The sequence below is a fragment of the Leucopleurus acutus genome (genome assembly GCF_964270905.1).
Source record: "Leucopleurus acutus genome assembly, chromosome: 7".
Classification (NCBI taxonomy): domain Eukaryota; kingdom Metazoa; phylum Chordata; class Mammalia; order Artiodactyla; family Delphinidae; genus Leucopleurus; species Leucopleurus acutus.
The window spans coordinates 38,816,910-39,105,267 of NC_139150.1; the positions used below are offsets into that span (position 1 = coordinate 38,816,910).

The window sequence follows — 288,358 nt, forward strand, 5'->3', positions numbered from 1 at the left end:
AATATTTTAAATGTGTAAATTATGTTACAGCAGGATTATTAAATGTGTTTTAAAATTCTGTCTCTTGGATTTATTCATTTTTGAGAAAGTTGTATTAAATTCTCCCCCTATGATTGTGGGTTATACATTTCTCCTTGCATTTTCATTATTTTTTTTCTTTGCTTTGCTTTATATTTTATAACTTGTCCTGCATACAATTTCATGGATTATTGCCTATTCTTGTCAAACTTTTTGTATTGTTTTTCTTTGTGGATGTCACATGTCTTAACAGCACAATGTTGACTTTTTTCTTTATCCAGTGTTAAAGTCTGTGTTGTAAAGGAGAATTTAAGCCATTAAATAACATTAAATACATTTAATGTGACTACTTATACATGTTTGACTTATTTATGACCACCTATTTTTGTTTTCTATTTATCATTGTTTTGCATTATTTCTTTTTTGTTCTATGCCTTTTTGAATTAATTTTTTTTGAAATTTTCTGAAGAGGAATTTAATATCGTACAGCAAATAATCATAACAAGAATGATAAAGATATAATTTAACACTTTTTAAAAAAAAATAAATTTATTTATTTTTGGTTGCAATGGGTCTTCATTGCTGCGTGTGGGCTTTCTTTTTAGTTGCAGCGAACGGGGGCTACTCTTCATTGCGGTGCACAGGCCTCTCATTAAGGTGGCTTCTCTTGTTGTGGAGCACGGGCTCTAGGTGCGTGGGCTACAGTAGTTGTGGCACACGGGCTTAGTTGCTCTGTGGCATGTGGGATCTTCCCGGACCAGGGCTCGAACCCATGTCCCCTGCATTGGCAGGAGGATTCTTAACCACTGTGCCCCCGGGAAAGCCCTAGATATCATTTCTTATACCAGCTTATTTTATTTTTAAGTAACTTAGAGTTAAGTGTTATAATTTTATGAGAGGAATGAGGGTCAGAAAAGTTAAGTAAAAGTTTTCAAGGTCACACTGCTAGAAGTGGTAGAGTCAATTTGTGCACCCAACCTCATTTCACACTCAAATTTCTACCTGTACCACCTTACACATAACAGTGTTTACCCCCTGACAGAGAATCACTCCCCAAATCACTGGTGCATTGACAAACTTGGGTGCCATTTTCAAACACTGTTGTTCCATTTTTCCCTTCCTTTTAGAATGTTTAAAAAATACATATTATTCTTCTATTATTCTTAGGGATTGTCTTGACATTTGATTATTCACATTTTAATGTATATATCTTACCAATATCTAGAAATAATCAGTATCTCTATGATCCTCCTGGTCAAGGCGAGGCTCTTAAGACACCTTTAATTCTGGTCCCAACTTTGTTTCCTATTCTCTAATCCCTGTATTCCCACATCTACTACTTATGGGCTGGGACTTCAGTGCCATGTTATTAACAACTGTTTCTATACTATGTGCCAATAGTTCTTTTCTTCTTTCTTTTTTTATAAATTTATTTATTTATTTATTTTTGGCTGTGTTGGGTCTTCGTTGCTGTGCACGGACTTTCTCTAGTTGCAGAGAGCGGGGGCTACTCTTCCTTGTGGTGCACGGGTTTCTCATTGTGGTGGCTTCTCTTGTTGCGGAGCACGGGCTCTAGGCACACAGGCTTCAGTAGTTGTGGCATGCAGGCTCAGTAGTTGTGGCGCACGGGCTTAGTTGCTCTGTGGCATGTGGGATCTTCCCAGACCAGGGCTCGAACCCGTGTCCCCTGCACTGGCAGGTGGATTCTTAACCACTGTGCCACCAGAGAAATACCTGCCAATTGCTCTTTAGACTCAGCTATAACTTTAATGTTTTTTGGCCCACATCTTTTTCATTGCTATATTCATTCTGGTTTTCTTGTTATTTTATAACAATATATTTTGAGGATTACTTTCAAAGATGGTCTGTTGTCATATACAAAAATCTTTATTTTGTCCTCTTACTGGAACACAAATTTGGTTGAGTATAGAATTTGAGGTGCAAAATTGTTTGCTTTCAGCAATAGATTATCTTTAGTATTTTAGCATTATGTAGTAGTCACTGATTTTTTTAAAAAAAAGAAAGAAAAATGTGTTAAATTGTCCTGCTTGGGAAAAAAAATACTGAAGTTAATGTTTAATACATATAGGAGTTGTCTTTTTCCCCTCTAATTTTGCATGGGGCAAAGAAACTGAAACTGAAAATGGGATTCGTTCTTATAAACTCTTGTGTAGAATGAATTCTAAGTACCAACTTAGAAGAGATTAACAATATAAAGGAAACTGCAAGAGCTTTCTATGCCACTCTGATCACTTTCTAAAAAGTCTTGGAACTACATTCACTCTAGAAGGGGTCTGATTCAGGGAGGTAAAAATTGTTTTCTACAATAGTACTGTTGTTCAAATTATTAGCTATTGACAATAGGTAATTCTACTAACAAGGGAACCTGAGCATACCAATGTATTTCTATTTCTTTAAATTTTGCTGCAAAGTACTCTGTTGTTAATGCAATAATTTGCCACTAGAAATTGTCATATTTTATCATTTAATAGTATTTTTTTAAAAGAAACATCTATTTACATAGAATTTTCACCCAGTCTCTGTTCTCGATTATTCTAGTCAATGGAAAACTTAGTCATTGGGATCACAAAACTTAATCCAAAAAATACCATTCACCACATAAGTTTCATGGGCTATTGTGAAGAAGGAAATAAAGTCTCTGAATGACTAGTTTTACCCACTGAAATCTGTAAGGTGACAGAGAACATTTTTTCCCCCTGTCTCTACTTTTCTCACCACCATCTCCTTCCTCTCAAATTTCCTTGTCATTGGAAAGGGAGAGAACTAACTTCACATAATAATATACAAACTGATACACTCAGGTCACAGAGGAATTCAGTTTCCAACTCCTAACCTCCATTTAAAGGAGGGAAAGGAGGGGCCTTCCCTGGTGGTCGAGTGGTTAATACTCCGCTCTCCCAGTGCAGGGGTCCTGGGTTCAATCCCTGTTACCCTGTTCATAGAACTAGATCCTGCATGCCGCAATTAAGACCCAAAATAGCCAAATAAATAAATATCTTTTAAAATTTTAAAAAAATAAAGGAGGGAGGTGGGGAACAGTGCAGAGCTGCTCTGACAACAGGCAGCCTCCCTTGAGAAAACAAGAGATGACTGGGCTTGAGATATGAGTTAATCCAGAAACCAAATAGGAAAGCTTTTGCTCATTTACTGGAAAAAGTAAAGAAATATGCCCAAAACAGGGGATATGGGTTGGCGAAAGGTAAGGATTCAAGATTTGCTATCTAGACTATGGGAACTCATCAAGACATCAGCATCAAACTGGACCCACTGGTTGCCTAAAACAACTCTAGAGATTAGGACTTTCCTTGTGAGTTTCTTTAGTGGATCAGTTTGTTTCAAACAGCCAGAAGAGTGGGGTAGCATTTGATAGCAGAGAGCTGGCTAGAATATAAAAACTACATGTTGTTGAATTCTAGTTTAAGGATCTTTGCACTACTCCATCATAAGTCAAACACCAGTAGTAAGACTTTCTTACGGCTAGCTCTGAGTAATGCAAAAGCAGATATAAAAAGTAACAGGGGCTTCCCTGGTGGCGCAGTGGTTGAGAGTCCGCCTGCCGATGCAGGGGACACGAGTTCGTGCCCCAGTCCGGGAAGATCCCACATGCCGCGGAGCGGCTGGGCCCGTGAGCCATGGCTGCTGAGCCTGCGCGTCCGGAGCCTGTGCTCCGCAACGGGAGAGGCCACAACAGTGAGAGGCCCGCGTACCATAACAGACATTGGGTAAAAAGAGCTAAGATTATTTAACAGGAGCTAAAAGCAATCACTAAAGGCTACATTTTCTTATATTCCTATAACATAGAAATATTATTTTCATGCGATTGGGACTGAGTCACAAGCAATCTTTCAGTCTGCTATTTGGCAGAGTCCAAAAAGAATGAGTTTCAGGGGGAACCGAAGGTGATGAAAAAAATGTAAGGACCTGAGCACTAATGGTTCTGGTAACTGTAATGACTTCTCTTTATGTACCCATACTCTCCTTAGATAAAAAAAACAAAATGGTGTCTTACAGGACAATAACATAATACCATCAAATTATAAATACCAAAGTGAATTGAAGTTTGTTTCACATTTACTGAAAGTCTAAACAAACTTCTTGATAATTAATCTCCAAAATGTGCTTAAGATTTGTGCACATAAATTATAATAAAGAACGTTGGTACGCAATTGGATTCGAAGTGCTTTTTAGTAAAGTACATAATGATGCGTGCTGAGGAAATGCAGGTATATTTAATTGGATATAATTAAAATAATGATATGTGTTTAAAATAATGATATATTAAAAAAAATTTAAATGTAAGTGGATGAAAAACCTGTAATAAAAAGTCAAAGCAGTAACTACTTTTTGATTACCTGATTATTCACAGAGCTAAAACCTTTCATTTAACAAGTAACGCAGTAATGCTGTAATAATGTCACACTGGAGGGATCAAGGGAGCCCTGCCGAAAATCTGGGCCTTTGCTTCCCCCTCTTCAGGGAGTGTTTCCAGGACTCTTCTCATGCCAACTTCCTTCATCAAAATGAATTTCCTCCAAGAAAGGTATAATTGCTAATTGGTGGAGCTGGGCAATGGGTACATGAGGGTCAGTGTATTCTTCCTCTCTACTTCTGTGTATATTTGAAATGTTCTTTTATTAATGGAAAAAAAGAGAAGTCTCTACATTTGAATATAGATTCTATAATGGTTGATAACTTTACTTCTTCCCTATGCAAAGGACGTAACATATTAATGTGTTTGTGCATGTGCTGGTTCTACTGCATGAAATTCCCTTCAAATAAGTGGACAAATGGCAGATAAATGTACATTTCTAACTCTTAGCCCTGGGTAAATAAGGCCGTCTGTAAAGACAGCTTTTTATCTTGGCTGTCTCCCACCATCTTGAGTTATTCTTTGGTCCCCTTCCTTGTTCACAATTCTTCCTGCTTCAGGTTGAATCAACGAGTCACATCCACCTCACCCACGCACCAGGATTTATCAGATGAGCAGCTGATGAGCTACCCTACTGCCCAGACATCTCATTACCTTCTGTCCTCTGCTGCCCTGCTGTGACCTCACACTGAGCTCAGTTCAACTCCCTGCAGGGTTGTATGGGCAATCAGTGTCCTTGAACCCCCAGCTCTATAATTCATGATCTTGGAATGGCCAAATGGCTTGGTTAAACTTTTTTTTATTCCTGCTTATATGACAAAGCTTCTGCACTCAATAGGGAAAACTAGGCTTATGGTGCATGTACAATATTCCCTAAGAATAAAAACCGTATTATACATGCTCTCTATATTTCTTCCTTCACTTGTTATGTTTAATAACTGACAAATTATAACCATGTTTTCACTAATTTGAAATAGATATTCTGGAACTTTGAAAGATCATTCTCAAAAATAGGTCAATTCCTCTAGCAGTTAATAGATTTATGGCTTCACAACTTGATCTTAAAAGTGACCATGAAAAAAAACAAAACAAAAAAAACAAAAAGTGACCACGGGGCTTCCCTGGTGGCGCAGTCGTTGAGAGTCCGCCTGCCAATGCAGGGGACACGGGTTCGTGCCCCGGTCCGGGAGGATCCCACATGCCGTGGAGCAGCTGGGCCCGTGAGCCATGGCCACTGAGCCTGTGTGTCTGGAGCCTGTGCTCCGCAACGGGAGAGGCCACATTAGTGAGAGGCCTGCGTACTGCAAAAAAAAAAAAGTGACCATGAAGCAGGAGTATCTTCTTTGTAGAAAAACATGTAGGACATCCAGAGAACAACACACATTGGAAATAAAGGTCAATAAACTTTTTGGCATTATTTTGTCTTATAGCAGTTCAGTTTCAACTTATATGGACTACAATTCCAAGCTTTTGATTATTTAATGGTGATGACCCAGTTTATAAATTACATCCATCTTCTCCTATTCCTGTTTTTATTCTGTTCATCATCTCATTACTTTGTTACTCAATATCATTATAAACTTCAGTAAACAGAAGGCAAAAAAAATAAAGGCAGAAAAAACACAAGCTAATCTACTGTACCATTTAAGCATCTCTCCAATAAGATTATTTGGAGGGAAACCTGAAAGGATTGACCAAAATAAAATCTCTATAGTTCGAAGACCCATGCAATTACCCTTCTCCCAGTGCTAAAAGCAATGAGGGAGTTGATTTTATATCCCAACTTTAACAAGATAACCATGAAATCCAGTTTTCAAATACTGTGACTGAATTTTTATAAGAGTTTCCAGCTAACGTGGTTTATATAAACAAGTACACGGAGAGTATTCAGGATCTGACTGGATGTCTGAAAACTCATAGTCTACATCCCGTCCCCATGTGAATTCTTACATGTTATAATATGTCTCAAAGGACAGTTGAAAATTTAATTAACTAAAAAATAATTTTTTAACTTTAAAAATTAAAGTAAATTTTAAAAAGACAGTTAAGTCTCCTCTCAGCAAGTTTTAACATTGCCAGCTTAGTTTTCTTAATGTTTCTCCCTGTTCCTTCATTTCCTTCTTGCTCACCCGCTATCACTGACCCAGATCTCCTCCACCAGATTTGTACATGGCAGAGAATGGGGAAACACACGGAGAACAACAAAGGGTGAGGACGGATGAAAAGAGCCAACAGTAACTTTTACTGGGGCCAGGGTTTAGAGATTAAGCCGCAGGCTAAACACAAAGCAGCCAGCTTATTTATTTTGCAGTTAGTGGAATTTTTTTTCTTCAATGTCAAGTGGCAGGAGCCAAACTTTAGAAAGTCACAGCTTTCCCAAGACTTAAAAGAAAGAAAGCCTTGATCACGCACATTTTCTTGGAATGCTTGTAGGTTAGAACTGATGATCTTCCCCTGGCTGGATTTACAGGCCAAAATGCAATCAAGCTTAGGAGCTCCTGGCTCCAGTCACAGCTGCAAACGAGGTAAATACAGATCTCCAAATTACATCTTCAACCTGCCAATATGTTCTCTGCTACCCACCTCCTCCACTGCCTGAACTTTGAGATTCAAATGACTACTCCACATCCTTTGAGGTACTGTAATCTAAGATTTTCTAAATCTCTAAAGCACAAGGAAAGGTACACAGGGGTCAAAATATGTAACGTGTTACATGCCATTCCAAAAAATATGACTTTCCCATTAGAGGGAGCTATGACAGGTTTTTAAGCAGGATAACGATAACACCAGATTTAGTTTAGAAAGATAGTTCTGCAGATGGCAAATTCTTCCAAAATAGCATATAAATTTAATACAATCAACATAAAAATTTCAACAAATGTTTTTTGAAGAGTGATGCAATGGTGCTAAATTTTATTTGAAAAATAAAATGTGGGGAAAAAACTCTGTCACACAAAAAAGTAAATACATAAATATGGAGCAAAGCAGAGGACTTGGCTTATCAAATATTAAAATCCATTAGAAAGCTACTAGATTCAAAACAACAGCGCATTTTTGCTAGAATTTGTAGTCAGACTGATGGACGAGAATAAAAGGCCAGAAATAGACTCAAAGTTAAATAAAAATTTAGTGTATAACAGTGTTGTCACCTCAAATCATTGGAGAAAGGTTGGGTTAAACTATAAATAATATTGAGAAAGCTGGCCAACCATTTTAGGAAAAATAAAGTTCAAAACATTGTCTCACATCTCATGCCAAAAAATTTCCAATTAGGAACAACCATACAGGGCTTCCCTGGTGGCACAGTGGTTAAGAATCCACCTACCAATGCAGGGGACACGGGTTCGAGCCCTGGTCCGGGAAGATCCCACATGCCGTAGAGCAACTAAGCCTGTGCGCCACAACTACTGAGCCTGCACTCTAGAGCCCACGAGCCACAACTACTGAGCCTGCGCTCTAGAGCCCACGTGCCACAACTACTGAAGCCCGTGCACCTAGAGCCCATGCTTTGCAACAAGAGAAGCCACCGCAATGAGAAGCCTGCGCACCACAACGAAGAGTAGCCCCCGCTTGCCGCAACTAGTGAAAGCCTGCACACAGCAACAAAGACCCAACGCAGCCAAAACTAAAATTAATTAATTAATTATTTAAAAAAATTTTTTAAAACCCCAACTATATAGGGAGTTCCCTGGTAGTCTACTGGTTAGGATTCCAGGCTTTCACTGCCATGGCCCTGGTTCAGTCCCTGGCCAGGGAACTGAGATCCCCTAAGCTGTGCAGCATGGCCAAAAAAAAAAAAACCAAAAAAACAAACAAACAGAAAAACTATATATCATCTATATATCATGAAACCACAACAATATTAAAAGAAATTTTATGTGATCAAGAGTTCTATATTGGGGCTTCCCTGCTGGCACAGTGGTTGAGAGTCTGCCTGCCGATGCAGGGGACACGGGTTCGTGCCCTGGTCCAGGAAGATCCCACATGCCGTGGAGCGGCTGGGCCTGTGAGCCATGGCCGCTGAGCCTGCGCGTCCGGAGCCTGTGCTCTGCAACGGGAGAGGCCACAACAGTGAGAGGCCCGCATACGGCAAAGAAAAAAAAAAAAAGAGTTCTATATCAAGTAAATCTTCTGAAGAAAGTAAGACAGAAAGAGGTACAAGTAGAAAAAATATAGAAAGATGTTCCAGATCATTCGTGAAAGCAAAATTATTTGAATGGCTTTCAAAAGGAAATTATTTAAGTACTTTATAGTACATCCATATCACAGAATAATACAAAGCCACCAAAAATGATGTAGCTGTGTATTTATTCATTTAGAAAAATGCTCACAATCTATTAAATAAAAAGGCAAATCACCAAACAGAATTATATTATAATCTAATTTGTATATATGTGTGTATAATCATAGAAGAAAGTCTAGAAGGATGCACACTGGGTTTTCATTTGGTAATAGGATTTGGCAATTTAACAAGAAACTATTACTTTTGTATTGGAGATAAAATATAAAAGTCTTTGCATTTGAAAAAAAAATAAGATTAGGTTGGCAGGAGTTTGAAATGGGACTGGAGTAAAGAAAGCTAATGATAATTTAGGAGGTTGCTGCAAAAGTCCTGGTGATAGCAGATGAGAACCTGAAGAGACAAGGATAATAAAGCTGAATCTGAAAAATATCTGGGTGGTACAAGATGTCAGGACTTGGTGGTCAGCTGGGCTTTTGTTACTGGGCTGTCCTTTAGGATGCCTATAACTTAATAAATGGATTATTAATAAAGAAGGAGGATACCACTGCATGGTAGGGTAGGTGGGCAAACCAACAGTTCTACCTTTAGATATACATTGCAGGACAGTATGGAAGCGCTGTCCAGCAGGCAACTGGAAATAAGAAGCTGGAGACTGAGACATGGAGTTTATTAGTATGAGGGTACTGGTAGAAACCATGATCTGGTTTGTAAAAGCACCTGTAATTCTCCAGGGAAAATGACCATTGGGTCCACACTGCTTCAAGAGCTCTTATCCTAGACTACATTTTCCAAATTATGTGGGATTTTATTTCCTGAAGTCCTAATCATCCAGGTCATTAGGATTCCAACACTATCACAGTCTGGGTTAAGTAACCGCCCATCTCTGCTCTTTAAATCTTTCATCGGCTTCCTATTTCATTTAGAACAAAATCCAAACTCTTGACCAGGATCTACCAGCCCTATGTGATCCAGACTGCTGCTATTCCCATTACTCACTATAATCTTGCCATTCTGGTCTTCTTTGTGATCCTTGAACACACCGAGGTCTTTCCCATTTCAGAGCTTTGCACATGCTCTTCCCTTTGCCAGGAAGGTTCTTCTTTGCCTTGTCTCGTGACTGGCTCCTTATCTTTCAGACCTCAGCTCAAATGTCACTCCCTCCAAGGGTTATTCCCCGACCTCCATTTCTAAAGAACCACTCTCCCTTATATGCACTGGCATGCCACTCCACCACGTCACTGCATCATATTTCCTTTATAGAACTTACCTCTACTCAACATTATTTTGTTACTTGTTTATTGTCAATCTTTCCTTCTAGAATGTAAGCTCCATAAGACAGGTCTTGTCAATCCAGCACCTATAGTAGAGCCCAACACACAACCACATAGCAGGCTTTCAAACCTGTGGAATAGTTGTAGAATGAATGAAGGATTGAGGCATTTCCAGTAAGTAGCTCTACATTTGCAGTCAGAAGGCAACACAACCTTGGCTAAGTCAACCTCCATTTCCATATCTCTAAAATGTGGCCAAAAATGTTTACTCTGCTTATGCATTAGGATTATCATGAGACTTTGATTCTTCATTCATTCATCATTAAATATTTCCCAAGTACTTTCTATGTGCTATGTACTGTGCTCATTGCTGTGTTCACAGCTATGAATAAGAAGTTGAGTCTAGTGGCTGAGACAGTTACGTTTAGAGGCAATTATGAATGGTAAGGCTATTATAAAAAAGACCAAGCACAGGGTGCCATAAGAGCACATAGGAGAGGCACCAAATTCATCCTCAGGGAATCAAGGAAGGGTGAGTATCAGTGGAAATCAACTTGGCAAGGAGAAGGCGGGGAGATGGGTAGTCAGAGAAAGAGAAAATAGTCGAGACAGAGGAAACAACATGTGCAAAGGCCCAGAGGCAAACAAGGACAGGGCATATTGATGAACTGCATGTCACTCAGGATGGCTGAGACTAGAAAGAAGGAGTGGTGGCAAAATTCAAGGCTAGAGCTCTAAAGAGAGTCCAGGTCACGATGGGCCTATGCACCAGCGTGGACAGTTTGGAGAACTTCGGCAGGACCAAAACCAAGGAGGCAGTGGTAAAGGGGGGAGGGTGATTAGAGCATGCCCGAGATGAGTCTGGAAACAGGGAGAAGCCCAATCAGAGAGAATTTTGGATGCCCATGTTTAGGAGTTAGACTCTATGCTACAGGTGATGGGGAACTGCTAAAGAGCTTTAAGTGGGGCAATGGCCACTCGAGCATGGAGAAAAATTGGAGCAAGACAAAATAAGGGACTCAGAGTTGTTCATTAAACCAAGTGAGAAGTAATGGGTGGCTTGAATTAAGAGTGATGAGGGTGATGAATCAAAGAGATACTTAGGAAAGAGATCTGATGTGACTGTCAAACCATGTTTGGAGGGGGGCGGGGATCAGCACGTTGAGGGATTCCACTGGTAAGTCTTTATTAACAGCAGTCTTCCTAACTCAGTGAAAAGAGAATTAACGGATATAATTTCCTTAATATTAAGATCTTGTATACATTTTTCCTAAATTTTGGATTCTGTTCCTGATTATTTATAACTACCTGGCTCAAAAGAATTCTATGCTTAGTGATTGTTTGAGATGGGGGTCAAACCAACAGAAAGCAGACTCTAAGACAGTTTAGTATGCAGGTTGTTTATTAAGGAGTGTCCTTGGGATCAACACCCATGGAAGGGAAGGGGACACAGGACTGGATGAGGCAGAAATCAAGCACAGTATGGGCCCCATGACAACCCTGGACAATCTCACAAGGAACTCTGGAGCTAAACTGGCCTCCAGAGTTGTCCCATGCTGGACCGAAATGGCCAGTCCTTAATGCTCATCTCAATCAGTCACTGGATATAGGCCACCCCGAGAAGGGCATAACTTTAAGGAAGGCAGTTTTCTGCAGGTGAGGTAATCCCTGAAGGGGCTAGTAACTAAGGCTGTCCACAGACCACAACCCTGGCAGCTGAGTCAATAGGTTCTTTATTGAAGGGAGATCTGGGCAGGGGCACCTGCATATCACAAGGTGGTAAGTCTGTTATTTCAATATATCAAGGCCTTCGGGGGACACCCTAACAGCTCAGAAATATGCCACCCTGAGCAAGTGTGAGAACTTCTTCCCTTCCTGCATTCTTTTAACACGCATAAATTGAGTATATTTTTTGTGTCAGGCACAGTGTTAGGCATTGGGTCAACGATGAACAACACAGGAACAGCCTTCATGGAAATGATAATGTAATGAGGGAAACAGTTTTTTAGTAAGAAAAATATTGTACAATTAAACACGGTACTTTCCCAAAGAGGATGAAAATGAAAGGAAATGGAAAACGTGGGTAAATGGAAGGAGTCTCATTACACAGAGGGCCCAGGGAAAGCCCCTCTACAGGCCACTTACATTCCTTGGCTTGTGGCCCTTTCATCTTCAAAGCCTCCAATGTGGCATTTTCTCTTTTCTCTGACCTCTGCTTCTGTCCCTTATCTTCTCACTCAGACTCTATTTCTGTCCCATTCATGTTAAGGGCCCTGTAATTACCTCAGGCCCACACAGATAATCCAAGATAATCTCCCCATTGCAAAATCCTTAACCTAATTACACCTGCAAAGTCCTTTTGCTATGCAGTGTAACATATTCACAGGTTTTGGGGATTAGAGTGTGGACAGCCTTGGGGGACCATCACTCAGGCTACCATACTCAACTTCCTCATCTTTAAAATGGGTATAATAATAGGACCACCTCATACATTTGTTGAGAAAATGAAATCAAATGCTAAGAGCGCTGCCTGGCGCAAAGAAAACCCTCAATAAATGTGAGCAGCTATTTGGGTCACGTGGATCTCTTTATCTATGCTATCCTCTCCATTGCTAGTGTTTCTGCCTTAGTTCAGTCCCTCCTCATTTTAACTTTCCACAATCATCTGCTGTCTTCAGTTTTGCCTCCTTATACACACATCCCTAGACCCCCACCTCCCCACCCTCCATACCACCACCAGAGGGGAACCACAGTGATCACATTTCATTGATTCATTCACTCAGTGAAGACGTATGGGTGTCCATTTTGAACCATTCACCTGCCATGACTGTCTCCACGGCCAATCCCTGTGTCAGCTGGACATCTTGAGCCAGGTATTGAGTCTTGTTCATCTATTTACCCCAGCATTTTACAGTGCTGAGCTACAGTAGGTGCTCCATAAGGCCTTTTGAATGAGTTAATGAATAGATGGGTCTAGTTAAAGCACTCTGTAGGTATATGATTCTATAAGGGTAGGAGCCCTATTAAATTCTCATCACAGGAACACATTTGAATTATTTTTAAGGCAGCTGAGGTGCTGTAAAAATTTACGGTGGAGCTCAGTGCATCCTGGAGAAGCATATCTGTGCCTGCACACCTCCAGAGGCCTCCTTAGCCAGAACTGCACAGGGACAGTGGGGCGGAGAGGGCATCTGGGTAAACTGTCAAACAGGTAGGCTTTAGAGCAGATGCTTCTTTGGAGATTTTAGAAAGGAGAATCAAGTGACCCTGTGATGTGGCTACTATTTTGGTTAAGATATATTTTCTCTCTTTCAGTGTAATCTCATTTCCTCTCTACCACCACCAAAAAAAAAAAACCCACATAAGATACTGAGAAGGGCCTTTCTCTATGCTTCCCATTCAAGAGTGCCTGCCAAACCAATTAATACCTTCTGAATGTTATCTCCCTGCTATGTTAATGTTATGTTAATAAATGCAATTAAGATAACATTCAGGAGGTGTTAATTGGTTTGGCAGATGTACATGAATAAGAAGCACATATTTTGCTTTCCCTATTTATGGAGGCAGGAAGTGACACAAAGTTGGACAAAAGGAAACTTAATTTGCCTCGTCTCTTTTGATACCCCTTAGGCCTTTTCTGTTAAGTAATACATGGGATTCTTAAAAATGCAAATTTAGATGGTATTACAAAGATGAAGCGATCGTCAAATGTTGCAAAAACACTGAAATTGTCTTTGGCCACAGGAATTAACTACATGGTGTTTACTCTCTTTAAAACACTATATATGCCATATATGCTATACATACACACACACACACACACACACACACACATACATACACACACTCTCTCAAAAGTGTCTATAGCATATATGCAAATAAGCTCTCATGTTAATCTATAAAGCAGACTGTTTCACAGGTCTAATACCTAGACTATTCTTGATGTAATTAGTTATTTAATATATTCCAGTGACTTAATGTTCTTTTATTCTAACTTACAACAAGATGGCAGCTTTTACTTTTTATGCTTAGAAATCACATATATATACACATATATATGTGTTAATGTACCTTACTTAGCAAAACAGAGGTTTTCTCTGAAATTTATTTGTATAAATGTGTGTAGTCTTGAAGCAAAGAGATGTTACATTGTATTACCATCAAGGTCACTGTGTTCATTTCTGGAACCTGGCATTTGCCAGCACATCACATGGCCTTTGGCAGACTTAGTCTTCCCAGGACCTTATTAGGACACACCTATGATAAGAGCCCCTCTAAGAGCTGAGATCTGAGAGCATGTCAGAGCACAGACCCATTAGGGTCCCTTCCAGTCCTGGAGGGCAAATTATTAGAGTCTACTTTGTGAACAAAATGGTCAGAACTAAACTAAAACATTAGTCTTCAGCCTGGACTTCAAAACAAATTGGAAGTACATTACCTCAATTCTAAGACACCATCTTCTGCAAAATGCACCAGCTCTTTAATAAGGGTTTTCCAGAGGGGGAAACAGGAGAAGAGGAAAGAGAATGAAGAAAAGGAGAAAGACCCCATTAAATTTTATATTTACTGCAAGATCGAAGTCCAGTTCCAGAAATGCTAAAATATGCCTCTCAAATTAAAGAATAGCAGGCATCCCCTAGAAATACAGGTGACAGTAGGTAGCTAGAACATAGCCACTGCTTTGTTTCCAGTGGATTGTTTGGAGCCAATATCTGTTGCATAGTTCCAGAAAGCTTACCAATCCTTTAGAAATACATCCATGTTTCTTTGCTAAATGCCCATCTGCAGCCCTTAATTGTCCCTTCATCACTTTTCGCAATGTAATTTCCTTGGACCTTACATATAAAATAATGGGACTGTTCCTAGCTTTCAATCTGTGAGTATGGTAATTTCTTAAGTGATAAAGGGTCACTACTGCTCTCCAGTGACAACAGCTGAAGATTGTTATGAAATATTCTTCTAACCTGTGTGCGTGTGTGCATAAATATGTGATAGAATCACTGTGGTTCAAATTCTTTAGGCTTTAGAATCTTGGCTCCCCTCCAGCCTAAGGAGGTGGAGGAACACTCCTGACCTCAGTGACACTAACTCAGTGTTTTGGGACAGTCCCCACCGTGGCTGTAGGCTTCGGTTGACTCTGGCATGGCAGTGAAGTCTTGACACAGATTTGACTGACAAGCCATTTCTAGATGATTCCGTGTACCTTTGAGGGGAGGGTTGCTCACAGTGGGCACCTCTAAGCACACTGCCCCAAGAGCTCAGAAGGCTGCTCAAAGATGGGATCAGGCAATAAAATCTCATTCTCAAAGCAGTGTCCTCTGACCCAGGGTTGGCAAGCATTTTCAGTTAAAAAAAAATAAAAGCAAGTTATACTCACTTTAAATTATTCCTGGGTAAAATTATTGCATTTATATTATGTGGCAGAGATTGCAAATAGATTATATCTGAGTATAATAGGCTGAACTGTGTCCTTCCAAAATTCATATGTTGAAGCTTAACCCCCAGTACCTCAGAATGTGACTTTATTTGGAGATAGGGTCTTTAAAGAGATAATTAAGCTAAAGTGAGGCCATTAGGGTAGACCCTAATCCAATCTGACTGGTGTCCTTATACGAAGAGGAAATTTGAACACACAAAAGAAGCACCAGGGATGTACATGCACAGAAGAAAGGCCACATGAGGACACAGCAAGAAGGTGGCCATATGCGAGCCAAAGCAAGAGGTCTCAGAAGAAACCAAACCTGCCCACGCCTTCATCTTGGACTTGCACTCTCCAGAACTGTGAGAAATAAACTTCTGTTGCTTAAGTCATGAAGTCAGTGGTATTTTGTTATGGCAGCTCTAGGAAACTATCACACTGAGTGATTGCTCTTGGCTGCCTTAAGCACAATGTTAGCAAGGATTCTGGAGTGGCAAACACGGGCATGGGAAGAGGAGTAGTCGAACACGTGCCGATTTAGCCATCCTTACTCCATGGGGTGGAATTGAGAAGCTTGACTACCTGTAAAATGTTTATTGTCATTCATGACACACGGTAACCAATGAATAATTTTAGCTGTAAATATTATTATTTTAAGTTTAAACATTTCTTCAATGAATAGGTCATTCAATGAATAGCGTGTAAATCTTCAACGCACAGGATATTTGGCCAGTGAGAATAATATCACACACGCACACACCCAGTTTCCTCAGGGTGCTGTAGTCAACCATTCTACCCCTAAGCATGGAAAACCACTGCTTTTTTTCCTCCCTCCCTGTAGCTTCAGCTTATCCAGAATGACATATAAATGGAGTTGCATCATATGTAACTTTGTGAATTTGGCTTCTTTCATTTAGCAGAATGACTTTGAGATTCATCCAAGTTGTTGCACGTAACAAATAGTTCATTCTTTTTATGCTGAGTAGTATTCCATTGCATGGACATACCACAGTTCGATTATCCATTCACTCATTAAAGGACATTTGGGTTGTTTCAGATTTGAGCAATTTTGAATAAAGCTCCTACAGGTTTTTGTGTGAATTTACGTCTTCAGTTCTCTAGGGTAGATACCCAGAAGTGGGATAGATGGATCATATGGTAAGTGTATGTTTAATTTTATAAAAAACTGCCAAGCTGTTTTTCAGAGTGGCTGTACCATTTTGCATTCTCATAGCAACGTATGAGAGTCTCAGTTGCTCCACAACTTCATCAAGACCTTGTATTGTCAGTTGTTTGTTTTTAATTTTAGTAATTCTAATAGGTATGTAGTTTATCTCATGATTTTAATTTGTCTTTCCCTAATGACTACTGCCTAACGATGCTGAGAATCTTTCCATGTACTTACTTGCCTTCAATATGTCTTCTTAGACGAAGTAACTGTTGAAATTTTTTGCTTTTTTTGAAAACTGGTTTGTTGTTTTCTTATTGTTGACTTCGGAAAGTTCTTTATCTATTCTAAGTACAACGCCTTTGTCAAACATATGATTTGCAAATATTTTCCCCCAACCTGTGACTTGTCTTTTCACTCTCTTAACAGTAACTTTGACAATGCATAAGTCTTTAACTGATAAGTTTAATTTATCAATTTTTCTCATATAAATCTTGCTTTTATTATATCTAAGAATTCTCTACCTAACTCAGGTCCACAAAGATTTTTTCCCAGGTTTTCTTTAAAAGTCTTATAGCTTTATGTTTTGCATTTAGTTCTGTTACCCATTTTGAGTTAATTGTGTACAAAATGTGAAGTACAGGTCAAGGTTCATTTTTTTTTGCACATGGATGTTCAGTTGTTCAGCACCATTTTTTTTTCAGTCTCTAAGTATTTTTTTTATTGGAATATAGTTGCTTTACAATGTTGTGTTAGTTTCTGCCGTACAAAAAGTGAATCAGCTATACGTATATATATATCCCCTACATTTTGGATTTCCTTCCCATTTAGGTCACCACAGAGCACTTAGTAGAGTGCCCTGTGCTATACAGTAGGTTCTCATTAGTTATCTATTTTATACATAGTATCAATAGTGTATATATGTCAATCCCAATCTCCCAATTCATCCCACCCCACCTTTCCCCCCTTGGTGTCCACACATTTGTTCTCTATGTCTGTGTCTCTATTTCTGCTTTGCAAATAGGTCCATCTATAACATTTTTCTAGATTCCACATATATGCATTAATATACGATATTTGTTTTTCTCTTTCTGACTTACTTCACTCTGTATGACAGTCTCTAGGTCCATCCATGTCTCTGCAAATGGCACGATTTCGTTCCTTCTTAAGGCTGAGTAATATTCCATTGTATATATGTACCACATCTTCTTTATCCATTCCTCTGTTGAGGGACATTTCATTGCTTCTGTGTCCTGGCTATTGTAAATAGTGCTGCAATGAACACTGGGGTGTTCAGCACCATTTTTTTTGAGGTACGTGGGCTTCTCACTGTTGCGGCCTCTCCTGTTGCGGAGCACAGGCTCCAGACGCGCAGGCTCAGTGGCCATGGCTCACGGGCCCAGCTGCTCTGCAGCACGTGGGATCTTCTCGGACCGGGGCACGAACCCGCGTCCCCTGCAACGGCAGGCGGACTTTCAACCACTGCGCCACCAGGGAAGCCCTTCAGCACCATTTTTTGAAGAGACTATCCTTTCTCCATGGAATTGCCTTTGTATCTTTTTCAAAACTCAACTGACCACAATTCTGTGAGTTCATTTCTCAAGTCTCTATTCCATTCCATTGATCTGTATGTCTATATTTTTATCAATATCTCATTGTCATAATAACTGTAGCTTTACAGTAAGTATTGATATCAAGTAGTATGAGTCTCCCAACTTTGTTCATTTGCAGAATTTTATTGGATATGCACCTTTGCCTTTCCATATAAATTTAAAAAATCAGTTTGCAGACATGGCTCGCCAGCTGTGGACGTTGCTGCTGTGGGGCTGCCGGCTGCGGGCCGCGGCACTGGCAGCGGCCCTGGCGGTGGCCCGGGGAGCACAACCAGTTTGTCCTTGGAGGCCCCCAGCACAGTCCTGGAGTCCCAGGCAAAGCCTGGCTTCAAGCTCCCACGATGGACGGCCGTTCAGCTTCCAGGCTACTGAGGAGCGTCAGCAGGAGCCTCTGCACTCCCTCAGCAGCAGCTCAGAGACCGTGCAGGGCTCTGTTTCCAAACATGAGCTCCAGGCTGAGACAAAGAAGCTTCTGGACATCGTTGCCCGTTCCTTGTACTCAGAAAAAGAGGTGTTTATACAGGAGCTGATCTCCAACGCGAGTGACGCCTTGGAAAAGTTGCGTCATAAGCTGGTGTCTGAAGGCCAGACGCTGCCAGAAATGGATATTCACTTGCAGACTGACACCGAGAAAGGCACCATCACGATCCAGGACGCTGGCATCGGGATGACACAGGAGGAGCTGGTGTCCAACCTGGGAACGACTGCCAGGTCGGGGTGGAAGGCCTTTTTGGACGCGCCTCAGAGGCAGGCGGAGGCCAGCAGCAAGATCATCGGCCAGTTCGGAATGGGTTTCTACTCGGCCTTCATAGTGGCTGACAGAGTCGAGGTCTGTTCTCGCTCGGTGGACACGGGCAGCCCTGGGTACCAGTGGCTTTCAGAGGGCTCTGGGGTGTTTGAAATCGCCGAAGCCTCAGGAGTAAGAACCGGGACCAAAATCATCGTCCACCTCACGGCAGACAGCAGAGTTCACCAGCGAGGCTCGGGTTGGAGATGTGGTGACAAAGTACAGCAACTTTGTCAGTTTCCCCTTGTACCTGAACGGAAGGCGCATTAATACCCTGCAGGCCATCTGGCTGATGGACCCCAAGGATGTGGGCGAGACGCGGCACGAGGAATTCTACCGCTACATCGCTTAGACCCATGACAAGCCCCGCTACACCCTGCACTACAAGACGGACGCACCGCTCAACATCCGCAGCATCTTCTACGCGCTGGAAACGAAACCAACCATGTCTGACGTGAGCCGGGAGCTGGGCTCCAGTATCTCACTGTACAGCCGCCAGGTCCTCATCCAGACCAAGATGGGGGCCGCCCGGCACTTCCTGCGCATGCGACAGCTGGCCAAGCCCCAGGAGGAGCGCGCTCAGCTGCTGCAGCCCACACTGGAGATCAACCCCAGGCACAGGCTCATCAAGAAGCTCAATCAGCTGAGAGACAGCGAGCCTGACCTGGCCCAGCTGCTGGTGGATCAGATCTACGAGAATGCCGTGATCACAGCGGGGCTTGACGATGACCCGCGACCCATGGTGAGCCGCCTGAACCACCTGCTTGTCAAGGCCCTGGACTGACACTGACAGCTGTGAAAGCCCCAGGTCCTCCTGCACTGTTAGGGCTGCAGGAGAGGGGACAGATGGAACCGTGGGACAAGGTAGCCTGAGACAGTCACGGCGGGGGGGGGGGGCAGGTTGGGACAATGACACAGGAAGGACTGGATGCTGCCAATGAGAACACCTGCTTTTGAGCTTTATTTACTTAAAAAAAAATCAATTTGCCAATAAATGCAAACATACTTGCTAGGATTTTTATTGGAATTGGACCAAACACATAGATCAAAAAGAGGAGAATTGACATCTTAAGTATACTGAGTCTTCTAATCCATGAATAGTCTTCTTTTTATTCATTTTATCAGTGTTTTATAGTTTTAAGCATACAGATCCTGATAAATTTATACCCAAATATTTATTTATTGAGTTGGGGCACTATTATAAATGGTACTTATTTTCAATTTTGATTTCCAATTGTTTATTGTCTTTACAGGCATACCTCAGCAATATATTGTGGGTTTTGTTCCAGACCAACCAAGCCAAATGTCGCAATAAAGCGACATAATTTGTTTGATTCCCAGTGCATATAAAGTCACATAATTTGTTTGATTCCCAGTGCATATAAAAGTTATGTTTACACTATCCTGAAGTCTATTAGGTTGGCAATAGCATTATGTCTAAAAAAACAAGTACATACCTTAATTTTAAAATACATTAGTGCTGGGCTTCCCTGGTGGCGCAGTGGTTAAGAATCTGCCTGCCAATGCAGGGGACATCGGTTCTAGCCCTGGTCCATGAAGATCCCACATGCTGCGGAGCAACTAAGCCTGCATGCCACAACTACTGACCCTCTGCTCTAGAGCCCGCAAGCCACAACTACTGAGCCCTTGCACCACAACTACTGAAGCCCATGCACCTAGAGCCCATGCTCCGCAACAAGAGAAGCCACTGCAGTGAGAAGCCCGCACACCGCAATAAAGAGTAGCCCCTGCTCGCCAAAACTAGAGAAAGCCCATGAGCAGCAACGAAGACCCAACACAGCCAAAAATAAATAAATAAAAAATTAAAAATAAGTAAATAAAAATACATTAGTGCTAAAGAATGCTAACCATCATTTAAGCCTTCAGCAAGTCTTAATAGTAACATCAAACATCACTAATCACAGATCACCATAACAAATATAATGAAAAAGTTTGACATGTTGTGAGAATTACCAAAATGTGACACAGAGACATGAAGCGATCAAAAAATGGCATTGATAGACTTACTCAACACAGGTATGCCACAAACCTTCAATTTGTAGAAAATGCAGTATGTGTGATGGACAATAAGTGAAGTTCAATAAAATAAGACATCCCTTTATATAAGAATACAATTGCTTTTTGCATTTTAATCTCATAGCTTGAGACCTTACCAAACTCACTTTTAAGTTCTAGGAGCATTTTTGTAGATTCTTTGAGACCTTCTTCTTAGGCAGTAAAGTCATCCAGAAAGTTTTATTTTCCATTCTGAATGCCTTTTCTTTTTCTTGCCTTGTTGCACTGGCTAAGAGTTCCATTTTGAATGTTGAGTAGAAATGGTACAGCAGACATACTTACCTCATTAAATATAATGTTGGCTACAAGATTCTATAGATATCCTTAATCATGTAAAACAAGTTCCCTTTTATTCCTAGAGTACTGATAATTTTATCATGAATCAATGTTGAATTATATCAGAAGTTTTTTCTGCAAGTATTAAAATAATCAAGTGATTTTTCTTCTTTTCCCTACTAATGTAGTAAATTACAATAATACATTGACTGTTAAAACAACCTAGCATTCCCAGGATAAACCCTATTTTGTTGTAATGTACATTTTTACATATGACTGGATTCCATTTGCAAATATTTTGTTGAGAATTGGAGCATCTATGTTCATGAAGATCTATAGTTTTCTTGTATTCTTTGTTTTGGTATCAGGTAATTCTGGCTTCATAAAATGAGCTGGGAAGTGTCCTGCCCTCTTTTATTTTCTGGAAGGGGTTGTATATAATTGTTATAATTTCTTCCATAAATGTTTGGTATGATTCACCAGTTAAATGACTTGGGCCTGGAGTTTTCTTTCTAAGAAAGTTTGTAACTACAAATTAAATTTCTCTCATAGAAATCAAACTATTCATGTAATTTATTTCTTCATGAATTTTGTAATTTCTGTTTTTCAAGGAATTGGTACATTTCATCTATGTTGTCATATTTATAGACATAGAATTGTTCATAGTATTCCCTTATTATACTTTCAGTATCTCTAGGGTTTGTAGTGATACCCTCTCTTTCATTCTTGAGATTGGAAATTTATGGCATCTCTTTCCTTTTCTTGGTCATCTGGCCAGATGTTTATCTTTTTTTATTATTATTTCAAAGAACTAGATTTTAGTTATATTAATTTTCTCTAATGTTTGTTTTCAATTTCATTGATTTCTGTTCTTTGTAATTTTCTTTTTTCTGCTAGCTTTGAGTTTAGTTTGTCCTTTTTTTAGTTTCTTAAAGTGAAAACATAGATTATTGATTTGAAGCCTTTCTTCTTTTCTAATGTATGCATTTTTAGCACTATAAGTTTTCCTCTAAGCAGTGTTTTAGCTGCACAGATTTTAGTATGTTAACTTTCATTCAGTTCAAAATATCTTAAAATTTCCTAGGAGGTTTCTTTGACCCATGAATTATTTAGAAGTATATTTTTAGTTTCTAAATATTTGGAGTTTTCCATATATCTTTCTATAATTGTAGTTTAATTTTGCTATGACCAGAAAACATACTTTGTATGATCTCAATTCTTTTAAAATTGTTCAGGTTTGTTTTATGGCCCAGGATATGGTATACCTTGGTGAATGTTCCTTGTGCACTTGAAAAGAATGTGTATTCGGTTGTTGTTGTGTTTAGAGTTCTACAAAAGTCAAATAGTTGATAATGTTGTTCAGATCTTCTATATACTTGCTGGTTTTCTGTCTACTTGTATTGATTACTGAGAGGATTTTGAGGTCTCTAAGTATAATAGATTTGTACATTTCTCCACTCAATTTTATCAGGTTTTATTGTGTATCTTGAAGCTCTGCTTTTAGGTGTACACTATTAGGATTGTTATATCTTCTTGCCAAGCTGACATTTCTTATCAGTATATAATGTCCTTGGTATTTTTCCTTGATCTGATATTAATAAAGCCACTCCAGCTTTCTTTTTATTAGTATTTATATTGTATACGTGCTTGCATTACTTTGTTTTAAATTTGTCTATATTCTATAGTCAGGTCCTGTATTATTTTTTTAACCCTGTCTTTTAATTAATGTGGTTGGAAGATATACATTTAATGAAATCATTAATTTATTTGGATTTAGGTCTACCATTTATTTTGTTTGTCCTCTCTGTGTTGTTACTCTGTCTTCCCTTTTCTGCATTTTACTGGATCTTAAAATATTTTTAGTATTTTACCTATTGGCTTTTTATTATATCGTTCTGTAAAATTATTTTAGAGTTTGCTCTGGGAATTACAATATACGTACCTAACTTTTCAGTTTACTTAGAATTCACATTTTACCACCTCAAGTGAAATGTAAAAGTCTTACAACCATATTGTCCCTCTAGCCTTCCCCTTTATGTTGCAATTGTCATATATATTACATCTACTTACGTTGAAAACCCCATCAGACATATTATAATTTTTGCCTTTGAGAGTCATAATTATCTTAAAGAATTTAAGGAGAAAAAAATATTATATTCTATTTATCCAGATATTTATCATGTGTATTACTTTTCCTGTCATAGTTTTCTGCATCTCAATTACCATTCACTTAAAGTCAAGCCCAAAACTTGGGTGTCATCTTTTATTCTTCTCTTGTCCTCACACTCCATGTCCAATTCATTAGCAAGCTAGCTCCACTTGCAAAAGTATATCTTGAATATGTCTACTTCTCTCCTTCAAATTCATGGCACCCCAGCCTGGGCCATCATTATTTCTTACCTGTGTAATGGTAACAGTATCCTGACTGATCTCTCCTTCCACTCAGTCCCTGTTCATGCCATTTCTCACACAGCAGCCAGTGTTCAAAGTGGGTCTTTTGTTTGTTTTATTTTATTTATTTATTTGTTTATTTATATTTTTAATAGAAATTTATTGGAGTATAATTGCTTCACAATACCGTGTTAGTTTCTGCTGCACAACAAAGTGAATCAGCCATATGCATACACATGTCCCCATATCCCCTCCCTCTTGAGCCTCCCTCCCATCCTCCCTATCCCACCTCATTGCAAAGCACCAAGCCCATCTCCCTGTGCTATGCTGCTGCTTCCCACCAGCCAAATATTTTACATTCGGTAGTGTATATATGTCAATGCTACTCTCACTTTGCCCCAGATTTGGCCTCCCATCCCATGTCATCAAGTCCATTCTCTACGTCTACCTCTTTATTCCTGCCCTGCAACTAGGTTCATCAGTACCTTTTTATTTTAGATTCCATATATATGCAATAGCATACAGTATTTGTTTTTCTCTTTCTGACTTACTTCACTCTGTATGACAGACACTAGGTTCATCCACCTCACTACAAGTGACTCAATTTCATTTCTTTTTATGTCTGAGTAATATTCCATTGTATATATGTGCCACATCTTTATCCATTCATCTGTCGATGGACATTGATGTTGGTTCCATGTCCTACCCATCGTAAATAGTGCTGCAATAGAACACTGTGGTGCATGTTTCTTTTTGAATTATGGTTTTTTCAGGGTATATGCCCAGTAGTGGGATTGCATATGGTAGTTCTAATTTTAGTTTTTTAAAAAACCTCCATACTCTTTTCCATAGTGGTTGTATCAATTTACATTCCCACCAACAGTGCAGGAGGGTTCCCTTTTCACCACACCCTTTCCAGAATTTGTTTCTAGATTTTTTTTGATAATAGCCATTCTGACCGGTGTGAGGTGATACCTCATCGTAGTTTTGATTTGCATTTCTCTAATAATTAGTGATGTTGAGCATCTTTTCATGTGCCTCTTGTCCATCTGTATGTCTTCCTTGGTGAAATGTCTATTTAGGTCTTCCACCCATTTTTTAATTGGATTGTTTGTTTTTTTGATATTGAGCTCCATGACCTGTTTGTATATTTTGGACATTAATCCTTTGTCTGTTGTTTCATTTGCAAATATTTTCTCCCATTCTGAGGGTTCTTTTTGTCTTGTTTATGGTTTCCTTTGCTGTGCAAGAGCTTTTAAGTTTAATTAAGCCACATTTGTTTATTTTTGTTTTTATTTCTGTTACTCTAGGAGGTGGGTCAAAAAAGATCTTGCTGTGGTTTATATCAAAGAGTGTTTTTCCTATTTTTCCTCTAAAAGTTTTATAGTGTCTGGTCATACATTTAAGTCTTTAATCCATTTGGAGTTTATTTTTGTGTGTGGTGTTAGGTAGTGTTCTAATTTCATTCTCTTACATGTAGTGTCCAGGTTTCTCAGCAACACTTATTGAAGAGGCTGTCTTTTCTCCATTGCATGTTCTTGCCTCCTTTGTCGTAAATTAGGTGCCCACAGGTGCGTGGGTATATCTCTAGGCTTTCTACCCTGTTCCATTGATCTGTATTTCTGTTTTTGTGCCAGTACCATACTGTCTTGATTACTGTAGCTTTGTGGTATAGTTTGAAGTCAGGGAGCCTGATTCCTCCAACTCCGTTTTTCTTTCTCAAGATTGCTTTGGCTATTTGGGGTCTTTTGTGTTTCCATACGAATTGTAAGATTTTTTTGTTCTAATTCTGTGGAAAATGCCATTGGTAATTTGATAAGGATTTCATTGACTCTGTAGATTGCTTTGGGTAGTATAGTCATTTTCACAATATTGATTCTTCCAATCCAAGAACATGGTATATTTCTCCATCTGTTTATGTCACCTTTGATTTCTTTCATCAGTGTTTTATAGTTTTCTGAGTACAAGTCTTTCACCTCCTTAGGCAGGTTTATTCCTAGGTATTTTATTCTTTTCATTGCAATGGTAAATGGGAGTGTTTCCTTAATTTCTCCTTCTGAGTTTTCATTGTTGGTATATAGGACTACCAGAGATTTCTGTGAATTAATTTTGTATCCTGCAACCTTACCAAATTCACTAATTAGTTCTAGTAGTTTTCTGGTAGCATCTTTAGGATTTTCTATGTAGAGTTTCATGTCATTGACAAATAGTGACAGTTTTACTTTTTCCTTTCCAATTTATATTCCTTTTATTTCTTTTTCTTCTCTGACTGCTATGGCTAGGACTTCCAAAACTATGTTGAATAAGAGTGGTGAGAGTGGACATCCTTGTCTTGTTCCTGATCCTAGTAGAAATGCTTTCAGTTTCTCACCATTGAGTATGATGCTTGCTGTGGGTTTGTCATATATGGCCTTATTTTGCTGAAGTCGGTTCCCTCTATGCCCATTTTCTGGAGAGTTTTTTTCATAAATGTGTGTTGAATTTTGTCAAAAGCTTTTTCTGCATCTATTGAGATGATCATATGGTTTTTATTCCTTAATTTGTTTATGTGGTGTATCACACTGATGGATTTGCATATATTGAAGAATCCTTGCATCCCTGGGATAAATCTCACTTGATCATGATGTATGATCCTTTTAATGTGCTGTTGGATTCTGTTTGCTAGTATTTTGTTCAGGATTTTTGCATCTATGTTCATCAGTGATATTGGTCTATAATTTTTTTGTGATATCTTTTTCTGGTTTTGGAATGAGGGTGATGGTGGCTTCATAGAATGAATTTGGGAGGGTTTCTCCCTCTGCAATTTTTTGGAAGAGTTTGAGAAGGATCAGTGTTAGTTCTTCTCTAAATGTTTGATAGAATTCGCCTGTGAAGCCATCTGGTCCTGGACTTTTTTTTGTTGGATGATTTTTAATTACGGTTTCAATTTCATTACTTGTGATAGGTCTGTTTTTATTTTCTTATTCTTCCTGGTTCAGTCTTGGAAAATTGTACCTTTCTGAGAATTTGTCCATTTCTTCATGGTTGTCCGTTTTATTGGCATATAGTTGTTTGTAGTAGTCTCTTATAATCCTTTGTATTTCTGCAGTGTTAGTTGTGATTTCTCCCTTTTCATTTCTAATTTTATTATTTTTATTATTTATTTATTTATTAAATTTATTTATTTATTTATATTTATTTTTGGCTATGTTGGGTCTTCGTTTCTGTGCAAGGGCATTCTCCAGTTGTGGTGAGCGGGGGCCAGTCTTCATCGCGGTGCGTGGGCCTCTCTCTGTTGCAGCCTCTCCCATTGCTGAGCACAGGCTCCAGACGTGCAGGCTCAGTAGCTGTGGCTCACAGGCTTAGCCGCTCCATGGCATGTGGGATCTTCCCAGACCAGGGCTCGAACCCATGTCCCCTGCATTGGCAGGCAGACTCCCAACCACTGCACCACCAGGGAAGCCCCTCTAATTTTATTGATTTGCGTCCTCTCCCTATTTTTCTTGATGAGTCTGGCTAAGAGTTTATCAATTTTGTTTATCTTCTCAAAGAACCAGCTTTTAGTTTTATTGATCTTTGTTATTATTTTCTTCATTTCTATTTCATTTATTTCTTCTCTGATCTTTATGATTTCTTTCCTTCTCCTGACTTCGGGTTTTCTTTGTTCTTCTTTCTCTAGTTGTTTTAAGTGTAGGGTTAGATTGTTTATTTGAGATTTTTCTTGTTTTTTGAGCTAAGATTGAATTGCTATAAACTTCCCTCTTAGAACTGCTTTTGCTGCATCCCAGAGGTTTTGGGTCGTCGTGTTTTCATTGTCATTTGTTTCTATGTATCTTTTTATTTCTTCTTTGATTTCTTCAGTGATCTCTTGGTTGTTTAGTAGCACACTGTTTAGCCTCCATGTATTTGTGTTTTTTACAGTTTTTTTCCTGTAGTAGATTTCCAATCTCATAGCATTGTGGTCAGAAAAGATACTTGATATGATTTCAATTTTCTTAAATTTTCCGAGCCTTGATTTGTGACCCAAGATGTGATCTATCCTGGAGAATGCTTCATGTGCACTTGAAAAGCAAGTGTATTCTGCCACTTTTGGGTGGAATATTCTATAAATATCAAGTAGATATATCTGGTCTATTATGTCATTTAAAGGTTGTGTTTCCTTATTTATTTTGTTTGGATGATCTGTCCATCGGTGTAAGTGGGGTGTTAAAGTCCCCTACTATTATTGTGTTACTGTCGATTTCTCCTTTCATGGTTGTTAGCATTTGCCTTATGTATTGAGGTGCTCCTATGTTGGGTGCATAGCATTTAGAATTGTTATATCTTCTTCTTGGATTGATCCTTTGATTATTAGGTAGTGTCCTTCCTTGTCTCTTGTAACATTCTTTACATTCTTGTTTTTGTATCCATTCAGCCAGTCTGTGTCTTTTGGTTGGGGCATTTAATCCATTTACATTTAAGGTTATTATCGATATGTATGTTCCTATTACCATTTTCTTAATTGTTTGGGGGTTGTTTTTGTGGGTCTTTTTCTTCTCTTGTGTTTCCACTTAAAGAAGTTTCTTTAGCACTTGTGGTAAAGCTAGTTTGGTGGTGCTGAATTCTCTTAGCTTTTGTTTGTCTGAAAAGTTTTTGACTTCTCCATCAAATCTGAATGAGATCCTTGCTGGGTAGAGTAATCTTGGTTATAGGTTTTCTCTTTCATCACTTTAAGTATTTCCTGCCACTCCCTTCTGGCCTGCAGAGTTTCCACTGAAAAATCAGCTGATAACCTTATGGGGATTCCTTTGTATGTTATTTTTTGTTTTTCCCTTGTTGCTTTTAATATTTTTTCTTTGAATTTAATTTTTGTTAGTTTGATTAATATGTGCCTTGGTGTGTTTTTCGTAGGGTTTATCCTGTATTGGACTCTCTGTGCTTCCTGGACTTGGGTGACTACTTCCTTTCCCATGTTAGGGAAGTTTTCCACTATAATCTCTTCAAATATTCTCCCAGACCCTTTCTTTTTCTCGTCCTCTTCTGAGACTCATATAATTTGAATGTTGGTGCATTTAGTGTTGTCCCAGAGGTCTCTGAGATTGTCTTCAATTCTTTTCATTCTTTTTTCTTTATTCTGTTCCTTGGCAGTTATTTCCACCATAACTGGATCCATGTTTACTTTTAAAACTTTGAAATGTTTTGGATCCCATGTGCACCCATCTCCCATTTTATTCCTCTCCCTTGACCCCAGAATTAAGCCCTAAATTAAATTTGGTGTTTATCACTCCCATACATGTCTTCCTACTTTTACTATATATGTATGTCTGCTCAGGCTGATATAACAAAATACCACAGACTGGGTAGTTTAAACAACAGAAATTTATTTTCTCAAACTTCTGGATGCTGGACACCCAAGATCAAGGCACCAGCAGAGTTGGGGTTTGTTGATTCCTCTTGTCCTGGTTTATAGACACCCACTTTCTTGCTGTGTCCTACATGGCCTTTCTTCTGTGCTTGTGCATGCACATACTAGATGGGGAGGAGGAGGAGAGGGAGAGAGAGATCTCTAGTGTCTCTGCCTCTTTTTATAAGGATTACCAGTCCTTTCAAATTAGAACTCTACCTTGAAGATCTCATTTAACCTTAATAAATTCCTTAAGGGTCTTATCTCCAAATATAGTCACATTGAGGTGTTAGGGCTTCAACATATGAATTGTAGGGGACATAATTCAACCCATAACAGTATGGATCCTTAAAAATTGATAGATAGATAGACAGATAGACAGACAGACACTGTGGTAAAAGATGATATAAGCATATATATTTACCTCAACTAATGAAACCTAAGGAAATTGCTATTGGTAATTTTCCATTTAATAGTTGTGCTTTCCTCAACCAAAACCCCTAATTTTATCAATCCTCTTTTCACTAATTTTTCCAAACTCTGAGAAAAATCTGGGTGAGTCTAAGTTGCAAAGTAGAAAAGTCATCTCTGAGACTTGATAATATACAATATGATAAAAATTATGTATTTTATATTCTTGATCTTTATATCTATATACCTTAAGTCTCTCTTGTGTGAAACAAGTATTATGTAATTATAATAATTAAAATTAAAATGTTGTTTTGAGATGGAGACAAGAATTTTATCTCCTAGCTTTTTAATAAAAAGCATTTCTTGGGAGTTCCCTGGTGGTCCAGTGGTTAGGACACAGTGCTTTCCCTGCTGTGGCCTGGGTTCAATCCCTGGTTGGGGAACTAAGATCCTGCAAGCCACATGGTGTGGCCCAAAAAAAAAAAAATTTTTAAAAAGCGTTTCTTTTTGAAAAAACAATCCTTTATTAAAAATTATGTAGAGAAGAAAAATGTAATTTACAAAGCCTTTTTATTAGTCAAGTTTAGTGTAATGGAAAAAAAGTTCTAATCCATATCCAGCACTGGAGCCATCATATTTCCATAAATAAATTTTCTTTCATTCCACCTCTCAGGATTTGTCCTTTTGAGGCAAACAAACAGCTCAGCCTTGGCAATACTATCTTTCATTTAACAATCTATTTCAGACTTATTCTTGGCAGTTAACAATGACCTCGCATTGCTGACACATTTTCAGTGTGTGTGGCTGTGTATGAAATGTTGCTATCTTCCTACATTGCTTTCCACTTTGTTCATCAACCTTGTCTTGTCTCCTACTCTGTCTGCAGCTCTAATTGTTTTTACTCCTTTGAAACCATCTGAGAAAAGAAGGTCCTAAACGAATAGTCTCCCTTTCCAGTCCTTGATGCCTGCTTAGAAAATTTCCAGTTTCTTCCTCCCTGAATATCTTTGGTTCTGTTAAGATATTTTTTCTTCCCATCGAGGCTAATCAAGACCTAGGCCCACCCAATCGTCTTCCAGCAGGAATACCCCCAAGGCCTTCGGATGCCATAATGGAAAAGCATGAGGTTCTAAATAAGAACACTTGATATAAGTCATAATCCTGCCACTTCCTAGCTAGAGACCCTTGAGTAAATCACTGAGCCGCTCTGGGATTCAGTTTCCTCATCTGTAAATATGGGGGTGATCATTATATCTAACTTTTAGGGTTGTTTTAAAGGATTAAATAAATATATATGAATGTTCTTGAGAAGTGTAATTCAGTGATATTGACTTCTGTTCAGTTCAATAAACATTTGTTAGTAACTAACAGGGGTGGCAAACTCAAAAGACTATAGGTAATGTCAATACATGCAGCAGGCAGGGTTCCATGCATTAGGGAGCAGGGAGAATATGTATCTGGAGAACTAGAGGTCACAAGCCTGTCTGAGGAGGATAACCACTGCTCAGTCCCAGCCCACAGTTTGCATCTGCCACATAGTATGGCAGGCCCCAGAAATGCAAAGAAAAATATCTGGTGTGTGGTAGATTTTGCAATGCACTGCCCCATCTCCCTTCAGGAAATGAAGTGCTGTCCCAGCTGCAGAAAGTGCTGTCAGCAGATGGCCTCCAGCTGTCAACCACTGCAAGGACTGCTTCAGCTGCAGAGCTGCCTCTTCCAATGTCATGCCCCTTCCTGGGATGGCCCATGCCAAATGATTGATCAGGTAAGTGATGCCCAGCCATCCCATGCCAATTTAGAACAACTCTGAAAGGGCACTCAGCTCCAGACCTCTTTATGGTGTTGGATGAAGCAGCTGGGTTTGCAACAGGGCTTGATTTCTCCCTTGGCCCACTCCTGCTTCCTTCTCCTTTCCACAGGTGTTCATCCCAAGGGCGCTCCTGAATAAACATCTTGTACACTAAAGTCTGTCTCAGAATCTGCTTCCTGGGAAATCCAACCTGCAATACAATTCTTGAACTAATGAAACAATTTTTGTGGTAAGCTAGGTAGACAGATGATATCAATATCATATAAGTGCTAGGATAAATATACACACAAAAGCTACGGGAAGGAAGGAGGGAGGGAGCATCTAGTTCAACCAAGGGGACTCAAGTTAAGTCTTTCCAGAGCAGACAAGCTTGAGATTACTTTTGAAGGCTAATTAGGCTGTAACCAGATAAAGAAGAGGGAACAGATAAAGAAGAGGGAACAGAAAGAAAAGGCTAAAAGCAAACAGCAAACAGATATCCAAGGAATAGAGACTCGGGTATCCATGAAGGACCACCAGCAACTTGTTCTAATAAAACTTAATAGAATAGAACCTAAAAGAACTAATAGAACATAAATTCTAAACTGGGGGTTGGCATGAGATAAAGTGAGGGAGAAAAGTTATAATTTAAGAGCTTGGCCTTGATCCAGTAGATAATGGCGATTGAAGATTTTCTTCCTAGCTCTTTGGAACTTGTTCTTTCTTTCCCCCAAAAAGCTTTACATGTTGGTTCTTCATGGAACCTTATTTTCATTCAATAGGACTGTCTTGAGAAACCTCATCTCTTGACATAATTTAAAATCTAGATATGAACATCCAACTCAAAGTCTCCACTTGAATGGCCTACAAGAACCACAAACTGGATGTGTCCAAAATTGAGTTCATTACCTGATGTTCGTACACCTCATCTTTTTGAATTCCCTACCCCGGTGAACATTAGCACTGTCTATCTACCCAGTTGCCCAAACCAGAGTCCTAGGCATCAGTCTTGATCTCTTCCTCTCCTTCACCCTCCAAGTTCAATCCTTCAATGTCTCCTATGAATAATACCACTTTAATATATTTTGGATCATTCTGTATCTACCACTACTTCCTGAGTTCAGTAAAAGCTCTTAACAACTGGCTAATCTGCCTCCAATTTTACCCTTTTCAAATCTCTTTTCCAAACAACTATAAGAGTAATCCTTCCAAAACACAAATCTGATCACGCCAATCCTCAGCTTAAAGTTCTCTGGGGTCCTCATAATCTTTGAGATGAAGTCTAAAGTCCTTAAAACTCTTCATCATCTGACCAGTGATTTCATACTTTCTGCTTCGCCCACACTATATTACTTTAAATTCTCCCAGCTCTTTATGCTCTCTCTTGCTTTTAGGATGTGCACCAGTTTGCACTCATAGCCTGAAATATCTTTCCCTACCTGTCTCTCCTCTTCTCCTTCCTTTTACCTGATTAACTCCTATCAGTCCTTCAGGGCTAAGCTTAGGTGTTAATTTCTCCAGGGAGTTTTCTCTGCCACTCTTACCCTTATTATGAGATAAGTGCCTGGTTTATAATTCTATCTATACTTACTTCTCTCTACCATGAGATTATAATTGAAGGCAGAGAACATGTCTTATTCATTTCTGAATTTCTAACATTTAGCATAATATATGGCACATAATAGTTTACAATAAATATTTTCTAAATAAATGAATGAATGAAACAGAATTTGATATTTAAATGCCCCCTCTGATGGCAATGTGGGTCACAGTTTCAAGAGGGAACTTACTAGAGGCCGGAAGACAGGTTACAAGAAGTAGTAATGACCTAAACCAGAAAACTGGGAGTAGAAATAAAGAAAAAAAGGAGTTAGAGAGAGAAATATCTTGGAGGCAAAACGAGCAGAATTGGTGATAGGACATCGGGGTGAGAGAAAGATTGTGGTATAAAATGATTCCTAGATTTCTGACTTGGGCACTAAAATAGTGATACCTTAACTATGACAATACAAGGGAATAAAGGGCATAAAGATGATGAGAGTGATGAATTCATTCCGGGCATGTTGAGAGTGAGATGCCAAGGGGAGATTCAGGTGGAGTTACTTGGACATCCACCTACAGGATGAAGGGAGGAGAAGAAACTATAAATGGGATGGCCCACAGGAACAGTGAAGGTACGGAGGTGGAGCACAGTGGAAACTCCAACTTTGCTACCGATTGTGCTGGATCTCTTCCTTTTGCCCCTCCAGATCCACTCTCTGCCCTGCCCCGGGAGACTGACTTATATGGATGACACCAGTGGGCTTCTATGTCCTCTGCTTTTGTTTGGGTTTAGTCAATGTGGGAGACCAAGAGTATACAGAAGGAGTGAAGGCTGGATATTTATTCTCCGGCTTGCTCCCTGCTTCATCCCTCCACCAAATGTCACAGCAACTCTCAGGTAGCCTCTTCAGGCAACCACCTCTCCAGGTTCCAGGAACTGCCCCTTGCCCCATCAGGCCTAGGTGGGCTAATGAAGCCACGTGTTATTAGTATGGGCTGTTCCTAAGCCACACGTGCTTCATAAACAGCCCCTTCATTAAATTCTCTTCAATTACCCAGCTTGAATATGCCATCCATTTCCTAAAGAGACCCTGAGTGATACATAGGGAATCCTAGGAAAGAAAAGATAGGCAAACTGATCTGATAAATTAACTCTATTCCAGTGATTTAGCGGACTACCTTTCTGAAAGAGTCTTCTCTGAAAACTAAGGGAATAACTCTAACAGCGGGAATTTCAGGTACCTAAGACAAACGAGTAAGTGGTTGGTAGCCAGGATGACTGTAATGGGAAATAACTTGGGAATCCCACAAATTAAATTTCAAGGAGGCACCTTCCAAAGGGCTAAATAACTGTACAAATTCATCACTTGTAGGTATCCATGGTGACATGGTATCATATTATAATGAACTTTGTAAGACAATAATAACAGGAGTTACAAATAACTGGGTATATGGGCTTCCCTGGTGGCGCAGTGGTTGGGAGTCCGCCTGCCGATGCAGGGGACGTGGGTTTGTGACCCGGTCCGGGAGGATCCCACATGCCGTGGAGTGGCTGGGCCTGTGAGCCACGGCCGCTGGGCCTGCGCGTCCGGAGCCTGTGCTCCGCAACGGGAGAGGCCACAGCAGTGAGAGGTCCGCGTACAGCAAAAAATAAATAAATAACTGGGTAAAAATGCTGGTGGGTTGGGGGAATGGATATAACAGTACTACACTCTTGCCACTCAGTGACACCCACCCCACTTGAGTCTAATAGCTGGGCATCAAAATAGAGCAAAAGAAATATAAGAATGTTAGGAGAAACTCAGCTGTCTACTCCACTGAAACCACAGATTAATATTTATATATCTTGTTGCATTGAAGATGGGGTTTTGATAAACACATATGGCTTCAACATTATTTTTTTTTAAAGCTGGACAATGGCCTTTCTTGAAGCTCCTCAAAATTTAATACAGGCCACTGTCGACTCTGCCCCAGTTCTATGATATCTCCTTCCATGTCTTTATCCTCTTGGTCGTCTTTACTGCTCCACAGTTTATGACTCACTTTCTACATGAACCCTCTAAAGTAATTCCACTTGACTCAAGGCGGCTATTGTCATAGTTATAACCCCTCAGCAGCCCTTATCTTGCTAGCTTGTTTACAGAAAGTGGCCAGATTGCAAATTTAATTTGTTTTTCTATGATTTATCCAATCAATCCTGCCAAAATGCAGGCGCAAAAAATAACGGAGGCTACTGCAGAACAATTAAAACATCAACATGTTTAGAGACTTAACAGTAATGCAAATATGAAATCATTTTGATGTTGATATTCAAGTCATTAGAACTTAGTGTTAATCAGGCCATTAGAACTTTGCATTAACTTACCAGTTAGCCAAGAAGGGCAGTGGACCCAGGGCTGTGGGTTGCTTATCTCAAGTCAACAATCTAAATCAAATAAAAGAAAAATCCCAAACTCAGCAGTAACCCTAGAGTCCATCTCTTCTAATTTGCTTCATTTTTTAATAGATCTTTATTGGAGTATAACTGCTTCACAATACCGTGTTAGTTTCTGTTGTACGCCAAAGTGAATCAGCCATATGCATACATATGTCTCCATATCCCCTCCCTCTTGAACCTCCCTCCATCCTCCCTATCCCACCCACCTAGATCATCGCAAAGCACCGAGCTCATCTCCCTGTGCTATGCTGCTGCTTCCCACTAGCTATCTATTTTACATTCGGTAGTATATATATGTCGATGCTACTCTCTCATTTCACCCCAGCTTCCCCCTCCCCCCCTCCTCAAGTCCATTCTCTATGTCTACATCTTTATTCCTGCCCTGCATCTAGGTTCATCAGTACCATTTTTTTTTTAGATTCCATATATATGTGTTAGCATACGGTATTTGTTTTTCTCTTTCTGACTTACTTCACTCTGTATGAGACTCTAGGTCCATACACCTCACTACAAATAACTCAATTTTGTTTCTTTTTATGGCTGAGTAATATTCCATTGTATATATGTGCCACATCTTCTTTATCCATTCATCTGTTGGTGGACATTTAGGTTGGTTCCATGTCCTACCTATTGTAAATAGTGCTGCAGTGAACATTGGGGTGCATGTCTCTTTTTGAATTATGGTTTTCTCAGGGTATATGCCCAGTAGTGGGATTGCTGGCTCATATGGTAGCTCTATTTTTAGTTTTTTAAGGAACCTCCATACTGTTTTCCATAGTGGTTGTATCAATTTACATTCCCACCAACAGTGCAGGAGGGTTCCCTTTTCACCACACCCTTTCCAGCATTTATTGTTTCTAAATTTTTTTGATAATGGTCATTCTGACCGGTGTGAGGTGATACCTCATTGTAGTTTTGATTTGCATTTCTCTAATAATTAGTGATGTTGGGCATCTTTGCATGTGCCTCTTGGCCATCTGTATGTCTTCCTTGGTGAAATGTCTATTTAGGTCTTCTGCCCATTTTTTAATTGGATTGTTTGTTTTTTTGATATTGAGCTCCATGAGCTGTTTGTATATTTTGGAGCTTAATCTTTTGTCTGTTGTTTCATTTGCAAATATTTTCTCCCCAACTTGCTTCTTACTTCACTAATTTCTTATATGATGTCCCTGACAAAGTCACTTGTTAACATATTCTGCCCAAACTGAGCACCTGCCAAGCATCGTTTAACCCCAAAGATGAAAGTACTTTGGTTGCTGCTTCCAAGGAACTCACACCAAGCCTGTCCTTGAATGCTGACTTCATAACATAAATCATTAACAACAAGTTCTCTTGAACAAAATCTGCCTCCACACAAGCTCCGGAAGACAAAACTGTTCTGCCTTCAAATATTTTTCGCAAGTAATTATACTTTTGTGCCATCCATCTCCACCCAACTCTCTTTTAGGCAAAATATACCAAGTTTTTTCCATTGCTCCTCCTATGCCTTGGTGTCCAAGCCACTCATGATCCTGGTCATACTCCTCTACGCACATTCAAGTGTATCAAATCCCCTCTTAATATGAAAAGCACAAACTGGAAGATACACCTGAGATTTCTTCTGTTACGATGTGGGCACTGTATTTTTACTAACGTAGCCACAATTCCTTGGCTTTTGAAAAATCCTCCTGCGATTCTATTATGAGTATGGGCTTTGGGGTCAGACCCCAATTTGTAGTGATAGATAATTTTGCAATCTTGGACAAGTTACTTCACATCTCAAAACACTAAAAAAAAAAAAAAATCATCTGTGAGACAGACATAAGGTATTTTTTTGAGGGTCAAAGTGTATGACATATGTAAAGCTCCTAGCACAGTACCTGATAGATAGGAAATGCTCAAAAATCATTAATTGATGCCTTTAACATCACTTCTCCTTTACAGATGCATCGTTTTCCTTTTTTTCCCCCCACATAAACTGACACCAAATCTAGTACCATCCATCCTGTATTTAACGGATTTTCTCCCTGAAATTTAAGACTTCACATTTCCTATTATAACAGTTCATATGCTTTCATCTTCTCTTCCCAGTTTATTAAGATTTTCTCTAACTTTTGAATCTCATTGTGTTGCCTGCAGATTCGATAAGCCTGACCTTTACGTCCTCAGCCAAGTCACTGATAAAGCGGTGACTGAAGAAGGACCAAGGACAAAAAGCCCTGTGACACCTAAGGAGGACTTCATCTAGGTTTACATCCATTTCCACTTTTCATCAGTTGTTTAATGAGTTGTGAATAGAGCTTATTGCACTGACATCTGACACACATTCCTTCATCTTTCCACAAGAACATCCTGAGAGAAAAACCAAGCTAATAAATTCGTCCCTGGCATCCCCATGTCTATTTACCCAGTAACTCGTTAAATAAGAAAATGACACTTGCTATGATTTAGTGAATTTATACTGGCTCTTGATGCTCATTTTCTTTTCCAGTTACCTGTAAGTCATCTCTTTGATAATCCATAATTTTTCTTCTCCTCTTTCTTCTTCTTTGTGGTAGGCCAAATAATGCCCCTCCCCACAAATATGTCCATGTCCTAATCCCAGAACCTGTGAATTTGTTACTTTACAGGGCAAGGGAACTTTACAGATGTGATTAAGGTTAAGGGTTTTGAGATGAGGAGATAATCCTGGATTAACCGGGTGGACCCAGGCTAATCACGTAAGTCCTTAAAAGCCCTGGAACCGGGCTTCCCTGGTGGCGCAGTGGTTGAGAGTCCGCCTGCTGATGCAGGGGACGCGGGTTCGTGCCCCGGTCCGGGAGGATCCCACATGCCGCGGAGCGGCTGGGCCCGTAAGCCATGGCCGCTGAGACTGCGCGTCCAGACCCTGTGCTCCGCAGCGGGAAAGGACACAACAGTGAGAGGCCCGCGTACCGCAAAAAAAAAAAAAAAAGCACTGGAGCCTCTTTTCCTGGGTGTGGTCAGAGGGAGATCAAATTTTCTAGTTACTAGAGAAAAAGAGTTAGAGGGGTGCAATGTTGCTGGGTTTTGATATGGAGGAAGGGGGCCTCAAGGCAAAAGAACATGGACAGCCTCTAGAAGCTGGAAAAGCAGGGAACATATACTCCTCTGGAGTCTCCAAAAAGGAATGCAGCTCAGCCAACACCTTGACTTTATCCCAGTGAGACCTGCATTGGACTTCTGACCTTGAGAACTGTAAGATGGTATACCTGTGTTAAGCCACTAAGTGTGTGGTAATTTTTTACAGCTACCACAGGAAACTAATACCTCCTTCCCCTCCTCTATTGTAAATATCTACTTTGAGTCGGCATAAAATTTTCTTCAAATTCACTTTTGGCCAATTGGGGCTTAATTGGTCCAAGGCATAGGAGACCAGTATGTTTGGTGAATTGCAGGAAATCATCAATCTCCTAATAACGAGTTATCCTTATCTCTTTACTAATGCAGGTAAAAATGAAATAGCTCCAGAGCAAAACTTAGAATTCTTATAATCACTATGACTAATAACTATATCTCTTTTTGAAAAATGTAAAGTTCTTCTGGTCTTCACTCCCTTGCACCTCTGATGTAATTTAATAAAATCAGGTGCAGTTTTACTGAATGTATTCTATCCTTACAACACGTGCAATAACGTTATCATGGAAACTACCTTTGTGAGCCAGAGCCCAACTCTCACCTAAGAGTTCTGTGACTTTCAGGGAATTCCCTGGCGGTCCAGTGGTTAGGACTCTGCACTTTCACTGCCGAGGGCCCGGGTTCCATCCCTAGTCGGGGAACTAAGATCCCGCGAGCTGCGTGGCGCAGCCAGAAAAGAGTTTTGTGGCTTTCAGCAGTCACTTCCATCCCTCTGCACCCCAGTTTTCATACCTAGAAAAATAAGGACATTAGACGGGATAATCTCTAAGGTCTCTTTCTTCCTCTCAATTGCTGTGTTCTATCAGAGTACAGATAAAAAAAAAAAAAAGTCCCTGTTTCTTTGCTGAAGGATAAACCAATTGAAGTACAGTACTTCAATCCTTTGTTCATGCCAGTCCCTCCACATGAAATGCACTCTCCTTCTCCTTTATTTTCTCTTACCACTTATATCTCCAGGTAGTAAAATCCTACCCTGCTTTCAAGTTCCAAATCAAATGCCACTTATCGTGAAGACTTCCTTGATCATAGCATCAGGAGCTCATCTTGCTCTCCTCCAAAATGCTCCGGCACTCATTGCCTGTAGGCTTATCACAGACTGAGTTATTATTCTTTTCTGTTGCAACATCTTGCCACTCCAACTGGACTATTGCTTCTCGAGGATGGGGACCATGTTCCTTGTTGTCTCCTAATAGCGGGTATCAAGTACATATCCTTCCTTCTCTCCTATCATAATGGAATTGGTGGCCTACTCATTCTGAAGCCTACCTCTTTCTGTCTTCCAATTCTATCCCTCTTGCCTCTCACAAACTTGGTGACATCCATTATCCCCCATTGCTCCTTTCCCTTCAACTTCAACTTCTCTTTCAGTCTCAGTCCATCAGCTCAATTATCTTCCATTAAAAAAAAAAAAAAATTCCTCCCTTGGCTCATGCCCAACTCTAGCTACATCCTTGGATCTCCCACTGCCAAATTTCATGAAGGAGTTGAGTCATTCACAACTAGTGCCTCAACTTCTCCATCTCTCATGCCTCTCTCTCTCCACTCCAGGCTGGTTTTCATCCCATCATTTCAACAAAACATACTTCCCCCAGGGTGACCAATGTCCTCCAAGTCACCACAGCCATTAGACACCGTATTTATCTTCTAGGCAGCATTTATACTATCGACTCTGACCTGCTTTTTGAAACACTGTACTCCAATGTCTTCCATGATTTTACACTCCTCTTTCGCCTAGATGTTCCTTTGTCTACATTGCCAGCTTACCTTCTATTATTCACCTCTCAAATACTTAACTTCCTTAGAGTTATATCCTAGATCCTCTTCTGCACTTGGTCTATAAGGTCTCTCTAGATTCTTTCCTTCCCCAAGGCTCCAACTTTCATGAAAAAGAGAAAACTAGAGAGGCAAGGCCTTTGCTCTCCAGAAGTTTATATCCCAATGTAAAAAAAACAGACAATAGGGACTTCTCTGGTGGTCCAATGGTTAAGACTCCGCGTTTCCAATGCAAGGGGCCCGGGTTTGATCACTGGTCAGGGAAATAAGATCCCACATACCACCACTGAGCCCACGTGCTCTAGAGCCCGCGTGCCCCAACTACAGAAACCCACACATCGCAACTAGAGAAGTCTGCGCGCCACAAGAAAGAGCTCATGCAGACAAAATAAATAAATAAAAATTTAAAAAATAAAAGGCAACAGATAAGCAGACAAATAAATTATGAAATAATTTCATACGGTACAAAACTAGACATAAAGAATGTCTGCATACAGAGATCATACAAAAATAATTTTTTTTTTTTTTTTTTTTTTTTGTGGCCGTACCACCCGGCTTGCAGGAGCCTAGCTCCCCACCCAGGGATCGAACCTGGGCCCTCGGCAGTGGAAGCTCGGAGTCCTAACCACTGGACCGCCAGGGAATTCCCCATACAACAATAGACTTAAAATTAAGTTGCTGGTCGACAAATGTAGGACTCAAAATTCAAATTAACAATTTTAATTTAATCGGACACGTGCAGCCGGCCACTCTACCCCACGATCTGAATGCAGCACCCTCTTCAATGCACAGGCTCCTCTGAGTCCAGTGTGTTGACCACATGCTGTGTAATGACTCAATGCTTCCACCTCTTGTCTCCATTTAAACTACGCAGAGCCTTCCTTTGTACATCCTGTGATGAAGTCATTTGGCCTTCACTTGGTGAGAACAACCTTCACATATTAACTGCCTGTGTGTGTGTGTTTTCCAAATCATTTGTCTCCAACAATTAAAGTGGCACTCCCTGGAACCAACAAAAATCTCAAACACAGACAAAAATTCAGGCCCTGAAAGCACATGGCAGCTCTCTGTTAAGTTGATCGTCCAAAGGAACCAAAATATGTTGACAGTCATTTATTACGATCATCAAAATGAAAACACAAAATTAAATTCTTGCAGAGAACTCAAGGCCCCTTGAAAATACAACTGCAGGCTTTCAAGGATCTTCAGACCCTAATTTGAGAAACACGAATAACGTGAAAGGTCCTTGGCTCAAAATCAAAAATTGTGGATACACATTCCAGCCCTGACATTTGTAACGAGTGGGCCTAGGCTATTTACTTTATAGATTTGTTAGAGAGATTAAATAAAATCATAGTACTAAGATTATTTGTGAACTCATGTTTACAACATGTTAGAAGATGTCTTAGCCTAGTCTCCTAGAAAACAGGTTAAGAGTAAGCAGTGGGGGCTTCCCTGGTGGCGCAGTGGTTGAGAGTCCGCCTGCCGATGCAGGGGACACGGGTTCGTGCCCCGGTCCGGGAAGATCCCACGTGCCGCGGAGCGGCTGGGCCCGTGAGCCATGGCTGCTGAGCCTGCGCGTCCGGAGCCTGTGCTCCGCAACGGGAGAGGCCACAGCAGTGAGAGGCCCGCGTACCGCAAAAAAAAAAAAAAAAAAAGAGTAAGCAGTGGGCTAACACTTCATAGGGAGTGCTGTCCCAGGAAAGCAGAGGAGGAAGGAAAAGCAAAAAGGTCAAAGCCATTATTTTATAATAACTTTAAATGGAGTATCATCTATAAGAACACTGAATCACTATTTGTACACCTGAAACTAATATAATATTGTAAATCAACTATACTTCAATTAAAAAGAAAGAAAGAAAAGAAAAGCAGAAAGGTCTGTTGTTCAGTAATCAAGAATAGGAATACTGCAACCCTCTTTGCCCCATCAGGTGTTCAGGTTACAATCAGAAAATACTAGCCTACGGTTTTGCATTTAAATTATATACTCAATTATACTATTTTAAAAATAAAGCTATGCTCTCCTCCTTCCCCTCAAATTCTTCCTATAAATAGAAAATATAAAACCTTTTACTCCTAAAGACCATTTGGGGGGTTTGTTATAGTATAGTCTTATGCCCCGATGATGGTCATGTGGACATGAAAGTATATTTGCTGAAATTAGTTGCCTGATTTGACAGGCAAAACTTGACAAATGCAAACATGCAAACATGATTGCAAACGCATAATGCAAAACATCTTATACAAATGGCCCCAATCAAGGCAAAGTCCTGTTAAATTAAATAAATAAAACAGATTTTGGAAAAGGCTAAGAAGTAAAACATCTGAAGAGGCTAACTGCCCTGGGTTCACCATGAATATTAGTCTTATTTAACCTGTAAAAGATTACCACAAGGAAATATATCAAAAGGCCTGCTCTGTGTTCCATCATTTTTTCCACCCAGCCATTTTGCAATTTTCACTTCTCACTTCCAGGCTCTGTGCCTATTTTTAGACATTCAATAACACCTAGTATAAGCCACTGCATGTTAGGCATGAATTAATGAACAGTAATATCTAGGTTGCTGGCAACATATTGTGGCAGGGAGTCAGGCGAGATGGGTGGTAGAGAGAAGGAGTGTTTCATGCAGAAGACTACACCAGGGGGCTGAGTAAAGGAACAATCTCTTTACATGCTCTTCAGATACCAGTCAGGAGAAAAAGCTCCTCCTGCCTAGGGGACTTCGAACATTCCACCCACAATCAGCACCTGGAGAGGCAGCCACCTCGGCAGAATGACAGCGGACGCCCTTGAGAGCGCACAGAGGGAACTCAATCAGGCCAGGAGGCCACGGTGAGCACGGCTGTTCCCGTGGGTTGGCAGAGGCAACAGTCAGAAATAAGAGGTAAAAAGTGGACATCTCAGACAAAACCAAATAAGACAAAAGCAATGGAGAGCATGCAGAAGAGAATCCAGTCTGGACAAGCACAGAGAATTCCCTTAGACACATGAATTTACAGTAGTCATAGCTTCTTTCAGGAGGAACCTGAGGTGAACATAAAAATTCACTAAGATCCCTTACACAATAGTGTATATAAATATGACTGTAAACTACTAAGTATTTGGTTTTTTTTAGAATGTGAGTCCAGTCATTCTCCATATTGTGCCTTCTTTGGAGTCCCAAGTTAAAATGAATGAATGAATGAATCCTATAGTTCTTACCATATATACGTATCTGGATTAGGTGGGTTTTTTTGGCGGTACGCGGGCCTCTCGCTGTTGTGGCCTCTCCCGTTGCGGAGCACAGGCTCCGGACACGCAGGCTCAGCGGTCATGGCTCACGGGCCCAGCCACTCCGCGGCATGTGGGATCCTCCCGGACCGGGGCACGAACCCGTATCCCCTGCATTGCCAGGCGGACTCTCAACCGCTGCGCCACCAGGGAAGCCCCATAGATTGACTTTTAATCCTGCCTTTGGTTACTTAAAATATCCCAATATCCTCCCAATAAACCCTCCCTTTTTCCTAGACAAGTTCAGTTTGGATTTCAGTTGCCAGCAACCAAGGGGATCCTGAGTAGTAAAACAATGTGGTATTGTTTGACTATAGTAAACAATACTAAACTAAACTATAGTATACTATTATTGTCTTACTCCTCAAAGGATGAACAGGAAAATGTATAATAGCTAAAGGACTAGGTGGTGATTCCCAGTCACACACCTTTCTTCTCACTAACCTTGATAAGCGGTTTGCCAAGCTTAATCTCAAGAATTAGGCTGATATCAAAGCGATAAAAAACCTTCACTTTGTTATACCACACTAATGAAAGGGCAATCGCTGTAGGAGATAGCAGGAAACAGTAAGGATTTTCAGAGGTCTTCTTTCTTTCGTTCTTTCTATATTATTATATTTTTAAAAATCCTTTGCTTCTGAACCCTTTGCTCCACAGGCAGTGCAGCTGGGAAGCCATGGGTGGTCCCCTCCTCACTCCCCAGGACGGCCAGAGATGACTCACCTCTTGGTCAGTGCCCCTAACTAAGCAGGGTCCGAGGCTGGGAGAAATCAAAGGAGTTACTTTTACAAAACAAAGGTTTTTCTGCGTGCTGTGCAGAGACAGTCTAGGACTGGCTGGCTGGAGCTGGAGCATCTGAAACAACTGTAGCAGGAGGGCAACAGCGTGGAAAACCCCTCTGCTGGGCCCCTTCCTGCCTCCTACCACCAAGCCCACCTTCAGAGGAGAACAGAGACACTAGTGCCCATCTGGTCCAGAACAGCATTTGCACCCTTTGAATCTTCCCTCGGGGACAGATTTGGGAAGCAGAAAGGTTTTGTTTGTTTGCTTGGTGGTTGCCATTGTTGTTTTTCCGGAACTCTTAAGACAACACAGCACCACAGTGACAATACTCACCGTGTCAGTGACTGAGCGGTGACATGGACAGAGCACCACCCAAGGTGAGCAATGACAAACGAAGACTCGATCTGCTCAGCAACCCCCAGACCGGCTCCTAACACAGAGACAACCCCACGGTGAATGGGTCTGTGGGATGAGCGCCACCAAGCAGGGCAGGCACCGCCCTATCCCCTGCTGATGCCCAAGCAGCAAACTATTATTTTTAAAAAGAAAATCTGACATCTTCACCACCTCCCCAGTCCAATCACACTTTCCCCACCGCCCCCTCACAATCTACACAATGGTCCCTCCCTCACTGTGGGGGGGAGGAAGTGTAAAGGCACCGCAGTTCAGTGATTGTTCCCGGTTCTTTCTCCTTTCTGGTGGGCATTAGCGGCAGTCTGAAGACTGGCCTGAGGTTAGCCAAATGAAATCTAGAGGGTTAGACTTTTACCTAGTGTGTGCGTGTGTGTGTGTGTGTGTGGTCCTTAACAAACACACATTAAGAATCATGGAAAGGGACTTCCCTGGTGGCTCAGTGGTTAAGAATCCGCCTGCCAATGCAGGGGACACGGGTTCGAGCCCTGGTCTGGGAAGATCCTACATGCCGCGGAGCAACTAGACCCGTGCGCCACAACTACTGAAGCCCGCATGCCTAGAGCCCTGTGCTCTGCAACAAGAGAAGCCACTGCAATGAGAAGCGCGCGCACCACAATGAAGAGTAGCCCCCGCTCGCTGCAGCTAGTGAAAGCCCGCGTGCAGCAACGAAGATCCAACGTAGCCAAAAAAAAAAAGAAAGAAAAAAAGAATCATGGAAAGAAATGCCCAGAAAGAACCCCTTCACAAGGCCCGCTCTTCCGCCCCTTGGCAGAAAGCATCATGCCCAAACACAGAGCGCGGCCGCGTTTAAGGTTACACAAGCTAGGCTAATATTTCAGCATGTCATTGAGTTAGTAGAGTGAGTACTATGACTTTTTTTTAATCATTAAAAATATTTTTGCTGAGTATGAAAATTAGTGAAGGTGTTTTACTACTTGAGTTGTAGTCAGACCTACTGTTTATTACTTTTCACCATTTTTAAGCCCTTAATCAAAGATTTCACAGCTTTTCGGCAGAATGCTGTGAGATATTTCACAAATGGGCTTCTGGATAAGTTAACTGTGACTTTTAAAAGCTGGAATTTATAGTCAGCTGTATATTGTTCTCTTTAAAGCAGTCTCCTGAGGAGACAACAGTAATGCTGAAAAGAGCATGTGCTTTAGAATGAACCAGACCTGGGTTTGAATTCTCGCTTTAAGACGTGCTGTCTTATCTGATAATTAACCTCTCAGCCTGTGCTTTCATCCATAAAACAAGGTTACTAACACCTACCTTTCAGGGTTGTTGAGAGATTAAAATAAGACAGTTGATGTGAAGTACTGATGTAACTTTGGAAATACATAAAGGCTGAATAAATAGTTACTCTAAAGCTTGCCTGTAGAGCTGGCAATGCTTTTAAAAATATCTCAGTGGTTACGACCTTGGTTTTCCGGATTTTTGAAATTGCCAAAATTTATTTAAATTTCTACTCAAGTCCAAGTCAATCCCCATGGGAACGGTGAACAAGCTGGGGCAATACCGGTTTTGGTCAGACACAAAGTTGGCCTCCTAAGGAATGAGACTGCTTTGGTTGTACTACTTGCAAATTGGTTCTGAAGAAATTGCCAAAGAGAATTTCTAGAAGTGGGGGCATGGCCTTCCGTGGTGATTGTTAGCTTCTACTTCAAGCCTACACAGCTTCATCTGCCACTGTCCCTCTATCCCACCTAGAGTCTCAGATGCACAGTCACAGTCTCAACCAAGGCCACTTGGCTTACCACCCATCTGGAGGTCTAACATTTCTGGTGTCACATTTACAAGGGCTGGACTCCTGAACTGGCCCTGCAATCACTCTGCTGACAGCCAGGTCAGGTACCCAAGAATGATAAATGTTACCTTCTTAAGAAGCTGCTCTTACCTTCCTTCCAATATTGACCCCGTTTCAACTAGACTCTTCCCAACTCCAAGTCCTGAGAAGTTAACTTGCTGAGCCCTCTCTGCTCTCCCTGATCTCCCTCATGCATGCCAATTTTCCTCCCATTTGAAATAGGTCCTGCTATATAGAAGGGAGAATCCCTGCATGGAAAGTTAGTCAAGTTCTTTTTTTGTAAGCAATAGAATCAAACTCTGGCTGGTTTCAATAGAGAAGTGTTTCTTAAAGGATATTGAGACTTGACAGGGGGTCAAGAAGGCTGGACAACCAGGCTCAAGAAATGGGAAAGAATAAGACATTGGCCAAGACCAGAGCCAAAATCATGCCAGAGTCCTTCTGGTGAGAACACTGCTGCCACCACCACTGAATTCTGGACCGCATGACTTGAATCACTACCTCAGCACTGAATATCAGATGCTGATTTGCTCAAAGCGGCTGCCCCTATATCCCCCAGAAGGAGTCTCCACTGTGCCTGCTTCTTCGTGTACATGGCTTCAGCCTGAAAGTCTGAAGGGGGCTGATCTGACTGGTTAATCCCAGGTTACATGCTGATGGCTTAGCTTCGAGGGAGCCTGAGAAGGTATCTGGCATTTTCCGTTTTTACCACAGGATATCTCCACTACAGGTGTGTGGTAACAAATTCTCCACGGTAATTAAATATCCATGATAAGTAATGACCCATGCGGTGTCTGCTTTGAGGAGGACATCCCTTCTAAGGCAGGAAGCTTTGGCACACTGGGATTGTTAAACTTTGAAACACCGTCCTGGAAAGCCTTGAAAGAGGTTATACCTTTAGTCTCAGAAATTTCACTTCTAAGCCTCTATAATGAGCATATAATGTGAAACAGACGAAGATTTCTTCAAAAATCAGAAATAGATAAATATAATACCAGGAAGGTAGTCATGCTCACAATTGGTGGAAGATATAAAAGTGTTTGCTATTTTTTCATTTCTACTTTCTGTGTTTTTCAAATTATTATTTTACAAATGGGATGTACTGACTATATTTCTTACATATATTTAAGAGTAATCTTTAAAATATGTTTCATTTCCTTATGGTCATTTGGTACAACAGTGTATCGATTAAGTTAGCTTATTCTAGATTTTGAAAGACTAAGAGCCACACAGTCAAATGCAGTTATAACTGCAGCCACACAGTTATAAAAGTCACCTTATGAACAATTGTGGGTATTTCAGTATGGGCTGGGTATTAGATGATATTAGGGGATTATTTGGGAAGATGTATGCTAAAGTCACAATGTCTACAACTTAATTTTAAAAGATGAGCAAAAATTATGTAAAGGAAATATGGCAAAACATAAGGAGAGACGCATGTGAAATATTAAAAAGATTGAGAATAATCAGAGAGAAAAAGGAAAAGGATGACAAGAAGGATATAAATATTAACCAGAAGAAACACAGTATAGCTGTATTAGTATCAAAGTAGTGTCTGAAGCAGAAAGCATCCCTAGAGACAAAGAGGGACACTTCATTCTGAGAAAAAGGTTACGTTCACAAGACAGAACAATTCTAAATTTTGTATGCACCCAATAACTTTGCCTCCAAATATATATATATATCAAAAACTGAAGAAAGAAATGCATTTATACATTTAGTGAGAGATTTTAACACTTTTTTTTTTAAATTTATTTTTGGCTGTGTTGGGTCTTTGTTGCTGAGCACGAGTGGGGGCCACTCTTCATTGCAACGTGCAGGCTTCTCATTGTGGTGGCTTCTCTTGTTGTGGAGCATGGGCTCTAGGTGTGCAGGCTTCAGTAGTTGTGGCACGTGGGCTCAGTAGTTGTGGCACGCGGGCTCTAGAGCACAGGCTCTGTAGTTGTGGCGCACGGGGTTAGTTGCTCTGTGGCATGTGGGCTCTTCCTGGACCAGGGTTTGAACCCGTGTCCCCTGCATTGGCAGGCGGATTCTTAACCACTGTGCCACCAGGGAAGTCCCTTTAACACACATTTTAACCCTTGGGATATAACAGGGTAAGCAAACAGTCAAGCAAAAAAAAAGCAAATCAGCAAATACACATGATTCGAACAAGATTAACACACGGTGTAACTGATATACAAGGAACATTCCTACCAATAACTACAGAAAACATTTCCTTCTTCAAGTGCACTTGGAGCACTTACAAAACTGACAAATGCTGGACAGCAAGGCAAGTCTCAGCTGCTCTTACAAGACTGAAATCTCACAGAATCTGTTCCCTGGACATGGCAGAATTATGCTAAAACATTAATATGAATAGAAATGTAGATACCACTAGCAACAAGTTAACTAAAAAGTTCACAAGGGGCTTCCCTGGTGGCGCAGTGGTTGAGAGTCCGCGTGCCGATGCAGGGGACACGGGTTCGTACCCCAGTCCAGGAGGATCCCACGTGCCGCGGAGCGGCTGGACCCGTGAGCCATGGCCACTGAGCCTGCATGTCCAGAGCCTGTGCTCCGCAACGGGAGAGGCAGCAGCAGTGAGAGGCCTGCGTACCGCAAAAAAAAAGAGAAGAAATATAACTCTAAATATCTTGTGATACAAAAAAGAAACTAGAAAATACCTTAAACTGAATAATAAAGAATAAGTCATCTCCTCTAAGATGTTTTATGCTACACTAGCTTGCTAAACCAAAGATAGTCAGTTTTTGTTTAAAATAGTAATATTTTTCTTATCCAAAAAAGAGCTATACATGACCCGGTAAAAAATATCAAGGTCAACACTAAGAAACACCAGTTCTAACTGCTTCAGAAAACAAGGGCCAATCTTTGGATGAGGCTTTAATTTGCCCAGTGCTACACAATGTTAGGAAGGAAATTAGTCCAGCTGAAAGGTTCGAATGCATTTTTAATATGCACCTGATGGCGTTAATTCAGATTCATTAAACAGTATTTCTTTCTGTTACAGCAAAGAGCAAGAAATAACTAAAGCCTTCTGGCTGAGTGACAACGCATGACAGTACAGGAAATGTCACCCAACGCAGAGAAAATACGACAGATGAGGAGCTATAAGTGTGAAATAGACTCAAAGAGTTTTAAACTAAGCATTTCAGTAACCGACACCATAAGGAAAGAGTCCCTTGGTCAGGAATTTAGAAAAGAGACATTTGGTGTCTGTTCCAGGCTGCACATTTTCAGCAAAAGAAGTCTGTTCTACAATCAGAACTCCTAATTTGAGCTCCCCCACTGATTACGCTGTGTCCTTGGGCGAAGCATTAAGCACAGCTGATCTTCGCGAAAGAGGGCATATATCAAACATAACAATGAATGTGGATGTGCTTTGTAAACTGTAAAGGGCTGCATAAATGTTAATGATTACTGTGTCATAGCACTGTCTCAGCTGAACTTTTATTGATGTCACTGCATAAGCACAAACATTCTTGGAAGGTTTTTGAAGTAACCACTTAGAAACTGAATATTCTGTACTATACCACTTCCTGTCCCTTTTCAAATTCTCTCTCCCTTCTTTGCAAATTACTGATGTAATAACAATAACAGTGGTGGTGAACTGAGCATATAATAATGCGGCAGACTCTGTGCTATGTACTTTACACATGTTATTATTAATCTCCAACACTTACAATAACCCTTCAAGGTAGAGATTTTCCAAATTTCTCAGATAAGGACACCTGGCACACAGAATTGGTGGCATTTAAGCCTGGGGCGGGGGTGAGAAGGGTGGCCTGGGGATGAGGGGTGGTATAAAAAAGTCTCCCTTTTTAAAAAAATACCAGGGAGTGGAGTGGAGGGACAAGCATGCATATGTCAAGAAGGTTCCTGGGGGCTTCCCTGGTGGCGCAGTGGTTGAGAATCTGCCTGCTAATGCAGGGGACACGGGTTTGAGCCCTGGTCTGGGAGGATCCCACATGCCGCAGAGCAGCTAGGCCCGTGAGCCACAACTACTGAGCCTGCGCGTCTGGAGCCTGTGCTCCGCAACAAGAGAGGCCGCGACAGTGAGAGGCCCGCGCACCGCGATGAAGAGTGGCCCCCGCTTGCCACAACTAGAGAAAGCCCTCGCACAGAAACGAAGACCCAACACAGCCCAAAATAAATAAATAAATAATTTATTAAATTATTTATTAAAAAGAAGGTTCCTGGAGTGATTCTGTCTTCTCTGGTCTTTTGTGGAGAGCTAAACTACTAGGCTAATTAATCTGGTCAAGGTGCTAGAGAGAATAGAATCTGTACTCAAATCCAGGCCTCTGCTAGCAAACTCATGCTTTTTCCACTATATTCAATGTATTATATAAATTTAAATGTATTTCTATTTCTTCATCATTAGTAATAGATGATCTTTGTAGAAAACTTCAAATATATATAACTTTGTAGCACAACTTCACCTATAAAATATTTTTGCCAAGAACTTTTAACATGAATCTAATCAAACATCTAGACTTCCAGATTACAACAAATACACAGAATACAGAAATAAGTTACGTGACACCATAAGGAAACAATCAGACAAATCTAGAATTTTGTATGTTCTGTAAGACAATGAGCCTGCACTTTTCAAAAAGTGAATGTCATTACAAAGAAAAAGTGGGGGAACAGTTCTATATTAAAAGAGACAGAGGAATAAAAACCAAATTAACATGTGAACCTTGATTGGTGAACCAGGATTTGATGAAGAGGGCAATAAAAGACATTCTTGGGATAATTAAAGAAATCTGAATATGGAATAGACATTATATAATTCTATAGGATTGGTGCTAATTTGGGGGTGGGTCCCCTAAGTTAGGTGTGATAATGGTATTATGGTTACTTGTGAGAGTGTACTGATTCTTGGAGATGTACGTTCAGTTACTTAGAGGCAAAGCATGGTGTCTGCACTTTAAAATGGTTCAGAAAAACGTGTGTGTGTGTGTGTGTGTGTGTGTGTGTGTATACACATATATATATACATATGGGTGTGTATATATATACATATGGGTGTATATACACACACACACACAGAGAATAAAAGTTGTTAACAGTTGGTAAATCTAGGAGATATAGATGTTCAAGTTACTGTTCCTTCTGGTTCTCTATATGCTTGACATTTTTTAGGGGAAAAAGAAAAGAAATAGATAAAAAGACTATTAGCTTTATGAATGCTGGACTGAAACATTCTTGTTCACTCTTGCCTGGCTCATGGAAGGTGCTATAAATAATTGCTGAAAGAAGAAACAAGTCAGGGAAGGAAGGAAAGAAGGGAAGGAGGTGGGGAGGGAAGAAAAGAGGGAGAGAGGTGGGGAAGAAAGAAGGCCATCCCTCCTGCCATCACCCGGGCACCCCCAGTATGAATGTGATGGTATATATCTTCCAGGAATTTTTTCACCACAAGGATAAATCCACTTTTTAAAAGTGCTGCATTTGTAGAATCATCAGGTTTTAGAACCAAAAGCACCCTGGAGACCGTCCACATCCTAATACAGCTGAAGAAACTGAAGCCCAAAAGCAAAGTGGATAAGGTCACCTGGCAGGTCAGTGACTGAGGGGGTAGTAGCTGTCCCATGACCAAGGCTCCTCCCTTCACACTAAGCTGTCTCACTCCCATCTTTGGCAAAATTCTAAATCTACCTATTACATTTAAATGTAACCCCGACAAAGAGCCATACTTAGTTACTCACAGGCTTTCATTTTACTGAAAGTGAAATTTTGCCCAGAACAGCAGTTTTGAGAACTTGTCAAACTTGTGGAAGTACAACTCCTTAAAGGACCAAAAAGTAAAAGTAAATACTGATGTCACGCACTGTGCTAGGAGCTTCCATTATTGTATTTAGTTCTCCCAATAGCCCCGTGAAGTAGGCATTATATTCTACAGACAAAGTCTACTGCCTGTGACCTGCCTCTTATGGCTAAAAGGTAACTTCAAGGTAGAAAAAGGAAGAGAAAGGAAAGAAAGAATAACAAACAACTGGATACATCCATGAACACTGTGAGCATTTAAAACTGTTTCTTGATGAAACAGAATAATTATGCATATAGTCTTATGATGATGAAATTAATAAAAAGAGAGGAAAACTCACATGTTCAATAATAAACTGGCTTAGTAAAGTGACAAATCCAGTGATAAATTAGTTGATAGAAAAAAAAGAACACTAATTAGAATATAAGTATCCACAAGTTAAAATTTTTTAAAAGGTAAGCATGTATATGCACTATAATTTATTAGATAAAAGATACTAATGCTAATGCAATTCATTTTAGGCTCAGTAATAACATGTGTTTCATTCATTACGTTTAGTATTTCCTTAAAAAAAATAAAACCAAAAACTCCCCTGTTGCAAAATGAGCAAAAGGGGAATAATGACAATAAAAAGTGAAAGGAATGAATGGTAAAGTCTACAATTTAAGAAAATAATCCACAAAAGTTGAAGTAATGCTTGCTTCAAAAACAATTTAGCATTTACCAGTAGTGAATTATACTTGAACAGAACTACATTTGATCTTAGATTTTTAAATGAGCAATCTTTTAAATCTAGTTTGCAAGGACTTTCCTGGCCTCTCTGTCTTCTTTTAATCATATCAGGATGTTAGAAACAATCAGAAGTGTTAACATTCAACTTATATTTTAATACTATTTTTTCCTCTTAAAACCTTAGAGAAATATTATTTCTACCAAGAAAAATAAACTAGACAATTGAAGATAAAGCTCTGTTTCATTTGAAAAACGAAAGAGATGCAGGAATTTTGAACTGGCTTGTGAGAGCATTCAGAAAATTACTCCAGTTTTAAGTTTTGCAGAGATAAAGGTTAAAAATTTAAAAAGTAAAGTACTTAGGCAAGAGTTTGCCAGCTGTTAAATATTATACTGTAATAGAACTACAGGTTTGAGTAGAACTCTACATTGACTAAAACAGTCCTCTTTAAAATGATTTATGATGTCTATGTAGTGATTTATACTAGATCTTACCATTTTTCTTTTAAGCATATACATTTTAACTGAAGAAATGAAAAACTTTATCATAGTAAAAGATGATTTCTTAAGAATGGAAAAGGAAATAGTCTTCGATATTCTATCAATTAGCAAAAATCTTCCAGGAGTTTTAAGAATATACTTGAAAAAATTATCTGATGTATTTATTAGAAATCATACCTCCTTATGGATGAAAGTATCATTTTAACATGCCAATCAGTGACTAAAGTGTTTGATGACCTGATTTTTCTACCTAAATATTCACTTACATGCTCAATTTATAGAGCTCTAGAATCAGGACAGGTATTTGTCTTCAGAGCATGAAAGGCTGTGTATCAACCAGGGACATCTTTACTTAGAGACGGCCTATTGTGTACATGATACGACATTAGGATAACCTTCGCCACTAGCACCTGATTTTCCACCATTAGATGAAGCAACTTTATGTAAGGAAGAAAGTTTGGACCAAGCATCAGAAGACCTGGGTTTTAGGCTTAAGTCTGCCAGTAACAATCATGGCAATACTGGTTATCCCCGGATGGCCTCAGTCTGCATATCTGCAAGCATCTGCAAGGTTAGGTGGCTGGACTACATCAGTGATTGTTGAACTTGTTTTAAAATCCACAGATCCCTTCCTTCAAACAGAGACTCGCACAGTGCCTGTCACATCAAACAGATAATAAGGAAGCGACTCTGGCTGAAGAGGATTGGGAGGTAGAGAGTGGATCTGTCCACAGCATTTCCAGAACCCCCAAGAAAGTTCTATAAAGCATCTTGGTGGCCCCCCGAAGCACAGTGTTAAAACCATTAGTTTAGCTTTACTTTAACACAAAAGTCATTAATAGACCGCCCTCTGCTAAATAAGGATAATAAACAAATTTTGCTTGGTCTGCCCAGTGTTTATTTATTTATTTTAATTTAAATATCATTAGGTGGGCTTGCACCCTCCAGTTTAGCCCCGTCTGTACCACTCTGTTGCTGACGTCACTGGGCTTTTTGCACACACATTCACGCTAACTCTTAGGGGGCTGAGCGGGGCTGAGTCTGTGACCCTGTGATCTAAAGTCTCTTTCACCAGTAACATTCTGTGATTAATACTGTTGTTTAATTGAGCATTGCTTTCTAACTGGTTTCCTTTTTTAAAATGCAAACATTTCTAAGAAGGGTAATGCAATGATTCCTAAACAATTTTACGGTGAATGAATTTATCAGAATTTCCTCTCTAACTAGAGATACTGAAAATCACAGTTACAGTAGGGACTCATGGGACAGGTTACTGAAAGGTAAGAGAAAAAGGGAGGGGCAGGTACAAAAGATCAATTTGATTTTCTTACCAAAATTCACCTGGGGGCTCATTGGAGAAATGGTTAATTCCAGGGAGGGGGCAGAGGGAATACAAGATGAGCCAGTTGCTACAGAAACTAAGGTAGTGCTTCAAAGCATCATGGAAACATGTCAAAAAGACAAACAGATTGAAGGGGCTGTCATTGGCCAAATTTGAGAAAATTTAAGCATCAAAATTAAAAAGGACAGAAATAGACTATAACCCACTGAATAACCTAAGAATCCATGAGTTCAGACTTAAATAAGCAAAAAAAGTAAATGCAGAGAAGGAAAGCTCTTCCTTACAGCAAAATGCCAACTAATAAATCTAGAAGGAATGATGGAGTTAGAACATCATCAATCAGTGCAAAGTAGTCAGAAAAAATTTTATAAACAGGATATTGACACAGTCTCAAAATATTTCCCCACAAAACACTTGTAATTTACAAAGAGAAAAGCTGTAACTTTACAGTGCAGTAAGCATCTGAATCAAGTGATCAAAGTTAACATCACAAATGGACACTGGGTACCCCCGATATGGTACACTGACAAGGACAGGACCTCACCTCAATGGTATTTCCACCAAAAATACATAACCCAAGTCTAAACATGAGGACATCCTAGTCAAACCCAGAATGAAGAGTCTTCTCCCCACCCCCCACAAAAAGAAAGACAAAGCAAAAAAAAATGGAGTATTGATCTTCCCTCTTTAAAAAATGTCAAGTTAAGACAAAGGCTCAGAAACTTTTCCAGATTAAAGGAAACAAAGCAGATATTACAACTCAGTACAATGCACAATCCTGGATTACATCCTGGTCTGGGGAAAAAATCAGCTTACAACTAATTATTGGGACATCATTGGAACAATTGAGAAAATCTGAATTTAAATTTGGACTGTGGTTTATATCATTAAAATACCTGATTTTGATAAAACCATGGTTATTAAAAAGAATGTTATTCTTAGGAAAATGCCAAAATATTTCAGCGTAAACGGGTACATCGTCTTCAACTTACTCTCAAATGGGTCAGGAAAGAAAGAGAGTGTGCAATATAGACAGATTCATAGAAAGAGAGGTAGTAAATGGGGCAAGATATAAATATGAATCTCAGTAAAGGGGATTTCTTGTACAATTCTTGAAACTTTTATAGGTATTTGAAATTATGTCAAAATAAAAAGTTGCCAAAATGCTAAAAGGAAAAGTTTTCAGGGATTGACTTGACCATCTACAATCCCCTAAACCCCGACTTGAGTGACTGATCAGGACCAAGTAGGAAGTACAGGATTTGAAATGTATCACTTACCAAACAAAATGGTATTTGACAGATGAGGTAAAGCTGATGCTAACAGAAATACTGGTGACACAGGAAATGTTTAAGGTGAAAACTTCTCTGAAAATAAAAGTTCTGTACTAACTTTTTAGACCCAAGTTTCCTTGACATGAAAGGGAATAACTGTTCCTGAAATATCATACTGGAATGGGTAGGAACAAACCCAATATGTTTCCTTTTGGCCTTCTAATTTAAAGTTAATGCTTTAATAATTTCTTTGAGTCTCCAGTTGGTTGCTCTCAGGCTAAGATGGACCACCACCAATATGTAATTAAAGGAGAATAACAGATAGAATATGGATCACACAGGTGCTGACTTACAAATGCAAATGCTGTAGCAGAAGATTAAGCTCCCAGGAGGCTGGAGGTGTGCGTCTCTGCTTATTGCCGTCATAATTCATTAATGGTCAAAGTAACGCTGAGATCAATATTCCTGCAGTCATGGGAATGAGAAAAAATGATTAGCACCAAAATAAGATACAAAGACAGTCTCAAAATCTTTCTGCTTACATAATTAAGAAACCAGTCATTGTCATGGATTTTAAAACTGAGATTTTCTTAGCTGTTCCATGTTCAAGAGGTTGCACAGCTTAAAGGATCTTGAAAAGAAATGCTGTTCCCCTAGATAATATCATACACCAAAAGAGAGAGACAGTGAGGTCATTTTGGTTTTTTTTCTTCATTTTAGTGGTACAGAAATGCAAGGAAGGATGCTGGGATATGGTAAACACCACAGAAGGCAATGCAGCGTGTGATGGTTTCACAAGAAGTTCAATCCTGAAATATGCTTGAAGAAGACATACAAGTGAGCCTTTAGTAAGATCTGGGTCTAAACCACTGGTTCCAATGCATATTCCTGGGCCCCAGTAGAGGGGGTCATATTCACTGGGACTGTGTTTGGAACCAGGGATTCTGCATTTTTAACAAGTATTGCAGGGACCAGTCACTGAGAAATATTAAGAGCGGCAACCGTTACTGTTTTTATGAATCTAATTACTATAATACTTACTGTGTTAGAGTAGTAAATACACCTTACAATAAGTTAAACAGTATACACGAAATGATACAGAGAAGCTTATGATGATCCATCCCCAACCCTAATTCCACCTCTTGTGAACAGTTTTAAAGATTTTTGCTTTTAGCTCTTCTGGTTGCAAACACCCCCCTGACTTTCCCTAATTTAAAAAAGTAAATACCCCTCTTTTACAATATACTCATGTTGTAGATAAATTAGAATAATGAATATTTGAAATAGTGTAATTGGCCTATTAGGTAAGTACCAATTTCATGCGAAATTTGAAATAGTTTAACTCTTGCCAAGAGTAATCAAGAATTGCATAATTTAAAGCTAGTAGGCAGTGCGTATGGCAACTGAGTTTACGTGTGTGGCTATGTGGCATGCCACTCTAGTCAGTAATCAGAAGTACAGTGGAGCTTGTAATTACACACTCTTTGATAATGGAAATTTGGATATGCTGAGTTTGCTGACTGGCTCCTGTCCTCCTGGAGCCAGTTCACATTGGTCATTTCATGAACTCTGCACTAAGTGGGTCCCGCACATTACACAACTGAATTTTTTGGACCTCAGTTATGAAGTGACAGCAGAGTTCTACTTGCATCTGCCATCATTTAACAGGAGTTTGTTAACCATGCTGTTATTTAAAAGCACAGGAACGTCTAGAAGTGATTCAAGTGACTTTTGTATTATTTTAATTTTTAGAGTTATAACATTAAAATAGTTTTTCTCCTATAACCAGGTCATCTAAGCTTTCATCCAGTGGAGGCAAAACCCTAATTCTGAGAATATATTCTTGGGGAACAGAAATTAGATACCATAAAATACCATAAAGAGGCCACGTGGCCATATACCATGCTATTAATTTTGGAGACAGTACTCTGTGAAATATTAGAGATAATTCTGAGAAAAACTTAAAAAGCATTAAAGCAGATAGGGCTTTAAGTTTGCAAGTATAATCTTATAACTGGGCATGGATAATGGAATGGGAAAAAATGCCATGCTGCAAGATCATCAGCACTATAATGTGTCCTTAAGCTATAGAGATGGTTGATACCTGTGCTCTGAGATTGCGTCCATGACCTTCAATGTATGCCTATGAAAAATCACTCATGAATTATACATTCTTTGAATATATGATTCCTCTTTTCAATTTCTTGGTTATGGGTGGCCTCCAGTTACAAAAGATAAGCATTTAACTCATTTATGTTATCTTCTTCTTCCTCCCAACTCCTCCCAGTTTGGGGTAGTTATATCATTATTTTAAAGTTTTGTTGTGGTTACCCTTGTAACTTTAAATATTATGTTATGCCTCAATTTCTCATTCTGAAAACCTGAGTATCTTGACTTCTCATTATAGAAGTTGAAGGTGTCAGTGATACTATTCTTCTCTTCATATTTCCTTCATTTTGCACTTCCCACCTTCGGTCAGCTATACTTTCATATTAGGAAGATTAATGTTTGCCTCTTTTTTCTGCAACATAGCCAAGATCTTCCTTACTCTGTCCATTGACTGCAAGAGTTTAAAGCCAAAGTACTTACACTATTAAGACTACAACAACATTGTGCACTGCCAAGCTAAGGAGCATGCTAGGATTGCCATTTCCTTTTCTATGAGGGCACTGTCGTAACTCCTCACCTACTCAAAGGATAATGTTTTAACACCATGTACTAGTTTTTCTCTAACAGTCTATATATTATTGAAAATCATACATATTCTTCTTCAAAATTGGACCATAACATTCTCAGTTAGCTTTTTGTTTTTTCTGGAATTTTTAATTGCCTGTCTTTTTTATTGTCTAAATATATACTTTATCATAACACTCAAGTCTTTCGTGTTTTTTGTTTGTTTTTATTTTTTGTTCCCTCAATCACACCATGAACTGCAGGGAGTTCTCCTCTGCCCAAGAGTCCTTACCTTTGGAGCTCTTCATTCTCCTGCTCTAAACTGGAAGACTTTGTATTATACTCTACTTCCGTTTCCAATATTAGGACCCTCACCTTCTTCTTTCTTGGATAATATCCTCATTCTGCTGGAATACATAGTCAAGTAACTTCTTAAGAAAGGAGTCTGGGAAGTAAACTTTCCAAGTGCTGGTTTATGTGAAATGCCTATATTCTACTCTTTGAATGATAGGTTGGCTGAATATAGAAATTATTTTTAAATTCAATTTCTCCCAGAATTGAAAGGACCACTCTATTATCTTCTAGCAGCCAGAGATGTTAATGAGAACTTGGCTGCTCAATTTTCATTTCTGTGTAGGTGGCCTAATTTTTCCCTCTGGAAACTTTTAGAAATTTTATTTATTCTTAGAGTTCTAAATTTTTACAATGCTGTATCCAAGTGGCTTATTTTCCCCATCTACTGTACTTGGCCCTCAGTGGGCCCTTTTTTTTTTTTTTTTTTTTTTTTTTCCCAGTACGTGGGTCTCTCACTGTTGTGGCCTCTCCCATTGCAGAGCACAGGCTCCGGACGCGCAGGCTCAGCGGCCATGGCTCATGGGACTAGCCACTCTGCGGCATGCGGGATCTTCCCAAACCGGGGCACGAACCCGTGTTCCCTGCATCGGCAGGCAGACTCTGAACCACTGCGCCACCAGGGAAGCCCTCAGTGGGCTCTTTTAATGTAAACATGTATGTCCTTTCCTGGGAAATTTTCTTATATAATTTCTCTAGTAATTTCCCTTTTGCCATTTTCTCTGTTCTCCTTTCTTGGATCCCATATTATTTAGCTGCTGGATTTCTTAGATTGGTTTTTCTATCTCCTCTTTTCTCTCACACTTCCCCTCTGTAGTAGAGAATGTTATTTGTATCTCAACATCTTCTTTACCACTGTCATCTTCTTTGTCCACATCAACTGATTAAAATAACAATAACTATTACTAATAAACCTGGAGCAGAATGTTTGTTTTTATCACTCTGAGTGCCTCATCCAGAGTCGGGCCCACCCAATTGTTGATCTAGGTAGCATCCTCTTGGAGAGTTGATGCTGAAAACGTCAGGGGATGGAATAAAAAAAGAAAAGAAAACGAAAAAACCTTACTGAAGTCCAACTGTAGGTACGCTTTCCCCTCTTCCATCAGGCTCATCATCCTCTCTTGGTAAAATTCAATTGGTCTGGCATAATTTGTACTTCACAAAATCATGTTGATTACTACCCAGTACCTTGTGCTCTTTTAGATGGTTGCAAATTGATTGTTTGATGATTTGTTCTTGTATCTTCCCAGGTATCCAAGATAAGCTGAATAGTCTATAATTACTACAGTTGTGCTTTTCTCTGTTAAAAAAAAAAAAACAACCAAAGATACTCCATCTGCAGATTCTACTTGTCAGGACCTTCTCCTGTTCAACCTTCCTTTTCTAAAATAAAGGCTGGTGGTCCTGCAATTACAGTTGCCAATTCCTTAAGTGCCGTTGGATGTGAGTAATCAGGCCCTGCTGATTTGAATGTACTGAGCTTTCTGAAGTGCTCTTCAATCACTTCTTTCCCCTTGTTTGCCTTTGTATCTCCAGTAAGATAGCACTTAATCTGGTTTAGTTTCCTTATCATTGCTGATTAAAAGGAAAAAAAAAACGGCTAAAAACACAGTGAAAGCCTTTGCTATTAGTTATTTTTTAATAGATTTTGTTTAGTAGTAATTGTTAATAGTTTTGTTAATAGTTTAATGGTTGTATTTGCATCCTGTAAATTCCTTCTGGTATTCTTCCTTCCTTCCACCCCTCCCTCCCTGCTTCCTTCTTTCCCTCCCTCCCTTGCTGTTTCCTCCTTCCTTCCTATCTCCCTCTCCTGCCCCCAACTCTCTCTTTTTCTTAAATTTTTTATAGAGGGTGAGGTGAGAAGGGAGGAAAAATGAAAGAGGCAAAGAGCTCCATATAACTTTACGACAGAGATATTTATTAATCACCAAATATCCATGTGCTCCCCCAAATTTTCCAGCCTATTTATAGTTGGGGCAAGAGGCATATGACTAGTTCTGGCCAATAGGTACTTAAGAGCCATGAGTTCCCCTTGTCCTCTTTCCTCCTGCCCAGGTGAGCTGGGAGCCACATGTTCCAGATGGTGCACCAATAAAATGCAAGTGGCCCGAGTCATCACTTTGGTAACCGAGACCCCTGAGTCATCATTGGAGAGCAACAGTCCTAGAGAGCCATAAGACGCCCAGAGGCCCATGTGTTAAGCTGCTACGATTTAGGGGTTTATTTTTGCAGCACCGTCTACCTTATCTTCACTAATACAGTACCAATTGCTGGACCAGTCAGATTAGGTTTTGCCACGGGAACAAATTAACCCTGAAATCTAAGTGGCTTAACATAACAAAGGCTTAATCCTTACTTGCGGTGTGTGGTAGCTAGTCTCCGAAGCGGGCTCCCATGACTCTTACCTCCTGGTAGTCACACCCTTGTCTAGTCACCTCCCAGTCTGTCCCCGCGCTGATCCCATGACTCACTTTAACCAAGAAAATGGAGCAGAAGCCTTAGGAAATCTTGACAGCCTCTGCATTTGAAGTCACTCATGACATAAGAAGTCTGACCATCCCACTGCCAAAGAGAGGCCACACGCAGATGGCTGGAGAATGAGACTCCACGTGGAGGAGCACTTAGGTGCCAGACCTCAGCAAAGAGGCCATCCTCAGTCAGGCTTTCCAAGGTCTCCAGCCCCAGCCACCATTTTGACTACAACCACATGAGACCCTAAGTGAGAGAAGCAGAAGAAATGCCCAGTGGAGCCTAACCAACACACAGAAATGGGAGATAAAACAATAAAGTGTTGTCTTAAGCCATTCTGCATGGGATGGCTTGCTGGGCATCAGTCGCTCACTGAAGCATGGTACACATCCAGTGTTGGTGTAAGGGGGTTGAGCTCCACACAGACATTCATGGAACCATGTTGATACAGGTCCTCCCATCTTGTATCTGCACCACTGGTAACATGTGACCTCCTTTATTGGAGTGGTGCAGTGGCAAGGGAAGAGAGGGCTGCTGGTTGCATACCAACTTTTAAATGCTTCCATCTCTGTTCCCAGTCCACTGGTCAGTGAGAAATGTGGGGGAGTAAATGGAGAGTCAATGGGCATTAAATGTCTCTGCTGCAGATCTTGCCACCTAAAATTTGTCTTTTTTTCCCCCTAGTTTTTTAAAAATTTATTTATTTATTTTATTTTTGACTGTGTTGGGTCTTCATTGCTACGCATAGGCTTTCTCTAGTTGTGGCGAGTGGGGGCTACTCTTCGTTGTGATGCATGGGCTTCTCATAGCAGTGGCTTCTCTTGTTGGGGAGCATGGGCTCTAGGCACACGGGCTTCAGTAGTTGTGGCGCACGGGCTCTAGAGCACAGGCTCAGTAGTTGTGGCACACAGGCTTAGTTGCTCCACAGCATGTGGGATCTTCTTGGACCTGGGCTCGAACCCGTGTCCCCTGCATTGGCAGGTGGATACTTAACCACTACGCCACCAGGGAAGCCCCTCCCCCTAGTATTTTTTAAAATTAATTTTTATTGGAGTATAGTTGATTTACAATGTTGTGTTAGTTTCTGCTGTACAGCAAAGTGAATCAGTTATACACAGACATATATCCACTTTTTAGATTCTTTTCCCATATATGTCATTACAGAGTATTGAGTAGAGTTCCCTGTGCTATACAGTAAGTTCTTATTATCCCCGTAGTATTATAACAAGGTTTATCCAGGAGTCATCCAACTGGCTTTCCCATAATTGTAACCAGTGGTGTACAGGACTGGCTCATACAGCTCAGAAGAGCCCACTGAACATGTCTCCTCCCAATTCTGCATTCGGTGATGCCATGTTGGTAGCATGAAATCAGCTATGGTGGAAATATTTACATCACAGAAATCGGGAAATGCTGTAAGTCAAGACCCTCCTACTCCCAGCCTTGGTTAAGCTGGTTGTTAAATATTTACCAGATCACTAGTTGTACAAAATCCAAAATATACCTATTATTCAGGCTAGCCCTATATTCATGCATATTCACTTATTATAGGTAGAATTTTGAAAACTTGCCATCAATGGTGTTACCTTTCTATTCCACATATCAAACAACAGGCTGAACCCATAAATTGAAGAATTGTGTACACACCTGAGTAAACTTTATTAATAATAAAAAAGATGACAATTTGAAGTTTTCTATATGTAATCAGGATGTGCATATTTTTATAGTTAACTTCATTCTAGGACAGTACTGGAAATGCTGTTATAAAGTAAGTATAGAACATACCTATTTTCAGCTAGCATCAACAAGGATTTTATCATTCCAGTAATTACTGCATCTAATAACACTATCTTAGGTACTGATCTATTCTGGAAACTTCAGTATCTTTTAGAGTTTATAAAAGACTAAAATCTTTTCTTTGAAGCCTTGCTGAAAGAGTTAATTCAGCTCCCCGTTCCAGCTCACCGACTCTTCCTTTCCTAGCCTTCACCCTCTACACACACAAAGAAAGGCCATCGATAAGGTTCAAGCTTCTATTATGGGATATGAAGCAGTAACATTTGAAATAGCACCTTGGAGGCCCGAAGGAGTTAACACATCTTTCAGCAGTGCCTACTTTACAGCTCTCGAGTATTTTGGACCCTGAAAACCTGATTATTTATTAAAAGTATGAGCAGAGTCCAGTTGGAGAAAAAAGCTCATTCACCAAGGAAGAAAGGATATACTTGCAAATGACATTTGAAAATAAGATGCCGAGAAACTTTCTGCTACAAACAACAAGGGATTTTTACTTAATCCACATCTAATTATACGGCAAAATTAAGGACAAGATGGTTCCAGAATCAGGGAGACAAGTCAACTTTAAAATACTGTTTCCTGGGCAGAACCCAGTGAGACCACCTATGGATAAATTTGATGTTCACTAATTCAGAAGAAAAAGAAAGAATTCTCACTGTATGCAGAAACCAGCATATTTTCCATCACAACACTGATAATCTTATGGGAACTCTGATACCTTTTTGAGCTTTGGGGATTATTCTACATGTTAATCAAGGTTCTTTTACAAGTATGACTGATTCTATTTTCTAAAGATGTCCGCATTAATATACATCGCATGTTCTTCTCACAATGTGATGGTAACACTCCTTCATTGAGAGGCAGTGGCCCTTTGAGGCTGGGTGGATCTCTGTAACTTCCTCCACAAATAGGATGAAGTGGAAATAACACCGCGTGACTTTGGAAGCTAAGTCATAAAAAGTGATATGGCTTCCACCTGGCCCTCTCTCCCTGAGAACTGTACCTTTGGAGCCCTGAGACTCCAGGGGAAAATCCATCTACCTTTAAGCCACCATGATAAAGAAACCATAGATGGACAGAGAGGTTTCCACATAGCTCCAGCTCTTCCAATCCCCAGCTGCTTGAGTCTTCCCAGGCCAGGCATAAGTAAGGGTTTAGACAATTTCAGCTCCTGGCCTTCAAACTACCCCAGCTGAAACCAAGTTGTAGTGGAAACAAGCTGTCCATGCTAAGCCTTGCTCAGAGTGCAGATTTTTAAGCAAAATAAGTGTTCTTATTTTAAGCCACTCAATTTTGGGGTGGTTTTTGTTACACAGCCATTGTAGCCGGAACAGCAAGTAACAGAAGCCCCTCAAGTTAGCATTATCAAAACAGTAGAGGTTATAGTATAAAGGTTCAAGAGTAGCCAATGGTGCCCCAGAAGAAGAGACGCAGCTGGGTCTCAGGATGGTTTGAATAGGAACTAAATTAGAAAACCAGCAGAGGCCAATCAGCTACTTTGCTCCAGTGCTGTCTCTTTTTCTCCTCCTGTGCTCTTCTCCAGTCTCTTACTTCCGGGCCCTCATCTGTCTCCCTGCACATCTGCTTCCTTCTCCCTGCAGTCAGGTGTTCTGTGCTTCTGCTGCCTATGGGGCAGTACCACAGCTCTTGAGTTGTATGTCCTTGGTTTAAGAGACCAGCCCACGCTAACTAGCATCCTTTCATTGCAGTGATAAATTCCTGGGAGAGAGGATCTGATTGGCTGGCCTTGAGTCCGGTGTCTGCTTCCAGCCCCCTCAGTCAACAAGGGGAAGGACCACATGTTACCAACATGGCTGCTACTCCCAACCCCCAACCTCCTGGGAGAATTCTTAGAAGGGGGGCTTCTACGCATAACAGTAGACCTTATATAATTCTTGAGTTTTAGAAGGCATTTTGGATGTTTTTAGCTGTACATAAAACTCTACCGTGGACTCCCCTTTAATTTGCTTGTCGTTTGTTTACAGACCTGCTTAGGTAGGTGGATACAACCTCCCCCCCACTCCCATCCCATCCTCATGATCTGAAAGGGTCCTTCTGGATCTTTACAACAAAGAAGTGGATCAGGTTGATGTGACCTCAAGGAGGCTGAACTCAATAATGAACCTTTTTTATTTCATTTTTATATTTTGAGGCCCAATTTGTAATGTGAACTTGACTCCTTACTTTACTACCTTTTAGCTGTTAGGGCCTCTGAGCAACTGGGCCGATTAGAGATCACAGAGGCAGTCAGGGAAACTGAGGACTCTTGATGAACATTGATAATTTCCCCCCTATTAAACATCTCCTTTTGCCAACTAACCTATGGTATTATAGATAAGGATAGAGGTTGCCCCTGAGGGAAGGAGAGACTGCTTGGAACAGGGCCTGGCCCACAGGAAACAGTGTTAACTATTATTATTACTACTATTATTATTAGTGCTCTTAGACTATTTCAAATTAAAAGGAAAAAGCATGTCTACTTCTGCCTTTTACTATTCCATTCACTCCAACAGAACCCACTGCAATTAAGCATACGTTGGTTGAATGCCTCTATGTGCCCGATCCAGGCAGAGCAAACACTGAAGGTATATTTCTGGCTGTTCCAGGTCCCCCACTGCAGAGACCTACACCCGTGGGAGGAGTTCTAGGCTGGCCTCATCCCTGAAAGGTTCTGTGATTCATTTCTTCCCTGGGTCACTGCTGTTCAAAGTTTTATACATTTCTGTCCTGAGCCAGTGCGAACCGAGGGAACTCCTCTGGCTGGGTTTCCTTATGTGGAACCTGGCCAGGGGGAGGTGAAGCAGGATGGATTTGCTCTGTGTTTGTGTTTTGCTGCAGTGGTTGTGTTATGTTTTGTTTCACCCCGGCACCAGTCGACTTTACCTAAACAGAAACACCCTGTGTAGTCTTTTGTAACACCAGTATTATTTTAAGGAAACACAAGGAGGTGGGACAAAAGAAAATGGCCATTAATCAGAACTCCAGTCCCATGCAGCGCTCTCTCCAACAAGGTGCCTTTAGAACCATCCACGTTGAACAGTTGTCTAGAGGTCATTTGTAACCAAGGCGCTCAGCAGTGGACAGGACCAAAAATGATTAGTTACCTCCTTCAGGACTCATGGTCACTGTCATCTCCAGTAACTCCTGTTCTGCAGCTCACTTCTGGCACTGCATCAACAGATGAGCCAGGAACCCACTGAAATGAAATTGGTGAAAAACGTAAGGGAAACATTGCTTCTAATTAGGCAAGTCTAATGCTCTAATGATTGTCAAAACCAAAAATGAAAACAAAACAAAAAAACCAAGACCCTGAAGCAGTGTTTTTTCATTTATTTCTTCCCTCCCTTCCCGAATAAGCAGCTTCCTGAGACCACCTTGATATATGTTCCTCTTCCCCTTCAGATACAGAACTGGGTGCTTTTTGCAGCTTGGTTTCTCTCCTGTCCTTACCCAGGCGGGTGCACAGCTAGGGAAGGGGGCAATGAGAGCTGGGGGAAGGAGGGCTGCAACTCGGCAGTGAGCAGTGGATTCACCATCCCCCTTCCCGCTGCACTGCAGCCGTGGCATGTCGGGGGTGAAGAATCTTCCCCACCTGGTTACTTCCAGGCAGGGTCATCAAGTGCTTTAAGGGCATGGATTCCAAGCCAAAATGCTTGGGTTTCAATCTTGGCTCAGCCACTTACCTTGTAGTTTGACCCCTCTCTTGCCTCAGCTTTCCCATCTATAAAATGGGGATAATAATACTAATTACTTCTTAGACTTGTGGTGAGATTAAATGAGCTAGTACCTGTAAAACACTCGAAACAGAGCCTAGCATGTATTAACCACCCAGTAAATGTTAGCTTTTATCACCTTGGAATATCTCCAAATCATAATTATGACCCAACATCATTATATTATATTGTCTCCAAGCTGCATACCACGAAACCAGCAATATGCAAACATCAGCTAGTCCTTTTGCTATTTTAGTTACTAAAAACTTTGTTACGTGATCCAACGGGAAACACCTTGGGCTGACTGAAGTCAGTAAAGACTAATGTGAAGTTCCAGGATTCTATTTTGCCAGTAATCCTACTTCTAGGAATACTTTCCATGGGAATTTTTAGATACACAAGGACGAAGTACAAACAAGCTCACTGCAGCATTATTTATATGGTGGAAAACTGGACACAGGCTACATGTGGAACAATCTGAGAATGATTAGGTTAGGGACATCAAATACTACAAGTACTACATAGCCATTAAGAGGGGTGCTTTTGATGAATTTTTATGATGAGGATATGCTCATGAAATAAATGTTAAGCAGAAAAGCAGGCTTCAAAACTGTGTGCACCAATTTGTATGGAAACACAAAAGACCCCGGATAGCCAAAGCAATCTTGAGAAAGAAAAACGAACCTGGAGAAATCAGGCTCCCTGACTTCAGACTATACTACAAAGCTACAGTAATCAAGACAGTACGGTACTGGCACAAAAACAGAAATATAGATCAACGGAACAGGAGAGAAAGCCCAGAGATGAACCCACGCACATATGGTCACCTTATCTTTGATAAAGGAGGCAAGAATATACAATGGAGAAAAGACAGCCTCTTCAATAAGTGGTGCTGGGAAAACTGGATAGCTACATGTAAAAGTATGAAATTAGAACACTCCCTAACACCATACACAAAAATAAACTCAAAATGGATTAAAGACCTAAATGTAAGGCCAGACACTATAAAACTCTTAGAGGAAAACATAGGCAGAACACTCTAGGACATAAATCACAGCAAGATCCTTTTTGACCCACCTCCTAGAGAAATGGAAATAAAAACAAAAATAAACAAATGAGACCTAATGAAACTTCAAAGCTTTTGCACAGCAAAGGAAACCATAAACAAGAAAAAAAGACAACCCTGAGAATAGGAGAAAATACTTGCAAATGAAGCAACTGATAAAGGATTAATCTCCAAAATATACAAGCAGCTCATGCAGCTCAATATCAAAAAAAGAAACAACTCAATCCAAAAATGAGCAGAAGACCTAAACAGACATTTCTCCAGAGAAGACATATAGATTGCCAACAAACACATGAAAGGATGCTCAAAATCACTAATCATTAGAGAAATGCAAATCAAAACTACAATGAGGTATCACCTCACTCCAGTCAAAATGGCCATCATCAAAAAATCTACAAACAATAAATCCTGGAGAAGGTGTGGAGAAAAGGGAACCCTCTTGCACTGTTGGTAGGAATGTAAATTGATACAGCCACTATGGAGAACAGTTTGGAGGTTCCACAAAAAACTACAAATAGAACTACCATACGACCCAGCAATCCCACTACTGGGCATATACCCTGAGAAAACCATAATTCAAAAAGAGACATGTACCACAATGTTCAGTGCAGCTCTATTTACAATAGGCAGGACATGGAAGCAACCTAAGTGTCCATCAACAGATGAATGGATAAAGAAGATGTGGGGCTTCCCTGGTGGCTCAGTGGTTGAGAGTCTGCCTGCCGATGCAGGGGACACGGGTTCATGCCCTGGTCTGGGAAGATCCCACATGCTACGGAGCAGCTGGGCCCGTGAGCCATGGCCACTGAGCCTGCGCGTCCGGAGCCTGTGCTCCGCAACGGGAGAGGCCACAACAGTGAGAGGCCTGCGTACTGCAAAAAAAAAAAAAAAAAAAAAAGATGTGGCACATATATACAATGGAATATTACTCAGCCATAAAAAGAAATGAAATTGAATTATTTGTAGTGAGGTGGTTGGACCTAGAGACTGTCATACAGAGTGAAGTAAGTCAGAAACAGCAAAACAAATACCATATGCTAACACATATACATGGAATCTAAAAAAAAAAAAAAAGGTTCTGAAGAACCTAGGGGCAGGACAGGAATAAAGACGCAGATCTACTAGAGAATGGACTTGAGGTCACAGGGAGGGGGAAGGGTAAGCTGGGACGAAGTGACAGAGTGGCATGGACATATATACACTACCAAATGTAAAATAGCTAGTGGGAAGCAGCCGCATAGTACAGGGAGATCAGCTCAGTGCTTTGTGACTACCTAGAGGGGTGGGAGGGGGGTGGTGGGAGAGGGAGGGTGGGAGGGAGACGCAAGAGGGAGGAGATATGGGGATGTATGTATATGTATAGCTGATTCACTTTGTTATACAGCAGAAACTAACACACCATTGTAAAGCAATTATAATCCAATGAAGATGTTAAAAAATAAAATAAAATAAAGTAAAATAAAAAAACCAAAAAACTGTGTGCACAATAGGATCTCATTTGGTAACTATGTACGCCCATTTGCAGAGAAAAAAGTCTAGGGAAATGCATCAAGATGTTAACAGGGCTTCCCTGGTGGCGCAGTGGTTAGGAATCCGTGTGCCAATGCAGGGGACACAGGTTCGAGCCCTGGTCCGGGAGGATCCCACATGCCGCGGAGCAACTAAACCCATGCGCCGCAACTACTGAGCCTGTGCTCTAGAGCCCACGTGCCACAACTACTGAGCCCGAGTGCCACAACTACTGAAGCCTGCATGCCTAGAGCCCGTGCCCTACAACGAGAAGCCACTGCAGTGAGAAGCCCATGCACCGCAACAAAGAGTAGCCCCCGCTCACCACAACTAAAGAAAGCCCATGTGCAGCAATGAAGACCCAACGCAGCCAAAAATAAATTAAAAAAAAAAAAAAAGATGTTAACAGTGGGGCTTCCGACAGGGGAAGAACTCAGTACATGGTTTTTATTTACATTTCTTTATATTTTTTGGTGTCTCCATGTTTTACACACAAACACAAATTATTTTTACATTTGGGGAAAACAGTAAGTCATAAAACCAAAACATTTAATAAAGCCTCTTTCAGAAGACACACAGTGGACTAACAGGAACTGAACACTTGTTTCCTAAACTCCTAGGTTTTTTTTTTTTTTTTCTTAAGCCCCAAACAACACCATATAAAGAGACAGGTGTTGCTAACCCTTCCACTTAGCCTTGCTTTGGAAAGAAAACTATGAGAAATCTCAGTTAAAAAAGAAAAAAAAAGAGGGAGAGAGAGAGAGGGAGGGAGGGAAGGATGGAGGGAGGGAGGTGGGTGGGGGCAGTTAGAGAGGAGAGCAAGGGCCTCTTAGGGTAGAGGATACAACTTGGCATTGACTAATCAGGACCATTTGTTTTCACAACATTAGGTAGAAATATCCTTGGCCCAAAGCAAAATGGAAGAGAGCCATCTATCAGCTCTTTCGGAAGGAGTAAAAAAAACCAAAAACTTCTGCGGTTAAAAAAAAAAAAAGAAAGAAAGAAAAAGAATACTAATGCAAACAGGACATCAAACAAGGCCAAGTAGACAAGTAACAGAATTCCCATGCCTCTGCACGCAGAACCTTGCCAATAAACCACCCATTCTGAGTCCTACACCTAAGGAAAGATTATTAAGAAGAGCCCACTCTGAAAGGGCTTGGAAAACATCAGGGAATGACAGTTTAAATTGCAGCCCACGTAACACCATTCAGCCCAGGGCGCAGGTACTGCCCTCTGCCTGGGGACCTTGCCCCTTCAGCTGTATGCTCAGGAGAGGGGGCTGTGCAGGAGCTATGCCTCAGCCTGAGAGGCAAAATTAATAAAATTAGGATTATTTATGATGCAGGAGTGAGTTAATAATATTTTTCAAGAACCTGAAGGATTTATGTAGAGGAACTGCTGTTTTAGTAACTAAACCCTTTTGGATGGACTCCAAGACAAACCAGACTTGTCTGGCTTCCGTCCCAAGTCTCTCCACCTCTCCCAGTTTCTCCTGGCAAATAATAATCTCTTCTACTTCACTGGAGGGTGATGGTCAAGGAGATGACCTTCCTGGCTGCTTTATCAACCCTCGCCCCTATGTCAAAATATCTCCCAGCTTCTCTCTTTGTTCCTTCAAATCTCAAAGTAAGAATCAAGAGGGGAGGGGATGCCTTTTTCATGCCAGGAGCTGGCAGACACATTACCTCATTTAATTCCCCCAAACACTTTGTGAGGTAGTCATAATTATCCCTATTTTGCCTGTTAGGGGATAGAGGAAATTTATCCTTTTAGCAGCTGGTAGGAGGATTCCTCTTGGGGACAGAACCATCTTTGTGGGGAAATGTCTTGACCAGCCTCTTTTGGCTACAACGGGGTGTATAGGGAAATGGGTGGAGAAAGTGGGGTGTGTACTGTGGGCTCTGCACTCAGAAAGAAGGGAGGTAGAAGCAAGAGGAGGGGAGGAGGTTTAGAAAAAGACTGTGTGGGGCACAATATGATCCCACGCTCAGAAGTATAGCTCTTCAAATCTCCAGTAAATTTACTCAATTCGTGAAATGCTTGTTGAAAGAGAATTTTCTGAATGGCCTTGTTGGCACAGGGTGAAACAGGAGCCCCATGTGTTTTACTTGAGATAGTGGCAGGTGGTTCCATAAGGAAATGTTTCCTAAATCAAAGAGTAGGAAGGTCCCACTTGACGTCTGAGTTACATAAAGGAGGGGTAGCCGGGGGCGGGGTACTGAGGCTCAGAGAAGTTAATCAACTTTCTTAGGGTCATACAACAGTGATGCGTACACTAGCGGAGGCAGAATCGAACCCAGGTCTGTGTGCCTCCAATGTCTACTTTTTTACACTGTTCCACGGGATGCACTGAGATGGCTTTTTCCTCCCCAAAGCCAACTCTTCCACTGGTGTACTCCACCCACACCTAGTAATAGTAGTGAATATTTATTGAGTGCCTACCACACCCCACGCATTGTTGCACGCATTAGCTCATTTGGTGTTCACCATGTCACTGTATATGTGAGAGGATAATTATTCACATTTTAAAATATGGGAACTGCTGCTTAGAGAAGGTAAGACACTGGCTCAAGCTCCCACTGCTCTAAGTGGCGAAACCAGCATTTGAACCAGACTGTTGTGTTCTCTCATCTCATCCCTTCCCACCTCCTCAAGAATGATTCCTCTCATTAACCCACCTAATTAACCCATTCTCTCCCTACCTCACCCTGGGCTGCACCCTGGGCTGGGATCTGGTGGGGTTTGTAGAGGCCATGCAACACTGAGCTCAAAAGAGGCTCTCACGAGCTCAGGTCAAAGTCACTGTCCACAGCTCAGGCTACTCGTATAACTCAGAGGTTGGCAAAGCTTTTCTCTAAAGGGCCTATCAGTAAACATCTTCAGCTTTATGGTCTCTGATGCCAACTACTCTGCTGTTGTGACGTGAAAGCAGTCACAGATGTAAATGAATGAGCACAGCTGTGTTCCAGTATGACTTTATTATGGACACTGAAATTTGAGTTTCATACAGTTTTTTTTTTTTTTTTTTGTGGTACGCAGGCCTCTCACTGCTGTGGCCTCTCCCGTTGCAGAGCACAGGCTCCGGACGCGCAGGCTCAGCGGCCATGGCTCACGGGCCCAGCCGCTCCGCGGCACGTGGGATCTTCCCGGACCGGGGCACGGACCCGCGTCCCCTGCATCGGCAGGCGGACTCCCAACCACTGCGCCACCAGGGAAGCCCTTTCATATAGTTTTTATGTATCACAAAATATTCTTCTTCTTTTGATTTTTTTCCCCCCAACCATTTAAAAAGGCAAAAAACATTCTTAGCATGAAAGGGACAGAAAAATGTGAGACAGCCTGGATTTGGCCTGTAGGTTACAGTTAGCTGACCCCTGGTTTTACTAAACCCCCTCCTTTTAGGTTCTGCACCAGCTGGGCCTGTGTCCAGGCTGAACAGCCTCTGGGCTGCGCTTCGATCCCTTCTGCCTTAAAGCCACACAGGTTCAGTTCCCGAGCCTCTGTTCATTGCTCTCTTATTAGGAGCTCTCCTCCAATCCTACAGCTTCTCCTGCCGAACCAGAAGAGAAGAAATTGTCTGCTGTCCCTGAAAGAGGTGGCCATAAAATAAGACGAAACCGCCATCACTTAGATGACCCTCGTGGAGCCAAGCCCCCGGGATAGGTTAAAGGAGGGTCACCCTAAGGCTACGACAAGGTTTGAGGATAATATGCTTCAAATAGACTGAACATCCTCGAAGGAAATCTCTAGAAAGAGTGGAGAAGACATTCCTAAGAATCTGAGACCAAGAAAAGAATCCTAGAGTCAGAAATAGACATGCAAAGGCCAGAGGGCAAGAGAATGTAGGATAGGTGAAGGACAGGAATGCAACTCAGCCCAGGGCCAAGGGGACAGCTTAGGTCCAGACCCAGAGAGAAGACTAAAATGCACTAAGGAAAGATTGAGAATAGTAATAACTACCAACATTTATTAACCATGTTTCAGGCACTATACTGCTGGGTTCTTAACATATATTATCTTATTTAACCCTTTCAACACTCTAGTAAAAGAGACATTTAAAGAAATCTCCTCGCGTTTATTGTTCGTTTGTTTATTCATTTATTTATTTATTGTGCATCTTCCATGTAGCAGACACTGGGCTAGATGCTGAAGATATGTGAGTAAGCAAAAATAGACTTTGTACGTGCTCTCATGGAGACTATAGTCAAGTACAGGAACTGGCAGCTTCTTTTCTGTAAAGGGCCAGAGTAATATTTAGGCTTTTCAAGCCATAAAGTCTGCTCTAACTACTCAGCTCTGCCACTGTAGTACAAAAGTGGCCACAGATCATATCGAAATAAGTGGGCATGGCTGCTTTTCAATAAAACTTGATTTACAAAAACAGGCTGCAGGCCAAAGATGGAGATAGTTTGCTGACCCCTGGTTTAGGAGAAGAGAAACATTAAGCAAACAGTTACACAAATAACAATATTAAGTGCTATCATATAAGTTCCTCATAGTAAAAAAGCCTATGGAGGGATTTTACCTATTCAGAGAGATCAAAGATTTCCTAGAGGGGGTGGGCCTTACATCTAAATCTAGTAATTACTGAAGAGGGAGGCAAGACTATTGCAGACAGAGGACACAGTATGTGCAAAGGCCCTGTGGTAGAAGGGAGCATGACAAACACGAGCTTGAAGAAGATTTATGCAGATGGAGCAGAAAGAGTAAGATCAGGAATTTCCCTGGTGGTGCAGTAGTTAAGAATCCGCCTGCCAATGCAGGGGACAAGGGTTCGATCCCTGGTCTGGGAAGATCCCACACGCCACGGAGCAGCTAAGCCCCTGCGCCACAACTACTGAGCCCGTGCACCTACAGCCCGTGCTCCACAACAAGAGAAGCCACTGCAATGAGAAGTCCGCACACCGCAACAAAGAGTAGCCCCTGCTCGCTGCAACTAGAGAAAGCCTGCGTGCACCACCAAAAACCCAATGTAGCCAAAAATAAATAAATAGAAGAGTAAGATCAGTGGACATAAGATGAGGCTGAAAAGGCAGGTAGGGGGCAGAACACATAAGATCTTATGGATCTTGTTAGGGAATTAGGTCTCTATTTAAATACAGAAACTGGCACAGGAAGTTAAGTAACATGCTCAAGGCTGTATAGCTAGTGAAAGCTGGAGCTAGAAGCATCTGTTTATCTCTAGACCCAACTTCTGTATTCTCTCTATTCACTTTGGCTTCATATATGTTTGCCTAGTGTCTTTACAAATTTCCCTTTATGAAACTCCAAAAGCTCTCAACTAAACTAAAAGGAAAGGGAATTTTGTCCACACTTAGGCTAGAAACTTAGCAAGGCCTCGACATCAGCTGCAAACCAGAGTAAACCCGGTAGAGATGTCCTAGTTACAGAGAAGGAAGTACAAGGATTGGGGATAGCTGTGTATTCTCTTTTCATCTCTGATGTTCATGGAGTCTTATTAAATTGTTCTTTATATTATATGCCAAATAATGGCCTTTAGAATATTGCCAGACTCCTTAAACCAGCTCTGACGTTCCTTCGTGATCTAGCCCCTGCCTACCTCTGCAGTTCTGTCATCACAACCTCGTTTGCCACTCTCCCCTCTGAGAAAATTGGATGACTTGCTCTTCCGTAAAAACTCCACGACTCCTCTTTAATTCCATACAGTTCCTTCCGCTGGAAGAGCACATGCCTAGCCCTGATCTTTGCCTGGATACCTTCCCTTCTTTAAAAGTCAACCCAGCAATTACTCCTCAGGCCTCCAGTTCTGCAGGTAGCCTTCCTGGCCTCTTCCCCACCTACCCAGAACACCGCGCTCCTCAGCTGTGCTCCCGCAGGTCCCTGTGTTAATGGCTAACATCCTAAATTACCGCTTGTGGTCAGCCTTCCCCCACTGGCCTCTGTCTGACAGCAAAGAACTTATCTGATAGGCATTTACCATTTTCTATGTAGAGGTTAACTTGTTTAACTTGCTGTTACTCCACTTGTTTCTGCCTCTTAATTATCCTTATATTTCTCCTTTCGAGTTCCTAGGATCAGCAGTTCTCAAAGTGGGATCCCTGGTCTGACAGCATCAGCATCATCTGGGAACTTGCTAGAAATGCAAATTCTCCAGCTTTGCTCCATCTCAGGAATCAGAAACTCTAGGGGGTGGGGTCCAGCAATGTGTGTTTTTAATAAGCCTCCAGGCAGTTCTGATGTGCACTAACGTCTGAGAACCACTGCCTTGTAGGAAGTTACTGCTCATTAAACTGTTGTTGATTCCCTGAGGATGGTACCCTGTTATTTTCCATCTGGAAAAGAAGAAGAGTGACTGAGGAAATGACAAAGCTTTTATTAGGCTGGTTTTTTAGAGAAGGAATTTTCTGACATGATATTTGTGACTGGTTGAGTGAAGGCTCTCCTTCATATACCTTTAAAAACGACTGATTCTCCTCTGGTCTGCCTCAGTCTGGCCTGGGTGTGGTCTTGCTGAAGGGCAGGGGTTTGGATGAGATAACCTTACCAGGTGCCTTCCAGTGCTCAGGTTCTCTGCTTCTAGGATATTCCATAAACTATGGAAGATACACTAGTTAGGAAGCAGGGCGTTATTGCTAGGGGACTTTGGGCTTTCAACCCACAAGGAAAGTATCTGCTTTTTTTCCGCCTCATAAGGCGAGTCTCTGCCAGTCTATAAGAGATGACCAGGACCTTTTGAGAAAGGTAATTGTTTGGTTTTAGGTCATAAAAATGAATCCTTGCTTTGTTTTCAAAGGAACATGCTCTTCATGCAACCTGTACAAACTGAATGACAAGTAGGTGAGGTCCAAGATTGGAAAGATAAAACTCCGTTTGTTGATTTTTGGCCTAGAGCTGAAACAATGGGACAAAGGAGTGGCTTGTTGGTATAAGCCCCATAAAACACAATGATATTGGTCATGTAAACAGAAGAAAATAGGAGAGGCTTAATGAGATAAATTACACCAGTCACCGCAGTAGGGATTAAAATATTCCGATAAAGCAAACACTAAAAGGTCCAAAAGAAAGGATAAAGGGAAGAGTGATAACTTCAGACTGGGAAACAATGGATCCTTCTATCTTGGACTCCTCTGACAAAGAGGAGCTTTCAGAGGCTGCCTCGGCCGACTAGGAGCGCCCATTAAGATCCCACTCTTCGTCCAAAAAAAGAAAAAAAAAATCCCCTCTACTCAAACCGCAGGCAGACAAGGCCAACACATTCTTTCCTTCTTTTCTTTTTTCCCCTTCACAATTGCAAAGCAATCCATTTTGCTCTGGAAGTCTGTGAAGGGAATAAAAGCACTCACAGGTTTGCAACTCTGTATTTGCCTTCTCTAGGTTTGCTGGCCTGACTTCCAAAGTGTGAATCGGCCGCTGTTCTCCAGCTCAGGGGAAAACAGCCAACTTATTGATGTTTAAGACTGCCGATGTAAAGAACAACAAAAAAAGACTGCCCACGTACCTGTATGAATGGCAACGTTTTCATAACTGTTTCCATAAGGACGTTTGAACAACTGAAGTATAGCACAGGGATTCATGCTATTTAAACTAATAGCACTGCCAGGTCTGGAGTTGATAGTATACATTTGTGTGGTTATCTTTATTAAAGTGTACATCTCTAACTATGAAGAAATAGAACTTTTTCAAAACTTAGAGTGGGTAAACTCTCACTGGCTCACACTTCCATAAACTTCTTGGCAATGGTGATGAGCACAAGGTTGCCAAAAGCCAGTGAGCATTTCAAAGACAATAGAATAATAACAACAACGACAACCAAGCTTACCAGACCCAGCTTCAGGTGAAGAGCTGACAGTACAACTGCTAGAGAGGACTCCATCTGTGCTTTTCAGGAAAATCCTTCCTGAACGTCCAAACTGAGCCTAGGTGTTTTCAAAATAAACTTTTGTTCGTGGGTTTGGTTGTTTTTAAAAGTAATGTGTATGCATTTGTTATGGAAAATGTTAAAAATGCAAAGATATTAAAGAAAAAATTAAAACAGCTTGTGATCACAAAGGCCTACATAAAGTCACATTTTGGCTTATCTCTTTCTAGGCTTTTTTCTGTGCATATATTAAGATGTACACACATACAAATACACACAAGTATTATCCAATTCAGTATCATAGTATGATATACTACATTCACTATTAGACAGTTACTACTGTGGAACCTATTTATTTTCACTTAACAATTATAAACATTTTCTTGCCAAAAAATTTGAAAGCAAAGGTTGTAAATTGGTAGCCAATAAATAGATCTGATTGGCTCACAGGGTGTTCAACCACATGGAGCTCAGCTGATCCTGTGAGATAGGGCTGTGCTTTCTACTTTACTGCAATCCGAGATAGGGCTGTGCTTTCTACTTTACTGCAGTCCCCACTGCTCCCTATTGTTCTCCAACTGAGATTGTCAGTTGCTGTTTATAATTTCACTTAACACTCTTAAAAAAAAAGTGATAGAACTAAGGAAAATGAAATAGTTCTTCTTTTCTCCATGTCTTCACTTTATATCCAGACTACTTCAATCACTTCTATTACTGCCTGGAACCCAAGTGTGGAATCCTTTTACTGAAGCATGCTTTGTAAAGGCTTTTGAAAATATAGCATTATATGACTTCCATAATTTATTGAACCAAATCACTGTTGTTGGGCGTTCAAGTTGTTTCCAGTTTGTTGATATTACCAATAATACTGGAAAGAACATCTTTTTACATAACTGTGAAAGATAAATTCCTAGAAGCAGAATTGCTTTTGAAGGGTAGAAATATTTTCAAATTTTTGGTATATACTTCCAAATGCGTTTCAGAAAAATTGCACCAAATACATTCTACTAACAGTGGAGGACTTTGCTTGTTTCCCTGACTCTCTAGGCCAGAGCATTACTACACTTTTTGGTACCAGTATTTGCCAATTTGAGGAGTTAAAAATGGCATTTTGGGCATCAGACTAAGTGGGATAAGTCAGACAAAGACAAATACTGCATGATCTCACTTATATGGGGAATCTGGGAAAAAAAGGCATTTCATTTTTGCTTTAATATGCATTTCATATTCATTTTTTTCATATAATTGACAATTGTATTTCCTTTGGGAATTGCCTGTTCATGTGTTTGCTCATTTTCTACTAGGATAGTCATAGTTTCCTGAGTGGATTATATAAGTTTCATATATTAATGATATTACTTCACTTGGTCATCTATGCTACAAGATTTCCCCCTTTCTTTTTTTCCCCCCATTTCTTATATTAATGTTTGTCATTTTTTTTCACCTGCTGAAGTATTTAACATTCATGTGGTTAAACGTGGCAATACTTTGTTTTCTTCCTTTGCTTTTATGCTTACAAAGCTCTCTATCTTGTGACCAGGTAAAATTTTACCCATGTGTTCTTCTATTCTTTTATGGCTTCTCTTTCTACATTTATGCTTGTAGTAACTCTTTTGCCCTCTCAGGAACATGGTCCAGGGCTCTGCAGTAAAACACTCTGTTTCTTGGCTCTGTGGACTGCATTATCCAGGGCTACCTCTTACTTCTCTATCTTCTCAGTCTCATAATGGCTCTTTGCATTTTCACAATCTTTTAAATAAGTATTTCTTAGACTGATACGTGCACAAAATGTGATTTGGAGAATACCTTAAAATGCAGTTTGTCCTGCTCCCCGAGGTGGGTCCCAGAAATATGCATGTTCCCAAGCATCTGAGAGAATTTTTCTGCCAAGTGATGTAGGGAACTATTCGGCCCCTATTATCCATTTGCACCATGTCTATATTTATACCTATATGTCTACACAGACCTACACATCCACATCTATGCATCCCCCACTGAATATCTCCAGCTGTGTATCTCCCAGCTACCCCAAACTCAAGTCAAAGCAGAATTCACTACCTCTCCACCCAAAACTCTTCATCCTCTGAGCACCATTTTACTTACTGACAGTGAGAGGTCTCCCTGCCCCAGATCAGAATGAGTGATTTCTCCAAGGGGCTGTTATCCATCCATGGATAACAGTATTTAGAAACTAAGATCTGGGCACCAGCTATACTTGTAATTATCTTGTCTTACTTTGAACTCTTTCCTCGGACACAGTTCCAACAGTGGGATTATTGGATTAGAGAAGATGAAATATTTTATGGCTCTTGATTCAATATTGACAAAGGTACAGCCAGTCCATTTGTGGGCTCTGTCGGGACTACAGACCTTTGCCTCTCTTACCCCAGCCAGTTAGCATTACCTAACACTGTCCTCCTGATATCAGAAGTTCAGAAAAGGGTTCTGAGGTACAGCTCCTGTCACTGCCCTCTCTACTCCTCCAGGGATCTTTGCTGAAGGGAAGAACAGAAACACCCTGAACAGCCAAATGGGGAAAAAGAACTAGCTGGGCAAGTGACATAACCAGCTCCCACACCTACGCACTTCGAAATCAGTGCGTCTCTTGTTCACGTGTAGAGAAAGCTGGGGCCAAGGCCAGGACTCCTAAGCAACGCTCCCTACCTCTGTTTACCTCGTTAGTCTAAGTATCCTCAGAATGCACTGGGAACACTAGCCTGGTGCTTCAGGACGGCAGGAAGCAAAATAGAGAAAGACGGAACATAGTGTCTTACAGTAACGACACCCTTCAATAAATGTGTCCAAGGTTGTCATTTGGAGGGAATGGAGGACGGTGAGGGAGGAGGCCAAGAAGAGAGTAGAAGGGGGGTGGAAATCCAAGGGCAAAAGGGAGTCTCCCAGAGTAACCATTTGTGATGAGAGGGAGGAGAAATCCCCTCTCCTAGAAGCGCTACCAGGCACATTTTCCAACTGTGTCTATTCTCCCTTCCCTGTGGTAAAGCGCACGTTTGCCCACTCAAACTAACTGCACAGGAGACCGAGAAGCCCTGGGAAAGAACAAGCCTTACTACAAGCTGCTTCAATTTCCTTAAGGACTGGAAGTGAAGAAAAAGGATGCCAGGAAAGAATCAGAGCAGATGTAGTTTATCTTGACAAATCTTGCGCCTGTTCAAAAATGTGCCACTTTTGTGTTGCCGCTACTGTCCGTGAGCTCAAGAGGACTCTCTTCTTCCAGGGCTTTTCTCATGCTCCTGGGTGACAGAACTCCAACCATTTCCAAACTGGACTTCTCCAGGTCCAGCTCCTTCAGTTAAACCCAGAAGTTAGGACTTAGCTCAAAGGGGTAGTCACTAATCTACCTGAGGGGTGGCAGGCACCCTGCTTAAGGAATGCTGACTGCAGAGCGGCTCTGCCACCCACTAGCTGTGAGATTTGGGGAAAGCTATTAACTCTCTGTGCCTCAGTATTCCCATATGTGAAATGGAGTTGTAATAGCGTTCTCCAGAGAAAAAGAAGCAATAGGATGTACATACATGCAGAGAGAAAGAGAGATGAGGGGAGATTTATTATAGGAATTGGCTCACATGACTGTGGAGGCTGAGAAGCCCCACAATCTGCAGTCTTCAAGCTGGAGAAACAGGGAAGCCAGTGTGTAATTCAGTCGAAGTCCTAAGGCTCTAGAACCAGGAGCGCTGATGTTGGAGGGCAGAAGATGTCTGTCTCAGCTCAAGCAAAGAGCAAATTTGCCCTTCCTCTTCGTTCTATCCATTGAATGATGCCCACCCATGTTGGTGAAGACTATCTTCTTTACTTGGTCTACTGATTCAAATGCTAATCTCTTCCAGAAACACTCCCACAGACACACCCAGAAGTAATGTTTTAACAGCTATCTGGGCATAGTCAAGTTGACGCATAAAATTAACCAGCACAGGAGGTGATAATAGTACCGATTTTAGAATTGTTGTGAAGAATAAATGAATTCATGTATAAAGTACTTAGACCAGTGAACTCAGGAATGACCACCAGAAAATGATGATGATGATAGCGGAGGACTAGAAAGGTGCCAAAAGGCACCTTCCTTCAACCTGCCGTGGCACCTGAAGATCCCCCTCTGATCACTTCTACAGTTTGCAAATGGTCCCAAAATTATGCTTCAGGGGATACGAGTGTTTTAGGAGCTGGGCCAAAGTAATTCATCGCTAAAATCGAACAATGACAGCCTTCTCTGTGCCCGTTCTTCACCAACTGAAGATCCAATTAAGTTAATGGATAGAACTTTTACACTTAAGTCTTCACCCTATAAGGTTTTTTTGTTTGTTTGTTTGTTTTTGCCATACGCGGGCCTCTCACTGTTGTGGCCTCTCCCATTGCGGAGCACAGCCTCCAGATGCGCAGGCCCAGAGGCCATGGCTCATAGGCCCAGCCGCTCCGCGGCATTTGGGATCTTCCCGGACCCGGGCACGAACCCGTGTCCCCTGCATGGGCAGGCGGACTCTCAACCACTGTGCCACCAGGGAAGCCCCCCTATAAGTTTTTTATACCTTTGATGCTATGAGTATTTGGAAGGAATTAAGGAGTAGAAAACAAATATTATTGGCAAAGCTCAAAGACAGTTGTCCAGGCCTAGCTCGATAGCCAGATTTTTCATGAAGCTGTATTCATGGCTTTTACTTTAAACTGCATAGCTATGCGCCATTTTCTGCTAGTAAAATTAGTCTTTATTTGTATGAGAGAATGAAATATGTCAGTATTTGGTTGTGCCCTACCAGGAGCATAGCATCAAGGCCCAGTGCCACCTGAAAGAATCTGAGTCCCTCAGTGAGGTATTGAAGACTTCATGATACCATTTCCGGGCACATGGCTCCACTAATTCCTACAGGGCTCATTGAACGTAACACTCATTTGATCCTTAGCATGAACTGTCTTAAAGTTTTTTTGTTGTTGTTGTTGTAAGTATACAAAAACAGAGTTGCCATAAGATCCAGCAATCCCACTCCTGGGCATATACCCAGACAAAACTATAATTCAAAAAGACAGATGCACTCCTATGTTCATAGCAGTACTAGTTACAATAGCCAAGGCATGGAGACAACCTAAATGTCCATCGACAGATGAATGGATAAAGAAGATGCGGTATATGTGTGTGTGTATATGACATGGAATATTACTCAGCCATTAAAAAGAATGAAATAATGCCATTTGCAGCAACATGGATGGACCTAGAGATTGTCATATTGAGTAAAGTTAAGTCAGACAGAGAAAGAGAAATATTGTATGATATCGTTTATACCATATGATATCGCTTATACCGTATGATATCACTTATATGCAAAATCTAAAGAAAAAAGATACAAATGAACTCATTTACAAAACAGAAACAGACTCACAGACTTAGATAACGAACTTATGGTTATCAGGAGGGAAGCTCGTTGGGGAGTGATAAACAGGGAGTTTGGGATTGACATGTACAACTGCTATATTTGAAATGGATAACCAACAAGGACGAAGTAAGTCAGAAAGAGAAAGACATATACCATGGGATATCACTTATATGTGGAATCTAAAACACGACACAAATGAACATATCTACAAAACAAAAACAGACTCACAGACATAGAGAACAGACTTGTGATTGCCAGTGGGGAGGCGGAGAGGAGGGAAGGACTGGGAGGTTGGGATTAACAGCTGCAAACTACTATATATAGGATGGATAAACAACAAGGTCCTACTGTATGGCACAGGGAACTATATTCAATATCCTTTGATAAACCATAATGGAAAAGAATGTATATATATATGTATAACTGAGTCACCTTGTTGTACAGCAAAAATTAAACACAACGTTATAAATCAACTATACTTCAATAAAATTTTCAAAAATGAAGTATAAGTTTGATTTCCCAGCTATACTGTGCGCTCTCTGAAAGAGGAATTAACTTTTATATAGTCCCTGATGTTCTCAAAGCCAGGACAGAACCGTGTTTTTGGTACATCCAAATAAACATATTGGTTCATAACTTGTTACCTGGAATGAATTATGCATCATAACTTTTAATTTCCATTTAATCCCCCCAAATGAAACATGGGGCAGCTAAGTCTTAATGAATTAAAAAAGTAGAAAATGTCCACCTACTGAGGACCAACAGCCCAGGTGAATGATACTATCTAGATGCCTCGTGAAAAGGTCTACAAATGGAGCTTCATGAGTAGGGCATTAGCCCTTAAAAGAGTTGTTGTGGCTGGAAAAAAACCCACTTCACCAAAGAAATTCCATTCACTTTAAAGGCTTGCTGGATTGCACAGGATCTGTACTTTTCTGAGTACTAAAGCCAATATTTGAAGAGGCTGTTGCCCTACTGATTCCCTTTTTGTATGGAAGAACTATATAGACCACTGAGCTAAATTCAGTGAAACTAAATCCAGCTTGAGATTCCTACTGGGTATCTGATGAGATTGTAGAACTATGCAGAATCCTTTCAAAACACTTTTCAAGAATGTGAATGATAGGCTTCACAGGAGGAACATCTTATGCTCTTTTTGCACTGGAAATAAAAAGTTCCCATCATTAACATCTTCCATCCACAACCAACACCCACACCCCTGGCCCTTCCCCCAAACCATGTTGTCTTCCATACTCAACCCAAAAGAATGATGGAAATGAGCATACTTCATTCCTAGAAAGAATTTCATAATTCTAGCCCAGTGTAACTGTAGACCTTCCAGTCCATGCTGGTCCTAATGTCTGCTAATGTATTATTATGTGAACATGTTTATTGAAAAAAAGGTCTGTGTTTCCTGGGATTTGTTTGAAGACACTGGATACGAGTTGACAGACTGCAGATTCTAGATATGCCTCCCATTTGACACTGAAGGAATTCTTACTAAGTAAAATTTAAGGAGAACTAAGTACCACCTTCTCTTCCTTGTTCATTATTCGTTCCTCTTTTCCCCTCCTCCACCACTGGGAGCTCTGCACTGTTCACAGCATAAACATAGGCTTTGTTCTATCTTCCCAAATAGAACTCCCCCTTAAATGGCTGCGGTCGGGGGAGGGAGCAACAGAGATATAAAAGCTGGTGGAATTGGTCTCTGTACACAGCAGTGCTAAGCACACTATGCTTTATAAATCATGAGGGTTTTGGATTTTTTTTTTTTTAGTCTGATCTGAGTAGCCAAGATTGTTTACCCGATGGTTTAATCATCCTTACTGGAAAAAGCCAAATCTAGAAAGAAAAATCCCTTCTTTTCCTTTCACTCTCCTCATACATGAAGGTTTTGTATTTCAACTTTTTTGTCTTTCTAAAGTAGGCCTGATTTCAAACAACAGATTTCCAATGAAGAAAGACACATAGAAGAGGTCCTAAAGCGACCCTTGGTTGACAGAGAATTGTTGAATTTAAAGATAATTGTTTGACTTCTACTACAGAACAGCAACCCATGGCCATTAGGATTCTTACTTAGGCAGGGCTCATCAGTTCTCACTAAACCTTATTCACAGATTGAGAGGCTGCGGCCATCGCTAATAAAATAGATGATGTGAAAACCAAGTGGAAGTTCCCAGTTCAAAAAGAATCCTAGGCCAGATCACATTCCTCAAAAGAGTTCAGTTAATATCGAATTGACTGATTAGATACTATAATTTCTATATGTGTTTCTCAAGGTCTTTCCAACGCACAGCTTCACATTCATTGGGTGAGATGGTGTGGCACTCAAGAAGAGCGTATTTGAGACATAATTCCATTAACCTCTCACTGGTTAGCCACATTTTCCTTATTATATTATCTAAATGGGGAACTCAGGGCATTTAGCCACCCAGAATAACCAGTGTATGTTGTTCATTATTTGTTTTCATAGCACTCCCACCCCAAATTGTATTTTCACTTCCAAAAAAGATATATGTACCAGGGGTGTTTTTCCTTGAGTATGAGACAGTCTATGAATGGGAAGACATTCAAGATCCATGGTTCCTGCCTCCAAGAAACACCATGGTGACGTATTTCTTGGGCCCCAGAGTATTGGGCCATGGTTGGACTAGAGTTCCACAGAACACACTTTTAGAATCTGTGCTATCTGATTTTCAAGGATGCATAATAGCAGGGGTGGTAATCCCCCAGCTCCTAGTAACCTAGGGTAGGGCCTTCATCAAGCCCCAGGCAAAAGAGGGAAAGGAATAAGGTTCTCAGGATCAAGCACTAAGTGAAGTGGGATACTGTGTTATCTCAGCTTATCTCTTTCAGTCCATGCAACCACCTTGAGAGACCTGTGCTGTTTTCCTGGTTTTATAGGTGAGGAAACTGATGCTCAGAGAGGGGAGTAGTTTGCCCAAGGTCATACAGTAAGAGGCAGATAGCGATTCCATTTCAGGACCCTCTGTTTCTGAGTCTGGTACTCTTTTTGTTAAAACACTCTAGGCTTGGGGTGGGATGGGGCAGGAAGGAGGATGAGGGATGCCATGGGATGTGGGTGATAGGATGGGGATCCTGAGAGCGGAGATGGAAACTTGAGGCAGAAAAGGGCCAGCAGAGAAGGGAGTGACAAAAGAATTATGCAGGAAGTTCTCTGAAGAGCTTCGAATCCTATTGATCTGGAACTCTGCAGCGGCATTTAAGGTAGGGATTATGAGTTATCATTGCCAAAAATGTAAAGGAAGGAACAATCTGTCCTAATGTTATTGAGTAGACTTGTGACACCATTTTGCATGAATATGGTTTTGGGGTTAATGACTTTCCATAAGCTGAAGTTGTTAATAATCAAATTGAAAAATTCTATAGCTGTAATGGTTCACTTTAGGTGTCAACTTGACTGGGCTAAGGGATGCTCAGATAGCTGACAAAGCAGTCTGGGTGTGTCCGTGAGGGCGCTTCTGGAAATAAGCATTTGATTCAGTAGACTAAGTCAAGATCACCATCACCAATGCGGGTGGGCATCATCCAATCCATTGGGGGCCTCCAAACAGAAAAAAAGGAGGAAGGGCGAGCTCTCCTCTCTTCTTGAGCTGGGATGTCAAGCTCCTGGTTCCCTAGCCTTCGGACTCTGGGACTTACACAAGTAGCCCCTTGGTTCTCAGGTCTTCAGACTCAAACTGAATTGTACCACTGGCTTTCCTGGTTCTCTGACTTACAGATAGCAGATTCACGGCCTCCATAACTGCATTGGTCGATTCCTTTAATAAATCTCTTCTCTTTCTCTCCTATTGGTTCTGTTCCTCTGGAGAACACTGACTAGTACAATAACATAATTTAAAGTAATGTTTTAAAATTGTGTTGCTACCTGTGTATATGACCCCTGTGTATGTGAAAGAGAGAGAACTGAACTGAGGCTTTTAAAATGTATTTCTTAGTATGGTTCATGGCCAAAGATACTCAAAATCCATTGATTTTAAGAGGGTTTTGGAGGATAGAAACGATGCATTTACATTCAACAGGTCAAATGTTTCCAAACATATTATCAGGACCCAGACTACACGTCTACCACTACCGGGACATCCCAAAGCATCATTAATCACAGAACTCTATATATCCCCCTGCTTTTTTTATTTTTTAAAAAGTGTAATACTTGCAACGTTGTGAATCAGGACAGTTGCTTTGCCGTCCTAGTTGAAATTAAGATTTGCTGTCTCTAGCATTCCTCTGCTTCAGCTGGCTACTGAGCCCATCTTTTCTTGATGAACTGTAACTTGGTGTATGGATCAGGTGCTGCCAGAAAGCACACAACTGAAGGTGGCTGCATTTCTCTGCTGGCAGACACAGTTCTAGAGCCCCGAGGGAGCTCTGTCTGCAGGAATAAATATTCTTAAATTATCAACCTCACCTCCAAAGTACTAAGAAAGCCCACCAAGCTTGTGAGCAAAATACGTATGTGTTTTTCTATCAATAGATCAATGAGGGATTTGAGGAGAGAATAAGAAATGGCACTCTGAAGGGTAACAAGTACTGCCAGTGGCTGATAGTGAGTTCTCCAGAATACCAGGGTTCAAAACCCAGCTCTCCTACAAGTGACTCTGGGCCTCAGGTTTCTGGTCAGTAAAATAGGGATGGTAATAGAAATGCCTTGAGGGTCAAATGAGGTAATACAAACAATAAAGCACTTAGAACAGCGCCTGACGCGTACTAAGTGCTCAATAAACAAACAATGGTATGCAGGAAATGAATAGGATAAGAATCCACTGTAAAACTGGTACATAACCAAAAAAAGGAATCCTACTGACTTTAAAAAAATAATTGGTAACATTACACATAAAATTTATCTTCTTAACCATTTTGAAATGCACAGTTCAGTGTCATTAAGTACATTCACACTATTGTAGTGCCATCACCACCATCCATCCACAGAACTCTATCCATCTTGCAAAACTAAAACTCTGTACCTGTTAAGCAATAACTCCCCACCCTTTCCTCTCCCCAGCCCCTGACAACCTCAGTTCTCTTTTCTGTCTATGAATTTGCCTACTCTAGGTACCTCATATAAGTAGAATCATGAAATATTTGTCTTTTTGTATCTGGCTTATTTCACTAGCATAAAGTCCTCCATGTTGTAGTGTGTGTCAGATTTTCCTTCCTTTTTAAGGTCCACTGATTGACTACTTATTTTTTATACAATTTTATAAAGCTTATATTCCATTTACAATTATTACAAAGTATTGGCTATTCCCTGTGTTGTAAAATACGTCCTTGAGCCTTTCTTATACCCAATGGTTTATACCTGCCACTCCTCCCACCCCATCTACCTACTGTTAACCACTAGTTTGTTCTCTGTATCTGTGAGTTTGCTTCTTTTTTGTTATATTCACTAGTTTGTTGTATTTTTTAGGTTCCACATATAAGTGATAGCATACAGTATCTGTCTTTCTCTGTGACTTATTTCACTTAGCATAATACCCTCCAAGTCCATCCATGTTTCTGCCAATGGCAAAATTTGTTCTTTCTTATGAAGGTACATTGACTTTTTAACCTACCAATTTTTTAAAGTTTTCAGAAATTAAAGATATAAATATGCTGATGCCCCCACTCAACAGCAAAGGCAAATAACTTCTTGAAAAACTTCCTGGAGTTACTGGAGATACCCATATCCATAGGAATGCTAATTAGAAACCAGTTTTCTTAAGAAAGGTATTATTCCTTGAGGCAGGCTGTTTACATTAATCAACATTTCTCTAATACTTGTCAATGTTCCGTAACACTTTTTCAAGTGCCAATTGTATCTTGCCAGTTCTTTTGAAGTGTGGAGACTGCCAATGGGAGAAACCAGAATGGTAACTCTGTCCCCATGGGGCTTTTTCTGTCATGGTGAAAGTTATTTTATCTTTTTCATTTTACATAAGCATTGCTTATGTGGATGGTGGCTAGATATATTGGACACTGTGTTAAAAGTACTGGTTTTCCTATATTTTCATATTTGCCTCCCTTTAATGCACTCAAGTTTTTCACTGGAAGTTGTGAATTTAATCTGTTCACGCACAGACTGGAATCTGCTTACCATTGTCACAGAATGTTTCCTTTCAGTCAACATAATGGTGAGAGGAAAAACAAAATCATGCTAAATAGCCATGATCAAAGAGAAAAAATTGATGGACGGGGCATTCCAACTGTCAACCCTCAGATTATGCCTTGTCACTTTTCACAACTTTTTGGAAAACTGTTTATTTGCACATCAGAAATATGTGCCTCTGTGATTCTAGATGTTCATAATATCAGCATCCAAGATTTAGTGCTATTTTCATTTCTTTACAAGATTAATATTTAAAGCTTAGTACACAGAGCAATAATCTGTTTCGGCATTATATTTTAAAATATTAAGGAAATTTCCAAATCAAACTAACACTTTATAAATTTCATTTCTGGGTTCAAGTGATGAAAAGGTGAGGAGAACAACTATTTATAATGGGAATTAAGAAACTGAAATAAAACTTATTTGCTACTACCTTATCCTTAATATGTAAGCAGTTGTTTATTTTATGGTAGATTTTCTGGTGATTCAGAGCTTGATGGCCCACAGGACGATGCATTAGAGGATTGCTAATGTAATGTCCTAATTTAGTTAAAGATTTCCGTTGTATGTTAATTGATAACTAAGGGACATTTGAGACTGCAGGAAAAAACAAACAAAAATAAAATATCATACATAATACAACAACTAAAAGATCCAGAGAAAAACACCAGGTAATACTTTGGGTGTTAGTACAATAGGTTTAGCATGACCGGGGGAAAGAAAGAAAAAGATTGCCAATTTTTTCGTACTCTTTAAAAGTAGAAACATCATAAGCCAACCTTTTTATTTATTTATTTATTGGCTGAGTTGGGTCTTTGTTGCTGCGCGCAGGCTTTCTCTATTTGCAGCGAGGGGGGCTACTCTTCGTTGTGGTGCGTGGGCTTCTCATTGCGGTGGCTTCTCTTGTTGCGGAGCATGGGCTCTAGGTGTGCGCGCTCAGTAGTTGTGGCTCGTGGGCTCTAGAGCGCAGGCTCAGTAGCTGTGGCGCAAGGGCTTAGTTGCTCTGCGGCATGTGGGATCTTCCCGGACCAGGGCTCGAACCCGTGTCCCCTGCATTGGCAGGCGGATTCTTAACCACTGTGCCACCAGAGAAGCCCATAAGCCAATCTTTTAACTACGAAGGGAATTACCATTAACATATGAAGAAAAAGATGTAGACAATGAACCTAAAATGGCTTTCCACTTTTTATTATGAAAAATTTCAAACATACAGAAATGTTGAAAGCATAGTAAAATGAATAGCTGCAGATTCTATCCCTAAATTCTATAACTGTAGACTTTTTTCAGATTTGCTTTCTCTTTTTTCACACTTTTTTTCTGCAGTTGCAGACATCGTTTGATGTTGCATGTAACACCATGCATCCTCTCAGAACATCCTCTGACACGACCACAATTCTCACATTAAAAAAAAAAAAATTAGCCATAATTCCGTATTATCTAATATCCAGTCCACATTAAAACTGCCCAAGAACATATTTTATAGTTGCTGGGCTTTTTTGAACCAGGAGCCACTAAAGATTCAGACATTGCATTTTCATCATATGTCTTTGTTTTTAGGGAACAGTCCTTCCCCAATTTTTTTTTCTCCCTCTCACAACGCTGACTTTTTAAAGAGCCCAGGCCAGTCGTCTTGTGAAATGTTCCAACATTCTGTAATTATGTCACTTGGCTTGTTCATCTAGGTCTAGACTTAGCATTCTAGAAGCCATGGAGGTATCTGGAATATTCACTTGCTTTCTAGCCCCTTTGTCATCTCCAGAGTTCACCTACCTTCAACCGTGAGGGGCACCAAGCGATCAGAGATTAGCTGAACTCAGCTTTAACCCTTCAGAGAAATTGCTAGCTTCAGGAAGAAAAGTTATTTAAACAATACTGCCAAAAGCAAAGGCTTTTAAGGCCAGAGGAAAGGTGCCCCTGTTTAAGGTTGGTTTCCTAGCAAGTCCAAGGCCTGCAGCAAGGTGGGTAATTTCAGAGGGTATTAAGTGGCCAGGGTTTGCTCTATTATGTGAATATGTAGGAAGGAGCCGTCAAAGGTACTTCCTTTAACTACTTGTTCTTTTGTCTACCAAATGCCCTTCAGCTTCTGTTGAGCTAAATGCTAAACCGAAAGGATTAAAAAAAAAAAAAAGTGTATTATCCCAACTTTTACTGGTCCACATTAACAAATTAACACGTGTGCCATCCATGGGCAAGAGATGTAAGCAGGCCTGGAAGGGGCGGTGAGATGTAGAGGAGCATTTGTATCTGCACCTCTAGGAGGACTTCTAAACACAGGCTATTTTGGACCTACACCTCTGTAGAAGTTCAGACTTACATAAACAAAATTCGCCCCAGCTGAGGTGGTGTTCTTCCGCAGGCCAAGTGTTTTTAAAAACATGACTGGCCAGTTAAGAAGTTTATCCGCCTGGTGCCTCACATTCTCAGTTTATTTGAACACCGTGTGAACGGCTAATCTCCGACAAGTTTTGGGGCTTCAACAAGGTAAACAAATGGGTGGGCTGTGAAAGTAAACACTGCATTTCCTCCCAGTCTCATCCTCGTCTCCAAAATTACACGCCCTCACTCCTTTCGCGAGCCCCAGCCTCCCCCTTCCAAAGCTTGGTCTCTTGTACCCTGTAAAAGTACTGAAATTGCAAAGGAGACATTTTCAATTATAAGTACTACAGTAATGAATTCAAGTACACTCGTTTATCATAAAGGGCTTTCCCATCTGTCTCTAAAGTATACTTTAAAAGGCTGTGTATTTGATAACATTAGCACCAAGCATCTTCGACATGTTAATGTTCAGCATTTTAGATGTTTGCTCCCCCAACCCCCAAAGACAGCATTGTGGTGGTTCCAGAAAGAGCACATTTATCTCTGGGTTTGGGAGTGCCTGTGTGGTCTCTTCCTAATTTATTTGCACTCCAGTCCTCAGGGATAGCATCGCAATCCCCCTAGGCAAAAAGAGATTAGGGAACTGGGTTGTCTGCTTCTCCCCACCCTGACAGAGAAAGGAAAACAACTTCCCCAAGTACCACAAGTTCTCTGGCCACTGTACAAATTGTTCCTGAGCATGGAGGGTTTCCAAAAGCCCTAATTAGCAACTCACAGCAAACATTTCTTTGCATTAGCTAATGATCCGGCTACACTTGTAAGCAAACAGAACCAACATATCTAATCAATGCTGAAAAACCAACCAAATGCCTATTAAACATCTGGATGTAATTTTCTAGTTAGAACAAAATGAAAACATATGCAGGTTCCTTTGATCTGCCTCTTAACAAAGAAATTGTTGATAAAAAAAGCATACTGGTCAGTCAATGTGTCATTTTCATAAAGTCTGCTCGTTTCTTTTCAAATGCTCCCAGTTTAATTTAGTTGGTTTCCTGCAATCTCTAATTTTACCATATTGTGTGAAACCACAAGAGATTCTTTGGATGTGATTTTATTTGAGGTTTTACTGCTGCATGGATCTGCTACTGACTTTTTTTTTCTTTCTTCTTTGCTTTCTCCCCTCCACCCACCATGCCCATCCTGCCCTTTTCTTTGGTAAAGTGGTGAGGGGGAAAAAAGGTTTTAAAGCAATGCTCGGAAGATTTCTTCTGGACCCTACATTCTTAGGTTTAAGAACACTTCCAGTTAAAAAAACAAGTCAGGGGCTTCCCTGGTGGCGCAGTGGTTGAGAGTCCGCCTGCCCATGCAGGGGACACGGGTTCGTGCCCCGGTCCGGGAAGATCCCACGTGCCGCGGAGCGGCTGGGCCCGTGAGCCATGGCCGCTGAGCCTGCGCATCCGGAGCCTGTGCTCCGCAACGGGAGAGGACACAGCAGTTAGAGGCCCGCGTACCGCAAAAAAAAAAAAAAAAAAAAAAAAAAAAAAAAGTCAAATGAGGAAATGTATAACAGCTGAAAGGAAGAGAAAATGACAAAAGTGATCTTTTAAAACTGTGCATAATTATTATTTATTTCAAATAAAACAGTAATAGATTTAAAAGATGCATAATTTCTATGATCAGCATTCATAATTTTTCCCATTGTGTCTAGCGCCTGTACTATAGATAGGACCTAGTTTTTGTAATCACTTATACTATTGGTGAGTTGAAAATTTGATAACTCAGCAACAAATGAATGGAAATATACTCATATATGCATCGATGATAAAATAAATAATCTGGCAATCTTTTTGTTTCTTTTGCAGAGGATAAAGAGGGAACTTTTTTCAGAGACAATTTCCTATGGACAAGGGGTACTTAATATTATTTCATGTAAAAAACATCATCAACATATGAATATGTTAAAGGTAAAGAAGATTGTGGTTAACAGACTTTAAACAACAGACCAAAATTATAGATTTTGTGAGTAGGACTATTTTCCTTTAAAAAGGCTGTAGGCAATCTGCACATATATTATTTATTTAAAACATAAGATTAAAGCTACTTGATTGTTTAAACAGCATCATTTGTAATGCAGTTTGATGAGAGTTTTGTAGTATAATTATTACAGCATGACAATCACATAGAAAACATGACCTTGAAAAAGGGCCCAGCCTCCTGTCTTAAGGAGGATGTGCTGTAAGAGAAAGAAGCCATCAAAAATCGACCATCTTCATGCAAACAATTAAAGGCCTTCCAATTTTCAAATCAGAACTCTTTCTTTTCTCCAGACACTACATCATAAGTAAATCAGAAAGCCTGGTGATTCAAACTCTACTGGTAATGAAGCACTAGTTAAAAGAGAATTTCTAAGTTTTACCCTTGGCAAACTAGGAAATATGGTGAGTAGACATGTTTGCTGTGAACAGTTATATTAGAGAACATTTAAAAACAATGTGTTAGAACTGATTTTGAAGGGGATGGGGAGGGGAGAGAAAAAGAAGTAGCAACAGTTTTGTTCCTGTTCTAACTTCTCTACTTAAAGTTAAGTACCAGCGTGTGCCAGTAAATCAAAGTAAAGCTTGGGTAAGCCAGAGAAAAATCTCAGTTGCCCTAGTTGTCCCAGCATGCACAGGCATATTTGTGGCATCTAAGCACTTTCTGTACAATCCTGGAGCTGATTATGGGATGAACCAACCACAGACTGGTATAGATGGCCCATTCATTACATGATTTCAAGGCACACAGGTTGCCAACGGGCAAAGCTTAGTTGCCCATGGCAGTATGGTTCAGAAAGTTCTGTATGTGGAGCAAGCCTGTTCTCATCATCACCAAGTTTAACCAAGAAAAGGGGCAGTGCTTCCTTCCTATTCATTTCTCATGTCAGCAAAATGAATAATAGAACCCCTCCCTTACCCCACTTAATGAGCCACAATGCTGAACTTGTTTGAGAATTACTGTGGTGTTGTACAGACTGGCTAAAATCACTCCTTTAATTTTTCATTTATATTGATATTTGGGATTGATCCAATTATAGACAAATCAATATCATACATATTTAAGAACTCCACCAGTGAAATGTATTATCTAAAATGATTCTTTTAATATTTCAAGAAAAAGATCTCTGTAAAAGCAAATCTTCGAATAAATTGTATTTCTGTTTAAATAAATGCGTTTCCGTAACTCTCTTGAAAGTAAAATAATGGTAACACGGAGGCCATCAACACCAAAAACTTAGTATGTTCCAACATAAGATGAATGCTTGTCAAAGATGTGTCTTTCTCATGGAAGAATTCACCACCATTTGGCTAAAACAGCATTATTCACGTACCAATCATGTGGAAATAGCTCAACTGAACTGCTCTTTAAACTCAAGTATAAATGCGGCAATATTGAAGGTTTTCTGTGGGATGTACTTAGAAAAACAGACAAAAACTGGAGATTGACGCAGTATGCCTTGTTTATTTAAAATCTCAAAATCCTTTTAAAGTCAAGTTCCACCTCATAAGATTTTTTTCCATGTCCTTTACCCAACGCTTCCCATTCAGCTCCTTACACATTTCTGCCGGGGAGGGGGGTACCACCCGAACTATGGGGATGGGGTGGGCAGGACAGGTTTTTCAGGTCTCAGTGCTGTTTATCCCATTGTCTCCCTTTGTTTCTAGTAATTGGAAACAGACTCGTGGCCATGTCGCTGAGAGGCCCCTAAAACTCTCAGCAGCCCTCTACTTCCCAACACAACGAAATCAGGACTATCAAGAGAAGGACCCGAGATTTCGCGCCGCGGGCAAAACAACGCATCTGTGACTGGGACGCGTGTGCCTTACCCTGGCAGCACCGCGGGTATCCTTCCCGCCAAACCAAGACAGGCCAATCTTTTTGCAAAGTGGTTTGAAATACTCCAATAAAAACCAATTCCTACCACCTTGGGTGCAAAAGGGGGCGTGGGCATCAGAAGCCTAGTCTTAAGCCGCTGGTGTACGTACGCCAGCCAATGAGTTGCCCATTATGCATTTTCCACAAAGTGCACAGTCCACTCCTCGTGAGTCCGCGAAAAGGCAGCTCAAGGAAAAACAATCCTCAGAGAAATTTTTGAATGTGACCTCACTTTCAAGAGTAGCATCAAACAAGGGGCCAGCTTCGAAAGACGCGTTTGGCTTGAACCAGCAAAAAGCACCCACTCTCCCTCATTAGAAACTACGCGGTTAGTCTCTGAGTTACTTTCACTGAGATCTGAGGATTTTCGTTAAAGGGAAAGTGAACAAGTGGCAGGATTTTTGCACACTCGAGCCCCCAGGTTTCGCGGCTGCACACTCGCGGGTCCCTCCCGCTCGCGCGCTCCCGCGCGCTCCCTCGCGCTCCCTCGGCTGTCCCACGTTACTTTGATTGACAGCCCAGCCCCGCCGCTCTCCTTCTCACCGACCTTCCCATCTACAGTGCCAATCTCCGCGTCTCGCTGCTTCCCATTGGCTGGTTTCGGCGTCCCGCGGCTCCTCCAGGAACAGTTCCTCACCGAGCCCGGGAGGACGCGGCTGGCGGAGGAGGGGTGGGGGTGGACGGGAGGGGAGACGGGGGAGATGGCGGAGATGGAAGCGAGCGGGGTGGGAGAGGAGGGGGGGAGGGGGAGACATTCCGTTCGGTGCCGCGCTGCCATAGGCTCTGAGGAGGCGTTGCGTCAGCAACCCACGTTGGGCACGGCGCACGCGATTGGCTGACGCGGGCCTTCCCGCTCCCCCCTCCACCAGAGCGGGCCCACGTCCCCCGCCGGCTCAGCGCTCGCGCCCCCCGCCCGCGCGGGGCTGGGCGGGGCCGGCGCTGGTTAGCTCCGGAGTGTGAAACCGCGTGTTAATGTAACCGGCGCGAGAGGCGCGGGCAGCGGCGGCGGCGGCGAGAGCGGCGGCTGCAGGAGCAGCAGCGGCGGCGGCGGCGGCGGCGGCGGGTACCCTGTGCCCCGCGTCCCCGAGGCAGCCGACTGCGCCACCCCCACCTTCGCACGGCCGGGCGGGACCCGCGCCACCAACCCGGACCTCCGGTGGCCCTCGGCGACTTAACCCCCGCCGCGAATACTCCGGACTCGCCCGCGGAGTTTGCCCGCCGGGGAGGGAGGCCGAGCGCTGGAGAGCACTCTTGGACTTTTCCCCACCATCTCTTGGATGTCGTTCCCCGGGTCGTGAGAGAACTTTGCAGTGGGCTGGAGCGCCCTTTGCGGAGAGGCGGACGAAGAGAAGGAAAGAAAGGGGGTCGACAGAGAGGCTCGGAGGAAAGGTCCGGAGCGGTCGCGCCGGCCGTGCAGGACGAGTGCGCGCGGGCCGCGGCGCTCGGATGCGCCCAGGGCTCGAGGAGCAGCGAGAGGCTGCGGGACTGCCCTCCGCGGAGTAGCCCAGGAGGGTTAGGAGGGTTTGTGCAACTGCGGAGAATACCGAGAGCCGGCCGCACTGGGCGTGCCAAGCGGCCTCCCGGCGCGCCCTCCTCACTTTCTCCGCCTCATCGTCATCCCGCGCTCCTCGGCTCGGATTAAGGCTGCGGATCGCCGGGCGCGGAGCCTCTGCTGCGGCCGGGACCTCGCACCCCGCTGCCTCCAGGGAGCCCGCGGGTGCCTGGTTGTGGGCGCTGCCCGGACCCGCGGCGGTCAGCCCTGTACACCGTCACGTTTGTTTGTGTGGGGTTAGCCCGGAGCGCCGCGCCACCTGCACCTCGCCGGCGGCCGGCGCCGCGGGGAAAACCCGGAAAAGAGGCGGACCCGGAGAATAGCGAAGGAGAGCAGCCCGCCTGGATTTGTTTGCCCGGGACGGCTGCGGCGCACGCGGATCGCCGAGGGGAGCGCGGCGGGAGTCACCGCGCCCCCACCTCCCCGCACGGGGGGCCGAGGCCCGCGGATTGGAGCGTAGCCCTTGCGCCCTCTTCCCGAGTGCCGGCGGCGCCCCGCAGGTTTTTGGTGCAGCCGGGCCCGGGTTGCCCCGTGATGTGGCCCTGAGCGCGGGAGCCCGCACCGGCGGGATCAGGAGCGGCCCGGCGCCGAGTGGCCTGTACGCCCCGCCGAGCGCGCCTGCGTGCGTGGCCAGCGCGCTACCCGCTTTTGCCTGGCTTCCCGGCTTAATTTTCCTCGGCGAGATTAAAGTTGGAAATTGAGCGGAGAATTGAGTTGCCCGGGAACAGAGCCGCGGCCGCCGCCAGAGCGATGTTCCCGCAGAGCCGGCACCCGGTGAGGCGCGGTCGGGTGGCTGAATAGGGAGCAGGGTAGTGGGGGTGGGTGGGTGCTATTGCTTTGGGTGAGGAGGTGGGTGGCTGCTGCATTTTGGCGGAGACCCTGGCCTTCAGGGGTGCTAGGCTTGGGAGGTCCCGGGCCCTCCCCTCCTGTGGTGGCGAGTGGACTGAAACTCTCAATTTCCCCCCTTTGCTCTGGGCTCCCTCCTACTTGACGTCTAGACTGGGCGGGCGGGGCGCTCGGGGAGACTGGGGTTTCTCCTGCGGCCACATCCTCTCCCTTCCCCGAGGCGGGTAGGGCGCCCCCCCTTTGTTTTTCGTCTCGCCTATTTACATGTCAATGCGGCCCCCGTTCCGGCGCGCCTGGAGGTGGCCCCGGCGACACTGGAAACGAGGAGCGTAAGGGGGTTTTCTCCTCTGGTGCCCGGGGTCATTATCACCCCGGTGAGGCAGAGGGCGGCGGTGTCGACGACAATCTGGCCAGGTCCTCCCCGTTCGCCGCCGGGGAGCCCCTGTCCCTTCAGCCAGGTGACCCGGGCGCGCTTACCGCGCGACGCGCCCTGGAGGCTGGAAGAGGCTCCAAGCCTCTTTAGAAGCTTCGGATCTGGGAGGGTCCACCTTCCCTCTCCCCAAAGTGAAGTGCAAACTCGAGTTTGGGGCTCTGTTTTCCGCCACTTCTAACTTTATTTTTTATGTCCCACCCACTCTTTCGTTCTCTGACTTCTCTATCCAACCGCCCTCATATCCGTTCCTCGGTCCCCCTCGCTGGTCGTCCCTAGACGCCGCACCAGGCTGCAGGCCAGCCCTTCAAGTTCACTATCCCGGAGTCCCTGGACCGGATTAAAGAGGAATTTCAGTTCCTGCAGGCGCAGTATCACAGGTGCGTGTCCGGCCGCGCCCGTTGAGCGGTTGCCCCGGCAGCTCCGTGCCCCTGGTGGCGGCGGCGGCTGTACTTAGTACTTGCGTCCAGGCGGTGGCGTGTGGAGTCGCAGTTAAGACCTGTCATTCACGTTGCCCCCTTTCCCGGCTCTTCCCGGGCCGCCTCTTCTCTTGTCTCCATCTCCTCCCATTGTTTCCCTTTTGCCCGTTTGCTTGTGTTCCAGGGAGCCTTTTTTCGTGTATTTAGGAGTTGCATGAGAACTGTCAATATTTGCACTTCATTTATTTATTTTGCAACAGGCTGAGCTGAAACCTTGGTTCAGTCGATGCCCCAGTTCAGGAGTACAGGTTCAGGGAGGCAAGGCGGGTGTTGAAATCACTGTTGGCCATACTAGAATTGAGTTCTTTGAGGGAAAGTCCATTATGGAGGGTAGATGCTTTCAGTTGTGCCCATCATTAGCGGTGGTGAGGGGGGGTGGGGTGGATGTGTGTAGGGGGAAGCCCACCTGCTTTGGCTTCATTCTGGATTGGTTTGGGTAGGACAGGGCTTGGAGTCACATTTATAGCCGTCTCAGCTTTAGCGTCTTCATGTAATGAGAGCTGCTTCAGAAAATTTATAAATGTAAACTATTTGTAAAGCACCCTGTCCATAGTGGACTTTGTAGAAATGTTAGTTTCTTCCCCTGTTTCTATTAAGTCTTAGCTGATTAGAGCGAAGAAATAACTGTGTAATGACAGTTTTTATTTTTTGTCACACTTGAAAAACACAGATGCTTGGGTGTGAATTTTCTTATTTTGCAGAGGCTTTGTGATTATTGGCCTTTTGTCTACTTGAAGATAATAATCTCTAGAGCTTGAAGCATACCTGCCTACACTATGTTTACCAAGCAGGGAAGACTTCAACCTACCTAATTGCAGAAGCTATGTAACATGTTTTGGCAAGGAATTAAAAAACAAAGGTTTTAAAAGGAACCAACAATTGTAGAAGTAACTTTACAGGTACAGTTTTCAAACCTAGAGACTATTTGAGTTGGCAGAGATGGCCTATGCCTGAGACTGAAGGTTGTGCAAAGGCCAGGTTTTGGTGAAGTCCACGGAAGCAAACTCTGATGCAGGGAAGCAACTACGAGTGAACAGATGACCATGAGGAGAAATCAGTCTTCTGAGTAGATCAGAGGTCTTGACAGATTTTTTTCGTTCTTGGCATGAGACCAGGTCTGCACCAAGAAGAAAAAGAATAGTTGCAGAGTGGATACCTTGTACTGTTCACCTTATTCCTTTTTTCCCTATTAAATGCAAGGACAAAGCTTTTGGGTGTTTACCTAGATAGTTTATGGTTTTTCCAAATTGGTCTGTGTTTTTACTTGAAGTGCAAATATGTGAGGCAGATGTTAAAACAAGTGACATAATGTTTACATTAAGTTGCCTGTTTTGTTTTCGTAGCCTTAAATTGGAATGTGAGAAACTGGCAAGTGAAAAGACAGAAATGCAGAGGCACTATGTGATGGTAGGTATCAAAGATTAGGCTTTTTTCCTTTTCACATAATATTAACAAATATGGGTTCTCGGCATTACGAAATGTGAGTTAATGAAATGCTTGGTTCTTTTTTCTTTTTTACAGTATTATGAAATGTCATATGGATTAAACATAGAAATGCATAAACAGGTAAGCTTTAGCAAAATCTCAAATTGAAATGCAAAGTAAGTCATGATTTTATTATACTGGCTTTGTCCTCAAGAGTGGGGGGGATTTGTATGCCATTTTTCAGCCTTGGTTTCCCTTCCTGCAAATTGGTGGCAGTATTCTGCAGCAGGAGCTGCTTCTTGACATTATAGAATGTTTAAGTTACTAGGTGAGAGGTACTTTGGAAGTGTAAACTAGCCTGTTTATAGGCAGGTAGGAATTGAGGCTCTGACTTGACTTTTCTGCCTGGATACATTTATTTTCCTCTTGAAAGATCTGTGTATCCTGTAGAGTTCTGAAGTTCATAATAGCTAATGTTTTTATGCTGATTTGGAAAGAAGTGTGAATCTCTGTGGGAAAGAAGGGTATTCGGGAGTGTCCTTATTCAGGTTAAACAAGGTGTATGACTAACTATGGAGTTCTCCCTATGCTTTGGGGCTGCATAAAGCAACACTCAGGATCAGTGGCTTATTAGCAAACATCTTTTTGAAAAATGTCTCAGTTGATGCAGGTTTGGAGGTGAAAAAAGCATCCTTTTATGACCACAGCATATGTTGGGCGTTGCTTCAGTCCTAGTGGTTTTAAAAGCATGAAAAGATTAGTGACTGGAAAGCTCGAGCTATGACTATGAGTTTGCAAGTTCCCATAAAATTCACACTTATGGCTACTATAATGGTGTATAAAAAGAGTATTGAGCTGGAACAAGGCACTAAGGATCTCATAAGAGAAGAAAAGCTAAATGATCGCTCAGCCCAAAGGACCCTCGATTGAGTAGTCATTGTCTGCCAAAGAAAGCATTAATGGCAGGGTGTAAGTATTTCGGAGATATGCTGACATTCACTTTTTCATCAAGACTCTGGTACAATAAGTCTTTTAGAAATCGATTGCCTCTTAAAAAATTATCATCAGATGAAGTTGCACAGTTGGACACATTTCAAAGTGCAACAATACAATTCTTACTTGATGTATATGTGCTATTTCATCTCAAACCCTTGTTTCATTAAATTAAAGAGCATGGCTGACCGGCGGGGGCACGGTGGAGAAATTGATTAGTTCAGCCTTCAGATCTTCCTTATAGTCAAAGACTTTCATTAAGCAAGTGTGTTTCAGAGTTGAATTCTGTTTTTGTAACTCTGCGCTCTTTGATTTTTAATTCATCATAGATTTCATAATGTTAATTTATCGTCAAGTACCTTAGATCTGTTCTCAGTTATGTGTTTGGAAGGAGATAGTTAAGTTCAGGGCCTTTCATTAACAATGTAATTGGGCCTTTAAAAGTGCTGATTTTATTCTGATTTGCAAAGTTGGTAGCCTAGTTTATGTTGGGTTTGTGCCTTTGTTTCTGTGTGCTTAAATGGCTAGTGCCTGATTGAGGCAATTGTAACTTGTTGATAGTAATTAAGCTAGAAGATATATGGTGATTTAAATTACACAAATAGATTTGGTTAAGCAGTTCTAACCTGCCACTTTTTTTTTTTTTTAAGTTACCGTAAAGGCACATTTTTTTTCCCCAACAAATATTCTGGAAGGGTAAGGGGAGATTGAGCTTTCTCTTAAACTCATGAACTCAAAGGATTTAATAACCTCACCGACTCCATACAAGGGAATGCCACCTCTGTGTGATGTGTGCTGGTGCTGGATTTATGGGGGGAGCTACAGGAGGTGTGAAATTCTTCTGGGTTCCTGTAGGTTGCTTGGTGGAGTGACCTCTTCTTTATCACGTAGGAAGAAGGAAGAAGGGGCGAGGAGGGTCGGGAACCCCATGGTGTGAAAATAGTTTTCTAATGAGTTTCTGTATTCCATCGGGCATTTGTGGGTATATAGCGTCTGTCCGTGAGCCAGTGTGCATTAATAATATGCTTAGTAATTTGAAAGATGTGAAAAGCTGAGAGACGCTGTGTTCTTCATAGTAGGATATTAAGCCCCCAGAAACTTAGTTTATATTGTAAATGCTGACAGACCCTTAACTAGAGTGGTATGCAGAGCAGTGCTGTAATTCAGTTTAAAGTGGCCTTACATTTGAAAAACATGCTTCTGAATGTCACACATTAATAATAAGTTCTGAGGAGGCATTTGGTGCAGCTAGTAATCATAATTCTTATTAAAACTGGTGACGTCTGGCCCCCAGGGTGTAGCCAGGCTCAAATTGATGCTTTTTGCCGCCTGATCACCAGCATGGCCTAAGTGCTCATTATTTTGTAGAGAGGGCCTTTGGAGCTCTCATTAGATTTGACAGGAATTCTCTCTAGGGGGAAACTGGGCATTAGCGAGACTCCTGACAGGCTGAAATTAGTCCTGCTTTATGGCTTATAACCAAATGCTAGCAAGGCATCATCAGGGGACAGAAAAAATTGTCATTTCTGACAACATCTTTGTTACTGAAAAAAAATGCAGTGATGGGGATACTTTCCACGGAGAGAGCTTTAATGTTGTTAAGATTTGTCTCCAGTGTGATGACCGCTCTCCTCCCCACCTTTCAGCGGCTTTGTTGGAGGAGTGAGTTTGAGAGGTTTCAGTGTCAAATCTCACCACCGATTTTTCCGTGTGGAAGTTTTAAAGTGGAAGCGCGTCCAAATCAAGAATGGTATAATTGTGGTTTCCTTACTTGGTTTGGTGCCCGCAGTCTGTGTTTATGTTGTGTCAACACTTCCTGATAAGCCTTCCCCTCACTTTCTCTGCTGCTATTTGTGGCTGGTTACCGAAAAGTCAATGAAATCAGGATGGTCATGGATATTTAAATCTTTAATCGTAGCATGAAGACAAAAATATTTTTCCTTTGAGCCTTTTATAGATTCCTGCCTGTCCTCTTTTCAGGTAGGTCGTGTAAACTCTAGATATCTCTATACAGAGAGGTGGAGGCTCTTCATGAAAGATGGAGCCATTCTGATACCACCAGTGTTAGGGTACATGAAAAAGTAGCAGGTTAACGCAAGTCTAATTGTGTTTGAGGGCTGTGCCTAGTGTGTTTGGCAGTGTGATATTTAAAGTTTTTTTTCTGTCATGTGGAGTGGTATTACCTCCTTTGATATTTTGGGGAATAAGATGCACTGTAAGTACTTATATAAGCCTGATTTATCCCACTTGTATACCTTTTCAGCACACTGATGAAGCCATGCCATAAGTTGTCATTGGTGGCGTGAATTTGTACAGCACTTAGTTTTCAAAAGCGATTTGCCTCATCCTGTGAAGTAGATTGGGTGGTAGGTGTTAGATTGGGTAGGTGTTTTGCTCTGCCTGCAACTTTGGGTGCGTGCTCAGAGTCTGGGACTTGTCAGGGCCAAGCATCTATTTAAGCTTGAGTTTGGCTCACTTGGTTCCCAATTCAGCGCTTCTTCCCTGTCTCTCTCCTCCCCCACTGCCATTGGAGCATGAGGCCAGTGGTAGAATCACCCTTGGGCCTGTGCTTAGCGACCCAAGTCTACCCCACTGCGTGCCTGTTCTCAGTGTTTGTCTGTTTTGATCAACTTCATCATTTGTGAGACACCTTGGGGTGAGCCTCGTGTTCTAAAAATTAGGAAAATCAGCAGTACTGACTGGTCTGTGGGGACCACAGCTGTGGGTAGGTAGGAAGTTGTAACCAACTGAGCAGTACTGTCCGCAGGTTAAAATGAGTCGAAGAACCAAAGAAAATTTGAAACGTGTTATCGGGGCTCTGGTTGAGCCCCAGTGACGCAGCGAGTTTGATCATTTACTTTGCCTCTCTGTGCCTGTGTTCTTCTGAAGGCAGGCAGGGAGTGCTTAGGGCTCTCCAGGGTGGTGGAAGAATTTAAAAATAAATGAAAGGACTAGCTCTGAAAGGAAAGTATTCTGCAATCCTGATTGTGGGGTGGGGAAGGAGAGGAGAAAGAGAAAAAAAAAAACCAGACGAGAGCTGAACATTTCCAAACTCTGTGTGATAGTTCAGCAAGCACAGTGTCTCAGACTATATAAATTTTGGAGTGAAACTGCTTTCACAGTTTTGATGTATGCTTTAAAGTTTCTCTTTAGAAAGAAATTGTTCTTTAGTAGTGTTTTAAAAGTGTTAAGGTGGAACGGTTAGGGATTCACCTGTGGGTTAATTCCTTAGATGGGACTCTTACTATTTGTACGTTTTACCTTTCTTCCTGTTTTTAAACCATTGGGTTTTCAGTCTGCAGTTTCTCATTTTGAGATTTTTTTTTTTTTAAGTCAGTATCTCAGAATGGAACTGACCAGCTGGAGTATAGGAACTTAGAGTTAAGCCCCACCTTGTAATACAAAGAAGGTAGCTGTCTTCAAGGTTGGAGTGGTCCCCCACTTGATTTCATTAGCCAGGCCTGTCCTTTACAAGTAGGAGTTAAGAGATAAAGCTCCCTGTGTTTAGAACCTAGATTCCGAGGTGCAAGATTAGCCTTTGTTTTTTATTGGCAAGCGGGGCGGATTCTTCACTCCTTAAGCAGCACCCTCCTGACCCCTTCCACAGCTGGGCTAGTTGCAGATTTCTGTCCAGGGCCTGGCCTAGGGTGAGGTGAGTGAGGCCTTTGCCTCCGGCACAGAGTTGAAAGGAGGTGTCAGAAAGTTTAGCACTCAAGGTGAACAGTATTTTTAAAGTTCAAAATTAAAACCAAAAAACCCATGAGGAACAAAATGTCAGCATTTTATGTAAGGACAGGATGTGATAGGGTCGGGTGAGGCCAGGGAGGCACGTGTTGGGTCAGAGAACCTCCCTCACCTCCCCTTTGTTCTGCCATCTCCAGAGGGCTGGGCTGAGGCCCGAATGTCCCGCTGATCTCTGGGATCTACCTTGGTGTAAGATAGAGTGGGTTAAGGTCACTTATTTAGGGATTTCAGTTGGTGACTGGGTGAGTCATTAACAAGGTGCCTGGCCCTGGTTTCCGCCCGCTCTGTAAAAAGGGTTAGACTAGGCAGGCCCTAAAGTAGGGCTCCTCTCACCAGAGGGGACTCATTCCTCCAGAGGCATGAGTCCCCGCCAGGCTTCGGAACCCAGCACCTTGTGTGTGTCAGTTAAGGAGAGTCTGCCCAGGGGGCTTCAGATGTTCCTCCAAACAGTGTTTATTAAGAAACACAGAAAGGAAAATCTGTTCCTTTAGCAAATATTTAAATAAATCATGTTGTATGGTAGTTACCCTAAAGATATATTCAGTTACTGGCTCCTGGAACCATTTGAGTTTCGCTAGATCTAAGTCTTCAGCTTTTCTATTATTAAATTTCTGTGGTCTCTAGAAGTGGATTAAACTAAGAAACTGACTGGACTCTCATTGAGGTTTGATTGCCTCAGGCATGTCCCGTGCCCCCCCGCTACCCTTCCTATCCATGGTGCTTACTGTTGCTTCAGGTTTTTAAAAATTGAAATTCTCAGGACTAGTACTTTTAATGAGGAATATTTGGTGTAATGGTTTTTAATTAAACTTTAGAGAGCTGTTTTGGGAAGTTGGCTTACTGGACAAGATTAGGCATTTATAGCTTCAGCATAGTGTTTGCTGATGGGATCGGTGAGTTCTGTAGTGAGAAGTGTGCCACAGGATTGTTCCATGAACGTGGCTTTGATGTTTGAAGTAGAGTCTGTGTTTGTGGGGGGGTGTGGGTGTAGGCGTGGGCCTTCAGGTGTGGGAGAGATTTTCTAATTTTTTTCTGAGGCATGGTTTGATCAGAAAAATGAAAAAAGATTACCAAAATTTTAACATAAGTTAAGAGATTCATATGTTACCATTCACTTGGTTAAAGAAAAAATGGTCTCTAAAATTGTTTGAAAAACCACCATGATTACAGAACTGCTCAGTTTATAGAGCACCCAGTGACCATAACACTTTTTGTGAAACTCCAAGAAACGTTGACAGAAAGTTTTAACCTGTGATTTCACACAAGTCTGTATTTCATTATTTTGCATTTCAATTTTTAGTAACTGCTAAGTTTTTGATTCTGTTTGTCTGCTTTGGAGCAACATACAGTCATAACCATGAGAACACTGTTTACCCCCCTTCCCCAGCATGTTTTCATACTAAGTATAACAAACACAGTTTTTTTAGTTTTTCTAGTAGTATTATTTGCTACTTAGTCATCTTTGACCACAAAATATGTTCACGAGAAAAGGGTAGTGTGAAGCTTATTTTGGGTATAAGGAAAACATAAGCTAGAAGAATTCTGTGCGTTGAATCGATTTTTTCATCTGCCGAATAGAGAAAAACTGCTATTGAGTGTGGTAGGTGTACATTGCTGTGCACGCCGGAAGGGTAGTGCACCTATTTCCAATAGATACTTATTAGATAATCATTATTCACTTGATAAAGCAGAATCAGTTGTCTTTGAGAATGTAGGTACGTTTGAACTTGTGTGTCCAACTCATGCAGTTTGTTAAACCGCTGAAATACATGTGGTACTAGACTGGGTTCTTTGTTTTGGTTTGTTTCGGCTGCACCGCACAGCTTACAGAACCTTAGTTCCCCAGCCAGGGATTGAACCCATGCCCTCAGCAGTGAAAGTGTGGAGCCCTAACCACTGGACAGCCAGGGAATTCACCGGACTGGGTTTGATAGTAGTGTCATTGCTGATCTAACTAGCTTATTAGTCTGCAGTATTTTGTGCAGCCTGTCAGTAAAAAGTTTAAAAACATATCCCCAGACTTGTTTACTTATAATTTATAAGTTCTATAAATATGTTACTGTACTGGTATGTTGTATACATGTATAATACATGGAAATTTTAAATGAAGGGGTTAAAATCAAAGTTCTTATATTCTCAGTGCTCCCTATTGGCTTGTCCAGAGTGGCCCCTGGGACACTCCCACTCCACGGTCAAGACCACTAGCCCACATTTTAAACAGCCTTGGAACGCTCGCCGTGGAAGGGAACACCTTTAAGGTGGTGAATGCAGAATTCCTTTAGGGGCATGGGTCTTTTGGCCTCCTAGGTATGCCTGTTTTTTTCTGATTTTGACTTCCCACTCCGGTAATTGCCTCTTTGCCCATCACTCACAGCCTTGTGTATCTGCCTCTGGTTATTGTCTCTGCCAGTCTTACTTGGTTACCTCTGTCCTCTTCCCTCCAGGCCCTTTAATCCAGCCAGATGGGTCCCTCCTTCATACCTAAAATATGTTTTGTGTTTTTCTGTTTTCCTAAAAGTCCAGGCTATTTTGTCAAACTTCACATGGGCTCCTTCAGTATCCTTCAAGGTCTAGTTCAAATACCAACACTGCCTGTTTACTTCAAGGTCTTCCATGGCTGCTCCAACAGGAGGCTGTCACATCGCTTATTGTTGCTCTGACTCTTGTAGTATTGTTTTTTTCATGTGCCTTTTTCTGTTATTCCAGCTGTGTTGCAGTCTGCTTGAGTCTTGAATTTGAGACTTGCATCTTCCCTTCCCAGTGAGTTCGAGTAGGCATTTAAGTAGCATTTAATGTGCCCCTTAGGTAGAGCGGTAGTTGTCACTGTTTTGGATCCTGAACCCGTACGAAAATCAGGTGAAAGCTGCTTGGCAAAAAAAAAAGTACACCTTTTAATACACAAGATATCTTTGCCCAACAATTTTGGCTGTTTGTGGACATCTTAAGATCTTTCAGCAAGTCCTTGGAATCCAGATTAAAAACTTGGATCTGCAGTACCAGTGTGGCTCCTTATGCTAAAATTAAGAATGAAATGTTTGGTTTCACTAGATGTTTTATCGGATTACAGTTCTAATCTCATCCAGGCACTTTTGCTCAGTTGTTTTTCTTTTGGAAAAGTGATTTATAGTCAAATATCCACTGAGGCTTCTTAATGGGGAGTTTAATTATGGTAATATATTTGGGTTTGTAGTAAAAAAAAAAAAGAGAGAGAGAGAGAGAAAACAAAAGTAGCATGTTTCTGAGGCCTGGGTTTCCTTGTGAATTGAATGTGTGCATGCATCATCGCCCTGGGAACCACTGCTCATCTCCTAAGGGTGACCACAGCCACTAATAGAGCTGTGGATAAGTTGCATTACAAGCTTCTCCAAGGCATTAGACTTGACTTAGTCACCAGGTTTCTTAATAATAATGATTATACCCATTGATTATTTACTTAAAAGTCTTTACAGAGTCCCTCCCCCCACCCCAAACACTTTTGTTATGAAGAATTTCAACTATACAGAAAAGGAGAGAGAGTACAGTGAACACCCTGTATTATACCCACCTATTTGATACCAGGAGTCTATAAGGTAACGTTTTTGTAATATCTGCCTGTCACGTATCTTGCATATAGCTTTTGCCCTCCCCTCACCCTGAAAGATAAATAGATAATTCAAGCCTTTCTTTAGCAGCCAACTCCATGTGAGACTGATGCACATGAAAGTGGGAGTTTCTCAGGTACACTTTAAGAATTCCATCTGAACAGGTGTTTATAGCATGTTATAACATTTTCCTCGTTAACTTGCCTTTTCGTTTTTGGCATGGTTGTATTAGATGATGCACCATTATGTGGTGTCAGGGTGCTTGCTTTTCAGCTGTCACCTGAATGCAGAGGTTTGTACTAAAACAGAAAAGCCAGATTCCCCTTCCCAAGCCCTTGTACCTTTTGGCCTTTGATGACGCCCCTTTAAGATGTGATCAGCATATTCACTGAGGGAACAGCTTTAGTGTTTATAGGTGGGAAACCAGGAAGTGATTGTGCAAAGGGACTCTGATTTTGAACTTTGTGTGGATGGAAGCTGTCCTGGTGGAGAATTTAGGTTGGCCTCAGAGGCCGTGGGTGGTATAGGGGTGTGAAGTACCAGAAAACAAAACCTCTTTGAGGACCCCAGCATGTGGAGGAGGCTCTCCAAGGCTAGGGCCTCCAGGAGCGCAGCCTTTGTCTGTCCTTGGCGCCCTCTTGATGCCTTGAGTAAACAGTCGGGCAGAGCCTCTTACAAGTAAGGTGACCGGCCAGTGTATTGACACGCACAGACACAATAGAAAACTGCATTAGGAGGCGAGCCATTGGGATTTGCAGTAAATATATTACAGAACACAAGTGACTTGCCGATACTGCTTGTTTAGCAGTTTGCAAGGGCAATGGCAGTATGGATTTTTGAATTAGAAGGGAAGGGCTGTTCTTTCTCTGTGCAGGAACATCTAGTTGATGGCTGGGGAGAAAATTGATTTAGAGAACAAAATGCAGCCGCCTTTATTTGTGCCACTTGAAAGGCTTCTATGGATTAGCGAGTGAAAATAAAAAGGTCGCTCTCAGTTTAGGAAAGGGGGTCTTAACATTGATCTGCATCTTGGTCTGGTATGGAGAGAATAATGGATGGGCCACCGGGATGGAGGAAGGGTGTCCAGTGCCTGCGCAGCCTACAGCTACAGGTGCCCGCTCGGTTCTCAGACAGTTGTCTATTACAGCAGTTTGGCTTTCAAAAGTCAGCTTCCTGGGTTTATTGTAGAGTAAGCTTATTTGGGACATTAGAGTAAGTAGTCATAGCTCCATCCATTGAGCTCCTTGTGCCCTAGGAACTGTACTGTAGGAGCTCTCTGTAAATCCTTCCAGTCTCCCTTGGATACTAATTATTCCTCCTTACAAAGAAAGAACAGGCCAGAACGGGGGTCCATTAGCCGTCCGAGGTCTGTTAGGATCCGGGCCGCACAGCAGCAGGTGAGCGGTGGGGGAGCAAGCGAAGCAAAGCTTCATCTGCCACTCCCCGTCGCTCGCACTATCACCTGAATCATCCCGCCCGCCCCCCAGTCTGTGAAAAATTGTCTTCCACAGTAGCAGTCCCTGGTGCCAAAAAGGTTGGGGACCGCTGGCCTAGAAGGTTAGGGGATGACAGTAGCATCTACTGGATAGGGTAGTTATCAGGATTGAGTGAGTTTCTGTGTGCAGGAGTCTGGCACTTGGGCACTCTCAGGACAGCTGTTCTCAAAATCTGTTACCTAGATCTATTATTGTCCCTTTAAAACTGTACCCTGCCCTTGGAATTCTAGGCCATGATTCCATCTTGTTTTTCCAAGCCCAGTTTCCTTCCTTCCTGCATCTGAACTGTTCACTTTTCATTATTTCTCCTCAATTACAAAGTTTTTTTATTCTCAGATCAGGAGCATTTATCTCTAAGCTCAAAAGGAGACTTCCTTTTAGGTTCCTATTGGCAATCTCTGTTGTCTAAAGAATCCAGAGGAATTAAGATGCCTTATTTAAGCCAAACAGCAAAATGTACCCTTGCAAGGCAACAGCCTTAAGTTAATACGACTACCAGTGAGAATAGCCTTGTGTTGAGTTTTTTCATTTAAGGGGATGGATGAACAACAAAGAGGATTTGGTTCATTTTATTGAAGTGAGTTTTGGCAAAATAAAGGATGGGAGGTGCGTTTCTGATTTTTTTATTTTTAATGAAATGTGGAAAATCCAACTTTGAATTTGAAGAGAGTTTTGTCATCTTGAAAAAAAAGGTGTGTGTGTGTGTGTGTGTGTGTATGTTTGTGTGAATTACATGACCGAGTTGTTGCTTTGTTGGAGAAAAAAAATTGTGCTCCTTGATGATGTATACATATGTATAGTTTTATTTTGGCTATGAAAACTTGTGAAGTGCGTGCAGAAGTTTGAGTAGATAATTGTGTTGCAGTATTCTCCAGGTACTACGTGGGCTTGAGATTTCTGTGGACTGTCAATTCACAGCTGCTGCTTATGTGCTAATATTTGAGGAAGCAGGGAAAACACAGGAGGGAGAAAAGCCAGGGCCATTGGGATTAGACAGACTGGGAGTTTAGGCTGTTGACTCTTATTGCCAAGCATGATGCAGTAGCAACTTTTTGTAAGTATTTGGGATAAAAGAGGACACAGTTGACAATACCTGCCAATACCTGCTCTCACACTTGCTTGAAAGCTCGGCTGCCTGCTGACATCGGTGTGCTGAGAAGCTCCACATTGCGTCTGTTTGTGTTTAGCTTGAGTCCTGAAGTCCTCTGAGTGTCTGTACGGGAAGCACGAGGTTCTTGACAACCCCTTCGGCCTGCCAGTTGGCCTGGGTTCCAGAGCCTTTTCCTTTTGTAACCCGGCTGGCTCTCTTACAGTGCCTGGGCCCTGAGCTCCCGCGGAGCAAATCTCTTTGCACAGCTACTGAGGAGATTGGAATTGGACCACTGAAATGTGTCCAACTTCTGTACTTTTTAGCTGACCAAAGGCCAAAATCATACCACTAACTCAAGAGCGGAACTGCTGACTTTGAAATCTTATAAGAAATCTGTATTTCATAATTGACTGCCCTGGATGCTGTGATACTCATGAATTAAATGAAATAATAAGGGGGTGTCACGTTTCAACTGTGGATTTCTCTAAGGGTGCAGAGATTTTTGAACTGGTTGCTAAATCTGTATTCATTCTTATTTCTTACAATGTATCAGATGTAGCTTTACCCACCTAAAAGAGCCCCAGGCAAATCAGTGTTGGTGTACTGCTGTCATCTTGTGCAGCCATTGTTTTGGTCATGATTTTATCATAAGGGCAAATAACCCCCAAATGCTGTGGTTTTTATTTTATTATTATTTTTTCTGATTAGCATGCAGAATTATTCTTGTCAGTTTCCCTCAAAGTACTGAAATTGATCAAGGTTTATATGGAATGAGCACCCATTGTTCCTTCTCAAATTAAAATAGTATAAAAGGGGGCTTTTGAGTAGAGTTTGCACAGTGAGAATATTGGTATTGACACCACTTATACTTTGGAGTACAGTTTGAAGACCAGATTCTACTTTGTGTTGCATACTGGTTGATATGGCTGTAAAGAGGAGATGAATGTGGCTACTTTTCCAAGTCTATTACTCAGGAGGACTGTAAATTTGATTGGCTGTTACAATTCTAGCAGAATCATTCGATTTGAGAGCAATAGAAAGATAAGATATCCAATTACCCAAATGATTTGCAGGGTTAGCCAACGTTGTCATGGAGACACGAGTTGGAACAAATTAAATTTTAAGCAATAAAATAATCTTAAAACCCGTCTGGGAACAAGAAAATTTGGCAGTGGCACTTACCTGAATTGAATCTTAGCTTGACACGATGTTGTTTGACATTGATATACTGTGGGGGCCTCAACTTATATATGGTACAGCCATTACCTTCAAAAAAAGGAGCTTGGCCTCCCCGGTAAAGGGGAGTATTAGTGTAAAGTTAGGATATTAACATTTATTCCACGGCTTAAATGATAATTGGGCTCTGGGTTCCCAGGAATATTTTGTATTTAAGGATTGAAATGCCTTAATAAGGATTAAGCAGCATTAATTGGACACTTGGAAAAAAAGACTTATTTTGCAGCAGCGCAGTTTTTGGAACTGCTGTTCCCCTTTGTGTGTGTGTTAGCAGACGTAATAGAAATCGTGTGGATGTCTTTTGGTGGGGGGGTGGAGGTGTAAGCATGCATATATTTGCATGTACAAATAAGGAGATTTCTGGCACATGCCCCAGCTCTGCAGATGATTCTCCGTATTCGTTAAAATTTCTGCTTTGCAGTACTGCTTGCAGACTGGAAAATTACTTTCCAAACTTGAGCTGATGACCTAAAACCTGAGTAAGTGTCAGTCTGGGGCTTAGAAGGTTATTTCCCCTTATTAATGTATTGTTTAACTGGTTCCTGGCTTGTGCTGCGGATTTGAAAACAGCCGAGTAGCCCAGAAGGAGGGAGGCTTTTTATCCACATGTCTATTAGACAGATGGAGATGGAAATTGGTCTGAGGTCAAGCCATTTGCAGCGTTCTCACAGCCTTCGATTTTCCTCTCATCCTCACCGCAGATCATCTCAAATGATTCAGTAATGACCAAAAGTGCAACATTGACCTTTATTCCTGGTGGATTACTGTGTTTCACAGTCCAAATGGCAGGAAGTCTATTCTGTTCTTCCAGAAGGAGGTCGACATTATTGAGCCAGCCCAGCCCTGTGGGAACCACACGAGTGCAGACCAGTGTAACACAATACGTGGGTTAAATTTGGTTTCTTGTGCTCTGGGAAACAAGAATTGACATGTCCTGAACCCACATAATTAATGGGAGAATATCTAGGATGCTTTCTAAAAACACACACAAGCACAGAAATTGATTTGTCCACTTGTAAAATAACTGGTGAGTGATAGGAGTGATAACTTCTGGTGGCCCCTGGTTTAGAAATTGTTCTCACTTCCGTGACCCAACGTTCTTTTTTTTAAAATTTATTTATTTATAAATTCTTTTACTTTTGGCTGCGTTGGGTCTTCGTTGCTGCACGCGGGCTTTCTCTAGTTGCGGCGAGGAGGGGTTACTCTTTGTTGCAGTGCGCGGGCTTCTCGTTGTGGTGGCTTCTCTTGTTGCGGAGCACGGGCTCTAGGCACGCGGGCTTCAGTAGTTGTGGCTCGCGGGCTCTAGAGCACAGTCTCAGTAGTTGTGGCGCACGGGCCCAGTTACTCCGTGGCATGTGGGATCTTCCTGGACCAGGGCTTGAACCTGTATCCCCTGCATTGGCAGGAAGACTTTTAACCGCTGTGCCACCAGGAAAGCCTGACCCAGTGTTCTTTTATCCCTTCTTGTTTAATGCTTCCCCAGTAAATCTTAGACAACACGTTATAACACTGTATCATTTAAAAATTACAAGTTGAGGGACTTCCCTTGTGGTGCAGTGGTTAAGAATCCGCCTGCCAATGCAGAGGACGTGGGTTCAATCCCTGGTCCAGGAAGATCCCACATGCCACGGAGCAACTAAGCCTATGAGCCACAACTGCTGAGCCCACGTGCCGCAGCTACTGAAGCCCATGCACCTAGAGCCCGTGCTCCACAACAAGAGAAGCCACCGCAATGAGAAACCCGTACACCACAACAAAGAGTAGCCCCCGCTCACCGCAACTAGAGAAAAACCTGTGCGCAGCAACGAAGACTCAATGCAGCCAAAAATAAATAAATAAAATACAAAAATTAAAAAAAAATTACAAGTTGATATGATTGGTCGTAAGGGGGTTTTTCTTTATATACTTTTAATTATATATACTCTTGGTCAATCCAAGTAACCCTGAGTAAATTATCCTCATAGAGCACACTTTGTTTTCCTGAACTTAGCTTGATTGTTATCTTGGAGAAATGATGATTATTTTTCTCTTGCTTAGATTTCTCTGTGGATTGTATTGTGTTGTGATGATCAGTTTATTTTGTTTTTTTAAGAGTTAATTTGTGGGGACTTCCCTGGTGATCCAGGGGTTAAGACTCCATGCTTCCAATGCAGGGGTGCAGGTTGGATCCCTGGTCAGGGAACTAAGGTCCAGCATGCCATACAGGGTGGCCAAAGGAAAAAAAAAAAAGAAGAATTAATTTGTATTTAAAATATTTCTCCTTTCCTCCACCTGCATAGCTGGCTGAGTTAATATTCTGTGACTTTTGAATGCATTCATGAAGTCTGTTGTCTAGTATCCTTGTACTTACCATCTTGTAAATACTTAAAACTTTTCCAAAAGGGTATGCTTTGAAAATTTTCTCCAGCCTCCCAGATTTCATTTCAGTTATGATCCTAAGGTGTTTTTTAAAGAAGATGTTGGGGGTAGGAGTTTATTAATTAATTAATTTATTTTTGCTGTGTTGGGTCTTCGTTTCTGTGCGTGGGCTTTCTCTAGTTGTGGCAAGCGGGGGCCACTCTTCATCGCGGTGCGCGGGCCTCTCACCCTCGCGGCCTCTCTTGTTGCGGAGCACAGGCTCCAGACGCGCAGGCTCAGTAGTTGTGGTCCACGGGCCTAGTTGCTTTGCGGCATGTGGGATCCTCCCAGACCAGGGCTCAAACCCGTGTCCCCTGCGTTAGCAGGCAGATTCTCAACCACTGCACCACCAGGGAAGCCCCCTAAGGTGTTTTTGAGAAAATATTTCTTTTTTCCACTGTTGACTTCGCTGCGCACAAGTTCTGTCTCTGTCTCAGTGGCTGCCAGCCTTTGATGCCCCTCTGGCACTTGCTGGGTTCAGCAGAGCACTGTTCTTGAGGCAGAGGCCGATTCCCAGTTTGCAGTAGAGCCCCCTCCCTTCAAATTCATCTTCTGGCCACTCTGGGGGGTAAATTGCATTCTGGAGCTTCGCAGGTTTCTTGGCACATGGTGTTGATTGAAAAGAGAATCCCAGGTTTCCACTTGGAATGCCAGGAACCTTGCCTTCCTTCCCAAAGGACCACCTCTCCAGCAGCTCAGCCTGTGAGGAAGAAGGCCCAGGGATGGGGCTTCCCAACTGAGACTGAGTTTGGGACTCAGATGGCCTTAGCAACGCATGCACACACACACGTCTGTCTAACTTGGGGCCGTTCTGCTGCCATGCCACACGGCTTTGATGGCATCGGCCTCTTGACAGAGTAGCTCCTTTCCCTACGAAGTTGCTCTGGAAGAAGAGTGGCAGCCGTCCTTCGTGTGTGTGGGTCATTCAGCTGTAGCATGTTTTTAAAATTAGGGAACCACGGTCCCATGGTCACCTAAGGCAGGAAATTCCTTTCCCACTCTCTAGATTGGCTAGAGATTCCAGCCTGTTAGGGAAACATTCACACCAAACTGCTTATTCAGTGATTTCCAAACAAGATGTGGGGAAGGGGATGATGAGAAGTGCTAAAGCTAATGATAAATTGTGCTTTATAGTTGTGGGCACTGGGTGTTGCTTTGTCATGATGGAAGTCAGGGACATAGTGACACAGACCCTTGGAAGTCAGTACCAACCAAAGATGGGTTACACAGGCCTAAAAGATTGCCATGATGAAAAGGAAAGGGTTTAAGTGTTATTGCGAGGAAAATAACATTCCAGGTTCTGAATAAAGACCATTCTCATAAACCTGGTTTTCCGAGGCGCCTTGGTTTTTGCATGTTCCCGTGCAGTCTTTGTCTTTACGTAGGCATATTTTATTTTCGTAATTGTAATTTTAGCCTTCATGCCATGATGATGTAGCTGGCTCTTCCTCCCACTGATCTTCCTGCTACTGTATGATATTATCTAATTTCTCATGAGCTCCCTAATGACTAAGACCTGTGAAGAAGGTGAAAGGTGTAGGCTTGCTCTCTTTCCATTCCCAGAACAATAGGTGGTGACTTCACGGTAGCGTTCCGTGATTCACCCCGCGGCGTTTGTCTTGAAACCCTTCTTGTGGTGCACAAGAGTGCATTTTCCTTTGACACCACCGAACGCTGTCTTTTTCCATCATGGGACAAGTCATTACAATTTCCTGTGAACAGCACTTTCTGAACTCCATAACAAGGGTTTCTGAATGATGGAAATGTGCTGTTCAGGCACTGAAACAGCTGCGATGCTTTTGTCAAGGATGCATCTTTACCAGAATGACAAAGTGAAGCCCAAATGCACTGCTTGGCAACAGTTGGGTCAAAACATTTAAGTCATTAATTAGAAGGAACTGAAGGGGGAAGAATTTACACAAATACACAGCGTTGCAGACTCAACTTCATCATGGAAAATGCAACTGAATTCTTAAAAAAAAAAAAGGGCAGCCCTCAAGTGGAGCCTGCCAAGCTTGTCATTTGCAAATAAATCAGAAGACCGTCATTGCAGGAAGGAGGACCAGTGAATAGAGTTGCTTTGTCATTCTTTGATGGGCCCCACACTCAAGCCTGCTATTAAAAATGAATGCATTCAAGAGGCTCTGCATTAAGAACATAAACAATTAAGGGCACTTGAGTTGCTCTGCTGAGAGCTGCTGCGAAGATCCCAGAGCTTTCTCTGGAGATGCGAGCCCTTGCAATCTGCCTCTCGAGGAGCCGGAGTACGGGAGCAATTAGTGTTGCTATCTCGCCTCGGCAGCCTTCAGCAGGTTATTCTTTCCCTTTATTTTAACCCCTTCTTGTTTGGAGAGAAGCTGTGAGTGTGAAAGGTGAGCAGTGAAAGGAGAGAGTCTGTGCCCCTTTGGAAAGGGCTGGGGTTTAGAATGCTTGCTTGCAGGAGCTGCCAAATGAGGGGGGAGACGGAACATAAAAGTTAGGATCTGCCCATAATTGGCGACTTGTGTTCTGATTAATTGAGCCACTGATGGGGTTCTGTCATCTGGTACTCTTTGTTTTGCTTTAATCATCAGGTTAAAGAAGGGGCAAGATTACATTGCCACAGGTGGACTCATTTGAATGAATATTGTTTGAGGTTTCCCACAGTAGTCAGATGGGTTCCTCCAACCCCAGTTTGTGTTCTTGCCTTGGTTTTGTTTTGTAAAAATGTGTGGAGGTACATGTAAAAATATGAGATTAGAACACTCCCTAACACCATACACAAAAATAAGCTCAAAATGGATTAAAGACCTAAATGTAAGGCCAGAAACGATCAAACTCTTAGAGGAAAACATAGGCAGAACACTCTAGGACATAAATCACAGCAAGATCCTTTTTGACCCACCTCCTAGGGAAATGGAAATAAAAACAAAAATAAACAAATGGGACCTAATGAAACTTCAAAGCTTTTGCACAGCAAAGGAAACCATAAACAAGACCAAAAGACAACCCTCAGAATGGGAAAAAATATTTGCAAATGAAGCAACTGACAAAGGATTAATTTCCAAAATTTACAAGCAGCTCATGCAGCTCGATAACAAAAAAACAAACAACCCAATCCAAAAATAGGCAGAAGACCTAAATAGACATTTCTCCAAAGAAGATATACAGATTGCCAACAAACACATGAAAGAATGCTCAACATCCTTAATCATTAGAGAAATGCAAATCAAAACTACAATGAGATATCATCTCACAACAGTCAGAATGGCCATCATCAAAAAATCTAGAAACAGTAAATGCTGGAGAGGGTGTGGAGAAAAGGGAACCCTCTTGCACTGCTGGTGGGAATGTGAATTGGTACAGCCACTATGGAGAACAGTATGGAGGTTCCTTAAAAAACTACAAATAGAACTACCATATGACCAGCAATCCCACTACTGGGCATATCCCCTGAGAAAACTATAATTCCAAAAGAGTCATGTACGAAAATGTTCATTGCAGCTCTATTGACAATAGCCAGGAGATGGAAGCAACCTAAGTGCCCATCATCAGATGAATGGATAAAGAAGATGTTGCACATATATACAATGGAATATTACTCAGCCATAAAAAGAAACGAAATTGAGTTATTTGTAGTGAGATGGATGGACCTAGAGTCTGTCATACAGAGTGAAGTAAGTCAGAAAGAGAAAGACAAATACCATATGCTAACACATATATATGGAATCTAAGAAAAAAATGTTATGAAGAACCTAGGGGTAAGATGGGAATAAAGATACAGACCTACTAGAGAATGGACTTGAGGATATGGGGAGGGGGAAGGGTAAGCTGGGACAAAGTGAGAGAGTGGCATGGACATATATACACTACCAAACGTAAAATAGATAGCTAGTGGGAAGCAGCCGCATAGCACAGGGAGATCAGCTCGGTGCTTTGTGACCAGCTAGAGGGGTGGGATAGGGAGGGTGGGAGGGAGGGAGACGCAAGAGGGAAGATATATGGGAACATATGTATATGTATAACTGATTCATCACTTTGTTATAAAGCAGAAACTAACACCATTGTAAAGCAATTATACTCCAATAAAGATGTTAAAAAAAAAAAAAAAGGGCTTCCCTGGTGGCGCAGTGGTTGAGAGTCTGCCTGCCGATGCAGGGGACACGGTTTCGTGCCCCGGTCCGGAAGATCCCACATGCGCGGAGCGGCTGGGCCCATGAACCATGGCCGCTGAGCCTGCGCGTCCGGAGCCTGTGCTCCGCAACGGGAGAGGCCACAACAGTGAGAGGCCCGCGTACTGCAAAAAAGAAAACAAAACAAAAAGAAGTGTGGAGAAAGGCGGTCATCTCTCACTGTGGCAAGGCAGAAAGGCAGGCCTGACCTCCCCTCCTGTTTCTGACCTAGGTGAGTTATTTTAACCTTCCGGTCCAGTCTCCAAGGGCACCTACGCTGACTGACTCTTAGACCCTGGATGTAATTGGAGCTGGTGTGTACTAAGCAGTAGATGCTGCCACTGTCATGGTTATTCATTGGCACTGTTCTCAAAGTGTGGTCCCTAGTCCAACAAGCTGCAGAGCACCTGGGGCCTTGTTAGAAATACAGATGCTGGGGCCCCAGACCTCCTGGCTGAGAAACTCTAGGCGTGGGCCCAGCTGTCTATGTTTTACCAGGCCTTTCAGGTGATCCTGATGCATTCTTAGGGTTGAAAACCGCCGATAACCTCATAACCATTATGTCATCAGCTTAGAGACCCCAAGTCCTTTTCATTTGGATTTCCCCCAAATTGTGGTTAGTCATTTATCGACGTCATTATATTTTAAACAGAGCTACTCTGATGCATTAGAACTTCAGATAAAATTCGCTTTTCATGAGTGTGCTGGTGAAGCATGGTGCTAGGATGGCAGATGGTCTGGTGACTCGCCCGTGTTCTGAAGGAGGTCTCTAGGCCAAGAAGCCTTTCCCCCTCCTGTAAAGGGGTGGGGGGAGTATTGGAAGTTTATTTGCAGAGTTTTGCGTATATCATTTTGGGTACGCAGTTTTAGTCAAACACCTTGAATTTTCTTTAGGCACATCAGATGTCATCTTCAGGAAATAGAGATGTACTTGAGGATGTGTTTTTGTGGATTTTGCTTTATTGGTGGGCCAGGTTGTCTGATGTTAGGGCTGAGGCACTAATTCTCTTTGCCTGCGAAGGGGAGGACAAAAGTGCAGTTTGGCTGCTACTTGTTTATTTAAGGTTTGCAATTTATAACTGTGGCTCCTTGTGAAATGCCTACTTTGCCTTGCACTGTACTTCTGCCAAAGACAGCAGGAGTACAGTGACCCTGTCAGTGACAGACTGGGGCCACTTGTTGTAGTACCGTTGTTGGCTGAGCGATGACATGGCCTTGGCCTTGTACTGCTGTGGTCCTGTTAGGGCTGTATTGCTTTGCAAACAAGGCTGAGTACATCAGCTTTGTTTCTGGTCTAGAGTATGTTCCAATTTCCCACTTCTGCTTCCTGGAGAAAGGACTAGGCAGCAACGTGGCTTTTAATCTTTATGATCCTGGGCAAATCATTTCCTTCAGGCATTGACTTCTCCATATGTGACATGAAGATTGTTAGAGGGCCGGGCACCCAAAGGGTTTCAGGGTTTGCCAGCATCCTTGTGACTCAGTGCCAGGGTCAATCACAGGAGTGGTGGGCCTGATCACCCTTTGCTCCCTTCCCTGTTTAATAGTACATCCAAACGATAAATCAAGGGCGGCATCTACAAGGTCACTGGAGGGGGGAAAATGGCACTGATAACCCGGCTACAGCAGGATAATCACTGGTTTTATTTGGGGTATCAAATTACAGCGCTTGGCCACATGCATATGTTGTAAAACAAACAAAAAACAGTCACACTAACAGCACAGCTTTGTTCTTCCCCTCCTGCTTCATCTAGTAAATGTGTTGGCCATTTAAGCATCATTATCATAAACATGACTTTAAAATGGTTACTTGCCTTGGCTTTGGGTTGATGTCGTGTATTTAACCCTTTCTCCTAGTACTAGACAACTGATTTATCAGGAGGGCAAATGTTAAGTTTTTAAAAAGCTGCAGATGGTTGTGATATGTTGAACTACTGTTATATTTTTACCTGACTTTTCCTCTTTTGCTTTGAAACTCGTGCTGCAGTGAGCAGCTTCATGCATGGAATGCTTTTCATTTGAACTATTTCCTTATGATAAATTTTTAGCTGTGGGAAGCCTTACCAAAAGGTTTGAATAATTTCATGCACTTGAAACACATTGCCCGGTTGCTTTCCAAGACAACTGTACCGATTTACTCTGTCATCAGTAATGTGTGATTGCTCCAGTTTCCCAGAAGACTCATCATCGTTGGATTTCATTAATTTATTTTTAATAAACTAACTTAACTGGTGCAGAATGACCCACTTTACTTACAACAACATTTGCATTTTATTTGGTTGCTGGTGAGGTTGAACATTTTTCTGTATTGAAGGCTGTCATTTCACAGACTCTGAACCTTCTCGTCAGAAGGGATTTAGAGATTATCTATTTCCTTTTGTGTGCTTTGTTTTCATGTTCTTGCCTGTTTATCTGTTGCCAGGCACTTCTTACCAGCTCTCCACTGTGTTTTTCTCTTGGCCTCCTGCTTGGTTTGAGGAAACAGAAAGATCAGTTTGCCAGCCCTCAGCATAAGCGGCATTTTTTATGATCCATCAATTTGCAATTTAATGGTGGTGGAGTTTCCCCTCCGTAAGCTGACTTTGGGCCAGGTGCTATTGTGTTGCTTTGAGACCCATGGGCAGTTACTCTTAAGCAGTGCTCGCCCTGCTTTCAGCCTACAACAACCTTCATTATATATTACTCTGTGTGTAGTGGAGAAGTGGGCAGCCGTTGGGGAGCAGGCTGGCTCTTCAGTCTAGAAATTAGATGAGGTGGGAGGAGTATGAAAAGGTGGAAAGCCGAGCTTTTAGGAATCATGAAGTCTAAAAACTGAAGTTCAGGTGCTCAGAAGAACATGTCTTCAGTTTAAGAGCTCTGCAACATGTACCAGGGTTTGGTTCATTGCTGGCCTTTGAGATGTTTGGCCTATTTAACTCAGTTAAAATATACATGTACCTGAATCTTGTACCTACTAAGACGCAATTTCTTACTATAAACAGAGCTTTATTCTGACACTGGTTAGGAACGGTTTTTGTGGTTACGTCTTGGTCATTGAGTTTAGGGTGTATGGGGATTCCGTTTTGGTTCAGCGAGGCATTCCTTTGAAAGTCCCACATGTGGAATGTGTACCCTCTGGTCAGTTTTGGTGGGGAGGGTTTAGCGAGGAGCTGTATCAAAGCGTTCAGCCAGAGTCTTCTGCTTCCCTGTTATGTTGAGAAGACTTGATGCTGGAAGCTGTTAGGAAACTGTCCAGAAGCTTCACGTAAGATGTGATTTTAAACATAAAGTCTTAGTTTGCCAAATGATGGTAAATGCTTTGGGGGATCTTGAAGGGCCTAGAGTTTGTTTGTTGGTGTTATGGGAGACAGGCAGCTTCTACATGGATTTGAGGTAGGCCTTGAAGGATTGGGATAAGAGCAAAGCACTTCGTAATAGTGCAGCTATAGTTTACATATTAGCTTACTTGATTCTGCTGAAACACTGAAGTAGGTTGGTGATAAGAGACCTGGGGCTCAGTGGTTGAAGTGACTTATCTCAGGACACCTAATACTAGTGTGCTGAGATGCAAACCCAAGTGTTTGGATTATGAGGGCCAACCGTGTTGCCATAAGCAAGTCAGTGAGAAGGGAGTTGGCCTTGACAGGGAGAATAAAAGCTGGTTCTAGACAGATAATTTGGACTCCTGCTTCCTGCTGCCTCAGTGGGTGGTGGCTGTCCCTGAAGTAAGGCCTGATGCTGGGGCCTTAACCAAGCTGGTTAAGTTTCTGGGCACAAAGTTTCCACACAAATCTGGTTTAGGGCTAGCTCTTGAATGCTGACTTAGTTTTGTTGCCTTACATGGTGTCAGAAGTACAGGCACAGGGTAAGTTTACTTATAAACGTTATGATGTTAGCAGGTACCACATACGTCTTCAGCTTTGGGCAGGAAAATGATTTCCAGGTGGGGAATACAGTTAGCCTGCAGTTTGTTTGTTTTTTTCCCCCACTGGAGTTGTCTACTCTTTGGAAGAGGTAGAAAGAAGGCAGCCTGAAAAGGTTACAGAACTTTCTTAACACCTGCTTAAGCAGGGTCAACTATACAGTTTAACCTGCTTGTAAACTCTGTGGTCAGGAATAGAAGCACGGGTGGAAAACACTACTACTTGTTAATTTGTGCTAAATTAAAGTTCTTATCAGAATACCGTTGTGTTGAAGCAAGAGATAATACTAAAGAATCACTGTCAGTTTTTATGCTGCCATCCAGACTATTTTAAGGGCTGGGGTGGTGGTGATGTCTTAGACCTCCCAAAGCACCTTCAGGGAAATAAGATGCATCCTCACGCTGCTAGGAGTAGGTACTCTATAGCTGGCTCGGAGAATTTTAAGGTAAATCAAAGGTGAGATTTGAATCCAGGCCTCCTTGATCAAAGTTAAACTCACTTGTCAGAGGATAGTTTTAAGATTAGGGTTTATAGACCTGGCAGAGGGAGGAGACAGCTGGGATAAGATCCTTCTCTGTTGTTCTTATTTCCGTTTCTTCTCCAGACCATTTATTTAGAATTCCCAGGACAAATGGTATGGCTTTTGATGTTTCTTCATCAGTTTGAGCTTTGAACTTTAACCCTGGTCCTCCTGTTTCAGTCTTAGCTACTCTAACTCAATTTATATGGTCTGTGCTTTAATCTGTACTTCTTTTATTTTGTTCTTAATATTAAATGTTTAATGTTAAAGGTTTACAAGTTGATTTCATTCAGACCAGGTCTTAACTGTTCCCTGACAGTCAAGTTCACTTCTACCTTGAAGCCACTCTATGTAATAACATATATAATTATTAATTAAAGAGGAGATCATCTTTCCTTCTTAAACTAAAGTAAATTCCATGTAGGTCAAGTGATTAACTGCAGAAAGTACAGCCATAGCAGCACTAGAAGAAAATTAAGAATGGCTTCTGTAATTTGGGGGTGTTCTAATCCTGACCCAAAGGCCAGGAACGTAGGAAGACTATTTTTTAGTTTGACCACGTAAAAACAAAGTTATGCACAGCAAAAAATCCATCATAAGCACGGTTGAAAGACAGGTAACAAGGTGGAAAAACTGGAAAAGTCAGTATTTGTCATATGGAAAGAACTACTACCAAAAGACAAGGATGAATAAATACCAAAAGAAAAAAAGAGAAAGAAAAATAAAGTGGACCAGTCAATATATGAAAAGATGTTTAACTTCAGGAAGAATCCAAGTAATGCAAATAAAAATGAGGTCATTTTAAAATCTATTAGATGGATAAAGATTTTTAAAAGGTTAACAAAACCCAGTATTGACACTGGGTGGGGGAGCAGGCACCCTCATAGACTGGTGATGATGTAAATTGGTAAGCTTCTCTGCTGGGCAGTTTATCAGCATGCGTTACAGTTTAAAATATGCATACACTTTGACCTAGCAATTTCACTTCTAGAGATTCCTTTTAGAGATCCAGGGAGAGAGTTATTCGACATGCAGTGTGTAATTGTGGAAAATTAGGTGAAATATAAATATCCCCTGATATTGGGAGTGTTGAGACACCCGTCTGCTTGTATAGTGGGATATATTTGTGTGTGTTGGGGGGGGGGGTACCCGGGCCTCTCACTGCTGTGGCCTCTCCCGTTGCGGAGCACAGGCTCCAGACGCGCAGGCTCGGCGGCCATGGCTCACGGGCCCAGCCGCTCCGCGGCATGTGGGATCTTCCCGGACCGGGGCACGAACCCGTGTCCCCTGCATGGGCAGGCGGACTCTCAACCACTGCGCCACCAGGGAAGCCCAAGTGGGATATATTGATGATGTCCTTATTCGTATCTGTTTTTATTGAGTGGAAATAACAAATTACGGAAAAGCAGTATACGTATTGGGACCCCTCGGTATCAAAGTGTCTCTCTACACTCTGGGCTTGTGCGCACACAGGTAATGAGAGCCTGGGGTGCTGCTTCCCAGGCTCACCAGAATGTTACTGTGGTAATCTCTGGATGGTGGACTTAGGGTTATTTTAACTTTCTTGTATATTTCTATATAGTATACATCTGTGTGTATGTGCTCAAAGTGAGCGGATGTCATTTTTAAAATTGGAAAACATGAAGGGAATTTTAGAGATGGGAAGAGTACAGAATGCTGTTGGAATGTATGACAGGTAGGAAGTGGGGAGCAAGGACCTCAGAGTCCACAGAGGGCATCCCTACTCCTTTACATCTACCCAGATATATAGTGTAGAACCCTGTTGCAAAGGCAAGGGTAGCCCGCCCATGCTTTCATGACCTTGAGTTAGCTTGAGTGGGTGGCTGTGATCAAATGAACTGGGTAGGGCTGACCCAGTTCTGTGTTTGCACCTAGTACAGCTGCACCCTTTTTGCATGTACGTATCTGTTTGCCCCGCTTGTTCAAGCAAGGTCATGGGTTTGTTCTCTATACCAGTCCTTTCCCCTTCCAGTACATTTCTTCCAAGGCACTGTCTGTAACCCTATCTCATTGGTGGTCAGGGAGAATTGAGTTGGGTTGGCCTAAATCCAATCCCATAAAACCAAAGACTTGTTGCTCAGTTAACTGGAATCATCTCAGAGGACAAAAGGCAGCTCTTTTTTTATGTACTTGATTATACAGTTCCTGAGGTTTCTACTTTGTCTCAATTATTCCATTCTCTCTTTCTCAAGGGCATGGATTTTGCGCTTCATAATTTTCTTCTCCTCGTAATGCTTTTCATTGCCTAATTCAGTAATAGAAGCAGCATTAGTAAGCATTGACAGAAAATGATGAAATAAATAAGGCCTATGTGGGACTCTTTGGGTGACTTTTTTTTTTTTTTTTAAAGCAGAACTGGTTCTTCAGAGTTAGAGGAAAGCTGGGCTCCTTTGCATTACTGGAGGGTGTTGGAGGTGGGGTGGGCATGTGCATCCTACCCTAGCCTGGGAGCAGAGCACACTTCATTCCCTTCTTTGCCAGTTTGTCCCTCTTGTAGAGGGACTGCTGTGCGTTTGGAGCTGAGCAGGGACTTTTCTTACTTTCTCTAGAGCAGCCCGTGCTGCAGACACTCAGGACGCATTTTCCTAAACTCAGTGGAACCGTGGGCCCTGTCAGTGAGGTCCTGGCATTTGATGCGGAATTGTGGTGAAACTTCACAGATAGCCAGAATACCTTGACTTGACTGTCACTCTGGACTTGAGTTCTGTTTCAGCAGTGTTTTCTAGGCTTGTTTGAAATTTTGAGTCTCAGCGAAGGCTTCCAAACATTAACGTCCTCTTTCAGTTGTGCAGGCATTGAGACAAGTGGGAAGGAGGTCTTCTTCCACTTGCTCTAGACCTTATCTTGAGAGCTAGACTGCTTTGGCGGTGCCCCTGCTCCCCAGGGTTCTGACTCCAGCTTGAATGAACTTGTTGTATGAATGTGCCCTGATATGCCGTTATTGAATAAGTGTTCGGAGAGGTTTGCAATCCCACCAGGTTAAATGATTACATAGCCTTAAACCGTGTAGATTTTCCAGCTCAATTAAACTACCCATTATCTCTTAAGTGACCAATAACGCGTGCAATTATGTCTTACTTTGCAAGTGGGATTAATATCTGCTGTTTATCTCAAGATAAATATTGCTAACATAGCCTGGGAAAGCAATTTTATGCCCTCAAGAGTGAGGCAGTAGAGGACTCAGATGTTGGGTATGAAGTTTTATCTTTCTGAACTGATTATGAAATATACTAAACATTTATATCGCTTTGTCTTTATAGACTGAAATCGCCAAGAGATTGAATACGATTTGTGCACAAGTCATCCCATTTCTGTCTCAGGAAGTAAGTAAAACTGTTCAGCTGTTAAAGTGCAATTATGTTGCTTCTCTGTTTGCAAATTAGCTAGTTTTAAGATGTTAATTTTATCACGAGGAACAAGTGTGAAGAACATCTGTTACAGCTGAAGTGTGTAAACCCCCTGCTGTCCCATCTAACAGATCTGAGGGGACACTGTAGAAGTGGTGACAATAGCTCAACCTTAAATTAATTTTTTTCTGTGGAAAACTGCGAAACGACTATCAAGCATAAAGCTTTTCTTTCCTCAGAGGAGTAGTATAAATAAGCTTGATAGCTACTGATGATTCACGTGTCCTTTCTCTAGAGAGCTTTTCGTTTATTGCATTTTAAAAATGGTTCCATCAGGGTTGACTTGACCACGGGAGCAGGTATTTCCTTTGTCCTTGTACCTCGGGGCAGATTGACTTAATGCTGTCCATGGAGGGAGTGGATGCCAATACTATTAAGGATAAGACCATTCATGTTACCTGTTCATGTTACTTTAGCTTATGGAGCTAATATACATATATAAGCCATTTTATTAAGTAACAAAGTAATAGAAGTTTACCCTTAATATTTGAGAGGGAAAAGCTCTTTATGTGAGTAATCTATGACTCAAAGCTAGTTATGTTTTAGTTTTGCCTTTACTTTTGGATACAAGCTAATAAATGCAAAACTGTTTTAAGTGTGTACAGGATGCTTATATCTTGAGACAGTGAAAAACTTATGGGCCTTGGAGCTGGAATACTGAGTGTTTGCTCTCATTGGCATCTACTTTTCCATGCTGGGTAGCACCATCTCTGCTGTTATTATGGCAGCCTTTTCCAGCATATTATTTACTCGATGTTACAGTTTAGATTTTTTGGCCTTTTTTTTTTTTTAAATTTATTTTTGGCTGCGTTGGGTCTTCTTGCTGCGCTTGGACTTTCTCTAGTTGTGGCGAGCGGGGGCTACTCTTTGTTGCGGAGCGCGGGCTTCTCTTGTTGCGGAGCATGGGCTCTAGGCATGCGGGCTTCAGTAGTTGTGGCTCGTGGGCTCAGCTGCTCCGCGGCCTGTGGGATCTTCCCGGACCAGGACTCGAACCCGAGTCCCCTGCATTGGCAGGTGGATTTTTAACCGCTGCGCCATCAGGGAGGTCCCCTGTTGGCCTTTTGAAGCCTGTTGTTCATTAGATTTTAGTAATCCTGGTCTCTGCTACAGTCTCCTTTCTCCCAAAGAGACCTGTGGCTTTGTTTTTATTTGTGGGTGCAGCTGGGAGGTGCTCAGGCTATTTCCAGCCTGTGATCTCAGACTGTGTGTGGGGAGGGCGGGGGGCGGGGTCTTTCCTTTCCCCTGTGGAGGGTGAAACATCTAGGGGCTAAAGGAGGAGAGGAATTCCCAGAGTTTCCAAAAACCAACTGGTGGGTTGAGATTTGTTGACCAGAGAAGTGATTGCAGGCTTAATATTTACATTTTAAGTATCAAAAGGGGTGTTTTTAAATGGCTGTAAACTTTTCCTGCTCAAACTTATCATAGCAAACCCATTCTGAGAACCAGGGTGATCTTCCAAATCCCATACTGTTTATTTTCTAAGGCCTCCTGTTACCATTTTTGATGTCCTCCTTTGACTTTCTACCATTCCGAGCCCCAGATTCCCATCAGAAGTAAAGTGGTAACTGGCGTTGGTTAGAACTAAGGGATGCACCGCTCTCAGTTTTCCTTTGCCGTTTGTCTGTGTGTTCTGTGGAACAATGTGTGCTCAAGCAAGTTCACATTTAAAGACATATTACACTTCAGTCTGCACCTCATGTGGCATTTGTCTTATTGTTGGAAGGTACAGTGAAGGTCTTGGCTGCCTTGCTAACACTTTTCCTTCTCCTTGTTTTCAAAGCATCAACAGCAGGTGGCCCAGGCTGTCGAACGTGCCAAACAGGTGACCATGGCAGAGCTGAATGCCATCATCGGGGTACGTGGCCTACCAGGTCTACCTCCTACAGTGTGTATAACCAGCTTTCATTTCTTCTTAATTTGTTGGCTTAATATATATCTATCTATATATAATGTTGTGTCGCTTGATCTTAACCCATTTGATAAGCCGGGGGTGGCAGTGTCAGGTATGCTGAGGTGTGTAGGGGAAGAAAGATTAGCATAAGGGAGATGATAGAAACATTTTTAGGAGGGGAAGAAAAAATAAATCTTCTTTTCAATGGAAAAATAAATGTAGTTTATCTTGCTCCCTTAGGTTAAAGCTTTGGCAAGGGTTTTAAATACGTACTTTCCTTACTTCTGTTGTATAAACTTTAGATCCCAGTGAGGTCAAGACGTAGCTCGGCATTATTTCATTTCGTTGTCTTTTGCTTTTTTGCCTTTTGCTTTCCCAGGGTATTAGAACCTATGCATAACTGTTTTGCTTTTCTTGTGCCTCTTTCATGAATTTTTAAGTGGCACCCCAATGAAAAGAAAGCCCTCTTGCCGCTGAAGAAGTGATGATTGTCTGCCCTAGTGCCCTCTAGCCTTTCACCAGGTTTCTGCTCTCCTGGGTTGAGTTCAGTCAGTGCTCCTTGCTGGCAACTGGTTGTCAATCACAAGTCATTTGCTCCGCATTAATGAGCCTGGTGAACTGTTGGGTCCATCCCCTGCATGAGTTCATCCCCCCGCCCCCTCACTGCAGGATCCAGGACGGTTCTCATGTTTTCTGCCCTTCCAGACTAAGCGAAAGAAGTAGCTGAAATAAGCGACCGTCCTTGCTGATTTTATTCATATGTGAGTGCCTTGAGCGGATTCAAATCACTCATTTATCAATTTATGTTAATTGCTTGTGAGAAGATGCCCTGCTGGTCTTTATGGTTCCCTCAGACACTTTGTAATGATAATTAGACATGCTGCTGTACGGATTAAGAGTGCCATAGTGCAGTGATGGCCACAGACAATGGAACCAGTTAATCCATCAGGGTTTAAAATTACATCCCAACTGGAGATGGAGAAAAAACATAAGAGCCAAGGAGGATTAAAGAATGAGCCTCAGCTTGAAAACTCTCCTTTCATCAGTTTCTCAATTGCAGATCTGCAGTCGGGTTGCCTGTGGTAAGCTATTGGCAGTCAATTAGGTGAAATAAACTGGGAGGGTGACCTTCATTTCCTTTTAATAGCTTTTTCCTCCCTGAAATGGGGAGCTTCAGTGGATTTTCAGCTTAAATTTTATTCAAGCTGCTTTATTACACTTGACAGCTTAGCTCTGCATAAACAATTCTCCCCTCCTCTTCCCCACAGGTCTGGGCTCTGCATCTCTCCCCCTTAGTGTCACATTTTTGACTGTTACTTAGTGGGCTCTCTAATCACATTCAACAAAAAACACAATTACATCTGCATTTGTCTGCCGCCTTCTGTACGCTTTTCTTATGTAATGAATTGCTTTATTTCAGAGATCAAATCAAATATTCACTGGTACTTTTGCATGTACCGTGTTTGATTAGCAAAGACTAATAGCAAATTGTACTTGTAGCTCGAGCACAGAAATTTTTAGCCCAGATGAATGAGGATGGAAAAGCCTGTTTTGATTAAAGGAAAACATATGCAAGGCAGTTCTCAAGTACCCAGTTACACTTTGTGGAACATGTTTGTTTTCTGATAGGCTCTGAATTTTTACGTATCATTTCTCAATGGTAAAACTTTGTACTCTTACATTCTCAAAGGCACTGCCCAATCCTGTCCACTAGAAAGGAGGAAATTGTGTTAACCAGATGTTTATAGGTAATACTCATTTTGAGTTGAATCAGGAAATAAAAATAGCAGGTTGTTCTGGAAGGGCAGATGAATCGCTAATTTTATGAATGGCTTTAGTCCAGGAAACATGTTGTTGAGATTATAAAGGCAGATTAGCTCCGATAGCTAGCAACAATAACCCAAATCAGTGAATTGGGCCCAGCACAAGACCTAACGCCAGTTGCAGGTCTTCAGCATACTGGCATGTGCGGCTTTTATAATTGTAATTTTTGGATCAGTATATTAATTTATGTCAGCAGGCTCTTTTAAAGTTTGTAGTGATCAATAATTATCCCGCACCATAAGTTTCATGCTGTGGCATATGCTTGATTTTTGCTTGAAAGGAATTGTGCGCGTCCTGGAAAATCGAAGTAGCATAAAATTGGGTTGACAATTCAGCAGACCTTTGCACCCCTTCATTGAACATGCAGTGTGTCAGCCTGTCTCCCCAGAGGGGAGGAGGCTCTGGGAGGCTGTCTGTTCCTACAAGCAGCAGCTGCGCACAGGGTAAATGCAGCCCGGTTTGATAGCAGCTGTCAGTATTGTTCAGGGACCAACTTAGGGTAAAGAACACTGGGAGAGGCCATGCTCTTCGTCTGCATCGACTTTCAAGCTAAGAAAAGAAATAGTAATTTAACGGTTTAGACATCTATTACAAGTGTGAAAGATCATGAAAGAGTACCCTTTAAAATGCAAATGAGCTGAAACATTCTCATTCCCTTTAAGGTACAATCAAGGAGCTTACTGCTTGCTTGACAGGGCTACAGATATTTCTCTTTAGCAAACCTGGAAAAAGTTAAATCTTCTCAAGGACACCAGGCTTCTAGGTAAGCTCAGCTGTGTCCTGGGACCGTGGCTGCTCTTTTAGGAGGAAGAGAGAGGTTATAGTTTTTTCCGTTTTTGTAGCGTGAATTAATGGTGCCCATTTCTCACCAGCATAGAAAACTTAGTTCTCATATCTGATGGAATATACTGAATTTTAAATCTTTTTCACCACAGCACCTGCCTTCAACCTACGTAGATTCCTGGTATTTAAGAAAGATAAGCTTCTTAGATATTTGATACTTGGAGAAACTATTGAGATATTTTTTGTTATACTTTTTTTAACAGCTTGACTGATGGCATATCTGGTAATTGGCAGACTAATAACTGCAACCTTACTTTTTGAATTTTGCTTTTTATAAGCTCTTTTGTTATTAAACGTGTTACGTTCTTGTAACAATAAAAATGCAGAGATCTTAATAGATACAGGGTTTGTTTGGTTTGGCACAAACTCCCTTGTACTTGAGAAAACAAGTTCATTGTGGGAAGGAAACTTATGTATTTGAACCTTGGTGTGTTTTTTTTTTTTCCCCAAACATCAGGATAGTCTCCACAATTTAATCAGCATTCCTCAAAGATTTGTTTTTAGTTTGGAATGCTATTAAAAATGCTCAAACCGAAGTAGGTTATTGACTGACGTAACATTTTATTTGTGGGATAGCTAATGGCTAACCTGAAGGAAAGGAAAATTGACGGACGGGCTCTTCAGATCACTCCCCATTGTAGTATTTGGGGAGTTGGGAACTAAGAGCTCTCTTCTACCTGCTCTGATACTACAGAATTGATTTTAAGTTGAGATTGGGATTCCAAATAATTAGTGTTATCTTTTAATTGGGTTTATATCACGTATAATTAATATAAATCATATAAATATAGATATGGATATATACATACCTGTACACACACAGATTTTTAAAAAAATTGATGTGTAATTCACAGGTGAGATGCACAGCTCCTGAGTGTACGGATTGATCACTGGCACATGCACACACCCTGTAGCCCACATTCCTCTCTGGGTGCAGATTGTTCCCACCTCCCCAGGAAGTCCCCTTGTGCTTCTTCTCAGCCAAGTTTTCCCACCCCCCTAAAGAAACATGGTTGCTTTTTGATTAAAAAGTAGAAGAGGAAAAGAATAATTAGCAGAGTGTGATTTTCTTTATTGAAACAGTTACATAGTTGTATATCTATTTCTAACCAAATACCTACTGCCTAACTTCTCAGTGTTTTATGCTCATCTTTCTAAGACCATTTGTATTGTGTTAACCTGGACAAAGCCTGGGCCTAGGATGAGATGCACTTGGTTGGGACTTTGCACTGCCACTTTTTATTTTTATTTAAAAAAAATGTTTATTTATTTTATTTTTGGCTGCATTGGGTCTTAGTTGTGGCACATGGGATCTTGCGTTGCGGGGCACGGGCTTCTCTCTAGTTGTGGCACGCGGGCTGTCTAGTTGTGGCCTGTGTGCTCAGTAGTTGTGGCACACGGGCTTAGTTGCCCTGCGGCAAGTGGGATCTTAGTTCCCAGACCAGGGATTGGACCTGTGTCCCCTGCATTGGAAGGTGGATTCATTGGAAGGTGGACCACCAGGGAAGCCCCAGCACTGCCACTTCTTAGCTTTGTGACGTTGTACAGCCAGTTAACCTCTACCAGCGTCCTTCTACAGGACAATGGATAATACCATTTACCTTGCATGGCTTTTGTGGGGGGTAAGACCTTGGCTGGCAGCCTTCAACGAGCATGTGGTGCTGACACCCTGAACTGAGGTTCTGTCTGCCTGGTTTCTCTCAGCACCTGTAGCAGATCTCTGGGTCCAGTTGGCCAAGCTCCTGTGAAGGGGCGATTGCTCCTAGCAGCAGGTCACCTCCTCCTTTGTCTTTTCTGGTGGTTACATGGATGTTGGTGTTTGAGATTAGACCCAGCCAGATGCTCTGCTCCTGCCATTAAGTTGTCGTGCTTGAATGACTTTTAATAAGGACTCAGAAGTGCAAAAGCACTGCCATTTAACTTTTGACGAACAAACTTATTAAAGTTCAGAACCAGGGCGGAAAGCTAAGTTAGGGGAGCAGATGGAGGGGTTTGAGAAGCAAAACTGTGAGGAAAAGGCATCACTGGCTTGCTTACTCAACGTAAAGAGGAAAGGGCACCAGGCCTTTTGCTGGCCCTGGGAGGTGGCGGGGATCCTTGTGATAGAATTGGAAGGAGAGAAGAGTCAGAAGACATGGACAGATGAACAGTTCCCCTACCACAGAATGCCAGATTTCTGATAGCTGCCTTGATGCTGACTGTTGGATATAAGAAAATTTAAACAATTTCCCATAGCAGTGCTATGAACATCAGGGAACTCAGGGAAATTTGGGGTTAATGTAAGCAGCGTTGTTTGTCCTTTCTCATTTATTTGGATGTGATCTGACTTACTTTCCATGAATATAACTTCTGTCAAGGCCTATGGGGCTCAGGTTTGGGGCGCCAGTTCTTGGTCATGTGTGTATACTCCTGTTCCATAGGCAAATTTATAATTCTCTATACTTTAAAACAACTTAGTATGAAATAAGAGAAGTCTAGGGTGGTCTGTGGTGTCTGACTATGTGTATTTGTGTAGGTGATGGCTGTGAATACAAACTCCTGATGTGTCTGCAGAAGAAGCCTTTCTGTCCTTGAGAGATTGAGTTGTAGACCTAAAGGACTCCCTATTGTTGCAGGAGATGACTGGTTTAAGGATTAGCAAAAATGTTGGATTATTTTCTTCCTCCGGTTGTAGCTGTCAGACATCTATAGGATTGTAGTGTGGGAAGTTTAAGAGGATGAGGTTAGCCTCTTATTCTTATGAGTATGCAGTTAATCCCTGGAAAGCCCATCAATAACCCAGCTGTAAGTTTCTTTATAAAACAAATTCACCCTGAGAGAATAATGCATAGCCTGCTACCAAAGGGAGTAAATAAAATGATGACAACAAACATGGATCTTCCAGCTCCTACTTAGTGACATACCTGCCACTTAAATTCCACCAGTCTAGCCCTTTTATTAATTTTCCAAAGAGATGGTGCAGTATCTCAGAGAAGTCTTTTATGCATCCTACCTCTCCTTTAGGTCGAGCTAGTTTTTTTTTTTTTTTTTTTTTTCCCCACTGAGGGTACAACTAGGTATCTCTGACAAATGCAGAGCTTGGCTTCAGTGTCTGGGTTCTAGTGAATTGGGCAGTGTGCTTTTTATTTATTAGGAAACTTACTGAAGCATTGTCTACTTGTTCATTTCCCCATATATTTTCGTATGATTTTTATTTGGATTTCTTAGAAGAAGGCATTATAACATTTTCCCTCTTTTCAGAGGAAGAAGAAAAATCTTCAGAAGAGAAAGTTGAGCATCTCATTTTAGAAATGAGATCTATGCAGTTTTTTTTAAATTGATAGATGACTTAACATACCATATCATTCACCCTTTTAAACACACACAGCTCAGTGGTTTTCAGTATATTCACAGACTTGCACAGCCATCACTACTATCTAATTCTTGAACATTTTCATCACTCCAAAAATAAACCCATATTCATTAGTTGTCAGGCCCCATGCCCCCTCCCCTCAACCCCCTGGCAACCACTAATCTTTCTATCTCTGTGGATTTGCCTGTTCTGAACATTTCATATAAATGGAATCATATGATATGTGGCCTTTTGTGTCTGGCTTATTTCACTTGCATAATGTTTTCAAGGTCTATAGATGTTGTAGCAAGTACTTCAGTCCTTTTTATTGATGAATGATACTCCATTGCATCAATATGCTGCATTTGTTTATCCAATCAGTTGCTGGTCATTTAGGTTGTTTCCACCTCTTGACTGTTACGAATAATGCTGCTGTGAACATTTGTGTACAGATTTTTGTGTGGACATGTTTTCTTTTATCTGGTGTTTATATCTAGGAATGGAACTCTGGGTCATATGGTAACTCCATTTAGCTTAAACAACCAAGTGGCTGTACCATTTTACATTCTCCCTAGCAGTGGATGAGAATTCCAGTTTCTCTGCTGCTTCTCCAACACTTGTTATTGTCCATTGTTTTGATTCTAGCCCTCCTGGTGGGTGTGACGCGCTGTCTCACTTGTGGTTTTGATTCGCATTTCTCTGATGGCTGATGATGCGAGCATCTTTTCACTGAAACCTTATATGGTTTTAGAAATGGATCTACCTAAGTAAACATGGCTTTTAAAAAACTTATTCTAGTTCAGGTCTTTTAAGTCACGACGGAAACAGACACCCAGGGCAGGTAGGATGAATAAGTTAGGGGGGTGATGCAGAATGAGTTGGCCTGTGCGGATTAGCTGAAATGCAGAAGCAGTGAAGACGAGTTTAGATGCTTTTCAGAATTTTAGGCCTTCATCCTGGTGCCTGCCTACGTACAGGCCATCAGTGTTGCTTCTGCATCTCATTTTCTGTGCGCTCCTGCATCGAGATGGAGCCTCTCAATGGATTTATGTATTTATTTATTTTATTGTCTTCAAGTGGCTTGCGAATTCTTGGCCCCAGCAAGCAGTTTCTGCCTGTTTATCACCCTTGTCCCCTTCACGCGAGAGGCCATCCACATATTGGGAGGTTTTCAGATAACTCCTGTAGTAGTGTCCTTGATGTTTCTCCTGCCACATAGCTCTTCCCCACTTTCCCCACTTGTTTATCATAGCATACCAATTTTCTTTTTCTGCACTCTCCCAAGATAAGAACTGAATGTTTTAAAGAACAGAGAAATAGCAGAAAATCAAGGAAGAATGACTTGGAGAGAACTGTCAATAAATGCTACTTTTCACTCCCCCCCCCCCCTTTAAAAGTGTTTTAATACCAAGTGCTATAAATGCCACTTACTGTCACGCTTTTAGCATTAAAGATGCTATTTTGGGGCATGGTTTTAGTTCTGGTTGGGTTCAGTTTGTGATCTGTGTGACATAGTTTTCCCAAAGGTTATAAAGTAGGTTAAATTTCAGAAATTCAGTGGTTGGTGATAAGGAACTTATTAGCATCTAGTGGGAATGAGAGGGACGTTGGCCTTCGTTTTGATTCTGGTGTCCTTTCCACTTGTATAGGCAGCTCTGTGGTGATAAACCCTGTGCCACACCTGTTTTAGAAACAAAAATGTAGAAACCACTGCACAGTTATATTAAGGCTCTGAATGTAAACGGCAAAGTCAATTTCATGTAGCAACATAACTGACCCAGTCTGCACTGGGTAAAATGTGAATTAAAATTCTAAATGTGTGGCTGTTGTTTGACATGGATGAGGTTATTTTATTCCTTGCGGGTTTTCAGTATCACTAACTCAGTGTTTGGTGTTTGTTTTACTTGTCTCCTTCCCAGCCTATTCAAATTGTTTGGGTTAAGAACAAGTACAGTTATCTCCTTATGCCCCAAACTAAACCTTTCCCTAATCACCTTTGAGGCACCAGAACAGTATGTAAAAGTTCCCATTTAGCTCTTTTCCCAAATTGTTTTGTAAAATGTGAAGTTTCTGTTTGTTTGTTTTGTTTTGAATTGTTAGTGGAGTCAGCATTAGGAAGCAGAGGCTCATTTTTTTGAGCTGTGACAGGGTACTCGATGGGGAAGGGACCGTGAAAAGTTAATATTTTAAAGTACTTCTGGTTTTTAAGCAACAATTTGGCAAGTCCTTCGGCATATAAGAACATGGTTTCTAATGTAATGGGACAGAATTCCAGCTTAGATTGAGACCAGAATTTCTCACCCTCAGCACTGTTGACATTTTGGGCTCGTGAATTCTCTGTGCTGGGGGCTGTCCGGTGCATTGTAGGACGTTTAACAGCATCCCCAGCCTCTACCTACTAGATGCCAGCAACACTTCTACTCGTCTTTCCCTCCCAGTTGTGACAACCACAGATGTCTCTAGATGTTGCCAAATGTCCCCGGGGTGGGGAAGGTGGTGTTGAAATTGTTTAAGAGCTGCCAGTCTAGATTGATACATATTGCCCCAAACCACCATTGTTCATCAGAAATGCCTTTTCTGATAGCTTTATAAACTGTATTGCTTATGTGTTCTGTGGTGTATAAATCTACAAGCATTAACTTAAAGAAAATGTTTACTAATTGGTTCAAGCTAATGAATGGGTAGAAGGTTGAATTTTCCCAGCCAGCCTTGCTGTCACGTTGAGAAACATTTTACAGTTTCCCCGATGATTTGGGTAGGTTTGGGTCTGTGGAGGACTGATTCATGTGAATTCCCCTAATTGACGGAGCCATTGGATTTTTTGATGTGTTGCTGGCTATATAGCAATGTCAGGATCTCTTTTCTTGTAGCATATATTTTTAAGTAACATTCATGTTTCTTCCTTTTGGTGAAGGTGATGAGTACTAGTCTGTCCCAGGTAAGCCGTGTTGAGAAAAAAATGTTCTTTAGGACACATGGGGCAAGTGGGCTGCCCTTTGGGAGTCAGTTGTTTGAATCTCCTGGATGTGGGCCCTCTGTTCATTTCAATAAATATTTTATCTTAGAAATAACACTTATTACTTATTAAGCATCTTCTTCTGAGAGAAGCCAGAACTATCTCTGTTTCAGCTTGATTCTTCTTTATCGGCTTCCTTGGACGAGAGCTAGAGCAAAAGATACTTTCCTTTTTCAGATGTAGGGTATTGGAAAGTAGGGACTGGAGGGATGGCACTCGTGAGTCATAAATCTAAGAACAAATTCCCGTCTGTCACTGCTGATGAGGCTGCATTGTGAAGATGGTTTTATTTCCGGGTAAATGCCCAATAGTGAATGTGGATTGTCTCTGGGTGTGCAGTATTGCATACCCTCAAGAGTATCTCCTTACCTGGGAAGGGAGAAACGTGAGGTCCTCGGTGGAGAAAGAGATTGCCCTCTCCTTCCCCTTGCTTGGGAACACTAGGTCTGCAACTGATCCCTTGTGAACAGGACTGGGCTGCTGGGGTCACAGGAAAAATGCTGTTCTGGGGACTAAAAGCTTTGCAATCATTGTTCTGGCTATGAGCCCCACGGCAAGCCACTCTTTCATCTGTGAAATGGGAGCCATTATGCCCGCCCACCCTTCCTCCCTCTGGTGTATTCCGAGCTGAGGCCAGATAAGGAAGCTGGAAATATTATCTAGGGGCACTGCATGGTAGGATAAAGAAGGAGAATGTGAGGCAGCAGTATCCACGTTTCTTGGGTCCTCAGCATCTTCAATAGCTGTGATTCATCCTGTCGCTACCTACTTAGTACTCCTTTCATTTTGTGATAGGATTTATGCTTTTTTAAAAAAAAGGAAGAAGGAGCTTTCAAGATCGCCAAGCTAAGGATGGAAGAACCTAATTGCCTCTAATAATGGGCAGTGAGCTATCTCTTCAAGGGGCCTGGAAAGCTAGAGCAGGCTAGAGGTGGGACTTACTCATGGCCAATTAGGCTGTTGGATAGCCCTGTTGAGAGCTATTTGCCTGAAGGTTGAGTTTAACTTTGCAGGTCTGTTTCACAGCTGTGGCAAAGCCCCTTTATTTTATAAGCTTAGTCTTTCTTTTCAATAGTACATCAGAGAATGCTTTCCAGTTCATCTTTCCAAAAACCAACTTGGGCTTGGCAGAAAATCTGCTTCCTTCTAGCATATCCAAATATCACCTGAGACTGCCTTTGCTCTAACGTAAAATCACACGTCTGGAGTTGTGTTTTGGTGTCTCCGTTTGGGGGGGAATGTTAGAGGGGGACTGGGGGTGGGGTGCAGGGAAGGGTGATAGGGTTGGTATCCTCCACCCTATAGTTAAATTCCTTCCCCTCTGCTTAGCCTCTCTCATCTTCTTTAATCAGTGCCGAGCTTAATTACCCCACCGCACCCGCTTGTGTATGCATCACTGCCTTTCCCCCCAAGAAGCCGGACATTGCTTTCACTCTGAGTAATGATAGTAATCGCTGGTAGGGCAGACCTGTTCCTCATCTTTCTCCGAGCACATTTCTTATGGCAGGTGTCTAGTTCCTAATTAAGTGCTAATGAGCATGCCTAGTGGACCGTGATGCTGCTGCCAGCTCCTTCAGTTTTATGTCCTGCTACTGCCAAGCTCTTAAAAGGTGACGGAGCAAGAATTAGTGTCTTTGGGATGACAGGAAGGTGATTTTATGCATAAAGAAGTTGTTATTATGATCTCAAATGGTGAATGAGTAGTTTATAAATACTTTCCAAGAATACTATTAATGCTGCCTGCTCTGACCTCACCCCTTTTCCAGTTTCCCTCTCATTAGAACTGTGCTCTCTTTGGAAGGAGTGGAGGTTTAAAGAGAAGGTTGGCGCCTAAAGATTTTTTAAAAGGTACTAGGAGTGGTTGAAAATTTACTGTAAAATGACTATAGATGCTGACTTCTGCCTTTTAGATGCTGCTTTCTCTTGCTCTTGAGTGCCGGAAGCATAATGTTTAGGATTCAGTCAAAGATCAGTGGTCAGGGTGGAAATTGCTGAAGATCTGGTGTGAAGATCTAATATATTCAGTACGTGCAAGGGTGTAATAAATAAAACGAGTAATTGAGTCCCAGGGAAGTGAGCACAAATCAGAATCTTAAGAATTTCCTAACATTACACCTTAGAAATTGAGCTTTAATCGTTTTAACTGTCTCATCAAAAACGAGTTTTATGTTGGACAGCTGAAATGTGGCCAGATTTATGGTGCAAGGGCCATTGCTTGGATACTTTTTCGTTTCCTGCAACAAATCTTAAATATATGAGAGCAGTGATACTCTAATGTGAACAGGTTTCTAACTTCTGGAATGGGTTAAGTGATAGAGGCGAAGGCATTTGGGAATGGGGACTTGGTCATCATGGTTGGAGTCCCACACAGCTGGTGGGAGTGCCTTCCTCAGCAAGGTTCTTGGCCTGAGTCTTGGTGTTTTCCTCTGTGACACGGGAGGGGGATGGGTTTGGGGCATGGGGCCCAGGAGAAAGGAAGGGATAAACAAAGTTTTGTCTCTAAGGTTCCTTCCATTTGTCACATGCGTGGCTCCCTGAGGGCTCCCTCTGTATGTGGTGGTACCATGACTAGAGCACAGCCATGAGGGTCCTTCCTACGTTGACTTCACTTCCCTGCCACCTGGTGGGAGAAACTCAATGCCTTGAGCCCCATCTGTGAAATGGGAATATCAGTACTTCCTCCATTCTGTGAGGGCTTGATGAGCTAAGGGCACACAAGTACATGAGAGATGCTAGTTCTTCCTGCTTTCTAGGTTCTGTTAACTAAAGATAATGTTCAGTTTTGTCTCATCCTAACGTTGTGGTAAGTTAACGCAAGAATGCTGGGGTGCAATGGAGTCACCTAGTAACTGGTGACTAGTTGAGAATATAGTTTCTGTATATTAGGATGCATATCTGCACCTCCCCTATTTTAACCTTTCTGAAGTCAGAATGAGTCTGAAATCCATGGCATCTTAGATTCAACGATGCACTGGATTTCATCCTTGGAGGCGCTTAGAGATGGAACTCACCACCGTGTGAGGGCTTACTAACTTATCCAAGTTTGCTAATAATCAGTAGCTACACTTTCAGGGGGTGAGTCAGGCCAGAAAGTGACAGTGTCGATCTGAGGATTATGTTTTGGGAAGATTATATGATATCAGGTAACTGAGCAGATGAAAGCTTTTGATGGACTGAAAGTGCTAACCACATTTTTTTCTCTCTTTCCTCCCTGTCTCCTTGCTCCCTTCCTCTGTGTGTGTGTGTGTGTGTGTGTGTGTGGAACCTCCTGTTCTGTCTCCTCCATCCTCTCCTGTCACGTCTGCTGTCTCCCTGGTTGCCACCACCACTGCCACCACCCCCCTCTCTCTCCCTCCTCCTCTTCCTCTCTCACCACCACCACCAACAGCAGCAGCAGTTGCAAGCTCAGCATCTTTCTCATGGCCATGGACCTCCAGTGCCCCTCACCCCTCACCCTTCGGGACTTCAGCCTCCTGGAATCCCGCCCCTCGGCGGCAGTGCCGGCCTCCTGGCGCTGTCTAGTGCTCTGAGTGGCCAGTCTCACTTGGCAATTAAAGATGACAAGAAGCACCACGATGCAGAGCACCACAGAGGTGAGAGGCCGGGCAAGCCAGATTAGGACCTTGCCCTAACACTCTTACAGTGCTGCAAAGTTTGTGCACCGCTAAAGAAAGCCCCAACCCATTCAGAGAGCAAACAATGAGCTAAGAGGAACTGTCTGTCGCACAGCTTGGCCACTGAAACACAGTTCACCCTGGAGGTTTTCAGGGTTTAACGTGGGCATCTGTAGATTTCTCCATCTCTTTAGATGGCAGGCATCTTGACATCTTGGCAACTGCCTCATTAATGCCAGTGGCCTGTACCATATTATGGAAAACTGTTAACTGCTTAATTGGGTAATTTTCAAAGAAAGTAATGTTGTTAAATGGGGCGAAATAAGAAGTTAAATTTGAAAGTGAATGTGTTCAAATGAAAGGTTTGATAATTGCATCTGTTACTACTTAGTTTCATAGGCTTTAATTCTAGTATGCATTAAATATTGGGCAAAATTGCACTTGACTAATTTTTGAAAAAAAGTAATTTATTCTGTCAAGAAATTTTAAAAAAATAGGCTTTTGTGTATGGTTAAACTGTAAATCTTATGTTTACAAAATACTGTAATTTTCAGGAAATCACTGTATTAGGAATGTGCAATGACTTATATAAATAAAAGCCATTTTAAAACTGTTTGGGGCTTGTGTTCTAATTATTCCCCCCTTTTTTTTATTTCTGTTCTTGCCTCTGTGTCTGAACGGGCATGTCTGTGCGTTTCTTGGTAACCTCGGGAGCAGACAGAGAACCGGGCACAGTAAGTACCCTGACGCCTGCTGCACATAAACGCGTTCTCCCCCCCTGCAGTGCACCCTCAGCCGCCTTTCTTTAAACACACAGGCACAGACACGTATATTCTACTCTCTCTCAGCGACCTGTTGTTTTTCTTTTTCTTTCTTTTTTAAAAAAATATGACTGTTTCCCCCCACCCTTTGTCTTTTATATAAAACTTCCATCAGGTGAGAGGGAGGCAAAGCTGTTTGCTATGATTACTCACTTGAAAATACACTTTGATCCCTATGTGCCCCAGACCCATTTAAAAAATATGTTTATCATTGCACTTCGAGTCCAGGTTTACCTGTAGTTTGAGAGTATTCATTTTTATCTTAAGTCAGTTCTGCAGGCAAGAGGTCACAATCCATATGTGACATTAGTTAGTATTGTGTTATTTCTACCTAAACCATTCATTATCCTCTGCAAATGCATCTTAGTTTCTAGGTTTCCATATCTAGTTTTCTTTTCATAATTGTCCTTGGAGTGTGAACTTGAACTTAACTTTATTTTAGTCCAAAGAACTGAGTGTCTGAGTAAGCTCTCAAAACCAAGGAAATTCAGTGCACGGGGCTCTGTGCTTATCGAGTTCATTTTTTTTCCACCAGCCTAAATCTTACTCATTTTACATAAAGCACGTTTGATCTGTACACATATCTGCCGGTTACTTGTGGGGAGGCCTGTCTCTAAAATGCGTCTCTTACATGTTGTGGAACAAACAGAATGAGAAATTGGCCCCTTTTCAGCTCAGATAACCTCCAGTTTTTGCCCCCTTCCTTCCTTCCTTCTTTCTGAACATGGCAGTATTTTGATCATCTTCAATCTAAATATTGTTTAAAAATAGGATACTGAACTTTTAAATCACTCTGATACTTTCTTACGTTTGGGGGGATGATGTGTAAACTTTTTCAGTTTGAAAAGTTTAGGCACCCCTCCACACACACCTTCTGTGTAGAACGGTAGCTATTTTTAAAATTCTCTTTGGGACAGAGCTTTGTTTTACTTCATGTGTCAGGATGTATTGGTGGAATGGATAATGGTGAAAGGATGAGGTAGGTAGTTGTGAAATTCTTGTCCTGTAAGTTTTTTTTGGAAAATGTTGGGAGGAGAAAAGAGGGGAGAAAAAAATTAGATCTAGGGAATAAAATTACCTACTCCGAAAGTATGGACCTAAGTAAACTGATTTATGGAGGTGACCTTTCTATTTTGCTGTTTCATTGTCCCTGTAGATTGTCATCTTTTCTGCCATGTTCATTCAATAGAGTATCAAATTAAAAACCCTAATCCTGGGCCAGAGAATAGAGATGGCAGAAGATGATGCTGGGAATGCCCACATGCATTAGTCTGCTGCATGTTTTAATCTATTTATTCTAGGTTTGAGACTTTATTTCAACTTTATGTTAACAGTACTACTGTTCCACCTTAAGTCACGGTATATTTATTGAATGCTTACTATATGTAAGGTAATATAGGAAATATATCTGTAGTGAGGGATGTGTAGGGATATGTAGGTACATGTATCACAAGCCCTTTCTCAAAGAACCAAGGAAAAGCAACAAAAATACTAGAAGATACAAGGCTGCAGAAAGTTTTAGCAAGAGTTCTAGACAGTTGTGGAAGGGATACCATGGTGTTATGCCTCTCTGAAATGCCAGTGGCAGGAAAGAGTAGAATTTGCACACTTAAGCTCGTAGAGGCATTTTTCCATAACTCGGTATGACTGTATTTCTGAGTACGTCTAATAATCTGTGTGTAATTTTGCCTGGAAGATGTAATCAAGAACTTGACTGGGGAAGTGAGGGTGAGGTGGACGAAGGTTAATGAGTTGTACCCTTAAAGAAGTACTAAATCGTTCTTGAATTTCAGGCAGCTGTGGATTGTTTTCAAGTCTAGTTAGTTTAGTTTGTAAGTCTGTGTTGAGTTAGCAATCTGAACTTTTAAGTCCAAATGTGGTAGATACATTGCATAAACCAATCTATAAAATAATATAAAATACATGGTTACTTAATGTGTTATTTGCATGTCTCCTTTTTCACACCAAATTTCTGTCAAGTCTTAATAATAATTTCAAAGAGTATTTCCAGAATAAGTATATATGCTGAGTTTCCTGTGTAATTATTACAGAAGACTCATGGTAATGATAATATAAAATGGAGAAACTACACTAATTTTTAATCTAAAAATTTAATTCAGTCTGTAGAGAGGAATTAAATTGTTCATTGTCCGTATAAGTGGGATTTTGCTGCAGTTACATAAAATTAACTAGCTCTCTTCAAACTTTGTGTAAAATTAAATATGAGACTCAGTGGGTAATGAGATGATGTGTACTGTTAGCTCCTAAAATATTATAGTACTTATCTGTTTAATAAAGTGGTTTGAATTATGAAGTTGAATTTTACTTGGCAGATGAAGTCAGTTCATTGCTCTGTACTGCTGTTTTGTTTGTTCACTCCTCGAGGGGTTAAGAGCAGTGGCTATAGGGCAGCGATTTTCAAACCTTATGGTCTCAGAATCTTTTACCCTTAAAGTAACTGATGACCCCAGAGAACTTTTGTTTATGTGTGTCATATATTTTGAAAATTTTCTGGGTTAGAAATAAAACATTTTAAAATCACTTAAACAGATAAAGAGCTACTTGTGTTAGCATAAATAACATTTTTAATGAAAAATAACTATTTCTCAAAATAAAAAATTGGAGTGGGAAGAGTAGTTTAGTTTCTTTTGCACATTTGCAGATGTCTTTAATGCCTGGCCTAAAAGAGGGCAGTTGAATTCTCCTCAGCTTCTGCATTCTCTTTGTTGCCATACATTGTTTCGGTTTAAGTATTGGAAGAAATCTGCCCACAGAGAGACACCCTCAGGGTCCTTGGACCAAACTCTGAGAACCTCTGCCATAAAGAAGACCAAGGAGTTCTAAAAAATTCTAGGCTGGCATATAGTCTTGTTTTTTTTTTCCTGCCCTTCTTTCTATGTTGAACAAACATATTTTTTATATCAACTGCAAAAATCAGGGACTTATGTCGGAGGGAATGTGAGTGTGTGTGGATTGTTATCTGTGAGTCTAAAACTGGTTCATAGATAGTTTATGTTTATTTTTAGTGACAGATTATTCCATTTGCTGGTTTAAGGTTTTATGGTAGGAAAACAAATGAACCTTAATGTAACCTGTTTAATGTAAAACCCAGGAAATAAAGGTGCTAAGAACAGAGAGAAAATACGGACACTATTTTTAAGTTTCTTGTTTCTGAAAAGGATGAATGATAAAGCTAGTAACTTTTGAGAGGTGTATTTTGCTGTTTGGCTGTTTTCTAATTCGCAAACCTTTTTTTTTTTTAACATAAGCCTATTTACCAGAGTGCTACTACTGAGCAAAAAAATGACCTAACAGAAGCCTTTATTTCTTCAGGAGTAATAAAAACTTTAGATATCCCAATTAATTTAAAGATGAACTGCACTAAATGTTGGCTGAAGGGAATGCACTTTAAATACGTCTACTTGAAAGACCTGGAGTTAGAGAATTGACAAGGAGTTGTATGGGTTTTAAGAAAAATGGTAGAATGGATGTTTAAATACTCATTCATTTAGCATATTTATTGACCACTTACTATGTGCCAGGCACTGGCTGAGGCACTGCGTATACTTGCTGCCATTTTGCAGTGATAGCTTTTAATGTCAAAGTCAAATTATGGGTTGAACGAAAAGCACTGAAATATCTAACTCATGTGATCGTTATTTGGAACATTTGGAAGAGGGAGGAGACTTGAGGGGGCTATGTGGGAGAGACTCAGGACAGGGGCGATCTGTCGACCTAAGGCGGGTTCCTAGTGGACTTCAGAAGGTCCTGGGACCCCTCTAAAATTGTATGCAGAGTGGGTCAGTGCTCTTACATAGTGCTGAGGAGAGATCATAACATTCATTAAATTCTCCAAAGGGGTTCCTGGCCCAGAAAAGTCTAAGCACTTTTCATCTACTTCAGAGGTCAAAATGGTGCGTCACCATCATTTTCTCAATAAGACACCAAAGTAAGGAGGTTGGGTGTCTTTGGTCATATAGTTAATTAACAGAGGTGGAGATTTAGATCATGTCTTTCTGAGGGACCCTGTTGCCATTCCTATAACATTTCTAAAATTATGTTCACATTTAGAACTTATTTAAAAGTAGTTATGACAGCCATCACTTTATTTAATGTAAGGGGGTGTCTTTATCTTTTTCTTCTCTAGCTGTTGTACTTCACTAGTTTATTGGCAGAGGTAGGCCAGATCCTGGTTACGGACCACCCATCACTTCACTCTTTTCTAAGACGACACTCAGCAATATAGAGAGCAAGGAGGAAATAAGCTATGAGGCTTGCTTTGGGGAATACTTCACTCTTGGCCTGTTTCTGAAATTTTATTTTTTTGAATGTCACAGCGTCTCCCAGTGGCTCTTGAGGACCGTGGCACTGTGGGTGTGGGGGGAAAGGGGACAGTGATAGAAAGAACATGGGTTTTGGACAAAGGCAGCCCCCAGTGGAGTTCTGGCTGCACAGGCAGGATTTCTCATCCTTCTGTAAAGTGGTGATGGTGGCTGTCTGCAGGGTGAGGGTTTAGGGACCGCAAATGGGAAGTCGTCAGACATACCGTAGCAAGCCTTTAGGAAAGTCCTCCCTGACTCTACCTGCAGGGTCCAGACAACAGTAGATGCGTCGTTAGTCACCGTCAACGTAGTTACTTGTGGTTTCCTTTTTAAAAAATGTGTGAGGCTGTTGTGGAGGTGAGGGCTCACATGACCGGTGACCATTCCTAATGATTCTTAGTGTGTCAGCGTCACAAAACCCATCCCAGCCTCTTAGGAACTTGATCCGTCTCACGGTGCTCGAATTCATCAAAGGTAAACAGGGACCAGGAGGAGGTGTTTTCGCCTAAATGTTGTTGACCTGACTTATGTCAAGGAATTGCCTGGAGATAAAGGATAAAACTGAAATGAATCACCTGAAATCTCAATATTAAGGCGCAGCGGAAAACATTAAGTTTTCTTAAGCGGTTGCCTCAGTAGATTTTTCTTTTGGCAGAATTTAAAACTCTGTGCTTAAAAACATAGATCTTCTGGGAAAACCAGCATCACTGCCACGAGAAGGGTGACCCTCTGAAGGAAGGAAAGCACTGGCAGCTTCTTGCTTGTCGGGAGTGGCGTGTTCCTGTGCCAGGTGAGGTGTCTGCTCGCTGTGGGGCCAGAGCTTGCCAGGCGGATGTCAGGACCTGTGCGTGACCAGAGAATGTTCAGGTCTTACCTCCCTGAGATCTCAGTGAGGATAGGGCATCTTTAAACAAACAGAAAGCAGGTAGAGGCTATTTTCTCCCTCCACAGACTTTTTTAGGCTTCATTTTGTGTTCTGTAATTAGAAACCTTAATGCCCACCCTTTGGAGCAGATTTTGTAAACTTTTATTTTCCTTTTGGCCTGATCATCATCTTCAGTATTCCCTCTGGAACACAGTAAGCAATAAACTTTGTGTCTCGGTCTTTCTGATGAGGAGAGATGGGTTAAGTGGCGTCCGATATCCAGATACCACAGTCAAGTCCTGACCCAGTGCTTTCTAGTTTCAGGACCTTTTCTTGCAGTAGAAGCATCTCATCAGGGGCTGGAGAATGAAGAGCACTTCGAAAACATGCTTCTAGAAAAGGTTTGAAATACAAATTTGATTTTGGCTGTGACCACGGTCCTGATTAGGGGAATGAAGGTGTTACGAGGTCATTTAAAGATTATTTTTAAACAGTTATATTTGTTATGAGCTCCAGAGTTTTTTATTGGTTTTATTTTGTTTTACCTGGAGAAGGAGGGTGGAAGGGCAAGCTGTGGATGTAGAGAGTTGATGCCGAAGGCATTTTGTGGTTTAGTACTTCTTCCAGCCCAAATACTCACTGGGTGTGTATGTCTGGCTCCGTTTTATTCCGAGTATCCTCCTGTGTCGCCCGTCTGCGCCTGACAGTGCCAAGTTCTTAGATCGAGGTGCAAGAACACCCTGTTTTTTTGTTTTTTTCACATATTTTGCCTTTAAACAATATGAAAAATAGACATGTACCCTTTAGGCCTGCTTCACAGCCAGTCTTCCAAGATGTGATTTCCACATTTCCACATGTCTCCACTTGCTTCCACTCTTCACTGTTGACAAGTGGGGATCGTTAATCTTACAGGTTAAAAATGCATTTGTCACACAGAATACTTGAATGACCAACTGGACTGCAGCAGGAAGTACCACACAGGGTGATGGCTTAATTGGTACCAGGTGTGGATGAGAAGGCGCAGAGATGTGATGGGGTGCGTCCTTACCTCATTGTTTTAATGTTCACCGAGAAGTTAATTGTCAGTGTAGAGTGTGCTGGCAAATTAGGTTCCCACTGCCTTAGTGTAACTGAGGATAAATGAGGTGTCATGAGTTTCCAATCTGTACCTCTGACACAGACACTTTTCCTGTGAGGAGGACACCGTTCCCAAGGGGAATTAGCATGGCAGCTAAAGAAATCCATTTGAATAATGTGTATTATTTTCACATTAGGGAAACCTGTCTCGCTTTTGCTGTCTCCATGAACGGGTTTTCCTTTCACGTTTGCTGCTGGTGGCTTCAAGGTTTAGACTTGGTTGGCAGAAGAACTGCTTTGAGGTCTCAGGATAGATGAAGGATACATGAATACTCTTATAAAGGGTTTTGGCCACACTGACAATGTAAACATGCTTTCTTTTATATATTCTGGAGTTTACCTTCAAGATACCTCTGTATACATGAACAACCATTCCTGTTAAATTGCCAAAGAAAAGTAAAATTCTTGGAACAAGACTTTAAAGACTATTTTTTATTCATATTAAAGCAGCTGAGTCTCTTTACCTTGGTCTTGAGGGGGTGGGTGTTCAGAGCATGAAATAGAAACATGATTGTCTAGAATGGTCAGAACAAAGGTGGTACAGGGTCCAACTCTTGACATTTTCTTCTGATTTGACTGAATGCTCTTTGAAGTTCAAAAGACTCTTCTGCTTACATGGTAAGTTCTTATATGAAGGTATGGTTCAGTACTTGTGTGTTTGCATGTTTATTTTTACTTTAAGAGAATACACTGTCCAGTTCTACCCACTGGGTTCACATTGCCACCAACTCTCTAGTTAACATGTGCCCACTCAGCAGGGAACGGTTCTGGTGTGTGTTTTTATAAAACATGGTTCACCTATTTGGGAAATGGTGCTCTGGATCTGACCACTCAAGGAGTGCACACCAGTTGTAATATTGGAAGACCTCCTACTTTTTCTTTTCTCTTCTGAGCAGCTTTTCTGCTCACTCTTGTACCTGTTCTTTTTTTTTTAATATATAAATTTATTTATTTATTTTTGGCTGTGTTGGGTCCCCGCCTCTGTGCGAGGGCTCCCCCCAGCTGCGGCGAGCGGGGGCCACCCCCCATCACAGTGCGTGGGCCCCTCACCATCGTGGCCCCTCCTGCCACGGAGCACAGGCTCCAGACGCGCAGGCCCAGCAGCTGCGACCCACGGGCCCAGCCGCTCTGCGGCATGTGGGACCCCCCCAGACCAGGGCCCGAACCCGCGTCCCCCGCATTGACAGGCAGACTCTCAACCACTGCGCCACCAGGGAAACCCCTTGTACCTGTTCTTAACCATCACATCACTGTTAGTGCAGGAAGTGACCCTCAGGAAGCACAGGGTAACCACAGTGAACAATTTACCTGTTGTCAGTGCAGTTGCCCACTGAGGTTTTAGGTTCTCAGATATTTCAGATTTTAAGAGGGATGGGTCCCTTCTTGTGGTTCATAACGTTTTCTCTGTTCTTACACCTCATCAAGTCATTTCATGTGTAGTCTCATATATATAAATGGAGAGAAAAGCATGCCTGTTGGGCTAACAGGTCTTTTGGACACTCTGTCTCTGGTACTGAACATTTCAGAGGGCTCTTGTTTTCTTCAGAGACTTGTCTGGTCTGCCTCTCCCCTTATCGTTTTACTTGGCTCTATTCCCGTCAACGTGTGCAACTTGTTAGGTGCAGTAAATCGTCATGGTTTTCAAATTTTAGCTTGTTTTGAAGATCTTGATATGCTCAGATTTGTAATATCCCCCATGGGCTATATAAGACTTCTACTTTGAGTTCTTGTAGAAGACATAAGGTAAATAAGATGATTTTGTTTGGTTCTCAAGAAAATTTTTAAACAAAGGAAAACTTATATACAGTCTGGAAATCCCAGTTCTCAGAACATTTGTAGAAGTCTGCCCAATAGTTACAGTGTTTGAAAAAGTCTGGGAGATGATTAAATTTTACCAGCTGCAAGGTGAAATAAAACATCAAGTTTCTTGGCTAGAATTAGAGTATAGCAGTCAGTGTGGTAACACTAATTCTCACGTTGATTAAAAAACTCTGGCAAATAAAAATTTGAAAGGGGAATTTTACTTGATGAACACTGTTTGGTCGATACATATCTTTCAAGATATGGACTCTGGGAAGAGAAGGCTGCAGCAGCAAATAGGTCTGTGGAACCACTATTCTTGGTGGTCGATGTGGCATGAAGCCAGTGCTGTGAGTACCTGGTCTGCTTTGTTGCTCTCTGCTGGGGTCTTTGTTAGTGTGCACCTTGGGCAGGATTCATGAGTGGAAAGCCAGGAACTCGGGACTGTTTTCAGGTCATTTAAAAGTAGGCTGTAAAATGTTCTTTTTTTTTTTTTTTAAATGTTCACAATTTTGTTATGGTGGGCCTCTAACCAAGTAAATCAAGATGTGTCTGTGATTAGGAGGTGGGGGGAATCAGAGATAGCATGCAGTAGGCATTATTATGTCACATTAGAATATTAAGCTCAATAGGTTAAAGAGCCAATGTGACTTTTAAATGGGAAGTATTTGGGGGTCAAGTATTTGGGTCCAGGTATTTGATGTATATAAACTGAGTTTAAAAATCACTCCTTCCGGGAGCACAGGCGAGTTGACTTAAAGGATAGTGCTTGTTGACTTTAGGCAAATTGCCTTCCCCTCTGAACATCCTCTAGATAAATTGAGGAGGGTGAAGAGGGTGGATATGTGTTAAGGTTGCTTTGGCGTCTTGAGAAGTTTGGTCCTAATTATCTTCAGTGTTTAGAATGCATGACTTTTTCAGTAACTTAAAGCGAAGCAACCTCAGTTTTATTCTTTCACAAACAGGCTTTTAATCAACATTTAAATGTTGATTAAATATTAAATTTTAACGTTAAATTTGAGTCTGTCTTCTCCTCGTTCAAATCTAACAAATCAAGGTAAACCCCTAAATTTTGAAGGATCCAAAGGATATTCAGTCAGTACGCATTCTCAAAATATGTGTAAAGTGGCTCAGAACAACCATCAGAATGACTGTATTCCACTTCTGAGCCCTGAGGAACATAAGACGGTACGTGAGAACAAAATGCAGCATGAGGGAAGAAGACTTAACGGTATTAGGAGACGTCCAGTACTACCCGTGTAGTCACTTTTGGGTTTCTGGGGAGCAAGTGAGGTAGCCAAGAGGATTAGGGTCGCCTAGGCAGTAGTTAAGCAAGACTGTTTTTGTTGCCAACAGCAAATGAAGTCCATTAGGCTGGAACTATTTGCTTAAGTCAAGAACAACAATGAAAGCAGTGTCAGGGCTGGAGGATGTCAGGGACAATTACACACAGCAAGCAAGTTTCATGGGAACGAGGGTGAAAGAAAGTGGTTCGTCTTTGTTGGGGCTGCAGCATGAGCCAGGCACCCCCTGACTCTGGACTGTGGCTCTCCCAGGCCTCTGCCGCCCATACTCTTTGCTGCCTTGTTTTGAATCAGTTGTACAGCATCAAAGGTATGATGAGACATTTCGTTTTGTAACTTGTCTCAATCTTCCATCTGAATGGAGCCAATTTTCAGATAAGCAAGGGTGCTAATTATCAGCCCCATCTAAATTTAGAAGAACTTTCAGAGCTTTGCAAAACGCATTCAGATTACAGGCCTCACTTAAGCTGCTCAAACGGGAATTTAACTTCTGATACTGAGACGCAGAAGCCTCAAAGCTTGACGGGCTCACAGGTCCAGCCAGAGAAACGTTATTGTTTCTAGCAGAAATTGCATTGTTCCTAATAGGCGTGTCGTTTACTTTTATGTTCACAGTATCACTTGACATTCAAAAAATCAGATCATTAAAAAGCTGTCTTTGGATGGCTGAGTGGTTTGGATGCCCCCTGCTAATTACAGCAGGAGGGCTACACAGGGGACCCTGGGGAAAGAGACTTTTAAATTGTGAGTGGACACCAACTCTATGCTACATTCTGCTGGGCAAGTGGGTAGATGTCAAGTTGAATATGATACAGCCTTGCCCTTAATGTATCTGGTCTGAGTCTGGAGGAGGAGACTTGGGGGCTGACATAATCTAGAACACAGACAGGTGTGTATGGACACTTTTTCCACATGAGCTCAAGCTGCTTCTCCCCTCCCCAGCATGTAAGCACTTTGCAGTTTTGTTAAGTCTCCTGCGACCTGTCAGGCTGTGCGTCTGGGTCAGAGGGGTTAGTTTTTAGCAGATATTTACCAATGTAATTAGTTCAGGGATCCAGCCAGCTCACCTTTCAGCCCCACACTGAGCTCAAGACGTTATTCTGAGCTTCTCTATATTGAATTGCATTGGTCCCTCCCTGCTGCTTTTATGTAAGCCTCCTGGCATTTGTGGAGCTTGAACGGTCGTGAATGAGAGCTCAGCTGCTTCAGAGGCAGCCTCTGAAGTGGGCAAAGAGGCTTCAGAATGCCTTCTGATTCCCACTTTTGATTTCCTCCTGTGTGTGGTTGAGCTGAGAACGTTCCCATGGTGGGGTTCACGGTTTTCACGGGGGAGTTTTGAGAGCCAGCCACCTGGCTAATTTCCTTGGGCTGGTTAGGAAAGAAGACCCATCCATGGCCTCTAAAAATGGACCATTAAAGATTTGCTCATGGTACGTAACTATCGCTTTAGAGATGGTCTAACTTAAAGGTTTCCCCAGGCCCCTTCTATTTTATATTGTGGCAGAGAAAGGTAGCATTACTGTTTGTTGGCCCTGGACTCCCCGACTTAGTTCTTCAACGTCTTTCAGAAATGGAGGTTATCTGGGCTTTGAGAAAGAAAGTTTTTGCACAGCCCATTCAGCATTGTTCAAGGCAGTAACACACCACTGAACAAATTGCCCCCTTGCGTATGCTAATCCCGCACTTAAAAGAACTCATTGTAACATGTTCTGATGCTTTAGCCCCGAGGGGAGATGGGAATTGAAGGGATGTCACATCGTGTCATGTGACCCTCAAATATCTAAAATGCCTGTTTTCTTTGGGTCAACAGTTCATACTCAGCACATGTGAATGAAAGTATCCTGTGTGGTTTGTGGAAAAGATTAGTCCTTGTTCCTGCTTTTGTGTGTGGGAGCTGGCCTTGCTGTTGAAGATTCACTGGCTGGAATTCCTGCTTTGGGTCTTAAATTTCAGTGCTCTTGGCAAGGAACACCAAATCTTATTTTCAACAATAAATTAGAAGAACTCAAAAGAGTTCCTTCATTGTGACTGTGGAAAATGTGATTTGCCTTTTAGGAAACCATGCTGTTAATCCCACCCGTTCTCTTTGTGTCTTTTTAGAGAGGCACACATTGACTCTTACAGTCACAGAATATGTCTAATAGAGTGATCTCAGGTTTTGCTCATAGGCCATTCTTATTCCTGACCAGGGAGTCTCAGTGGGAAAGAATGAAAACACATCCGCATATAAACAGCAGGCTCCCATTTCTCTAACAGCAAACAGAACAGAAGAACATTTTAAGTGAGCAGGGCCTGGAGGATCCACCAGGCTTTGGATGGCTTGAGTGCATAGTCAGGGTCTCCCTTTTAAGTGCCTAAATCTCTATAAATGTTTGCCATCAAAGTCTTCAGATGAGACGAATTAAATGGAATGAAAGGCCATGTAGGCATCACCTTTCTAAACCATCTATCACATCCAGGTGGGGTTTTCATGTGTACAGGGAGACCTGGGAAGAAATCTTTGATTAATTTTTTTTGTCTTGCAGAGTAACTCCCTCTTGGTCCCAGACAGTCTAAGAGGCACAGATAAACGCAGAAATGGACCCGAGTTTTCCAATGACATCAAAAAAAGAAAGGTGGACGATAAGGACTCCAGCCACTATGTAAGTAAATAAAGGACTTGAAATAATATTGGTTTGCTTCCTTGCTCAGCTTCTAAGTGAGTATACAAAGGACCTCTAAGATCTTAGTGACAATTTCACATCCCTTAAAATAACAGTATCGGGCTTCCCTGGTGGTGCAGTGGTTGAGAGTCCGCCTGCCGATGCAGGGGACACAGGTTCATGCCCCGGTCTGGGAAGATCCCACATTCTGCAGAGCAGCTGGGCCCATGAGCCATGGCCGCTGAGCCTGCACGTCCGGAGCCTGTGTTCCACAATGGGAGAGGCCACAACAGTGAGAGGCCCGCATACCGCAAAAAAAAAAAAATAATAATAGTATCAAGAGGATAGATTCTTACATTGTAGGATATTATTTCCATCTTGAGCTGTAAATTATGCATCTGCCAGGCTTAGTATTAAATTTTAGGCTTTCTGCCGTAGTTACTCATGAGAGGGAATACAAAATTGTAGGGCTGGCTTCGTGGTGTGCAGCCTGTGCAGCTGCACTGACCCTGGTCTTGCAGGGGCCCTGCCTCACCATTGGTTTCATGCTGTGCTCTCCACCTTCTTCAAATTCTCAATTTTGAGGCTAGGGCCTGCATTTTCATTTTGTCCTAGACCTTGCAAATTTGGTAGCCTGTCCTGCTAAAATAACAAGGGCAAGAATTCGGTGTCACCAACTTACCTTTTTGAATGCCATTCTGGTAATATATTCAGGCTTTTATCACGTCTTAAGGCAGAGTTCGTCCTCTTCCACAGGGAGCAGTGTAGTGATAAAAGTCCATGGTAAAAAAAACCTGAAAGAAACACTGGGGGTATCTCGTTCAAACCCTACAGATGAGATCACACGACTGGATGTGAGGACTCTTGACTTAGATGTAGCTAAAACCACATTCATGAGGAGAGCAAACCACGCCAAATGGCCATTGGTGCTGGTCTCGGCGTCATAAACATTGCAGCTGACAGATGCCTTGTAGTTTCCTTGTGTGTCCCCGAGTGACTGTTTCAGGATGCACACATTCTCAGGAACAGTGTGGGAGCAGAATTCAAATTAGGCCACTCCCCACTGCCCCTGGAGGAAGAAGTGTCTACCTCTGGCTGGCTGCTGTGCAGGCTGTGCGGAGGTTTCCACGCGAGACCTCTGTCTTCTGCTGGCTGGCGCAAGCCAATGGCTAACTGTGGGTAACATTTCTTGGGCAACATCTCAAGTTAGCGTCAGGTACTGTGTGCTTCTACGTGGCTTGTTTCATTTAACTCTGAAAACAACCCTGTGAGTTTTGTATCATCCCTCCATTTCATTGATAAGGGAAGTGAAGCACAGAGCTTTTAAGCGATTTGCCCAAGGTCAGAATTAGTGGCACAGCCTGGAGATGGTCTGACTCCAGGATCGATGCTCTTCATCACCATGTTAGGATTCCCAAAGCGAGAGCCTAGGATTGGATATTTTGCCAGAGGTCCTCAAATTGGTCCATACTTTGTACCATAATAACATCCCAAGAACCCAAGTTGTTGATCTCCCCACCACAGCCCAAGCCTTTTTAGCACATATTTACCCCTTATCTTTTGCCCAGAGCCAGTATCCCACACAAGTACGTTTATATATGGCATCAACTGTTAATAAGCTAGTCAAGAAAGTCCAGGACATACAGAAATTTGCAAATTTGCCAATGATAGAATTCCGAGTTGCTCTGTAGATAAGTTATTTAGTAGTGAGGGATCTTAGAATCCATAGCTCTGCTGACTTTTTTGTAACCTGTTTGTACTAGGTATGTCTAGTTGTGTAGGTAGTTGAGGGTGATGTATTGAGATGATGTTGGAGAACCTGGGGCAAAGGACTCAGACCTTAGATGTTTGATGACAGGTGTATACTGTACCGTGAAGGTTTATATTTGCAGAAGGGTCCAGTACAAAGCTAAGATTTAAATTTCAGACTACTTAAGGACTCACTGCACAGTTCCATTATAATAAATTAGTTATTTGCTACCTTTTGCCAGTTTGGTCTGTACATTACATTAACTATTTTTATACTGGGTTTTTTTTTTCCCTAAAGGGAATCCCCTTTGGCTTATACTTAGTCACCACCACTCTGGGTTTCTTTCTTTCTTTTTTTTTAATCAGTGGTTTTTTTGTTTGTTTTTGTTTTGTTTTGTTTTTTGGCTACACCATGTGGCATGTGGGATCTTAGTTCCCCAACCAGGGATCAAATCCATGCCTCCTGCAGTGGAAGTGCGGAGTCCTAACCACCGGACCACCAGGGAATTCCCGCACCCTGGGTTTCTTAACACCCGACAATGTTTGTGCTTTTCTGTGGGCTTTACTAAGAGAAAGTAAATTTTCTTTAGTATTATTTTTTTCTTTTATTGCATGAAAATATTTCTTTCAATAGCCTGTTATTTTTAATTACCCAGGCTTCCTCATTGGTTGTAATCTTTTGTTATTGCTAATGAATTGCATGGTGCCTTTATAACGATGACTAAAGGTATATCTAGTAACACATTACTGAAGAAAGTAAATTGGGTCTCCCACACTTAATGCTTTAGTATGGCTAGATAAAACATTTAAGACATGAATTTAGAGTTGAGGGTACCTTTCTAGCTGGACTTGGGGGCCACAAAAAGCTAATGGGTGACACCTGCACTTGTACTAATATGTCTCAAACATTATTTGTGTATTCTTATTTGACAGTGACATCAGTAAAAGAATTGTGTAGATCATAAACCAGGGCCCTGCTCCTTTTTGAGAATAGGACCCATTGCGATAACTTATTTTTCCGTATGTCCATTGTATTACTCTGTACTAAAAGACATATAAGGCCTTTTGGCTAAGAAAGTAGACTTCTTCAGCCTGCCCTGAATTTGATTTAGGAGTGATCACGTTAAATTGAACAGCTTTTCTGAAGCTTTTTGAAACTCAGTGCGTGCAACCTTGGAGTTTCCTCTGATTAGCCAATTTTATGGCTTCATGTCAAGACATTAAAAGCCCTAATGTAGGATGCCAGGGCCCTCCAGATACTGCCATCCTATCTTCCTTCCATCTCAAGAATATTCCAAGCTGATTGCTAAAGAGCTTTATTCTTATCATGAGGTTAGATCTTGGTACATTATCCCAACCAGTAGCCAGCTTTGTTGTTTGTAGTTTTTTGTTTCCTTTATTTAATTTTTTGTAGTAACTAGTAACCCCATGGGAACAGGGTTCAAGTTTGTCTTTATAATTATGAATTGTCCATGAACACTAGAATTGATTGGCAGCCTTCAAGGTGATACACAAAAAAAGCAATGACGTGAAATTGTGTTCTTTTTTGTTTGTTTGTTTGTTTTTTGCGGTACGCGGGCCTCTCACTGTTGTGGCCTCCCCCGTTGCGGAGCACAGGCTCCAGACGCGCAGGCCCAGCGGCCATGGCTCACGGGCCCAGCCGCTCCGCGGCATGTGGGATCTTCCTGGACCGGGGCACGAACCCGTGTCCCCTGCATCGGCAGGCGGACTCTCAACCACTGCGCCACCAGGGAAGCCCGAAATTGTGTTCTTAATTTGAAATCCAGTGGGGAAAGATCTCTGAGATAAGGATATGCAGATTTCAGATTATAAGAGAGATTCAGCTGCTGCAAACATTTATTGAGCCCTTACTGTGTGCCAAGTTTTACGGCTTGCCATCACCTGTTGTATACACATTGTGATTGTTTAGCTGGTGTGCTGCTGCAGCAGAGTTTCCTGCCTGGGTCTTTGCACGTCCCCAGGTCAGATGCGAAGGGGAGACGGTAGTATTAATTACCAGGACTGGCATTCTGGAAGGGAGCCCAGGTCATTTGCTAGTCTGTCTGCTACCAAGAGCTACAGAAATTTAATTGAGCCTCAAACCCTTTAGTAAATGGCATTAAAATTTCTTTTTTTTCAGGACAGCGATGGTGACAAAAGTGATGACAACTTAGTTGTGGATGTGTCTAATGAGGTAACCATTCTCTTTATCAAACTTTATTTTCAGAGTGACTTGTGAGAGAAAGGAAGTGGAACCACCATATTTTGGTCTTTTGCAACTTTACACGTTAAGGATTTAATGGTTGTTCATGGATGGAACAATAAGTGTCTAAAACCGACACAAACTTTTGTTTCCTTTAAAAAAAAAAATCTGTTTCCCTAACCATTTTGGATTACTAAGTTGGTGTCTGGTGCTCCTTTCGGTCCCGTGCCCTCTGGGCAAAGTATTTGAGCATGAGGGAAGATACGATTATTTCTAGATTTGTTTCTTTATGGTGTCTTCATGGGTGCACTCGCAAACACCATCCTATTCATTGTAATAGCAGTATTAGGTACACACCCTCAAATCCCCCAAATCTGAAGGACTTTCAGGGCTCTCCTTTAATTTGGCGAATTGGTGTGGAAAGATCCGTCCATTCTAAGTGAAATCACGAGCCTTTTGCTTGTGCTTGTTGAGGACCCCTCGTCTCCACGAGCAAGCCCCGCCCACTCACCCAGGGAAAATGGGATCGACAAAAACCGTCTGCTAAAGAAAGACGCCTCCAGCAGCCCGGCATCCACCGCCTCCTCGGGAAGTTCCACTTCTTTGAAATCCAAAGAAATGAGCTTGGTAGGTCATAAGAACTGTCACTTGCCTATTTAGCAGTTTAGTTTTATCAGGGAACCAGAGGTTCCCTAAAGTATTTGAAATGTGGGGTTTTTACTAATTGAGAGTTACATTTTTAAGGGTTTAAAAGTGAAGCTCATCGTTCTGCTTTCTGTCCCCATGGTGATTACTTTTGCCCTCTGGGTCGTCTATTTTGGGCCATGATTAGAGAGAGATAACAAGCTTCCATGCCCATTTCCTTCTTACTTGGGGGATATGTTCCTGGCATAGGCTCAACTTCCTAGTTGGCAAATGGTTCAAATGCCTTAGGTCCTAAGGAGTCCTCATTTTCTTAAGCGGTACACTTCCCCTGGTTTTAGACTGACCCATCCTGTTGGGTCATGTTGTGATTGGGTTGCTGGGCAGATGGTGATGTACTCAAGGCGGCACCAGGGGAAGCCTGGAACTCGGGGGGGGGATGTGGGTACATCAGGCCAATTCATGCTTTCAGTCATTCAACAAACATCGTGGAGTATCTCATCTCTTCACTCACCATAACTGCACCATAACAACCCTGCAGTTAATCCCTACATAGTCCCTCAAGGCATTATCCCATTTCACTGATGGGGAGGGAAGCTAGAGGAATTTGCCAAGTTTGCACAGCTCGTCAGATCCAAGGCCAGAGGGAGCTGGGGTCTCTCTAACCCATGTTCTTTGCTCCCCCCGAGTGCTTCTCAGACTATGATTAAAGGGACATGAAGGGTTAAGATGCAGAAGAAGATGCCCTGTGACCCTGTTACTATCTTGACTCCTGAAGGCCCCTGCACTAGTGGGTCCACTCTGGTTACGTTGGCAAATGGGTGCAGCTGCTGAATGCCAAAGAGTTATTTTTTTAGGCACATCTCTCAACATGATAGGACTAGGTCTAGGGCTTTTGCCCCTGAGATGCCAGTTTGCTTCTCATCAAATTGACGGCTCCGCTGCCTCTCGCTGTTAGTCTCAATCCCACTGCCATTAAGCAGCAAAGGTAGAAAGGGGGTCCTCCCTCTGATATCCTCGATGACCGGGGCAGTCGCTTCTGAGTGACCGGGAACTTTCCTCTGGGTGGTCATCCTTCAAACTTGGCCTAGATCCAAAGTCCACAAGCCTGATGAAAAAATACTTTTTAAAATAAAATCTGCGGAGGAAGGAGTGTGATCATGTTCTGCGTCTCTAGCTAGAGTTTTAATTCTGGCAGGAAGAGGAAAGGTCAACATTTCTCCCTCACAAGTTAATGCTGTCAACATTGTGTGGATTTATGAAAATTGGCTGCGGGAGTAGCTAGAAGGTGCCCAGTGTCCCAGCTGCTGTTGTGATCAATTGTGTAATATGGCTTGGATTAAAAATAATACTCATTTAATTTGTTTAATGATACCAGCATGAAAAAGCCAGCACGCCTGTTCTGAAATCCAGCACACCGACACCTCGGAGTGACATGCCAACGCCGGGCACCAGTGCCACTCCAGGACTACGTCCAGGCCTCGGCAAGCCTCCAGCCATGGACCCCCTCGTTAACCAAGCGGGTAGGGCATTGCCTCTTGTGGGCTGTGTTTTGTTTCTCCCTTTCCCAACTTGATTCGGCAGTTCAGCTCTCATGCAGTTTCCTCGTGAATATGAGATGCACTTTCTGCCCCCCTCCCTCCTTCCTATCTCTGAAAAGCCATGATAAGAAACAGATGTTTGTCCTTGGGTTTCAGCAGCTGCACCCTGTTCAGTCTCTGACTGTTTACATTTGGCTTTTCTTTTATTTCCAAATAATCCAAATCCCAGGGACTTCAATAAAGTTTCTGATAATTATTCCGCATGTAAGCTCCTTACCAAACTATCATTGTGTGTCTGAGTTTGCTAATATTGACTGAAACAGCCTGTCTGACCGGCCCAAGTGTGCTTCTTGCTTGCTTTAGTTGGCCAGTGTTCTGCCGGTATATCCCTCAGGAATCACGGTCTCTCCTTCAGGAGAAATTGGGAGGGTTTCACTGGGACCCCAGCCCCTGAATAAACTCATAACTTTTAACTTTATCTTCCTCCCTGGCAAAGGAAAAATGTAACACTCTGGGCCCAGAGGAAGAGAGGCCCCAGCATATTCCCCCTAAACCTGTGCTCTGGTTTACATAAATCCAGGATCAGGTTTTCATTTGGAATTGGTAGCAGGTAATGGAAAATTTGGGCTGAAGGAGAAATCTTGGATTTCATCAAGAGAACCTTCTTTTGAGTTTAAGTCAACAGGTAGTGCCTGTGCCTTGGTTAGCCTTCTGTGAACTGGGTACAATGATGCTGCTTAATCTCCCTGGTGCGCAGTGTTGCCCAGTGTACCGACCAAGGAGGAAATATGTGGGCAGTTCTTCCCCTGGGGTCCATTCTTTCCTCGAGATGAATTCAGCTCCAGGGAAGAAGGGACCCTGTGTAGGATTTGGAGTCGGTACCCCTCTGCTCCCCCCAGCCTTTTCTCCGCCTTCCCTATAATGAAGGGCACTGAAGAGGACCCTGGAACTGATGGTCAGGCTGGACCTGAGCGGCCAGGTGAGTCACGTGCAGCTTGTGCTTCCTTGCAGCGGCCGGCCTGAGGACGCCCCTGGCGGTGCCGGGTCCGTACCCTGCGCCTTTCGGGATGGTGCCCCACGCGGGCATGAACGGCGAGCTGACCAGTCCCAGCGCCGCCTACGCCAGCCTCCACAACATGTCGCCACAGATGAGCGCGGCCGCCGCCGCGGCTGCCGTGGTGGCCTACGGGCGCTCCCCGATGGTAGGGATGGCGGGGATGGCAGGCAGGCAGCCGTGGGTGGGCGCAGGCGGGCGGGCGGGACCCAAGGAGCGGCCAGCGGCCTGCAGTCCCCACGCCTGCAGACAAAGACCCAGTGTCCTCGCTGCGCCCGCCTCCCTCTTGTCCGCCTTCATCGGCATGCCGCTTCATTAAGTTAAGGCCAAATGCTTTTTGTTTTACTGTTTTTGTGGATGAAAAAAGGCAGTGTTTAGGAGCTACTTCAGCGGTTCAGGGGACATCTGGTTTTCTCCCACCAAAGTAGATTTTTTTTTTTTTTTGGAAGGCGATGAAATGACTCAAGTAGCTCACAGAAGCCTTTTCATTCGTTGCTTGAAGTTGTTTGTTTTTTTTTTTTTCCTCTTTAATTCTTAGAAAAAAATATTTGAGGAGCCGTAATTTTCTCATTCCATGCTTATATTATTCTTTAAACCCAATAGCGTGACTTAGATGTAAGAAGTGATCTCAGCTCAACAGGGAGAAACACAAAGGGACTGAAACCGTGGGGCAGGTTCTCCTTCTTGTCCTACCTTCTCCCACTGTGTAAATGGCCTCATGTTTGACCAGGAAGAGACAGAACTGCATGTGAAGGGGAAAATTGACTGTGTAGTCCTTAACTGCATCAGGAAAAGGGACTAGATTGTAACTCATAGCAGATGAAAGTCCCTAAATCATTTCTGTTGGCTGTTTGAAATATGTCACGTGCATTTCTCTCCTCTCCCTTCTTCATTACCTCCAATAACTTGGGGTGATAATAAAGTTCATTGTTTTTTCCCTTATGTTGTACTACTAGGAAAGGCTGTGCAGTGGAGGGCGAGATAATTTAAAGCAAAGGGGACAGCTGAGGGACTAGGTACCTTCGTTAAGGTGCACAAAATAGAGCGTCCATGCGTGAATTTCTAAGCAATGACTTAGACCAGTGGTATGAAACGGGGTGATTTTGCCCCCTAGGGACATTTGGTCATATCTGGAGACACTTTTGTTTATTAGAACTGGGGGATGCTGTTGGCACTGAGAGGGTAGAGGCCACGGATGCTGCTAATTATCCTGCCATTCCCAGGCCGGCCCCCAACCGAGAACTATCTGACCTGAAACGTCGATAGTGCCGAAGTTGATAGGTTGTCCTGACTCGGCGTATTGCTCTTTGTACTTGTTTGGACAGGTAGGACATCCTAAGTCCACAGGGCGTATGTACCATGGGAAGCTGGTTCTCGATGCACAGATCAATCACACACCTTCCTACTTACCACAAAAGAGTGTCTTGTGGTATTTAGAGGCGGCTGTATTATTTTTTTGCATTATGATCGTTCTTTTGAGAAATGCTAGCGCACGTCCCTGTTTCTGTTTCTGTTGCTTTGGGGATTTCTGAGTTTCTAGTGAGAAGTCTTTAGAGGTGTCACAAAGTGCCTACCCTGCATAAACTGAGTGTGCGATGCCTTATTCTGTTTCCAGGTTGGGTTTGATCCTCCCCCTCACATGCGTGTACCTACGATCCCTCCAAACCTGGCAGGAATCCCCGGGGGGAAGCCGTAAGTACCTCTAACTCTTCGGTTTTACTGTAAAGGCGGTTACTTAGTCATGGGTATCAGCAGACTCAAATTCCAAAGGGAGCACAGGCTTGGGCGTTTCCAAGGAGATTTCTAGTGTCTTTTCCTGAGGAGTGTTAACACTTGCTATAAATAGGCACCTGGTAGGTGTCACGCCTCTGTCTTCTCACTGTGGATGATGTCATGCATTTAGTTATTTCTGGAGAGAAGCTGTTGGGGACGGGGGCGAGGAGGGAGGCGAGAGCCAGGGGCGGTTGGTCCTCCTTGCTTGACCCTTCCTCAGAAAGCTGCCCTGCTTTGCCATTTGGTTAGGGGGTAACTGCTGGAGATTTTCCACAGGACTGTGTTGTGGGCAATAAGCTGTCACAAACTTGGAAACTCAGAAATGGGAAACGTGCTGTTTCTTTACCTGGCTCAGTGCCACCTTTTCCTTATTTTGGTCGAAACGGGAGTTCCGTGAAAGGTACATTCTGTTGGATGCCAACATCGGGGGTTGACCACCCCCCCTCCCCAGGAACCCCAAGTAAAGTTTTGCTGGGTGCCTTCCTCTGAGAGATTATAAAGTGCAACGTGGCTTTGGAGAGGAAGCAGGAGAGGTAGGTTAAAGGGCAAGAGAGCCTTCAGAATTTAAAAAGCCCCGTTGGTTATTCTTCCAGGGTCACTTAAAATCACCTGTTTTCCATAATATTGGAATCAGAAACGTGATTTCAAAGAATTCCTAAAGTTCTCAATTTTTGTACAAAACAAACCTGAGGGCTTCCCTGGTGGCGCAGTGGTTGAGAGTCCGCCTGCTGATGCAGGGGACATGGGTTCGTGCCCCGGTCCGGGAGGATCCCGTGAGCCATGGCCACTGAGCCTTCACGTCCAGAGCCTGCGCTCCACAACGGGAGAGGCCACAGCAGTGAGAGGCCCGTGTACCGCAAAAAAAAAAAACAACAAAAAAAAACCAAAGTAAAACAAACCTGAAATGTGAGAGTCTGTCTTACTTCTCAGCAAATACTCTCTTCCCCTAGGATAGAAGATGGCAGAAAGCCAGTTCCAACTCATTGATTTTTCCAAATAGAGGTACATGTCACAGGCCTTCAGGTTTTTTTTTTTTTTTTGGTTATACCTTCTACCTCCGAGTGGTTTCTTTCAGCTATTACTCATGCATCTGTTGCATATTGCATTATTTTGAGTGGTCCATTCAACTACCTGGTCATCCTTCTGTGGTTTTTATTGCAGCCTTGCATCAGACAAACCAATAGCATGAGGAAAGATGGAATTCCTTACCCCGTCATCTGCTTTTAGAAAGCAGATTCCCATTGCTCCTCTTTCCCTGCGTTATAGTATCTGTTTCACGGTAATTTGACTCATGATGAAATGAAGCTTTGGTTTATACTAGGAGCTAGTAGCAATGTTAGGAATTTGTGGTGACATCTAGGCCCAGGGAAGAGCAGGACTGGGAGGTGGGACAGCATCGCATATCCTTTCTTAGCTGGTAGATCTTTTCCGATTGAATACTTGTGAACTACTATGTTGTGCTTTCTTGGGAATGCCCCCCCCCCCCCCCGTGTCCAGCCTGGAATGCCACAGGGCACTTATGGGTATTTCTTACCTGTGGTTTTGCTGGCAGTGTAGCTAGCTGTTGTGTGTCCCACTGTCTGGTGAGTGGATAAAGGGCAAATGGGGACTTCCCTAGCAGTCCAGTGTTAAGATTCCGTGCTTCAATGCAGGGGGCACAGTTTCGATCCCTGGTCGGAGAATTAAGATCCCAAATGCCGCAAGTTGTGGCCAAAAAATAAAGAAGAAAACGAGCAAACAGTTAATGTTGAGCCAAGATGCAGTAATTAACAGTAACTGATGAATCTTCAGGGAAATAATAGGTAGCTAAGGCCAAGTTCAGCGAACCATTAGGGAAAGGCAGTTTCAGGAGTCAGAGCTGTGGGGAGTTTCCAGCTGCCAAGCCCCCCCACCCCGCCCCGAATGTGAAATATGAGGCAGAGGGCATGGGGTGAGCAGAGCTGAGAGCCACAGAGCTGGTCCTCAGGGCTGGTGTGGGGGGGGAGGGTTAACTTAGACCCAGTTCCTAACGACTGTGTGTGCCGTTAGACACAGTTTACACCTTCAGTGGATGACAGTACTGGTGTCACGCTTCCTGGAGCCAAAGTAGTCATGTCTTTGACTTGTGAGAACCTTGGATTTCTTTGTGTTCACAGCTGCATAGGCTAGGACCACGACAGTGGGCAGAGAGGCAAAGTCGTGAGACTCAGGTATGACGGTGCTTTTCTCCCCTTGGTCAAAACGGGCACTGGGCTGTGGATCCGAGGGGTCGCTGCTTTCTAAAACAGTTAAAACATTTTTTTGGATTCTCTTTCAAGTTTAAGGTGAGCCATATCATGGGAGGAAGATTGAGTAAATTGGTATCAGAGGGAAAAGTGAACTTGCCCATGGCCTGGGACCTGGGCTGCGTACACAGTCTTAGTCCCCGTATTAATCCATTAATTAGTATGAGAGGACGTACTGTTCTCATCGTTCAGTAAAGTAATACCGCCTGAGGTGGTCTTCTCAAACTGGCTATGATGGCAGCAGACCAGTTTTTTCCCAACATGACAAAGATTGAGACTCTTATAACAGACAAATACAGATGGATAGGGGGAAAAAAAGATACAGAATACAAGTCCCAGTTTTTTATTACAAGAGCCAGCAGTTGTGAACTGACTGAGTTGCCGTGTAAAAGTTTCTCAACACTTAGTCTTGAGGAGTGAGCACCTCGCCGGGGGCAACGGTGAATGTCAGCCGACCACACTGGGCAGCGTCTGTGCGAGGCTTATAAGAGGAATGGTGACAAACCGTCATGTCCACGGTAGAGTGAACAAGGTGGTAAAGGGTTTGCGAGAGTCATTCTCTGAGAAACACCAGTCGAAGTAATATTTGGGAAGGACAGGCGGAGGCTCTTCGTGGATGTTTGATGGAGAGCTGTGTGTTAGGCGCCTGCTGTGCTCCAGGAAAGAAAACGTTTGTCTTTCCGGCTTTGGGGGGAGCCTACTGATGTGGGGGGAATGTTAAAGGAACAGTAGATGCTTGAGTTAAGTTTGCGACAAATGCTGAGTGCTGTGAAGGCAGAGTGGTGGGTGATAGGCAGACAGGTAGAGAGTGACCAGAGTTAGGAAGGGAAGGCCTTCCTTGGGGCAGGGTGGATATGCAGGAAGCTGAAGCTGGTGCAGGAGGGATAAGGCCACCCGGCAGAGGGGGCCGGGAGGGTGGGCTGGTGCCAGTAGAGGGACAGTGGGCTCCCAGCACAGAGAGGGAGTTTGAGGGCTCACGGGCAGCTGCATGAGTGCCCTCGAAGAGTGGTACAGCCGGGAGAGTGCAGGTGGGACTGGAGGGACCTTAAAAGTGCGTCTTGGGCTTCCCTGGTGGCGCAGCGGTTGAGAGTCCGCCTGCTGATGCAGGGCATGGGTTCGTGCCCTGGTCCGGGAAGATCCCACATGCCGCGGAGCGGCTGGGCCTGTGAGCCGTGGCCGCTGAGCCTGCACGTCCGGAGCCTATGCTCCGCAAAGGGAGAGGCCACAACAGTGAGAGGCCCGCGTACCGCCAAAAAAAAAAAAAAAAAAAGTGCTTCTAGCGTGAATGCCCATCTGTGGTTCTAGTGGCCTCACCGAGTGGCTGCGCACCTCTGACCCAGCGCCTCTAGTGATGGCGACTCATTTTCCCTGGCTGTGTGAAAACTCTTCCAGCCCTTGAGTTGAGATCTGTCTCTCTGGAACTTTTACCCATCTGTCCTGTTCTTTCCCGCTCCCCGAGACCACACAGTGTGCTGCTACTCCATCCTCCTCAGCGCAGGCAGCTCTGCAGATATTTGGAGACCACCGTTTCTCCATGAAGGGTCTCTTCTGTCTGAGTATGTCCATTGCTTCAGGCCTGTGTTATGGGATGTGATTTCAGGTTCCCACACCATCTGCCTACTACAGTCTGGTCAGTCACCTCCCTCCTGTCCTCTCTTCTACAGATTTCATCAAAAGCTGCTGACTAGGCATAGAGGACCCTATTGGGAGCTCACGGCCTAGTGATGGGGAGGTGGCATTAATCAAGGAATCACAAAAATAAATGTGTAATTATAATTGAGATAAGAGCTGTGACAGAGGAGTACTGTTTTTGTGAAATTCTGTGAAGGGCTGATCCCATCTGGAGGGTCAGGGGAGGATTCTCAGAGTGTTTTCAGAGCTGCAGTAATCGCGTAGGGGAAGGGCAAAAGACTCCAGGTGGAGGAACCAGCATATGCAAAACGCCCTGCTTCCTTCCATTGTTTTTATCCAAGTGGCGTAGAGCAAGATGACATTGCCACTGTTCTGTACTTGTTTTGGTGTCAGAGTGATCTAAGGTCTCAGTAGGGTTTCCCAACCCACCTGGACATTTTTTCTCTCTCCCACTTCTAACTTCTCCTAACTTCTTTTTGTTAAAGGCATTGTCCCTATTTTTCTTCTTTTTTTTTTTCATTTCTCTTGAACTTTTTTATTTTTTTATACAGCAGATTCTTATTAGTTATCTGTTTTATACATATCAGTGTATGTATGTCAATCCCAATCTCCCAGCATTGTCCCTATTCTATCTAACATCTGGACCCAAACCTTAGCCTTTGGTACTTCCTTGTTTAATTCCCGTTTTCACCCAGTCTTCTTATTTGTTAAAATCCTCACTAAGATCGTAGGTGCGTTTTTCCCTTAATGAAATATGTATCTGATCTTGTCTGTTTCTAGCTCAGATATCTTCAAAAGGTGCATATAAACTCCTGATGTAGCCCCTCTGGTAGTATCACCCCAGCCTTTCTTTCCAGCCTTGTGTGCTGTGTTCTTTGCATCCTGTGCTCTGGCCAAATGGGATAACGCTCTGTTCCATGAAGAGAAGAGCCCTCCTCCTTCTACCTGGGGCAGCTTTCCTTCTCACTAGCCTCTACCTCTTCCTGCGGAAATGTTTTCTGTCCTTCAAAGACCACTTCAGCTGCTGCCTCCTTCGTGAAGCCTCTGCTGATGCCTTTCCCTCTGTGCTGTCTCTCTTCTGGCACCTTGTAATGTCTTGTGACACTTTCCACACTTTGGCCTTGAGTTATAATCCTATGTCCAGGTCATGTTTCAGTCAGCTTCTTCCCCACTAGAACTGAAGCTTCTGAAGTCCCCTTGAGCACAGATACCCAGTAAACAAATGTTTGCTCCGTTGACTGGTGGGGGGGGGGGCGGTGAGCCCAGGATTGCGCAAGACCCTATGATTCATCCTTTTCCAAGGGAGAGTGCAGTTTGCATTTTAGAGATGTGTAATGCTGATTTATAAGTGGTTTACCCTGACTGTGTTTCCAAACCCTCAAGGTGAAATTTAATTGCTGTTGTTTGGTCAGCTTAACTTGAACTCATTTTTAGTTTTAGGAAATTTGTTGCCTGAACTCTGTGGAGATCACTGATAAGAAAGAAACCTGAAGTTTAGACAGATTGACATCTTCGTTGTACTCCACGCCTCTCTCCCCTCAAGGCATTTTTCTGGCCCCGTGACACCGCTTTCCTCTCCATAAATACTTGGGGGGCTGAGCTCTACCTGCTTCCTATAGTAGCACCTAGAGGTCAGTCATAACTCACACTAATAATAGTTTGGCTTAAGATTCCAGCTAAGTTCCAGGTTCCTTTACCCTGTGTTTTAATGCTAGACACGTAATTGAGAAATCTTCCACCCACTTGTTTAGTGTTTAAATAAATCTTTAAACTACCTTTTTGGAGTTGGAGCCTAAAGGGAAGAGAAAATCTGAACTACATTTGGGGTAAAAGTGCTTCTTAGGAAAACATGATTTGCGGCAGTGAATAGGGGCCAGTCCGGGCTTCTGGATGAGAAGATGTGTCAGTGGCCAGTCCTCCTCCCTCTGCCCTCCATTCCTCTCTGATCCCTCTGCTGACCATGTCTGGATTCCACACTCAGTTTATTTCGTGGATTTGAAAATTAGTTCAGCCCCCTTTATACTTGTCACGATATTTGGGTGATTTTTTTGTCTTTTTTTTTTTTTTTTTGCGGTACGCGGGCCACTCACCGCTGCGGCCTCTCCCATTGCGGAGCACAGGCTCCGGACGCGCAGGCTCAGCGGCCATGGCTCACGGGCCCAGCCGCTCTGCGGCATGTGGGATCCTCCCGGACCAGGGCACGAACCCGCATCCCCTGCATTGGCAGGTGGACTCTCAACCACTGCGCCACCAGGGAAGCCCGATTTTTTGTCTATTAAATGCTAAAAGTAACATGCTTATTTTGTGCCATATTATCACCATGTGGGTTTTAGTTTAACTCTTGTTTTTCTACTTTTTGATGGTCTGGGAATGCGTAGCTAATTTCTTGGAGTTATATTGAGGTGTGAGGCCCTTCCTTTTGATGTGAGTTATGTTTGGCTGCTGGACAACTGTCCCTTCCCTCTCTCTCCCTCTTCACCTCTTCAGAAATAGCTTTCAGCTTACCAGGCCTAGTTTGTCTATCTCTTGATCGAATACTGCTGTTTGCCTGCAGTGGTTGGTTCCTTTGCTAGGAATTTTTGAATTGAGCTTTGAAATGGCTGTATATTTTAAACTTATCTTTGTCTTACTTTTCGTCCACGCATCTCTTGGTTTGTATCTTTGTCCTGCGTAGGAGCCCTGTTGCTGCCCCAGCACATTTACAATTTGGAAATGTTTAATTGATGGAGGAGGTAGGACCTAGAGCTCAGAATCATAAATGCTGACTTTGACCAGAGAACCTCCTAGTATATCAGCTAGGCCATCTCTTCTTCCTTACTTTATCTAGTAATTTTCTTTTTCCTATCCATTTTAAGAAGTTCTGCATTTGCTTTTTTAAAAAATGAGGATAGCCGTGCATTCAACTAAATAAGGAAACAAAGAAAAAGTCTTCTATCGTAAGGCTTTGAAGTCCTCAACTTGTCATTTAATTGTTACTAAAGCCCTCCATTGACGCAGAAATGCTGTCTTCAGATAGGGTAGGGATTGCACCTGGATCTGCATGTTTGAGAGGATGCCCGGATGCCAAACTAGAAAAATCCTGTGAAAGAAGTAAAGGATTTCACAGATGTTAGGAGTTAGGTGTGCAGACCCTAAAAAATGTTAAAGGTAGAGCTTGTTACATTGGCAAAGAAAGAGGTTTTACCAGAAGGAGATGAATTATATACCTGAGGACATTTTTGTCCCTGAAATCTTAGAATAATATGGCTCTGGTTTTCTTTTCTTTTCTTTTTTTTTTTTTTTTGGCGGTACGCGGGCCTCTCACAGTTGTGGTCCCTCCTGTTGCGGAGCACAGGCTCCGGACGCGCAGGCTCAGCAGCCATGGCTCACGGGCCCAGCCGCTCCGCGGCATGTGGGATCTTCCCGGATTGGGGCACAAACCTGTGTCCCCTGCATTGGCAGGCGGACTCTCAACCACTGCACCACCAGGGAAGCCTGGCTCTGGTTTTCTTATCACCCCACATCACAGCATCCCCAGCCTCCACCTTCCCTATACTAGTTCTTCAGGCAGAGGGCATCCTCCAAAGTCATAAGTTAACATTATTCTCATCTGTCTTAGAATGAGCCAAATGCCCCAGCTCTCAGCCCTCAGAGCCTCCTGTGCCCAGGGCTCCATAATGAAGCACATCAGTGACACTGACATGCCTGGTGTTCTCCTTTTGTGTGGGGTAGGCGTCTCCCTCCTGATGGGCCCCATGAGCCCTCTTGAGTCGAGAGTGTCTAAGGTAGTGCTGATGTGGAAGCTAAGGTAAAGGTTAGAGCCCCACTTCTGTGGTTGGCTGACCTCTCCTGCTTACGAGCTGAGTTGGGCCTGTTAAGCTCCCCTGTGCCTCTTCCCTGCTGTAAATAATAAGGGACAGCGAGCTGCCTTCTGTGACGTGGGAACCAAAGGCTGAATCTATATTGTGCTTCGTACTTTCCTACGTGCTTTCATTTCCCCCACACCTCAGCGGTCACGTTGGTAGGGTAAGTTTTGTCAGGGCACGTTGTAAAAACAGGGAAATGAGGCCCAGATAAGTTCCGTGTGGTCCCCACATCTTATTAGTGACTAAACTGAAACTCTGACCTGGGTCCCCTCACTTCCTGAACTTTACTGCATGCTCTTCAGCACCTAGACTCATGACCCATGGCAACTTCTGCTGCAGCTGGTATCTGAGGGGTTCCACACCCACCGGCTTCTACTGATGGGGTGGGCTGTGGGTTTCACTGTTACTGTTGCCCTCGTTGCCTTTTGTTTTGCTCTTCATCAGCTCTTCATCTCTAGGGACTGCCTTCCCCTCTTGGGAAAGTTGGTACCACCTCTGAGCCACATTTGGTACGACGACTAGGAGTTCCTTGGGAGAGTTGCCTGGCAGAGCCCAGGTGGTTAGAGACTCCCCACCTTCTTGTAGCTTACTTTCCGTAGCTACACGAGAGTAAGCTACAATGAGCAACCTGGCAGCTTACAAATGAAAGGCTGCTGGAGCAACCTTTCATGCCTCGATTTATAGGTGATTAGGGAGCAGTAAATGACTCGGGGCTTTCGGATTCGTTTACTGAGTGCCAGCTGTATGCTCGTTGGCGAAGTCATCCCAGAGGACTCAGGAATGAGACAGACACATGTAAACGTGGGCTGTAGTTCTCAGCATGATACCGATTTATAGGATGAGCCAGGGTCCTGGGGAAGGACTCACGACACCTGGGGAGTTGAGGCAGGCCGAGGGAGGGGGAAGTGATGTGCGCTTAGGGGGACGCCGTGCTATTCTAGGCAGGAGGGAACAGTTTGTGCATGACGTGACAGCATGCGATATTTTAGGGGACTGGCCCGTTGTTCCGTGCGGCTGGGAATTTAGGATACAAGGCGGTCGTATGAACTGAGACTCATCGACACTCAATTGTGAAGGGCTCGGTGAGCCGTAGAGCCGGAAGAGCCAGTGAAGGTTTTGACATGATCAGATTTTTTTTGATACCTGTTAAAACAGCAACAGATTCCCCCTGAAGAGGGCCAGGTTCACAGGCAGCGGGGTCTTGGCCGCAGCCTTTGCCTCTGGGGTCCGTGGTTCTTCATCACTGTTCGCTGGATCCGGCCACTGCCGTTCCTCTCTACTTCCAGCAAACCAACAACTCTAACACCTGTTTTCCTTTGCCCACGGAACACAGCATAGTTTTATTAACAGGAGCCAGTCAGCTAGGGAAAGACAATGTGCTTCCCCAGAACGCAGTCCTGTTTCCCAGTTTGTAGCACCTGTGGGGACTCTGAGTGCCTTTACCTCTGCCGTGTGCCCAGTGACTGAAGAGTTTGAATGAGTTTGATTTTATTCCGTTTTTAAATCTGTGAGGTCCAGCGGGCTTTATTCTGTTCAGTTCTGCCACCACATTTCCGAATCAGATCCTGATCTGCAGGCGCTTGATTCAAACAGCAGGGGGACTCAATTCTCTGAGGCTCTGGGATGTGGGTGGGTGGCCCCTAAGCAGGGCCCCGGGGGCTCCTTCTTTCTGCCCCACAGTTTGCCACCATCCTCTCTCGAAACGTCCTCCGCTCCTCTCTGCCCGGTGCTGTCTCCCCACCTCGCTTTTTAGGATTTATGAATTTCCCGGTTTTCCTGGCCTCACCATCGCCCTGTGCTTTCCTGGCTCCCACCCCACGCCTTCCTCCCTTTCCGCATTCCTGGCCCTCACACTTGTCCCCTGTTTGAGATAAGAGCCCTGGATTCAACATAGCCTCACTTTCCTCTTTTTAAGTCGCGGGTGTTTAACATCGATGCTGTCATTTCCCGAAGGCCCCTGCAGGTGTCGAGCACGTTAAGGGTTTTGCAGTTTTGCAGCTGTTTTCTCTCTTTTTTTTCCTTACAACAACCCCTGCGACCCCAACATTGTATTATTATTTCTATCTTGTTGATCAGAAAATGGACACATTACAGGGCTCAGGTAGTTAGGCCTGTTCGGAAAACCACGGTCAGTGAGACCTCGAGCCGGGGGCCCCCGCATCTCAGGTCCCTTTGAATCCAGAGTCTGGGCTCTTATCCTGGCTGTGGACCCAGCCTACTGTGTTCATCGGTCGGGAGCCTCCTCTCACCTTTTTCTTGAATAAACAAATAAATTCAAGTTTTTAAAATTGAGGTATACATATAGAAAAAAAATGTACACATCATGTGTGTATAGCCCAGTGACTGCACCAAGAGCACCTGAAAAACCCCTTCCCATGCCCCTTCCAGTCTCTAGGGGAACCACCACCCCAACTTCTTATACCAGAGGTGAATCCTGCCTGGGTTTGAACTTCTATAAATGCAGTTGTACCATATGCATCCTCTTGTGGCTGGTCTCTTTCTGAATTCAGGCTTGAGAGATAGTTATAAATGTACACTATCCGTTTATAAATGCGCCCTCCTGGTTGATCTTACTTTCCCTAGTTCCTCAGTCAGTAAAGAGGGTAAGTTTCCTTCTGGGATCTCTTGAACGTTGTCACGATGCGCCATCAATGTGGACTTTCTCCAAGACGTGTGTGTGCTTCCCGGAAGTGAATAACAGAGTCCAAGCTGTCTTGTTTGCTCCCCTGGTTTTTCCTTCCTGTGGGTCCCTCTGTGAGCCACACCCGCCCTGTGCCTCACTGGGGTTTGTTCATTCGATTAGGCCCTCCAACACAGCAGACAGCGCCAGCTTCCTCCGAGGCCCCCTCTGACTGATGTATTAACAGCCATATGGGTTTCCCCTGGGACAGACGAATGTTCACAGCTTCTGGCAGCCGTTCGCTGCACTGTGAATCAATTTTAAACTGCCTAAGTGTGATGATCACAGACCTCCTGTGCGGTTTAAAGAAGAGGACACCTAGGGGAGAGGTGGGTATCTCCCAGAGACAAGCATACAGCTCTCTGTACTTTGTGCATCTATTTTAATCTGGAACATTTAACTCTATAATAAGCAGAGTTCCAGTTGAAGTGAGATAAAATTTCCTTCCCCTAAAAATCAGGAATTGCTAAAAGGGTACCTGATGGAAACTGTCCACCTAGAGGTACCCACCTTGATTTATGGCGAACAGAAAAACTAACCTTCACATCTGCCATTTTCCTCACAGCACAGAAAGCTTTAAGAGGCAAGTTCTCTCCCCACGTTTACCACCGTTCATTTGTTATTTTCAGACCCAGGTCGTGGTGCCTGGTATCTGGGTCACATAATTTAGAATGTGAATAGACTTAAACCCCAGTTCTCGTGGTCTCATCTTCAAGGGCAATAATACAATGCTATTTGATTCCAACTCCAAATATCCTATAATAAATGGCATAGGTTCAATTAAGTGTAATGTGCATGTATTGAAATATCATGTGGGCTTGATACATTACTAAGGACACTAAAGGATACTGTGAGCTAAAAGTAGGAGATATAATAACGAAAAAGAAACAGACTCACAGACGTAGAGAACAAACTAGTGGTTACCAGTGGGGAGAGGGAAGAGGGAGAGGGATAAGTAGGGGTAGGGGATTAAGAGTTACAAACGATTATGTATAAAATGATCTGCAAGGATATATTGTACAACACAAGGAATATAGCCAATATTTTATAATAACTATAAATGGTATTATTTTATGAGTATATTTTATAATTATAAAATATATTTTATTATCAAATAATAATGAGTATTATTTTATATTAACTATAAACTCACAACCTTTAAAAGTTGTGAATCACTGTATTATACGCCTCTTACTTATATAATGTTGTACATCAAATATACTTGAGTATGAAAAAATAGGAGATTTAGTGGTTTGGTACTAAACCAAACCCTTGACATAAGGGCTTTGAGCTGTAGTTGTTTTATATGCATACTTATTTTCTAGGACATTCTTTGTGGTTCCCATTATGTGTACTCAGTCATTCAAATTAAGAGTAATGTTAAGGATTTGGGCCAAATAGCTGTATAAGATTAGTTACTGGAACCAGTTTGCCAGGAGATAACATATCTAAAATTGTGTCCTTTGTTCAGGGAGAAGGGGAAGTTCTTTTAAAAATCTTTTCATATATTTGATATTTTGTTTTGTTTTTTAAATTTTATTTATTTATTTATTTTTGGCTGTGTTGGGTCTTCGTTTCTGTGCGTGGGCTTTCTCTAGTTGTGGCAGGCGGGGGCCACTCTTCATCGCGGTGAGCAGGCCTCTCACTGTCGCGGCCTCTCCTGTTGCGGAGCACAAGCTCCAGATATGCAGGCTCAGTAGTTGTGGCTCACGGGCCTAGTTGCTCTGCGGCATGTGGGATCTTCCCAGACCAGGGCTCGAACCTGTGTCCCCTGCCTTGGCAGGCAGACTCTCAACCACTGTGCCACCAGGGAAGCCCGATATTTTGTTTTTATAGAAGGAAAATAACAGCATGTATTTTATTTTCAAGCTAAGGAAGTATGTGGTTTTATGTGCAGGCAGGTAGAAACCTGATGTCTTCTATCAATTTTAAGTTTTGTGCATGCTTAGTTATTTTTCAAAATTTGAGTTAGCATTAAAATGAAAATTTAAGTTCTGTATTAATGCCCAAGGTCTTTAGGATCTGTAAAGGGACTGCAAGGTGCCAATGATAAATTCCAGAAAGGGCCCAGACTTATTCCAGAAGGTTATGGGAGGGAGGAAGCCCTACGTACTTCATTTATTGTTTATGTATGCAGACCTATAGAAAAGCTTTAATGTTGAACTTCTAGATCACCGAGTGATGCTTTGGATAAGAAGAAAGTGAAAGCAGTGGTCTTCAAAGTGCCTAGTTCAGATGTGGGTGGGAAATAAAACGTTAGCACTCCTATATCTTCTATCCTCTACAGGGTCTTTTCTTTGTGCATGCTTTCTAGTATCTGTAGTATATGAGTGCTTGGAGTTTAAATAATTAGATTGTTAGAGAAAAAATATGCTTTAAGATTTTAGTGTAGAAACAGAAGTGTGCACTAGGATTAGGTTTGTTTGTATTTAACAGGGAAGAAAATAATAGCTTAAGTAAAATAGAAGTTTATTTCTCTCTCCCATAAAAGATACTGGCTGTCAGTAGCCCAGGGCAGGTATCACAGCCCCAGTGATACAGCCCCAGGTCTCACAGTGTCACCAGGACCTCTGCATTCTATCTTTCTGTTCTGTCACCCTCAGCAACTGAGTTCCATCTTCAGAGTCACCTTGTGGCCCAGAAACGCTGCTGGAGCTCCAGTCATCTTGCTCATAGTTCAGGTAGCAAGAAGGAGGAAGAGAAGAAGGAAGGCACTCTCCCCTCCCTCTTTTTAAATTCTTTTTCTTTTCTTTTTTTTAATTTTTTTTTTTTTTTTTCCCGTACGCGGACCTCTCACTGTTGTGGCCTCTCCCGTTGCGGAGCACAGGCTCCGGACGCACAGCCGCTCCGCGGCATGTGGGATCTTCCCAGACCGGGGCACAAACCCGTGTCCCCTGCATCGGCAGGCGGACTCTCAACCACTGCGCCACCAGGGAAGCCCCTTTTTTTAAATTAATAAACTTATTTTTTAGAACAATTTTAGGTTCACAGCAAAATTGAGTGGAAAGTACAGGTAGTTTCCATGTCCCTCAGGGTCCCCTTTCTTTCAAGTTATGAACTAAGTGCCGCCCAGCACCTTCTGCCTACATCTCATCGGTCAGCACATGGGCATACCTGGCTAGAGCAACGCTGGGAAGAGTAGTCTTTTAGTTGAAAGCTTTGCTGCCTTCGATAAAACTGGGCTTTGTGGCCAAAGTAGACAGGGAGGTCGTTGAGGAGGAAACTTGAAGTCTTGTCACAAAGCCATTTGATGTAAGAGAATCTCTTTATTATTTTCTGTTAATTATGCAGAAGAGAGTTTAAGTCCAAGCCTTAAACTGGTACGTTTAGAAAGCTGTTTTTGTTTGTTGATGTTGAAATACGTGGTTTACCGTGTGTAATCATTATGAGCTCTCAAGGGCTTCATCTTAAGCATCAAAAATAATCATTTTAAATTATACTAAGGAATCATACAATTATACAGGGTACAAGAAGGAAGTATTTTATGTTAATTTGGAAGCACATGTAATGTTTTTTAACAGGATTTGAAGGAATGCCTTACGGAATGAAGAGCACAGTTTAAAAATCTTAAAAACGTTTTTTAAAAAGCATTTAATATATATCTTTTTTAACACCCTGGACTTCGGCTGTTATTTATTTCGTTTGTTTCATCAGTAAACACTTCAACTTATACTGATTTCAAAAGGAAGTCCTGGCAAGAATCTTTGCTCTGTCTTTCTCATAGAAGCGTGCTGTGGTAAGGACTAATTGCTTTATGATAAATGTTTTTTCTGTCTCCTCTCCCGTTCTTCTCTCTTCTCCCTAACCATCCCCTCCCCAAAAGCGCATACTCCTTCCACGTTACTGCGGACGGTCAGATGCAGCCTGTCCCCTTCCCCCCGGACGCCCTCATTGGCCCCGGCATCCCCCGCCACGCTCGCCAGATCAATACCCTGAACCACGGGGAGGTGGTGTGTGCGGTGACCATCAGCAACCCCACGCGACACGTGTACACGGGCGGCAAGGGCTGTGTCAAGGTCTGGGACATCAGCCACCCCGGCAACAAGAGCCCCGTCTCTCAGCTCGACTGTCTGGTGAGTGAGAAGGAGCTGGTGCACAAGGGTAATTTCCTCCTGGAGACTCAGTAAGGAAATCGCTGTCGGGGCCTGGGTTTTATTCCCATTATGAGGAAATGGAAGCCCATTCTGTTTCCTGTGTTAGCTATTTAGCTCTCCCCACTCTCTCCCCTCAGCGTGAAGGTTTCATTTGTTGCTGTTTCAGTGGTTAAATCCCAGAGTTGATGGATTTCTCTTAAAACATATTTTAACAGTAGTTTACAGAAGCGGTTCTTGTTTGAATGTGTATTCAGAAGGGGGTTTCCCGTTTAATGGATGGAGTGCAGCTAGGCCTGGACTCTGAGCCCTGCACTCCCCTCGACTTTTAATTTCCCTACAGCCTTTGGATAAATATTGAAGAGTAAACATTTGATAACGTGGCATAAAACCATTCTGAACAGGGTCTGTGTTTTCAGGGAGACCTGGCTGAGTTTTATGACCTTAACTTTACGAACGAGTTACTAGATCGCACTGCAAGAAATCAGGGCAGCCTTCAGCAGAACGGGGGTGGTGGGAATGCTTCCCCGCCTCCCCCCAGCCAATACCGTGTTGCATTTTTCAGGATCATAGAATACATCAGGACATGTTCTCTACACAGTAGCCACGGGATTTACACACCACGTACCATTGGCCTGAAGTGGACTATAGGCCGCCCTGCCCCTGTAGGGTGTCTGCCTGCACTTTGCTTCGGCATATGGTACACTTTACCTGCTGCCCCCCTGGCAAGTGGCAAGGATTCCTGAGAGGGTGTTTCCAAAACGAAGACTGACTTGTGTTTTTGAGACGAAAAGCCTCTTTGGGCTAGTTCTTGGGTTTTTTTTTTTTTTTTGCAATCAAATAACTTAAAAATATATCCATTAATGAAAGTTAAACATAGGGAAACATACTTGAACATCTTACGGAAAAACCCAAGCAAGCTTTTTGGCAGCCCAATGGTAGGAGAGTTTTGTAACACTCATCATCTTTTTTGAAATTACATTGCTTAAAGTTTCTCTAATCGTTGAACAATAGGCGATGGTTAAAGCATACTAAAGACTCTGACTGTATCTGTTTGGGTCAAAGGATAGCAGTTATTTCTTTGTTGGAGAGGGCGGGGGTCATTTTAGGTCCCACCTCCCTTTTCTAATGTGTTGGTTTTGATGGAGAGATGCCTTCTTTTTTCTTTTTTGGCCATACGCGGGCCTCTCACTGTTGTGGCCTCTCCCGTTGCGGAGCACAGGCTCCGGACGCGCAGGCTCAGCGGCCATGGCTCACGGGCCCAGCCGCTCTGTGACATGTGGGATCTTCCCGGACCGGGGCACGAACCCGTGCCCTGCATCGGCAGGCGGACTCTCAACCACTGCGCCACCAGGGAAGCCCAGATGCCTTCTTTTATTCATTTTTTTGGCCTTTGGATTGAGAGGCTTAAATATCACAGCAGCCGTGTTACAACTTGAGAAAGCAGCTGTGTTCAAGTCTCAGACTAGGATCCATTTGGCTAATAAAGACACAGTACAAGCCTTAGGCAGAAACTTAAGAGTAATGAAAACCAAAGCATAGGTAGTATGTCTGCAGTTTCCAAATAGTAAATAACGGAGGCTGATGAGGTCAAAGATTTATAAACTAGCTGTGAAAAGTGGTTTCTTTGTAAAGAAGTACATGTACCCTTACCTTACATCCCCTGATCATCTCAGTTGCGTCTACTCAGCAGGAAATTGGGCTTCGTCGGCAGTTATATCTAAGCCTTCACACATGCCGAGCAATCCTGTGAGTTTGCTTTGTTTACGACTTCAAAGGAGCCAGGGGCCATCAGATGCTGATCTTTACTACAGAACGCTTGCTTTGGTAGTGTCCACGAAATACCACTTTTTAAGTCAACAACGGAGACAGCAGTTAGAGAACATGGCATTGTTACTGCTTGGTCATGCATTATAACAATTGAATTATGTTTATTTCACAGAACAGGGATAACTACATCCGTTCCTGCAAATTGCTCCCTGATGGCTGCACTCTCATAGTGGGAGGGGAAGCCAGTACCCTGTCCATTTGGGACCTGGCGGCTCCCACCCCACGCATCAAGGCAGAGCTGACGTCCTCGGCCCCCGCCTGCTACGCCTTGGCCATCAGCCCCGACTCCAAGGTCTGCTTCTCGTGCTGCAGCGACGGCAACATCGCCGTGTGGGACCTGCACAACCAGACGCTGGTGAGGTGAGCAGGGGTGGTTTCCTGAGTGGGGCTTCCCTGCTTGAGTACCTGGGTCAAAAGGCCCCCTATTACCCCTGCTTCTCTGCCTGCCCCCAGGCTCAGCCCACACGTGCCAGGCTTAGATCTGGGTGTCAGTACCGTATCACCGCCCTCAGAGGGCTTACGGTCTTGTGGCCACGCTTGGGTGTCACCCAGGCTTTATATTTACCTCCCTAATGTTCCCATTCTTCAGCCACATACACATGCCAGATTTGTTTAAAAAACATTCCTGGCTTTTGCCAAGGGGCAGCATACCATGGATTAGATGGAGGTACAAAAGGTCCTCAATACTAGGTGTTTTTGGCTTTGCCTAGAACCTCGTATGTGCGCACAGGAGCCAGCTGATAAAGGATGACAGAAAATCAACAAAAGGACATTAGAAGAGGGGATTCCACGAATTTCACCCACAAAATGGTTTTAAAGTAGCTGCGTTTCTCAATTACTAAATAAGCTCTGTCCAGGGATCATTTCACCCAGGAAGGAGCCCAGCTGCTTGGAATCTGCCAGCTTTGTGTCCCTCCTCGGCTCTGGCCAGCTCACTCCCTCTGGCTGAGTCGGTGCTCACATCAGGGATGTTAGAGAAGAGTCTTTAGAAAAGGAAGAGCTAGTTAAACATCTACGGCAGAACGGGCCTGTGTTTCGCCCTTTCGTGTCACAGTTCATCTTCGCTCAGGAACACTGTTCATGGTGCCTTTTCAGACTTGGAGGTTACTTAGCAGGACTCCTCCCGTGCTTCTGGGCCCAGAGCTGGAGGGAAGGGACGGGCTGTGGAGTTGATTATAGCAGCTCACTCGTTCTTCAGCCGTTTCTGTAGAAATCCACTAAGTGTCACCGAACCAGGCTCTGTCCCTGTGTGTCGGTGACAGTGTGGTTATTTTTCTTGTCACTCTCCGGGCAGCTCAGAATGAGCAAAGTGAACAAACGGAGCCCAGCCAACAGCCCCTTCAAACTTTCAGCCTAACAAGTGTCGGCTGTTTTTTCTTTTCTTTCTGCTTTTTTCTTTTTTAAACTTAATAAATAGCTCTCCCAAAATATTCATTCGAAGTGCTTTTCAAATATTCATCTCTTTAATCCTTGTCGCTTCTGCACTGCTGCTATCCTGATGTTATCGTGGAGGAGCTGTAATGGGGCCCAGGCACTCTGTCCTCTTGTATGTTCTGGGCCCCTGCTCTGTGCCGGCCCCCAGGGAGTAAGTACCTGTTGGATACGTTAGTCTGCTTCACACATCTCTCCCTCTCTCAGTTTGGACAGGCCACACGTGGCTAGCGGCCACTCTGTGTGACAGGGCAATACGGAGTCTCCTGAATATCTTTGTATCTGCTGTGACCCAGCACGTTCTGAACAGCCCTAGGATCTGCGTTCTAGGAGCCTGACCTGAGGGTAGTGCTGAGATAAGTGGACGGAGGGATGGAGGGACACCCACGAAGAGCTTAGGTCAGCAGAGAAACACAGTTGTTTTCAAGAAGTCAAAGTATTTCATGAGTTTCATAGGTAAAAAAAAAAATTCAGAGGATGAAATGAAGAGGAGGTCCCTGGGTTTCACGAGCTGTTTGAGGACAGAAAAGCAGCACTTTGGAAATGTGGGGCAGGACTGCTCCAGATCAGCAGGAAAGCCTTGGGTGCAGGCTGGGACGTTTGAGGCAGAGAGTTGGGGTGCATGGGGGAGAGGACCAGGATGGAAGCTCTGAGTAGTTTTCAGGGAAGAGATTTTTGGAGTGATGGTTCACATCTTGTCTCAGAATTCAGGGCAACAGTGGTGCTCTTGTGTTTTCCTCCGTGCCCTTTAAATTCCAAGCTCAGCTTTAAAGTTGGGAGCTCTGCGGGAATACTAAGGTAATACGAAGGAAACTTTTCTCCGGGCGTTGAAATTTCCAAGCAGTTCTCTCCTGGATTCTGCCTGGTTCGCCATCCTGATCGGACCTTGGAACACTTCTCACCTGTTCCAGTCACTCCTCTGCCAGCTCCCTCTTGGCCTGCAAAAGCAGGTCCACGATCCCCATGCCACCAGCCCCACGGTGGCTTACGTCAACCTCCCCTCGGCAAGCCCTGCCTGGGACCTGGCAGAGCACCGCACTCAGCAAATCCCTGTCGGCTGGTTGTCCTTGGTAGTGGTTCTTTGTTGTTTTGTTTGTTTGTTTTTTGAAGTATAGTTGATTTACAGTGTTGTGCTAGTTTCTGCCGTACAGCCAAGTGGCACATTCTTTTTTTTTATATTGTTTTCCATTATGGTTTATCCCAGGTGTTTGGATAGAGTTCCCTGTGCTAGACAGTAGGACCTTGTTGTTTATCCATTCTAAATGTAATATTTTGCATCTGCTAACCCCAAACTCCCAGTCCATCCCTCCCAGCCCCCCACCCTTGGCAACCACAAGTCTGTTCTTTGGTGGTTTTTGACTGAGGCACGAGGTTCCCCTTTAAGAGAACAACAACCTTGTGCTCAGATTTGAGGGCAGGACCGTGCCCAGGGGTCAGTCAGCAATCAGCTCTGTCTCTGCCCCACACCTCTGAGTCAGGAGGCCGGCATGCCCCTTTGTCTCCAGGAGTCCAGATTTCCTAACATGGGGCTCTTTCGAATAGAAAACGCGAGGTTGAGTAAATACATGAGCTCATGCTTTGTTGGCACGAAGGGCATTGCGCTGTTACTCACTCATGAAAATGGGAGTGCTCCTCGGCCCTGGGCTGGTGATGTGGTGATTCAGGCCTGCACAGTTATAGGCCAAGCCTGCTTCTTTCTTTAAGGAATACACTTGGGATTTTGTGTGTTTGTCTTTTTTTCCCCACTTTCACACTTAAAACACTTTTCCAGACCTGGGAGGAATTTTACCTTCCAGACAGATTTGTAAGAATAGCTATAGGAGCGTATTTAACTTCTCCTGTGTGGTGACCTAAAACGGCATTCCATTTCTTCAGCACTTGGATCATGAAAAAAGGAAAAGAAAGTCTGCAGGTGCCGTTTCCTCTCCTCCTCGGGGGGAAGGTTGGTTTGATCTTGCACATCAGCAGACACCGAGGAGGTGACACACGCACAGCGAGTCCAAAACTAACAACACAACAGTGTTTACCTTGAGCTCTGGCAGGAAATCATTATTCAATCTGGTTTGTTTTATCAGGCAATTCCAGGGCCACACAGACGGGGCCAGCTGTATTGACATTTCTAACGACGGCACCAAGCTCTGGACGGGCGGCTTGGACAACACGGTCCGGTCCTGGGACCTGCGCGAAGGGCGGCAGCTGCAGCAGCACGACTTCACCTCCCAGGTGCAGGCTTGTCCCTCCCCGGAACCCACGCGGTGCTCTGTGTGTGGTGCACGCCCTCCCCATACCTCCCCCGCTCCCTCCCACCCCCAAGAGTAGTAGCTAGACAAACAGACCTGGCTTTAATTTGAGACACACACACACACACACACACACACACACACGCACGCACACACACACACACACACACACACACACAAATTACCCTGAAACACTTAGACTGGTTTTTAAATGCTGTAGGTTAAGATGTGTTAGTTGTTTTACTTGTATATGAGTTCGTTTCAGGAATTTGTGCCATGAAGAACATACAGGGTCTGATCTGTTGTCCATCTAATGTGGGGGTGAGAAATGATTTTATTCACATATAAATAGACCTTGAGAAATATGCAGGGATATCACAAGGAGTAGAGAAAAATCATAACAGCTCTGCAAGTTGATTCATTTTGCTTAAATCAGGGAGCTTAAAAAATACAGCAGTATCTCAGTGGATGCCCATTTTGTTACTCATCCCTTAGACACTGGACTCATGGCTGACTCGATTTATGGAGTTTTGAAATGATATACATATGGCAACTTTGTGGATTGTGGAGCTTATTTAGATGTCAAGTGTCTGAATCTAGGCCTGTTTGGGGAAAGATAGTGCATGCCATTTCAAGTGTTTTCTGTTGATGGTGGAATTGTTCTTTTTATCGTGACTTATTTACTTACTTTTTTTTCTTTAATAATTCCAGTCAGAAAAATAGGACAGAAATGGAAAACAACTATACGTGCAACTAAATTTCATGTCCCTGTCAAAATTTTGTTGAGTTTCTTATAGGCTTCCCTGTTCCCTTCCAGTCCTGTTCCCATTATGGGTAGGATCCTATTTTTGGTCTGCCCTTTTTTAAAACTTCTTATGGAAAATTTCAAATATATTCAATATATGAGAACAGAGAATGTTCAAGCATATATGAAAGTACAGAGAATTATATGATAAACCACATATGCCCATCACCCAGCTTCAACAGTTACTAACACATGACCAGTCTTGTCTCATCTGTCATCCCTGCCCCCAAACACTGGATTATTTTTAAGTAAATCCCAGACGTTATATCACTTCATCCGTAAGTATTTCAGTTAGTATCTGTAAAAGATAAGGAACCCTTTCAAACAACACACAGAATACCGTTATTATTAAGAATAATTTCTTGATTTTATCACCCATGACATAAGTGTTGCAGTTGTTTTTATTTTTTTCCAATTGTTTCATAAAGGCCTTTAACACTTGACTTATCTGGGTTGGCATGGTTGTCCTGTAGACTTTGCCTTTGCTTATTACCTCCTCCTGTTCTTGCTAGTTTTTCCCCTTTTCTTGCTGTCTGTTCACTTCCTAAGTCTATTGGGCAGAATACTCAGTGAGCCTCTTCTGCTTCTTGTAGATATTCTCCCTTGGTTATTGCCCAACTGGGGAGTGGCTGGCCGTGGGCATGGAGAGCAGCAACGTGGAAGTTCTCCACGTGAACAAACCTGACAAGTACCAGCTGCATCTCCACGAGAGCTGTGTGCTCTCCCTGAAATTTGCTTATTGTGGTGAGTTCAACTGAAAGGAAACCGGGAAATGTTGATGGCCTAAATGGAAAATACTTCTAAAAAATACAGTGGAGATGATATCTGGAAAAAAATGTTGTTCTCTGAGCATCTGGATGCAGTAATTCTGTTGTCTTAAAATGTCCCTCAGAGCATAGGGATGTCTGTTTTCGTCTGTTTCCCTGAGTTGGGAAAAGTCAGCAGGTGATAGAATTGCCTAATACGAAGTTCTGACACATGTTTGTTTTCAGCGGGGAGTGTCAGGGGTGTGGGTGGAGGCAACCCCTCTGAGAGGGGTTGGTGGGAGTTTATAGAAAAATGAGGCAGGAGCAGAGGAGGTTGCTATGAACTGACCGGGATGAGCAGCCCATGGGCAGAGAAGGGAACACTTAGCTGCACCCAGACCGTTACACTCTGCAGTGAGGATAATGAGGGAAGAAGTTCATGGGGGGTCAAATATTTAGTCACGAGATGGATGGATGGATGGATGGATGGACGGACGGATGGACAGATGGATGGATGAATAGCGATCACATATTGACCATCCTATGTGCCATATGTGCTGTCTGCCATTTAACTTAGATTCGTCATTTAATCCTTCCTAGTCCCATTTTATCATAAAGAAACTAACAGAAGACAACTTCATTGACTGACTATTCGAGGACCCACTGCATGCTCCGTGTGAAGCTACCTGTCATGTATCCGGTGGCTAACGGGACTGACATGGTTCCTGCCACCGCTTTGATTAAACCCAAGATCACAGATGGTTCACAGTGGAGCCCAGATTTAAAACCTGCTGTGTCTATTCATGTCATGGCCCAACCCCTTGGACATGATAGTTCATGATTAAAAATGCTCTGAGTTTGATTAAGCCCAAGTAGCTAATAGTATAGCAGGAATTCTAATCTAGTTAAGCCACAACCACATGTTCCTTTGCTAATTCTAGGTAAATGGTTTGTGAGTACTGGAAAAGACAACCTCCTCAATGCTTGGCGGACACCCTATGGAGCTAGCATATTCCAGGTAAGTCCGTGCTCCTTACATAGAATGACAGACAGTTGGACCACAGCATTGCTGATGACGCCAGAAGTGAAGGTGCCTTGTTGGGAGCAGGGCCCTGAGCATCTCTGTTCCACATTAAACACATGTCCGTTGTTTTCTCTTCCAGTCCAAAGAGTCCTCATCCGTGCTCAGCTGTGACATCTCTGTGGATGATAAGTACATAGTCACTGGCTCAGGGGACAAGAAAGCTACAGTCTATGAAGTCATCTACTGAAAACATTATGTGGTTTAACGTTTATAGTTGAATTGGGCCAAAATGTTTTGAATTTGTAGAAATAGAAAGGTTGTAACTTTAAAAACACAAAAACCTGTTTCCAAACCTTGACACAAAACTACTTTGCGTCTACAAAGAGGAGGCAGTGAGCACATCAACAGAAGGTCACCTACCTACCTAGACCAAATGGAGCACCGAGGCAAAGTGGACAGAGGGGTGAGGGCTGTGGGCTTGAGGAATGGAGCCCGCCGACCCGGGCAGAGTCCATCCTTTTCTTTCTGTGAGATCTGCCGAGATTACCTTTCTGTTCCTTGCCGTTCCCCTCCTGTCTGTCCGTGGTAGAGCAGTGGTGTCTCCAATGAACTTGTTTCCTCGTTTTGCATCTTGTGAAATGTTTTTTTGTATTTTTGTTGAAGGTTAAACATTTGTATAAATTGTAAATATATTTGGTTTATTACAGTAAAGGCTTTAGTACCAATAAGTGGTTTTCCTTCTCCTTCTTCATTGTTTTTATCAATGCTTTGGGATCGTTGGTGCGGGTTCTATAAGCAAAGTTCAAACATTTGTAGAGGAAGTTTTAAAGTGCACTTCTTATTTTATAAATATATTTTGTCACGGACTCCCACTGCACTAGAACCTAATTAACACTTCTGAGTTAACCAGGAAGTCAAGACTAGGAATAATGAGTAACCGGAGGTTTATTAACGACGATTTTATTTGGGAAGCAAAAATAACTTCGCCAAGATTCATTCTTTTGTTTGGATACTGTTGTGATTCGAGGTCACAAATTAAAGCTTTGCCTTTTCTTGGTGATTCACTGGGAGATAGAATATTCTTTTCTCTAGGAAAGCCTAGCATTTTCAAATCTCTAGTCTCTCCCTTCACAAGCTGCACATTTCAAGAAAGGGAGGTGACTTGGGTTTAGTGTTAAGACTGATGATATCCACAAAGCTGTGGAGTTCATTAACCTGTAAAAGAAAGGTGGGATGCCTGCTGGTTTTATCTCATTAATACTTATTTGATCTATTATATTAATTGACGTGAGCCAACCACACTCAGCACTTCGCTCCATCCTTCTCGTTAAGGCTTTTCCCTGCAGCTACAGCCCTGGCTCCCTGTCATTAGTCTGGTCCTTATCTTTGTGGACAAGCTTTCACTAATTTGATTAGATGAAACCTGTAACCCTGGGCTTTTAATAAGTTGCCATGCATGGTTCCTCCTGGAAAGGCTGCATGACTCATTCTTTATATACCTATTATTTACTGCTATATTTTCAAAAATAATGGTTAATAATTTTAAACCAGGTTTTCTGGCTGTTTAAAAATAGCACCTAAGGAATCTTTTAATGTTCTTATTTTCTTATGATCCAGCAAGTTGTTGGCAGTTTAACATTTTTCATTTGTTATCCAGACCTTCTTGTTTTTATACACTTAACAACATTATTTTGTTTGCTTTTTGCCAAAATAATGTTTATGTACATAGTTCGTTAAATATTTTCTCTTCTCAGTAAGTGGATGGCAAAGGCCTAACTACTAAAGCCGATTTCTCTCTCATCCCTTCCTTGTATAATGAAGTAAGTTTCTGTACTACAGACTCCGATGGCTTGTTAATGAGCTGTTTACCTCTTCTGTTCTCTCTCCTTCCCTGCCTCACCATCCCTGTTTTCTGTAGAGTAGAGGTTAAGTTGCTGTAACAGCACCCAACAGTACAGTGGCTTTGAGACCACAAAAGCGTTTGTGTCTTACCCACCTACGACCCAGAGCCTCAGGGCAGTGATGCAGCTCTGCACTTGCACCGTTATTCCCGTGGGCCTCCACTCCTAGTCAGCAGTGGGGAAAGAGTGGGAGTCCAGGGGAAGGGGTATGCTTCCAGGCAGGTGACTAGGAATTTGTCCATCACTTCCACTACTGGTCCCTTGGTGGGGACTTAGTCACGTGGGAGACGAGATTTCTCCTACTGTGCAGCGGGTGCTCCTGGAGAAGGGGGAATATATTTGAAGGGATTCTGGGTTAAAGAAATAGGCCTATTTTCTGTTGGTGCATTTTCTCCCTTCATGCTTTATGGTTTCCCAAGCTTCCGATATTCTTTCTCTCATGGGATCTTCTGAGGGTCTAGATCTTATCAAGACATCGATTATCTTGAATCTGATGAAACCAGTTCCATTGCTTTTGGATGAGACTCTAGTCTGGTCCTGGAAGAGGCGTTCTACAGAGCTCGTCCCTCTGCTCGGGGTTTGGAATCTTGGGGAATTACCGAGACAGTTGTTTCCTCACTTGTTAAACGGGAACGATAAAATAGTCATACCTCCTTCTCAGGGTCTTGAAGGTCAGACTCAGGGATGTGAAGCACGACTGGGACCACCAACTGTCTCACAGATGGAGGACATGAATGGGAGATTTCTTCCTCAACTGTGAAGTTAGGAGGCCCCACTTCTCTCCCCCGGGAGATTGGAATCATGTGATCGTTGACACCTGGGTAAGCCAAACGTTTATGTACCTCTCGCCTTGAATATGGATTATAAACTAGTGTTCAACAAATTCAGATCCTCCTAGAGAGCGTGCAAGGCAGGTTCACATATAAGAATATCAGGAGATGAATGTCATCCCTATTTAAGTAACCAAGGCTCAGGGAAGCTGTGTCCTCCTGGCCTCATGGGAGATAGAACCAAATTCAGGTTTGTTCTTTCTAGCCTTGCAGAGTGGCCTGTGATCGTTCCCAGCTCTCCAGGTTTCCTCTTCATTTTATCTGAAATATTTACAACTTGCACATTTCCCTGATGTATAGAGGTGTGTAGATAGGTTTGTGTTTACTCATTTAGGACTGAATTTATGCAAATGATTGTTTTCCCCATTCTTTTTAATAGGTTTTATTTTATATATATTTACTCTTGTTTTTGTTCTGTTTTGTTTTAAATCACTCACAGTCTTAACCTTGAACGTAGGTGTCTGCCACGTGGCTCTTCCGTGGGATTGAAGTTTGCTGGGTAAAAATTGAAGGCCTAGTGAGACTGGTTTTGTAATGCCTTTTTTCATAACTAGATGTTTCTAGTACTTCATAAGAAGAACAACATATTTCATCAATATGATAATTAACATTTTTAAAGTTTTTGTTGTTTGGCAGATGATAGGGAAGTTTCTGACATAAATTATAATCATCCTCACAGTGGCTGAGAGATGGGATTTTTGATGGGTTAATTCTTTGACTATTTCATGACTGGCAATTAGCAGCTGGCTCCAAAGCTTTCATACAGGGATTTTTAAAATTGCACTTTCGCTAGTGGCACAACGAGGTGGTGACTTTCCCAAAAGTTTTCCAGCAAATCAGAGAAAGGGATCAAATTCTCAATTTCAGCATGCTGTTTAATTCCATCAAGAGATTGCTTCCTCTGCCATCAGCTTGAGCGTGAGGGAGGACATTTCAGACCCTCCGCCCTGCTGTAGATCGTGGCTTATTTGTTTCTCAAGAATATCTTCTCTTCACTCTTCCTTCGGCAGTGAAATCGTCAGATCACCACAGGTTCAGGCTCCCCTGAGCAAGATGAAGCTTGTGTGAGGCGCATTTTCTGCCCCAGTGAACTTTCTCTCCAGACAGCCAAAACTTCTCTGGCTTCATATTTTGTCCTAGCACTTCAACAGTGAAGTGGTTTGGTGTTCAGACTTTATAGTCTGCATCAGAATCACCAGGAAGACTAATTAAAATTCAGATTTCTGGGTCCCAGACTCAGAGTTTTTGATTCAGTAGGTCAGGGTGGGGCCTGGGAATTTGCATTTCTCAGACAAGTTCCTAGTTGTTCCTGAGGCTGCTGGTCTGGCGACTACACTTTGAGAACTGCTAATCTAGAGCAATAATCTTTACAGTAGAATTATCAACTATTAGAGTATATTCATATTCTCTTAAGACTGGAATAACCGTATACTTTTGGCTTTGGGCTGAGGATTAAAAGTAAAATGACAATAAAATGCAAGGCATACTGTTTTGATGTTGCTGTTCTTATATTAGTCTCTGTTCCCAAAACAAACTTTTGCAGCTAAATATTATAATAGGTCTAAACCAAAATAAAATGCCAGGCATACTGTTTTGATGTTGCTGTTCTTACATTAGTCTCTGTTCCCAAAACTAACTTTAGCAGCTAAATATTATAATAGGTCTAAACCAAAATTGAGCTCTTAAAAAAGTTGCTTTTTTTTTTTTTTTTACTTAGCCATTACTCAGTGTGAATTATGTGAGTCTTATTATAAGGCTTGGAAAACCTACCATAATCACCTCATGTAGTGGAAGCCTCGAGAATGTACACAATGTTGGAGTGGTGATGCATAATTAAAAGTTAGAAATTGTTCTTCAAAAACCGGAATACTTACTGTATGTAGAACAATAAGCTGCTGACTTTATAGAATGTTTTTCTTCTTCAAATTATCATATTAGATTCAGTTAGTCAGCCAGTGTTTACTGAGTGGGTGACCTCAACATGGGGGTGGTCACTGGGCTAAGGTGAAATTATTCCAGCGGGGGGCACTGGGGAGGAATCTACTGGCAGTAATGGAGGGGCATGTGGATGAGTCACTGCCCAAAGGAGACCAACGGTAAGAGACGGGCAGGCAGCTCTCAGCAGTCGTGGATGTGAATTACTCATTTGACATTAGCTGGCTAGGGCTGCCGGTGGCTGACGCTCCAGCAAGTATTTGGAAGAACTGTTGCATTCCAGGTACTGGTCCAAGGGCTTCCAGTTGTTTTCTCATGATTATTTTTTTATTCATAAAAGTATCATATATCTCTGATTTTCAATTTGGAAAATATGGCAAGGTACAAAGAAGAAAATAAAAACCTATAATTGTACCACTTAGAAATAATATATTATTTTTATGCCAATTATATCAACTATAGTACAGATGATTAATAATAGCGAACAAGTGAACAATTTGTTGAGTGTTTTACTATGTGCCAAGGACAGTTGAACACTTGTGTTATCTCATTGAATTTTCACAAAAGCCCAGTGAGGTAGTTACTGGTTTCATACTCATTTAACCGCTGAAGAAACTAAGATTCAGTAACCAGCTTGAGATCACACAACTAACTGTTTGTAGAGTGAGATTTAACCCAGGTGGTCAGATTGCAAAGCCCATTGTCTTAATTCTACTGTTCTACCTACTTGTCCATGTGGTTTTGGAACCTGCTTCTCACTTTTTCTTTTTTGTTTTCAGCTTGACATATGATTGGCAAATAAAATAGTAAAATATTTAAAGTGTCCAACATGATGATTTAATATACATATACATTGTGAAAGGATTCCCCACATCCAGTTAATTAACACATGCATCGCTTCACATATCTACCTTTTTTTTGGGGGTGAGAACACAAGTTCTACTTTCCTGGCAAATTTCAGTTATACAATACATTATTATTATCATCCTCTACCTTATTTATCTTATAACTGTAATTTTGTACCTTTACCAACCTCTCCCTATTTCTCTCAACCCCTGTCAACCATCCTCTACTCTGTTTCTATGAGTTTGAATTTTTTTTTTTAGATTCCACATATAATGCACCATGCAGTATTTGTCTTTCTCTGTCTGGCTTATTTCACTTAGCTTAATGCTTTCTAGGTTATTTCATCTTGTCACAAATGGCAGGCTTTCCTTTTCAAAGGCTGAATAATAATTCCATTATATATATATATATATATATATATATATATATATATATATATATGCATACATATACTTACATATGTCACATTTCCTTTATCCATTTATCTGTTGATGGACACAAGGTATGATATTGTTTTTGTACATTGGCTATTGTGAATAATGCTGCAATGAACATGGGGGTGCACATATTTCTTCAAGATGATTTCATTTCCTTTGAATGTCTACAAAGAAGTGGGATTGCTAGATCATATGGTAGTTTTATTTTTAACATTTTGAGAAACCTCTGTATTGTTCTCCGTAGTGGCTCAACCAATGTACATTCCCACCAAGAGTTCCCTTTTCTCCATGTTCTCGCCAGTGTTTGTCAGCTCTTGTTTTTTTGGTTATAGATATCCTAACAGATGTGAGGTGATATGTCCTTGTGGTTTTGATTTGCATTTTCTGATGATCAGTGATGTTAAAAACCTTTTCATGTATTTGTTGGCCATTTGTATGTGTTCTTTGGAAAAATGTCTATTTAGGTCCTTTGCTCATTTTAAAAAATTAGGTTATTTGAGGGTTTTTGCTATTCAGTTGACTTTATTATTAAAAGTTATTCACAAACAACTTACTATGCTGGGTTTACTCTAACTTGCCCTTTCTCTTTTATTAGGCATATAGGCTATTTCGAACACCGAGATACAATTCTTATAGAGAAAATGTTTGTATATCATATTCTCGCCTTACTCCTGTTCCTTTCCTTAGAGTTAATCCCAAGAAATGGAATTACTGCATCAAGAGATAGAGTGATATTTCAGATCATTGATATTATTCACTGCCAAATTGCCTTCCATAAATATTGGGCCCATTTATACTACCCTCAGCAAAGCATGGCAATGCTAGTTTGTTTCAGGTTGACCACATTGTTCTTACTCTAAAGAATATTTGCTAATGATGGGCCATATATGATATCTCATTTCCCCATTTAGTTTTGTTCTAACTTGTATTCATTCTTTGAAAGGATCCTAAAGAGCTCAGCTGTTTGATCATCCTGTCCTCATACTTAATATGTCTGTCCTGTTAACAATTCCTAGAAAACCTTTCATAGACCCTTGCGAGTTTCTTTCAGCCACTTAAAGTGGATGTCCAATTTTTTCAAGATAGCTTTCTGTTGTATAAACTTGTGGGTTTTATTTTCAATATTAAGAATCAATAGTTTATAATAATTACATGTGTTAATTATTTTCCATCGTTACTCTTTGCTGGCCTCAAGGAGGTAATTTAGAAACCACAATGACGGTAAATGTTAGTAATGAGTTAAAAGCAGGGAACTATAACCTACTTCTATAGCATTTTTGTTGTTTAAAATAAAAGGTTCTTCTGTAGTTGCATGAGTAATATCCTACTTGTAATGAGGACACAAACTGGGCACTGTTAGGAGAACACTGCATTTGGAATCAACTCCCATCAGGTAAGGATACTAGGGGTGATTCATATGTATACATATACCTACATTCATATGTACATGGCCTTGGGCAAGTTCCTTAGTCCCTCAGGATCTTTCTTCAACTGTCAAATTGTAATAAAAATGCCTACCTCACAGCGTTGTTGCAGGCATTAAATGAGACGCCATTTTTTTGAGAATTCAACAATTTTAAGAAATTTGAGATGCTTAAAACAAAATTTACAAATTTTTATCATTTTTTGAGACTTTAACCATGTTGAGAATTTAACATGATGCTGGCTGGTCACTCTTGTTTGAGAAGCTGCCACTTGAGTCCCTGTCTGGCTGACCACTGAACTTACCTGCTTGTTGTTATTTGTGAATGCCTTGGGCAATGAGGAGATGGTCTCAGAATGAACTCAAGCTCGCACATCAGTAACTGGCACTGTCAGCAACTCCAGTTTAGTCTGTTGAAGCACATCTGTGGGTCTTGTAAAGTCAGGCCTCTGTGTCCAAGACCTTCTGAGCTGGCATCTTTCCCTAGAAATAACCAAACTCAGGTGTCAACATTTGAAAAGGCAATTTCTAAAGAAACTTGGAATTGCTTTGCAGCACTTATAGAGGTGCTGCAGACTTGTTTCGGTCCTGACACCGTCTGCTGGCAACTGGTGTAGGTCTACTCTTCATAGCTTATCTCAGCTCTGAAAAAGATGCTGACAGTGTCAGTAAGTGGATTTTAACTTAATAGGTTATGTTGGGAGGGTACCGTTCATCTCTTAGAACACTGATCATTCAGACTGTTCTCTCTAGGAAGAAAATGTATGCATCAATATTCCTTAGAGTTTGGATGGCATATATCTCTTGCAGTTTTAAAGGCTATACTATGCATTTCACCCAAAAGGAGTGTGCTTTAAGGCTTGCACAATTTCTACCTGTTTGTTAATTGTCAGTGTCAGCATTTTTTGGATGCATGTGGCCATCGCCCTTGCTGTAAGCAGAGCCTGATACTATTTCTTTATTTTCCTCACTCCGTATCTAGTTAGAGAGCTAACCAGTGTAACAACCCAGTTTTATTGTATGCTCTGAAACCGACTGAGCAAGCAATAGCCAACATGCAAAGCCACTTACACAAGTAAGGCAGGAGGGTCCAAAAATCAGATTACTGTCTTTTATATATGTAGATATCTATACAGATCTATATCACTAAGGAAGGAACTATAAAGCTTAAAAAAAACTGCAAACCCCTCCATCCTAATATTTCTATTTTTGCGGTATTTCCCTTAAGTCTCTTTCTATGTGCATTCACGTGTAAGCACAGCACTCATTTCATTCTGTGGTATTCTGTTCTTCACATTAAACTATCACAAGTTCTTTCCCCCCATATATCTGCATAGTCTTCAGTTATTTTTATTAGTTCCGTCAAATGATACACCACCATTTATTAGGCTACTTCTGCAATGTTGCATGGTTATTATTTTTTTTACCACATTTTAACTCTAATAACCACTACTGCATCAAGTATCTCCATGTATAGAACTGTTTTCTTCTTTTGAACTACTTCTTTGGTATAACCTCAAGCATGGGATTTTTAGATCATAGGGTGTGCATATATTATAAGCCTATTTTTCATGTTTGTAGTTGGCTTTCTTGTTTGCATAAAAGTAAAATCTGTTCCCTCCACCCAACACAAGCATCTCAATCAAGAGTTTTATTTTTATCAAGCATTTCAGTTGTAATATTTCATGAGAATGTTTTATATGGCAAAATGAAAGAAAGGAACACACTGTTTCCCTCTCCATAATACAAACCATCAGCACTCAAGTGAGGTCTATGTGACAAAACCTATGCCCTTCTGTTTTTCTTATTGTATGAAGTGACCCGTATCTCACTTCTGTGTAAAAGACAGTTGATGAGAAAGACAAAGCTCTTGTTCTTTGGGTGAGTGATTCATTGGTTGATTGCCTAGAGTTTTCCACTTGGGAGCAAATTCCTTCTGTGGTTTCCAGAGCTTGAAGAGACATTAGTTTGCTTTTCAATTTACATGGCCATTCTACTGAATCCCACTACACAGCACTCTGCAATTGTAATAGCCCCAATACATAACTTCACATTTGGAATGTAAAGTGCAACCATTCTTAATAGTTTAGTTTAATGGCCACTCTTTTCTTTCCCCTATGGTTTCTTGTATATTATTTTTTTAAGCAGACAGTCATTTTAATGCTACCACATTCTCCATTTAACGTACCGTCTGCAGTGAAAATCCTTTTAAAAACAACTATAGTCCCTTGGAAAGCAAATCACTCAGTATAAGAAAACACTGATCTACAGGAAGAAAATGACCCAATGAGCCCTAGTCTGGAATTTTCCTTTTTCTTTTCTTCCCCTCTAAGCAAAGTGAGCATGATGCATAAGAAAATGCATGAGTATGAGCCGTGGGGAGAGGAGCTGTTGAGACCTGTGGCATGGCACTTCTTAAGGTCCCTGGCAGACCATCATCTGTATTTTGTTTTACTTGAATGACTAGATTTTGAATTAAAGAAACCCTTGTTTTATTTTTTTTTTTAAGCCTTATGAAGTTTCAGGTCACTTTAATTCCTTTTCTTCTTTCACCCCTTTGGCTGAACCCAGGAACCGTAGCCTTCATGACTCTCCCCTTCAGTGTTATCTTCCGAGATCAGTAAAGTAAGAGTTCCTGCTCTCAGCTCTTGGGGTGGGGGGAGGGTGGCATCCCTGATTCCGTTACCAGGGAAACCAGTATCAGATGGGTGCAAAGAAGGTAAAGGGTTCAAGCATCTTATTTGAAGTAATGAACTAACACAACCCATAACTCCCCCTTCCCCCCCTGCCTATGTAATGTCATGGAAACAGGAACAGAAAAGCCAGCAACTGACAGTGAAGTCACGTGTCTCCGTGTCTCTCTAGGTGTCAGGCATCCTTTTGATAGCTTCAAATGCCAATTTGTACAATCCCATGACATATTGTTGGGCTCGAAAGACTTTTATTTGAAGAGTGAGTAAAATAGAATTCACCCAGGCAAGATGTCTGCTCTTCTAACCTTTTATCAAACAAATAAGAATTCAGGAATATGGTCCAGGTGATTATTACTGCTTTCCATCGTCGCCACTTTGTCAATGTGCAAACCTTGTCTACCATGTTTGTCTTTCTAATTTCTGAACTAATGCTTAGCAGCATGATGACTATCTGCTAGTGGCTGTAATTTATTTTATCAGATATTTTGACACTCGGAATACCTTCAGTACATGGAAGGTATTCCGAGGTGGGCTTTTCATACCTTCAGTACACGGAATGTAAAGCTTAGTGTTGTTTTTAATCTCTGCCTAAACATTTAGTCATATTGTTTACTAATTTATATCCATTTTAGATGTTTTCCCTTCTAGAAGATGTGGACTCTCAGGATGAAGTAGTTGGAAATCTTAACGTACACATCTAAATAACTGAGAAGTTCTAAGTCGTCTCTAGGATCTGTGGAGCTGAATCCCGCACAGGTAAGGGAAATGCCGTTAAAAAAATGCTCTGTCACGGCTGCAGTTCAGTTGAACATTTCAACAGGGGTTGGTTATTTTTTAGTAATGTGGGACAGTTAGTAGCAGAAGGGACGCTTTAAAAGGAACAGAGTGCTTCAAAGTCATTTCAGCTCTCACCGTTGCCATGTAGAGATGCTGGATTACTCACAGTATGAATTTTTGCCTTTCCAGTTGGCTTTTGTTAAAATAAAAATACACTTCAGTATCCCATCTATTCTGGGCTCCTCTACTAACATTAGACTTAGATTATTTAGATTAAATTGACTAGATGTTCACTGTTTAAGTTCTAAACCTCAATGGATTATTTGCACTTGGTAAATATAAATTGCTACCTATTAATGGTGGTATGAAATATATAAACTTAAATTTCTGTGGCACAAACCTGCCTGACTGATAACACACATCTTCAGAGCAATACCCCCTCTACAACTAGCTCTGCTGGAGACCACACTGCCCTAGTCAGCCACGTTCCTCTTCCTCTCGGCATCCCCGCCGAGGGAAGCTTTCCTTCCCATAAGCCACAACTCAATACGTTTTCTGAGGGCGAAGTGCTGAAGGGTTGGTTGGTTGAATGACTCACACGAGAAAAGTGCTGAAATGGATTTTGGTGCTGGCCTTTCTCCCCCTCCTGGAGAGAGAAACATGAAGATAAATCACCAGTTAGCCAATATTTTCACAAGCTGAAAACCATTAAACTTACCATTTTCTCTGCTCCTCCTTCCCTTCTTGCTTTCCTCAAATTGACTGTGCGGCGGGCAAGGCCGACATCCCACCTGGCTTGTCTAAAGCCCTTGATGCACGTATGATTTCTTTGAAGTAGGCTGGGAAATACAGAAATGGGTATAAATAAGCCTTTGATCTGAGTGAAACAGAAATTTCATTGTATGTAGTGTGTTGTTCCTTACGTTGTTAATTGACAGCTGCTCAGAAGCAGGTTATTAAATGCTTTGCCTTGCGTAAGTGCCAGAACTTCTGGAGTAGCTTCCAGGCACAGTCACAGAAATATCAGTGAGTGTCCTGTTGGAATGGGAAACTTTTCTCCCGGCGTTTCCATAGGCTGTTTCACAAGATTCTCGATTCTCTTCTCATCACTGTCTATATTTTGAATGACTCCAGTTTACGGCTACTTCTGGTTTAGGAATTGCAGTTCTATAATTTGCCGGTGATTGAAATCCTCAGTCATTCGGATCCACATTTCAATGATTCTAGCATGGGAGGAAAATCGTAGAAGAAATGAATGCCGATCAAGTAAAACTAGACTTGTTAAAACATTAGGGCAAACCCTAAAGTCAGTTCTGAATTATACTTTATTTTTTGAACTTTAAGTAGAAAACAACTGGGGCTTCCCCGGTGGCGCAGTGGTTGAGAGTCCGCCTGCTGATGCAGGGGACACGGGTTCATGCCCTGGTCCGGGAAGATCCCACATGTCGCGGAGCGGCTGGGCCCGTGAGCCATGGCCGCAGAGCCTGTGCTCCACAACGGGAGAGGCCACAACAGTGAGAGGACTGTGTACTGCAAAAAAAAGAAAAGAAAAGAAAACAACGACAGAGACATGTGCAAGCGACACTGCCTTGTGCACTTTTTATTGAATCATAATGTTATTTTATTTTTTTTAATAAATTTATTTATTTATTTTTGGCGGCGTTGGGTCTTCGTTGCTGCGCGTAGGCTTTCTCTAGTTGTGGCGAGCGGGGGCTACTTTTCATTGCGGTGTGCGGGCTTCTCATTGCAGTAGCTTCTCGTTGCAGAGCACAGGCTCTTAGCGTTTGAGCTTCAGTAGTTGTGGCTCGCAGGTTCAGTAGTTGTGGCTCGCAGGCTCTAGAAAGCAGGCTCAGTAGTTGTGGTGCATGGGCTTAGTTGCTCCACAGCATGTGAGATCTTCCCAGACCAGGGCTCAAACCCATGTCCCCTGCATTGGCAGGTGGATTCTTTTTTTTTTTTTTGCAGTACACGGGACTCTCACTGTTGTGGCCTCTCCTGTTGTGGAGCACAGGCTCCGGATGCGCAGGCTCAGCAGCCATGGCTCACGGGCCCAGCTGCTCCGCGGCACGTGGGATCTTCCCGGACCGGGGCACGAACCCGTGTCCCCTGCATCGGCAGGCGGACTCTCAACCACTGCGCCACCAGGGAAGCCCGGCAGGTGGATTCTTCACCACTGAGCCACCAGGGAAGTCCCTTATAATGTTATTTTAATCACCAGTAGAATCCCAGAGCAAATGCATATCTGCATCACATTCCATAACAAGAGAGGCAGAGGAAACCAGGTTTTTTTTTTCCAGCCTGAATAGAAAATCCTTTCTCCATCCAGGATTCAATGGAAGCATTTGCTACCTAAAAGCACTAGACTTGACTTTTTAAAATGCAACGCTTGACATGTTAGAGGTGAATATAAACATATGGACAGGCCCCAGACACCAAATTTGCTCAGCCTGACAAAACAGAGAATAATGTGCCTTTAAAATATGTGAAAAGTAAGAGGATACTTCATTTGTGTAAAAAGCCGTTACTTCATTCCACAAACATTTACTATGTGCAGGTAACTCTGGTAGGTGCTACTTGAAGGACATAATCACACTGTGGTTAACATTTATTGAGTACTTACTGTATGTCAGGTACTTTACTAAGTGCTCTACTTGCCATATTTTATTTTAAAAGAATAATAAGACATGGTTTCTGTCCTGAAGGAACTGCATCCAGGGCCAGGATTAGGGTGAGATGAGGACTGAGGCTCAAAGTTTAAGGTGATGCCAAAAATCTCAGTGATCAAGATAAATCATGTTTTACTGCAATATTTAAAATATCAAAATTGGTGTAAAAATCTGATGACGTGGATGAACACTCATTCATTGCTAGTGGGAATGCAAAACGGTACAGCTACTTTGGAAGATAGCTGGGCAGCTACTCGCAAAACTAAACATATACTTACCATTCCGTCCGGCAGTTGTGCTCCTTGGTATTTATCCAAAAGAGCTGAAAACGTTATGTCCACACAAAAACCTGCACGCAGATGTTCAGAGCAGCTTTATTCATAATTGTCAAGATTTGGAAGCAACCAAAGTGTCTTTCAGTAGGTGACTGTATATGATGGTTAATTTTATGTGTGAACAGGCCCCAGGGTACCCAGACTTTTGGTTAAACGTTATTTTGTTGTGTCTGTGAGTGTGTTTCTGGATGAGATTAACATATGAATCAGTAGACTGAGTAAGGTAGATTGCCCTCCCCAATGTGGGTGAGCCTGATTCAATACTTAAAGGCCCAAATAGAACAAAAAAAAGAAGACTAAGTGAGAATTCATGTTTTCTCTACCTGACTGTCTTCAAGCTGGGACAGTCTTCTCCTACCTTCAGACTCTGACTCGGGCTGGAACTACACCATTGGCTTTCATGGGTCTCCAGCTTACCGACTGCAGATCCTGGGACTTGTCAGTCTCCATAACCACATGACCCAATTCCATATGATCTCTCAACCTCTCTCTCTCTGTCTCTCTCTCTCTCCCGCCGTGTATATATTGGTCTGTTTTCCTGGAAAACCCAGAACACTACAGTGCATAAACTATGATAATCTAAACAAAGGAATATTACTCAGCACTAAAAAGAAATGAACTATCAAGCCATGAAAGGCATGGAGGAAACTTAAATGCATATTCCTAAGTGAAAGAAACCAATATGAAAAGCCTACATATAGCCCCAGGCAAACCATCAGACGCCATACCTGCATGAGACCAGCACCACAGTGACTCACATGGCCAACCAACAGAATTCTGAAAATTAATAAATCATTGCTTCAAGCCCCTACATTTGGGGTGGTTTGTCACACAGCAGCAGGTAACTGAGACAGGTGGTCTGTTAAAAATAGAAGCTGGTCTCAGAGTATTCTGGCTTCTGTAAGGAGACAGGTTCAGAAACATATGACGTCTGCTCTAGGCTTGTTGCAGCCCCTGTTTTCCGTCCTTGTGGGCATTGTGAACAGTGCTTTGCCTGGAGACATCAGCAAGTCTAGTTGGGTCAGGCAACAGTCCATTCAGGCACACATGGTATTCTGGAACTGGGGACTGCCCTGAAGCTGTTGGGCTGCAGGCCTTCCTGTGCTTATTGCTTTGTTCCTACAGGACGGTGGTACACGTATAATCATTCTAGCCGAATAGACAGCTTGAAAACACCTATATTCCCAATGAAAAACTGAAACCTAACATCTCTATGCTAATTACGGCATACTTGGTTCTGATTCAGATAATATTTGAAGGACTTACAGAATGTGGAGTATGTACTCCTGATTAGGGTTCTTCACTTTCTAATTAACTGCCGCTGGAGTAGGGATTCCGGAGTAGGGTTCGTGCTAACTCACAGCAACCAGGGAGATTGACAGTAACCTACGTACACATGAGGATCACTGATTTTATTGAAGTCTCTTCTTTCACCTCTTTCTCCAGGCAGCAACCTTAAACCTAAGTAGAACCCTGTCCTATAGAAGATGCTGAGTTGAAAGAGGGTAGGACTCTCCAAGGGAGAAGGGCAGGGCTGACCATGGAGGTTGGGAGGACAGCTAGGGGTCCATCCAGGAGGAGACAGGAAAAAAGCAAGAAGGCCTGGACTGACTTTTACTCCTACTCAGTGTTTTTAAATCAGTATTTCCCAATCTTCTTCAGGCTGTGGCACACACAGAAAAGGTAAATATTCATTAGGTACAGTTGGGGAACAGAGAGTCTGCTTGTGCACTGCGTATGGCAACCTCTGAGGGGACCTGTGGTTTCCCCATGTGCCTCAGGGCAGCAATGGGAAGTTCTGGCTAAAAAAAAAAGAGCCCTCCTTTATGGCATATATATGTACTTAAAGTAAATAAAAGTTGACTATATTTCAATAATCTGTAGGAAAATTTTCACTGCCCTTTGAGATCACTGGAGACACCCTAGGCTGGGCAGAGCTGGGGCTGAGTCTCTGCACCCAGCCCCGTTTAGTCACAAAAACTCAGGAGGAATAAGCAGAAGACTGTAAGAAAGGAGACTAGTCTTAAGCAGTGGGAATTTAAAACTGCATATTGTAGAAAAAAGATGGCTTTATTTCTTCCATAAACTCTAGAAATTAGACACTAAAGTCTAAAGAGCTACTCATGGTATGGGATTAACAGATACACAGCACTATATATAAAATAAACAACAAGGATTTACTGTGTAGCACAGGGAACTATATTCAATATCTTGTAATAACCTATAATGGAAAAGAATCTGAAAAATTATATATATATATATATATATATATATATATATATGAATTACTTTGCTGTACACCTGAATCTAACACAAAATTGTAAATCAACTACGGTTCAATAAAAAAAAGAAAAGCTACTCATGGGTTAAATGAGAAGAGCTACCAAAAGAACTACAATTCTCAATGAAATCAGGAAAAAAAATGTCCCAAGTTTCCAAATTAGCTGTCTCGATTTAGTTGGGTCTAAAGAAAATTCAGTCACAAGGGTAAGGATGAGAACTGCATACACTGAGTGACTGCTATGTTCCAGAGACTTCTGTATCTCACCTCACTCCCTTCAGCATACTTCGTGTAGGCTGGCCTATCTCCCATTTTAAAACCAAAAGCCAAAACCGGAAGCCCAAAATCAAAACAAAAAAGTTTCCTTAACTCCACGCCCTCGGGGGTGCTGCCCCATTTGTCTTCTTATCACATCAGTTCTTTTCAGAATAATTCCATGCCAGTTGCCACTGTTTCTTCACCTCCAGCCTCAGTTCAACAGACTCATCAGGCTTTTAATCCCAGCCATGCCACGGAAACTGCTTTTGACAAGGTCTCCAGGGCTCTCCTTGCCAAATCCATTGGCCAGTTCTTTATGTTTTTCTTGTTCAACCTCTCAGCAGCTTTTTAAAACAGTTGATTACTCTGTTCTAGAAACTCTCTTTTCTCGGCTTTGGAGACAACAAACAGGTTGCCTCCTGCCTCTCTGGATGCTGGCTTCTCCTCACTGGCACTCCCTGTTTCTCTACCATCTAGCCACACTTGGCTTCTTTCTGTTTCTGAAACATGACAAGCTTGTTCAAGTTTGTCCAGTGCCTTTGCACAAACCATTCCCCCTGCCTGGGTGCCACGTGGAAGTTCCTTCTCATCATTTAGCTCAAATTTCACTACCTCAGAGAGTCCCTGACCTCATTATCTAAAGTTACCCCCCACCTCGTCTACTTCTGTTGTTGCTTTCTTTTTTTCCATGCATGTATTTCTGTCTTAAGTCCTTTGTTTGTGAACTTGTTTACTATTTTTCTCCCTCCCCAAGATTGTGAACTCCTTGAGAGCAAACTCAATGCCTATGCCAAACTGAAGATACACGTGTGATTACCAGCCTCCAAGATGGCCTCCAGTTATCCTTGCCTCTGGTATTCAGGCCCTTGTGTTGCCAGGGCTAACCTGTGTGACCAAAAGAATACTAAGAAAGTGACAGTATGAGACTTCCTGCCTTGGCCTTCTGGGTGGCTTCCTTTGGGGGAAAGCAGCTGCCACATTGTGAGGTCACTCAAGTAGCCCAGTGGAGAAGCACTGAGGCCTCTTCTAACAACCAGCACCAATTTGCCAGCCACATGAGTGAGTCATCTTAGAAGCAGATCTTTAAGGCCCAGTCCAGCCTTTGGTTGACTTCAGCCTGCCAATATCTGACTACAACCTCATCAGAGGCCCATAAGCCAAGCCAGAGCTGCTTGGCGAAGCCAGCCCCAAATTCCTGATCCAGAGGAACAATGAGAGATAACAAATGAGTATTGTTGTTTCAGCCACTGAGTTTTGGGGTGGTTTGTTATGCAGCATTAGATAATGAATGCAAATACCTATATTTTAGTTACTTGAAGAGGATGCTCAACCTAGCAACTAAATTCCTGCTTCTCAGCCATATTTGACTTCACTGTGAATCCACATAACATCATCAGCCTATCAACAAGGGCTTATTGATCACATGCTATATAGCAAACAGTGCTAAAGCAGCTGGAGATGCAGAGCTCTGCAAGTTATGACCCTGCTCTCATAGCTCTTGATGTAGTTTGGTAGACAATAGCTCTTGATATAGCTTAGGAGACAAATAAGAGCGTGTGAAAAGTTAACAACATAAAATAGAGATTTAAGGATGATGATTTCAGAGGAAGGCAATGGATCTTAGGTTTGCTTACCATGAGAAGTTTTCATGGTAGAGATGCTCAGGGACCTACATGAAAACATGGCCTAGATCTAGAATACTTGTGGTTCTCAAATGTGAGAGTGCATCAGAACCACCTGGAGAGCTTGTTAAAACTCAGATTTCTAGGGCTTCCCTGGTGGCGCAGTGGTTGAGAGTCCGCCTGCCGATGCAGGGGACACGGGTTCACGCCCCGGTCCGGGAGGATCCCACATGCCGCAGAGCAGCTGGGCCCGTGAGCCATGGCTGCTGAGCCTGTGCGTCCAGAGCCTGTGCTCCGCAACGGGAGAGGCCACAACAGTGAGGGGCCCGCGTACTGCAAAAAAAAAAAAAAAAAAAAAAAACCAACTCAGATTTCTAGTCCCACAGCCTCTGATTCAGTCAGTCTGGGGTGGGGTCCAAGAATTTGCATTTCTAACAAGTTCCCAGATGATGCTGATGCTGCGGTAGAGGGACCACACACTTTGAGAAGCCACATTCCTCTAGATGTCTGCTACTTAAGTCTGGTCCACACACAACAGCAGCATCAGTATCTCCTGGAAGCTTGTTAGAGATATAGATTCTCCGGCCCCATCTCATACCTACTGAATCAGAATCTGCATGTTAACAAGCTCCCAGGTAACTCATGTGCACATTGAAGTTTAAGAAGCACCGCTGCAGAGGAAAGGTCATGTTCCCTTCAACAAGCTGGGCAAGGGCTGTATTTGCTGAGCACATCTGAGGTCAGGCATGGCCTGTGTATATGAGAGAATTCTTCTCTATGGTCAGCCCATTTTGGTTTCATTGATTTTCTCAGGCAGACCATGTTTTTCACTCATTGATTTTTGCCGCAGCAGGAGCCTTCCTCATCAGTTCTCTGCAGATAATTTCAATTCATTTTGATTCATTTCCTCACTAGCTTGGCACTTCTCCCTTGGCACTAGGCAGTGCAACTAATTGTGCTTGCCTGAGAGTGACTGGCTATGAGACAACCGTGGAAAACTGCAAGGGGTCATGGGGATACTGCCCTGTGCAAAAGCGGAGAGGCCTGGATGCCTTCTGGAAAGCCAGGGAATTTGAACCTAGCCAGGCTTGGAAGCCCAGTGGTGTTCCTGCTGTTTGCTAAGTGAGAAGCTGGTGACAAAATGAGTGTGTCTGTGGCAATGCTTTGAACACAACTGAAAAATTCTGTGCTAACCCATGGAGGAATGGGCTGTTTTCCACTGGTGATTATGAGACAGATGTCATGACATCAGCTGCCCTAATGTCCAGAATTTTTTCTTGTGCCTTTTGTGCTCACACTAAGGCCAAGCTGCTCCCATGAATAGAGGAGGCTGCCGTGTCTGTGTTATGTCAAGATGAGGAAAGAAAACCCTGCTTCTCAAATCTTCTGATCCTAAATTTTCCTTTTTTCTTCTCTTTTTTGTGGGTTTTCACATTTTAACCCATTGATTGAAATCACATGTTAGCTACATTCTGGGAGTAACAAGCTCTCTCTAAAAAGCTGCTTTTTTTTTTTTTTTTTCTTCTTCTTTTCCCCCTTTGGTCTCGTTGGTTTCCAGACTCATCAAGTTGTGTACGTTAAATATGTACGGCTCTTTGTATGTCAATCATATCTCAATAAAAGTGGTTTAAAAAATAAATAAAAGGCATTTCCTCCCCTTCATACAATAGTCATTTAGCAAACATTTCTGTCTTCAGGTTGACAAAGATGATCTCCTTAAGGAGGGGAGACACACTTATTTTCAAAAACTAAAATAGTGTGATATGTATAATATATAAATACTGCTGAACTTACACAACCATTCGGTTCTCTTAGGCAGAGCTTCCCAAATTTTCTCTGTTCACAGCACCACAGGCCGAAAGAAATATCTAACAGTTCCACTTATTAAGTAGTTAAGTTCAAACAACTTAATAATATTTGTGTCTTATAAACTTGGTAGCTATTTAAAGAAATAAACATAAATCAAAAGAAAAAAATATTTTGAGATGACCATGCTTACTAATGGGATGTGTGCACCAACTGGGAACTTCACAGCTTCTCACATTTGGGAAGCAGATTGAAGACTGTCACCCTTCATTTCCTGTTCCATAGTGATTTTTCTGATCTAATGCTAAAAACTGGGAATGAGCTCAAGCTAGTATTTTGTACGTCTGGCAGTTGTTGAGTGCCTCTGTGTTTCCCTTAAAAAGGTAAAATATCTCATGGCGTCCCTGTGAGTTTGCTGGGGTGCCCCAGGAGCCATGGCCATGAAGTCTTAGGTAAATGTTGCAGAAATATGCAACTCAATAACCCTGGAGCCCCACCTTGCCCAATCTCCTCATGGACTCAAATTTAGGGAAGCACATTCCAATGAAAAAATGTAGTTAAAAATAGAGGGTTTTTTCCTGATGTTGTTGAGATGCACTATCCCGTTTAATTCAAACCTTCACTCATTTTAAGGTCTCTGATATTGCAGAGTAAATAATTTTTTGTCATAAATTTATTTATTGTGACATATGTACAGTAAAAAGAACATATCAGCAAACCTCAGCTTGCTGACTTTTTACGAAGATGAACACTATTGACATTTGGGCTGGATGATTCTGTGTTGAGGGGGCTGCCCTGTGCCATGTAGGATGTTTAGCGGCAGCATCCCTGGCCTCTACCTTCTAGGTACCAGTAGCATGCCCACCGAAGTCATGACAGCTAAAAATGTCACCAGAGTTGTCGGCTGGGGCAAAATCACCCCCACTTGAGAAGCACTGGCCTGTACTCATGTAACTACCACCTTATGGTGGCAAGATTTAGCAAATCCACCCAGTTTATAAGACACCCAGTTAAATTTGAATTTCAGATAAACAATCTTTTTTTTTTTTTTTTGCGGTACGCGGGCCTCTCCCGTGGAGCACAGGCTCCGGACGCGCAGGCTCAGCGGCCATGGCTCTCGGGCCCAGCCGCTCTGCGGCATGTGGGATCTTCCCGGACCAGGGCACGAACCCGTGTCCCCTGCATCGGCAGGCGGACTCTCAACCACTGTGCCACCGGGGAAGCCCAGATAAACAATCTTTTTTGATATTCATTGTCCCAAATATTTAACCGAGTTTCCTATATTTTACCTGGCAAGCCTATACCCCTCCCCACCCCAGATTAAGATACGGAACGTTTCCAGAACCCCAAAAGGCCCCTTTCTGCTCCTTCTCAGTCAATACCCTCACCTCACGGAAAGCACCTTTTTTTTTTTTTGGCGGTACGCGGGTCTCTCACCGCTGCGGCCTCTCCCACCGCGGAGCGCAGGCCCCGGACGTGCAGGCCCAGCCGCTCCGCGGCACGCGGGATCCTCTCGGACCGGAGCACGAACCCGTGTGCCCTGAATCGGCAGGCGGACTCCCAACCACTGCACCACCAGGGAAGCCCAGGACAGCCCCCATTTTGCATGAAGTAAATCTTCATGTTCTCGCGAGATCTGCAGCCACATTTAGCGACGCCTTCCCCTGTTGCCCAATCTTTCCCTGCCCGGAACGGTCTCAAAGCGTCTCACCTGCTCATCTTGAAGAATCTCCTGGACCCAACCTTTGTGCCTTTTCAGTTTCTCTCCTCCTCCTCACCCTCCGTAACCCGCCAGCTCCTCGTTTAGCTCCCTTTCTGCCCTGCACGGGCCCTCTGTCCCTTGCGCCACGTGGAAACAAGGCGCCGAGAGCCGAGCAGCAAGCGGATGGCGTCTACTTTCCTGTCGCCTCTCTCACCCTGTTCCTGCTACACGTTTTCTGGATTCTATATCACCACTACGGCGAGAACTAGGCCGACAGAGACAGACTTCTCTGGAGGGAAGAGGGGTTTGGAGGCCGTATTAGAAGAGGAGGAAGACAGGCCATCCTTACCACTTCACCCCATGGCTATTGGGGCTGACATCACCTCTGGAACCTTGTTAGGTTCCTCCTACCTCAGCCCCATTGGGCCTTTCCTCTTGCATCTAACAATGGGATGAGACCAAAGCACAAGGCCTTGTGTCCCTCATTCTGGGAATGGGAACAAGCTACAAGCTTCCTCCTTGGGTTGGCTTCTCTCTACCGCGCTCATTTTTTGATGTTTGTTCACCCACTGGATTATTTTGTTTTTCTGTACTTAATATATGTGTCATGCCAGTCACATTTTACAGCTGATTAATGGAACAATTTATGTAGGGTTGAATTTGCAGAGGTTAAGTGAATGTTGCTGGGAGTTGCTGTCATGAAAGAGGTAAGATATATATATATTTTTTTAATTGAAGTATAGTTGATTTACAATGTGTGTTAATTCTGCTGTACAGCAGAGTGACTCAGTTATATATAGTCCTTTTCATATTCTTTTCCATTATGGTTTATCAGAGGATATTGAATATAGTTCCATGTGCTATACAGTAGGACCTTGCTGTTTATCCATTTTATATATAGTTTGCATCTGCTAATCTGAATCTTCCAATCCATCCCTCCCCCACCCCGCTCCCCCTTGGCAACCACAAGTCTGTTCTCTACGAGTCTGTTTCTGTTTTGTGAATAAGTTCATTTGTGTCATATTTTAAGTTCCACATATAAGTGATATCGTGGTATTTGTCTTTCTGACTTTGCTTAGTATGATAATCTCTAGGTCCATCCATATTGCTGAAAATAGCATTATTTCATTCTTTTTTATGGCTGAGTAGTATTCCATTGTATATATGTACCACATCTTCTTTATCCTTTCATTTGTCAATGGACATTTAGGTCGTTTCCATGTTTTGGCTATTGTAAATAGTGCTACTGTGAACATAGGGGTGCATGTATCTTTTTGAATTATAGTTTTGTCTGGATGTACGCCCAGGAGTGGGATTGCTGGATCATATGGCAACTCTATTTTTAGTTTTTTGAGGAACTTCCGTACTGCTTTCCATAGTGGCTGCACCAATTTACATTCCCACCAACAATGTAGGAGGGTTCCCTTTCTCCACACCTTCTCCAGCATTTGTTATTTGTAGATTTTTTAATGATGGCCATTCTGACCTGTTTGAGGTGGTAAGAGGTAAGATTTTGACACTAAGAAGTGAGCCATGACCTTTGCTGGGTGGATGCAGGTCAGGGAAGTTTCCAGAGAAGGTGATGCTTGAACTCAGATTTTGAACTCAGATTCTGCTAAATGGTTGTGACTGAAGAAGTGTGTTCTAATTTGAATTAAGGAAGTTCAGAGGAAAGGTAAATATTGCAGCATGATTCTGTAATGGGAAGAGGGTGGAGCAGGGTTGTCCTGGACCAAAATGGTGGGTATTTGGGTTGGATGGGGATGCAGATGGAGTGAGGGTGGGGGCTTCCACATTTTCTGTGGGTCACAGGGAACCAACAGAACCTGGTCAAGTTTTTGTTTTAGACCGCAGCTCTGTGGAGGTGGGCTAGAGGGAAGGGTCAGTTAGGAGACTTATAATTTAGATCAAAGGGGTCAGCCATTCACCTGTAAGTATGAATTTACATACACCCATTACTTCCCTCCAAAGCTCTAGTTGACACTAGCAGTGAGGAGATGGGAGTTTTACTGACACAGTGAGGAGACAGCAGGACATTTTGAGGCAGCGGGTACTGCCAGGGAGTTCAGACTTAGTGGAGGGGGTGTGCCTCACAGCAGAGGGGCCACCTTTGGCAGCTTTCAGCCACTGAATGCATGAAGTTGGAGCAGGGATGCAGGGGTGGGATTAAAGAAAGGGTGGAAAGGACAAAGATGGTCCAGGTCATGAATCAGCCTGGGGTTGGTGGCAGCCATACTGATGGGTAATGCCACTGTGAGATTGTTGGGTGTTCTCAGAATCCAGAGTTACAAAGGTGTGACATCTCCTGAGCATTTGTTCTTGTTCTTATTCTTATCAGCCTGTCCAGGAATGAGTCTGAGATTGAGAGAACAAATAGTTTGGAGATTAAGTAATCAAGCATTCTCTGGTGGCGGTCCCCTGTGGTGCCTCGTTCCATTAGTTTCCTAGAAGCAAGAGACAGTAGTTTACAATTGCAAAGCACAAGGCTGCTCTCCCAGAAAGACCTGAGTTCCTGGTAGGGGAAAAATGAGCTAGTAGGTTGGAAAGGTCACAAGGGAAGTTACCTCATAGCATGGAAGACTGAAAGATGACTTGTTACATCCCTTGTCATGGGTCTAATTTGTTTAAAATCAAATCCATCTGTTCATTTCACACCCTTTGTCCCACTTCCTTGCTGCAATCCACAGTGGATTACTCCATTACTTAAAAACTGGCTGCCCTTACAATAAACTAATAACTTATTTTGTGGTTAACTGCGTCAAGACATTCTGGAGCACGACCAACGCTTCTCTCTCTGTCTCTCTCTCTAATGAACTTCTTAGTGTAGCACATTGACAGAGAAAAATGTTTAAGTCTCCTTCACAAAACATACTCTTTACAGGCTCTGAAGTGATGCAGGTAGGGGAAAAGGTTTCTGTCACCCGGCTAGGCCTTCCTCTCCCCGTGTAACCTGCAAACGCTCATTTGCCTCCCATGTGCCATACATTACAAAAGACTTCCTGGCTCAATTGATTCCACTGATGATCTCCAAATCTTAATTTCAAATGAAGCTTGCTCCTTTTCAGGAAAGAATTATCTTCAGTGCAATAAACCAGAGTCCCCCGAGGCCTGCATTTGGGATGCATCAATTCCCTTAAGGTCTCCTAATCCATTAAAATATGTACAGTATTTCTGGTTAACTAATGGATCATTGGAAAAATGGAATTGCATGCAAAATATAATTCAAAGAAATGAACTTGGGGTTGTTGGCCAATCCATTCATAGGAACATTTGCTGATTGGGAAAATATGTTATTTTTTTTGGCTTAATCCTTTGCCAGGCCACACAAACTAGTGAAGGTTGTTATTTTTGATTTGTTGGACCTGATTCTGAAGACAGAGCAGCAATGGAATTTGTGATTTTTGTCACTGCTCCTGATTAAGAAATGGCTGGCTGGCTGGCATTTAAACTCAGTTGGATCTGCACAGTCCGTGGATATTCCCTTCTTGTTGAGTGCAGGCTATAGCTAGATGTTATCTTGCCTTCACTCCTGTTTTCTGAAGGGCCAAACATTTTGGAAATATAATATTTATGAAATTGGATATTAAAATAGCAAGTGGTTTAAAGTTGAGGAATGGGTGTTGAAAGATCCCAGCACAGACACTCAGTAATTTTACATTTTTCATTACTGAGGTAATTAAAAAATTCCTTAGGGCTGAATTACAGTAAAATTTTATGTATCTTTCTTCTAAGGGTAAACTAATTTTCTTTCCCACTGGACAGCGTTAATATAAGTAGGAAATATTTTTAATCCTATCTCATTTGCTCATATTATGAAAAATTGCAAGCCTTACTAATTTTATTCAACATCATTTCTTTCTAAATGTTCTTAGATTCAGTAAATGCATTTAGTATTAAAGGTTAAGCAGAAATGAAAGATGGAATTTTTTGTCTCACCAGTGACCTTTCCTAGTTCATTTCTAATTCTTGGGTGTTCCCAGAAAAGTCATAGGGTCTGACCACTTTGTATCTAAGTCCCTGAAAGTCATGAAAATGTTTCCATAAATTTTTCTTTTAACTTTGAGGAATATATGAAATGCTGTGTGATCTTGGACAAGTCCTTAAATTATCTAAGAAATGTAATGAGCTATATTCTCTTCCTTACCTAATTCTTAAAGCAGCAAGTGAAATGCTCAGTGAAGCCCTTTGACTCTTTGAAGCCACAGGGCGCCGTTTTGTATGTTATGGTTCTAGCGGTATTAACTTTAGGGTTCACTTCTCTGATACTTAGGGAAACAGAGAAGTGAATGTAGCATACAAGAAATTGTACAGAATCTGATGAAAAGCCATTATGTCTAGAAACAAGAAGGAACTGAGGGCATCCACGCATGGAGCAATAATATTCCATAATGGCTTATCCATTTGGAATTTATGCCCAAGAGAAATGCAATGACAGAGACAGGGAAGAGGGAGGATGGAGAGAAAACACTGTACTCAGTGCTTGGGCTGAATCCATGTGGAAAATTGAGACCTGGGAGAAGCTTTGAACTTCATGTGCCAGGGATGGCTTGGGCAGCAGGGAATAGAAAATCCATTTCCAGACTAGGAGGAGAAGGAGCTGCCATTTCTTCTAAGCCTCCCCTCTGCAAGGTGCTCTGCCAGTGCTGGCCATGATGGGGTGAGGGTCACAAGCATTACCTCCTGTGACCCTGGTAACCACTTGCACTACCACAGATAAGGAAATAGAAAGTTCTGACTAGGTCACGTGGTTCAGTTCCTATTGCTCGTAAGATGTAAAGTGTGGCTTTGAATGGAAGGCCCGTTGTCTTGCCTTCTCCACAGTGTGTCATTGCTGCCCTTAGAGATTTGCTGTGGATGTGTATTTAGTGTCCATTCCACTCTTTTCACCCCATGACTATCCCAGGGGCTTTCAAAACTAGCTCTGCAGGAGAATCTAATACGAAGGTGCTGGGGCCTTTGCCCAGGCCTATTCAATTGGAACCTTCTCAGGTGGGAACACATGGATAATGACTGGTTTATACAAGAGGTTATTTGCATTTTATTTAAGGGATCCTTCATTCTATTCAGCTCACACAGTCATTGTATATGGAGGATTATTAAGGGCCTCACTCTGGATCCATGAGATTAAAAACACACTCTGTCTTTAAGGCTCACAGTCATCTAAACAAGCCTTCGGGATAGGAACAAATATGAATGATGAAGTTTCAGATCTCACAACCGGCAAGTGGAAGAGATCATTTAGAGCAGAAATCTTCTTCTAACCCTTTCAGTTTCTATTGGGTGAACCTCCCCTGCCTGTCCTCAAAAACCACAAACTGTGTTCTGCTTAAATCAACCCCGAAAATCCCAGGATTGAAAAAAAAAAAAGTAAAGTTCCACACCAAAAACGTATTCCTTTTCCCCTGATCCTTTTTGCTTGCCTTTATGCAGACCTGATGTGATAATGAGCTGAAAAAGAAAGCATCATAACACTACTTTCTCTGGAGGCATCGGCAAATATAGCAGAGACTACACAATCCTTCCAGTAGCCATCTAATCTAGCCCAGAGAAACGGGAGGTGTTTCTGCTTCAGTTTTTCCTAATCTGTAAAGAACAGGTGCTTCCTAATCTTTAGGACGTGATTAGCAATTTGCCTTCCTGGAGTCTTTTTTTTTTTTAACCATTCCTGGCTTGTCTAAGTTCTTGGCAATAGCTATCGTTTAGGAGTGAGATTCATAAGATTAGCTAGGAATTCTGCTTTTGTCTCTGGCACATACTCTGCTCGGCACCCTTTGCTCTGTGGGCCCCTGTAACCCCAAGGCTGGCTCCAGCCTTTTTATGCTGGGGTGAGGGTGTAATTACCCTAATATTACGCTGCTATCAGTTTAATCATTACAGCATAGACCATGTTGTCCAAAACATTAAAGTTTGTGTCCCTTTTTTGGGGGGCCATGCTGTGCAATTTTGGGGATTTTAGTTTCCCAACCTGGAATTGAACCCCGGCCCTTGGCGGTGAGAGTGCAGAGTCCTAACCACTGGACCGCCAGGGGATTCCCTGTGTCCTTTTCAAGTGATGGACTCTAGATGCAGTTACTGTTTCCACATTGATCCTCTCAAACAGAACCTGCACTATTCACCTGCACTATTTAACTCCAGCTGAGTTGGTCTGCTTCTCACTTCAGTTTACTTTTGCAGGCAGTCTGTTCCTGCTTTCTTCAAAAGTGGCATTCGGACAGCTGGGGCACAGTATCTTCCTGTTTATCTGTTTGTGTGCCTGTGTCCTCCTCTAGACCGTGAAACCCCCAGTAGCAGGAGCCCGCCCGCCAAATTCATTTTTGTGCCCCACCTGGCACAGAGTAAGACTTTTGTAAATTAAGTTAGTGAAAACAAAAATGCTTGAGTTGATATAATGACTAGGTGTTTCTTTAATCAGATCTTTTATTTCCTTATCTTTTCTAACTCTTTTAGGTTGAACCTGTATGACTTATGTAATAAAAAATATTTAAATTAAAATATGGGTGTTTCTGTTTAATTCTATGAAAGCATTTCCACTGTTATCTTAAACTGTTAACTTTTTAAAAAACAATCCAGGCAAAGCATAAATCAGTGCTGTGGGCACGTTTAACAAAAGCTTATATTACTTGTTGAAATACGTTTGACTGTGCACAAGCACACGGGCCTGTTCAAAAGAAGAAAGAGTCTCTCTGTGCCCACCCAAGGGTTTCAACCTGTTACCCATTCCTTTTTGGCTTTTCTTTCCAACCTTCCTATCCCATCACTTAAAAATGGCCAGTGTAGCCCTAACTCCGTAAACAGAAATTATTGAATGCTAATAATTTCTGGTAAGCAATTTAGGAGACATTTAAGTCACTAATATATATGTGATTGCCTTTTTTACTGCAGTTTCCAGGGAAAGTGCTACAAAGTGATGTGCGGCAATAACAAATTCAGAAGGAAGGGAATATGAAATTCAGCGAGCAGTGTGAATGATTTGCTGTTAGCATGGGGCCCAATAACACTACAAAGCTATAAACTCTGTCGATCTAGATTGCCCAGTTAGGTGGCAGAGATGCAATTTGTCTTTTCTGAAGCCGCCTGCTGTTTGCTAGCTCCATCTCCTGTCACAGCCTATTAGCTCCCCAAGAAAATTGGTGGGAAATTGCCTGCAGATTGTAGGAAATTGCATCTCCAGGCCCTGGAAAAAATGTAGGATAGCACAACACTGACCCTCCCAGAGCAGCTATTAATACAGCAAAAAGTGACCTTTGACTCACCGGGAAACGACTTTGCTATTTGCTGAATAAAGTGTGTATTATGCGTGGGTGAAGGAAGGTGCAAATGATTATCCTAGGGAGGCTTGCAGCCAACCTGCTTTTGAAAGCCTAAATACTAGTTAGAAGTTTTTTTTTTTTTTTTTTTTTTGGTTTATTTGTTTGTTTTAGGTGCAGAGGGTTTGAGTGCTGTAGGAGAAAATGGTCCAGTTGGCTTGTTTTTGAAAAAGCACCTCTTCCCCGAGTTAAAAAGAGGTAAATTGTCTCAAGGAAGTGCTCACGAATCTCTCAGGCAAAAATCCAGGAAGTGAATCTTTCAAAGATGAGATTAGAAAACAAAGATGAGCGCATCAGGGCACTGGTTTGTTTCCCTTTGGTTCTGCTGCGCATACATCTGGGGCTTCCCCGCCCCCCTTCCTAATTGCGTTTTACAATTCTGTCTATTTCCACTCACTTCTGAATTATTTTCTTTATAGACCCTCCCCAGAAGTTCAGACATCAAGATAATTCAGTGCTCCTCAGGGGTACATATTGTGCATATTTTAAGCATCATTAACTTTATGTTACAAAAAAAAAAATCAAGATCCTGACATGATATTTACAGGCTTGCCTTTCTACCTAGAAGGATCTGAGCTCCCATTTACAAGCGATATTTTTGGAGAGGGAGAACAGCAGTTTAGCTGCTCAGAATGAGTCAGATGCCCTCACTGCCTCTGAATCCTAAACATTGTCCCGTAAATCCCACCCTCTCCCTCATTACTGGGTCATTCACGTTCAGTGCCCTTGGGAGCAAATTTGAATGAAATGAGATGGTGGAACACAGATAGTCATTGCTATAAAACAATAAGATATAAGCCATATTGACAAAGAGAAACCCCATACAGGGAAAAAGAACATCAATGGTAGCTCCAGATTTATATATGATAGAAAGCATTGCTCATCAATTAATATGCTTTTAATTTAAGATCAAAATTACTCTCAGTTTTGATACCCCAGCTTTTCTTCCCTTGTGAACTGCAGTGTTACTCCCTGTTGGATTTGCACAGATGAAAAAAATGAGACTCCTCTCAGCTCCTTGCAGGATTGAGAGGTTTCTTTTTATAGATCTGCTGCCTTCTTACATTTGGTTCTTGCTTCTAGAGAGAAAAGTATAAAGTATCGGACACTATGTTGTATCAGAGCGCACTGAATTTAGACTGAGAATTTCTGAGCTTCTAAGTGGGCTCTGATGCTCTGTGATCTTGGGTGATTTTTTTTAAGCTTCTTGGGCCTCAGTTTCATGATCAGAAAAAAAAAGGATGTTCTTTAAGAACCCTTTGAGATTTAAATTCTGTAATAAAGGATAAGGATCTGGATCTGAGCTGCTGCTCTGCTTCCTGCCTACTTCTTGGGCTCCCTTGACTGACTGTCCTTGGAGAAGGAGTTCTGTTTGGCCAAAGAATATATTTTGGAGTCTGCAAGCACCCAACATGCAACCAGCTAACTTATCAAACATTCTATGTCAGGTGAATACTGGCCTGTGACTACAGAAGGGCCTAAAAAAGTTCTTAAGACATGACCCCTGGGGGCATACTGACTACCAGGGTGAGTGGATATTAGGTGGTAGACGGCCCATCACAGGACAGCTGCTAGGCAGTGGAACTTAGGTATAGAGTTCATATATATATAGCCCCACATTATAGGATATGGGAAGGGATATCAAATGAGGTCCAGTTAACTTTGAAAGTAGTATGTTAAATGGAAAAAAAAAAGGCACAAAAAGTTACATATTATATGATTGCATTTGTATGAAATATCCAGAACGGGTAGATCCATAGAGACAGAAAGCAGATTAGTGGTTGCCGGGGACGTGGTGATATGGAGGATGGGGTAATGGGGTGTTGCTGCGTAAGGGGTAGGGGTTTTCATTTGGGGGACATGAGACTGTTTTGGAACTAGATAGAGGTGATGATTGAACAACTTTGTGAATGTACTAGGTGATGCTGAATGGTACACTTTAAAATGGTTGATTTTATGTTCCGTGAATTTTACCCCAGTCAAAGGAAGAGGTCTACTTAAATTGATGAATAAAGGAACGAATGCAAGGATATATAATTACTTACAATTTCAAGTGGAGATTTTAGCCCAGAGAGTATAACTCTTTTCCACAACAGAAACCACTCTGTAACCTTTCTTATCAGCCTTTTTTCCACTGTGGTGTTTGACCATGATGATGATTTGAGAAATGACTGGAAGTTCTGATGTCCCAGAATGCTAAATAACTCCACAGCTCCAAAAGCCAATGCTAGAGCTGATTTTGTGATATTTCCATTTTCAGATGATTTGTGAACACCATCTTTCCTACAGACTCCTTCAAAATCCGATTCGGGTGCCATGTCTTTTCTAAAAAGTCTCCAATTTGAGCTGAAAGAGATCTCTGCCTTCTCTGACGAATAATGGCATCTACCAACCTTTTTAGGGCTTTACTGATTTCCTATCTTGGATTATGGTTGCTTATTCTTCCGACGTGCCTTACCTCCCTTACTTGAGGCCAGAATCACATTTCCCTCACCTTTGTATCCTCCCAGACACCAGGGCAGTATGTACTCAAGTAGACATTGGAGCTTTTGCTCTTATTTTCTTCTCTACCTGAAATGTGCTTTGAGGAGAATTCCCCAGCAGTCTCTTCCCTCCTTCTACGTAGCTGCTGGATTTTTTAGGGATCCACCCATTCCCCATTCTCAGTTCCTGAGATTCAGGGTGGGCGAAATGCCTCCCGGTATGTATGCCAACCCTTCAGTCATCTTCATGGGTGATCTCATCTGCATATTCCAGATCTGAGAATCCTTCCACAGAGACTGCAGATTTGGGCCCATGTAAACCTGAAGCTGAAGGTGACTGTTTGCCATGGTGTGGGAAGAGGCTGCCTGGGAATAAAGCCAACATGAAGAAAAGCAGGCCAAGCGGTGGAGAGAGACTGGTTCTGGGAATATTGTTTGGATACCAGGGTTCTGCCAACGGGGAGCCAAGTTTGCCCCTGGATTTCTCAGTTCGTGAGCCAACTTTTCCCCCTTTTTTGCTGAAGCCATTAGAGGTGGGTTTCCGCCATGTGTTATTGAAAAGATTCCTGTCCGATACATTCTTGGTATCTTTTCTCTGTGTTTGAAATGCCCTTCAAGGCTTGGGTAACATCAGATGTTCTCTGGGAAGCCCTTACATCTCTTATATTTTTATTTATTCACCCTGTTATTTATTATTCTACTTTGAGCAGAGATTTATGGAGCATTAGAACAGAAGCAGATATATAAAAGAATAAGATTGTTTTTGCTTCCGGGGAGTGATATTTAAAGAAAGCCTTATATTTAAGCAATTTTGTATAATTTTATCTCCCTTAATCCTTATATTAGTCTTGTGAGATGAATATTACCACCTGTATTTTATAGATGGTAAAACTGAGGATCAGAGTTTATAAAAATATTCAGTTGAATAAGCCCACAGTTTGACCATTTGGACTCCAATTTGGACTTCTGTTGATAATTCCTTTGTTCTTCCAATGTAGTCTGCGTTATGTATTTTTTTTGTCTTCTCCGCTAGACCCTGGGTCCTGTAAGGGCAGGGACGTATTTTTCAATCAGCGACACATCTTAGCAGAGTCTCTTAATGATGAGAGACTTCAATAAGTATTTTTTCGGTGTCATGATAGCTAGATGAATGAACCACAACTAAGTGAATAATTTGTGTCAGCTGAAATCCAGACCAGAATTCACATCTCCAGATTCAAAGGAGTCGGAGATGCCATACTGCCGTTTCTGAAGCTCAGAATGTTGTACACCTGTACAGCCATCTATTTCCTCTGAGCCATCACGCGCACAACAGGACCATGTGTGGAGCCGCTAGAACTCAGGAGAATCAGTGAAGATTTACCATTAAATGAATGATTATTAAACTTCAGGGCCACTTACTTGCAAGGTCATAGGTATAAACTATGCAAAATAAAACGTTTTAAACATATTGTTTAAGATCAGGGTCCCTTTCCATTCAAACGTTCCTTCCACTCTTCTTTCTCTTGCATAGGGTGGCACTGGAAAGGCCATGTGTGCTGGGATCCAGCTAAGAGGAAGTTGAGTTGGGGATACATGTAGTTCAAGTTTAGTGAGCTATGTTTATTTGTTTCACAGTCACTTCCAGAAGTACATAGTGGATGTTTCTTTAGAAGGAGGATTAGCCTAGCTGTTCTGCTGTGGGAATGGCTTCCAGGAACCATTGGCTCCTACTGACCATTGGCTACTTGACCCAGTGTTGTGCCGTGAAGGTGTGGGGAAGGACTTATCTCGCACCATGAACATGTTTCATAGCTCAGCACTAAGGATATGAGTAGTGGAGGAAAAACAGAAGTTGAAGCATATAGAGTCAGAAACTGGTAAGGAAAATGTGTCTCACCATCAGCTCTTAGTAGAAAATTTGGTTCTCATCAAAGCCTAGTAAATGGAAGTTCTTTCCTCTCAGGAATATAACGCGATAATGCAACATGCACAGTTATAGAGACACCATAATCTTTTTTCTTTCGTGAACGGAATTGAGAAAAATACGAAGTTGGTATAGGGCCTTGCAAGGGACCCGTGGGAGTGAGGGGCCTGAAGCTGAAGCTTTATCCATTTCATGGTAAATCTGCCTCGGAAAATACTTTTCAAAATCGTTGTTGTACGAAGAGATGGTCAAGGGTGCAGATGAAAAATGTGGGGAAAAAGTATTATGGAGGTGTGGCTTGTAGGTAAAATGTCAGTTTTTTACACGTTTTGTGACTTTTATGATATTTCCTATTAAAAATTAATAATGTATTGTGACTTTTTTAAATTCTGAAGAAATACTAAGTATTCCTTTTACTGAAGAGCACCTCTCTCTCCCTGACAAAAATGTTTTTTTTTTTTTACAAAAATGTTTTTAAAAGCTCCAAGCCTCAGAAAATCTGAATTTGCCTCTCCTGAGAGTAACTATCAAAGGACTTTGGGTCAGTCATTTCCCCAGACATCTGTGAAATTCACCTCATAGTGTTTCACATCCTTCTGGAGAGGCATTCACTTTTGGTTTTCTTCAGGGACAGGGGATGTGGCATCTTTGTGATTTCTGTGTTTGCAAAGTCAAAAGCAATAAGATTCCTCTTGCTTTCTAATTGTGCAGCAATTGTTTTGAGCTCTGTAATAACCTCAGCTTCAGGATCTGGGAGAGCATTGCTTTTTGCCAATAAGCGGTACACAAGGCAAGACTTTTTGGCTTAGCATAAAATAGTGTTGAAATTATGTATTGTAGTAGAGTACCGTTAACTACAATTTATGCACAAATAGGCCAAGGCCCAGGGGAAAAAAAATTGCTCTACCCGGGATCATGGGATAATGAATATCAGAGCTGCAATTATAATTTTCTAACTCCCCAACTGTACATGCAATTTGCAGGTTTACAATCCTGTACAAAACACCAACAGAGAGCACAGATGGGCTTCTAACCCCTGCTAATGAGAGCATCACTCTTCATTGCTGGGATAATTAAGCAAATATTTAGTGGTCAGAAACCCACCCAGACTTTAAATAAAATCAATCAAACCCCAATCCCTTGGGAGATGTTGATTTTGGATTTTTTTTTCTACATTGAAATGTAACTGTGTGTGTGTGTGTGTGTGGTGTTTCTTATTTTTATAATTTTAAGCAGAGGAGAGTTAATCCAATTGCACTGTCTGTTGAAGAGCCACATTCCCCAGAAAGGCGCTGCTCTGACACTCGGAAGGCACCAGGTCAGAAGAGCGTTTTCTCCTCGTTGATTGCTCTTTTTTTCCTCAGAATTTTCCTTCTTCCTTATCGAATTAGACCCTTTGAGTAAATTGCAAACAGTTCTCTGTGTGAGGCAATGTCTAGCCCACCACACTACGTGGCACAATCATTGATATTTCTTGTGTAAATAACAGCAGTTGGATTCAGCACTTTCAGGAATGGGAGTTGAAAAAAATAATGAACTATTTTTCCGAGATAAAACATACTATATGTTCCAGAAAGTAGAAAGGTCTGAGGAATGAAAGGAAAAACTAATACTTAATTCTTGTGTTATTTTTGTTACAACCTGTCCATTCCACTTGCCTCTCCTAATTCTCTTTACTCAGCTATACTTTTTTTTCCTGTAGAATTTATCACCTTTGAACAAACTGCAGTCTTTATTTATTGTGACTATAGTTTATTATCTGGCTCTGCCTGCTAGAATGTAAGATATAATGGGACAAGAATTTTTATCTGGGTGTATCCCAAGCACCTAAAATAGCACCTGGCATACAAAAAGAGCTCAAGAAATAGCTGCTGGATGACCACGGACTACGTGTCAGCACTTGGAGAGCAAAAAGTGAATATGATATTATACTTTCCTTTGAGACGCTAATTACTTTCTCTGTGGATTGAAATTCTAGAATTTTGGCATTAAATATTTATACCATTCTTTCTTATCCTTCCTATTAGAACCCTGATTTGTTTGCGGTGGCAGCATGTCTAGTAAAAACAGTCTATCATATAACCTTCCTTGCAGCTTTTCTTTTAATTCTGGCTAACAAGACACAAGCTGAATTCTATTAGGGATATCTGGGAAAGTTTTGCGTTCCTGATGTAGATATTTCCTTTTCCTCTTTGTCACTTGTTTTTTCTTGTCTGGAATGTGGATGTGATGCCTGGAGGTATAGCGGCCATATTGAGGCAGGGAGGATGAAAGCAAAATGCTAAAGATGGCAGAATGAAAAGATAGAAAAGAATGGCCTACTCCTAGACTTATTGCAAGAGAAATATACAATATTTGGTTAAACTTTTTTAAGTGGATCTACGTTGCATTGAACCAAAAACAGTCCTACAAAATACACCCATCTCAAATTGTGACTTAGCTGAATATCTTTGTTTTCATGATCCCAGTTTTTCAGAGAGTTAAGCCCATTGGATTACATTTTGGTGCCTTACTATCATGGACCCAGGGCGTCTCAAAAATAGAGGGGAAAGGAAGATGAGTGGAGGGCAGAGGATTCCTGCTACAAGGAATACACTTACCAAATAAATCGAGAGTCATTTGAAATGCAAGAGGACAAAATATCTGTACTGTAACTGCTCTTCAGAAAGTAACCACTTTTTCACAGAGGCTTTAGGTTTGTTTTCCTCTCCTCTTGGGGCACTAGATTATAGTAGATTTATTGCTATCCATGTACAGGGACTAAGTAGAGATATTGAAAATGCAGGTAATAGGGCTGAACCATTTGGAAAACTTTTGTACTAATATAGTGGTTGCTGTGACTCACAACTGTATATATAGGTGTATGAGAGTGCAAGAGTGTGTAAGAGTGTCCTCTTTGCATCCCCAAACCAATACATAGTTTAGTTCTCCCTTTAACTTAGCCAGAATAACCATTCTTACCAGTCGCTGCCATTTTGGTACTTGACCAATAATAAATTTTATTTTATATTTGGTACATTAGCTGGCAGCACCATACAGAAAATAAAATATCTCCCTTATTTCTGGGACCTTTCACATGCCTCTACTGTGGATTTTCAGATTTGGTGCTGTGATTTTTATTTATTTAATTTTTATGTAAAGCTAATCCTATAAAGGGAAACTTACAATTCCCTTCTGCAAAGAACATTTAGTTACATTAGCTGTGGATCTGTTTTTTATTTTTTAAAGATGCTATCTTATTATAGAAAGTGTCTCTTTTTAAACCTTTTAAAGATGACAAATTATTCCTATGTTTTAGTTGAAACCTAAAACAAACAAACAAACAAAAAGCCTTAAGCAAGGCAGTCCACCAAAAGGAAACCATTCAGCTATATCCCTGTTTTTCTAGCTCTTGCAGGAGGACTTTGCTTCTATACTCTTTTGAGGAAGTTTGTGTTGAGGAGCAAAATGAAAGGAAACAGGTAAGAAACAATAAGGTCACATCAGTTCTGAGCAGTTCTGTCTATACTAGGAACTTCAAGCTCCCTGAGAAAAAGAACTGTAATTGCAGTTTATATGATTTCTTGCTCTTGGATTCTTCATCCCTTTTTCTTATTATTTAAGTAATTGATTTCCAATTTCAAATATATTTTTTACCTAGTTATCTTTTTTTAATGAAAACTTGAAGACAAACAAACAAAACCAATTTATTCTGCAATGAGACTCAAAAAATCCTGTCTATTACTAACCAGAAAGATGTCCAAGGATCAACTATTACCTTAATTCTCTCTTGAGAGTCATCTCAATATTTGAAGATAGAGGCAGCGCTCCCTACCCCCAATATTTATTCTTTCATTTCTCTCCATCAATAGAACCTTGGAACCCAGCATAAAGACAGCATACACAGCTAGGTATCGTCATATGAGTAAGTTATGGCCAGAATTGGTGTGTACAACTTCTGGGAAATGGAGGTGGCTTGTCTTCCTCCTTTTTTTCTCTTTCATTCATGGCCTGTGTATATGATGGCTGGACTACTTAAAGAAGTATTTTTTCCGTATGTATTTTCCTGGGAGTCACACAGACAGAGGGAATTCTTACATTACACCCACATAAATGGGACTTGTGATTAGAAATTCTCAAGCCCAATGAGGCATATATGCCCAACGTCTCCTGTGTAAAGTGTATGGAATGTTTTCCCCTACCCTCTGAAAGTATATATATTTGGGGTTAGGAGGGCAGCTCTATGCCAACGCTTTTTAATCTGACCCGCTCCCTTGCTACAGCCCCAAGTTGTGCTGGGTGCAGCCAAGTAAAAAGTGAGCTCTGGGCCTCTTGAGGATTTTTAGATAGTCCTAAGATGAGTGCTTTCTCTACTGCTTGCTTACTTCTGAGATTCACATTCTTCACCTCTGGCCTCCAATCCATCCCTATATTTCCCTGCCAGCCACACCATGCATTCAAATGACATTTTAAATATTTTATTCAGCATTTTAGTGATGCCTGGAGGGATTAGTCTGCCATGTTGCTGGAAATAGAGTTCTAAATTCTGTTGTGTTTCATCTTCAAAAAATAGTGCCTACCTGATCACTTTACATTCATCAGCATTACTCCTTTTATTAGCCCATCCTTCCTTGTGTTAGACACAGAGCTATGGGTTTCCCTTCATTTCTTTCTTTCCTTTCTTCTTCTGTTCCTTCCTTTTTACCTTTTCTTTTCTTTTCTTTCCTCTTTTCTCATTCTTTCCTCCTCCCCCTCCCCTCCTCCTCTCTCTCTCTCTCTCCCCCCCCACCTCTCCCTTCCCCCCAACCTCATTTTTTTTTTTTAAAGGAATCCAGGACCCCAGAGCCCAAGATCCTGTTGAGTTTTAGGGAAGAAGTAACAGAATCACTGTTCACTCCCACATTTATTGACTGCCTGCTGTGTGTCAGGCACTGGGCTAGGCACTGGTGCTCTGTGGGTGCACCAGGGTTCATAGATGGATCCTGTCCTCAAATAACCAGTTGTGTGGGTGATTGTACAGTGTTGAGTGCTGTGGTAGGGGGAAGTACAAGGTGCCAGATTGATACAGGAGGGGGCAGATATAGAAGGTTTTCTAGGGGAGCCCATCATAAAGGGTAATCTGTATATGGGAATTCCCCCTTAAAGAGCCCATCTGAGCAGATCAGGAGTGAGTGACTGAAGTAGTCTAGTCCCTGGCATTAGAATTTGTCTGGGAAACAAACACTGTATTATTATTGCTTATATTACACAGGTATGAGACTGTTTTTAGCCTCAGAAAAATCACAAAACATTTTTTCCATGGCAATGTAGTTAAGCTCTCACACCCAGGAAGACAGGAGGAGTCTTCTGCTCTTGAATGGGTAGATAAAACGATCAGGGAGCTCCAAGTTCAAGAAACAGACCCTCATAAGTCAGACCATAAACATCAACCTCATAGGATAACAGAACTGCCCATGGTTTCTCTCCGACCACAGCATGGTGACCTCAGATAATCCTTTGCAAAAAAAGTTGGCACAAATGCATTCCAAAAAGCACTGCACTACTGCACGTCAGTATTTCAACCTCCTAACTGAAATGGGTGAAATAATGACCTACAGATAGGATCGTTTCTACAGGCTCATTTTCCAGCTTCCATAATGTAAAGTGGAAAGAATCGCTTTGTTAAAATCCAGTTTGTTAGGATCATGCTTTACACCAGGATCCCAAGACATGTAATTTTTATTAATGCAAAAGTGCAAAGTGAGAAAACAGACAATTTCTCTGTTTTCTGCAGGAACTGCAGGTTGGTGGGCATTTCTCTGTATGTAACACTGCCTGTTTTCTTGGGTACACCGGTCGGCTTGAGCGGAGCCCAGCAGATGACAGACTGCGTGTACTCTCGGTTGTAGATCACAGCTGAACAAACTGCTCTGGAGTGTGAAGGGTCAGCACAGTGTAAACAGAAATCAGCAGTGACCTATGGAGTAGTTCGTTGCGAGACATAATAAATACCGTCTTCGCGCCCCCTCCTGCCTTCTGCTGATTCAGGTCTTCTCCAGCGCCATGGGGCTCGTCTCTGGAGCAATATTTCAAAGCCAGCAGACCATTGTATTTGGAGCAGATTTTCTAACTGTGCTTTTAATTTGGGGAAGATAGCTTTTAGCTCCTTCTGAAAATGTCATCATACACATGGAGCTTCACTGGGAAAGAATAAAATACTTCTTAGAACACTCCATTAGCTTTGGCTACCATTAGTTTTGCTATTCTGCAAGAATTTCTCCTAGATTTAGTGGATAAAAATAGAGCTGTTTTTTTCAATCCAGAATAGAATTTTGTGGCAGAATCACTAACTTTCCCTACCTTTGAAATCCCCCAGTGACCATTTAGTCCTTCTGTACGCCTTTATTGAGGGCTATCCAGGCCAGTATAACCTCTTGCCAAAGTAGGGTTGGGTCCACATCCATCCTGTTCCTTTCCCTGGGACAGCCACAAATCAATCAGGAGAGCCTGTACTAGTCCCTGCCCATGTTGGGCAGATTATGCTTTGCTGTCAGCTGGCTCGTACTCACCTATGGAGGTAATTTAAGACAGTCTTACTCGCCTGGGCCTGAGGTGATTGGATCTGGTGAGATTGGACCATACACTATGTTCCCTGTGCACGGCAGGGCAGAGGAGAAATAAGTTTAGGAAGCTGTATGAACATACCGGAGAATGCTTTCCAATTTCCATCATGTACAGGATTCACATAGATTTGCTTGTCCAACAGGGTAGCCTTGCAGAAAACCTAAAGCCACTCATAGAATAATAATATCTGACACTGTGCTGCTCGACAAAAGTGTAAAAGGGGGATAGGGAAGACTTCCCCCGACCCCAAGCCAAACCAAACAAAAAGCTCAGTCTATAACTTAACCCAGATGGTCCTGTTTTCTTTAGACTGCAAACCATTTCCAGTGAATTCACCAGTTTCAGTGTTTCTTCTTTTCTATTCTTGCAGTTAATGTTTGGCTTGCCAAGTGCTAGCCATCCAAGAAGATGTGAGATCAGATACTTAAGATTAAGCATTCCAAGTTAATGATATTTTGTTAAAATAAACAAATGGAATAAAATGAACTGCAGACTCACGGGTCCAAAAGTTAAAACTTGTTGATCAAGACTTGTGCTATGAGATGGTTGGTTTTATCTGAAAGTAAGGTGCTCATGAAAGATAAAGTTAATAACAGTGTCACCAAGGAGAAAATGGGGGTGTTATGTTGAAGGAATGGTCCAATCTCTCCTGTTGTGTGACCCCATTTTAAATCCCAGCAAAATTTCCCAGTGAAATAAAACAACAAAAACAACAAGAAACTGAAATAGTGGGCTAGAATATGTTGGTCATTAACCTCTTCAACTTGGAGGCCTGGGATGACTCAGGGTAGGAAATCTGATGAGAAGAAACAAAATTAAAAGTTAAAAAGAACACGAACCCAAAGAAATGTGACTTAGAGAATTATGTGCACGCATTTATATTTTAGCATTTCTTCATCTTGCACTAGATGCATTTAAAAATGGAAAACAAGGGCTTATGACTGGCTAAAGATAACTTCAAGGCCTTTCATCAGTCATTTTCACCCATCACCTCTTGATTTCCAAACATACTGCTTTGTTTGGCAAATAAAGATGTTCTTAGTCTATTTTGAATACTGTTTCTTCTCTGGCCTTTGTGCCCACAATGTATATGTGAAACTGTCCGTGCTCATCTCCCTTTTCTTCTTCACAGCACTGCTGAAGTCTAGGACCTGCCTAAAATTTTCTCCAATTTAGAAGATTCAAGTTACTCTCAATACAATGGAAAACATACCTCTTTCTGGACATCTAAGCACCATTCTGCACATGTCCACATGGTATTTTTTGGCGTGTGCACTTTGCAAGAGCCAGGTCTTTTGAAAGCTTGCATGGTTCCTACTCCTGAGTCATGCATGACCCATATGGGTGTTCCGTAAATGTTGAATCGAAGTGAATTGCTTCCCATTGCATTTATTGGCATATGTACTTCAGTAAGTCAGGATCCATCTCTTTTTGCAGTGCTCAGTGGTTTTCTTTTTGAATGCATTCCCGACCAGGCCAGAGGTGTTGGATGTCTCTGAAAATTGTTCACAGCTTCCTAAACAAGGAAGCAGCATGATTGCATTGTTGTATTGTAGCCATGGCCAAGGTTTACAATTCAAGGAAACTCCACTTATATTGTACAAGTGGTTGTGCTTTCTCTTTTGTTCTTGCCTTTTTCTCCCTCCCTCCCTCCCTCCCTCCCTTCTTTCTTTTCTTCCTTCCTTCCTCTCTCCCTCTTTTCTCCCCTCTCTTTCTTTTACTTTCATTCTATCAAAGCTCTCTTGTGAAGCTCAAACACTTATAACAGGATCAACAGCATTGAAGGGCTGTCTTTTTCAGCCCAGCAAAGCTGGACAAATGCAAATCCAGAAGCCTGGCCTCATACCTCAATTGAGGAAGGTGTCAACAAGAATGAGTTGAATCAAGGCTGGCCCTGCTCTCTGCCTGGGGATGGCATTGGCCCCACCAGCAGGAACACTGAGTTTCTAGCTTCAGGCATTGAGTTCTCTCTATAGCTTAATGGCTCACAGCCCTTTTATGAGACAGCTGGATAACAATGTCCCTTTATGACTGGCTGACTCTTTTTCCCCCTTTTAAATCTCCAACTGTACTGTATAAAACATTCTGTCTCCTATCGTTCCATCAATGAGGCCTGAATAGCTGAGCCAAGTGCTCCTGCAGCACTCATTTATTCCCTTGGATCTTTTTTTTCCTACAGTAAAAGAATGAGGAGAAAAGAAGGTCCAGGATGTAAGAGGTGGCTGGTAAAGGCCTCTGTGTGAGGTCCTTGGCGAGATAATCTCATTCTAAAGATCTGGGTGACTGGAATTTCCCTTCCTCCCATCCCCCGCAGACATCCCCTCCCCAACATCCTTCTAATACAAATCCTTAAGCATTAAGTCAGGCGGAAAATGAGTCTACTCTACATTTATCTTCCTGAATGGCAGTCAACTCCCGCTTAATCTTTCAACATATATTTGTTCAATGGATCAACAGATTGTGTAAGCAGCATGACGGTTGGGTTTAGAAATGTGTCTGCTCATGTTTGGTTTGTGCTGAACCATTGACCATTTTGTTTGTGAATCCATCATAAATTATATCTCAGAGTTACCCGGCACTAGGGATGGGGACAGAGGACAGTGCTCATACAGGCAGAAAGGCTTTTTCAGTCACTGTCATTTTCCAGCATCGAGAATGCTGACTTGTTTTACTTTGGAGTGCTTTTTAATCTTTCAAACTAGAAAACTTCAAAGTTAATTCCTTCCTCATTTTCCAAAGGTGTCTCCTACATATACTTCTGCAGTCCTTTCCCCATTAAAACAAAGTAGGCTCTGAAGATAACAAGGAAGTAATAAAATAGTACAACGCATGAATGAGAAGGTTAAGAATTAAAAACATTATGACTCTCCTAATGTCCTATATGAACATTTTGGCTTAAATCACTGCTCCTTAAAAATGGGAAAAGTTTGTTTGGGTATTAGAATATTGAAGCATTGATTAGTCAATTCATGATAAAACTGATTTGATTTTTTTAAAAAAAGAATTGTCAGTTTCACTAAATTTTCAAGTTATCAACGAATCAGCCAACACTTACTGAGCATCTACTGCATTAAAGGCAATGGAGAGAATATAAAAAGTCAAAGACAAATTTCCTGACCTCAATAACTTAAATCAAGTTGGAGGAGTGCAAGTATTTTGAGGCTTCTTGAATAATGAAGGGAAGAGAAAATTTGTGTTGTAGTAGTGTAGTTTGTGCACAAGAAGGAATAGTTTTTGAGGAAATTTTATTCATTTATTTGAGTAAATTCAACAGTATTCAAACAGTATGTTCAACAGTATTTATTGAACACCTAGTATTTTTTGAGCACTGAGCATATAATGCAAAGTGAGATAGATTTACTTGCTATCCTTATGATGCTTAAGATTGAAATAGGAAGACTGGAAGTAGGGTGTGGATGAGGAAGGAAAATTGATGTCAGCCATCGTGTCCAATTCATGCCCAACTCATGTCCTAGTCAGGCCAGGGTCGGGAGCTACGGGCAGACTTCACTTGCTGGTTCTCATAAGTAGACTTTGCATGTTAAAGTGGAAACTTGTTAGATAAAAGGATGTTTTCATACATTTTGAGTGACACATTCTTGCATTTCAAAATAGAAGTATAATCACAACTTTGAAATTATCAAGGCAGAATTTTACAATAATACATTATTTAATAATATATTGATATATAATATTTTGAATAATATGTTACATATCACTTTTTAAAACCTACTGTTGATGTAGCATTCTAGCTATTCAGTCACCTCTGTGCGTCTGTTGCCTTACTGACTCCGCATAACAACTCTGTCAGCTTGGGAAAGTGTTGTTGTCACCGTTAGAAAAATAAGGAACCTTCGAGTTCTCGTGGACAAATACTGTATGATATCACTTAGTTGTGGAATCTAAAAAATACAAGAGACTAGTGAATATAGCAAAAAAGAAGGAGACTCACAGATATAGAGAAGAAACTAGTGGTCACCAGTTGGGAGGGGGAGGGGGGAAGGGCAATATAGAGGTGGGTGAGTAAGAGGTACAAACTATTAGGTATAAAATAAGCTACAAGGGTATATTGTATAACACAGGGAATATAGCCAATATTTTATAATATTCTATAAATGGAGTATAACCTTTAAAAATTGTGAATGACTGTATTGTACACCTGTAACTTACATAATATTGTACAGCAGCTGTACTTCAATAAAAAAACAAAACAAAACAAAAAAATCCTGATGGACAAGTGCCCAAGGTCATAGAACTAGTTATTGGGAGATTTGACATCAGGGTCTAGGCCTCCTGATTCCTAGCTCTGGGAATTTAAAAACTCATCTATTGATTTTTTGTTTCCTGCTGGGGAATATTAACCAATGTTTTGTTGTTGTTGTTTTTGTTTTTTGCTCAAGATACGTTTTAATATTTATAGGTGAATTTGTCTGCAGTTGTGAAGACAAATTCTTTGTAGATGGTGATATCCTATTATGGTGATTCAATACCGACTGATATCTCCACACACTTTGAATATGGAGTAACAGTAATAGAATAAGATACATAACATCTAGTAAGCCAAATACCAACAACAAGTCCTTTAGCAGCCACTGGATCAAGAGACATTCAGGCTTTGGAGTGTTTACTTGGATTTGATGGCATCGAAAGGCACAGAAAAGCTGTAATCCTAGATCCAAAATTGGTAGTGATGGTTCCCTTCATTGCAGAAAGAGAAGCTCGCCCAAGCCAGCCCATGAAAAGAGAAAGGTTTCTAAGAGGTTTCAGGGGGTTTATTAGGAAATAGAGCTAAAAGATGGGCCTTAAGGGCCCTGTTGCTGGGAAGACACAGGAACTGCGGCCTTTCCTTAACTAATATAGGGTTAGGCAAAGTTTGGGTTCGGGACACACCCTGGGTCCAGTCACCTGATCCCAAGGTGTTGCACATCCCTATGTCCATTCAGAAGAGGGTATGGGCAGAGCTAGCAATGGTCTGTGTCTTTCATTAAGAATATGCTATTTATTCTGTTTATCTTACACCACAGCTAATGGACTCAGTAGACTCTAAATGTTCCCCCAGTTTGATTAGGGTTGATCTGGTTATTTATAATTGCTGAGAAGCATAACATAGTTTTGTTTGCACTGTAGTTTATTATGCAATATTTGATTTCCTCTAAAAATAGAGGGAAATTGTAATATTCACAATGACCATATCAGTCAATGGCAGGGACAGAAATTAGAATTCTGCATATTCTGGTCATATGCACTATGGTTATGCCAATGTTTCCTAATATAAGAGAAGAATAAAATTATCCATTATTTAGTTATCTCTTATAAATACAGAATCTTTGCTAATAAGGGCCTGAGAAAATATAAGAGCTAAGTTTTCTTTTTCACAGAGATGTTCCTGAAACAAGCTGCCTTGATTTGACTTCCTTTTTCTCCTCTCACCCTCTTTGTACATTTCAGGGCAGGGGCTTCCATCATGGAGTACGAAAACTCTGGGAATCCTTGAAATTTTCCAAGGTAGGTGTTATGGGAGACTGGATTGTATTTCTCCAAATCCACATGTTGAAGTCCTGACCCTCAATATGACTGTTTTTAGAGACAGGGCCTTAAAGAAGGTAATTAAGGTTAAGTGAGGTCATAAGGTTAGGGCCTACTCTGATGGGACTGGTGTCCTTATAAGAAGAGGTGACACCAGAGAACTCTCTCTCTGATGGGCACACAGAGGAAAGGCCACATGAGGACATATCAAGAAGGCAGCCATCTCCAAGCCAAGAAGAGAGGGCTCACCAGAAATCAACCCTGCCAGCACCTTGATCTTGGACTTCCAGCCTCCAGAACTGTGAGAAAATAAATTTTTATTGTTTATCCCATCCAGTCTGTGTTCTGTTATGGCAGCCTGAGGAGACTAATACAGAGATTTTCATATATGAGCAAGCTGAAATGCACTAGAGGTGAAGTAGCATAACGTATTAAATGGAGAAACCAGAATTTGAAAACAGGCTGTTCTGATTTCCATGATGATGGTCTGTCTCCTATCTGGTCTGCCTGCTTAATTCTCCAAAAGTCTTAGTGTTGAAAACCCTTACTGGTGTCAAATTTACAGGTGGGTCCAAAAGTTTGCTAAGTAGTGAAATTCTGGGTGAAACTCGAGGCAGAATCTGGATAATCCCCTCTAGTAATTGCAGGCTGGCTATGATGAGGGAGCAAAGCAAAAGCCCTGGATGCTGTGCTCCAGGCAGGTACAAGGTGCCGAGTCACACTAAGGAAGTCAGTTCTTCCAGGGGAAGCAGAGAAATGGGGCCAGTGTAATTATCAGCTGGAAAGGGAATTGGGGAAGATGGAGGAAGCTAGCGAATCTGCAGGCTACTTCCTCCTTGAATTCAGGCTGGGCAGAACTGAGACCACTTGGAGCAGTCCAGGAAAGCACATCTCATGCAGAGGGGTTAAGTCTGAATAGAATTGGCAGCAGTGTTTACTGCTAAGGGATTCTGAAATGCTGCCAGTTAATTTAACGACAGTCTGCCTGGAAAAAAAAAAAAACGCACGTGTTTACACAGCCTTTATTTGTATTTGCCATGCAAAGCTTATCATCGTACTTTCCTCTTAATTTTTCATCTTCCTTGTACAACGTTCAGTGGTGAATATCATCAGTATTTTCTTTTTATCCTTGGATGATGGAAACCTCTGATTTTTTCCCGTTTCCTCTTTACTTTAGAGAGAGGAGGAACACTTAGAATTTGCCCTGGAGATACAATGTCTTCCAAATATTAGCTCAGGGAATAGAAAGGCTCTGAGTTGCCGTGTGCTGTTGTTTGCTGGAATAAATAATCATACAAAAGGCCTTGCTCTTTCTGCTCCTCTCTCTTTCAGCAGAGTTCAAACCAGGGTTATTTGCAGGTATCCTTTTGAATCCAATTGAAACACTCTGAATATCTTGGCTTTTCAATCTTTCTTTGGCTTTTCCATCACCTCATTCCTTTTTATTTCTTTATAGGTTCTTGACCTTATTTCTTTATTTCTCTCAAACAGTAGAAGCTCTTCTGTGTGTGAGTGTACACATGTGTGTGTGTGTGTCTTTGTGTATACGTTCAAGTGTGTATGTAGGTGTGTGTTATATGTGTGGCTGTGGGTGTGTGTGTGGGGGTGGGTATGTGGTGTCTCTTTCTTTTAAAAGCAACGCTGATTGTACCATCGTTGAATTCCCAACGCTTTGCCATCTGTAATTGTAATTGCTAAGTATTGATAGACTAAAAGTCAAATAAATGGATGAACTACCAGATGCATATCGAATACAAATAAAGATTTATTCCCTAGTGCTGTTTAGAAAGTTAAGTGCGTAAAATGCCTTGAAGAATAAGGGTTGTGACACTCTGGGCTCAGTTTTCTCCAATGTTCACTTGTGCCCCTGCTTTTTTTTTTTTTTTTTTTTTTTTTTTTGCGGTATGCGGGCCTCTCACTGTTGTGGCCTCTCCCGTTGTAGACCACAGGCTCCGGACGCACAGGCTCAGCGGCCATGGCTCATGGGCCCAGCCGCTCCACGGCATGTGGGATCCTCCCGGACCAGGGCACGAACCTGTGTCCCCTGCATCAGCAGGCAGGCTCTCAACCACTGCGCCACCAGGGAAGCCCCAGTGCACCTGCTTTTAAAAACAGGTATTTCCTTTCTGTTTTGAAAGAGTAAACACCTTACAAGCTGAAAGTCATCAAAATTCTGCCTTTCTCTATTCATCATACATTCCACTTGCCAAGTACAGATTAAGGCAGATTATTAACCTGCTCAATTACAATGGAACTCCTATGGAAATGTCTATTACAACCACATTAATATCTCATTAGTTCATCATGTTAATGTTATTACAATGGTTACCAAAGGAATTGGCACTGATTGGTACCTAATTTTGAAAGGTTGTTGCCCCAAGCATCATTGGAGAGGGAGGCTCAATAGTAAAGATTAAAATCTGCTTTCTGTCTTATTCTCTAAAACAGAGAAGAAAAGAAAAAAGAACAAATGAATATTCCTGGCAAAGACATTCTACAGAGGCTGTCTGAGACTCAAGATATAAATCTATTTTGACAGGTGTAGTCATTATTCTTCTCATCTAGGATAGCATTATTCTTTTGTTTTAATGACAGAGATAGCAGGAAGACAAGATTTGCCTTCACGTGAATGCATAAAAATGTAATAACAATTAGCTAATATAATTAAATTATTACTAATGATGATAATACCATATCTGTGTCTTTACAATGAATGTGTAGCTCTACTTATTTACATCTTTCCCCAAAGGAGTTCAAATAGATTTATAGGAAAGTTCAACCACTCCCACTTCCCCATTCATTTGCATACATTAAAAGAAACTGAGCATAGAAGCTGATTGTGCCATTTTATAAGGAAAATAAGGTCTCTGCAGTTTCATGCCTTTAACTGCCTGGGCAGTCCGTCCTGTTTGGGCAGGAAGGTTTATGCAGCTGTAAGGTGGGTAGAACCAAGACTGGAGTCGGGGTTCTAAGACTGGACTGGACTTTGGGGGTATGTTCATCTCCATATGCCCAGGGTCTCTGGCTGGTGGGTCCTACACAGAATGAAGAGCTGGCCTTTAAAACAAGTATAAAGAAGATAAAGTCTGTTGTTGATGCTGTCTTATTTACTATACTTTTCCTACCTGTGTTCCTACTTTTCTCTCAGAATCCAGAGCTCTCATGGTCTTTTCAATGAAATTTTGGGGTGGGTTGTCATAGCAGTTAACCTCTTGGTTTGTTTCTATTTTCTTAGCAAAAAAAAAAAAAAAAAAAAAGCCAGCTGAAAGTGACTAGGGAGGAGTTGTTGGAGGTTTGCAGAAAAGGGAGAAATTGTAGAATGGGCCTCCTAAGGAGGAGGGGGAGAGCAAATTGTGTCTGAAATGTTGAATAAATAAGACTTGTCTGGTAGCGCTGAGGTCCCACTTAAGGTTTGCACAGACGTTGAATGGTGAACCGTCATACTGGTTGTGAGCTTACTCCTGCGGTGTCCAGCTGCTTGGAGGCAGGCACCTGGTCGAACTGGGATCTTGCTGGGTGTGTAGCAGGCATATGCAAGGGAAACATCATAATAATGGATTGTGAAATCTAACTAGGGCAAGGAGGCAAATAAGAGTGCAATTAAAGAACAAAAAAAGAGCGTGTAACAGACAGTGAAATGTGGTAGGGGCAGTCAGTGGAAGTCCCAATGTGGTTGAAGAATTATTGGATCAAGATTGTTGAAGGGATGCAAGAAGAATAGGAGATGGTGACCTAAATGGAAAATTTGGAAGCAGTACATTTGTTGGTAATGACAAGGTCTAGGACGTTAATATGGGAACCAGTGGAAGGTAGATTATTGCAATAAGGGCAGGTTAATGTGGTAATCTTATCTGATAACACATGTTTCCATGTAACTGAGGACTTTTAGAGATTGGGGGGAAACAATAGTTTAGAAATAAAGATAAGGAGCAAGGGGGATCCTGCCCATCTCAAGCCTTGTTGAATTTTGGGTATGAGGGGTTTCCCTGGTGACGCAGTGGTTGAGAGTCTGCCTGCCGATGCAGGGGACATGGGTTCGTGCCCCGGTCCGGGAAGATCCCACATACTGTGGAGAGGCTGGGCCCGTGAGCCATGGCCGCTGGGCCTGTGTGTCCGGAGCCTGTGCTCCGCAACTGGAGAGGCCCGCGTACCGCAAAAAAAAAAAAAAAAAAAAAAAAAAAAATTGGGTATGAGAATAAAAACAGCCTCTACTTAAAAGGACTGCTCTTGAAGTGGTACCTGAAAGCTCTAGCTAGAGCAAGAAGGTGAAGGCAACTTCCAGAGAGGAGGTCACAGCATAGGGGATTTCCAGTTGCAGAGGGCACAGAGCAAGGTGTTAGGGAGTCACGGAGGTGTGGGAAATTGAGTCAGATTAGGGGAGGCACGAACCCACAAGGGGATCCATTCTAAGTGGTGAGAGATGATGAATCTGAGGAGTGGAGAGAGAGAGAGAAATAAACGTTGTAAGCACCTCATATTTTGGAGCTTGTTGTCATAGCATAATAAGCACAAATTAATCAGTGCAGTCCTTTAAAGAAAGGGGCACATGTTTCTGTCCCCCCCCTTTCTCCTTTGTGCTGCTTGGGATATGGACGAGCAGGTTGATGCTGTTAACTAGTGTGGATCATGGGGTACAAGCTTAAGATTCCTGAGCTGTAAGAGAAAAGACGCTCGAGTCCTTGGTGACAGTGAAGCTGCCACAAGTACCGTGAGCTAGCTATACCTCTGGACTTCTGTTTTGGGACAAAGAAACTTCTATCCAATTTAACACAGTGGAGACAATAGTAACAGTCCCTCCTTAATTAGAATTGTGGTCAAAGGGGAAGAGAGAGCCAAAATGAGCAAATAGATTGTTTTTTGCGGTACGCGGGCCTCTCACTGTTGTGGCCTCTCCCGTTGCGGAGCACAGGCTCCGGACGCGCAGGCTCAGCGGCCATGGCTCACGGGCCCAGCCGCTGTGCGGCATGTGGGGTCCTCCCGGACCGGGGCACGAACCCGTGTCCCCTGCATCGGCAGACGGACTCTCAACCACTGCGCCACCAGGGATGCCTGAGCAAATAGATTGTTAAGAGGAGTTGAAGCACCCCCTTGCAATAAACGCATGTTTTTTCTTTAAATTATATTTCAACATTAAAAAAAGGACTTGTAAATGCGATTGTTGAGTAATCTTGGCAAATGAGGTACGTTGGAAGATCAGATGTGGGCAAATGCCGTTTTGCCATTCCAGTTTTCAAAAAGAGGAAGAGAGATTCAGCAAACTCTGAATTATGAGCTTTATTTTATTTCCTGGAGTTCCAAGAAGAGGAAGTGTTTGGGTCGTCATTACAGTAACCTCATTTCCTTCTCTGACAGATATATTGGACTATCGTGCCAGGGGAAATGTGGCAGAGTGTACTTTTGAACTAAAGCAAGGCATCCGAAGAGGCTTTCAAAATGTCTTCATAGATCAATTAGAGGAATATTGGTTGAATAGAAGATGGAAAGAGTGTATGAAGGGTATTTCCTTTGTAACAACCCTTCGCATAGGTTCTATTTTTGCTCCCCTATGGTGTCAGCTTCATCATAAGGGTTGGCTCCCCCTTGTGGTTAAAGGTGGCTTCACTGATGCTTGCCTTGAACAGGGAGAGAGATCCTTCTGAATCTTCCCTCTGGGGAGTGAGAAAGCTTCTTTCCTGGATTGTGACAATAAACCTTTTCTTATATTTTATTGACTTCAATTGGATCAGGAGTCCATCTCTGAACCAGTTGCTCTGCCCAGAGAAAGGGATACTTTGCTTGGCTCAGGGCTGACTGGCTAGGGGTGGAGTTGACTTCCTCTAAAACACATTGGCTTCATGGGGCAGGAAGGGCGTGATTATGTACGGATATAGATATCTAAAGAGAATTGAGTAGTTAACAAAAGAAGAGGGAGAGTATTATTTTTTAGGCAAACACAATATTCACTATTCTTGGAAGATATTTAGGGTAAGGTTCTTCAATTCTATAACATGAAAGTTTAAATTTTGATGAGGCAGGCATTCTGATCTGTCAGGATCATATTAGCCACAAAATATAGTCCAATTAATCAAATGAGTGAACCCAAGGAGCAGAATTGTTTATCATGATTCATCTCGTGGCAGAGACATGTTGGCCAAAAATTATGATTTTGGTTTAATTATAATCAAGGTTAATGCTTCTACCTGATTAATTAACCAATATATTTACCTTCTTTAGAACATTACAGTAGAATTATGTTCTCAGAATGGATAAGAATGACACCCATTGTTTTTTTAATTGCAGGAGAGCATGTATCTAAAGGTTTGCATAAAATTGCTCAGGTATAAATTAAAAAGGAAACGGCTGGAACATAGTCTTTTTTTAATGCTATTTGAAATAGTGGTTTGAAATACTTAACTTCAGTGTGATTTTGAAGGTGCTACTGCAAAAAAAAAAGTCTCTCAAAGGATCCTTAAGTGTCTCGGATCATTTTATTGAGATCGTAAAGACAGATTTTATTTCAAAAATGCTTAGAGTTGTCTAATACTTGCTGCTGTTTTTAACCAGTTCCTCTGTTAAGTGAAGCAAAGTATATCAAAGCTCAGTGGTAAAAAGTTCATCTTGAAACTAGCTTATTGGTTATGCTGACTATTTAAATGAGAAATCAACGTGTGCAATGTATTGAGGAAAAAGAGACCACAGATTTGGGGTATGTGTTTGGTGAAATGATAGATCTGTAATTTGGGGAAGTTTAGAGGAGCTCTTTTTGTAGGAAAGTCATCCCTTAGGGTGTGTTCTGCAAGATATAAATCCAAGGTCTTCAAGAAAATTAAATAATTTTTGAGATGAGATCTTGTCATTCAAAACAGGATTTAATGATTTCCATCAGCAGAAGATTGTCCCAGAAGGCCATCTTCACTTGAAAATAGTTAAATATTCTGCAGCTCCTTGTTACTTAAACTGTGGTCCATGGACCAGAAAGATCATTATCATGGAGAGCTTGTTAGATCTGCAGAGTCTCACCTCCATCCTAAACCAGCTGAATCTTAATCTGCCTTTTAATAAGATCCCCAGAGGATTCATCTGCTCATTAAAGTTTGATCATGGATTACTAAATCTCAATTAGGGAGATTTCCACAGTCCACAGAGTATTGGGGGGGTAGGGGTTCATAGGCCAAAGAATTCATGTTTCTACAGATTCTCTCACAAAAGCCCTTAGATATAGCATAGAATTTCCATTTCCATTTACTGTGATGACTACACATGATGTTTCCTACTATAGTCTCTATTACTTTTTAAAACTTTATTTTAAATGAGCTGTCTCTAGAGTAAAGGCTTTGAAGTTGAGCAACCTAGGTGTGAAATCTGGGTCTGCCACTTTCCAAACGTCTGACTTTGGGTAAGTTACTTCCATAGTCAAAACCTAGTTTTCTCATCTCTAGAATCTTTAGATTGTGGGAAAAAATCTCTAGAATATCATCTCTACATGATACTGGTTTCATACTGTAAGACACTTAAATGTACCAGTCCGGGCCCTGGTACATATAAAGAACTCAGTGAATATTAGTTCCCTTCCTCCTTGCTGGAGCGTGCAGTCTGTTAAAACCTTAGAATCATCTACTACAAATGATGCAAAGACTACAGAAAGTCTTCCCCTATGTAGCAAAACTGTAATGTGGTTCCTATAAAACATTAGATTTTAAACAGTTCTCCTTGCCAAGTTAAGTGATTCTCAAAATAATATTTAAATAATTAAAAAGAATTGCATTGTTTAGTGTGGTCCATCTGGATGCCAAAATGCACTCACCAAATGATAATTTGGATTTTTTAATATAATTGATACATTACTATGCTTCCTGAGTCTGATTTATCAACAGGCTTTGCTACTTTTTTGCTACTTAGCTTTTATTCAGTGACTGCTTCTGGGTTCCATGAAAAAGTGTCCACTTGCTAAGTTTCCTTGACTTCCCTGTAATCTTTGTCTAGTGAGGAGTCAGAGTGGTCCATTCCCTGATGCTGGGAAGTGTGGCTGGATGGGTTCTGATGAGTCACTGAATGACTGTTGGAAAAGCTACTCCTGAAAGACAGCCTGGACTGAGAGCTGTAAGCTTCGTGGACCACCAATAGTTCTTTACAGTGAAACTGTTACTCTACTATAAACTCCCTGATCACACCATCCCAAGATGAGTGAAACTGTAAAATGATAGCTAGACTGTATGACAGTAGTTGAGGCATGGAGGGAGCTAAAGGCAGTGCACAGGTGAATCCATGTGACTGATGGTGTGGTGGACATCATGGATTTTCTCTCCATTGTGGGCTGCAGGTCTCCACAATTCCCACTCAGAGAACAGTAGGTTATCATTTATTTAAAAAATTTTTTTGATTAAAATATATAGTAAAGCATAAAAGAGAACAAAACAAACACCCATATTCCCATCATTCAGAATTAACTATTGATATCCCATTTAACCACTATTGTATGTCCCATTTCCTTCCCAACATCTCCAAAGGCAACCACCATTAATAGTTTGGTACATATCATTATATATCGCTATAAAAACTCTATTATTGAAGATGGCGGAGTGGGAGGACTTGGAGTTCATGTCTCCCCCCAACTAGGGTACCTGCTAGATGCTGGTGGGGGACCTCAACCCCAGAGGAGATGGGAGGAACCCCCAAGTGACTGGGTAGGATGTGGTGGGGAGTGAGTGGAGGGGAGAAGTGGAAGCCAGACGGGACTGGCACCCCGAAGGGTGGCTGGGAGTGGGAAGAGGTTCACATGCCTGGAGGGACCCTTGGGGCCTTGGAGGATCAGGGGGAGCATGGCTAGTGTTTCCCCTGCCCACTTGGGCCCTGGGAAGCTGGCTGGGCTCCTGGGCTGGGTTCTCCACCCTCCAAGTCCCCTTCCAGCTGCATTGGTCCTAGGGGCATGGGGTGGGGGCGAGGAAGAAGAGGAGAGGCAGACTGGGAGGGGCTCTCTGGGATCAGAGGATCAGGGGGTAATGTGCCTAGCATTTTCACTGCCCACTCAGCCCTGGGGAGCCTGCTTGGCTCGCGGGCCTGGTCCTTCACCCTCCAGGACCCCCTCCAGCCATGTGGGCCCTAGAGGCATGGGAGGGAGGGAGGGAGGAGAGGGGAAGAGGAGGAGAGGCAGACTGTGGGGGGGGGGACCCTCTGGAACTGGAGGATCAGGGGAGGTGTGGTGGGTGATTCCTGCACCCAGTCGGGTCCCAGGAAGTCTGATGGGCTCCTGGGCTGGGTCCTACACCCTCCAGGGCCCCGTCCAACCACGTGGATCCTAGGGTGGAGAAGAGGAGAGGCAGATGGGAATGGACCCTCTGGGATCAGAGGATCAGGGGGGAATGTGCCTAGCATTTCCCCTACCTACTCAGGCCTCGGGGGGCCTGCTGGGCTCCCGGACCTGGTCCTCTGCCCTCTGAGGGTCCTAGGGGTGTAGGAGGGAGGGAGGAGGCGTGAAGAAGAGGAGGGGCCAAAGGGGAAGGACCCTCTGAGATCGGAGGATTGGGGGGAACACTCCTAGCATTTCCCCTGTCCACTCGGGCCCAGGGAGCCTGCTGGGGTCCCAGACCTGGTCGTCCACCCTCCAAGTCCGGAGGCACTCCTGGGCCCCTCCAGCCACACTGAGCCTAGCCCCGCTCCCCACAGCCAAGGCCTTTTGCAGCCTTTTTTTTTTTTTTTTTTCTGCTGTTGTGGTTCTGTTTTACCTTCCAGTTGTTGTTTCATCTACATTTTTATTTTTTCTAACATCTGTTAGTTTTCTAATCTTATTTTATTTTTTACTCTTTGTTATTGTCCTGCTCCTTTTTTTTTTTTTTTGCTGCCCCTCGCAGCTTGCAGGATCTTGGTTCACCAGCCAGGGGTTGGACCTGAGCTCCTGTGGTAGGAGCTCCATATCTGAACCACTGGACTTACAGAGAACCTCAGATCCCAGGGAATATTCACTGGAGTGAAGTCTCCTGGAGGTCCGCATCTTGGCACAAAGACCCGGCCCTGCCCAACAGCCTACAAACTCCAGTGCTGGAGGCCTCAGGCCAAACAACCAATGAGACAGGAACAAATTCCCACCAATCAAAAAAAAAAAAAAAAAAAGAGACAACAAAAAAGTATGTCACAGATGAAGGAGCAAGGTAAAAACCTACAAGACCAAATGAAGAGGAAATAGGCACCCTACCTGAAAAAGAATTCAGAGTAATGATAGTAAAGATGATCCAGAATCTCGGAAATAGAATGGAGGCACGGATTGAGAAAATACAAGAAATGTTTAACAAAGATCTAGAAGAACTAAGGAACAAACAAACAGATGAACAAAACAATAACTGAAAAGAAAAATACACTGGAAGGAATCAATAACAGAATAACTGAGGCAGAAGAACCAATAAGTGAACTGGAAGACAGAATGGTAGAAATAACTGCTGAGGAGCGGAATAAAGAAAAAAGAATGAAAAGAGTTGAAGACAATCTCAGAGACCTCTGGGACAACACTAAATACAACAACATTCGAATTCTAGGGGTCCCAGAAGAAGAAGAGAAAAAGGAAGCATCTGAGAAAATATTTGAAGAGATTGTAGTCGAAAACTTCCTTAACTTGGGAAAGGAAATAGTCACCCAAGTCCAGGAAGCACAGAGAGTCCCATACAGGATAAACCCTAGGAGAAACACATCAAGACACATATTAACAAACTAACAAAAATTAAATTCAAAGGAAAAATATTAAAAGCAGCAAGGGAAAAGCAAAATATAACATACAAGGGAATCCCATAAGGTTATCAGCTGATTTTTCAGCAGAAACACTGCAGGCCAGAAGGGAGTGGCAGGATATACTTAAAGTGATGAAAGAGAAAAACCTTCAACCAAGATAACTCTACCCAGCAAGGATCTCATTCACATTCGATAGAGAAATCAAAAGCTTTGCAAATAAGCAAAAGCTAAGAGAATTCAGCACACTGAAGGAACTTCCCTAGGCGGGAAACACAGGAGAAGAAAAAGACCCACAAAAACAAACCCAAAACAATTAAGAAAATGGTAATAGAAACATACATATCAATAATAACCTTGAATGTAACTGGACTAAATGTTCCAACCAAAAGACACAGACTGGCTGAATGGATACAAAAACAAGACCTATATGCTGTCTACAAGAGACCCACTTCAGACCTAGGGACATATACAGACTGAAAGTAAAGGGATGGAAAAAGATATTCCATGCAAATGGAAATAAAAAGAAAGCTGGAGTAGCAATACTCAGATAAAAGAGACTTTAAAATAAAGACTGTTACAAGCGATAAGGAAGGACACTATATAATGACTGATGGATCAATCCAAGAAGAAGATATAACAATTATAAATATTTATGCACCCAACATGGGAGCACCTCAGTACATAAGGCAAATGCTAGCAACCATAAAAGGGGAAATCGACAGTTACAAAATAATAGTGGGGGACTTTAACACCCCACTTACACCAATGGACAGATCATCCAAACAGAAAATAAATAAGGAAACACAAGCTTTAAATGACACAATAGACCAGATAGATTTAATTGATATTTATAGGACATTCCACCTGAAAGTGGAATACACTTTCTTCTCAAGTGCGCACGGAACATTCTCCAGGATAGATCACATCTTGGGTCACAAATCAGGCCTCAGAAAATTTAAGAAAATTGAAATCGTATCAAGCATCTTTTCGGACCATACCACTATGAGATTAGAAATTAATTACAGGAAAAAAACTGTAAAAAACACAAATTAGTGGATGCTAAACAGTACGCTACTAAATAACCAAGAGATCACTGAAGAAATCAAAGAGGAAATAAAAAAATACATAGAAACAAATGGCAATAAAAACACAATGACCCAAAACCTATGGAACGCAGCAAAAGCAGTTCTAAGAGGGAAGTTTATAGCAATTCAATCTCACCTTAAGAAATAAGAAAAATCTCAAATAAACAATCTAACCTTACACCTAAAGGAACTAGAGAAAGAAGAACAAAGAAAACCCAAAGTCAGGAGAAGGAAAGAAATCATAAAGATCAGAGCAGAAATAAATGAAATAGAAATGAAGAAAACAATAGCAAAGATAAATAAAACTAAAAGTTGGTTCTTTGAGGAGATAAACAAAATTGATAAACCCTTAGCAAGACTCATGAAGGAAAAAAGGGAGAGGACGCAAATCAATAAAACTGAAATGAAAAAGGAGAAACCACAACTGACAGTGTAGAAATACAAAGAATTATAAGAGACTACTGCAAACAACTATATACCAATAAAACGGACAACCTCAAAGAAATGGACAAATTCTTGGAAAGGTACATTTTTCCAAGACTGAACCAGGAAGAATTAGAAAATATAAACAGACCTATCACAAGTGATGAAATTGAAATTGTAATTAAAAATCTTCCAACAAATGCAAGTCCAGGATCAGATGGCTTCACAGGTGAATTCTATCAAACATTTAGAGAAGAGCTAACACCTATCCTTTTCAAACTCTTCCAAAAAATTGCAGAGGGAGGAACACTCCCAAATTTGTTCTATGAGGCCACCATCTCCCTGATACCAAAATCAGACAAAGATATCACAAAAAAGGAAAATTACAGACCAATATCACTGATGAACATAGATGCAAAAATCCTCAACAAAATACTAGCAAGCAGAATCCAACAACACAGTAAAAGGATCATACACCATGATCAAGTGGAATTTATCCTGGGAATGCAAGGATTCTTCAATATATGCAAATCAATTGATGTAATACACCATATTAACAAATTAAGGAATAAAAACCATATGCTCATCTCAATAGATGCAGAAAAAGCTTTTGAAAAAATTCAATACCGATTGATGATAAAAATGCTCCAGAAAATGGGCATAGAGGGAACCTACCTCAATATAATAAAGGCCATATATCACAAACCCACAGCCAACATCATTCTCAATGGTGAAAAACTGAAAGCATTTCCACTAAGATCAGGAACAAGGTGAGGATATGCACTCTCGCCACTATTATTCAACATAATTTTGGAAGTTCTAGCCATGGCAATCAGAGAAGAAAAAGAAATAAAAGGAATACAAATTGGAAAAGAAGAAGTAAAACTGTCACTGTTTCCAGATGACATGATACTATACATAGAAAATCCTAAAGATGCTACCAGAAAACTACTAGAACTAATCAATGAATTTGGTAAGGTTGCAGGATACAAAATTAATGTACAGAAATCTCTGGCATTCCTATACACTAACAATGAAAAATCAGAAAGAGAAATTGAGGAAACAATGCCATTTACCATCACAACAAAAAGAATAAAATACCTAAGAACAAACCTACCTAAGAAAGCAAAAGACCTGTACTTAGAAAACGATAAAACACTGATGAACGAAATCAAAGTTGACATAAACAGGTGGAGAAATATACCATGTTTTTGGATTGGAAGAATCAATATTGTGAAAATGACTATACTACCCAAAGCAATCTACAGATTCAATGCAATCTGTATCAAGTTACCAATGGCATTCTTCACAGAAATAGAACAATAAATTTTACAATTTGTATGGAAACACAAAAGACCCTGAATAGCCAAAGCAATCTTGGGAAAGAAAAATGGAGCTGGAGGAATCAGTCTCCCCGACTGCAAACTATACCACAAAGCTACAGTATTCAAGACAGTATGGTACTGGCACAGAAACAGAAATGTAGATCAATGGTACAGGATAGAAAGCCCAGTGATAAACCCACGCACATATGGTCACCTCATTTATGACAAAGGAGGCAAGCATGTACAATGCAGAAAAGACAGCCTCTTCCATAAGTGGTGCTGGGAAAACTGGGCAGCTACATATAAAAGAATGAAATTAGAATACTGCCTAACACCATACACAAAAATAAACTCAAAATGGATTAAAGACCTAAATGTAAGACCAGACACTATAAAACTCTTAGAGGAAAACATAGGAAAAAACACTCTTTGACATAAACCACAGCAAGATCTTTTTTGACCCACTTCCTAGAGTAATGAAAATAAAAACAAAAATAAACAAATGGGACCTAATTAAACTTAAAAGCTTTTGCACAGCAAAGGAAACCCTAAACAAGACAAAAGACAATCCTCAGAATGGGAGAAAATATTTGCAAATGAAGCAACAGACAAAGGATTAATCTCCAAAATATACAAATAGCTCAATATCTAAAAAAACAAACAACCCAATTAAGAAATGGGTGGAAGACCTAAATAGATATTTTACCAAGGAAGACATACGGATGGCCAAGAGGCACGTGAAAAGATGCTCAACATCACTAATTATTAGAGAAATGCAAATCAAAACTACAATGAGGTATCATCTCACACTGGTCAGAAAGGCCATCATCAAAAAATCTACAAACAATAAATGCTGGAAAGGGTGTGGAGAAAAGGGAACCCTCCTACACTGTTGGTGGGAATGTAAATTGATACAGCCACTGTGGAGAACAGTATGGAGATTCCTTAAAAAACTAAAAATAAAACTACCATATGACCCAGCAATCCCACTACTGGGCATATATCCTGAGAAAACCGTAATTGAAAAGGGCACATGTACCCCAGTGTTCATAGCAGCCCTATTTACAATAGCCAGGACATGGAAATAAGCTAAATGTCCAATGAGAGATGAATGGATAAAGAAGATATGGCACATATATACAATGGAATATTACTCAGCCATAAAAAGAAACGAAATTGGATCTTTTGCAGACATGTGGATGGACCTAGAGTCTGTCGTACAGAGTGAAGTGAGCTAGAATGAGAAAAGCATCATATATTAATGCATATATGTGAAATCTAGAAAAATGGTACAGACGAACCTATTTGCAGGGCAGGAATAGAGACGTAGATGCAGAGAATGGACATGTGGACATGGGAGGGAAGGGAGGGTGGGACGAATTGGGAGATTAGGATTGACATATGTACACCACCATGCATAGAATAGATAGCGGAAACTTGCTATAAAGCACAGGAAGCTCAGCTCAGTGCTTTGTGCCTACCTAGATGGGTGGGATGGGGGATGGGGTGGGAAGGATGCGGGGTGGGGTGGGAAGGAGGTCCATGAGGGAGGGGATATAGGTATACGTATAGCTGATTCACTGCATTGTAGAATGCAGTGCACAGCAGAAACTAACACAACATTGTAAAGCAATTATACTCCAATAAAAAAAAACCCTCTATCTATTCATCTATCTCTCCATATCCGTAGCCAATGTATAGTGTTATTTTGTGAGTGCTTTCTAAAATGTACATAAAGATCATTCCTGAGACTTCCCTGGTGGTCCAGTGATGAAGACTCCACGCTCCCAGTGCAGGGGGCCCAGGTTCGATCCCTGATCGGGGAACTAAGATCCTACATACCACAACTAAGCCCGCGCCACAACTACCGAGCCCGTGTGCTCTAGAGCCTGCATGCCACAACTAGAGAAGCCTGCATGCCACAACGAAGAGCCTGCACGCTGGCCACAACAAAGACCCAGCGCAGCCAAAATAAAATAAATAAGTAAATAAAATTAAAATGTACGTAAGGATAATTCCTTTTGAACATTACCCATCTACCTTCAACATGCTTTTGAGATCCTGCCATGCTGATAGGCTGGTTTCATTCCTTTTAGTATAGATCTAATCAATTTCTTTTAACAGTAATAGAGCTTTCAGTCTTAGAAATAGACCACATTTTACTAATCTCTTTTCAGGATTTGTAGGTTGTGTCTGGTATCTAGCAGCCATCGGTAGATCTGTGAATGCACTGTTATTTCTGCTCCTACCCTAATGGTTTGCTTATTTATCTAATGGCTGCTGTCTTCATTAGGGATTAGCACATTAATTGAAACAGTACTTATCCCTCTTGGTAACGTAATGAGTTGTCTGTTTTATTCTTTTGTCCTCAAGGCTGAAAGGTGATGTGTGCACACTTTGGTGAGCTCAGAAACCCTAAATAAAGGACAGTGGATTAAATAATTCATTTGGTAAGAACAGGAGGCTACTCAAGTGTCCTCCTCTAATTTCTTGGCTATTGTTAGACACAGACCAATGAATAGATTACCTCTGTATTTAAGCAGGTCCAGGCTTACTTCAGCATTCACAACTTGCCTCTCTTATTGGTGGCTAGAGAAGGAAGCTTCTGTGGCTTCTGCCTGCCAAGGGAAATGTGTTTACGTACCTTTATTAGCAATGTGTACGGAGTAATGACACTAAGGTTTTGAGGTCATCTTCATGCCACACTGGAGCAGTTATTTAAGTGGGAATATTATCCTCCATATAAACTATATTTTCTAGTTGCCTCAAGACTCTTTTATCTTCTTACACCCTTTATTAAGAACTTAGTCCAAATTGTGAAATAAAAATGTAGCTGTGTAAAGTTGTACACTGTTATGAAATATAGTACAAAGAAGTTAAAATACCCTAGAGTTGAGTTATGGTCTAACTCAGAGGAAGTGAAACTGCAAGCAAGACTATGAGAGAGAGAGAGAGGAGAGAAAAAGAGAGGAAGAGGGAGAGATTGATATTGTGTGTGTGTGTGTGTGTGTGTGTGTGCGCGCGCGCGCACATGCGCACCATACTTTGGGTTGGTGGTGTAAACAAGCACATTATAACCACATTATAAAGGATTATGTTCTGACTACCCTCTCTGATCCATTCCAGTCAGGTTTTCTCCCTACCGCTCCACTGTAACCCTTCAGGTTACAGTTACCAGTAAACTCTCATTGCCAAATTCTGTAGTTAATTCTCCATCTTCATCTCACTCTGCCCCTAAGAGTATGTGATATATTTCATCACTCCCTCCTTGAACCGCTTTCTTCATTTGGCTTTCAGGGACCACACAGTCTTCTCCCTTGATTATCCAGTCTTTTTCAGTCTCTCTTGTGACATACCCTTCATCTTCCAGACCTCTACATGTCAGTATATCCAAGGGTTCAGTTTTTCCATATCTTTATTTTTTTTATTATTATTATTTTTTGCGGTACGCGGGCCTCTCACTGTTGTGGCCTCTCCCGTTGCGGAACATAGGCTCCAGATGCTCAGGCTCAGCGGCCATGGCTCACGGGCCCAGCCACTCCACGGCATGTGGGATCTTCCCGGACCAGGGCACGAACCCGTGTCCCCTGCATTGGCAGGCAGACTTTCAACCACTGCGCCACCAGGGAAGCCCCTCCATATCTTTATTTTTTCCCATATTCTGTTAGATGTCATCATAGCACATCACACCTTTAAGTACCATTTATAATGTAATTATTCTCAAATTTATATCTCCAGTCCAGATCCCTTCCTTGATATTCTAACTCTCATGTCCAATCTGCCTCCTTGGCAACTCCTCTTGGAAAATAAATTCCTAGTACTCCTTAAAATGTGTAAAACTGAAATCTTAAGTTTCACACCCCAAACCTTTGTGACCCCAGTATTCCCCATTTCAGTAAATGATACTTCTAATTATCCAGTTATTCAGGCCACAAACCAAGGAGTTGTTCCTGACTCCCTTTCCCACTTCTGTACGCCACATCCATTCTGTCAGCAAATTTGTTGTTTTACCTTAAAAACATACCCAGATAGTGACCATTTATCACCATCTCCATTGCTACCACTGCAGTCTAAGTCGCTATATAGACTCTGGCTTGTACGATGTCAATAGCCTCCATTAGCCTGTGTTTTCCAGTCTTGTCAGTTTACAGGGTGGTCACTTCATAGCAAATAGGATGATGCTCTTGAAACATAAATCCAATTGTGTTATTATTGTATTTCTCTTGAAACCTTCAGATGATTTCCCATCACACTTGGAATGAAATAGAAAGTCCTTATAGTACCAACCAAGCCCTATAAGATCCAGCCTTTCTTGGAGCCTTTGCACTTGCTATTTTCTCCGCCTGGAGTACTCTTTTAAGATGTCTTCATGGTTTACTCCCTCCCTTCACTCACAGTTCTGCACAGATGCCACTTCATTCGTGATGACTTTCCTGACCACTGTATCCAAAGAGCGTATTTCTTCCACTATTGTCTTTCCCCTTAACTTGCTTCATTTTCTTCCTGTTTCTTTTATGTAGTGCCTGTCTTCTTCCTGACTAGAACATCAGGTCCGAGTGGACATGGACTCTTTAAGATGCATCCCCAGACCTGAGAATAAGGTCTGGCCCATGCCTCTGTTGAATGGGTCAATGAATGGATTCCATTTCATTCTGCCTCCTCCTCTGTATCTTCAGTATAGTTATAATTATTGAACACTTACCATTTTAGAGGATGTTGTCAGGAGGAGCATCTAGTTCTCTTGCTCGTATCCGCATCCTGCCCCATTGCACATCTTCACAGGTATTGAGAAATTTGCTCAAGAAAACATTAATATTTCTGCAGACATTTTAGAAGCCATGGTGCCTCCCTTACTTCTCAGGTTCCAATCTTTGTCTTAAATGTTCTGTAGAGCTTCAGTGAATTGTGGGTGAGAAAGAGAAAAATAGCAGAAATGTTATATGTTGGATATGTCTGCTTGTTTAGAATATTAAGAAATAGGGAGAGAAAGACAGTCTAAATTAATAAAAAAAAGTCTTAGTCTTGCATATGTTCAGGTACATACACATACTTTGTTTTTGTTTTTGTTTTTGTGGTACGCGGGCCTCTCGCTGTTGTGGCCTCTCCCGTTGCGGAGCACAGGCTCCGGACGCGCAGGCTCAGCGGCCATAGCTCACGGGCCCAGTGGCTCCGCGGCATGTGGGATCTTCCCGGACCGGGGCACGAACCCACGTCCCCTGCATCAGCAGGCGGACTCTCAACCACTGCGCCACCAGGGAAGCCCCCATACACATATTTTGAAGTACGTATTTCTTGGTGCAAATATATACTGAAATTTGCTAAGTGAAGTTCTTTTGGCTCTGTTATTATATATGTAACATTTAAAAATTAGAACATTGTATGCGAATGAGCACAATAATAATTGTAAGAGTGACTGAAAACAGGTGAATTTCTTTAGTAAGTGATTGTTTTCTACTTGGTATGTAGTAAAAGGGATAAACATTAGCCTTGTATGTTTGCAAATGCTTTAATTAAAAATTTCCAAATTGAGGAGGTGTTACTATAATTTTAACAGTTAAAAGGAAGAACTAAGACTTGTTTTTCTTGGTTCAGATGTGAGAAAGTTCTTTAGGTGACTCCATCTTGACCCTTGAGAGAATTTCTATTTCCTCATACAAGCCACAGAAGCCAATGTTATTCCTTAAATCAGGAAGGTCATTACTTACCTTTGGCCCTCCAAGCAATTCCAAAGTGACGCATTTCCTTGCTCACCCTGATTGGTTCTAGAAGCCATGGGAAAGAAAGATGGCCTGCTGAGGGATCGGTTGGGCTAATTTAATGTTGAAAAGGACCGCCACTTTCTAAACTATCTCTTGGTTTACTGAATTATCCCTCAGAGGCAAAGGAAGAATGGCAAAATGTTACATGCCATAAACATGCAAGCAAACATATTAGTCCTGTGTTGAATCAGAGTAGCTCTGATGGTGCCTATCCCAAGAGTGCCCCAAGAGACTAGGACATTAGTTTCTTTGTCATGACCACTGGTGGGGATTGGTGAAGTGGATTTGGGGTGCATCTCTTGATTCTGGATGAGGGTATCCCCCTTGGATTTTCTCCCTGAATCCTCAGATCCTCTGTTACAGTTTTTCTGTTTTCCACCTTTTCCTAACAAGAGCAACCAGGTATGACATGAGAGCTAGTATATCAAAATAGTGCCGTATCTGTCTCTTGGGGTGGCTTCTGAAGTCTAGGCCTCTAATAGGTATATGGGGCCTGAGAGTGGGGTCTGGTGATAATGGTGCAGGGCCGGTGCTTTTGATTGATAGGAGAGTAAGCCCATAGAAAAGTGCTTTATGATCTGACAGCTGATCTTTTGATTGCGTCTGGAACAGAAGGATTCTTGCTTTTATAGCTTTTCATTATAAGCCCAACAATTGTCATATTAGCGCATTACCTTAAAAATTGCTGAAAAGACCTATTTGGGTCTGAGAACAGATGTGTACAACTCTATGAATTCCATGGAATGACATGGGATTCCTTCTTGTCTTATTTTGTACACAAATTTTACGATGCTATACAAACTCTTCTGAACCTTGCTTTTAAACTCATTGTATTTTGGAGATTGTTTCATAATATTATATAAAGAGCTGCCTGGATCTTTTCAATGGTGCCGTAATATTTTATTATTTTGATGTACTGTAATGTTTTAAAATACAGTCTTCTATTATTGAATATTTAAATTACTTCCAATATGCAAATATGGCTTTTTTTGGGGAATGCTCTAAATAAATTCTTGTGTATATATCTTTGTGTGCATTTGTAAGTGTATTTGTAGCATAATTTCCCAGAAGTGGAATTGCTGGGTCAAGAGTATGTGAATATTTTAATTTGGAAAAATATTGTCAAATCATCTTTCATTAAGTACATGCCAGTTTATACTTCCATCTGCAAAACACAGGAATACCTGTTTCCTCACTCCTTTTTCCAGCATACCAACTGGGTATTACCAAATATTTCGATCTCTGCCGCTAATGATGACTAAATCATGGAATCTTGCATAGTTTTTATTTGTATTTCTTTTATTATTAATGATATTTAATATCTTTTAAAACATTTAAATGTCATTTTAATTTCCTTTTCCTTGAATTATCTCTTCATGTCTTTTGTCAATTTGTGCTTTTTCTCTTTAAAAAATTAGATCAGTTAATGGTTTATCTATTTTGTTTTTTCAAAGAGCCAGATCTTGAATTTAATTATCAATAATTTAATATTACTAATATTTTTTTCTAATTTCCAAGTCACTGATTGCTGTTTTCATTTGCATTACTTCTTCCTTCTGTGTTGATTTTTTAAAAATATTAAATGAGGGCTTCCCTGGTGGCGCAGTGGTTGAGAGTCCGCCTGCCGATGCAGGGGACATGGGTTCGTGCCCCGGTCTGGGAAGATCCCACATGCCGCGGAGCGGCTGGGCCCGTGAGCCATGGCCGCTGAGCCTGCGCGTCCGGAGCCTGTGCTCCGCAACGGGAGAGGCCACAACAGTGAGAAGCCCGCGTACCACAAAAAAAAAAAAAAAAAAAAAAAATTAAATGAAACAAGCCTGGCAATAATGATGAAAATAGCAGATGCTGGGGGGTGAGTACATGGGAGTTTATTATAGCATCTTTTATACTTTTGTGTTTGTTAGAAACACTGTAGAATAAATGAATGCCCTGATAAGTTCTGTGCAAATTAATCTGAAAGCCTTACAAAGTAAATGATTTTCTTGAAAAAGTATAAATTGGCAAAAGGCTGTTGCTTTTTCTCTGTCCCTTTTTGCCCTCTGTTTAAAAAAAGGACATATTTACTGTAAAATAAAAAAAAACTTTTAATTAAAAAATTGTACATTTACAGAGAATTGGCAAAGATACTACAGAGAGTTCCTGTAAACCCCTTACTCACTATCCCCACTGTTAACATCGTACACTACCATGGTACATTCGTCAAAACTAGGAAACCCACACTGGGACCTTACTACCAATTAAATAGCCAACATTATATGAGTTTCACCAGTTTTTCCACAAATGCATCTTTCTGTCCCAGGACCAATCGAGTGTGCCACAGGTATATGGGTTGTCATATCTCCTGAATCTCTTCTGGTCTATGGCAGCTTCTCAACCTTTCCTTGTTTTTCATGACCTTGACAGTCTTGAGGAGTACTGCCCTGATACCCTGTAGAATGTTCCGTAATCTGGGTGTATCTCATATTTTCCCCATGATTAGACTGGGGTTATGTGATTTTGGAAAGAATATCACAGAAGTGAGGTGCCCTTCTCATCGTATTTTATCAGGGCATGTGTGATATTTCCATGACGCCATTGAGAATGTGAACCTTTACCATTTGGTTAAGGTGGTGTCTACCAGGTCTCTGTACTGTACCTTTGCTCTTTCCCTATTCTATCCTCTGGAGGTGAATCACAGTCTAGCTCTTCTGAAGAAAGGATAGTGGTGGGAATTAAGCTCTACCTCCCAGGACCTTGAGACCTCACGTGGCCCTTGTCCTCACCTGTCGTGTGCTTGGGCAGAACTCCTCTCAGGTTTTAACTGCTCTTCCTAGACTGGAGCAGTTTGCTTTTCAGTGAATACCTGTTGGCTATTTGGGGATTCTCCTGTTCTTGAGTCTTTAGACGCTCTTTTGCTCTGGCAGATTTGGTGGCTACTGGTGGCTTTTCCCTGCCCACTTATATTTCAGCATTTGTGGCTTGTTGCAATTGTTGCCTTTGAGTGCTTGGTTTATCGTGCCTCTGAGTGTTTGGTTTATCACCTAGTTCCTTTGTTTTTATGTGGAGATTGTGAGAGATCCAAAAACTGTGCCTCCCTTTGCTTCAGTCTTGTCTTTATGAGTTTTCATGATGCTGTATTACTTGGCATAGATATTCTGCCTGCTGGATATTTATGGAGTATAATCTTTGCAATGAGAAACGTGTTAACGTTATGAATGCATTAAAAAAATATTGGGATCATAACCTTTTCTTTTCCTCCTTTCTCTCCTTCCTCTCTCTCCTTCTTTCTTTTCCTTCCTTCTTTCCACCACCACTCTTTTTTTTTTTTCTTTTTCATTTTCCAGCTTTGCTTTTATCACTTTGGAATCATTCTATTTTTTTTAATTAAGAAGTTGAATATTTTATTATTAAACTGTTTCTTATTTTCTTGCATGACTCTTGCTTCACTGTATAAAAATAGCAAACACAGTATGCTGCAAAATTAAGATAGTATTGTTCTTCATCTGACACTGTGCAACTAACAAAAACTTTTCTCCACTGCCAGTTATTTCCAATGGGAAGATAATTAAGTATTTTGAACCAAATCCAGGGATGGATATGAGCAAGTTACAATATTATATAAGGCTTAAGATAGCAGTGTTACCCTTGAGTTACATAATTTTTATAACTAGTTTTACCACAGCTAGTTTCAGGAATTCTGAATATTATAGCTGGAGCCTAGCCTAAAAATCATAGGGTGCTATGAAAAAGACTCAACAGTGTTTATCTGACGTTGTTAGGAACTTAAGGAGTATTTTCTTTTGGTAACATTGTTGCAAGTAGTTTCATTTTGCAAAAGTTGGTGTTAAAAAATCTTCTGTCCTCCACTAATTTAAAACAAGTATGCTAGATTAAGTTCTTTCAAACTACTTTATTTAGGGGTTCCATTTTCACTCCTCAATGGATTTTATGTATTTCTCATATGCTTCTTCACTCATTAGTTCATCTAGTTCTGAAGGGCTGCTGAGTGTCATTTGATCAGCCAACCATTTTCCTAATAAGATTTGTTGACAAGTCCTGGATTTTCTGCTAGAGCTTCATTCGTTACAGTTACTTTTCCTGACAGAAGATATAAATTCATATGGTAATTTGGAAGTTTTATGTTGTTTTCTGTATGTCATTATTATCCTTATAGTTACAGTCTAATGTAACATACTTAATTTTCATCTTTATGAACAAAGAGAAATAAGTATTGCAGTTTTTCCTGCCCTTTTCGTTTTCCTGACTACCCTGATTTTAGCTGATTACATTATCTTTTTCTGTTTTCCTGGTGTTCACGTTGAACCTTTCTGTATACATACTTCTATTACTGGATTAATCAGAATTAAATGATATATTTTAATTTCTACCAATGTACTTGCACTCCATTCTCCTTTTCAGCCCTTATCTCCAAGATTTTGTTATTAAGTAAAACCAGAAGAAATTGCTGTTTTTACAGGTTAAAATGACAGAATATTGGCAGTTTCATGATGGATATAATTGGATCACTACCCAAATAACTATTTCTTTAACTTTAAATTTAATAACTTTACTGAAGTTTGTCTTGATGTTTATCTCTCTGATTCATTATTTTTTGGTATATGGCATAACCTCTCAATCCGTAGTTTTAAATCTAATTTTATTTAAGATAATTATCTTGAATTATATATTTGATTTTTTTCTTCTCTTCAGTTAATTCTCTTTTTTCAGGAGCAAAAAAATACTTGAATTTAGGATCTTCTTGTTTTATACTATGTATTCTATTTCCTCTCTAATCCTATAAAACTCTTCATTCATACACATTTTATTGTGTTCTCTTTTCTCAGTTCTGTGTTTTCTACAGTGTCTGTTCTCCTTTTTGGTGTTTCCTTGATTTCTGTGATGGTTTTATTTTTCTCTTCACCTTCTTTCCTGGGCTCTGGATACTTCATATATAATTTCCTTCTGATGTCTGATCATTTTTTTCCCTCTTGAATATTTGTATCTTTTCTTCATGCTCTTGTTTTAAAATGACATTTGTTCTATTTAATTCTCTGAGATCCTGGATATGTGTTTGATATTTCTATCTGCTTCATTGTAATATTTTTTATGATGTGCTTAGTTTTGTTTCTTTTCTTTTGTATTTTACTGTAGTATCTTTGACTAGGTCTGTTGCTAATTCTTTTTTTTTTTTTTTTTTTTGCGGTAAGCGGGCCTCTCACTGTTGTGGCCTCTCCCGTTGTGGAGCACAGGCTCCAGACGCGCAGGCTCAGCGGCCGTGGCTCACGGGCCCAGCCACTCTGTGGCATGTGGGATCTTCCCGGACCGGGGCACGAACCCGTGTCCCCTGCATCAGCAGGCGGACTCTCAACCACTGCGCCACCAGGGAAGCCTGCTAATTCCTTTTTATTATCACTCATCTTTGAATGATGAACCAGATATTTGAGGGTGTTTTATGTTCGTAGTGTTCTGGGGTAGCAGGAGGCCTTGCTGGTGCACAGTAAAACTCCTTATGATTTAAGGTTTTGAATGTCAGCTAGCTGATGCTTCTATCTCTGAGGATGACAGAGTTTAACATCTCCTCAAACTTTAGAACTGCTCCTCTCTCCCGTCTCAGTAACATATTCTTTCAAGGAATGATGGCAAGTCTATGTGTTACTTTTTTATCCCGGTCTCCCTTGTTATTCTTGGCTGCAGTATCCAGGGAAGGTCCCACCATCACTGCACATCTTACTCTGTTGCTTCTGCCTTAAAGGGCACCATCTGCTTTGTTTTCTGTGACCTCCAGGTGCAGTTGTCCCCTCAGCATTGTTCTGTGCTCTCATCTACTATTCGCTAAATTTGGGGACTCTTTTTCATACAATTTGGTTCTCAGTTACAGGTTTCATTCTAGCTGAGGTTTGCCTTTTTACCTCTCAAATGTCTTGCTTTTAGGTAATTTCAAGGAGGAATACAGGGTGGAGATATCTTAATTTTGCCCTTTAAAAATTGGAAGGCTCTGCGTCATTCTCTTTTGAAATTTATGTGAATTTAAAATGAGATTGAGAAGGAAATTCAGAATCATTCTCCTAAACTACTTCAGACAGACAGATAACCATTCAGGATTGGAGATACTCAGCAAAGTAGGCCAAACCATTTTTAACCTAAATATGACTGTTGGCTGTTTCTGGGGGGGGGGGGGGCTGGCTCACTTGAATTAATGAAGGGTGTAAGGAAATCTAATGTGGTTATGTTTTAAAATTTATTTAGGAACAGCTTTTAAAAGTGAAGCTTCACTAGAGCTGTGAGAGATATTTAGGAATTTCTAGCTTAACTCTCATATTTATTACTGGGAAAATTAAAGCTTGGAGAGCTTTGTTGTTTCATATCTAGTGAGTATCAGACTGAGTTCTAGACTAGCAGTGTTCCTAAAGTCAGTTGTATATAATAGCTTTATTGTTTTTGCCTTATCTGCATATTATTTAAAACTCTTCTACATAATATTTTTCTCAAATCCGGCTCATATGTTTTATTAAAATAAATTTATATACAGAAGAAATTGTGAGTAAATATTGGTACAGAGCCCAAATGTTTGGTGAACCTTAACTTCCAACATCATGCTGTTTCCTCCGTATTCAGCTCTCTGAGAATCTATTCTCTGATATAGAGTCTGGCTACTCTAGCCTTTGGTCACCTTGACATCTGAGTTCCTAAGTGTCCAGAGATGAGGTTTTTTTGGGCAGAAATGCTTTATATCCTTTCCATGAAACTAGATTATCTTTAGTCTCTTCTTTATCTATTCAAATCATCCCACCTCTATTTACTTTTCTACTGAGACCCAATTTTATATCTCTTCAATGGTATTCAGTCCTTTCCGCTGTGGAGCTAGAAGCCATCTTGGAATTCAACTTCTCTCATTTTACTGGAGAACAAACTTATCTGAAGATTAAATTGGCAATAAAGGGTCATGCAGCCTGGGGCTAAGACTTGGGTTCAAACCTCATCCTCTTACTCGTCTGTGATCTTACAGAATTTACTAATCCTTTCTATCAGTCTTAGTTTCTTCACCTGTAAAATGAGGTTAATAATACCCATTTTAGAGGGTTTGGTGAGGATTAAAAAATATAATGAATATGAAAACACTAAGCAAGATAGTAAGTAATAATTGATCAACAAAGTGCTATTATGACTTTGCTACTATTGTTGTTATTAGTAGTAGTAGTGTTTGTATTTCTACTGCTGCTGCTGCTGTTGCTACTATTACTACTACTACTGCTACAGGGTCTCAAAGTTAGTGTGAATCATTCTACCACACCAGGTAAGCAATACCTCAGTTTGACATGCCATTTAAGAGGTTTATGCCTTCTTTTTTTAAAATTTAATTATTTATTTATTTTTGGCTGCATCAGGTCTTAGTTGCGGTGGGCGGGCTCTTTGTTGTGGTATGTGGGCTCCAGGGCGGGTGGGCTCTGTAGTTGCGGCACCCAGGCTCTCTAGTTGTGGCTCAAGTTGTGGCCCCACGGCATGTGGGATCTTAGTTCCCTGACCAGGGATTGAACCTGCGTACCCTGCATTGGAAGGTGGTTTCTCAACCACAGGACCAGCAGGGAAGTCCCTATGCCTTCTCTTTGATAATGGCTTATGTGGTTCAGGGTACCAAATTGACCCCAAAGAATTACCTATAGACCCAATATGAAGCACACCAAAATCATTGTGTGTTTTAGGGGAATAAGACACATCTGCCAAATGGTGTGATTTGAATTGTCTAGAAATATATCTTCCATGCTCTGTGCACCAATTTGGAAATTGTCCTAGACTCTAGAGAGGTAGTCAAGTATAATAGTTAAGACATAGACTCTGGAGCTAGACTGCATGAGCTCAAAACTTGACTCATCCACTTTGCTAGTTGTGTTGCTCTAGGGAAAGTATTTGAATACCTCTGTGTCTGTTTCCCCATCTCTAAATTGGGGATGATAACAACCACTTCACTAGGTCTGAGAGATCAAGTGAGCTACTATGTATAAAGCACATGAACTAGATCCTGACACTGTATTCACATGTCTGTCTCTCCAGTCTTGGGGGCAGTGGTTTGCCTGTGTCTTCCTTTCTCTTGTGGGTCCAAGAAGAGTGTTGATTTTTCAGTCTGTTCAGCTTTTACTTGTTGTTCAGATGGAATGGTAACGTCCAAGCGCCTTACACACAAAACTGGAAACCAGAAGTATTACTGAATATTTAAACAACAGAATATTATTTACTCATGCACATGTAAGCATGCATACATATATGCAGACATGTGCACCCAGCTCTGATCTTAATGAAATTACTCTGACTGGAACAGTTTAAAACCAGTGGTCGGGAGTGGTATGCTCTGATGGAGTGGCAAGGGGTCAGGAAAGGCCTAGAGAGGGCAAAGCTTGGGTATTTCAGGGAAGGTGCAGAGGGCCAGGCAGCAATCTTAATAGCCCAATTAGGGTAGAGTGGGATAGGTGACAGGAAAAGAAGAATGAGAATGGAATTCCAAAGGTAAGAATAAAATTAATAATGAAATATAAAGTTCCTTATGATTACAGAGAAGGTTACTGTTGCAGAGGAGGCAGTAACCCCTGGAGACAAGGAAGACGGGAAAAGGGAACATGGGGAAGGGATGGGACATGGAAGAAAAAACTTCTTCACTATTTCATTGCACAGACTTCTAGATCTCTGCTGATGACATCAAGAAGCTGTGGGCCTGTGTGACATGTTTGGGCTTTTCTTAAACATTGCACGTTGATAAAACATCCGATGGAGTTTTAAGGAATGACAATGTGAGCAACCCTTAATTTTTCATATTTTGTTTCCTATCCATAAGGGGGTATCACATGCATATCAAGCCCATATAGTTCTCCATTGTGTGAATAGATTAAAATAGTCCTCATCCATCTGAAATCAGTCAAGGTCACTGCCCACCCTATTGTTAGCGCATCCAAAGGTACATTGTAACATATGTGAGAAAGGTAAATCTTCAGGGAAAATTAAGGTTGGGGTCTGATGCACAGTTGTGTTGCCAACCCTTTTCTTCACCTTGATATTCTCAGCCAGGGGTCATATGGGAAGAAATGGCGCAGCTCTGGGCCAATTAAACCATTCTCTGGATCTTAGCAGTCCTGATGGCCTCACCGAGGTGGGGGGGTTGGGAGGGGTGGGGTCACCCGAACAAGGACAACATTAGGGAATCTGCTGTTTTAATATCAAGCTACTTCAAAAATTTACTAGAATATCATTTCTGCCTTGGTGTTCAAAAATCCCTTAGTAAGTGGTCATTAAGCCTACTCCTCTGCCTCTCCCGCCCTCTTCTTTTCCAGTACATTCTCTTGGCACTGGATGACAGAAATATCCCCAAACTTTTGCACATTTCAAAAATATGCTGTATCCTGAATAAGTCTCACAAAGAGAATGTTGACAGACTTTGCATCAGGCCCATAAAATTCAAACCTAAAAAAAAATTATGGGCCTGGGTCAAAGAAGCTATTTCCAAGAAAACAGTTGGACTCCGTGCAAAGGATTTTTGACACAGAACATACTCTTCTTTTAGACAATCAGTGGGAGACTAGCTGGTCCCCAGCCATGCATAAATCTGTCCATGTACAATTGGTAGCAGTTCCTAATTGGGGGAAAGGAGGGGGGGATGGACTGGGCAGTGCAGGCTGAGAGTGGCAGGCGGGGCACAGCCAGGAGGAAGAAGCCCAGTGCTTGCTGCCACCCTTCCTGTAAACCTCCACCACAGGCCTGTACCGAGAATAAATCACCACCTCTTCTGGAGCTCAGGAAAATAAGATGATAAATAACAAGTGGATGCGCCCGAGTGCATCGTGGAATGGCTGGCTGGATGTGAGAGAAGAGCAGGAAGACCGTGTCCAGGCCAGGAGAAGGGCAAATGGAGGAGCATTTGCTGAATACAAGGAAAAGCTGAGTGGCCCAATTAATTTTTATGAAAACTCTTCCTGTATCCTGACTGTTCAGCCTATGCTCTCCGATAGGGGGAAGAAAGCAATGCTCTTGATGCCTGATGGGTAATAAATTGTGAATGGCCTGGATGGGGGCGGTCATCACTTTCCGCAAGGCTAATTTCCAAGGGCTGGGTTCACTCTCCAGACTTCTCCCCTGAACTTTCTCCCTCTGGGTTGGGACACTCAGTACCACCATTGGAAAGCCTCTTTTGTAATTTTTTACTCCATTATGTTGCAATTTTAGCATCTCATGCATTTGGCACTTACAACATTTTTATAATGGTCTTTGGTTTATTTTTGGCTCAGTTTTAGGGCTCTCTGCCAGGCCCAAACTTCTGCTGTGTAGCTGACCCAAAATAGTTTCAAAGGCTCTGATGCAACTTGATACCAAAATTTTCTCCTCACGTGTTTAACTTAGCCCTGTAAAATTTGAAGGCCCCACAAAAGTTTTTCTGGTTAGTTATTAGACTCATAGGACGTGTTGTCTTGTTGCTACACGAGGTGAGAAAGTCTAGTGTGCATGTCACTTGCAGGTAAATCCAAACAAAAGATGCCTCTGCAATGAGGTGCTCTCTACAAGTCAGAAAAAGTTCCAGATGCATAGAAATAGAAAATGGGCTGACATTTAAAGGGATCTAAATATGCTGCATCGCTAGCTAGGCTGGGAGAGTCCTCGTGAATCTTCATCATCTGATGCCTCACGACTTCCACCACCACCAGCTAACAAGGATAACTGTTATTCTCAGAGCACTTATGCCAAACCCTTTACCATCTTTGATCTTGTTAAAATGTCTCATTAACTGTTTATAATTGGGACAGTTTTCACCACTGTTTTATAGATGAGGGAGTTTGTAGTTTAGAGCAGTGATTTCCAAACTTAGCTGTAGAATCCCTTGGGGGGCTTTCAGAAATCCCAGTGCTTAGGCAGCAATCCATACCCAGTACATCAGAATGCCTGGGGATAAAAGCTAGGCATTAGTATTTTAAAAAAACACTAACACAGGACTTCCCTGGTGGCGCAGTGGTTAAGAATCCACCTGCCAATGCAGGGGACATGGGTTTGAACCCTGGTCCGGGAAGATCCCACATGCCGCGGAGCAACGAAGCCCGTGCGCCACAACTACTGAGCCTGCATGCCTAGAACCCGTGCTCCGCAACAAGAGAAGCCACTGCAGTGAGAAGCCCGCGCATCGCAATGAAGAGTAGCCCCTGCTCTCTGCAACTAGAAAAAGCCCGTGCGCAGCAACAGGCCCAATGCAGCCAAAAAAAAAAAAAAAAACACAGACACAAATGGCAGGTGTTTCCAATGTGCAGTCATGTTTGGGAACCACTGGCTTTTAGAGATTTAAGAGATTAGCTGAGGGTCACCAGCTAATAAATGGTAAAATGAAGGGGCCGTTTGAGTACCAAACTTGCACTTTTTCTAATATGCCAGGCTACCTTTCATCCTCCTGCTGGGAAAATTGTAAACTATGTACAAAATGGAGCCCATGGACCCTGCTTCAAGGAAATTATGATCTGAGGAGGAAAAATGATGTAAGTAAAGGTCAAATCAGTGTTAATCTGTGTGGTGTTGCTTGTGAATTTAGCAAAAGCTCGGGAGCTACTGAGCTAGCCAATCAAATGTGTCTACTTGGATTTGGCTGCCCTATCTAAAAGAAACAGTGAACAGCTCACCCTAACCAACACAAGTTGAGGAGGTAGGTTAAAATTACAGGTAGAAGCTGATGAACACTAAGACTGATTATCTTAGTACCAGGGAAGCTGGATCCTTTGGGAAATTACATCATGGATTCATTTTATCAAACAATAATTTAAGCATTATTACATGCAGGGTACTTTAGACATATTTAATTCTCACAGTAACCCAGAAAGGTGTTATCATCCCTATCTTACAGATTAGGAAACCGAACCTCAGTGAAGATAATAACTTGGTCTCACACAACTAATAAGTATCAGCCCTGGCATTCACATCCAGCTTTATAATATTAATAAATCTTAATTTATTATATTATTATAAGATAGGTGCTGGGGATATAACGATGAGTAAAAGCGTAGTCCTTGATATCACTGACCTTCAGGTTTAGTGAGGAAGACATCCATTGACCGAACTTTCATAAAAACATGTAAAAGGGCAAATGTGTTCTAGTGTATGAGGGCAGGTGCATAGTAGGGGCTAACTAGACAATCAAGGGAAGGAAACAGGCAAAGCAAACAGCTTATGAATTTTTCCTGTGATAGGAGGGAACGTGGAAATCAGAAGGAGCTGGAAGAAAACCCATGAAACTGGAACACACAAGAAGAGGCGAATGTATTCCAGATTGGGTTGGGGCTGGAGGGTGACCTTCCTTGGTGGTTAGTGGCGGGAGAAGCTGACATCAGATTTGTGTTTTGAAAGAATTACTCTGGTTGCCTTGTAGAGAATATTTTGCAGGAAGGCCAGAATGGATTGTGTCAGTGGCTGTCAAACAGTTTTTGCAGGTGATCCCTTGTTAATTTCTTTATAAATTTTTTTTTTTGCGGTACGTGGGCCTCTCACTGTTGTGGCCCCTCCTGTTGCGGAGCACAGGCTCCAGATGCGCAGGCTCAGCGGCCATGGCTCACGGGCCCAGCCGCTCCGCGGCATGTGGGATCTTCCTGGACCGGGGCACGAACCCGTGTCCCCTGCATCGGCAGGCGGACTCTCAACCACTGCGCCACCAGGGAAGCCCCTCTTTATACATTTTAAAAATACATTTTACATTGTGATCTAGTATACATCACACACACACACTCTATAAGTTAAGTGTTAAGAGACTTACCCTCTTTGTGGGGATGCAGTCTCATATTTTTGTTTTATCTAGACTAGTCTATCATTAAAAATGTACTGTTTGCCATCTACTATATTTATTTCACAGTCTACTAATGGTTTTCAGTTTTAAAAATACTGATTGAAATACAGTAGCTACTACTCTATTGCATTAGTCTTGGTGAGATTTAGTAGAGATAGAGAGAAGTTGACAGATTAAAAATTCGGAGATAAAATTGATAGCTTGGAAGTAATGAGATCTATCAAGGATGACTTAGTTTTCCCAGCTTGAGAAACTGTACAGATGGTGGTTTCATAAATGGAGAAATGATGTCCTGGAGGAAGACCATGCTTTGTGGGGGAAGATCATGGATTCAGCTTTGGACATTTGGGGTTTCAAGTGCCTTTGAGAGACCTATCAGGAATTGTTCATAAGTGTGGTCTAGACTAGAGATGTCCATGCTTGTGCCATTAGCAGGCTACTGTGGGAGAGTTATGGATGGGAGGGCTGGAGACAAGGAGTACATAGTGAGAAGAGGAGAGGACACAGGACCAGGTTTGGAGGGACTGTAAAATTTAATTGTCAGGTAGAGGAGGGTGAACCTGTGAGGAGAGTGAGGTGGAGTTGTTGGTATGAAAAATAAACAGTGGTCACTCGGACTGAAGGAAAGAGTGTTTTAAAAAGGAGGGAGAAGCCAACCATGCCAAATGCTGCTGCACAAGGTCAAGGGGGATGAAGCCAAGAACATCTGTTTTCTTTATGAACGTGTGTGTCATTGGTGGCATTAGAGAGAGACATTCTGATGGACTGTTGGGTCTAGAGGCCAAATGGAAATGGTTTGAGGAAATGGAGGGGGAGAAATAGACACCAGCGTCTCACGAGACGATCCCATCGCCTTGGTGAGAGGCAGGAAACCAAATGTTCAAGAGAGGCTGTTTGTAGCAAAAGGAGAGCTCCCACCTTCTCGAGGGGTCCCAGGACCCCTGGCTGTGCCTCCCTCCCTGGAGGTTCAGATTTCTCAAGTCACCTCCAGGCTAAGTGAGTTAATCCTCCAACCCAAAACAAAAGCCACCCGTGCTGTCAGTATGAATGTACTTAGGGGGACAGGAAGTTTAAAGTAGAGAATGCATGCAAAGTCTGGGGCATTCAGTAATTGTGTCCACTGACATGGCTAGGTCCTGAAAGAGGGAAGTTTGGTATGTGGTTTACCATACCACATACTGTGTACCCCTGTATTAAAGAAGAGGCGGTACAGAGGGGTAAGGAACTTGTCTTCTGTGGCAAGGGTCAGAGATGGGATTTCAGCTCGAGTTCTCTTCTCTAAGACTCCTGTTCTCTGCTCTGCAGTGCCTGGTCCACAACCCAGGGGAGAGTCTATCTCTGCAGGAGGTCAGTTCTTCTCTTTGTGCTTTGTATGACTGTAGAAGAAGGCTTGGCATACATGGGCAGTTTCCAACAACAGGACTTCTTTCTAAGCATCAGCTCTCACCATCAGTATATTCCTCATCTGTCCCCCCCGCCCCCCGCCCCAGATTATAGTACAATTCCACCATAGTGGTTTTCTGTTCCCCCATAAGAAATGGATATTAGATTCATCTGAGCCATGAAAACAATAGAAGGCTAATGATAATAGGAACAAATCAGAAGGAAACAACAGAATGGGGATCATTTATTATACATTATATTATATCTTGGATATATGTTTACATCTCTAGAAAGTTTTCTTCTCTCATTCCTTCACATCAGTAAGACCAACATCTGATCTTGGGAGTTTTAGATGTTCTCTTGTCCAAGCAAACTCTCTTGGTAATAAAGGCTACCATTTGAAATGCTACCTAAATGTCGAATATTTTACAAACATTTCATCTACAAAACAGTCATATTTTCATTTCAGAACAACTTGTTGCTATGGTTGTTGCCTTTATTTCACAAATGAGGAAATTGAATCTGTGGTGGATTAAAAATGGCTGCAAATTCTCTGCCACCCTTCCATCAAGAGGTTAGGTATTGTTCTCCCCTCCCTTGAATCTGAATTGGCCTTTGAGAGTGGTTTGACCAATAGTGTGTTGTGGAAGTGACATTGCCTGCTCTGGGTCTACACTTTAAGAGACCTGATAGCTTTTGCTTTTGTTCTAGCTGCCATGTAAGAAGTTCAAGTACTCTGAGACTGTCATGCTTTGAGTAAGCCCAAGTCAGCCATGTGAAGGGGCTACCTGGGTGGGGGGGAGAGGGAGTAGGAAGGAGAGAGGGACAGAGGGAATGAAAGAGAGGGAGAGGGACAAAGAGAGAAGAGAAAGAAAAAGGAGGAGGAGAGAGAGGAAGGGTGACAGACAGATAGACTGACAGGCATACTTGGCCAACACCAATTTTCTAGCCATCTTAGCCCAGAAGTTATCTTGGACATTCCAGCCCCATTAGATACTATTTGTAGAAGAACCAAAAAGACTAACCAAAGCCAGAATCCAGGCCCCAGCCTATGTCTAGAGTTGGGTCATCCCAATCATTCCCAGCCCTCTGTGCTACCCTATCTGAGGCCACAGACATTGTGGTGCAGAGACAGTCTGTCCCTGCTGTGCACAGTTCTAATTCTAGACCCACAAAACTGTGACTATGGTCAGATGGTTGTCATTTTAAACCACTGAGTTTTGAGGTGGTTTGTTATGCAGCAAATAGTAACTTAAACAGCGTTTCGTTAAGCAATTTTGCCTGATGACAAAGGAAGGAACAGAGTCTGGATGGAAACCAGCATCTGTCTGATTACAGAGCTGGGGCACTTTCTGCTACTTTGTGTGGTCTCTTCTGGGACTTCCAGATTGGTGTTCCACTTCCTATCAGGTCTCCTGCTAAATCTCTCTTAGCTTAAATTCTGAGCACATAGGAAGGGGACAGACATGGTTGTTCTCCTTCAACATTACAACAAAAAGTTAAATAATAGGCAAGTTCTGAGGTTAATTCCGGGTCAACCTGTTGCTCATTCTTTTTTCTAGACCTTAAGATGTAATTTGGTAGCAAAAGCAGAAAAAGTTACAAAAGACCAGCCCTAGCCAAATCTTCATCCCTGACCACTCCAACTTTTCAGTTGTTCAAGTGAGACCATATTTTCCCTATCTCTTGTTTTTTTAAGTTTTAAAGTAAAACACGATAATGGCAGGAAGGAAGCAAAAGAAGAGCTGTGCAAAATGAATGATTACCCCCTATTCCAAATTGCATGCAATGCATAACAACCATTCTGTGGGATCTTTAGGAAACGGCAGGGATTTCGCTTGCAGGATGAATAGGGGATGTTCCTATAGAAGAAGTTGTGTTTCTGTGGTAGATGGCCCTGTGAATAGCTGTGTTTATCAAATTCCAAAGTAAATACTCAAGTGAAACTCCACATGAGAGGCCAGACCGCAGGCTGGAGGTTCCCCATGGCACTGGCGGGTTTGCAAAAATGTCTGTGGTTTGTGAGTGTGTGTGTTTAAACTACACATCATTTATACATACATTTATTTCTAGTGATTGCTACACACAACTAGCAGAAAGGCTTAGTCCAAATCTCTTACCTAATGCTGAGTAGGCAACAGTGATTAGACCTCATGCAGGTTTTGTTGTGATAGACAACTTCCTGATTCGTGGAAGTGTTGTGTTATCTGACTTCTAACCCTGGGCAAGGAAGATATTAATATTGAGATGCAGGGAATGTTGAGCATGCAGGGAATAAAGAGCTGGCATGTACATAGGTGTTGTGGGTTAGACCATCGTTCAGCACATGTTCATTCTCTTACCCCTGAATGCCTCCACTGGAGGAATCTACTTCCTACCCTACTGCTGTGGACTTGGCATTGTGACCTGCTTTGGCTAAAGGAATATAGTAGGAAATGACAGTGTGTGAGTTCTGATTCTAGGCCTTTAGATACCTCGTGTGTGTCCACATGAACCTCTGGGAGTCTCTGGCCTCTTCCCTGATAAGGGCTGCTGCCTCCTCAGCCAGGGACCCGGGATGAGCGCTTGCGGAATAGAGTTGTCCCACCTGACTTCCAGCCTGGAGAAGAGCCTTGTGGTGTAGTCACTGAGTTCTCCTTGGTTTGTGACTTAGCATTATTGTGACAGTTGCTGATGGATGCAATCATTGTGTCTCAACTTTTGTGCAAATTTTTGCTCTTGAGCTTGTGCTTATAAATTGAAGCTGCTTTGAGTATTGCAAGTTAGGTGAAACTCTAGGAAAACTATTCAAATCAGGCCTTTAGTTGATTCAAAACAGTGAGTTTGTGATTAGAAAGGATGACTGTCATCTGAGAGCAGGACAGGGGACTATGTATAAGGTTACAGAATAGCTACACACGAGACAAGTGGGCTATTGGATGTGCATCACAGGGAGATGGGGCAGTTCTTCCACTGCAGGGGATTTACGGCTGCTATTTAAATTAGGTACGTGAACTAACTGAGCACGTGCAGTTGAGGAAGAACCCTGTAATGGGAGCTGGGAAGGTGGAAGGGAAGGATGAGAGGATGGAGTTGCTGCTGCCATGGGGCATTGAAGGCCCACTGATCTAAAATGTCTTGTGTGAATGGAGGCAGCTGAGTTTCCTTCAGACTTGGTTGGATTCACCTGCTGTGGAGGCTCTGTGTGGCTGACTCCTTTGACAAACTTGAACCAGCAGACTAAAATATTTTCTGAGATGCCAGCATTTTCCCTGAATCCCAAGAGACCACCAGGGGAAGAATGGCCTGGGCAGACAGTCAACTGTGACCACATAAAAAAACTCTGCCATTTTTTTCAGATCATACGTTCTGGAGGGAAACAACTTTGGTTTTTACTGTGGACACAGCAGTGTCCTAGGAAAAACATCCAGAATTCAGTCATAGACAAGAAATATGTCTTCAAGACCTTTCTGGCTGCCCCTGGTCCTCTTGCCTTTGCTGTGTACCAAGAGAGTACTGTAGTGCTTCTTTGTGAGGTTGAATTAAAATGTGAAAAAGAATCCAACCAGTATTTGCTGAATGACTAACATGTCCTGGGGTAGATGTTTTAAGTGGCTTACTTCATTTAATCCTTATGCAATACCCCTATGAAGTAAGTATTATTAGAATCATTTTACAGATGAAGAGTTAATTAATTTACCTCTGGCTACACAGCTAATTGGTAGAACTGTCTTTTCGACCTGGGAGTTTTCTTTCTCAATTTTGTCTTCCTTCCATTATGCCTGAGCCTTTCCTGAAATTTCATCTTTGGCTTTCAAGATAGAATTTGGTGGAGAGATGGTAGTTGACTCTGTTAGATTAGGGTCAAGTCATGCTGTACGTCTTGAACTTATACAGTGTTGTATGTCAGTTATATCTCAAAAAACCTGGGAGGGAAACAAATTAGGGCAATGCTAGGGAAGGCAGCTCAGACTGTCTCTTGGAGTGGGAACAAAACAGGCAGATCGATGAAATTGGGACTTTTCTCTCAGCCTCAGGCTTTCTGCAAGGCCTCGAAACAGAATTAGATGGATATTTGCTGCAGGAAGAGAGAGGGCAAAGGTCTCCTCTAGCCTGTAAGCAAGCCTTTCTCCACCACCTGGTTTATGCCGTGGAGAAGACTCTGGATACCTGGCCTACAGTGACTTCTGTGTGATGCCGAGAACCCATAAAGCTGCAGAGGCCAGTCCAGCCCTGAATGTACATCCATTTCCCGTTGGCACCTTTGTTAGCTTCTCAGTCAAGAGGAGGACAGAGTGGACTGGGAATCAGAAGAACTAGATTCTGATATCTGCTCTGGTATGTGATGGTAGGCAAGTTCCTTTTAATTTTTTAATTCTCTGCCTTTCTGTAACATGAGGTGGTTAGATAATATCAATGCCTTTTTCTTTTATTCTTTTTTTTTTTTTTTGCGGTACGCGGGCCTCTCACTCCTGTGGCCTCTCCCGTTGTGGAGCACAGGCTCCGGATGCGCAGGCTCCGCGGCCATGGCTCACGGGCCCCGCTGCTCCGCGGCATGTGGGATCCTCCCGGACCGGGGCACGGACCTGTGTCCCCTGCATCGGCAGGCGGACTCTCAACCACTGCACCACCAGGGAAGCCCCCTTTTTCTTCTTTTTAGCAGCAAAAATCTTTCTAAAAAATAAGATCCAAAGTGGAATCCTAATAAGTAATATAGAATAAACTCTTCTGGATTAATCAAGGATTTTGGACCCTAATCCATGCCCCTTCTGGAAGCCCCAGCGCCACCTCTGAGAAACCAGGAGCTTTGTGGACCAAGTTCAAAACTGCTCTTCTGGGTGATCTCTGGGATCTTTCCCAGAAATAATATCATAGGATTACAGAGCTTGGTGGTCTGAATTGTCTTCTAACTGTTCTCCCCGTGTTAGCATCGTAGATATCCCCAAATCTTCCAGCCTGTGGAGTCATCCTTTATTATGTATTTATGGTTTTTTTTAAGAGTCAAATGAACTGTCTCAAGCCTTTACTCCTAGGTTTCCTACCGCCCGGCCCCGTATCTGACAATTCCTGAGGGGCATCCATACCCCCAGCGATGTGTTTCTCTGATTCCACTGAACACACAGCTCCTCTTCTTTGGTTGTCTCCTCCTTCTGCCCACATCAGCTCAATATAAACAGCAGCTGCCTTGCCTTTGGTTCTCTTCCAATAACTACCCACGTATGGCTGTGCAGGCAGTTGCTTTTACTTACGGTTTGGCAATAATGGAAGACTGCGGGGTCACATCACCTAACAGCACCACAGATACTTCAAAACTGAAATTTAGCCATCTCTGTTCTAAATAGCCCAACAGTCATGGCTAGCACTGATGACTTCTTCATGGGCAATCTTTTTTCCTTAAAAAGACTTTGCTCCAGAATGCTGGGTTCCTTCCCCGTCCATGCATCCCACCTTCTTTCTTTTGAGGCCACTCACCCCTCAGAGGCTGTTGATTTTAACAAAAATATAAAAAGATATTTATTTCTCTCTTTTACTCTGTTCTTCTAGATTATCACCATTGTTATACCTAAATGGCTCATCAAGATACTTTGCTTAACAAAAGACAGTTCTGTTTCTATGAGAAATTCTGCCAAGATCCTTTGAAATAATATTCCCCCGTTTTCCAACTCTTGGTTCTGAAATTCCATGAGGTATTTGTGTTAAGAAGTAGAAGGAGGAAACAGAAGCTTTACATCACTGCCCCTAGGTTGATCAGAAAATTAATGTTGAACTCACACTGAAAAATTAGCCCTTTAAAGACATGGACTGAAATGTACGTTCCACTGGCCTGCTCAGCAGTGCCAAGCTCAACCTGGCCGCCTCTCCTCCAGTCCTGTGATGTCTCTCTATTTAGCTATAAAATAGGTGTTTCTTTCTAAGCCTTAATATTCATCCAGAGGAAGAAGATACTTTTAAATCTTAGGTGGATAGTTTGGGGATATTCGTAGATGATCTGGGAGTTTGGACTTTTTATTATTTTTACACAAATGGAAGAACTAGTACAGAGAAGACCCATATTCCTATCACCTGTCTTGATCAATTTTCAACTCATGGCAAATCCTGCTGCCAACTGCAGATGGATCATTTTGAAGCAACTCCAAGACATCAAATCATTCTGTTTATAATATTTCAGTATGTATCTCTAAAAGGTGAGAACTCTTTTAAGACAACATAATCACATTTCATACCTAAAAGATTAATAATAGTTCCTTACTATCATCAAATAGCTACTCAGGGGCCACATTTTCCAGATGGCATAAATTTTTTTTTTTACAGTTATTCAAATCAGAATTCAAATAAGAATTGGTTGCATTGCAGTTGGTTGATATGACTCTTAATTTCTTTTAATTTTTAGGCTCTCCCCTTCTCCTATAATTTTTTTCCCTTGTATATATTCATTGAAGAAGCTAGGTTGTTTGTTCTGTATAGTTTTCCACATTTTTGATTTTGCTGATTGCACCCTCAAGTTTAACGTTCAATGAAATGCTCTTTCCCCTATATTTATTAGAAACTGAAAGTTAGATCTAGAGACTTTTTTTATAGGTGGTGGTGTCTACTTGTGGTAGGGGGCGCATATCTACCTCTTTTGGTGATATTAGTAGCCATTAATGATAATTTCCCACATTCACTCTAGTTTATCAGGCTTGCAAACTAATGATAATTTAATTCCAGATTTCTTCCTAATTTATAAGCTGGAATGATTCTAAAAATAAATACTTTCCCTCATCAACTGTTTGGTTATCCTCAAGTAAACTTAGTATAGGAAAGGCGAGATAGGAATTCCCTGGCCGTCCAGTGGTTAGGACTCTGCACTTTCACTGCCATGGGCCTGGTTGAATTACTGGTTGGGGAACTAAGATCCCACAAGCCGTGCAACCAAAAAAAAAAAGAAAAAAAGAAAGAAAAATGTAAGATAAATGCTTGATTCTTTCTTTTTGTTTACCAGTTTTCAGAGTATTGAATTCATTCCCTAGCATTTGCCAAAGGTAGCCGATGAGTAATTATTTTAATATATGATGTGTTTTAATTCATTGAAGTTATAATTAATATTAATGTTCAAATTGTTCCATCTTTTGCTGTGCAGTCCTTTTCAAGTTGGCTCCTGGGCCCTTTTGACAATCGTGATAGTCTTTAATAGTTTTCTTGCTTTCTAGTTGGACAAAACGTTCCAGGTTTATTTGGCATATTTCATGCCATAGACGTAGAATGAGCTGGTTCCTTTTGGTGGGAAAAGACCTTTACAAACCATAGTCTGCTTGGGCTTGCATCTGCACATACTTTTACTTAACATTAGGCCAAAAATAAAATGGTACTTTTTCTTTTATAACGTTAAAAATAACAAATATGTAACTACTGCAGAAAATTCAGAAATAGAGGAATACATAAAAAAAGAGAAAGGAAAAATAGCCACGTATTACCAATATCCTGTCACCCTAAAGCAGTCTTTGTAAACATGTTGAATGACCTTTCATCCAACACTCTCTTAAAATGTGTTTAGAAAACCTGAATTCTACCTACAGATTTTTCCTCTTTCCTTTTGCTTATGTCTACTCCTGTGTGTACTTAGGCAATGCATTCTGCTTATCTAAGTTATCTAAACTGGGAACAAAGATAATCAACTGTGATGAGCTATGCATCGAAGACCTGGTGACTGTCAACCCAGAGAGAGCAGCCACAGACAAGTGGCATGAGGGACTGTCTGTATCTATAATCAGAAGATGAATTCCCCCTAAAGAAACATATTTTCCTCCACTGTTCAAGTCTCATAGCTGAATACTTTGGAGGCCAGTAATTAGGTAGTTAGGGAATTCTCCAAATTCCCCAGAAAATAGCTTCATTTCTCACATTTCTGCATCGTAGATGTGGAATAAGGCAGAGCTAGGCAGCGTAAAGGAGTCACAGCACTGTTGTTTCCTTGCTGACCCTGTAAGGATGTAGACGGTGCCTGCCTCGATGGGAATTTTCTTCGGCATTTTGTCTGCTTTGGAATCCTCCCTTCTGTTGGGCTGGGTTTAAATTTCAGGGCACATACTGTAGTCATCGCCTGCCAATCTATGCAATTTCCAGAGTGGGTGAGGTTTAGTGACCTAAAGCCCAGTGACATTTAGGGACCCACACTTATTCTAATGTTCTTGTCACGTTCCTCTACTCATCTCCTCACCTAAGGCACAGGGTAACTTGAGATACTTCACTTGACCAGTTTTTCCTGTTCACACCTGCTCAGCACTTTCTGTGAATTCAACGTAGAAGGTGGCAAAGGGCGGCAGAAGCACCACCAGATTCATGGGAAGCTCACTGACAAGTGCATTTCTTCAGAGTTCCTGTAGGAGGTAGCAGGGTTTGAATAAAGAAGGCCTACTTCTAAAGCACTTAATAACATTGTGTTAAAATCCACATGTCATAAAATTGACCTATTTAACCATTTTAAAGTGTACAATTCAGTGGCATTAGGTACATTCACAGTGTTGTACAAACATCACCACCATCTAGTTCTAGAAATTTTTCATCACCCCCGAAGGAAACCCTGTACCCATTAGCATCCCTTCCCATTTCCGTGGATGCCTGCCCCCTTCCCCAGCCCCTTGCAGCTAGTAACCTGCTTTCTGTCTCTATGGATTGGGTTGTAATGGACATTTCATGTGGATGGGATCATACAGTGTGTAGCCTTTTGGGTCTGGCTTCTTTTACCCAGCATAGTGTTTTTAGGGTTCATCCATATTGTAGCAAGTATCATACTTCATGGCTTTTTATGGCTGAATAATGTTCTGTTGTATGGATATACCGTATTTGTTTATTCCTTCATTGGTTGATGGGCATTTTGGTTGTTTCTACCCTTTGGCTCCCGTGGATGGTGCTGCTCTGAACATTCATGTATAAGTATTTGTTTGAACACCTGTTCTCAATTCTTGTGGGTGTATATCTAGGAATAGAATTGCTGTGCCATTTGGTAATTTTATGTTTAACTTTTTAAGGAACCACCAACTGTTTATCACAGTTACAGAGAACTTAAGGCTGGAAATTTCAATACTGGAGTCTGTCTCTGGTTAAATTAGGAAGTAGTTTCAAAACTTTTCTTCCGTTTACCTCTCCCAATCCCCCACGCTCCTTCCGGGGGCCAGTTTCTTCATGTTGTCCCCTGGAGGCCCAGATTTTTTTTCCCTGAAGCAAAACATTCTGGCCTACTTTTCCTTTCCTAGCTGCCATCTCACCATCAAACTTCCCTATTTCTTATCTTATTTTTTCACGACACTTAAAAAAGATGAACCTATTCTATTAGGTTTGGATGCTTAATGAGGAATTACTGCAGTAGATCTGAATCTGGGATGAACATCAGAGTGGCCCAGTGTGCTTTCTCAACATGGCTTTCCTCCTGGACCCACCTTCTGAGCAACACCTTCTGGAGGGCTAAGCTGAGTATATATATTTTGCAAAGCTCCTCCAAATGGTTCTTTTGCACACCTCTGCCTAATAATCAATGGAGTAATAGGTTGCCTTCACAATTTAATAGGGTTGTTCAGGGTGTAATGCTCCATCCCAGAGGTTAGGACTAATGATGATGTTCTGGCACTAAGGCAGGTAGATGGAAAAAACATTATGACATTTTGGAGCTGTAGGGGGCCTTGAGATGCCTTATCTCACATTGCAGAGGGAGCTGGTGGATTTTAGGATTATTCATCATGATTCTAGGGACATATTGGTGTGGTTGAAAATAAGCTGCCCTCATTAGGAAAGCAGATTCCTGAATCTTGCAGAGTTGGTATAGACGGACAGAGTGAGTTGATTGGAAACTGCTGTGATTGTTTTGTATAAAACAAATTAGGGATCCGGAAAGAACAGTTACTTGAGTGTGCTTCCAGAAGAGGGAATAGAGCTGAGTAGAAATTGGCTGCTTAGAGAAATGAGAGGAAATGGTATCAAGTCTTGAATATGCGTTGCCCCTTTCACCTGTAGACCAGCTGACGTGGCATCTAAGCGTGGCAATCGGTTAAGAGACTGCGAGGGCACCGTTAACAGTCGAAAGATGAGATACAAACCTATAATTTTTTAATTTAGAAATTTGTGAGTATTTGGTATTACTTGGATCCCGTATTTACGCTAAGTATGTTTAATAGCTTGCCTTATTGTAAACATTTATCTTCATGTAAACACTAGTCTAGTATTCCCCATGGATTTTTCCTGCCCTAAAACTGCTCATTCTTTAAATTGTCCACCACGTGCTGGGAACATTTACTATGAGTTTATTCACAAGGAGGACACTTTAAGAAAGTGCTAAACTGAAGAATATTAAAACTTTGGACATTTTGACCCTTGTTCCCAAATCTATACAATGGAGATAATGGGATGAATATCTCGTGGAGATAGTTTAAAGATAACTTAGCTAAAAGCTTGTTCATCTCATGGGAAATAACATATTTCTTTATATGATATTAGCAATGAGGAAAAAATGTCAGTACTGTCTTCTTTGAACACATATCAGAAACACTATTAAGTGTATTTAATGTAATTCAGGATATCAGTCAGTTGTTGCTCAGTTGATATCCTGGGTAGGAAAACAGGTGTGTTATGCTGACAGTGCTGCCAGATTCACACATGAGCTGAGATATGAATAGTAGCGCTAATTACACGGAGCAGAACTGGTAGCCAATTAATGTAACAGAGAATCCCACTAAACTTAACTTCGCATCAGCCATGCTAAAAATAATATAATCCCAGTGGTGACTGATATGCCGATTTTATTTGCCCACTTAGGTATCATAAAAATATATGAGATTATCTTATGTTGTCTGATTCTACCTGCTATTAAAATCTGGATGGAATAAGTACAAAATTGAAAAAAATTGGAGAATTTCTTCCATAAAACACATTCTTAAAAATCATTCTTAAAATCTGGAAAGGAGGGGGTATGTTATTTTATAGCCTGGAAAGGAGGGGCTGTCTGGTTAAATCACACAGTAAATATATTAGTTCATTGCCACAGACAAATAGGTGGTAAATAAAACTGTTTTATCGTGTATATGAATTTGGAAGTTTACAGCCTGAAAATTGGGCAAGCGTAACTCTTAGAATATAAATATATGAGTGTCCTCTTTGCCTTGACAATTTAAGCAAATAGTCACCATACCTCTACCATAAAAGCAAACCACAAGGCAAAATGCATGTTTTCCAAACACTCGTAATGCATGGGCCCACTTGAATGAAAAAACATTTTCACTCATTCTCCCCTCTTCGAATTAACTGATATCTTTTTAAGATAATGGTACTTACATTTGTGCAAATGTAACTAGGTTTAAGCTCATGATGGTTATAGATGGCAAACAGTTATAAAATCAAAACATATTTACAAATTAGATATCAAGAAAATGATCAAACTAATGAAATCCAAATTCTAAACAGAGTTAAGAAGACTTATTTGCTTATTACCATGGTCTCTGAGTCTTTAGTGCTGCTGAGTTTTGGTATCATGGACTCAATTCCCCGTTTCTTTAGTAGAACCACTGAGAACTCCTTGTTCATTTAGTGCAGCAGGATTTCATTTGGCGTTCAACTGGCATAAATATGTCATTTCTATACTAATTCCTCCCCTGCCTTCTCTGCATTAGCCCATGAAAATTAAAATAGTACTATTTGGTGTTAATGCAATAAGAAAATGCAAGCAACCAAAATAGAGTAGAAGCACTCCTCCTTTATAAGGAGGCCCAAAGTATGTTTTCACAGTTATTTTAGATTATCAACAAAAAGAAAACACAAAGTTAAAAAATTCCATTCTAGGCAGTTTGGCAGGACTCTCTTCCCACCCTCGAATTTCTCCGAATTGACATGGTTTGTGCCTGCCTTATTTTTCTGCATTTAGAAGTCTAGCTCTGCAGCTTGATTTCAGTGTCCACCTCTGACCCCTTCAAATTCTGTAGCTCCCTCGAATTCACCTCTAGCATTTTGCACTGGTGAAGCCCTCGATGGCGTTCGGCCTTTCTGACTCCCGTAGCCAGAAAGGGGAAGAAAAAAATAGGTTAATAAAAACTGTCACGCAGGGAAATCCCTATCACCCTTCAAACTTCTGTGTTCAGTGCAGTCTGCTGGGAAGCCCACTGACCATCTCCTGTGTGGAATACATCAACTGTCACTGCCCATCTTCCTCTCTTCCCCATCTATTCCACACCGCACTCACTGCCTGATCAGTTGCTTTAAAATACATTCTGATAAAGATGGTCACTCTTCCCTCAGTTGCCTACCAAGGAGTTTTTCCTTGTGAACTGTGCCTTCAAAACCCTTCAAAATTTAACCTCAGCTTACCTTTACCTCCCAAGCACCACCCACCCCACAGTACACACGGTCCAGCCAAATTGGATCACTGTTTGTTCCCTGCGCTTTTCTACTTCTGTCCTTGCTCATGCCATTCCATCTGCTGCAGTGCCTCATCCCCCCATCTGTGCCTTCTGCAGTCTGACTCGTGGCTTCATGCCCAACTCAGATGCCTCCTCCTCTGTGCTGAAAACATTTCCTGGCCAGCCCCACTGGAAGCGAGGCTCCCTTTGAATTCCTAGGTTACTTGGTCCTTCTTTCCATGACCCAATTTCACGTTGCCTCACATTGTAGACATTCATGTGTGTGTCTCATCTGTCCCTGTGTAGAGTGTCAGGTTCCTGGAGGCAGGAACCAGGTCTAATTCACTTTTCCATTTTTCCCACTGTCTAGCCTAGTGCTTTTGGCATAAAACAAGCTAAATACTATTTTCTGTGTAAATAGGAAACTGAAAAATCACAATTCTTGAAGAGGTGTGAATAAATAGTTTAGTACAGCTCTAAGTAATAGACGGTATTTTACCCTCAAATATAGCATCAGCTAGTAAAGTCTGATAAATTGTTTCAGGTTTCAGGCCAGATAGTTATTTTCATGCATGATCAATAACAAATTTAACAATTTGTTCCAAGGTAAAAAATGATCATTATAAAGAATAGGCAGCCAATTCTCACTCACTAAAATGAGAAGAGACATTTTATGCACTTGCAGGAGATCTAATGGGTAAACAGAGCAATGGCCCAAGACTCTGGTTCAAGGACATATTATAAACTGTCTAGAAACTATGTTTACAGAAAACAGCTGACCTTGGGGATCTATGAGCCCCTGTACTTTCTGGCAGTTATTTTTTGTTGCCAACTTTAAAACATGAATAACAAATTCACATTAGTTCATTGACTCTCCTGAATTATTTTTACTTATTTATTTTCTCTCAGTGTAGCATATATTAATGGGAAAATGAAAATACATAGGGATACATTCTTCTACTAAACTCTGACACAAAACCAAGGTCAAACATCATTCAGGGAAATGTTTTGGGCTTTAAGTAAATAATTTTCCTCTGCTGGGCCCTATTAGTATAAACACTTTATGAATGGTCACATTTTTCCTCTGGTGGAGTTTATTTTCAGTCGAGTCTAAATACATGGCTTTCCCCTTGTTACATCACTATTAGTTGACAAAGATGTAATAATAAGTTTATCAGAAGGAGGTGTCTGCCATGCAGACATTCTTAGTTATGAGAGGACAGCACGGTAGAAATGTCCTAGTTATGAGGAGGGCCACCTCTTGATGCTGTTACATGACCAGCATTAGTTGACCAGGGAATCTACAGGTGTGGAGATGGCTCTCTGAATTTTGAGAATCTGACCATCATCAGTCAAAGGTAATTGCCATTCTGGAGGCATTGCCTCCAGAAACACATTGCCTCCAGAAAACACATTGTTTTCAGAACTCAGAGGCACCGTTTGGCATCCCAAAGAAGTTGCAAAAAATTGGACTTTCCTTGGAAAGTTAAACTTTAAGCACACAGGCCGGTAGCAGTGACTTATAGGATCTGGAGAGAGATAGCTTTCCCTCCAGGACTGATTGAAGCTGAATTTAGTGTCATAATGTATGTAAAGAAAACCAAAATGCCTGTCAGAAAGAGGGCATGTTTTATCACCCAGGGATGTACCAAGGAGAATTAGGGAGACACGCGTCGACTGTGCCTTTCCAAGCACTGAGAGGGAGGAGAGTATCCTCTTAGCCAGTGGCTGTTTAGTTCAGTGTGCTGGTCGTACTGGCAAAGCTCTTGACCAAGATTGCATCTCATATGGAGAGGGATCCAAAGAGTTGTAGCTAGAGCATTTTGGGTCCTATTGGTATAACCACCTCTCCTGTCAGCTGCAGACATCTGCTGTCATGACCTGATCCCATTTGCTTTTGATTCATTTGATGGGTGTACCTTCTTTCTGATTATAACTTTCCTTCCCATATAATTTTGCTTACGATAAGGAGATGAGCTCATTGTGCTTGTATAGAGAATTCTGGTTTTCGTGACACATATTTCTTGAGACAAAATAATAAATTTGATAACTTTGCGACTTGGGTCAAAGCAAATGGATCTGTTTCCATTACTGACAGAAAACTTTCTGAGGCTGTGAACCTGAGAATCAGACTCTGGATTGTGGTGCAGCAGATTCACAAAGGGACTGCCATCTTGTGAGGCTGCCGGGGCTACTGCCCAGAAGTTTAGCCAGATGGAGGCAGGGGGCGTGATTGCTCTGAGCACATTCTCTGAAAGTGGAACACACAGGGCCCACGCGTTTGGACATTTATGCAGTTTGTTCACTGCACAAGGGTATCTGCTGAGGGGTGGGTGGGGCTGCAGTCCAGCCCCCGTTTAGTTCTCAAGATTGTACTTTCCAAGCAGGTCCACCTGGAAGAAGCACTCATTTTTCAGATTTGCAGAAAGGCATGATTTGGTCCTGAATTAGAGCCTCTGCGGTGGTTATAATACTCATGGCAAGTGTTTTAGGGCAAGTCGGTTTATATATGTATTTAAAACATCACTGGTCATATCCTGAGACTCTGAGCAAGGGTCTTCAAATACGTGGATGATTCATTATTATCAGGAAAATTTCTAAGTATGTAAATATGCTATATATATATTTAAAATACATATAAATATATTTTATACCTAAATTAAATTTTTAATGTACTGTGTTCATCATTAAATATATGCAATAGTAAAAAGGAGTAAATAAATATAAATGTAAACAGAGTATTTTGTGTACATCACTCTGGACATCACTAATGTAAGGAAGACGATCAAAGTGGGCCCTTTCTTGCCCTAATACTGCCTATACACCTAAGAAAAAATTGTGGGGACACCCCCTCCTGCCCAGAGATTTATCTTTCCTACTCATATCACCCTGAGTTCAGAAAGCCTTCTAGTTGTCTATCTCAAATTCTAGTCACATAAGCTTAACATTTTCAAAGACACTAGAAAGTCTTCATAATAATGAATTCTGCCAATTAGTATTTAGGTAAGATTTTAGTCCTGACCATCTTTAAGTAAAGAATGAAGTCAATTAAACATCAAAACATTTCAAACGCTTAATTTAATAAATAAAATAAACACAAGAATTTTATTTCTAATATTTTGATTTTAAGTTTCTGAAAGGTATACTCAAAGCGTACAGCAAAGATAAAGATTAGGAAGTTACTGAAAATGTCACTGTTACTACCAATAAGAGCTGCAATCGTACATTTTATCTTTTAACTGGTTTTGAAAAGGAGCCCAGTTGACTGAGTCTATTGCGGAAACTGGTCATTGAGATAAACATTTCCCGCTGCCATGATAGATTTCCAGAAGTTTTGCTTCATTATCATTGATTAACATATCTGGTGGCTGTCAGTTTAAGGTATTTGGTGATAAAAACTACAGTACCTTTCTTGTCTATGTCTATATTTTTTTTAGCATTGGCACCAGACTCTGTCTGCCAGAGCGATTCCATGGAGAGGATTAATTAGCCTGGTTATGACTCCAGAAGGTCTGTTCAAAGAGACAGAGCCCTGTATAAATAGGGTTAACCCCTCAGAAGTTACTGGAACTTCCACACTCACTTTGCATCTTACTGGAATGGTGTTCTTCAGAGATCAAGGGAGTGTTCTTTATATCTGCAGGAACTTTTAACAGGAAAATACTTCTTGTTTCTACTTGGAGAATATGATTCCTTGAATTAGTGTGATAAGGAAAGTGAAGCAAAGTGTAAGAAAGAGTATTCTTCTGTAGACTCTTGTTATCTATGGAGGAAAGTTCTAGCCTTTGACTGCTTAATACTTACTGATATTTGACATGCACTGGTGAGCTTTGCTTGGCAATTATTTTGGTTACTCTCTCTCAATGCTCAGCACCACTTTTACGTCTACTTCTTAAGCCTCCTCAAAAACACCAAGTATCTGGTGGGAACAGACGCGTAGAAATGATAATCTAGAGCCAATTACACATTATAGACTCGCAAAGGAAGAATTCTCATTGAATTAACATAAAGCAACAATACGATCCATGACAACCACGTGTGAGTGTTGCTGGTAGGGACTTGTGTAAAGAGTTGCTTTTCATGTTTTCCATTGAAATGCTGACTGATTATTCATACGTGCATATTCATACATTTATGGGTGTGTTTGCCACGTGCTTATCCATATAGTATTTCATTTTGATCCTTACAGTTCTATGAGTTAGGAAGGTAGATATTATTATCCTCATTTTGTTCATGAAGAAACGGAGTCTCCAAAGGGTTAAGTGCCTTGCTTAATGATGATGATGATAAATGGACAAAAATATTTCCACTGATCTCTAGATGTATATATTTCACTGCTTATGTGACATATATTCTTGGATTTCTCTTATGCATTTTAATTTGTCCAAAATGAATTCTTGATTCTCTATCCCAAAGCTTTTCCTTCCCACTTGCCAATCTTCACAGCTAAATGGCGACACTATCTTTCTGTTACGCATGTTAGAAACCCAAGCATCACTGTTGATTTTTCTTTCTTTTTTAGCAATCCCCCATGTCCAAACCATAATCAATATATCAGACATCTGTCAGCACTTCCGAAACACGTCTCCTCTTCACTTTTGTCCATTGCCACAGCCAGTACCCTAACTGGACTACCTATCTCCTGCTAGGCTACAGCATCATCTCGTACAGGACTCCTGTATTTCACTCTTACCCCCAGTCAGTTCTCCATGCAGCACCAATATGCAAAGTAGATAATGTTTCGCTCCTGTTTCAAAACCTGCAATGTCATCCCATGTTCCTGGAGTGTGAAATCTGTGTTCTTTATCCTGATTTACATGATCTCGTTCTGTCCAGCCTCACTTTGTGCCCCTGTATCCCTTGCTCATTATACTTTATCTAGTCTAATTTTTCTTAAAGTTTCTTAAACATGTTAAGTTCATGCCCACTTCAGAACCTTCGCACAGTCTATGCTTTTCTCTCTGGAAAGTTCTTACATGATTGGCTCCTTACTATCTTTAGATCCAAGCTTCAATATTGTCTTTTTATAGAGGCCTTCCATAAAAACCTCATCTAAAATAGCTCTTTTCCATTATTTTATATTTCCTCAACTTTTGTTTCCTTCATAGTGTTTATCCCAATTCACTTTTTTTTGGAACTTATTTGTGTTATCTTCCTTTTCAGATCCTGTTCTCCACCGGGGCACTGGCTCTGTCTTTTTAGTTTACCAGTCTATCCTGGGTTCTTAGCACACTGTCTGGCACATAGTAGGTACTCAATAGATATTTCTTCAATAAATGAACCACTTAGTTCAAATTCCTCTTATTAACAATGGGAAATTAAGGTAGTTTGAGGTGAAGTGTTTTCCCCAGTGCAACATGAGGACTTAGCGACTAGATCCATCCCTTTCCATACTTGGTGTTGAATTCAGTTGGACAATGATATAAAGGTATTGGACATCATTTCCTGAGCCTCTCATTCAGGGATTGGGTGAGCCTACTTCCATTTTAAACTAAACATTCAATTTAGGTTAGTCAAATGTTATGACTCTTCAGTTGGAAGTTATTTATTTGTTTGTTTATTGTTTTCAACATTGAAATTGTATTTATAGGGAAAAAAACTAGGCATTTTGTTAAGAAAGCAGGCCAACAGCATTTTGTTGATTATATGTAGAATTAAAACCATTCTTAGAAATTAATCATTAGAAACATTGTCCTTAAGCATAAGACTTACAACAAGTATAAATTACCATGCATCTATTTTTTGTCCCTTTGGAGCTTAACATCTACAATTTCCCATACTTTTTGCAAAACTTTATGAAATCACTATTATCCCTTTCACTTAGATAAAAAACAAAAGAGGTTTTTACAACTGGCAGTTAGATCTTTTAGTTTATTCCTGAGTATCGGAACTCTGGCTTGTCTATAATCACACATTCCTGATGACTTGAGTAATAAGAATAATATAAATCAAGAAGGAACTTTACTACTAAAGGTCACAGTTTTTTTAAAGGATCATTCTTTAGGATCAATCTGTAAAAGAATAATTCTTGGAAAACGACTTGACAGTCAGCACTGCCTTTTCTCTTTCATTTTCCCATCTGGATCCTCCTCCATTATAGACTGCAGAAATTTCTGCAGGGGTCCTTCCAGCAGGAGCAGAGATTATTCTCAAGGGGTATCCTATGATGGGGTGAAACCCCTGTAGCTAGCCTGGACTAGATGTGGGGATATGGGAAGACACCGAGGCAATGCTTGTTGTGGTCCAGTCTTACATTTGTATTTCTCACCTGCACAGCATTTTATGCATGGATGGTGTTTGTTCCATGTTGTAGACACTGTTGGTCCCATCCCGGACTCCCTTCCTGGGCCAGTGTGCCTATCTGTCACTGCTGTGAAGGTGGGCTTCTCAAAGCTCGGAGCTGTACCTTTTCTTGGCCTAGGAAGCTACTTCATCTAGAAATGCTTGGGAGGTCAACTCCCTGCCACCCCGTTCCCCAACTGAGGGCAGCCCACAGTCAATGACTGCCAGATATGAGGGTGAAAAATCCTGGGCTTCTTCTCAAGGGGAGACATCTCTGTGGTACTCTTCATGCTCTGAAGTTCCCCGACCAAGGGTAGACTTCAGCTGAACCTGCATCTTGGCTTCTCCTGGCCCCTTCTTCCATCCCTCCCTTACAGATTTTACCTGCGAGCATGCCCTCTATATATCACTTGCACAATGATCCCTGTTTTGAGTGTGGAGGCCCTCTTCAGCAAAGGCAATCCTTGTAGGGGGCTGACAGCTGAGGACTGTGTGCCTGCAACACTCCCTGTAATGGCAGACCGGGTCCTTCATTTCTAGAGAAGTATCTAACTGGTGCAGGCACACGTACAGTCACTTCTGCAGTCACTTAGGAAATCCTGGGACAGACAGACACCCAGTCTACTGCTCTAAGATTTACCGTATGTGGCCTGAAGCCTCTCAGGACACACTTTACCCAAACGCCTGTTTCCAAGAATGTAATTGCAAAAATCATGCAGGTGGGATAGAGGCTGGCTCTTACTATTTCCAAGTTATCATGGTTGGTTGGGGCTGGATATGAGCATAGGCTTATTTCTCCTCTGCCTTCTAGCTGCTGGTCCAAGAAGAAAATAGAGTTGTTTGAAATCCTGTGAGCTCTATTAGGAGGATGGTGTTTTTGTAACATAAGATTATGAATTCTATTCCTAGTATCATATGATTTAAATTTAGCAGGGAGCTGGACTGGCTGTGTGTCTTGACCACGTATCTATTAAAAGAAAGCCCTGGGCTACATAAGAAAGGCTCATCACAGCTTCTCGTGTTTTGGAAACCTTGAGAGAAGGAAGAATATTTGGGAAGTGAGAAACTCAATAGAAATTCGAGTAGACAAGGGACAACTAGACTCAGGAAATTTTCAATAAAGTGAACAATGTCAACTGATTTGATCAAACGTAAAACTTACAACACTTTGTATTTTTTTCCCATTTTTTAAAACATGCTCTTTTCCTTATAAACCTTGTGGGTTTTTTTTTTTTCCTGATGAAAGTATGTTGAGTTAGTGCCTTTCTGTAAAATGGAAATGATAGATGAATCAGCCATGACATTTTAAAATATGGGTTATAAAGCAGTTTACAAATTAGTACTCACACAGAGTGCTTGGATAAATGGTACATGTTTTGAGTAGCCCATCATATTCAGCAGGATTTAATCTAACCTCCAGACTTCTTTAATGCTCTAACTAAATGTCTGATAGACCAGCACAGATATGAAATGGGCCAGTATGTTGTCAAAAACCCAAAAGGGGGTGTCTGTTCAATGTAACTGGGTAGTCCATTTAGCATAAGGGATTTCACAATCTTCTCAGTGATCTTTTTTAAGAGAAATAAAGCCTCTTCACTTTAATTTAGACAGGACCTTAGAGGTGCTGTTAGACAGCCTCTGACAGAACTTTAATCTTATCATGGCTTATGTTCCTGCTACTGAAACATGGGAAGAAAACCTCAACCACAGGAATGGAGTTTCAAAAGGGACTTGGAAAATTCTGGGCTTCAGGGTGCCCGGGAGAGAGGTAGACCCTGCTCCTGGTTGGTGATCTTGCAGCAAAACACTAAATATGGGGTTATTTCTTTCTTATTTTCTTTTTTCTTCAGCTGGAAAATGCACTGGAGAAAAGATGGTTTTGCCCCTTTGCATATCCATATTGAATTGAAGAACCAAATAAAATACTGAAGACCTAATAAGATTTAGCTTTCCAGCAATATAAATAATTTAATCAGATTAATGACATTGTTCTACCTGAGGGGTTCCATAATTAGTGGATTATTGAAGCCACGTGAAAGTTATCTGCCACTAGCACCTGGAGGAATTCCTGTTGTCTTAGACTGCGGAATCGAGCGATATGAATATTCCTGTCAGGCAAACTGTAAAGATAATAAGCCCCTGGCATTTTGTAAGCTTTATAAATCCACAGATTTCACATTAAATATTTAAGGCACAGGAGGTGTTATTTGTTAGGATGTAGATAAAGGGAGTTCAACTGTGTTTATTTCCCCTTTGGGGAAGCCTCTTGCTTTGTTGAAGGTACTTTCAGGCCTTTATCATTGTGTTTCCCCCCTTATGTTCGTATATTGTTTCAGTTCCTCTGGAGGTATCCTTTGGGTTTTGTATGAGAAACATTCAAAATATTTTTACAGAAAGGTGGTTTGTCCTTTCCATATAAAAAAAATTCATACCAGGGGTGCAGACAGAGATGAAGCAAGCACTATCTCAATGTATGGCAAAGGCTAGAATTCTGTGGAAAGACCATCTCATTACTCTGTCCCTAAAATATTTGAAAACCAAGTTTTTTCAGTTTTATGTCTTCCACTCCTCTTGTTTATGTGTTATTTAGCGATGGGAAAAAAGACTGGCCTTTAAATGCAGACCTATTATTTCACTTTTTAAATTTTTGTAAGACTTTTCGTATAAACCAAATTCATAAATGAGAAATTAGAAATACTGTGTGAGACCATGTTTAAATAGTTGGTGTAGAAAACACTGTCATGTGGTTACCAGAGGTGGGGGTGGGGTGGGGGGTGGGATGAAATGTGTGAAGGGGGTCAAAGGTACAAACTTCCAGTTATAAAATAAATGTCATGGGGTTGTAATGTACAGCATGGTGACTGGAATTAATAATACTATATTACATATTTGAAAGTCGCTAAAAACGTATTGATAGATCTTAAAAGTTCTCATCACAAGAAAAAAAATTTTTGTAATGATATATGGTGACGAATGTTAACTAGATTTATTGTGGTGATCATTTTCCAATGTACACAAATATCAAATCATTATACACCTGAAACTAAAATATTAAGTCAGTTATGCCTCAAAAAAACCCCTGCTGTCACCATAGTATATAAAGAGGTGACAGATGATTTAGTTGAAGCTGGACATGCTGCTGATGTGATGTATTTTCAGATTAGAGCACATTAAGTGAAGATGCTGTTTTCTGAGTTGGGTTCCATTCACTTAAGATAATAGATCAATCGGGTTAAGTCACACTCAAATGGGTAAGATGAGGAGAGATCAATGAAGGGATGTACTCTTTGTAGACACACAGGCAGGGTTAAGGGAGCCAGCAAGCAATGTTGACACACCCCAGGGCAGCAAGAATGGAGAGCCCTTCCACATGCAGGCCAGAAGGGGAAAGGGGAGGACGTGGTTCCCTGTCTCCTACAGCTGTAGAAGAGCGGCGCCCAACTAGCATTAACGTGAATTATCACCATAAGCAGTGGACCCAAGCTGCTGCCAGCCCAAGGCCTGGCAGGGAAGTAGCTGGTGGAATAAATACCCCCAAACCTCTTTCCTCTCACCCTCTATGCTGTTACCTCTCATCCAGTGAACCTAACTGGAAGCTAGGGGACAGGAGATCATGGTGTTGCTATCCATGGAAGTCAGGTTCCTAGGCCAAAAAGCAGGGCGGGGGTGAATGGAGAATGGATCAGAGTGGCAAATGGGAATATCCAGAATGGTTGTATTTAAAAAGATTTGGTCAAGTTCTTCTGATACAAGGCTTTATGTAGACAGTGAAAGCATTATAAGGAGAATGACAGAATTTAAATAATAACATATGCTGTATGAATTTAATGCATTTTTAGCTTAAGTGGGAATATATGTAGTATTGCATACACCACAAGACATCACTCCTGTTTCCCTAGAGAGTTTATAGGATTATTAGCTAGTTAGTGGTAAGGGAATGTCTCCGTCACAATCACACTCAGATTCCTATTTCCTTTTCTCCTATATTATCTACTGATCTGATGTGATGTGTGGGACTTATTCCATGACAGCTTCTGTTGGAGTGAACATGACTTTGTATCAGGGGTTTTGTATTAATTAACAAACATTCTCTGTCCCTGTTTCTGTAATTGTTCAAAGTTCATAGATCAGATACAGAGTTCTGATAATATTTCTATAGCTCTGGCTATCTTTAGCCCTGTTTTTAATGTTTTACTGTACAGACCAGTGTAATGCTAATATTCAGTTAAGTTTGCTAATATTTGGTGAAATTTACTTTTCAGCCTAAGCTTTGAAATTTTTAGTTAATTAAAGGTATCCCCTCATGGTCTCTATTTTCTGCAGTGGTAATAGAAGAGATTTTATATACATCCCAGCTTTTTTGAAAGGGAAGTTGTTAAAAAATTCTCCTAGGCAAAGTACTACCTTAAAATTTTCCCTGCTTTGCTAGAGCAATGGACTCTATACTTCCAAATATACAACTTCTCATAGTCTTCTTTATACTCCTTTATACTTTTTTTTTTTTTTTTTTTTTTGCAGTACGCGGGCCTCTCACTGTTGTAGTCTCTCCCGTTGCGGAGCACAGGCTCTGGACGCGCAGGCTCAGCGGCCGTGGCTCACGGGCCCAGCCGCTCTGCGGCATGTGGGATCTTCCCGGACCGGGGCACGAACCCATGTCCCCTGCATCGGCAGGCGGACTCTCAAGCACTGCACCACCAGGGAAGCCCTCCTTTATACTTCTTTATACTCCTTATATACTATTCATGATATTGTCCTAGGTGTGGCATCTTTTAGTTTACCTTTTGCCTGTTCCTTGCCCTCTTTCATTTAGCATTGAAAAAGACTTTGTTTTTGAAAGAGAAAAACGAAGATACTTATTCACATAGTAGTAAAGGATTACATTTAATTTATACTGTCATCCCTAGGTTTCCTTGTATGGGGAAGTATGAATATATAAAGCTGAGGGTAAACACTTGGGCTGTAGTTTCTTCTGTAAAATTAAATTCATACCTTTGACATAATTTGCGAATTATTCCATGGAATTAGCCAACACAGGCAACATGGAGAAATAAAATGCCCATGGAAGATTTGTACACTCTATATAGTTCACAGGAACAACTTCTAAACTTGCTGAAATGTTTTAACTGAAGAACTTTAAGATTGCCACATCATGTTAAAATTTTAGTGGAGATAACCAGGGACCTTGACCTACTTAAGAAAAATTGTGGTTTGTTTGCTTAAGAGGACAGTGCAATTAAAAATATTTATGTAATTGCTCTTCAGAGAGCTCTGACATTAATATGAGGTTATAAATTACCAGAACTTTCAAAAAAGCAGGGAGAGGGGGAAATTCTCAACGGGGTGGTCCTGGAATTTATCTATAGAATTGTTGCATCTTCAGCAAGGATGAAGTCACCATGAGGACATTCTAGGCAACTGGGAAGTTACTGGTGGGCTGATAAAGCAATTGAATTATAATATGGATCTAATTCTTCCGTCAGCCGCAGTTGTAAGACCTGTATCAGAAATTTATCGCCTCTTTTTAGAGAGATCTCCAGCTAAACAACTAGCCATGCTGTCTTTAATCTTCCTGGTGTTAGTGGTGGTCTAAATAAATCATTTCTAAACAAATAGGTTTAAAACCTTTTACTCTATTTAAAATGC

General features: G+C 41.9%; 2 protein-coding genes and 1 long non-coding RNA gene across 5 annotated transcripts; 2 read left to right on the plus strand and 1 right to left on the minus strand.

Annotated features, from left to right (window-relative positions):
- Positions 1–18,300: 18,300 nt before the first annotated feature.
- On the plus strand, positions 18,301–19,693 carry LOC309963796 (heat shock protein 75 kDa, mitochondrial-like; the record flags this gene model as incomplete). The annotated part of the gene is given in 3 exon segments (XM_082842338.1): positions 18,301–19,085; positions 19,087–19,258; positions 19,262–19,693. Coding segments are annotated over 3 exon segments (1,389 nt in total).
- Positions 19,694–56,356: 36,663 nt separating this feature from the next.
- On the minus strand, positions 56,357–95,782 carry LOC309963874. Its single transcript, XR_014326313.1, has 3 exons — positions 95,655–95,782; positions 66,387–66,478; positions 56,357–56,457 (listed from the first exon to the last, which is right to left on the minus strand). It is a non-coding gene; the product is annotated as an uncharacterized lncRNA (long non-coding RNA).
- A 1,089-nt stretch (positions 95,783–96,871) lies between these two features.
- On the plus strand, positions 96,872–186,059 carry LOC309964487 (transducin-like enhancer protein 1). 3 transcript variants are annotated; one of them, XM_082843547.1, is made up of 22 exons: positions 96,872–97,433; positions 98,215–98,315; positions 99,758–99,821; positions 99,936–99,980; positions 126,231–126,293; positions 128,158–128,262; positions 140,671–140,875; positions 141,614–141,630; positions 146,724–146,829; positions 147,223–147,305; positions 153,671–153,787; positions 157,677–157,730; positions 158,214–158,366; positions 159,760–159,904; positions 160,934–161,124; positions 162,592–162,668; positions 176,994–177,243; positions 179,204–179,451; positions 182,598–182,745; positions 184,161–184,311; positions 185,255–185,331; positions 185,477–186,059. In XM_082843547.1, the coding sequence occupies exons 1-22, from the start codon at positions 97,410–97,412 to the stop codon at positions 185,582–185,584; spliced, it is 2,532 nt and encodes an 843-aa protein (XP_082699673.1). In that variant the 5' UTR covers positions 96,872–97,409; the 3' UTR covers positions 185,585–186,059. The 3 variants fall into 3 exon arrangements, with proteins under 3 accessions (XP_082699673.1, XP_082699671.1, XP_082699672.1); XM_082843545.1 differs by lacking the exons at positions 146,724–146,829; positions 147,223–147,305; XM_082843546.1 differs by lacking the exons at positions 146,724–146,829; positions 147,223–147,305 and having other exon boundaries at positions 128,158–128,232.
- Positions 186,060–288,358: the final 102,299 nt, after the last annotated feature.

Excerpts from the sequence above, each read along its gene's own strand:
- LOC309964487 (XM_082843547.1), top strand. The coding sequence starts at position 97,410 with ATGTTCCCGCAGAGCCGGCACCCG. Across the intron at positions 126,294-128,157 it reads TCCCATTTCTGTCTCAGGAA|CATCAACAGCAGGTGGCCCA; the intron begins GTAAGTAAAACT and ends TTGTTTTCAAAG. Across the intron at positions 161,125-162,591 it reads CCTACGGGCGCTCCCCGATG|GTTGGGTTTGATCCTCCCCC; the intron begins GTAGGGATGGCG and ends TTCTGTTTCCAG.